This window comes from Thermobia domestica, chromosome 7 (genome assembly GCF_964235325.1).
Source record: "Thermobia domestica chromosome 7, izTheDome1.hap1.1, whole genome shotgun sequence".
NCBI lineage: Eukaryota > Metazoa > Arthropoda > Insecta > Zygentoma > Lepismatidae > Thermobia > Thermobia domestica.
In genome coordinates, this window is record NC_137460.1 from 227,148,234 (window position 1) to 227,427,623 (window position 279,390).

Sequence of the window (279,390 nt, forward strand, 5' to 3'; positions counted from 1 at the left end):
GAAAGTACAAAACTGACCAGTAGATGGTAGCATGTATGTATGAACACAAATCTGACCAGTATTGTACCGGTAACCGAAGAGAAATGTCGAAAGGAGTTAGAGATTATTTGGAAGTACAATATTTTTCCAGACGAGATATTTATTTTTGTTCCTTGTTGATTCTTTTATTTCTAAGACGTAAAATCACTCATTGTCACGCTCACATAAACAATTACTTAATATATTGCACACAATTGCTGTACTGCCTACACTATTGACAGAAATAACACTTATATTTCTTCTTTTTGGGAGAGAACACAGGTGACCCCTGCTGTTCTCAAAGTGAAAGTGTATACAATTCAGTGTTGCCAGGTCTCCTGATTTTCCAGGAGATATCCTGGTCTACTGATTTTTCTTTAAAAAATGTTAAAAACTCCTGGTTTTCCGCATCACCCAAAAGCTCTTAGAAAACGTAGACTTTAGAAACCAAAAGAAGTTCTTATCTACAGATCAAATGTACTTTGCAGCAAAAGTTTCCATATCCATGGCATCAAGAAATCTCCCAAATGATTGACTACAAAATTTTAAACTCAGGTGACTTGAATTATATATTGAAGCAGTACATCAAATTCGAGAGAGATATGAGCTCATCTGTGGCTAAGCGGTTAGCGTACATGACTGGCGCGGAAAGCCCGGGTTCGATTCCCGGCAGGAACTTATGTCGTTCGGATTCCACGTTAATCAGTAGGTCCACATCTCATAGAGCCTCGCTGTTGAACGGGATGTTAAACGCAGTTCAACTCAACTCGAGAGAGATATACGCTTCATGATCCCGCTATAAAACATTTAGAGATGATTAGCCCATCAAATGAGATAAAGAAATCGACACAATCAATTGTTCCTCTCGTAGCTGACTTTCCTAATGTTATAGAATTGAGTAAATTGCAACAAGTAGACACAGAAGGCGGTTATTGCGAAACACAGATTTGAATTAGGTTTCTGTTCAAGATTTTTGGATGCTTGTCAAAAGCGTTATTTCAGATTTTGCCTAGGGGTATAAGACCTTTTGACATAAGTAACATTTTGTACTTTTCATTGATTCACTACTATTCTATTGATAAAATCAATATAAATCTCCAACGCAGGGAGGACAATTGCCCCTCCCTGCCCTCCCTTATTAACGCCTCTGATGAGTAAAAAAAAGGAAGATAGCCCTACCAGTTAATATTTCCTACCTTACCAACATTTGTTATGTCTTTGCTCTCCCTTCCTCAAGTGTCACTGTAGAAAAAGTGTTTTCTACTGTAAATTTGATGAAGACGAAACAGACAGATTTGACACCCAAACTTTACTAGGATTGCTATACTTTAACAATTCATGCTAGTATTTCCTGTGAATCTCTCTCTGACCAGCAGGTTCAATATTGACATGTAGCTACGCAGATAAAGATGATTAGCCTTTTATTGGTAAGTATAATCATTGATGGGTTCACTGTTTGCCTTGTAAAAAGAAATAATCATCCTAATTAACATCATTAGATAGTAACTTGCATCTCCTGGATTTTTTTCTGGATTTTGGATAAGAATTTTCCTGCTTTTTCGAAATATTAGTTGGCAACATTGATGCAATCTAAGAGCTATTCGCGGTGGGAAAGTACCATATAAGTAGTGTTGGCTGCTGGTGGGAAATTCGGTTAACATTTCTTCCTTTTCATGTCTATTTCTCACTCCTTATCTTCATCTCTTTGTGTACGAAATAATATTGTACATGAATTGGAAACGTTTTTGAAGGTTAAAAGAAGAAAAAAACAAGAAAGGTTTATAAACCGAACCAAATGGAATTTATTGTTAATCGAGCCAATAGGCTATCCGTTTTCTGCGAAAAGAAAGCAGAGAGGGAGGGTTTATGGCCCTTTCCTTACTATATTTGTTATGCCTAGTCATTCACGGAATATTTACGTGAAATGACGGAAAGGAGGGAAGAATATAATACTTGGAAGTAGCATACACACACATACATACAAAAGTACAGGGGCCGTACAAGGTTGACCGAGACTTTTATTTCTTCAGAGGAAAGAGATAGCACAAGAAGCACCAAACTATGTCAGCTTTTCAAAGTATTCTCCGTGCACGTCGAGGCACCGTTGCCATCGTTGCGGCAGCTCCCTGATTCATTTGGTGTAGAAAGAACTTGGTTGTTGTCGTAGCCACTGGAGGACATCGTTCTGCAGTGCTTCATCTATCGTGAATTTCTTCCCTCCCAGATGGTCTTTAAGGAGTGAAAACAAATTATAATTACTAGGGGTTGAATCTGGACTGTAGGGGGATGGGGCAGAACTTCCCAGCGCATTTCGACCAGAGTTGTTGTTGTCACATTCGCTGTGTGAGGGCGGGAATTGTCATGGAGAAGAATGACATTTCCAGACAACATCTTAGGTCTTTTTTGCGAATGGACTTTCGTACAGCACCATTCAACAATGTGGAGTAATACTGGGCATTAATTGTGCTCCCTCTGTCCAAAAAATCCACACGGATAACACCCTTCATATCCCAGAAGACACTTGCCACGATCTTTCCAGAGGACGGCTGCGTTATCCTTTTCTTGGGCGGCGGGGAACCTTTATGCCGCCACTCCATGCTCCTTCTTTTGGTTTCTGAGATTGAATAGTGCAACCATGCTTCATCACACGTGATGATGGATTGCAATAATTCATCACCTTCGGTTCGAAACCGATTCAGAAGCTGTTCACAGGCCGTCATGCGTATCTACTTCTGATCAAATGTCAACTAGCGGGAAATCCAACTTGCACAGATTTTGCGGAAGCGTAAGTGGTCGTGAATGACTGTCTCAACACTCCCGACACTGATATTCACCTCGGCAGCAATATTCCGTACTGTTACTCGCCGCTTCTCAAGAATCATTTGCTCAACACGTGGGATATTCACTGGTGTGACTGGAGTCAGGCGAATGTGTCCTTGCGCTTCATTTGTGACTAGCGTCCGTAATTCGCGAAACTAACACCATTCGCACACTCTTGTCCGTGACATCGTTTGTTCACCATACTGTGCTTGCATCTTCTGAAAATCTCAGCTGCTTTAACTTTCTCCTTCACAAGAAATTTGATTACACACCGCCAGACACACCACTTGCCGCCATGTTCGCTGCAACTGCTGCGCATGCACCAAATACGTCATGCCAGGAACATGATAGTCATATGTCTGCTATATAATTGTGTTGTTAGGGTACGATCAATATTAACAGGCCAAAACGATATCTACGAAGAAATAAGATCTCGACTGAAAGCAAGGAATTCGTGTTATTATTCAGATTAAAATCTTTTATCTTCGAGAATTCTGTCGTAGATTTTGAAGCCTAACATCTATAAAACAATAATCATCACTGTTGTACTGTGTGGTTTTGAAACTGGTCGCTTACTCTGAGAGAAGAACACAGACTGAGAGTATTGTAGAATAAAATCCCTAGGTTAATATTTGGTCCCAAGAACGACAGGAATGGCAAATGGCGGAAATTTCATAACGAGGAACTGCATAACTTATATTGTTTACCAAACATTGTTAAGGTTATAAAATCTAGGTAGCTCAAGTGGGCAGGTCATGTAGCCAGAATGGAAGAAAGTAGGAGTGGTTTGAAAGTTTTAACTGGAAATCCAATTGGAGAAAGACCAATAGAAAGATCCTAGGCGAAGATAGGAGAACAATATTAAGACGGATCTCGGAAAATTGGAGTATAAAATAGAAACTGGATCCTGTTGCCTAAGGAGAGAAGTGAATGGATAGTTTTTGTGAACGCAGCATAGTCCATAAAATTAGTTAGTTAGCAGGCCTTTTAGATTAAGAACAAAACAGAAACATGACAAAGCAATTACATGAACAGAGAACATTAAGAATTTCGGTGTTTTTATTTCGGTTATGCAATTACATCTACGTAAAGTTAGCCCTTGCTTTCAAATTTCGACTGGATACCAAAATATTTTGTTATTGATTGTTTTAAAGAAAAACTCGTTTGTTTCGAAAAAAATAAAGAGATATTTACAAAATAAAGTTGAGGGGGGAGGACAACTTTACACTGGCCCTGTACTTTCAAATATCGGTTCGAAATCGAAACCAATCGTTTGTGTTTCGTTTGATATTGATTGTTTAGGAAAAAAATGTTTCAAAAAAAAAAAAAAAAAACACACATAAGGGTTACAAATTACAGTTGAGGGAAACTTCACACTGACCCCTCCTACTTTCAAATTTTGATTCGAAAATGAAGTCAAGAGTTTGTTTTTCGTTTGTTATTGATTGTTTTGAAGTAAAAATCGTTTGTTTCCAAAAACGTAATGAGATATTTATCCAATATTCGAGGGAGTTCCGAGGCAACTTCACACTGGCCTTCCCAATACTTTCAAATTTTGCTTTAAAAGTAAAGCCAATCATTTGCTTTCTGTTTCATATTAATTGATTTGAAGAAAAAAATAGCTTGTTTTGAAAATAGTAAGATATTTACAAAATAAAGTTGAGATGTGGCCAAATTTAGCCAGTTCCCTATACTTACAAATTTGGATTGAAAATCAAAATCAATTGTTTGATGTGCGATTGTTGATTATTTTGAAGAAGAAGCAGTTTTCGAAAAACATAAAAAAGTGTTTTTTAAAAAATGGGTGATGAAACTTCACACTGGTAACACCGTCATATTTCGAATCAAAGCAAAAGCTAATTATTTGTTATTGGTTATTTTGAAGAGATTTCTTTGGGGGGGGGGGGGGGAATAGAAAGAGAGACTCTTATCTGTTGTTGATTGTTTTGAAGATAAAAATCCCTTTTTCAAAACACAAAAAAATACGTTTGAAGATATATTTGGTGGTCAACTTCACACTGGTCTTCACACTACTTTTTCTGCTTTTAGATTTCGATTCAAAACTCAATCAAATTGTTTATTTTTCTTTTCTTATTGAGTGGCTTCAAGAGAAAATACTTTATTTCGAAAAAAATCTTAAAGGTTTTAAAAAATAAAGTTGGGTGAGCCAATTCACACCGATCTTTCAAATTTTTAATTTCAATAAAAACAACAGATAAAATATTTCTTAAATGTTGACGTTGTCAGGAACGTGATCATAATATTGTTTAACAGCTGTCCCCAAAACATTTGTTTCTTTGAAGGCACACGACATTCTTAGTTAAGTTTACGAGATTTATATTTATTTAAAAGAATTTCTGACAAAAAGTAAAAATGAGATAAAAAAAGAAAAACAAAAAGTGCGAAAGAAACAAAGCTAACCGTAAGAGGTTAAAATCTGTATCGATCGATTTGTTTGGTCAAGCTGATTCAATTGATATACAGATTGTTCATTGATGATTATACCCCACCCCCGGAAAATAAATTAGGCTCAGTAAACTGGAAGTGCTTTATGGGAAATAGTTAAATCTTTTTTCGATCGATTCGCTTTGTCAAGCTGAAACGATTGATATATATGTTGTATATATTTCGTTGATAATTATACCCTACCCCCCGGAAACTAAATTAGGCTCAGTAAAGCGGAAGTAGTTAAAATTGGTATTGATCAATTTGTTTTGTTAAGCTGAATCGATTGATATATATATTGTATATGTTTCGTTGCTGATTATACCCAACCCCCGGAAACTAAATTAGGCTCAGTAAACCGGAAGTGGTTAACCGGAAGTATTTAAATTTGGTATCAATCGATTTGTTTTGTCAAGCTAAATCGACTGATATATAGATTGTATATATTTCGTTGCTGATTATACCACACTCGCGGAAACTAAATTATTCCCTGGTTGTTGTAACAACTACATTTTTAGAAAAGGTGCTGCACCTTAAAATCCGCTCTCTAATGAACACTACCGCATGGATCATAGTGAACAAACCAACGAGCTTGAATGAAATATTGAAGTTTGCAAATATTCGGTACATTATTGCCTTTCAATAAGTGTTAGATAAGGAGAATCTGTTAAAACCTGAGATAGTATTTTTCCTGCTTTATTGGTTTTGGAGCTTCCCTAAGCCACTGATTGGGAGTTGCAGTAGCCATTGTATACTTCACTAAAATCCCGCTTTACAGTGTTGCCAACAAGTTGATACAAAAAGTCGCTAAATAGGAAAAGAAATGACTCCAATTTTGGGTTAAAGGTAGGTAATTTCGTCTCTCTCTCTCTCAAAGATATATATATATAAATGAAAGAATCATGTGTAACTAACAATAGTTTCCCTTTTAATACAACGTATATTTTTAACTTTATGATCAATGTCACTTCTACGAAATCAATAATGGTTTTAGAGAAACGAACAAAAGTAAAAGTCTACAAAGAGAAAAATCTTACACACTACACTTCTGCTCACGCTTCTACAGATAATCAGCTTGCTATCGATAATGTAGGGGAAACTGTTGTACCATGGAACACTTTTTGCGTTTTCCAAGATATAATATTACCAACAGTTATTTCAGCAATTCCATTGCAGTGCATTTAAACTTGGAAGATTTCTGAACAAAATTGCGGCATTATTTAAGTTCTTATTTCTATTCTTGGTTATGTTTTTATGTTTTCAAAAATTTTGAGGAAAGTGTTCCATGGTACAAATACTTATGTACCTTGAAACACAGCCTCATGTACCTTAAAAGCGTCGATTATCCGAAGTAATTGGGGGACATGGGTGTTCGGAAAACTGGTTTGTTCGGATAATCGAACTGTACATGTTTGCATTTTGCATGAACATACAGGTGTATGTACATATTACATACACATTTTTCATGAACCGACAGAAGTGTGCTGATTGTTGAAACACAGCGACTGGCGGCTTGGCCGGTCAGCAGCGCCTTATGAAGGCCCCATTAGAAGCAATGTTCCGCCAGCGGTGGCTCAGTGCGGCGACTACTGTGGGAAATTTGGTTTGGGAGTGAGGGGGATGATGGACGGTAGGGTGGGAGAGTAACAGGTGCGAGCGAGTACGCAGTTCGGTTAAGCGGTCGTTCGGTTGACCGACGTTCGGATAATCGACGCTCTACTGTACTTGTAATATGGTATTTCACAGAAATAAAATCAAATAATTATTCTAATATTATATTATACATCCAGATTTGTTGCTTTTGATATACGAAAGCATGTGAAAGAACAGAATGGAAATTTCTGATACTTAGTCTGATCAGGGTTTTATCTTCATAATGAAATAAACATTAATCGGAAGGTTAACCTTATTTACTTATTGAAAAATTTGTAAACTTATCAATAATTAAAATATGAAAAGAAGACTATAACAATATTCTATTTGTCAGTCCACTCTTAAAATCCCGAAAAAAGCAAAGAACAATGGCTTTAAAACAATTACAAAATTGAACATATGTTGCGCACATTTTGTTCTAAATCTTTTCACGTAAAGTAGGCGTAGGCTTATCAGAAAATAACATAAGATATTACTAAATTAGAAAATATTGACTTACTCATGAAAACGATCTCGGCCTACGCGATTTATTACACTATATTATAAGAACCAAAATTGAAACCACAATTGTTCAGACACTCTACTGGGGCCTATTGACCTAAGGGTGGTGGCAGTTTCACTATAATATCAGATGTATTCACATCAAACTGTCCTGCAGACTCTTCATAAAATTTATTTGCAATACCTGGAATATGCTTCAATTTTAAATTTGTTGTAATTAGATTCCACTCAACTAATCTTTCCTCAATAAAATTCAATGCTTCGTTTATTCTTAAACTGCACCAACACACAGTCATCCGGTTTCATTGCTCTCGTCTAATTCAACTTCTGTGTCCATCAGTTCTACAAGCATAACATCATTATCATCATCTTCATGTGTTCTCTTCAGATTTTTCATCAGTCGTTTCGAAACTAGTTTTTCTGCTGCGTTTTTTATTTCCTTTTCTTTGCTGTACTTGCTTCTTATTTCCTTTCCGTGTGGCTCTGTGCTCTTTATCTTTCAATTCTTGCTTCTCAGATGTGCCTGTTACTATTCTACTTCTATCAACCTTTCTTCCTCGTTTTGTACTTTGCGGAGTTTGTGCTTTCGGGTATGGTTGTACTTCCTCTGGAAGGACTGATGTAGAAGGTAAGTTCAAATCTTCACCAGAAGGCAAAATTTGCACCGGAGTGTTGGCCTTTTCATCTATGTCATTTGCATGACAATGCTGTCGATGGTCTGTTATCTATGGAGGCTATGAATATCTTCTAGGTGGTCAAAAATTGGTTTACAGTGTTCTTTTTAAAAGATATCGCACGCGCTAAACTTGTTGGTTCTGGTGTTCTAAGTGCTAATTATCTGTATCGCTTCATGAACCTTTGCATCCACTCCTCCCCAGTGATTTCTCCATCATCCCAACTATTTGGGTACGTCTTATTATTAGCATGAGCATATCGATACGAAAGTTGTCGAACACTTTTTTTTTGGTAAATCCGTCATTCATCTTGGCCATAGTTGTTATGTATGTAGTTAGTCTCTCATCTTCCTCCTCACTAAACACAATGTAAACATCATATTTCACACTATACTCAAATGTTTCTTTTCCTGACCGTCTAAAAGACTTCAGATGTCGGGATAAAGTAGCTAATGACACTTGGTAAACTTTGCAACCTTCACGAATTGAAATACCCTCCCCAGGCTCGGCAGTGACTGCTTTAATTGCGTTCTTTCATTGAGTTATGATCAATGGCAGGCCTTTTCTTTCCTGTCTTGCTTCTTGGCTTTTCGATTGTTGCAACGATAACAAAAGAATGTCCGAAAATACAATTGACAATGAGTCCATGTACCTTAGAACATGTTCCAAGGTACAAGATGTGTTTTTGTTTCATGGTACAAGAGGCTGTAGACAATTTGTAAAATGGCGCCATAATAACAACGCTACATCTAGAGTAGAAAAACAAGTCACAAAAGTACTCATCTAATTCCCCTGAAATAATAGATTATTACAACTGATCCAAACAAAACACAGTAATGGCACTAGGAAACAATATTTCAATTTGTAAATAGTTTGTTTTATCTATGAAAAAAAAAAAAAGTTTTTTATTTTCGTAAATCGCACACGCCTGTGAACACAATGAAAGTTATAATGGCACTGTCTGACAATGTCAAAGCATCATATAGTTCATTGAATCACCAGTAGATAGTACAGAAGCTCAGAAACATGCGAATGTTCCAAGGCACACTATTCTCAAGGTACAACGGTTTCCCCTATTATTTGTGCCTCTAAAACAGAAGCTCTGCAAACTAAAGAACATTAATGTTTGGATTTGGTCCCTGTTGGCAGGAAATAACAGCAATGAAAACTAGGATATGGAGATAAATGCTATGCAACTTTCCAGCTCGTCAACACGTGTGCTGATTCAAATAAGCAGAAGGAAAGGCATATATCTGAACTCATTCGAGCTAATAGTACTTGATTACAGGACAAGTTGTTTGCAGCACAAAAGTCGCTAGATTTGTAAGTCGCCAAATTGTCACTCAAAAATCACCAAACAAGTCGCTAATCGGAAAGTTTTTTTTTTTTTTTTGTCGCTATCCTGGTAGTCGAAGCCCCTAGATTTAGCGACGTTTCTTCCAAATTGGCAACACTGCTGCTTTAGAAAGCAAGTAAAAATCAGCATTTTTTCTCTTTCTTCTCGGAATGTAAATCAAAATAGCGTAATCGCAAAAAGTGAGAACATTTAACTGGAAATGTGTATTTGGTGCCAAGTTTAATTTTAATATATTTTTTTGAAACTGCAGACGAAAGAGCGAGTTATACTAAAGAAATTTCTAGTGTGCAAGAAAAAAATAAATTATTCATTTTCGCAATATTATATATTTCATTTTACCACTGTCCTATTTATAGAACAGTAAAATATATCGTACTTTCACGCCAATATATTTATGTATTTCGAATAAATTTCTCGATCAATGACTTTTAGCATCCTTTTGACACAGAAACTGCACTTAAGTTAAACATTTTTATAATAAATTACAATTTTGGAGGAACACAATATATTTCGGGATGCGAACTAACGATATTTTCCACTTTTTTCTACTTATAATTATATATGAGTAATGATTTCTATCATACAATTTCTATACCATAAAATTAGTACATTTACCTATTTTCAACTGTACATATTTTCAAACTTATTGTTAGAAGTTTTAAGCATAATCATAAGCAATTTCAGAACTATCCTATTAATAGAACAGTGGTAAAGAATGGGTTAAAAGGATGATATAAAACGGAAAAAGTAACTTTATTTATTCCGCTTGGAAGGACTTTTAGAATCATACGCAACGCACATCAAAAGGCCGATAATGGTGAATTGGGGTGGAAGGTATTTGAACCAAAAACCGGATGTGACCTTTTCACTGCTTTGGTTATTTCCCATTCATTTAAGAAACTTTCACATTAATTCGCCGGAAATGACCATCACGGAAGCCAAAAGTATGCTAGATTTTTACAGTTATGTTAATATGAAGAAGTAAGAAACGACAGAAGCTGGAATGAAATAAAATACTCGGTACTACCACCGCGAGTCAAAAACGGAGTGAGGTGCACTAAATGGATCTTAATAGTTAAGAACGCCAGGAGTCGCCAAACTACAACTTCGTTCTTCTCCAAAAAATACCCCTAGACAATCCTAATGTCTTCGAGTTTCCACCACTCCCTGGAGTGTTATCAGGAGCATCGCAGAGATTTTTTTTTGTCGTCTTCCCGTTTAAAGGGTAACGCCCTTTCTTCGGGTCGCAGAGAATTTTTTTTTTGAGGGATGCAGGTTTGGGGAATATCTTTATTGTTTCAAAAGCAGAAGATGAGATTAATCTGCCACTAGAGGGTTTCGCCCTCTCTCTTGGCATGGGGTGTGTTTGCATCAATTGTGCCTTTATTTTACTTATAGTTGGGCATTGAGCTGTAGAGAAATATACTAGTGATTAATAATTAATAAATATCAAAGAAACTAATACATTACAGCAACATATATATTGATAAGTTAAGAGAAAACATAAAGAAAAATTAACATAGGAAAGATAAATTTAACTAACTAATATATAAGAAAGATATAATGAATGCAAGATAAATATAACTAATATATATTAAATATATAATGAAGTGAAATGATAAAGAACAGTGAAGGTACTAAGAATGCGACGGAATGAATGTACAAAGATATAAAGCATTAATGGTATTGAATTGGAAGAACGACAGTCGAGTGATGATTATGAATGCAGTGCACTTGACATCACAACACAATACAATTAAATTTGTAAGTATGACGAATGCAGGTTAGTCTTCTGTCTTGGGGCGGCTCAAGACTAATGAGAAAACACTGGGAAGCCCTTGTTAGTGGTGTGATAATTAAACAGTGCTATAATGGAAAAAGATGAGGAATGTCATGATGAATGAGTTGTCGTTGGAAAAATCTGACATGATGATGATCATTCGGTAGAGTGCGAGCATAAATGGAAAGTAAGATGCTTAGTGGCGTATAAAAGTATCTGAACTGCGATTCTTGCTCCAAATCTATAAATATGGTGTTTAGAAAAATATCCTTGTAGTCGTGAAGGCATTTAGCTATATATTTTCTACGTAATTGGGCAATGTGTTGTACAAGCGGCGGAAAGTTTATCTTGTCGTAGAGATCGTGATTATGGTAAGGTAGTTTGATACGAAATGCTAGCCGAAAAACATGACGCTCGAGTATCTCTAATCTGTTATAAAACTTTTGGGGGGCTGAACACCAGGCGACATGACCAAAAGTGAGAATACTCCGCATAAATGCTTTATAAGTGTTCAGTAGCAATGTTGAATTTAAACCCCAGGTTTGACCTACAAGGCGACGAAGAAGTTGAAGTCTATTTTTGCCTTTTGTAACAAGTTTCTGGAGTTGTGCTGACCATCTCAATTTATCATCGAAAATGACACCTAAATAAGTAACAGTTTTAGTTGGTCGGAGGAGATGATCGCCAACACGTATCTCAAGCAAATTCGGATTACGATGGACTTTACTACGACAATTGGGCGGTAAAATAACTAAAGTTTGTGTCTTTTCTTCGTTAACAGTAAGTCTCCACTTATTGCACCAGCAAAGAAAGTCCGTAATTGTAGTCTGCAAATTGACGTTTATCTGCTGAATTGTTTTACCGAGTGTAAGAAAAGCAGTATCATCCGCATATTGGAAGAGATATGTATCAGGTGCCGGAGATGGTAAATCGGATGCGTATAGGATATACAGAAGAGGTGATAAACTTGACCCCTGTGGCACTCCCGTATAGGGGAAAATCGGATGTGATAGAGAGCCGTTGATATTAACATAGGCAATACGGTTTAATATAAAAGAGTAGATAACTCGAAGATAATTTAGAGGAACACCGAGCTTCAGCAATTTATAGAATAACCCATAATGCCATATACGATCAAATGCTTTCTCAAGGTCCATGAGTATGAGGCAGGACGGCAGTGCTTTGTTATACTGATTTGTGATAATAGTGGTAAGACGGAGTAATTGATCATTGAGACTGTAATAGGGACGAAATCCTGTCTGATGAGAAGGTAAAAGGTGATGATCATTGAGATATGGATGGAGACGATGAACCAGTATTTTCTCAAATAATTTCCCCAAAGTAGATGTCAGTTGTATGGGCCGATATGACTTCACGGAGTGAGGTGGTTTGTTTGGTTTTAAGAACATGCAAACTTTAGACATTTTCCAGTCGTGTGGATAATATCCAGTTCTTAAAATAAATGTATAAATCGTTGCCAGGAAGAGAAAAAACTGTAGTGAGCACTCTTTGAGGATTCGATAAGATATATGATCAAAACCAGGTGCTGTATTACGTTTCCGCTTTAAAGCATCTCTTATTTCATCTGAGGTAATTTCGTGATTTAAAGGATGTGTTGTATCCAACTCATGAGTGATTGCTGGTTCAGATATACGGGGACTTAAACGATGTACAGATAGAGGCGGCGTAAAGACTGTTTGCTTTCGCCTGATCAGTGTGCTCGCAGAGAATACAGCATTTCTGTACAAATCACTATTTATTCCAATATTTATTGAGTGACACTGAGTGAATTTTAAGACTTCGGAATACGACAATAAATAATTAAAGAAAAACAGTATATTTCTCGCCTCGGAAAATATTTTACTTGGAAATATCTCTAAAGTTCTGCGATGTTTCACTTCTCTTAAAATGCTGCACAAATTTGCTGTTGGGCATATATGCTTCCATGTACTGACCAGTTTTGTACTTTGTTTTAATCAGATTCTAATTCTATTTACTCGTATTTAATGACACATTTATATTTTTTCCGTTGATTTTCGATTGTGCGTAAGAAAACTAGTTCCACGAATGCTTACATATATTATGCAAGAACAAGTGATTGACACAGCAAATGCAAACGAAATTTGATGTAGGCTTACCCAGGCCCGTATTTAGGAAGTGCTATTCTGTGCTCGAGCACAGGGTGGCAGAAGTTAGGGGGCGGTAAAATTTTGGATTTTTTTTAAAGATTCACAATAAAATAATATTTAAAACTAGCAACACGCAGAGTCCCGTGGAAGCGCGAGAAATATGTTAATGTGTTTAATTCACTCTAATTAATTACGGTAGTTACTAATTAGCTAGCTTATCTAAAAGTCATCATCTCCCACCCCAATCCAAGGGGTGAGAATGAATTTGAACATAATGAAAATACACCGTTAAACTCAGCGACCTCGAAAATGAATTCAACACTAACCTCCCTGAGAAGTGGAGTATGACCCCTTGAACTTGAATTGGATTAAAGCTGTCGCTATTAATTTCAGCAATCCCAAAAACTATGAATTCAACTCTAATATTGGTCGTTTTTGAGGGGGTGGAAAAATTTGTACGGGGGTGGAAAATTATTTAGAGCACAGGGGCACACAATATATAAATACGAGCCTATGCTTACCACGTTCAGATGCGTGAACTTGCATCTCCCCCCCCCCAAAAAAAAAAAACAATCACTAACGATGAAAATCGTGTAATTAGGGTTGTTTATTAGTCCATCGTTTGTGCACGAAACTCGATCATTTATGCTACAAAAATTCCTGAGATACAGGCTATAAATAAATAAATAAAATAAAAACTAAAAGTAGAGTTGGAAACTGGATACAAATTATTCTTATTTCTTTGGATATAAAATGGTTATATTGCACCGCACGTGAAAAAAAAAAAAAAAAGAAAAAGAAAGAAAGAAAAGAAAAAAGAAAAAAGAAAGAACAATCGATTAGTGCGATTGGTTATTGCATTTTCTGTGTTCGTTTGTGCATGAAAACCTATCGTATGTGCTTTATTAGTCCCAGAGTGATATAAGCAGAAAACTGATAGGAACCATGTTCACGCTGGCCTTCCGACTTTAAGCACAAACGGTGAAAATAGTGTCGTTCGTTAGTGCATCGTTTGTGTACGAAAATCCATCGTTTGAGCTTCAATTGTTTCTGAGATGTAAAGCCAAAAACTGAAAGCATAGTTGGAAACTGAATACAAATTATCGTTATTTCTTTCTAAATAAACGGCTTATATTCGACCCTTCCGCACAGTGCTTAAAGTGAGCCGGTATGTGCCGGTTATGCATCCGAAAGTTTGAAAATTGGCCGGTATGGCATACCGGTAAAAATAACATTTTTAAATTGTAATTTGCATGTAGAAACAAAAAAAAAAAAAGATTTTACACATAGTACGATGTTAGCATTGAATCAAGATCTATGTTTGAAGTATGAAAGATTTCGTTCCTGCTACTTTGAAAAGTTTATAATAGTTCCCTATCACCCTATTCAATGGCAGAATTTATGCTCTTGATTTTTTTTCAACATTTGAGAGGGAAATTCCATCCCCCCTCAAACAATTCCAACTACCGTACTTAGGGATGCGCACGAGTCGAGACACACTTTGTAAAATTCGAGACGAGTCGAGACAAACGTGTTTCTCGACTCGAATTTTCGAGTCGAGACAGCTCATAAAAATCTCGACTCGACTCGAATGTCTCGAAAATTTTTCTAAAACTTTTAATATTATTATGAAGAAATTATTCACTCAGGAACAGCCTTGAAACCAATTCCAGCATTTATTACTTTAGAAAGGTACAGAACGTATAAATTTAATAGTTAATCTTCCGAGATCAAGATCTAATTTTCAGCTCAATTCAGTTAATTAAAACTAGTAATTAATGTCGTGATATTTGATTGTACTTCAAATATAATAATAATAATAATAATAATAATAATAATAATAATAATAATAATAATAATAATAATAATAATAATAATAATAATAATAATAATAATAATTGATTATCTAGTTTGTATAAAACTATTATCCGTAGCCTATATCTAGTCTGTATAAGAACATTGCAATAAAGTGAACATCATAAATTGTCTGAATGAGTAATTGGCAGTCTATAGTAATTTAGCATAGTTATAACTATTGTGTTTTTATTTCCATGAACGATATAGAACTACATAACTTCTGGACAGGGTCAGATTTAAGGGGGTGCAAAGGTGCACGCTACCCCCTTTGTTGTAAATATACCTGTCTAAAATGAGAAGCTAGCAGTGAAAATACCGCGACATTGGTGTGTCGTGAATGGGACACTGATGTACCGCGAGGATATCAAAACAAAATTATTAATTTTATAGCAATCAAATTGCAAAACGTAGGGGAAAATGTATATTTGTATTGCACATTACTATGAACCTCTACTATGAATCTACAATTTTAAGTTTCATGACGTGTTACTTTTCTGTACATTTCTAATGTTGAAAAAAGTATTTGTTATTGTTATGACCATTATTGCTTCTTTATCGTTACAGACTATTTCGTAACTTGAAAATTTAAAATATCATTCAATCCTTTCGATAAATTATTTACATTTGTGTTTTAAAAGTAAAATAGATTTATTTGTTCGTTCGTTATTTAATGATCTTCATTCTTAGTAAAAGGTTGGATACAGTTTTCGAAAGAGTAAGCGTATTTTTAATAACCTGAGTCCAACATTTCATTGCAGTTGTTTTCTCCTTTTAAATTAGAATGAAAAATAAGCATAGTGACTTACCACGAGGAAAACCCAGTGATCGAGCTTTCTTCTCTGTGCGAAGGAGATCAGTAATCAAAGAAAAAAATACCAGTGTGTTTTATATTTACAAATAATAATATCTATAAGTGTGCCGCGAGAATCCCTGTTACACCCATAGTGTGCTGCAAGTTGAAAAAGGTTGGGAAACGCTGGTTTAGAGGAAAGAATAATTGGTACACTCCCTCCTCCCTGCTCTCTCTCTGCCTAGTATATTTTCTTTATTTGATTGTCTCCGAAACACCATTCCAGACAAATGCTTTTCGGTAGAAAAGTTAGAAACAAACCATCCCGCTCTTGGACAAAGTGGGCAACATGCGGTAGTCAGGTCAATGAACCTGCTTTGGAAATTTTCGTGCAATTTAGGTTACTGAGAGGGTGTAGTTTCTTCAACTAAGCCGCCTTCTATTATGGCTCGTGCCATAAATAAGTCATCGTCTGATCATATGGGAAACGCCGCTAGTTGTCCTTGCCTGACATCTGTTTCATATTCATATAGCAAATGTTTTTTTTTTATAGACGGTGTTGTATCTATCCAGAGAAATATCATCCGCCCCTGTTCCCATTTGAAATGTTACGGTTGACCCCCTTGAGCCTTATGATGGGAGCCCTGGGGGACTTGCTTCTTACAAAGTTCTCTTGGCCCTCGACATGAGTACATTCCTGTGCAATTGGATTTGCAACATCTCTTTTCGCTTCGCAGCAATTTGAGATCACATTGTTCGATGCCATGTTAAGAGAGCACATATTTGTGGCGTCCATTTTGAAAAACATGCTTCATATAGCAAATGTTTCCTATATATGTTGTTGCACATTTCATGATCAATCGAGAGAGGTAACACTCGGTCCCTGTTTCCTTTTGAAAATTTGAAGTTGGCTCCTGGGGCCCTGTGTTGGGGATCCTGGGGGCACTTGCTTCTCACAGACTTTTATCACCCCCTGACATTGGTACATTCCTGGACAACTGGATCCGTCACATTTTTGTTCGTTTCGCAAATCTTTCAGGTCACAAAGTTTGATGGGACACCCTGCATATTCCCACATACGACCCAACCCTGACATAATGTTCACTACTTCTATTATCGGTTGTTGGCTCAACCCAACCATTTCATGTTCCCCGACTTGACATTGCCTCAATCACTCTAACATTGATGCATTCCGAGTGATGCCTGTTGCCGGAATTTTCTTTTTCTGAAGCGAGTGGCCTAACTATATTAGACTTGTCTGGATGTCCATGGCCAGTCTTGCCAACTTTGGAACTCGTTTTTCTTTTCGACTCTAGGTACGTCGGTTTCCTGCATATTCGGTGCTTCTTGTTTTGTTCATTCTAATATGTACAGCCCCTGATCAAATGTGGCGCATTATGGCCAACTCCGTTTTTTCCGTATTTTTCGTACTTCTGTTTTTTTTCTATTTTCTTTTGTTAGATTGTACCACTGATTAGACACGCCATATCTTATGTTCTACATGACAGGTTGACACTGAATATTGCACTCACTTCATATAGTGCTCTTTGCAAAACATGTACTTTTCATTGCAGTTGGCAACACTGTTAACCCCACTGGTGGCCTTCATTTGTTCCCTATTGTGGCAAGTCTCTTTCTATACATCACTTGTCAGCATTGTATTTTGCCGTGCCCCCCCCTTTTTTGTGGAATTTGCACTTTTCCCCCTTGTCCAGCCTTGCTGTTTCCCGAACTTCCACCCCTTATATTTCCTGAGCCTATTGCTATGGGCAGCTAATTTTTTGGGAATGCTCATCTCTGTTACAGCTCTTTCAATTGGCATAGGCCACACCTTTCACTGCAGCTATCATTTTCGGAAGGTTCCCTTGTGAGATCCGAACGAGACAATTGTGTTCGCATTGGATATGTTATAACTAGACGAATCCCGAAGTTATACGTGCCACCGGGCGGGATATCATGAGTTACAACATATTCAACGAACTTAAAAAGTTCGTTACATACTGAATTCTCTATGTCTGTGTGTCTATCTGTCCGTCTGTCTGTTATTTGCAATTTTTTCAATTTTGTACACTGCATTAGATAGAGCATCAAAAACTATTAGACAAAATGATTTAATTTTTCGCGTCAATCTAACCGTTCGCAAGATAGTGGCCAAAAAATGACCGATTTACAGAAATTTAAGCAGCCATATCTCGGGAACCGTAAGTCATAGAGAGATCATATTGGTGTTGATCAATATCTAAAAGGATGGTAAACATTTTGGTACCAAATAGAAACCGGTAGTCACTGTCCAACTGGCCAGTGGTTTGGCCAATGGCCAGTTGGCCAGTGGCCACCAATTAATATCAGGACAAAAATGTTTAGCATTCTATTAGGGATTGATTACCACCAATATCATATCTCTATGGCTTACCATTCCCGTGATATTGGGCAAAAACATGGCCAATTTCTAGATATTTAAAAAGCCATAGCTAGGAAATTACCTGCTAGAATAGTTTGAACCGAGTCATTTGTTCGGAAACGATTGGGTAAATGGAAAACTCGGTGAACATGTATCCCATCATTTTCAAGGCCACACTTTTTTGGGGTAAAAGGTTTGCCTCAGGGTTCCCCGCAGGGCCCCAGACGGGATCCAACTAAAATGTTTCAAATGGCAAGGGGGGTTAAGTAGCACATCGTTTGAAATCTGTTGTAAAATGAAGGAAAATGGAGCAAGTCTCGACTCTCTACGACAACCTGTGCAAAATGGCGGCGGGTCAAAATGAAAACAAAAACTTAATTGAAAAGTCTACGGCCACCCGTATAAATCGAAAATGGTGAGACAAATGTAAAAACAAGAAAGGAAGTGTGGCATTACGAGATCGAGCTGAAGAGAATTTTACAGTAAATATCAAGCTCAAGCTCGAATTAGTGAGAAACTTGACTAGTGTGATCCTCATTGAGATTAGCGAACGCGAGCTCCATTGAGGATAGAGAGCATGAGCCCGAGTGAGTCACGGTTGCAAAATTACCAATTTTACTTCTTTCTTTCTTTCTTTCTTTTCTTTTCTTTTTTTTTCCTACTCCAATGCGTAAGGTTTATGAACAGCAGAAGTGCTTGCTAGAAAGACCTTAATTAGCATTGCTTGAATTATCCATAGACTAGGAACTGCTTAGATATCTACTGCAACTTACGTTCGCATTTTAACAATTCAGGTTGTAATTAAAACCTTGAATACTGAGCAGATGAGCACGCAGAATGTTTTGTTGGGGTGTATTTCTAATACGCAATTAATTCTTCGTAAACAAATACAACTCTATAGTATCTGAAGCGGCTTGAGTTGAATTGAATGAAAACGTGAACATGTATTCGAACTGCGCAATGTATTGTTAATTATCATGAACTGGAACAATTAGAAAAAAATGGAAGCGCGACTGATGAGCACCAAACATCAAAATTTCACAAGGCATGGTCAAAGCTCACACCTCAAAGACCAGAAAAAAAGATTGCCCCATCAACTAACCGATGTCTTGTCCAAGTCAGTTGCTTCTTTTCATTGTGAAATTTCCTGCAAGTTAATCAGAATGTTGAAAATTTCCTACATTTTAAATTTATTTAGTATGTACTGATCAGTCAGAACATTATGACTACCAACCTACTATTGATATAATTTCCGTCCAGGCGATATCTGTGTCACCTGCCGACGAATGCCTGCTAGTCAGTCACGCGTACGGTGCATGTAGTATCAGTGAGAGTGCTGGCCGTGTGTAGAATGGGGAAGGCGCGCGATTTGAGTTTGACCGAGGGCAGGTTGTAATGACCCGCATACTCGGCAGGAGAATTTCGGAAACTGCAGGACTTGTTGGATGTTCGAGGAGTACTGTGGTGAGTGTCTTCAACAAGTCGCGAAACCAAGGGGAAACGACGTCCAAACGTGGAGGGGTTGGGCGCCCCCACCTCATTACAGATGTCGGACGTCATAGGCTGGGCAGACTGGTAAAACAAGTCAGGCAGCGAACTGTGGCAGAACTAACATCATACTTTATTACTGGGCAAAGTACAAGTGCGTTTGAACACACAGTGCACCGAACACCCCTAACGATGGTCCTCCGAAGCCCATGTCCCATCTATGTGCGAATGTTAACACCACGACATCGGCAACTGCGACTGAACTGAACACATGATCATCGTCATTAATCCTTGGCACAGTGGCAGAGCGTTGCATTGTCTGATGAATCCCGATACCTTCTTCATCATGACGATGGGATGGTGCGAATTCGTCGTGTTTCAAGAGAACAGTTCTTTGACACCTGTACTGCGGGACGGAGACAAGCTCGCGGTGGCTTAATTATGCTCCGGAAAACATTCACGTGAGCATCTATGTGTCTAGTGAAGCTCGAGCAAGGCACCATGACGGCCAAGGCGTATCACACACTGCTTGCAGACGACGACCATGTTTCCCAACGGTAGTGGCATTTTTCGAAAAGATAATGCACCATATCACAAGGCCAGGATTGTGATGGAGTGGTTCGAGGAACACAGGGACAAGTTCCAAGTGATGTGCTGGCCGCCCAACTCGCGGGATCTGAACCTAATCGAACACAAATGGGATGTGATTGAACATGACTTCAGAGCGCATCGCCCCTCTTCCCGGAATTTACGGGAATTAGATGACCTGTGTGCAAGGGCGCCGATCCTGGGGGGCCGAGTGGGCCCGGGCACCCCCAAAGCTCATATATATGCCTTCTGCATCTGAATGCCCCCCACATTTACAGAAAAATCGGCGCCCTTGCCTATGTGTACCAATCAACTCTCTCCAGTGACCTTTCAAGGATCATTGCGTCCATGCCAAGACGCGTCGCCATTGTTATCCGTGCCAAAGTTGGACACACTGACAGTAAGGTAGGTAGTCATAATATTCTGGCTGATGTGTGCGTATATTTTAACTCGTATATTTTGTCTCGACTCGAATTTCGAGACGTCTCGACTCGAATTCGAGTCGAGTCGAGACAGAGACTGTCGAGTCGAGACAGAAACATATTTTCGAGTCGAGACACGAGTAGAGACAACATTTTCTCGAGACGAGTCGAGACAGGCTTAAATCTCGACTCGACTCGACTCGAATGCATCCCTAACCGTACTGCCCGCCTAAAATGTTTAACCTGGATCTGTCTCTGATATTGACAGGACTCTCTTTTAGTGTTGAGCACGAGACGAGACGAGACCAGACTATAAAATGTTTTTTGAAAATGGAAATGAAATTGGAAAAAATCATTAAATACTAGAGACGAGACGAGATTGCCTACAAAGCCTTGAAAACGAGACGAAAAACCATATGAACATATATGTGTTTTCTTGTTTTACTCCACTTAAAGGTCGCGTTAGATCACTATGTTATTGTAAATACGATGTTTAAGTAAACGTACCATCCGTGTTCTTCCACATTTAGATCGCCGATATGGTCAAGCAAAATTTTTACGAAAGCATACCGCCTCTGCTTCTTTCCCCACTTTGTAATCACTATTGCTCAACAATCAGTTTGGAGGCAGAAGTCTAAAGGCTAGTTCAACAATAGAAAGCCTAAGACTTGCAAGCCGCTTAGGCAAGCCTTTTACACTTTTATATTTAGATATTCAAAAGTTTTTAAGTTCATTCAGTTTAGAGAAGGGAAATTCAGTTCCTTGCCGGAACTACAGCCTTTTAATTTCGAGTGTAAATCTTCTGGTGCTGCTATCAATAGTATGTGCTTTCCTGTATCTCACTCGAAAGAGGAGAGATAAGTTGATATAGCCGAGACCCTTCATTTGTTGGATGCGGAGGAATTGCTACATTTAATTATTTCACGGGCTTCGCAATGCACCGACTGGTTAACCATTCTAGGTAGTCTACAATCTTCACTCGCCAAGACCACACGACTGAATGACAAATTGGCGACACAGCCGAAGAAATTCACTTCTTTCCCCAAACCAAAGAAAAGTTTTCCTCCATAAGAGAGATGGCGGGGGTGAGGTCAAAGTATGTTCCACAAATTTTCCTCTCTGCAGTAAGAATCGTGTAACTAATGAGCACATTCCTCTTCGCTCCATCTACATCCGCAGAGTACGAACGGCCTGCCAGGTAGGACCAGTTGCCTCTAGAGAAATCGGTTTCTTGGGCGTGAGCGAAGAGTAAAAGAAAGTTACACGAGTAATGACAGCGCGTTTTGGGGTCCCTGGAGCCTCGTTCCGTAATGGTTTGCTTAAACGCAAACCAAATTTTGTGTTTGACAGTATTTTGCAAGAATTGGCAGAGCTTTATAATTACTTGTTTCATTATTTGCGTTACGATGCGAAGGCTCTTATAGACTGAGCCTCCATCATTGGCTAATCGCCTCTTTCAACGTCCTTCATTGCTAGCGCAACTCCCATTTACTCTCGTGAGTAGTGTTACAATCTATCCAAAGCATAGGTGTAACTGGAAGGAAACTAGGCTCCCTAGCAAGTACTCATTATTCCAAAGATGAAGAGCTATTATTATTATTATTATTATTATTATTATTATTATTATTATTATTATTATTATTATTATTATTATTATTATTATTATTATTATTATTATGTACAGGTCTTATAAAGGATTAGTGGTAGACCAAGCCAGCAAACCAGTATATACGCCACTGATGATAGTGGAGCGTGAAACATTTACATATTAGTTCTCTCTCTCTCTCTCTCTCTCTATATATATATATATATAATGGTCATATTTCTTTCATACCGCCACCTCATCTGATGTCACTTTAAGCACTGCTTCCGCAGGGCTGCTAACTTTTCAAACCTGCTCACCCGTATTTTCACAGTTTGAGCCCTCCAAATTCAATGTCCTTACACTAGAAGCCTATTTCAGTTAAACACATCCATGTATGTTTTTTCTTTTAAGTCTGTTTAATAATTTGTTCGAAAAACAAAATAAGGTTGATTTTAAATTGTAATTAACACAAGTTTGATTTTGACAAAGAGGTATGCTCTTGTGCTTCATTAAAAGCATTTTACGTAGTATTTTCTAGTAAAACGATTATGGTAATTAGCTTAATTTTTTATTTGCTTTGTTAGTGAAAAGTTTATGTTACAAAGACACTGTTTTGGCTTTCAATTTGGCAAAATCTCTTATTATTGCCTCCGTATCCATTTCATTGAGTGTGTCATTTTGAATGACCATCAGAGCAGTCGGCGAGAACTATCTTGGCAGTGACGTCAGCGCTCTCAGTTGCAAGGCTACCAACTTACGCTATTCACAAACAGTGATGCCAGTTGGCGGGAAATTTCCCGTAAAACGGGAAATTCTGAGCACTGACGGGAATGCGGGAATTTTCCTTTAAAATAGGCTGAAAACGGGAAATTATGCCATTCTCAACTTTTCTAGGTGTACAACAACCTAACCTGCAACTTTGAGATCTTTCTTGGTAAAAGCAGGGGTAAAAGTGCGGGGTAATGTGGGTGGACGCCGTCCCCCCACCTCGAAAAAATATGTACGGCGTCCCCCTAGTTCCTAAAAAGTTACAATGGGCAAAGATAGATAGGGGGAACGACGTGACGTCATGCCGCTACCTACCGTCCCCCCACCTTTTCAGATCCACTTTTACCCCATGGGTAAAAGTGAAAGGGAATGCAGGGGGATGTCGTCTCCCCACTTCCAGAAAATATCTATGGCATCCCCCGCTTCTAAAAATTACAATGGGGAAAGATAGGTACAGGGGACGGCTTTACGTAATGCGTCCCCCTACCTTCTCAGATTTACTTTATCCCTGGTTAAAAGTAAACATTACAAACACAAAAAACTTGAAACATCAAGCTAATGTAAACAATTGGAAAATGACCTGCTTATCGCTGCATTTTTCAACATTTTAAATTTTTATTTATTTATTTTTGTGGCAAGGAACAAGCGGTGTACAAGCAACACCGGAATAGTGTTAAGGCCAATACAATTTAATTAAGTGTTGCTTTGCTGAACATAACACCCCTTCCAAACCACAAAAACACCATAGTGTTCGTAAAAAGGTGTACATTCTATTTTTATTTTTTTAAAATTTTGGCCTGCTATAGATATTGAAAATTATATCTACTGAAGTTGACGGGAAATTTTGGATCTAATCGATTTTTTTTTTTCGGACGGGAATTTCGCTGTTACAAAACTGGCATCACTGTTCACAAATAGTGCTTACAAGCAACGTACAGAACAAGGCACGATCAGATCCGACTCAAACTTTGCCCAAAGGACACAGAATACAAAAGAAGAAAAACTGCCAAATTGGAGCTGCCTCCATCCATAAACACCGGAGATATGCTCCGCAACATAACGCACCACGCGACAATATAATATAAGGTAAACGTCGTAAGATACCCGTTTATGTCGAAAACGGAAAGGACGAGAAGCACCGAGATGATACCAAGATACCTGATATGTTATAACACTGTCTTACCGGCCATCTTGAAAGTCACGATCTTGGATGTATCGTAAGGTATTGAAACGTTAAGGAAGTTGTGTGACATATCACCTTAATGTATAATTCAAAATAAAAATCAATGATGTAATTGCGAAAAACGTATGTGTAATGGTGAGGACGGGATGAAGTGTAGAAGACTCGGGTAATACAAACGTGTATGCGAAGGACAGAAGACGCCATGGCATTGGACAAAACGCCACGGCAATGGTACGCGACAAGTAAACCTGAGTGTTTGTACATGGAAGTGCCTCCGGATTTACGCATTATGCCTTTCAGGGATATTGTGACCCGGCTTGGTACAGTAAAAAGCACAGTTGCAACCCGCGATACGAGCGCTCGTTTGGAGACTACAGGAACTACAAAGGGCTATCTATTGTGGAACAGCAAGAAGGCAGCTCGATTCGGAGAGTAGGAGATATCATATTGGATTGGTGAACAAAAGCACGACTTACCTGGGATCGAAGCTCACTCCTGAACAGCGTTTTGTACAGCGGAGGACACTTCTAAATGGTACAGCCATATGGAGATTTACGGCTAAGGTGTACCATTTAGAAGTGTCCCCCGCTGTACGTTTCTTATTCACTTTTCCTGCTGTTTCGTGTGAACAAAGGACATTTCGGTCTACGTTTGTTTAAACAACAATATCTGCAACAAAGTATGTACGGGTGACAAAGCCCAACCACGTTCTAGCTTACATTTCTTTACGAGTGTTTCTTTTATTTTGTGCAGTTTGCTAGACTGTTTTTGGACGGTCCCAAACAGAATCACATTATTAGCGAAAGGCAGCATTCCGCATTGAGGCGACGAGTTCCATGAGTTGTTGCAATCTCCCACGAGAGGGCTAGTTTTGCCACACAATGAGACGACTCGAATTGTGTCTACGGGTTTCACCTGCACATATGGAACGAAGTGAACGTGACAGCAGGTGCCTGCCCGTGAGGAGTGATAGTGTGTTTGTGGCATACGCGAGTCAAAACGCGCAATATTCTATGTAGTGAATGTGTCCGCACTATTGTTAATCTAAAAACGCCAGTGTAGAGCTGCAATATGAACTCTCTCAATGTAGTGCTAGTGATGCAAAGGGAGCTTTCAAAACAAGGGTACGTTCAATCGACAGAACCGGCAGTGGCTGAACTAAAAGCAGCTGAACACATGCTGGAGTTTTTGAACAACTACGATGTAACAGAAGTGAATGTGGATGAGACTCTCGACATTGATGAATACGAACCCGGTCCGGTTCAAACAGATGAAGAGGATGCCGCGGATAGTGGTGACGGCACTTTGCCTTGGAGTGATTCTTCGCCCGAATCACAGGCAACACCATTCTCGTCCGACAGTGACTATGAGCCGAGTGGAAACGAACGTAATACGCAATATTATACGCTAGAAGACAAAGTTAACATGTTATGCTCCTGGCTTGACGTAAAAGGTATCAAAGGGCGTCAAACATTCGCACATCGTTCATATCGCTCGATGAAACACAGATTCCGCAACTGTTCCTCGGAGAGAACACTATTTAAATGGAAAGAACAACGCGACAAAGGCTTATTGAAAACAAAACGCGAAGTGTATCGCGAAATCATAGAACATGTGCTGCAACAATTTACAGCTGCGCGACGAGATAACCACATTGTCCATGACATCGATTTGAAATTATGGGCAAAGGAGCAGGCTCTGAAGTGTAGTCTCTGTACGTTCAATGCTAGTCACGGATGGATTGCGGCACTAAAACTACAAAACAATATCGTGAGTCGTAAAATCACGTATATGTCACAATGAAGTATGTACGCGATAAGGAGGATATTGATTTGGTTATTGTTGGGTGGCGTGACGAAACCATGACCACCATGAAGGGGATTGAGAAGGCAAATATATGGAATGCTGATGAATCCGGTTTTGCGAAAGAGTTGACAGTGGGCGCACATTAGCCAGAAGAGGACCATGGCACATTGAGGGCTGTGTCCAGTCTGTGCATGCAACGACGAATAAACACACTGTGATTCTGTTGTCGAAAGCAGGGGTGGTGGCGGATAAACTGTTTGTCATTCTCCAGGAATCCGTAGCTTTAAGTACTGGGGTTCAGGACAATATGTTCGCCGCACCAAATTTAGTGGTATTCTGGACGCCTTCTGGTAAAATGACAAGGGAAGCGTATTCGGTTTTCATCAAAGAATGCGTAACACCACAAGTAGCAGCATATGCTCCCAACACACAAAGCCTTCTGTTGCTAGATTCATATGGACAAGGACAGAGACACATTTGCAAGGCTACTTCATGAAAGTGGTTTCACCGCCGATCATATTCCCATCCATATTATACCTGAGAAAACTACTTCGCAGTTCCAACCGTTGGATCTGTATTACTTCCGTATGTATAAACACATGGTACGACGGATTTCGGAGGCATTGCGTGTCCATACCAACGTGAACCTTCACCAGCGAGACACCATCCTTAAGCTACATTCACTGGTACACAAACAATTTTGTTGTCCACGATTTCACATGACACATCAATGCGGGTGGAAACTAGCTGGATTAGCAGAGAACGTTGCTTTCCAGTACAACACAGCTGATTTTTGTTTCAATATACGACAGCGTGAATGTTGTAAAGACGAGTGCCCAGAACTCTCTGTGATCAAATGTGCTTGGTGTTTGCGGGAGCTGTGTGTCACCCATTTCTTTACTCACTATCACTACTGCCGAGATTTTCAACAATGGGTTCAATCTTGACACACCACATGCGTTGTCATATGCAAGTCGTGCTTGTCTGCATATTAGTCTAACAGTGTGTTGCATGCTCTCGAAAACACAGCCTTGCCTCATCTACACCGCTGCATTATTCCGGTCGTCCATTATATACATACACATACTCACATCTCTCTCTCTCTCTCTCTCTCTCTCTCTCTCTCTATATATATATATATATATATATATATATATATATATATATATATGTGTGTGTGTGAGTATGTGTCACTCCGACTCAAACATATTTGTTTCTCTCTATGTCTATACGTGTGTGTTTCTTTATCGCATCATCCATGTGTTCTGGATTCCCTTGGCCGTTTCTGTTTGATCGCGTTAACAACATAACTTCAGTTGTTTTTCCATACTCTGCTCGCATGATTTCCTATTCATGTCCATACCATGCTCGATACGTTATCAGAGGCTGGGCATTGGTTTCAGTTTCCAATTCTACCCGATATTGATCTTTCACAAAACATCCTTCCCGTTTCAATACCTTACGATATCTTCACGACAGCGGCTTTCAAGATGGCCGCCATGTCTGTGTTATAGCATATTAGGTATCTTGGTATCATCTAGGTGCCTCTCGTCCTTTCCGTTTTCGACCTAAACGGGTATCTTGCGACGTTTACCTTATATCATGTTGCCGCGTGGTGCGTTATGCTGCGTCAGGCCCGTATCCACGGGGGGCAAGGGGGGCCGGGCCCCCCTAAACCTTGACTGGTCCCCATAAAATTTCACGGTAGGCTTGCAAATGAACTATAATATGGTGATGAAGTATAATATGATTGGGTCGGGCCCCCCCTAACTTCTACCGCCCCCCCCCTAAATTTTTGGGCTGGCTACGGGCCTGTGCTGCGTAGCGTATCTCCGGTGTTTCTGGATAGGGGCAGCTCCAAATTAGCATTTTTTTCTTTCTTTGTATTCTGTGTCCTCTGGGCAAAGTTTGAGTCGGATCTCATCGTGCCTTGTTCTGTACATTGCTTGTTAGAAGGCACACCGAACGCTTCGCACGTCACGTCATAACCGCAGTTTAATAATATGCTGTTAGCAAGCTATGGGAGAATTTAGATAACAATTGATTTGTATAATTCTAGTATATAGGCTATGTGCATTGTTATGACAAAGGAAGAAAAAATAAGATTACACTAACAATTATCAGAATATTTTAAAATGTACACAATAAATCACAACAATACACGTAGAAATACTTTACTCTTACCTTTAGTCTATGATTGAGGTTGGCAAGATGGCGTAGAATGTTCTACAGAATAGAGCGTCATGCTCTTCAACTATTTCAATTTAATTTTTAACAATTTCAATTTTGGACATAATTTAGTGTATTACAATTTTTATAGTGTTATACATAATTTTTTGTATGTTCTACGCTTCTGCCTTCCTTTTTAATTCACAAACTAGTGTGGAAACAGAATTATTTGAAACAGGCCAATTCGTCCATTTTGGAACGGGCCACCTTCTACAATTATATTAACAACAAAAGGATTTAAAACAATTCTAGTGAAGCAGTCAACTTGGCCTTAGTGCTGTGACTTTTTAATTATAAAATCTCCCGCGAGGGAGATTAATAAAATAGAATAGAATAGTCTATGATTGGTGAGCACCCGAGATCGTCTGAATCGTCACTATAAATTCCAGGCCCATCTTCCCGATCACTGTCTGTTACAGAACTATCGGATTCTGAATGGCTTCCAACACTCACAATTAACTTGTCAACCCGTTCATCCATAAGACAGTCCTTTTCCCAGTAAAACTATTCCTGTTTACGCGAGTTTTCAACAGCCTTCCTCCAGTCTTCTTTCGTTAGCCTTACTTGTTTGAAAGCTTCTTCAATAAGCTTCCCTACACTTTGTCTGGTAAAAGTTCTGTTATTGACAGCGATGTATTTCTTCACGTTTGCTCATATTAATTCAATAGGGTTAAGGTCAGCGTGGTATGGCGGTAGTCTTATTACTTTATGTCCTTTGCTTGTTGCAATTTCATCAATAACATATTTTACATGTGGAGGGTTGTTTTTCTTTATCAATCCATAAAGTCCAGCTTTCAAGAAATCCGGACTATGGGGTATATTATGAGCCGATAACCAGGACAACATTTCTGATTTTCTACTATTGGAAGTTGGAACTTTTTCAATTTGTTTGTTATGAAATGCAGGATTGTCAAGAATGATAACTGTTTTCTGGCAAATTTGGGATGAATTCCTTTTGAAACCACGGAAAAAATTTATCGCCATTCATGTCACCATAATAATCTACAGCGCTTGAGTTAGAGAGAAAGACCAGCTTTGCACCTTTTACAAACCCGTTTTCACTACCGGCATGAACGAGAATGAACCGAGGACCTTTTCCAGTCGGAACTCGTAACCCTCCAGAGCCCTCCAAGTCCAACCCGACTTTCGGTACAGTATGATATGTATTAACGAAACTTTCATCCAAGTAAACAAATTGTCTTTGAGGTTCGTTTACGCGTAACCTCCTCACTTCGCGTATATATTTATGTCGCCAAATGACGATATCGTTTCTTTCAAGAAGCAGATTTCTATTCCCAATAGAAGGTTTTTTAAACCTAAAACCCAACTTGCCCAGTATTTGTCGTAATGCCCACTCAGAACCCTTGAAGTTAATGCTTTTCTTAAGTTCATACAATAATTTATTTACGGTCACGGCAATGCCTTCAGCATACATATTGTGAATTGTTCTACGAACTACTGCTTCATCGAAAGAATCTAAATTTGTTTGTCTTTTCTGGGTATTTGGTCTTGCTTTACCGGGTATCAGGACGGGTTGTCCTCTATTTAGACATTTCTCCTCTTTCACAATTCACAAAACAAAAGATTCACAATTCTTACCAGTCACTACACATTGTATAGCCCTTCACAAAGAAAACACGCGCTTTTCAGTTAATTTCGTTTCACTTTTTTTTTTTCTTGTGTGTGTGTGTGTGTGTGTGTTTCCTGGAAGCGCTGTTCCTGTGCCCTATCGGTAAATATTAGGATTTTTGAAGCTACATTCACAACCCCCACGCTCTGTTTCCGCGCGTACGAAAAACGTTCACATATCATCCTCTAATTCAAGGACCGTGATAGGTAAAAACATGGGGGTTTCTTTAAAATAAACTTTGGACTTCCCTTTCCATTTCGTCCACTGCATATTTGTGTCTATCATCAACAGAACGGAAGCTTGTAGCATGTAGCATGTTGAAATCTGAATGTTGTTAGAACAGAATAAAGACTAAGTGGCTATCACTTAAAATTATTTTCTACATACTTATAATATAAAATTCAAATATAAAATAATCATATTCTTCATGAAAGTTATATAAATTGAAAAGCAAAAAATATAGCATTTACGTATTCTCGAACTCCAGTTATCGTTATACAAAGATGTCAAGTATATTTGTCAGAAACGAATCTCCATTTCAGTTCATTTTCTTTGTCTTTCCTGTTGTAGAGAACACAGCTTGCTTTTAAGTTGGTACAGTAAAACCTGCCTTAAGCGGACCCTTTATTAAACGGAAAACTGTCTTAAACGGAAATATTTCATGGTCCCATGAATGTTGGAGTGCAAAACGTGTAAAAGTTCCTTCTGTTCCGCGGAAACTGTTATGCGGACAACGGAAAGCAAAATAAACCTTTAACGGAAAATTCTGAGTTCCAGACTGTAGCGTTTAGAACTTTGTAAGAGAGTAAATATATACATTACATTCTATAAGAGGGTAATATATTACATGTCTGCGATAAATTCTTCGCTCTGTTGTTAAATCTTTCTGGGCATTGTTGACCTTCCTCAACCACTACTCATATTCACCCCCACAATTTGTCCTTAATCCTCTCACCTTTATCAAGAAGAAGAAGACGAGATGGAAGAAGAACACGAATACGGTACGGAATTCGAAAAAGAGTGTAGAATAAAGACGTATCAAGATGCTCTCAGAAGTTAAAGGAACTGCAACCATTTGCCTTGCGAAAAAAAAAAATACTCTGATTTACTTAGTGTAGTTTCTCAGGCTAAAGTGTATGCGGAAAGACGAGCAGCCAAACAGAAATGTATCAAGAAAACTCTGCTTGACTACTGGGAAAAATAAAGAAAGCATATGCATAGCATATTTTGTATTAATTTAAAACTTTTTGTGTATTAATTCGTAGAAAAAAGAAATACTGTAATTGAAAAAAGGTACGTACAACGTACGTACAATATTTTCTCAGTATGTCCGTTATAAGCATGTATTTTTTAAAGGCAACATTTACCTTCATTAAGCGGAAACCTGACTTTAACGGAAATTTTTGCCAGTCCCGCTCGATTCCGCTTAAGACAGGTTTTACTGTATTTGTGTTCGCGCATTTTCTCTTTCCTGGGATTGGACGTTGAATTGAACGAAGAGTTTGCTTTAAGCAGTGGGACTGCATTTGAGCAATAACGGTGTCTACGCCACTGTCAAGATAATTCTCGGGCGCGGTAGTCAATTTAATCGTTTTTGAGATATAGTTGATCTAAAATAATTCTTTATTAATTTTAGCTGAACTTGTTTAATACACAACATATGACAAAAGTGTGTGCCTTAATCGATATTTAATTTGTTTTTGAACCAGTTGCGGAACTTCAAAAGCAGGTCCCCCCTGCAACAAAAATTCTTTTGAGGGTCTATTAGGCCTATAAAACAATTCAGTTCTTTAATTTAATGTCCCTTTTCTACATAGACGTTCGAAATCAGGCAATGAGTAACACAATGTAAACACAAGCATTGGTGCGCCCACGATTTCTGTTTCGGGTCCGAAGATTTTTCGGGTTAGCTTATAAAATGCAAATAATTTTTATGTATTTGCCCCCTCAAATTGTGCTAATTTTCTTAAAAATTAAAAGTTCTTACGGGTCCAGACTTTCGGACCACTTCCGTCGGTGCATCCCGGAACACAACTTACTAAAGTCCATTCTAAACAAGAAGCAAATTGACAGCTCAAAAACACGTGCAAGTTTGTTTTGAAGAAAGGAGTCTACGTCACACAGTTATTGCGGTCACTCAGCGAGGGTCGAATCATAAACGCCCTTTTACCAACAGTGGGTGGAGGGTTTCCTTGGCAACAGACCTTAACATTCCAATGTTGCCGCTAGTAAACACGTGTTTTCAGAAAGAAAGAAGATATTTTTAGTGTTTCGTTTCCTTGTGTGTGGGAGTGATTTCTAGATTATTCTTGTGCATTCGAGTTTTATCTTTGTGTACAATTCTGTAAATATATTGTATATGTGAGATATTTTGTTGTATATATCGTGTGGTGTTGTGTGTTTGTGTATATATATTTATATTTGTGTATATAACGAATATATAGGCTATTTTAAATAATGTCCAGTGAAATGGAGGACATTCTCCCTGCAAAACGGCCGAGAACACATTCTTCTGAAAGAAAGAACGTTTTAGGGAAAGGTATTCCTATTAAAGGACAATCAAGGGAAATTATTTGCTCGGTTAGGGACTATTTCGAACAGGAAAGGAACAATGTAGGACCGATTATCCCTGTAAATAAGGTGCTTGACAGGACTGCTGCTGCCGTAAAAGTAAATACATGTACCATCGTGAAAATTGGCAAGGAGAAGTTCGAAAATGAAGAAAATCAATCCGGGTCTTCAAAATTAGAAACTCCAGGCAAGAAGAGAAAAGTAAGTAAACGTGTGACGAATTTGGATACTTTCCAAAAAGACGCTATACGGCGACATATTTATTCTTATTATCAAAAGAAGGAGCACCCCACTCTCCTGAAATTACACGCGTCACTCCAAGAAGCCGAACTTTTTCAAGGAAGCAAAACATCCTTGTATAGTATTATTAAAAAGTTGGGGTTTTCCTATAAGAAAATAAATGAAAGGAGACTTTTAATGGAGAAGCCGGACGTTTCTGCGTGGCGATGTAGATTTCTTCGGGAAATATTAAAACATAATTTTGATAATATAGTGTGGCTTAATGAAACCTGGGTGAACGTGAACCACAGCGTTAGTAAAGGATGGACCGACGACACGCTTCAGGGCACAATGGGATTGCCGTTAGGTAGAGGGGGAAGGATTATACTTCTTCATGCCGGGACGTCTTCTGGGTTCCTCCCAAACTGTTCCCTTCTCTTCACATCGAAGAAAACAGGAGATTATCATGAGGAAATGAACCAAACGAAATTTCTTCAGTGGTTTCAGAAATCTCTTCTCCCCGAACTGCACACGCCATCCATTATTGTTATGGATAACGCAAAATACCATTCAGTTATTGCTGACAAAGCTCCTACTATGGCCACTAGAAAAGAGGACATTGTTCGTTGGTTAATTCAACGCAACGTGGAGGTTCGAGATGATTTGAGAAAAGCAGAATTAATGCAACTCGTGCAAAGATACAAACCCCAATTCCCCACATACGTCATTGACAAAATCGCTACTCAACATGGACATAAAGTAGTGAGACTTCCCCCTTACCATTGTCACTTCAATGCCATAGAACTTATTTGGGCACAAATTAAAGGGTACGTTGGCCGTAAAAATAAAAGTTTCACCATGTCGTCTGTTGTAAAATTAACAGAAGAAGCCATAGCCTCAATTACGCCAGAAAACTGGAGAGATGCAGTTAACCATACGTATAAAGTTATTCAAGATGCATGGAAAAATGAAGGTGTGCTTGAAGAAAGTGTAGAACAATTAATAATAAGTGTTGGTGGTTCCAGTGATTCATCTGGTGAAGAGGAGCTTAGTAGCAGTGACATCAGTAGTAATGATGATGATGACTTGAGTGGAGTCTATCCACTGGAATAAATTACATTTCAGGTATGTCTGATTCTAAATTATGCTTGCATTTACCTTTCTAGGCCTATACTGAAATAAAATGAAAATAGTAGTTCTTTCAGAAAATGTGTTCCGGGGGGAGGACACAAGTAGTATTCTGGGGGGGCACTGCTGGTACTATTTTATTTATTATTATATGATAAGACGTATTATTTTGATCTCGTCCGGGGGCACTCTCAGAGCTCCGGGGGAGCAGTGCCACCCCAAAAACATGTCTGGAAGAAACCCTGAATGACAAAAGCAAACTTTTTCTTTTTCTTTTTTCTTTTTTTTTTTTTTGACAGCACAATATATATAATATGTTCCAGTGACAAAAAATTGAAAAAGCAAAATCGTCGCGGGAACCAAAAATTGTTTACTGATCTCATTGCAGAAATACTTGTTTCTTACGTTTAGTCAGTATAGTACCGTAGAACGGGGTGAAACAGATCACTAGCACACACCTACATTGAAAGAGTGCTGTCACCTATCGTTTCAAATTGAGTGTAGGAAATATATCATGAAAAGAAGGGTGATTAGACACGAGATCTGTGAGCATAGAAAGTTAGAGTATGATGCATGCAGATTGTGTGTATAGTGCAAATTTGCTTAATGGTAAAAACGTAATTATTGCAGAACCCTGTTTCCGTTATATTGGTGTGACTACAGTACGCAGTTATAACTTTTAGCATCTGTTAGAGAAACAACATAGAAAACTAAAAAACTAAAGATCATTTATTTGTAAATATTTGTTGACAAATTTCTAACAAATGCATATTTCTACCAGCCCCAAATTTCAGATGAATCCGGACATTCAGAAGTGTTTTGTAAGTTCTTTTTATCCTCATGATTTGTTTATATTTTTCATTTATTTTTTCCTCATAAGCATTTAAAAGATGTTCTACTGTTAAAAAAACATTTAAAAAGAATACTTTCTTTACAATCACAAGCAAGATTTCATTTCTCTCTCTCTCTCTCTGTTACATAAACACACACACACACAGCCCTCCCCCTTCCCAACATGCAGAAACTGGGACAATAAACATATCTTTTCATCCATCCAAACAAATCAATATTTAGAGATTTCCTTTTTCGTTGACTCACAAGACAGTTCTAGCCCGAGAACTAACCGGGATGCGCACGAAGTGGCAACAGCGTACCACGTGCTTCTCCAAACGGTCAATTTGCTTCTAGTTTAGAATGGACTATAATAATCAAGACTCTACTTTGCATTAGGACTATTATCAAATGTTTAGAAATATCGCTCCATCTAAATTTAATTTGAGAGAATGGGTTGATAATGATTGTTACACTGTTATAATACAACAAGCATATACGTACGCTGCTGTGATTGACAGAGAGTGTTCTAAAAAAATAAAAATAAAAAAAAAATTGCGTTACTTTTAATCCTAATGAACTTTCGATTAGAATTTCGATTTCGATTACAGTTACCCTTTCGAGTTATATATGCATATACTGCCCGAAAACTAATTGTAATCAAACAAATTTTGGAATACATTAGATACGGGTTCAGTCAAACCCGTAACCGAAAAGGCCGTATCCATTCCAGGGGCGGATCCAGGACGGACTTCTGGGGGGGGCGGTGGTTTGTAATACTGCTACTTAGAGCTAGGTACTTTTAAGAGCGTCAAAAAATAAACTATATATTTTATTTATATATAGAATAAAAAAGTTTCCCCTTCTGGGGGGGCGATTCCCCCGATCGCCCCCTGGATCCGCCCCTGATCCATTCCATTTTAATTTTAACAATTAAATTATTGCAAATACATAAAATAAACTTTCAGTTTCAAAAGTTTATCAATTTGCAAATACTTCGTTAACTGTAACTGGTATTGACAATTCTCTCACCTCAACATTTGTGTGATTATCACTTTCGAAATTTCGTCCAGAAGTCGAAACTTTTTTTTATAGTCCTCGCTTGCCTCTAATCTTCTTTCAAGTTTCGTAGTTTTCTTTTCCAATAAAGATCCCAGCCCCCGCCAAGTGAACTTTGTGGTGGACAAACACCGTGCTCGTGGGTTTTCTCGGGGTTCTCCCGTTTCCTCCCACTTTCTTCATTCCACCATTTCACTCATCTCTCATTATCACCGTCTCCTTTAGCCTAACCGGCATAACCGTGGGACGTAAAACTTAAAGATTTCATTTCATTTTTTCTTTTCCAATAAGTGTTCACTTTTTCATCGTTGGTCATTATTATTACAGGGAAAAAATACTATTGAAAAGTAAAAAAAAAAAAAAAAAAAAACATTATAAATACAATAAAAAAAACTAAACGACTCGCGATAGAAACGAAATGTTGACGAATGACAAATGAACTAATAGACAATAACAAAATGAGCATTAAGCAGTGGGCACCATTTGTGAACCACTGATTAGGAATTTAAGTTAATATTTCCCTCAAAAATTATCAAAAATTTCATTTGTATCATAGTATTCGCAACCCTCCCTGGGACTAATGGACAACAAAAGCATAGCTGCTTGAACTTCGATAATGTGCATTTCATTTATGCTCACCTTTCTCAACACTATGGTCATTGAACCGAAGCACTATGCGGGACCCTGTTTATGACAAGGCGCGGCATCCTTTCAAGACATTTCTTTCTAGTGTGATAATGCCATCCAATCCATAAGCAACACGTGCAGTTGACTTCCTTTTGTTTAATAATCCATTCCCATTTCAAAGGCATGTTTGGCAATGATATTCTCTAGCAAGTTCGCGAAATACTTTTGGGAAAGGAATGAAAAGTCTGTTATATTTGCATTTTGTACATATGGTGGAGTTGTGGAAAGAATGCCGCTGTCTTTAGTCGCACTTCCATAGTGTTTAATATAATATTTATTGAAAAACTAAATATCCTTACATTTTATCTCATATTCATAAAATTTCCCTTTTCCCTCTTAAAAAATCTTTCCTAAATCTTCCTGCGCCGCGGGAAATTTTCCTCCAACTAGCATTACATGTGAGTGGGCCTTTGCAGTGATTGATGTACGAGTCCATTGCAATTGAAAAAAGGACTGTTTTACAGTCAACCACGAAAAGATTCTAATTTATAGTCCTTTTGATGTATTTTATCTGTATCTCAGTCTGTAGAATATTTGTTTTAAACTATTCCGAAAATCTTTCATCATAAGATTTTTACTAATAAATATTCACATTTAAAACACAAAATTCATTTTCCAGTTTAACGCCCTCTTTATCTGGCGCCTCCTGCGAATGCGTAGTTCTCAGGATTGAAGATCCGGTACTGACACAAACACAAGGTTAGAAATTAAATTCACCATCTCAACTATAAAAAGTAGCAAAATTCAAAAAGAAGAAAATAATAGAGAGAGAGAAACAGAGAGAAGGGGATTTGAAACGGAAAAAATAATTTATTCCAGTTGGAAAGACTTTTAGAAACATACCCACATCAAAAGGCCGATAATGGTGAGTTGGGCTGGATTCAACGAACAACCGGATGTGATCCTTTCATTGCGTTATCTACTTCACATTCATTTCTGAACCAGGAGCGTCATTTCAAATTTTGCGTGGGGGTGGCAAGATCCCTTGATATAAGTAAAATTTCCCGTTTTTCACTTATTTAATTTATAAAATCTATATAAATCTCAAACTCAAGGGGTGCAATTGCCCTTCCCTTGAACGACGGCCCTGTTCTGAATATTAATCTAAGAAGCTTTAACATTAATTCATCGGAAATGATCATCACGAAAGCTACAAGTATACTAGATTTTACAATTATGTTAATATCAAGATGCAGGGAATGGCAAAGCTGGAATGAAATAAAACACTCGGTACTTCCCTAAGAGTTTAAACCGGAATGACATGCACTAAATGGATATCAATAGCTAAGAACGACAGGAGTCACCAAACTACAACTGCGTTCTTCTCTAAAAAGTATATTTGAAAGTAATAAAGTAGTATGTGAATAATCTCTTTTTTTTTTGTAATAGTAAAGGGTTAGGAATTAGGGAGTTCTTTATTCATCATTTAATTTAAAGACTATTTCTAACCCTGGCCATTAGAGGGTTACGCCCTCTCTTTGGCACAGATTTTTGTATACTATTGTTTAAAGAATTTCATGATGGTCTATGTGCAATGTTCAAAAGCAAAGATTTAAAAAAAACTAAACACAAGATTAGTGCAAAAACTTAAATATGAGTGCAGAAAAGAAAACACATAAAGGTGGTGCAAGTCAATTTTTTTTTATTTATTTAGAGTGAGGTGTTTTATGAAAGAAATATGATGACGGTGAAAGATGAGATGCAGTGCGTGCACGCCACAATCACAAACACATTGTTAAGAAGACAAATGCAGATTAGTTCTTCTGTCTCGGGGCGGCTCGAGACTGATGGCGACATGGGGAAAGCCCAGTGTTAGTGCTGAAATTATACATGGTGCAGAGATGGAAACAAATGAGGGAGATGATCATCTATATGATAAATATGGAAGATATCACGCTCGTCGATGGTAGGGTGCCCAGTATTAAGATACATCGTAATAAGTATATTTAATGGCGTGTGCAAGTATTTATATGGGGCGTCAGTTTCAGCATCCGCTTGTAGGGTATCGAGAAGAAATGGGTGAGAGACTGGTAGTCGAGAGAGTATATATTTCAAGCGTATATCGGCGAGGTGTTGAGTCAGTTGAGGAAAGTCAATATGCTCGTAAGTCAGAAAGTTGGGATATGGCAGCCTGATATGATGTGCAAGTCGAATGGCATGACGCTCGAGTATTGACAAACGGTCATAGAACTTCGTAGGAGCGTTGCACCAAGCAATGTGGCCAAAAGTTAAGATAGGCCGAAGGAACATTTTATATGTATTTAGGAGCAAGGTGGCGTTTAGACCCCAATTAGTGCCAGTTAGACGGCGAAGAAGATTAAGCCGGATATTGGCCTTTTGAGAGATTTTCTGAAGATGAGCCTTCCAGTTAAGTTTGGAATCAAATACAACCCCGAGATATGTGGCCGTAGTAGTTGGTTGTAGAGAATGATCGTTAAGGGTGACTTTAAGGTTTCGCGGATTGCGATGAACCTTGGAGCGGCGTTTCGGGGGTAAAAAGACCAGCGCTTGAGTTTTGTCACTATTGACAGTAAGTTTCCAAGTTTTGCACCATTGCAAAAATCCATTGAGAGTGGATTGTAATGCCGTGCTGACCTGATGCATGGTCTTGCCAAGAGCTAGAAAGGCCGTGTCATCGGCATATTGAAATAAGAATACGTTTTCCGTAGGCTTTGGTATATCAGAGGCATATAGTATATATAAGAGCGGACTGAGGGCAGAACCCTGTGGAACGCCACAATACGGAAAAATAGGGTGTGAGATAGCAGTACCTATATAGACATATCCGATTCGATTAATTAGAAAGGAATATATGATACGTAGGTAGCAGATCGGGAGGTTTAGCTTCTGTAACTTTTGAATAAGTCCATAGTGCCATACTTTATCGAAAGCCTTTTCAAGGTCCATTAAGACGAGGCAAGATGGAAGGTCCTTGTTATATTGATTTGTTATTATTGTAGAGAGCCGGAGTAACTGGTCGTTAATAGAAAATTCTGGTCGAAAACCTGCTTGATGTATGGGCAATAAGTTATGCTCCTGAATATGTAAATGAAGCCGCTGGACAAGAATTTTCTCAAACAGTTTACTGAAAACTGTTGTCAGTTGTATTGGGCGGTAAGAAGTAACAGAATGTGCTGGTTTAGTAGGCTTAAGAAACATACAAATTTTGGATACTTTCCAATCTGCAGGGTAAAAGCCAGTGCGGAGAATAAAGTTGTAGACTGTAACGAGTAGTGTAAGTAAAGAGAATGGAGCTTCTTTTATTAGCCGGTAGGAAATATGATCGATGCCTGGTGCAGTATTTCGTTTCTTATGAAGTGCGCGTTGAAGTTCATGTGTAGTGATTGGTGCTGAAAGAGGATGGTCGATATCTATTACGTGTGATGGTGATGGTTGTAAAGCTGGAATAGTGGACAAGTCTCTGCGGTTATGTGAATTATATGATATTGCAGGCGTGAAAACTGTTTGTAATTGTGTTGCAAAAGCGTTTGCCTTATCCTGATCTGTAAAGAGAGGGACACTATTGTCCAACAGAGGATATGATATTTTAGTGCTTTTGCCTGTGAGTCTATGGAAGGTTTTCCAATATCGGCTTGGTGAGGCTTCGTCGTTTAGTTTATTACACGCGCTGATCCAAGCGCGACGTTTGTATGCTGTGAGATAATTTGTAACAGCTCGGTGCCATTGTCTGTGTTGACGGAGACATTCTTCATTGCCAGTTCGTCTATATTCTCGAAAATGCTGTCGTGATTTCAGTATTAAAGAAAGATAGGTTGGAGGCAATTTTGGTTTAGACGGATAAATTTTATCCACAGGTATATATTGTTGTGCACCAGTATGTAAAGCGTCCGTGATGTGGTTGACAACATTGTACATGTCAGATTCTGAATTTGGTGGTTGAAGATTGGAGAGACGGATATTTACGGTCTGTCGAAATTGAGTCCAGTCAGCCTTATCGTAACGCTGGATAATATGTGGCTCTAACTTTTGTAGAGATGGCCGCATCTTTTTGATTGTTAGTTTGATAGGACAGTGATCGCTTCCAATCGTGTCAAGAACTGTCACTTCAGAGTGATTTATAAGAGAGAGAGATGTGATTACTACATCTGGGGTTGTTTGACTAGCTGGTCGAGTGGGACCAGGAAGATTATGAATGTGGAGTTGTAGCGTAGTTGAAATAAAGTCTCTAAAACGTTGTTTCTCCCTTGCACTTCTGCTATGGATGTTTATGTCAGCCATGATGATTATGTTTTTAAAGTTTTGAGCGATATATTCGAAAAAGGTAAAAGGTATTGGATGACCAGGGCGTATATATATGGTTGCTATATTAACTGTAAGAGAAGGGTAGTATATAGAGAATAACAGATGTTCAGGAAGATTTGTAAAAGCAGTAGGATTGTATTGTCGATAAGGACGTTTCGGAGAAAAACCAATCAGCACCCCACCTTGAGCGCGTGCGTGTACATCGTGGTAATCGCAGCGTTGAAGTTGGTAACCAGAAAGTCGTGCAGAAGAGGCTGGTTTTAAGGCTGTTTCGTTAAGAGCTATGATATCGATTTTTTCTTCTAACAAAAGAGGCTCTAGAAGTACTTTATGTTGCTGAAATGATCTGATGTTAACGAAAAGTAAATTAAGAGCCATAATGTATACTGCCATAGCCATATTGGTCTTAGACTTCTGTCTCTAGAGGTGCGATGTGGAAGTGAACGAAAGGTCCTGAATATGTAGCAGTAAAGTTAAGATTGAAGAGAGATTTGGCTGTTGATATGGCGACACGAAGAATGTGCTCGCGTTGGAAAGGAAAAGCATTTTGTAGTACAATGGTGATGTAACGAAGAAGATCTTCGACAGTGAGAGGTTGAGCAAGAGATTGTGAGGGTGGTGTGGTTTTATCAAAACTTTGTACTGGCACTGTAAGTTCTGGACGTTCCGGTTGTGCCTGAGGTTTTCCCTTACAGCGGTAGCTATATGTTGGATGGTTTTCGTTGCAGGTAGAGCAGTGTGGCTGCTGTTGCTGATTTTTGCATGCTTTTGTGTCGTGAGATTCACAACAATAGCCACATTTAGATGGATTCGGGCACTGGCGAGTAAAGTGTGCGTTATAAGTTTGGCACTTCTCACACCGAATTGGCAAAGGTCCTGGTGTCTTGGAAGGCTCGACTCGATGGAGTTTCTTATAGATAGGAGCTCCATGAGCTAACAAATAGTCAAGCGCTGTCTGATCTTGGGACAAAACACGTACCATGTAAGTAGGGCCATTATTATTTTTAATGCGAATGCATTTGTTGACCTCAATGCCTTCTTGTTTGAGTTCTTCGAAAACTTCCTCATCGCTGATTTCGGGTATTACTCCACGGATGACAACAGAAAACATGGGTGGTTTGCGTGGAGGAGGAGGTTGTTTTGTCTTCCGATCAGCTTGTTTGGTTAATTTAGCCGTTTTGCCAAAGATCTCGTATGATGCTTTGTTCCTAAGTGTGATGCCGAAATTCGGGTCTTTTGAATGAATGATAAAACCATTCCTAGTTTTAACAATGTTTTCCATACTAGCTCGAGGCAGATACTTGATTATTTGTAAGAAAACCATTTTAGGATGCGTATATTTTGTATCGAAATCGGTAAGCAGAAAAGAATAGATAGGTTCTTTAGTTGTATAGAAATTTGAGCCTGATCCAGAAGCCGTATCCATTGCCGAGTCCATGTTAGTAGGTACAGGAGACCGAGATCTGTCCCGAGGTCGTTTGTTTGAATGAGCGGAGTCACCAGAATCAGTACGATCTCTGGGTCTGGTTGCTCGCGAACTAGTTTGACTGCCCCATGAAAGGTGTCTGGTACGACCGGAACGAGACAAAGTTTCACGGTCTGGTGCAGAGGAACCAGGAGCCGGTGGCCCCACGTATGGGGGTAGGTTCTTGTGACTGGGTCCAAAGACCAGCACAACCTATCCGTGTGATGAAGCGATGATCAAGTGATGACGAAGATGATGAAGATGATAAAGATGATGACAATAGTCCAAAAATATAAGCGACCCTCCGAAAGTGTCAACTTCCGTCAGTCCTCTAAATAGAGTATGTCTGTGATGCTCACAAGTGCGTATGCTACACCTGATCCTCGCTAACAGATTAACAGCTATAAGAGAGGCTGGGTTCTGCTCAAAGGTAAAGATGAATAATCTCATTTTTTTTTGTTCGTCGTCCCGTTTAAAGGGTTGTGCCCTTTCTTCGGGTAAGTGTTGTACTGTAGACCAAGTGTCTCTATGGAAATGTAGGTGGTCTAAGGGTTGCCAGGTTTATTATTTCTTTATTCATCACATTAATATGAAACATACATGGATTGAAATGATTCTAGAAGAGAAATATATATATATATATATATATATATATATATATATATATATATAACATAAACACTAATAGGTTAATGGTTAGAAGAGAATATTGGCAGTTATTATTACATAAACACAAAATATGAGAGGAAAAGAAAGTTAAGGGCTGCAGTAATAAAATGAACAACTGTAATGAATGGATGAAATGCAGTGCTTTGGACGTCACATCACAAGGTTATGTTAGTTCAGACGAATGAAGTTATCTTCTGTTCCTGGGGCGATTCAGGAACTGATGAAGACGAAGGAGGCCCTTGTTAATAGCAGTGGCGGCCGGTGGATTGTGGTTTCGGGTGTTGCAGTACGAGCGATAAGAGACAGAAGATATATAGTTGACTCACTGACTAATCAGCATAACTTTATATGCAAATGCTATGTGACATGTTAATTAAATAAAATTCTGTTTTTAAAAAAATAAAAAATGCAGAACATTTTATCCGATTAATCACCTTAATTAATTAGTAAGTTCATTCTCCTCTCTTTGATTGGAGCAAATCTGTCTAATACATGCTGGTTGAACTCTGGTATTCTTATTGTCAGGTCTTTTTCGATGGAAAGCATAACCAGTGGTGATAACCTTTCTTGGGACATTCAATTCCTTGAAAGTGTCAATTCTTTCTCATGTGGAAAAAAAACTTTACGTCTTTTGCTGACGCCATAAGTACTGTTAATATTAACTTCAAAGCTTTGTAGATTCACTAAATATTTTTTCTAGATTATTGCGAATGATTCATTCTAGCAAACTCAGTCCTTGACAGTGATCCGAATTCCTTTTCAGCGTTGACTGAAGAGAGTTCGTAGCAGAGATTAGTGTTATAAAAAAAATGTACATTGAACACAATTTATTCACAGTTTATCCAGGAAAATTTAAAATAAGTTGAGGAAATGTATCTGGTGCAAACAACACTACTGCATAAGATATCCTGTAAATTTAAACTGGATTTTTTTTTCGAACACTCTCCTGAATTGCCTTTGCTTGTTTTGTCTAAGCCTTAATTGCAAATTTTTCCTCAGTTGAAAGCTGGTCAATGTTTTTTGTAAGTTATTTACAGAAGTCATGGTATAGAATTCATTCAGAATTTGTAGGTTATTTACAGAATTAAAGCACACACAACAAAATTAAACCTAATAATTAAAAACCAAAACAGCTGATACAAAATAGGTACTGGTATATGAATTCCAAATGTCACATATTCATACATCAACACACACACATGTGCGTAAAAGAAAAAAAACTACATTCCAAATCATCCATCTTGGTTGTTACGCAATGCACGATGAACACAATATACTTCCACATGAGGCGAAACAATGCCTACCAATGTGATATGTTCTGGAAAGGAAACCTCGAAACTCGCCAGATGAAGGATCAGCATGTAACAGAAGCCAAAAATCAAAGAACAACAAAACAAACAGCACTGCCAGTTCTACACCTAGAAATGTTAACTGGGAGGGGTCCAAAGTATTTGAGGGAGGTCCAATACGTCTACATAATATGGAACCTGTCTTATACTGCACCCGAAAAGACGATAAGTAATTCTTACTTACTGTCACCTATATTTTTAGAAAAAAATGATAGAACGATTATTTTTATAAGAAAAGAAGAGTACATGATGAAGCGTAAAATAAAATATTTAGCCTACATCAATCGTTTCTGTGTTAGAAAAGTATAGTTTATTAAGAAAGTCTACAAATGTTAGTCAAGTTTCGAAATTTTTGGGAGGTCCGGATCCGGTGGACCACCTCGTGGCTACGCCCCTGAGCATTGCTAATTAGTCCCAAATTCAATGTGGCGTTCCCCATCATACAGTTTTATGTGGAAATTACCAAGAGTATAAAATATACTTATTTTATAAAAGAAATATGTTTATACTAAAATACTATCCACAGAGGAGGGGGGAGCGATTCTACATACTGACTTATTAATATTTGATTCACAAATTACTATAGAAGAAGCCTTCATTATCAATATAAGCTAAGAATTAACTTGTAAATGTGGGTCTACTTTCATTTGTTTTCTCCTCTACTAGATATTTTCTTTCTTATTTTGTAATTTTACAATCACTTTTTTTAATTGTCATTATATTGATTTGCTTCAGTATGGTCTCGTAATTTAAAAATCTGAATGCATAAAAACAAATTCCATTTGTTAATTGCTAGTGAAAGAAAATTCAGAAATCTTACTTAGCGTAAAAAAAAACCTTCTCGTTCACTGGAAATCGTGTTGTGTTGCAGAAGCACTGCAACGACCAGTCCCTTTAACTTCTGAGATAGGGAAAAGGAGACTTAACATTTGCTCCAATTCCCGCGCTGAAGGAATCTGGTCGTTGCATGCTCGCTGCAACACAATGTAAATTAGAGACTCTATGACGGATTATTTTTCGCTTTTTAAAATGGATTAACGGAACTGACAGTTACAGAAGTAAAAAATAAGTTATTTAAAGTGTATATATGCAAGTATTAAAAAGTATTTTTTTCTGTTCTTTACTACTATTGATAATAATATTTTTTTCTTGAAATACTTTGGTCGTTGCGCAACGCTGCAACTCTTACATTAGCCGCCACTGGTTAATAGGTATTACTGTGCATATGATGGATAGATATGAGATGAAAGTTCATGCGGTCGGTAGATTGTATAGATTTCGGGGTCCAATATGTCAACATCTAACTGTAAATGATATAATGTCATGAAGTGTTGGAGAGGGGTGTCAATGAATGTTGGTGGTGCATCGTTGTCACGGTCGTAGCGGAGTATATCAAGAATCATAGGATGGGGCTGTGCTATACGTTTGCTGATGTAACGTATACGTAGTTGTTCGAGGTGCGTTAATAATGGCGAAAAATAGATCATCTCATAAAGTAAACGTGTTGGATGAGGTAGGCTTATGCGGTATGCTAGGCGTATAGCATGGCGTTCTAGTATAGCAAGTTTTTGATAGAATTTTAGGGGCGCAGATGCCCAGGCTGTATGCCCATAGGTTAGTGTACTCCGCATGAAGGTTTTATATGTATTGAGAACGGTATGTGCCCTTAATCCCCAGGTTGTGCCCACTAATCGTTTGAGAAGATTAAGTCGATTTTGCGCCTGACCTATGAGTTTGGTGAGATGTGGAGTCCAGGTAAGATGAGTGTCAAAAATGACACCGAGATACGTAATAGTACTTGAAACTGGAATAGGCGTAAGGTCAACCTGAAGGCGAAGTAGATTCGGGTTTCGATGTACTCGTGAACGGCGTCGACGTGGTAAGAAAACTATGGTTTGTGTTTTGGAAGAGTTAATATTTAACCTCCAAACATGACACCATCGCACAAATGCATCAATGGCTACTTGCATGGTTTTATTGAGAGATTGTACGGTGCGGCCAGTTGTGAAAAAAGCAGTGTCATCAGCAAACTGAAATATTGTGGTGTTATTAGGAATAACAAAATCAGCGACGTACAGTAAGTATAATAAAGGAGAATAATCGCAGCAATATAGCATTTGTGTACAAAATATTATTTATGGAAGTATTCGAGATCCTGAGTGATTTTAAGACTTTGGAATAAGAGAATCTATAATGAAATAAAAATAATAAATCTTTCGCCTCAGAAAATATTCTACTTCTGAGTAATCTCTAAAATTCTGTGATGTTTCATTTCAGTTAAAGTACCATACAAAATTTGCAGTTAGGCATACATGCTGCACCTACTGGCCAGTTTTGTACTTTGTTTTAATCAGATTCTAATTCTGTTTATTTAATGACATATTTATATATTTTTTTTTGGTAATTTTCAATTGTGCGTTCAATAATCATGCACGAAGAAAATTAGTTCCACGAATGATGATATATATATTACGCAATAACAAGTGATTAGCATATAGCAAATGCAAACGAAACTTGATGCAGGCTTATCAAGTTCAGATTCATGAACTTGCCTTCCCTCCCCCGACTTCAAGCAATAATGATGAAAATAATGTTGTTCGTTAGTTCATCGTTTGTGCACGAAACCCCATTATTTCTGCTTCAATAGTTCCTAAGATAAGAAAACAAAACACACACACTAAAAGTAGACTTGGAAAATTGATACAAATTACACTTATTTTAATATAAAATGCTTATATTGCACCCTACGTGGAACAAACAAACAAACAAACCAAAAAACGATTAGTTCGATCAGGGCCGGATTAACCCATGTGGATACCCGAAGCTATTAAAAATATGTGGCCCCTGCTGACTTTGCCTAATACATTTCTGTGAAAGTACAATAGGAAAGTTATAGGAATATCTTTCACATTTTTGGTCATATTTTTATCTTATGAGGATGATTGTATCTTGCATAGGGTTGCCAGATTTTGTAAACGAAAAACCGGGACACCAATCTCAGGCCATATATAAGTTCAGGGTTCCTACTCATTTGCTCAGAATTAGTTAATTACCTGTCTTTTCCAGGTTACTACTCACAACTTTCCAGTTTATTCTATACACAGTTAACACAAATGAAGCCCCATCAGGGGCGGATCCAGCGGGGGGCGATCCCAGAAGAGGAAACTTTCTTATGTTACCCATCCCATACTCTTAAAAGTAGCTGTATTACAATCCACCGCCCCTTCCAGAAGTCTGTCCTGGATCCGCCCCCTGAGCCTCATAAAGGATGTATAAAAAATGTGAGAAGGTAACATAATAAGAGCTGCCTGGCGCCCCTTATTCTACATTCCGAGTTGTGTTTAACAGGTCCTAAATGTTGCGCAAATTACAACACACCCTCCCATTTATGATTGAAGATATACTTCTTCCTTTGTTGCGTCATAATCTAAAAAAAAAAAAAAAAAAAAAAAAAAAAATAGAAGTTTAGCATTTGCCAAGAAAAAATACATTTACGCTAAATTCAGAACGATAAGCAAAAAGTAAATCTCTTGAAAGACTTACGCAATCTCTCGAAAAGTTTGGCAGAAAACATCCAGTACCAAAATGAAACAAGACACACACTTTTATGTGTTTAACTGCCACTTCTTGTGCTAGAGTAAGTTGTTACGGAATTTTAACATGAAAATTACTGGAAATTTTATCAGATAAAGGAAAAATATTAATCCAAAATTATTGAATACGTGCACAGCATCTTTAGAAATATTTATCCACACATTTGTCCAGTATATTAAAGACAACTCAATTCTGTAATCGTTGAAATGAGATTTCAAATGAAATTTAGATGTAAGACTATACAGATCTAAATGCAACAGATACTCAGTGAATTATTTGAAAAATGAAGCAAATTCCTTCACATCAAATGTATAAAACACGTAAAAGATCTTTCGGACTCTTAGATTAATTTGTAAAAGCAATCTGGCAAGCAAAAGCTCAAAATATCCATTCGCAAAAACACAGTTCTTCCTGTGTCCATTGCACATTCATGAGAGAAAATACCCTTTCCACGTTAGCATTATGCCCAAGAACATTGAAGATAAATACACAGTCATAGTAATTCCGAGTACTGCTCCAAACACTCGCACTGTCCAAATAAATAGGTCCACTTCTCCTGACATTATTTACTAATCCAAATGTTGTTGTTCTTCACAAGTATTGCTTGTATTTGTTCTTTTAAGTATGAGAACTGATTAAACAATATAGAATCGTCAATTGATTGACCCTTATTTTGTAGAAACAACCATTTCTTGTGCTTCAATCCACGCTGGTGTGGAGCATAGCAACATCCATTTAAAGATAGAAAAGTCATTGACTGACGTTATCCCCATCAGAACTCTTTCACTGAAAATGAAATGAAATCTTTCAGTTTTATGTCCCACGATTACGCCGTCTAAGCTAACGGAAACGGCAGTGATGAGAAATGAAGGAAATGGTGGAGTGAAGAAACAGGGTGTCTATTAAAATTTCAAAATGAAATTTCTTGACTTTTTCGTGACCTTTCCTTTACCAAACCATAAAATTTTGTAACATTCTCAAGAACGAATTTGGGTGCGTAATAGACTGAATTTTCATGCATGCGATAGAGGTGTGCTTTGCTTGTGATTTGGTATCGTTTAAAGCCGACCATCGACATTTTTGGTGGTGAATTTTGACGTTTTATACAACAAAATTTTCCAGCTTGTACAGATTTCAAAAAATCGTGATCCAAAAGCTAAATTTCGTGACTTTTTCTTGACTTCCATGGCCGTTTTCTGATTTCGTGACCGATAGACACCCTGAAAAAGTGGGTGAACCCCGAGAAAACCCACGAACACGGTGTTTGTCCACCATAAAGCCTACTTGGCGCGAGCTGGGATCCTACTCTCTACCACTGAGCTACCGTGCCCCCAACTCTTCCAATTCAACATAAAATTTTTATGTCTCAATCTGTTAAATCAATAAGCCAAAGATTTCACTTTCTGAGGTAGAATTCTTTCTTCTTTTATTTGGTTTACGAATGTAAGAGTGTCCTCTAAAATTACAACTTCCATTACAAATATATATGCCTTTTCTATTTTAAGTATTTTTCTGTTGAACACATCCATCGGGCTTTGTACAAACCAAAGAAATGGTTCGTTTAGCGGATTTTCAAAGAGCGTTCTTAAAACTTTTGGTTCTTTTTCTTCTGAGAGGAAAAAGGTTGCAGGTTAATATTTTTCCAATCTAAAGAGCGAAAATCGGGACAAACAGGCGTCTCGAAAGCCTTTCTCGGGACAGGTAAGTCTGTCATTGAAAACCGGGACGTCTGGCAACCCTAATCTTGCATGATTCTTTTTTAGGTAACTAGTTGAGATTTCGATCAGATGAGAGGCCCCCACAGGTCTACAGTCCCCCTAAGCCCCTCCCTTAATCCGGCCCCGAGTGCGATTGGTTTGGTTAGTGCTAGAACAAGGATAGAAACAGCTACTCATGTCTTTTGTAAACTGTACAATTTATTTTTAATCTCAAAATACACAAAATTTTGAAGGGATCAACAAAACAAGCAATCTCCCTCTCTCATTATACACCTTCACCGTCACCGTATCAGTGGTGCCAGGGCCTTCTCACAACGCCCATTACTAAGACCCTTCCTTCCGTCAACAGAAAAAAATCACTTAACATCCTCCACCTTGAGTTGGTGGACAACTCAACATGGTCTACTACAAAAATCTCCTTTTTTATTTTTACAAATTAAGTCTCTCTGGAACTTTGATATTACGTCCACTTCTCGATTTCAAGCATGACAGTTCACAGTCTAATGGTTTCTCGTGAGGAGCGGCTCCAGAATAAACCACCCAATCTCTCCACAAATTCTGGTTGATTACTTCTAACGGATACAAACGTTGTACAGGCCTTATCAGTTCGCCATAGGCAGTCTGTAGCCTTACTAATCTCACAACCCCATCTTTACCTGGCAACACCTCAACGTCTCGCACTAATGGCCAATTAATACGTTTCGAATTATCACTCCCGACAAGAACAATGTCCCCAGCTGTCACAGACTGGCCATGTTTTTTGTTCTCTGTATTCTGTACAAATTGGCCCAAATATTCACTCCAGAACCTGTTCCTTAGTTCAGTCTGTAAAGTTTGTTTACGCTTCACTCGTTTATTCAAACTATCATGATCCACTGCATCTACATCAGGGACTCCACACTCACAATTATCATGCAGGAACATGGAAGGACTCAGAGGAAGTAAATTTGCTTTATTTCCTTCAACGTAAGTTAGGGGCCTTGAATTTATCAATGATTCGCAGTCACACAAGACAGTAGCTAGTTCCTCATACAAGCAAGCAAGCTCGGCCCAACACTTTCTTCAACAAGTCCTTCAAAACCCTAATGGTTCGTTCCCACCAACCAGCAGTTGGAGGATTGAACTTCCACTCTGACGTGCTGCACTTTGCTTGATAATTGTGTTCCAGTCCAATCCTGAGTACATTGGCAGTCCCAACGAAATTGGTACCATTATCACTGTACACCGTGGAACACCTTCCTCGTCTTGCAACAAATCGACGGAGAGCTAAATGGAAGGCAAGTAGTCGACAGTGCCGTTACAAGTTCGAAATGCACTGCCCTATACACAGCACAAGTGAAAACACACACCCATGCCTTCTCACTACCCTTCAGAAAAAGTGGGCCAGCCATGTCCAGTCCACTCCTACCACTTCGAACACTTTGGCATCTCGAACGCGGTCTTCTGGAAGCGGCGCGGTTACTGGTTTTACGTTTTCCGTAGCATGTCTTTTGCAGCTGACGCACTTGTTTACCACAGCTCTCACTGTCCTTCTGCCACTTAAAATCCAAAACCGCTCTCTGAGTATATTCAACAAAATTTGTGTACCAGCGTGCTGATGTTTCACATGATTATGGTAGATCAGTCGCTTCACAACTTTGTGCTTTGACGGTAACACCATTGGGCTTCGGAAATCCTCTTCATCTTTCCTGTAAATAATTTTTGTCTTCACTCGTATGACATTCTTGTTGTCTTTGAAAACTTCTAAACATTTTAGTTTTCCATCCTCTACGCTGATAAAAGATTCTGTATGGATCAAAAACAATCTTTCCCGCATCGGAAAATTCTTCACTTATCAGTTCTGCAAATTGCCTTTGATCGCGTTGGGACCTACAGTTACTCACGAACCGAAGAATCCAACCCACCATCCGCACAACCTGTTCGTACTTTGAAAACTTCTTGTAGTACCAATCGGCTTCCACAGGCTCCACGTTATTGGTAAGACAAGTAGTCCGCATCTCGCTTTGTATTGCTTCTTCGTCTTTGGTTTGGTCATTATAGTTTGAACAAGGCAAAGTCTCAATCGGGTTTGCCAACCATGCAAGACCCTCGCACCAACGCACTCCTACAAGGTGTTTTGCCCTGCAGCCCTTTGACGGAGGGTCCACCGGATTCTCTGCTCCGATGACATACTCCCAGAATGACGGGAAAGAAAGTCGTCGTATTTCTTGCACTCTATTTCTCACGAAAACAGACCAGTTCTCATCTCTTAGAATCCAGGCTAAAATAGTAGTTGAATCACTCCAGAAAAATAACTGCACATCCTTCCAGGAGAAAGCTTCACACACCAACTTAGCTAAACGTGCTTCTATTAAGGCCGCAAGCAATTCCAAGCGTGGTATAGTGGTGCTTTTTAAAGGTGCAATGCGAGATTTCGCTGCAAGCAACCTTACCATCGGGTTTCCATTGTTTCCTATCCTCAGAAAAGTGACCGCTGCATAAGCGTCTTGACTAGCGTCGCAAAAGGTATGAATCGTGTAGTCTTCTACATTTTCGGTAACTGCAATCCATCTAGGAATAGTAATATTATGCAAGACGTCTAATTCTTGGAACCATCTTAAAAATTCTTCTTTCAAACTACCACAGACTTCATCATCCCAGCCTATTCCCGATTTCCATGTCTTCTGTAACATCATTTTGTGATAAACCATTCCAATCGGGTCACAAACTTTATGTGCGATCTATAGCATTGTCTTCGTGATAATTTCCAATTCAACATATTCCAACCATGCCAAATTGAAATGCAAAGTATCTGTCTGTTTGTTCCAAGAGAGACCAAGAACTAAAAAGCAGGGGTTGGCTGTTCTTCAAACGAATGTTCCCATCCTCTCAGATTAAAGCCTCCTTTGGCCATCACATCTGTAGCTTCCGATACAAACTTCTGCAGCTCGTCGTCAACACGAACACTTGTCACTATATTATCAACGTACAAGATCTTCAGCATTTGTTGGGACCAGTCATTGTCAATATTCAAAACCCTTTCTAAATAGTATTCTATGACGGCCCCTAATATAAACGGACTACACTTCAGCCCAAAAACAGCTCGGGCGTGGCGAAACACCTTCATTTTTCCATCTTCTTCAGTCTCCCACCAAAGGAACCGTAGATAGTCTCTCTCTTCCGCTTTAACACTGATTTGAAGAAACGCTTTTTCTATATCGGCAGTCACTCCGATTCTTTTCTCTTGAAATCTTAAAAGAACATCAGGAATCAACTCAATCAGGTTTGGACCACACTCGAGACACTGATTCAATGACGGATAGCTCGGTAATCTGGAGGATGCATCAAATACGGGGCGGATGCGGGTAGTAACACTAGTGTCTTTTACTACAGGTCTATGAGAAAGATTAATGCCCACAAGTAGTGGAATCATCTGTTGAAACTTCTTCAATGATTCCACTTAGCTGCCACTGAAGCAGAACCTTTTCAGTCTTCATACAGAGCTTCTCTCTTCATTTTGCGTGTGGTGCTCTTCAATCACTTCTCAGCCTCCTTGAAATTAGTTGGAAGCGGAATATATCTATCGCACCACGGTAAAGAAACTTCATATCGTCTGCATTCCGTAAATTTTACAGAATCGAGAAAACACTGTTTAACGGAAAGTTCGTGTTCTGCTTTCGATTTCTCGACAGGGTTCGTGATACCTATTGAATCTAATTTCCAAAGGTCGGACACGTCTGCCTCTTTCACAAATAACGAGGTTACCATCAAAGCTACATTCGAATCAGCTGTTTCCTGACAATTATTTTGTCAGTGACAGTGTGAGTGTCAACAATGTTAGTGACAATTATTTTCGTGCGAATCAGATACTGCGCAGCCCTGAGTTTGTATAGAAACCATTCCTACTGAATACTGGTCGCCAGCTCGAAATTTCTTCTCGCCAATGTCGACCTGACGATCGGAAATTTTCCTCTGATATATATATATATATATATATATATATATATATATATATATATATGTGTGTGTGTGTGTGTGTGTGTGTGTTTTGTATGTATGTATGTGTAATAGCCATATCCACATTCATGTTCAACACAAAATAGGCCTATGTTGTTTTCAGTTTTGCCCCAAAATGTTCACCCACCCCCATTGAAAATTTCTGGATACGCGCTTGTCCAGCACGTACGTATTTAAAGTAGAATCCGAAATATCATGTCTTGACATATCAATGCTCTTCTATCGGGAATCAAACCTGGACCTACGTGCACCAAAGACACTTGCGCTAGCTACTAGACCAGTGAGAAGAGTTGCAGGATTTTGAGTACTTTCACTTTCAAAGTACGCTACATATCACTCGAAAACTTATGTTCTGCACTTTCTGGATGTATATACATCATGGGAAATATTTCTATGCTTCTGTCTGTTTCAGCCCTGAGAGGATAGGATGTCAAAAGACGATTTGAATAAAATCTTCTTCAACAAATTTCAACTCCGTCGCAGAGCCTTCCAAACTGCTAGAAATATTAATGAAGTATGGAACAAAATTAAGGCACATAAACGAATACACAATCCAACGTTACTTACCAAACTTTTGTCATGAGGTTTACGCTTGTAAATTATTCATTGCAGCTTTGGAAAATTCAAGATTACTAATAAAACTCCAACTGACCAAAGCAGTATAATATATATTTTAAGATTATGTATCTATGTTACAGTTTCAGCTATGTAAATAGCCTTCCTCAGACACATTATGAGAGAAATATCCAGTTTCATCAGCTTATACACAATCTGAATGCAAGACATGCCTACTTTCTCTTTATAAAACGTAAACTTTTAATTAAAAGAAAGAAGAAAGAAAAGGTGATACGATGAGAAGAGGAAGGAGTAGTGTACCAGGTTAATTGTAAAGGCAAGTACACTCATGTCCAAAATTATTGTCGCATATCTATAAGTAAGTTGTTGTAGGAATATAATTTGATAACGAAATCGCCCGGTATTTCTTATAATGTTAGCATGTGTATAATCGGCAAAGACATGTATGTGGCAAATTTCATATCAAAAGAGCAGTAAACATGAACAATAAAATGAAAATAAAACTTTTTGCCCAATTAGCAATATTTTGTTTTACTCATTCTAATTTTCGTATTTATATTTTTTTCTATGAAATTTACCACAAATATATATATTAGGAAGACCTAGGCGCAGATGGGAGGACAATATTAAGATGGATCTCGCAGAGATTGGAATACAAAGTAGAAACTGGGTGCAGTTAGCTAAGGATAGAAGTCAGTGGAGAGCTTTCGTGAACCCGGCATTGAACCTCCGGATTCCATAGGCCATAGAGTGAGTGAGTTATACATTTTCCGATTATACACATAGTATCAGTATTGAAACTACCCTGCAAAATCATTATCAAATTATATTCTTACCAGAAGAAAGTTATAGATATGCGACAATCATTTTGGACATGAGTGGAAACAGGAAAGAGATTAGACCAAAGGATGAAACAACGTAAGGACGATGCCAGACTAAAAAGAGAGAACAACGCAATATACAAACACATTAAAGAAACGGGACATGTGATAGACTGGGAAGGAATAAAAGGATTAGAAAGGGAGAAAATGTGTGATAAGAAAGTGGAAAGAAGCCCAGTGGATTAAGAAATATGGGAAGAAGTTGATGAATTGGTCTAGTGGAATTGTGATACATCAATTATGGGAAAAGATGATAGACAAAATAGAAAGAGAGAATTACAAGGATCAACACGAGCTATTAGAACAGGTGTACAATGAAGATCAGCAGGACAATAGTGAATAGAAAGTGTAAGTGACAACACCTAATTAAGAGTTTCATAACAGGTGCGCAAAAAGAGAAAGTGACTACATCTAAATAAAAATTTACTTTTTAGAGCCAATTAAAAGTTTACGTTTTGTAAAGAGAAAGTATGCGTGTCTTGCATTCAGATTGTGTATAAGCTGTCAAACTAGGATATTTCTCTCATAATGTGTCTGAGAAAGGCTACCTTACATAGCTGAAACTGTAACACAGATACATAATCTTAAAATATATATTATACTGCTTTGGTCAGTTGGAGTTTTATTAGCAAGATTTACGCATCGATGATTTGGAAGGTTATGGACAACGTTCGGCTGTTGGTAACAACAAACTGAAGGTGATCATCAAGGGTAATGACACGAGAGACTGCACAAGAATTCAGCATTGATCATTGGAACGTAGCACGACATCTGGAGAAACTGGAAGAGGTGAAAAGATGGAAATATGAATGCCATACGAATTGACTGAGAACAAAAGTGTTTCTTTTTCGTTCAGCCCTACAATCCTCCTGCCCCTGAGCTACAAAAGAGGTCAATTTCACTATCATAATCACAATTAAAAGCAAAATAAATCTTTTACGAACACCGGTATATTCTACCAATGGCTGGATCGCGCTTTCGCTTGTAAATGCTTTCAGAGCCGACACTGCACCCACAGAGATTTGTGGTGACCATAAGGTGCATCGCAGGTAGAGTGACACACTGCAGTTTTCTTAATTCAGAAAAGGCGGATGGGGGGGCTACTTCTGGGGTCGCAGGTTTGATCCCCGGACAAGCAACTTAGTGGTGGACAAGTTTCATACCACATTCTCATTCAACCGGTTTTTCTATCATCCACTTGCCTTAATCAGACTCTCTTAGCCTAAAAGGCGTAACCGTGGGAAGTTAAACTGAAAAATTTCATTTCTTAATCCAGGAGAATCCATCAGGACCAAGAATTCAGTAAATTGTCACAAACTGTAACGTCTATGTAGGGCGCTGGTCAACAGGAGAGGTCTAATCATGTTTCACAACAATTTAAATATACGACCCTGCAGACGATACGAATTGCTGCCCTATCCACCATATTCACCAGTCTTCCCCCACTGATTTCTACCTCTTCCAGCATCTGAAATATTTGTTCTAGTGACACATCTGTATTGGAATTACTACCACCTACCGTCCGTCTTCTCATTGTGTACCAACTTAGTGCCTGATCCGTGAATTGCTACTGGGTGTCCTTAAATGCCTTTCTAATAGTATACCGGTCAATTTAATTTGCACCCCTGCAGATCCCAACCTAAAGGATGGCCAGTTTTAAAGTGCCAACTTATCCCACCCACGCCCAAATGTACACGAAAAGTACATAATTTGTTTTTTTGCACTGTTTAATGTGGACTGGAAATCAAGTGTTGCATTTCAACAGTTTAGCAGCAGTATAATTTAGAGATACAACTGAATAATGAAAGGAACTTTAACTCACGACTCCGTCGCTTGAGGGCTAGTGTTGCAAAGATAACGACAAGAAGAGGCTTACAATAGAGTAGCTATTATATATGTGCATTTCCTTTTATAAAACAAAAAGTTTGTCGTGGGTCAAAGACATTTTCGAGAACAGTTTCATACCCGCTTGACACCTCCATCAAAACCATATACAGACTGTACGAAAATTTTCAGCGAAGGAACAAAATTTGGAATCGAAGCGTCCTTGGCAGAAATGTGTGCGTTCGCTGCAGAATATCGACGCGGTAAGAAATGTAATATAGAGGAGCCCCGGCAAAATCGGCTAGAAAGGCAGTAGTGCAATTAGAAATAAACAGCTTTGCTCAACAGCATTTGGAAACCGACCTCTATGTGTCCGGTACATCACTGTTGTGCAGGACGTCAAGATCACAGCAAGAAATCAAATGCTCCTTTATTGGGTTGAGAGCAAGCGACAAACTTTTGATTTTTATTTATTTCATTAAATGAGAAGCACTTTCATTTGGATTGCTTCATGAAAAACATCACGTTCCGAGCATTACAGTGTGGGTCACAGTTTGCAACCACTGTCCTGACTGGACTTTCATCTTCGAAGAAACAGTGAACAGTATTTGACCATTTTATGTAATAATTTTGTTACGTAGTTCTTTGTTACTACTTGGATTATCAATACGCAGTGGTTTATTTAGGGTGGTGTAGGACCGCAAACTGCAAACTCTGTGGTGTTGAATTTCTTACACAAGATTTTCAAGATATGAGTTATTATAAGTCAGTTTCCAGGCCTGTTTCATGGCAAACAATCTTAGCTCTCACACAGTCCAGATCTTATCCCGTGCGACTATTTTCTGTAAGGGTGCCGATATTTCCGAAACATCTCCATAATTTGATGAAGCTCAAAAGATTTATTGTTCAGGCGTGCAAAACTACGGAAAACATGTGCCGTCGAATAATCAATAACATCCATCTTTGCTTGAATGAAGTTCAAAATCAAAATGGCGGCAAAATTGAACATAGTTTTGATTGGAATATTTCTTCACATAGAATTCTTTCTTCTGACACTAATTTCATTGCAATACTCTTAATAATAAATTTTTTTATTTAAAAAATATGCGCACTACCCAACAGACTGCAATGGAACTTTCGTCTGGTCAAATCAGTTTAGAAATTTGAATTGCTTGCGCGGAGCGAAATTGACTCCAGGAAGCTAAGTATATTACTGTCATTTATACATGGTTTACCGTTTAGAATAACACATGAAAATGATTAGAAAACATGCTAAATTCCATTCATGAACCTTAATATAATTCCACATTTCAGTTAGTTTTATTTACAATAGAATCTGTTTACATATGTAAGAGTCCATACCATTATAACAAGCAACGAACACAGCCTAACATGACATTACATATCTTGTCTACATTTTCTGGTGTTTTTTTTATTTAAATACTTTCATATATGTATATATATCTGTATATATTCATTTATAATATATATATTTATATATTTAATATACATAAAAATGAGTGAAAATATGCTATGAATTGGACACAGAAGAGGAATGAATCAAAATTAGGTAATTGTGTTCACAATTAAGTGTTTTGGGGTCGCCTAGAGTATACTTTCCTCATAAGTAACCCATAATAATTTATAACGTCATTAAAACTCTTTTGTAGAGTAATTATAATTAAATATTATACAAATTAGCGTACATTAAGCAACTGGCTTACATATCGTAGCTTCATTTAAGTAGTTTTGTTCTTATACTCACACACACTATAGGCTTATCTAACCTAGTGTGGATAATGTATTGATTCAAACGACAAAGGAAAAAATAAATAGGTAATAAGGCTTTAAAAAAAAAATAGAATTATGTCATAAATGATTTTGATATCCCAAACTCAGTGATTTGATGTCTTTGTCTATGAAATCCAAGGTATATAAAATAATAGGTAGCCCCCGTTTGCGTTTAGTGTTCTGACTAGCTCCCTGTCTGTGACGTCTTGTGGAGGGACTTTTTCCCATTTTGAAACAATATACCAACTACCGTAACTGCAAAGGCAGTATTTCACTTGTTCTTTTGAACGATACTTCGCGATACCCAAAGATGTTATAAAATAGAGGATCTGCCCATATGTATCTTCATCCTATTAGGTAACTGAATGACCTCCATATATGTTTGCTCAAAACATTGTGATCTTCATATGTAGACATGTACTGTGTCTGTCGTTTATTTAAGTCGTTGCTTCAGACTTATAATATACAACGTATGGGTATACAAATAGGAGTGTGAAGAAATTACCCGAAATAGCCTTTCACAGGTAAGAAAATCACCAATCATAGGATACGTATGGCTGTGATATCCTCTATTTTATAACATTCTTGGCGATACCTCCACGTGACGTCATCGACCGCAAAGTATTCTGGGAAAAAATGAGAGCAGAAAGGCTAAATCGAGAGTCACCTGTATGAAACCATGGGGATTTATTAAATTATTATTAGATGAAAATGTTCTATTGGCATCTACTTAGAGTACTACATGTAGAATAAATAATATATTGTTACTGTTCTTTCCATTAAACCACGTTACACCTTGATTTATTAGTTATGTATTATAGCGAATTACTTTATGATTTGTAGTCCATTAATTCTGTAACGCCAGTTAACCATTCTTTAATTCCACTTCAATAGAAAAAATATGTTCTGGAACAAGTTTTATAGTTTATACCTTACTTTCATCAAAATTTGACTTGACTCATTTTTCTGAGACATTACAAAATTTTGTAAGAACTACTTTTAGGTTTTTTCATTGAAATATGTGCTAAAACAAATTTTAATTATTTCATTTCTTGTATGTATAGTAACTTCAATGTCATTTGCTTGGCAAAAGTGAAGGTAGTTCGTAAATAAACTTAATTAGCAAACTGTGTATAAATACTAGATGCGTATTGAAAACAAGCCGATCTTTACGAAGACAAGACTTAGAGTGATAATCTATTCTGAAATAATAACAATAACAATAATATATATATCGGGTGTTCTAAAAATGGCACCCACGGATCACATGGCACTATTCTACAGGCCAGAATAAAGCGAAAATATTATATGATGGTATGCCCTCCGGGACCTCCTTCAGCTCCTATGGAGAATCAAAATTTCACAATATGGCAACGTCGCAGATTACCTTGGAACCATTAGCATTACTCTACCAATACAGCAAGCAGTTGAATCGATTGCTACACAAATAAGTGATGCTAGTGTCAATCAATATTGACTTTAGCTGCCACCTAGAAAGAATCGATGTAACGATTTGACAGATTGCTAGATCTAATCTATGGATCTTTACTTGCTACGTAGCCACATAGTGCAATTCGTGTCTCCAGACAAGGACTCGAAAGGTATACTATATATATTTGCTTTATTTTGACTTGTAGAATAACGCTCTGTGGTCGGTGGGCGCCATTTTTTGAACACCCGATATATTATGAATTCAAAAATGTTCTGCAAAACTTTCAAATCACTTGTTTTAAACTACTACTTCTCAGAATGTGGTTTAACAGAAGCAATTCAACGGTTATTTAATACCTTTCAGAACGTTATGAAGTAGTATGTCAACTCTTCCTTATAAATGTTACTTTAATACTCTTAGAGGCTGGGTAGCTATAAATTTATTCCCCTGCAGAGAGTTCTGACACAAGACGTAACCAAAACCATTCTGCCCGTAATCACTATTACTGAGCGAAATTTTGTGACAATTGGATTAGCAAATGTCTGGAACTTTTCTAAAGTAAACGTTGTGACACTTATATCTCAGTGAGAGGCACCTAGCTGAATACTCCTTGAACAAAGTTAATTTTCTACCTTGTTTGTTGATTGTTTTATATTGCATATACCAAATTTCAATTGCAATATTGCAATGACTAGGAAACAAAAATAGAAACCAACATTTAGGAAAACGAATTTCTTTAAGAACTCGTACGAAGAAAAAGTAAATATATGTGTATATAAAGCAAAAAATTAAAAGTACAACACGGTGCGGTATGTAAAACCCTTAACAAAATTCTTATGGAGGATTTCTCTTTTAGATGAATGAAAGAAAAAAGTATAGGTCCTTCATTACGACAGCCAACAAGTATTTGAGGTTACAAGTAAAATAATGCTTTGCACAATATAATCAGAAAACTTCAATGACATAAAACTGAGTAACGATGGAAGAAAATGTAAGGACACACATTTCTCTTCATGTAAATCATTGCATTAGAATTGACTGAAAGGATGAAGCCACTCGACAGTTGATAGTCAAGACTCAACCCCACCAGAACTGTTAATTGATATTAATGCAATTATCGTAATACGAACCAAGATGCTTCTGGTTCGCTTTAAGTAATTTATAAAATCATATTTGCTGCACCATGGATAGCTTTTTAAAATTTTAAACTTGAATGATGAGATCACTGCACCTGACAATCCATACGAGCACACACTTGTTTACTAGAACACTAGTGGAATAGGTACACAAATCATTTGAACTTGAAAAAATTATTGATTTTTGCTTTACTATCTTAATCACGGATGGGATATACTATCTACTTAGGTTCAGCACCTCGCCAGACTTCAGTCCAATGCAGTTTAAGAGTGTACAGGTCATTGATTATGTTACATCACTTCGAACAGAGAAGGCCTTTTCTCAGAACATTATAGTCTTCAAAAGAGGTAGGTTATAAGACTACGCCACACTTTCCGGTATAAACTTCGCGTTTTTAAAATTCTTGATGACTGTTGATCTGAACACCCTAATAAAAACCCAAACAAGCATGATAAAGTAACTGAATATGTATTTAAAAAATCACACTAAACTTTTCACGATATGTTCATTAGGTTTAAATATCTTTACTCGTATTTGCTTAAATTGTATATTATTAAATGCCATGTGTTGTGAATGTTTTTGATTGAAAAAAGTTCAGATGTACCGCTCCTGGTTCTTTGTAGTAATAATAATCCGAAGTAGAAGAATAAAACACCAAAGTAACTCCATTTTAGTTTTAGTGTTTAGAGATGTTTCACAGTTAAATGAAATCTTGTCCGTCTGCTGGGTAAGTCTCTGTTTGGTAATAAAACGATGAATAATGTAGGAATCCAGTACAACCATGACTGCTAAGTGACTAATGAAATTATTCCTCCAAGACTTTCTTGCTATCTGATAGCAAAAGATACTTTGTAGAGGACAAGAAGTATGCGTATGTATTATTATCAACAGTACGAATCTTTTGATATTGCTCCGTTTCAAGTGATAACATCATATGTATATAGGTATCGAAGTTAGATAAACGGTTTATCATTAGTTTTCGGGTAACTTTTCGAGTAGTTAGAAAAATTACTACGCATAATGAATCTATTATTTTGGCTAATTTTATAAGCGTAACGTTTTTGTTGAAATGTCGGACAACTCAACGTGTTCTAATAATAGAGTGAGATACACGTGGATTTAAGAACAACAAGTATTGCTTTATACTCTGAACAAGTGTTTCAAAAATACTTCTGAAAGTTTTTATTTATTTTTATTTTTTAATATACGATATATTTTTAATGTCCTTAAAAAATGAAACATTTAACATCACTAGTCTCAATATTTGTAAACCTAAGATGTAAAGGCATTAAAAAACACTACGTGCATTTTCTGTTTGCTTTTTTGTTTCCGAAATCTGTTTTAAAACTGAAAACAAATTCACAATAAAACAGTTTTAAACTGATATTCACATTGTCCTTTTTTTGTATCTCAAGTATGTTACGTTCATACCGAAACTAAAATGAAACAAGTATTCTATTGAACAGAAATCAAATTGCCAGTACAAAAGCATTCTTTCCAAGTAGTTCGGAAATGAACTTATTTATGGAGTTTGGGATGCTTTCTTCCGCTGCCATTATTCAAATCTGTTGTGAAGTAGTCATACTACAGAAAAAATGTATCATTCAGTATTCCTAGAATATTTCTAAAATCCAATTATACTTGTATCTTAATCTGATCTGCGTCCAAAATATTTTATGTCAATTCTAAATAGAGATTAGAAAATACCCTGTGCGAGTGATTAGGCCTATATAGAATCAAATTGCTTTGTCAAGTTTGTCTGCTCTGTCAACTCTTGAGTGAAGAATAGGCTAAAGTTAAGTGTCACATGAAAAACGAAAAATACTCTGTATGAATCGTGAAATAAGAACAAATAAACTACATTTTTCGTTTTAATGACGTGTAAGTAAATAATAACAAAATACACCAAATAACTGGAGAGGTCAATATACATACTGAAACATCCTCCTTTACCAAGAGTTACCATTTGCTACGATATGAGCCAATTGCTATAGTAATAGTAATAAGGTTTGGAGTTCCAAAGGAACATATACACTAATTACAAATTCTTCTTAATCTGAGTATTAAATACTATCATTGTATATTACAACTTTTCTTCTAATATTTGTGATATTCTGCTTTCGTAAACCAATTACAATCTGACATGATTATCGTGTGAAGCACACGTCACAAGGTCACACTACTAAGTTGTTTCAGATCCATCATAACAAGGATTACGAAAACGAAAGAAGATAAAACATGGCACACACACATGTGGATTCTAACTCATTCTTACTTCTCTCTGATATACACACAATGCGTTCAAAACACATTTTGATCAGATGAAAAGAAAAGTAATAATAATTACTTATCAAAATTTTTGCCATTCGATCTTAAAGTACCACTTTTCTTTGTTTAAAAGCCATAACTTGCATTACTTTGTCTGATTTGCGTCATCTGAAGACTTCACTGTGTTCTGATGCATTACATTTCACTTATCAACACTAGTCCAGTACACTTCACCGCATGGCCCGATCATGTAAAGAATATTCGTATGCTATAACACAGTCCATTACAGAGGATTTAATGGGGATGTCAGGAAACTGCAATACATATCTCTTACAGACGGACAGTAATTTTCCATTACTAAATCCTTGCTAGATCCTAAATTTCCGAAGTAATACCGTAATTTGGCTACAAAATACGAAATATTGTAATCATCAAGGGCGCCCGAAGGGAGGGATAGGGGGGGAAGGGAGGCTCTCCTGGCTCACGAAAATGTATTAAATTTCTTAAGATTTTCTTAACAAAAATAAAAAAAATATCAAACGTAATATACCAACCAGGGAGACAAGCGCCCCTTAGAAAATTTTCTTCGGGCGCTCAGAGTAATCATCCTAAGCTTTCGAGCGTTCCAATATGTCTTGATTCAGTTTCGTATTACAATATTACATGGTACATTCCACAACTGTAATTTTATTAATAATTTAAAAAAAAGTCAAATTGACTTCCCTAAACTAACAGAATGCTTAACTTTTACCCTACATCTCATCTTAACTTAAATGAAAATAAAAACACTTCCTATCTTTCATAGTTCCAATCGCTTAAGTTCTATGGAGAACACTGAGATATTGGATATTCTTCACATGAAAGAACCGTGAGTTAAGACCACAGAACCTTCTTGTTGTTCTTTGAACTTAGAACTTTCCGGAAAAAGAAAACAAAATCAGATTGATGTAGATAACAGCAATACAACAACAAAACACTGTAAACAGTGCAACAATAAATTATTCTACAATTGTTAACGTTGAAGAAATACAGAGGGTCATTCACAATATTTATGAAAAACTGAGTTTTGACAAGTGAAAGATAACGTAAGTTCTAATAAACGTTGGGTTGAAAAGATTTTCATATAGGATCTAAAGACACCTATGTATGTGACAAAACTAAAGGATAACTTCCAAACAAATGGATGTGCTAGCAATAGTTAATCCTTTGTGTTGTAGTGGTTACGAAGTGAAACCATCTTTTTGAAATACAACTGGTTTATGTATGAATTTTTTTGTCTTCTACTAGTCTCGGTGAGATCTATTTGCATTTCTATATAGTAGATCAGGAGCAATACGTACTGAAATGTGAGTTCACCATATAATCAGCAGGAAGCAGAGAGGAATCAGTCAAAAGCTGGTTTCGTAATGTGACCACTGGGACACAAAAGATTAAATGCTTCATAAAGAAAAAAATCGATGAATGAACACTACACAACTAATTTCCGAAAATAGTGTTATTTTATGAAGGAAAAAATTATAAATTGCTCACCGCTAACATAGAGAGAAAATAAATATTTTCAGCACGAAATGATTCTATATAAGATTTTTTTTTTTTTTTCATTTGTTAGCATATAACCTTCTCTAATACATCCATTCGTTGCAAAATCATATCTCTTAAGATTATAGTAAACGTTTTCTCCAAACGAAGATGTTTAGACGATGTTTATTACAATTTGTTTTATTTGTTGTGAAGTGTCAATTAACCCGGCAGCACTGGCGCCTAGTCTCACAGACCCATTTGTTAAATTTTAAATCTTTACCTAATAATTTTTGTTTAAATTTTATTTTGTATTACGCATATTAAACAAGTATATTGCGAATTTCAATACAAATATTACATTTTAGTGAATCGAAAAAATTCAAGAGTTATGAAAAATATGATAGAATTACAGTTATTATTTAGTAAAATGTTCAAAAGTTTCAATATGTTATCATAAGGCAATAAATCATGTTCAGAAATGTCCATTGAAAAATAAAATTTCCAATTTGAGCTCCAATCAGAAACAACGCCCAGCTACTAGTAAGAGGCTACAAAAACAGGTGGGACGGGTCTGTGAGACTTGGCGCCAGTGCCGCCGGATTAAATAGCAGCACTTGAAAAATTCTAAATTCAGTGTAAGAATTTCGAGTATTCTTTCGAGTTTTCAGCCTGAAATGTTTTTTGTATCTTCACAAAAAGTAGGTACTGAGGTAAACTAACAGAAACAGTAATTAAGATAAGATTAAAATACACTAAATACATTTTTCATATACAAAATGTCACTTTAAACATAGATGAACTGTATTTTAAAATGGCACTTTGAACACTATTTTTTTTTATTTATTTATTTTTAGATTTATTCCTCCATTTACCCTTCCAGTTATTAGGTACGAAATCTGTGCTTCAATATGGGAGTTCATACGCAAAAGTGTTAAGGGTGTTTCCTTCCACTTAATATTTCTGTTGCTAGTTTGTCTGTTCTGTTGCGTAATCTTTTCCATTGTACAAGGTTTGCTTTAGTAGACTTAAATCCGATTTAAAGTACTCACTGAGCAAAACAAGACGTTTACTGTAAAAATTATTAACATGTAACAGTTTCGTTAACTATCCACTTGGCTTTATCAGACACTACAAATACATAGGTAATGACAGATTATTGTACAGGTATTTTTTTGTAAATTTTAGTATTATTTATTCAGTATTCACATTTAAGTTATTTGTAAGGTAATTTAGTAAATTAGATATGTATGTATATGGTATCAACAGGGGGAGGGGGAAGGAATTAGTGAATTTTGTTTCTGTTTTATATTCTGGTTTTGTGATTGAAGGGGTTGGCTGTGGTAGCCAATCAGCATTCAGGAATTGTTTCGCTGTGTTATATATATATATATATATATATATAAAATCTGTCATTACCTGTCTATTTATAGTGTCTGATGAAGCCAAGTAGATAGTTGACGAAACTGTTACACGTTATTAAGTTTTACAACAAACGTATTGTTTTGCTCAGCAAATAGTTTAAGTCGGATTTAAGCCTTAATCTTCTTTTCGTGAAAATACTAAGTATGTTTCTTGATAGAAGTACGAAACAATACGCCGAATTTAAAATAATTTAGGTACGTAAAGAATCAAATCCCGAAGCTTTTTACCAATATTTTCAATTAATTTGTTACACGAAGCAAAACATAGCAACTAAGACTGATATCATTCAATTAATCAATCAACCAAAAAGAGTACAACACACTATTTACTGCACTCCCGTACTTTGACATTTTCAGATCTTAGAACTGCCTCCTCAAACCCCTATTGCAAAGCTTTACTTATTCATACTGGTTAAGTATTTTTATATAAAAATTAGACACAGTAGTAGATGAAAATTCATATAATCTATTACAAAGTACATGTGTCGTTAACAGATTAGTTCAGCGTATATCGAATTGTTTTGTGGGACTGACTGCATTTCATTACAGCAGTCACACAACATTATTACACTACTGGTGCCAATTAATTTCACATAGAGGTCATTAAAAAAAATACTCCCTCCTCAATCAACATTCATTATTAGGAATGGATATTAACACATTGTGATGTCTATAAATTGCTGTTTCAATTTTCTAACACAGGTTATTAAACATATTTATACGGAAAGAGTAAGAGAGAATGCACACTTTCTTTACTATAATATACAATTTCCTATGGATAGTGCTCATCCTTCAACTTTTCAGTTTTCATTTACAAATATAAATTCATGTATTTAGTATACTATTGTGATGCATTTATAAAGTGAAATCCAGATTAAAAACGAAGTATAAGACTCTTCTTAGCTTAGTGTAAACTATTTGTACGACGAAATTTAACGTACAAAAGGTATTCTTTAATTTCGAGGCTTTTGTTTAGCTGATACTTTATACAGGGTGTTTCAAAACAACACTGACAATGTTTGGGAGGTGATTCCTGACACCAGGATAAGACAAAAAGTATAGATCAACCTGGGTGCACAAATGCTTCCTTTCGGAGTTACAGCCTGCTGAAAAAATGAAATTTAAAGGTCCATAGCTGCAAACTATGGGACCTACCGTAGTTGGGTCAAGACTTCACTTAAGAACTAGTATGTGCCCTATCCAAATATCCAAGTTTCACAATCCTACGGTACTTCCGCAACAATTTTTATAGAGGTAGATTTTGAGTACTTCAAATTATATGCCCGTAGCCAAACTCTATAAAAATTGCTGCGTGAGTACCTTAGGATTCTGAAACAGGTATTTTTGGATAGCGCACATATTAGTTCCTAAGTGAAGTCTTGACCCGATTACGATAGGTCTCCTAGTTTTGGAGCTATGGGCCTTTCAAAATCATTTTTTCATGTTTATGATAGCCTATAATTCCGAAAGGAAGCATTTGTGCACCCAGGTTGGACTATACCTTTTGTCTTCATCTTGGTGTCAGGAATCACCTCCCAAATATTGTCGGTGTTGTTTTGAAACATCCTGTATAAGGAAATCTACCTTGATCAATTAAAAAAAAAAAAAAAAAAAAAAAAAAATGAGCTAATCTTTCTATTATTGTACCGTGAACCAATAGGAATTTTATTTATTAAGTTTTTAATACGAAACACGCTCTAGAAATACTTCACTTCTACGCAACACTCGAATCACCATCTTCTGAATGAACAGTTCAGACATAATTGGTTCCATGTGATTTACTGCACAGGGCTCTGACACACGCACACACAATCCTAAGAAACACATCCATCGTCAAACGCGAAAGCTGAGCTGCAGATTCAACCAGCGCCTAGTTCAATTGGATTATGTAATGTTCCAACCGATGTACAAAAGCATACCGCATTTGATTTATCAAAAGCTCATTTCGATTCATTCTTATCGTTTTCTGTTCCATTAAAATAGCCGCTGACATGTAATAAGTAAGAGTACATATGGAAATCCTGCACCAGAGATTAAAGGGAAAAATATTCCTAGTAATTACAAAATTACTATGGTGATACTTCGACTTGGTTCAATCATATTTTTCAATAACGTTAAGTCAATGACCAATTCTTTTGCGGAAGAAATATTACTGATACCAAATTTAAAAGAGAGTAATATTTGTGACAAGTTAAACAAAATATTTTATACTGGGTTATACTTAATAGCGTAACTGTTATTTTTGTGTGTCCCGTAATTCAAGTAACTAGTAAAATTACAATTGAAACCTATAAATTTCATAGAGAAGATATGAAACAGTTCTATTTTGGAAAGAAAATATTAGAAAATACAACATTAGTATATAGTATTATCAAATTCAATTAAGGAAAATATACTAATTCCAATAACTGTTCTTGATTATTTATAATATATATTTTTAAAAAACGGTATCTCATTTATTAGAGTTAATATGCAAAACAGAGCAATAACAATCTTTTACCATTCCTGGATTGATAATAATAATCGAAATAATTACTAGACGCGATTTAAAAAATACCATCACAGGAATTTCAAATACATTTTTAGCAAGAAATTTTTGAAAACGACCTACGTACTACTCCACATGCATATTGCTCTAGTAAGACTAGCAAAAAGTCAATACCAAACCACAGAATATTAGTATTCTGAAATGTACAGAATATTAGTATTGCAGACTATATTCTGTACGTTTGAGCGATATTTATGCAGAGAAACAAATCAAATACGAAGAAAATATCAAACATTATAGCAGTGTAACAGAAGAAACTACACTAACCTTGCATTCATATTTTCTCTTAATTTTGACCCCTATTTTCAAGTTGTAACAAGCAGAGAAAATGAGACTAGTTCACAGGTTCTCAAATTCACTACGGACAGGAGTCATTAAAGATTTAGAGAGAAAAAAAATGCTAAGAATCGAACTTCTTCACTGTAACTATATAATTCTCTCTTTCTCTTCCCGTCCATAAACAAGATCTCCCACTCCACACATTCATACAGATTATACCCACACATACATATCAGTATATATATTTTTCTTACCTTAAGAGCATCCTCCATGACAATTTTGTTTTTGTAAAAAAAATGTACAAAAACCTATAAGGATAAACATCACATACGGATGACAGAGAAAAAAATAATAATACAGCTGTCTGCGTTTTTAAAATACTGCCTCAATAACAACTACTGCATGAGCAAAGTTACTTCAGTATTGTCACATTACTGTAAAGAGAGAGAAAAAGAGTAATTGTATATAAAAACAGGTGGAGAAGTACACCTAAAGTACCCATTTTCTTACGTGACGAATGGAATCATACTTTATGATTATTATGAAACTCATCGTTTACACATTCATATACGTTGTACAGATTCCACGTGTTTGCAATGTATGAAATATTTGGAGATGCTGCAAACGTGGCTGTAAGGCTCATCTAACTACTACTAATACAGCTTAGATTGAGAAAGGCATTGTGTTGGCGATAAGTTACAAGATTACACAGATGTACAACTTCTCAAGGAAACTGAGTCCTCAGTTGACTAATCCACGTTTTCTTTGATGTGTCAATAAGAAAGTAACTTTGTTCATGCTGTAGTTGACAACCGAATTCGAGACTAGGACATTCGCTTGAGGAATATCTGTACAAACCGCAGATACCTATGCAATCATCCTTGCTTACTGTCAAGATAACGATAAAAAAAAAAAATCCTCACCAAAAAAAACAAAACACACATACATAGAGAAAAAGGAATGCTATGAAACTATACAATGTCTTTGGTAACACTGCACCATGGATCGTCTTGTCTTCATCCACTGGGCTACTACCATCTGCTCGTTTACGATAAGTTGCTTATGTGTTTCGGGGAAACGCTTTGAGACATCCCTGCAAGGTAAGATACGATCAATTAAATATTATTTTACTGTAGCTTAATTTGGGAGAAAAGAAAATACAACAGAACAACCAAGACACAGCATTAGAGGCAGGAGGAATGGGTACATGTAGTAAGGATTATGAGATTCTATTTAACGTTGGCTATAAACAGGTTTCACTCTTTATCTCGGGTCTATCAAGTGTTTTTGTTAAAAATGGCAGAACAGTTTAATGTGAACGACTGATAGACATTAATGCAGCTGCACTGATGGAAGATCCATGGATATATTGAAAGTTGTAGTTTATTTATATTAATAATGGATTTCCTTATGCAGTTTTCGATTCAATCATTTTGAGATTTCTGATTAAAATGTTCAAAAAGATTTGCCTCAACTTTGGCAGAGACACAAATGAAAAACTCCGAAAAAGTATCTTCGACTGAAGAAAGAATTGAATTTTTCCTGGTGACGTGATTTTAGTAAGTCTTCTCGGGCTATCAGCCAGGTGAAGGTATTAACATCCGATATTTCGAATGTAGACATTGCAGTCATCGTCAGGGATTGTGGTGAAGAGACCAGAGACATGAGCATGTATATATAGTGAGTACTTAGAAGTAGAGCTATGAATGGGGACTTGTGATTGACTGAGGGAAATGCTGGCTCCTGATTGGCTGTTATTGTAGCTGTTTTTGTTTCTGAAAAGGGGCCGACCAGATAGGCAGACATTCAACAAAGCCATTTCTCGTAGCCACAAAAATAGCCAATCAGGAGCCAGCATCTCTCAACCAACATTTCCCTCATATCATATATATATCACACCTATTCAATGCCGCAAATAGAGAACTTCTGAAAGCAAATGGGAGTTCAATATAATTAACATGGTCACTCATGCCAGCTAGATATTATTTTTTATAAAATAAATTATGCAAAACCACCTACATTTAAACATTCTGATTAAATGTACCGGGCTGTTCAAAAAATGTATACACACTTTAAAACAGAATAGCTGCTATATTATATCCGAGCATTACAAAAATTCAAAAGGAAACGTTACAACACAGGTACAGTTTCTTTGTGCAATTACAATGACTGTTCAAACTACAAACCACCAGCTTCCAAACACTTTTGAGCACCATGCTCTACATTCCTGGTGACATCTTCCAGAGTAGCCACATGGACTGCTTTAAAACCATTTCAATTTCATCGCACAGTTCCACTGGTAACCGTAGTTTCTTACTATACACTACGTTCCTGATAGTCCCCCACAAGTAAAACTCTAGAGATAAAATAGGCTAATGTAGGGGATACTTAATCGGCTCCTTCGTCCTCGCCAACGTCCCGATACTGTGTTCCCGGGATAGGCGTGTACAACTGCAAGAAAGTACGGCAGGTCGCCATCTTGTTGAAAAAGAAATGGATCATCACCAAACAAAGTCCTAATAAATGATAAAATTAACATGTACATCATCTTCCTGCCCAGTACCTTGGAAAAAGAACGATCCAATTAGTTAACTTGATGATAGGCAACAGCAGACATGGAGTACTGGAGCACTGATGATTTGTTTGACATCAATATGTGGATTTTCGGGGGTTCAGTATATATACTTATGCCAGTTGATCGTGCCATTTAATTTAAACTGTCTCATCACACCACATCATTTTACAAGTACAATTAACATGCTCTTCCATCTGTACAAGGAAATATTAACAAAACTGAATTCTTCTGTCTTGGGTTGTCCTTAATCAACGAGTGAAAGAGCTATGGAACATAAACTTTCCATTTTGCTCTATGCAAAATACGGACTCACTCATATTTCACGTGAACACTGTTATGTTGATTTATGTGGTAAGCGTGTAAATGCATCTAACATCTGAACAGACGACACATTTTCACGATTCAGTTCTATATTCCTACCTGTATTGCCGTTCCATTATACAGACATTCTCTAACATCAATTTCCATTTCAGAATGCTTTCTTCAAATGATAGCCATACTTGCACCATCACTGCATTTTTTCAACTGGGTACATAGTATTGCTTTGATTAACATTAATGCTATCTGCCGTTGTTGCTGAACGACAGACCTACACGTTGAACTCGTATTGAAGTGTATCGCACGTATAACATGTTTTACAGTGTGTATCCATTTTTTTAACAGGCTGCTATAATAAAAGATCAAACATTGCATTACAATTGTTAGACACACTACAATGCATTGTTTACGAAATATGCAGAAAAAATGCATTTTTATCTATAATTAATAAAATTATCTATAATAATTAAAAGAATAATTTATTTATCGCACCTACTTACTTAAAGCACTTCAAACTATTATGGATTATTCCAGGACACATGCATAAACTAAAATGCATGAATGTTACACTTGGTAAGGCACATCAAAACTTATTGAATAACTAAAACAACATACAATAAACCGAACCAATGTTAGTGAAAATGTGCTGTTCTAATGTAATGAAAAATTAATACATATACACAATTTACATAAACATACACAAGCAAATGAAATATGATTCAGTGTCTATAGAATTCTCTGATGCGTGAGTTGTGCTTAATACATGCATATATGTTGTAATTCTACGATGTGTTAATAGATAACATTGAGAAACTTATATTACGTATGCATGTGATGGAAATAACGCAGACATCTGCTTGGTACTACTAAGGAAAAAGTGAATGACCAGATTGTGGGATCCGAACCCAGGGCTTCTGCAGCCAAAACATTAACCGTTCATCTGCGTTGTTCAGTTTAGATTACACACCTAAACACATAATCTAGTACAGTACACGGTTTTGTCGAAAAGTCACTTATTGTCAAGAAATACACTAAAACAAACCACCTATGCCACTGTATAGTAAGGAAATAAATAATTTCACGTACCTTGTGCACTATTGTTTGATTTTATCTTTTCCCTTATATTTCATTCGCTTTAATTCTGTGAGGTTCATCGGACGGTCTCATATTATTAAGAATTAATTCGAGAAGTAATTCACATGTTGGTTGTTTGGTCTCTTCCTCATCAATATTTCAGTGGATGTACTTCTAAAAATATACTGAAAAATTCCTTTTTTGTAATTGATTATTGAAGATTGCAGGAATTTTGAATGATTTTTAGAAGTATATCAGAGACCGAACAACCAACATGTGACTTACTTCCCGATTTAATTCTTTATAAGGTGAGACCCTCCGATGAAGCTCGCACAATTAAGAGTGAAATAAAAAAAAGAAAGGATAAAATTAAACAGTGCTTGCATAAGGTACGTGAAATTATTTATTTTCTTATTATATATAATTTGCGTAAATAATATAAAAATTAATATACTATACCACTGAATTAGGTAAAGAATTACAGAAAAGACGAGGTCTTAAGAGCACAGACTATTTGACTAGGTCATGGTGTCTACTACTGCACAGAAATATAACTTCCTTACATGTTCTTAACCTAGGAACAAAAGTGAAATGTTTTTATTGATAAAAACGGTGCAGCTAAGGAATTCACGGACTGGGTGGCGTAGTGGTTAACGCATCGGCACGGTATGCCGAAGGTCACGGGTTCAGTTACTCTCGGTCCAGTCAGTCACCTTTTTACTTTTTGTGTGTTATTAAATTCATGTTGTTGAATAGTTTGAAATGGATTTTGAAACACAGTACCTACCTCACACTGGGAATTTTAAAATGTCACTTCGCTTAAAATGCGTTTCCCGAGCAGGATATACAGTTCAAATTTATGCAAAAGTAGAGTACAACAGGAATCTCTTAAGTTAGACACATGAAACTTGATGCATGTATAAACTCCTCGCTATAATACGAGGATGATTCAGAAAGTAATGCCTCCAAGCCCACTACTTGGCCAGTAATGTTGAAAAATTTTTTAACTGTTCATCATTAATGCAATGATGTTTAAGCTATAGAATGTCACTTGTTTCACCTTTCTATCTCTTCTAGTTTCAGAGTAGTGCAGCAATCTATGGCATCCAGTGGTGACGAACTGTTGAAACAGCGGGCCGTCACTGAATTTCTGACTACGGAAGGTTGTGCACCCAGGAACATTCATTCCCAACGACGAGTCGTGGATACGCCATTACGAGACGGAAACGAAGCGTCAGTCGATGGAGTACCGCCACACGTCCTCTCCTCCGTCAAAAAATTCAAATTTGTCCCATCTGCTGGCAAAGTATTGTTGACCCCTCTCCTGAGATTGGAATGGTGGCATGCATACTGCATTTCTGTGAAACAGTCAGACAATAAACCCATATCACTACATTAACACCCTAAAGCGACTGCGAGCCTGATTGCAACACACTCGCAAAGATGAACAGGCAATACTGCACCACGACAATGCTCGCTAGCACACAAGCCACAAAACTCAGGAAGCACTGCAGCGCTTGAGGTTAACAGACGTTCTGCCTCATCCTACCTATAGTCCGGATCTTGAGACCTGCGACTTTTGGCTCTTCCCCAAACTTGAGCACCATCTTAAGGGCCAACGCTACAGTTGTAACGCGGAAGTGGAAGCAGCAGTTTGGAAATGGTATCGCCAACAGCTATCACAATTCGTCGAAAGCATGAAAAACCTTGTTTCGCGTTGGCGTAAATGTGTTGCCCGTAATCGGGACAATGTTCAAAAATGATGCTACCATTTGTAGCTGACATTGCAAGCTTTCCACTGACACCTGTTTCGTTTGTATCTGTCAAACACAAATAAAGGTATCACCTTGGAGGAATTACTTTCTGAATCACCGTCGTATTTAGACATATGTCCCAGCGTTTTCGAAACGTCTGCTTCTATGGAAGGAAAGAGAAGAGATAATTTCTATAATATTTAATTTCCATCTTGTATTCAGAAAATTACATAAATAAGGAAATGCTTGAAATATTTAAAATGAATTTTTGAAATAATTCAAATAATTCAGAGTCGTTTTCTATTAGATTTCGACTTAAATGCGCATCACAAGGGAAAATAGGGGTCCGAAATATATTCTTCTCCCGTGAAGACTGAGCATTCGATTTAATTTCAAACACCGACGATTCAATGCAGTGATTTTTGGTTAAATTCTGATAAATTTAATTATATTAATTACTGTGAAATTTCTCGAATTAAAAGTAGAATGAATATATCATTTCCAGTCTGAAAGTAGAATGAATATTATATATATAGACAGGGTGTTAATGAACTATACCGACAAACTGTAAGAGGTGATTCCTCACATCAAAATAAGAGAAAAAGTTTGTATGACCTGTGGGGGAAAGTGCATAGTTTCAGAGCTAGGGGTGTTCAAAATCGCGAAAAAGCCAAATTTCAAGAGGCCCTATTTCGAATTCGAGAAACAATGGATGGTGTTCCTTATTAGCTGAAGGAAGTCATGCATACGCAGTTCAAAATTGCACATTTCATTAATGGTCAATGGGCGCACAGAGTATTCCCTGCAGGGTGAAATTCCCAGATGATTCAAAGTAAACAAAGGATAAGTTTTGATAGCAGTGAACGCGGAATTCTTTGGCGTGATGTTCGAAGTGTTAAGGATCGTCAGCAGCACGATCTCTCGTACTCCGGAAAACGCAAGCTGCGATGTTTTCTTTCACGCTTGTAAGTGAAGAAAATGTGAAATATACTGTGACGAAATACATCGCATCACACGTTATTCGGAACACAAAAAACATGGACCTAGGACTTCTCTCGGAAGCATTGGATGTCTATTGTTGTCAAGGCTTACCTCCTGCCTACTCTGGACCCTCCTTGAAATCAGGGTATATCTGAAAACTCTATTGACAGCATATCTGAGAATTACATCTTGTAGTGAATACCCTGTAGACCCATTGAAAATTGATGAAATATGCACTTTTGGATTGTGTATGCATGGCTTCCTTTACGCTGATAACAACCATCCACAGTTTCTGGAATTTGAAATAGGGCCTGTTGAAATTTAGCTTTCTCGCGATTTTGGACAGTCCTAGGTCTGAAATTATGTACTTTTCGCCATAGGTTCATACGAACTTTTTCTCTTATTTTGATGTGAGGAATCACCTTTTACAGTTTATCGGTATAGTTCATTAACACCCTGTATATATATATGTGTAAAACTCTTTGACATGCAAAAACATTAACAAGTCTTTAACAGTGAATTAAAAAAAAAAAAAAAATACGATCAGGGTGTCGACATAAATAAGCAGCCTGGCGTAATTTTGCTTCCTTTAAAATGGATGTCCTACAAGATATTTACGATTTTCTATTAACATTCAAAAAGTAAGCATATGGAAAGAAAACATGCAAGTTGATATATAATACATGCAGAGTTCACGTAACAGAATGTACCTAATCATAGGACAGTATTCAGTAAAGAATGAATCATTTCAAGAACAAAATATTTTGTTAATGTCAAAACAGATTTATATTTGCAACCAAGGGTGGCGATTAGGGAGGACAAGAGGGGGCAGTTGCCCCGCCCCTCAGTTTTTAAAGTGATCCCTTAATGTATATAGTTTTAATTGGATATGTAAAGTTTTTGTATGTATTACTAATTAATAGAAAAAATGGTGAAATAATATGGCCATGTAATATTTGTCGTTGCGTAAGAACGTATTGGTTATGTGTCTTCCCATGGAGTTAAGAAAGCCACAGGAATTGCCTTTTAATTGCAATTCAAAGCAATTAATATTGAAATTAGGTATTTCTTTAAATGTCGTAACATGTGTGAAATTAAGAAATATAAGTTGTTCATTAATTCCCAATATCAATATAACTTCTACAAAACAAGCCTCATTATTCATTACTATGATTAATATTATCCTTTCTATATATTCGATTTGCAAAATTGTTATTAAATAATCTGATCATACAATTTTCCAGACAGAATTTTATGATGTTCATGAGCAAGTAATCAAATATCTTCTTGCACTTTCGTCGTTTAAGAGTACAAAGGGCTAGTACCTATTTGTGTTGCTCTTGTCAATTTACTTAACAAAATATGAAATATGATATACAGTATTTTAACTGTAAAACAAAGTATCCTATTAATTATAAACCTTTCGTCAAACAAAGTGTTAGAAACAACCAGGAAAACTGACATTGATATATAAATATTCAGATCATGTATTACACTCCCACTTTTAACGTCCAATCGCCGCCACTGTCTACAACTGTAGTCCACGGCTTCTGATGAAGTTAAGCATCGTCTATCAAGTAAGTCAGAATATGCAACAAAATATTTTATCCCTGAATCAGCCTAGCTAGGATTTGAAAATGAAATGAAATGAAATCTTTAAGTTTTACGTCCCACGCTTATGCCGGTTAGGCTAAAGGAGACGGTGATAATGAGAAATGAGTGAAATGGTGGAATGAAGAAAGTGGGAGGAAACGGGAGAACCCCGAGAAAACCCACGAGCACGGTGTTTGTCCACCACAAAGTCCACACGGCGCGAGCTGGGATCGAACCAGGAACCCCAAGCACCGGAGGTGAACGCTCTACCACTGAGCCACCGCGCCCCCCTAGCTAGGATTTGAATTCATTTCGAGTGTACATCAGAAAATAACCTTGGACGTGCAAGGTAACTACTTCTAATATAACGGAGAGCATTTGTGAGAAGTATTAACTCTAGTTATAATTGTAATTTGTACTATTTCTCTCAAACATTACGGACAACGTTTGTGAGAAAGTGCTAACTTCAGTTACGATGGTAATTTATACTTTTTAAAATATCTTTTTTGTTAATATAATGTACAACATTTGTGAGAAAGTGCTAACTTCAGTTACGATGTTTAAACTGCTATTAAGATTTTACTATATTGTTACACGATATGGTTCGACAGTATTCGTACAACAATAGGTTCTCTGTCTAATTTCAGTCATGATAGACGTCTTTAGTCATACACAGTATTTCCGTTAAAATTACCAATATTTGTTTACCTGAAATTCTGGAGCTTCTTCAATATCTTTCATCTTTAATCGGCGATCCTGAATTACCAAGTCAGGCGCTTTCTAAATATCTAGTGTGGTGGCAGATTTTGGTCGATCACTTTCCGGGTCATATTACAAGGTTTAACGTTCATATTTCAACTCATAAGTTCACTTAGCAATTGTAAAAACTGACAAAACTGAGTACTTGGAATATTTATATACTTCAGTTGTCTTCATAATTTTTTTCGCGAGATATCTAATGACCGTTCAGTGATCGAAATTTGTCATTTTACAAAACAAACACGCGTACTGCAATTGCGCATCAATGAAATATAACTTCTGTTGCTGTTTGCTGATCCAGATAATACAAAGGTGTCATAGCAGAAGATTGCCCATAATAATAATATACTCGGTTTGCAATTAGTGCTGTTAAGTGAGGATCATTCCGAGTACTCTTCACATGACCCTCATCTGTATCTTCTAATTAGAAAAAGATTTCGTCATGCAGCAATATAACTTAAGATACTGAAATGAATATACTTCTATTTTTGTCTGTTATAAAATAATAGAGTCGTTGCTTTAGAATACTCATTTCAGAGACAAGTGTTGGTAGTGAAGTTGAACTCGGTTACAGCAACATAAGTTCCTGCGACATCTCGTCTGTTGCATCAAATATTCAGTGGGATTAACTACTAATTCCTAACAAGGCAAGTGATTTTATACCACTCTTACAACGTCATTTATAAATTTATCGAACTCGTATATAGTAGGAAAAAAAACAAACAAAAAAATAAATAAAAAGGATAAAAGTAATATATGTACTATACATAGGTAGATTTAATTGAGTGGTTAAATACTTAACCGTAGTAGTACAATAAGGAAAGGGTCAATTTTGCCCCCCCCCCCCCCCCCAAAAGAATAAAGTTTTCTAAAAGCTCTTAATTTTTTACATTGTTCGTTTGAATATAACGTTCACTTTCGCTAGTTTTATATCATATCTATTTTATTATTTATAAAAACATAGAAATGTAAACGATGTCATATATATATTTGGTCTAGGAATTAATTCGTGCGGGTGGACAAGAGATGGCGCAACGAACGGAGCGTCCCACAGTTCCGTGTATCCACACATGTGTTGCAAACCCCTGTCATCGCGTATCGTTCGTAGTATAGGGCAGTGGATTAAAGCGTCAACAACACCAGTTTGTAGTTAAGTGAACATGGCGCAATTTGTGCCTGATAAAGTGTTTTTGCGGGGTGTCCTGCTGCATTACTTTAACATGCAGAAAAGTGCGACTGAAAGCCATCGTATTTTGGTGGAAGTGTATGGTGACCATGCTCTAGCTGAGCGAACGTGTCAGAAGTGGTTTGCACGGTTTAGAAGTGGTGATTTCGGCTTGGCAGACCAAGAGCGAGCTGGACAGCCAAAAAAATTTCAAGACGAAGAATTGACAGCATTGCTCGAGCAGGATTCGTGTCAAACGCAGGAACAACTTGCAGCAGCATTAGGCGTTGATCAAACAACAGTCTCCAAACGCTTGAAAGCCATGTGATCGATTCAAAAGATGTCACATTGGGTTCCACATGAATTGAAAGACAGAGACGTTGAAAGACGAAAAACCATTTGCGAATTGCTGCTTCAACGACAGCGCAGAAAGGGGTTTCTGCATCGAATTATTACGGATGATGAGAAGTGGATCCGTTACGAGAACCCTAAACGAAAAAAGGCCTGGGTGAAACCAGGTGAACCAGGTCCATCACAACCAAAACGAGATATTCACTGTGCAAAGGTTATGCTGTGCATATGGTGGGATATGAAAGGTGTGGTGTATTATGAGCTGCTGCAACCGGGTGAAACTATGAATGGAGAACGTTATCGACGACAATTAATGCGTTTGAAGCAAGCTCTGGCCAGAACACGACCAGAATGGGAGAACAGACATGATAAACTTATTGTTCAACATGATAACGCTCGCCCACATGACGCAAAACCGGTCAAAACCTATTTAGAAAATGTCGGATGGGAAGTTTTACCCCACCCGCCGTATTCACCAGACGTTGCTCCTTCGGACTACTACTTGTTCGATTGCATGAACAACGATTTGATTGGACAGCGGTTTACTTCTTCAGAAGATATCGAAACATGGGTCTCTGACTGGATCGCTTCCAAGGATGAGGACTTCTTTCGCCACGGAATCCGTACATTGCCTGACAGATGGGCGAAAGTGGTGGCTAGCGATGGACAATATTTTTCTTAAGGTATTTATGTATTTTGTGTTTGTACTACAGCTTCAATGTGTGCGTACCAACCGCACGAATTAATTCCTAGACCAAATACAACCATTTATTACGATATTATGGTAAAGGTATTCTGCCATTATTGGCAGGTCATTTGTCATAACTGAGAAGCTTCTATGCTCCACGGTTTTCAGCGAAGCTCTTCGTCTTCACGTACGATTTTTATGTTTTGATATTGTCCATCAATTAGCCTCCTTCCCCCTCCCTCTTTCCCCTGCCACGGAACCCTCTAGCACGTCCCTCATGATACACTTCTTTCCTAGCCAATGTTCCAACCAGTTTCTTTCTCTTTTCAATAATGTCTAAAATTGTTCTTTTCTCCCCTACAATTTCTAGCACCCTTTCATTCGTTTTCCGCTCTACCTAGCTGTTTCCATTTTTTCCACACCCACATTTCCAAAGCTTCCAGTCGTATTTTTAAAAATCATTTTTGCGTAATGTAAATGTTTCTGACCCATACAATACAATACTCCACACGAAGCATTTTATAAGTCTTTTTCTCAACTCTTTATTTAAGATTCCACAAAAGAGACTTTTCTTCCTCCTAAAGGCTTCTTTCGCCATTTCTATTCCTGCTTTTATTTCACGTTTGCCCTTCATATCACCACTAACAATATTATCCAGATATCGAAAACTAGTCACCTGTTCTATTTTCTTCCCTCCTAATTCTATATTTGACACCGACCCCTTCGTTCCAATCACCATAGCTTTTGTCTTTCTAACATGTATTTTCTTCTCATATTCTTCACAATCCTTCCTGAAGTTTACTAAAATCTTATTGATTTTCTTTTCAGTTTCCGTACCAAGTGCCATATCATCTTCAAACGTATACACATAATCATTCTACCTCCTACCGAAATGCCGCCTTCATTATGCAAGTTCTTTTTCACTATCTCTTGTAGATAGATGTTAAATAACGTTGGTGAGAGAAAGCATCCCTGTTGATCTCCCCTTCCAACTGCACTCTCCTCTGTCATTTCCTCTCCTATTCAAACACTTACTTGGTTCATATATAAGTTTCTTACGAGTCCTCGATTTTCCCATTTCAATCCAACTTTCTTTAGAACTGCCAACAATTCCCAATTCACTTGGTCGAAATTCTTTTCTAGATGAATGAATACATCTTTCCCTTTACCCCTTTTTTCTATAAATCTTTCACCGATCACCCTTAATAAACCAATTGCATCTCTTTTACCCTTACCTCTCCTGAATCCGAATTGTTCCTCCTCAACTTTTTTTATTTGTTCTTCCATACAACCTTCTGTTCAGTATTAGAAGCAAATTTTTTGTTGCATGCGATATGAGACTAATAGTTCTATGATCCTCAGATCTCTCTGGATTCGATTTCTTAGCCATCAGTATCATGATCATCTTCACGAAGTCTTTTGGCCATTCTCCTGTTTCATACATTTCATTGCATAGTCGGAACAATTCTTTCTTTCCCTTGTCTCCTATATTCTTAATGAATTCGGTTGGTACATTACCTATCCTGGTTGCCTTTCCATTCCTAATTTCGAATACAGCTTTTTCACCCTCTCCCGAAGAATACAAAACCCTTTATAAACCTCACGTACTTCAATTTCTACTTCAACATCTCCCTCTTCTCACGTAAGTCCTAAACTTATTCTTTCCATCTTCCTAAGACTTCTCTTCCCTCGTTGACTACATCCCCATTTCTTATTTTCTACTGCCATCCTAATACCTCATTGTTTCCTTTGGAGTTCCACCTCTTTGTTCATTTCCTTATATTTCTTATTCCTTTTATAAAATCTTTTCTTGCTCTGTATATTTCCTTTCGTAACTTGTTGTTTAACTTCCTGTACACCTTTTTTGCTCCCTTCTGTATCAATCTGTTTCCACGTCTTCCTTTTCTTCATTTTCTACAACATGGTTTCTTAACTGTTTTGTGCTTGCGGTTACTACTACTTCTTCTGCAGCGTGTTGTATGTAAAGTATAATATGCTCGCACTCTCTTTACTACCCGCACCTACCCTTTCCTCGTTTGAGTATTTTTGTTTAAATTTGCAAAGAAAAGATTTCTTACTTCCTCATTTTTCAACTTTTCAATATTCAACATCTTGTTGAATACTTTTCTTCTGCCTACATTTTTCAGTTGAATATCCATTTCGCCCAGCAAAATGTTATGACCAGAGAAAATGTCAGCCCCGGGAAAGGTCTTCGCGTTCTACAAGCTATTCCGATACCTTTCCCGAATCATAACATAGTCTAACTGATATCTTCGGCCGTCTATTGAGGATTTACATGTATATAATCTCCTGCGCTGACTGAACAAGTGTTTCCAAATATTAGTGTATTTTGTCTACAGAAATTGTCCAGTTCCTCCTCCCTTAAATTTATTTTCCCTAAACCATATTCACCTACGACACTACCTTTGTTTTTCTCCCACACCTACACTGAAATCTCCCATTACAATTACGCTTGTATCCTTCTTCACCCTGTAATTTCTTCTATTTTTTCATAATTTTGCTGTACTTCTTGAGTTGTATGCAAAATAGTTGGTGCGTATGTCTGTATCACCAATAGCTCCTTCTTTTTTTCCTTTAAGTCTTAACATTATAACTCTATCATCAACAAATTCCATTCTTACTATCTTCTCTTTTAAACGCTTACCAAGAATTACTCCCATAATCATTATGACTGCCCTTTTCATTACCCGAGTAAAACATTCTATATCCTTCGGTGTTCAACACCCCATTACCTTTGCATCTAACTTTACAAATTCCTACTAAATGTAGATTATATTGTTTTATTTCCTCTTTTAAGATTTTCTAATTAATCTTCCTGTAATTAGTTTAATTTAAATAATAACGTAAGTCAACAGATATAGTGTAACAATCACTCGAAAAAGAGGCGCGGGCAAATTTGATCCCCTTCCCCCTTGATACTACACGTAACATATGGAATTGGTACTTCTAGGGTTAATTATTTCCAATCTTGTATGTCTGACACTGATCTTACACATCTCGATTACAACGACATGAATTTATAACACTTTTTTTTTTTTTTTTTTTTTTTAGGTCCCTTTGCTGTAGTTATAACATTGTATTATTACTCCTATTCTAGTGAATATACTACGAAAAGGGTCTACGTAAAAATCATATTGTTTTGTTAGAAAGCTAATGCAATTGCCCGTGTTAATTAGTTGTAGTAAAGTAATGTCTAGAGAATTAGTCAGGTTCCACTTGGGGTGCATAAATTCTCTGATTTCCAGATTTTCCAGATCACGATTTACAAATTTCCATGAATATATACACAATGTACAAAAAAGCATATATATTTTTCTCGACAAGAGGGTTCCTCTTCCTCATCCACTATGCATATACAGTCATTGACAAAAGTTCTTCCCGTCTGATGAAATTAGTTTCGTAAATAACTTCAGAATGGAAGGACAATTTGAATAAGTTTTCAGTAAATTCAAAAGAATGCAATTTTCTGTACGTTTTAGCCATATTACCGTTGTACGTTCCAGCCATACCCCCCGCTAATCCCAACAAATTTTATCAAACAGAAAGAACTTTTGTCGCTGACTGTATAATATATAATGGGTGAATAGGTAGAAAATTTTTTGAAAAAACAAACTTATTTTATAAAATACCTACTACCAAATAACCGGGTAAGGCAAAAAGAGAAATTAGTTTTGAGAAGTAAAACCTCGTACCTAAAATTCGTTGACTTTTCCAGGACTTTTTTACAAGTAAGCCGAATTCCCTGACTTTTCTAGGTTTACCAGGTCGGTGGGAATCCTGCTAGTAAGAAGCCTGGATTTTCGTTAAAGAAAAAAGCTACATTAAAACTTGAATTTCATTCTACAATTCTTGGCAGAAATATCAGCGTGCATAACAACAATATATTCAGCAAATTACGCAACAAAGTGTGAAATTATTCTACTAATTTTCGAAATATTCCAAGAAAACAAGGTGAGCATACCACTGAAGATCATTCATATATTCATAAAGAAAGCACTATTCATACATTGCATCCAGTAACACTACACATGCAAGAACAGAATGTTTTTGTATTAATAGGGTGTTTTAAGGCAGTGATTCTCAACGATTTTTGATTAACGAAACACTTGACTGAGCCGTCCACGACATAGCGACACATTTAGGCTACGTAGTGTACTGTACTGTATATATAAAACTCGAAAGCCTCTAGGGGGCCACGGTAGCTTAGTGGTAGAGCGTTCACCTCTGGTGCATGGGGTCCTTGGTTCGATCCCAGCTCATGCCAAGTGAACTTTGTGGTGGACAAACACAGTGTGGGTGGATTTTCTCGGGGTTCTCCCGTTTCCTCTCACTTTCTTCATTCCACCATTTCATTCATTTCCCATCATCACCGTCTCCTTTGGCCTAGCCGGCATAATCGTGGGACGTAAAACTGAAAGATTTAATTTTTTTTTCGAAGGCCTCTATGGGGCCGCAGTGGTTCAGTGGTAGAGCGCTCACTTCTGGTACATGAGGTCTCTGGTTCGATCCTAGCTCGTGTTAAATGGTCTTTATGATGGACGAACACGGTGCGCGTGTGTTTTCTCGTAATTATTCCGTTTCGTCCCACTTTCTTTTTTCCATTTCATTCATCATTATCATCATCACCGCCTTCCGTGGTCTCAGTGCAGAAATTTAATTTTCCACAAGCTTCAAAATTTATTTTAATTTATTATTAAATTCTAAAATTTAGGGACATACCACGTGTTGCTTCGCGACACGCCTGTTGGGAATCACTACTTTAAGGAATTATTCACCATTGTTTCTACAAATAGGAGCTAACTGTAAAATCGTAAAGTGCTTCTTGTTGGACATCCACAAAATACAACCTTTATTGCTCGTAACAGTTCTCCTAAATCTTACCTCTTCCCACATTCTTCTTTCCATACTCTACTGAATTTCTGCAAAAAACAACACAAGAAATCAGCCACTCAAACGAACGATATTTTCAGCCTTTCAAACGAACATTTAGTAATACAACTTTGAACCCTAAATGCAACGGGATAGGATCGCAAACTTTTTTTTTTTTTCTACGGCGGTTGATTCAATAATTCTCTAATTATTTATTTTTACTATGCTAAAATAATGAAATATAAAATTTACAATAAAGAAATTAAAAACCACTCCTTTATAAAATGTTAAGCCAGAGTGGAAATTTGTATTTTCTCTCAAAGGTAATGAAAGAAAACTAAAAGATTTTTGAAGATGACTTTACCTCGGGTACTATGTAAGGTACAACTCTGTTACAAGACTGTTATTTCTGCTTCGGTATATACGGAAACAACTTTTAAAAATGATTATTTTTTTTTTAGTTATACTATATGTCACAACTTGGTATACATTTGCTCCTATTATGAGGAATATGATGGAAGATTGCTGAATTTCACGAAATTAAATCCGATCCAGTTGATTACAGGCGCCTTCTTACAGTACAAGGAAGTATCCACAGATTATGGTAAGATCAGTTTCGGGAAACAGGTTGTCTGTGTAAGGAACGAACAAATAGCTGGATCGTTCTATATACCCCCCTTCCCACACACACACACACACACACACATATATATATATTTAAATACAACGTACAAAACATTCATACAATCATATGAAAATGTTTGTATATATATATATATAAAAAATGTTATTCAACTCGCATGTCACTCTGGCTTGAATTTCAATTAAGTCGTAGTAGCGTTGTTCCTTCATGTGAAGTTTGATTTTGGAGAATACAGAGTGTCACTCGGAACCGAATCAGGTGAATATGGAAGGGGGGTTGAAAACTAGCACTTCTTTTTGCTAGAAACTGTACTAGCACTGTTTTCTTTTCATCAAAACATTTCGGACAATGTCTTAAACACTTTCAGAGATATTCAGCTCTTCTGCGATAGCTCTGCATGAGACGACAGTTGGTTTTCAGAAAATCACGAATTTTTTCAACGTTTTTGATGCCCGAACTTGGGCACGTCCCGTTCGGTAATCGTCCTCGAGCGACAACCTTTATGAACGCGACTTAAACGATTATCACCGTAAGCCTGTTTATAGACTTGAATGACAACTCGAATACTCAGTAAAACGAGAAATCAAATCACGCTTGTTGCTCTATTGCGATTTCGTGACACAACAACGTTCACCCACGACGGTCATATGTGTACTACTTAACACTGACCACAGACAAAGGATATACAGACCGCAAACTTCCAATATGTGCAATTGAAATCAGTTTGTATCGTCTGCACAGCGAAAGAGCCAATCAGCGCTCGGGTGGACGGCACGATGTATCGTACCAGGTGAGATAGCGCTGCCATCGGTCTGTGAACGTGACGTCATGGGTTGTCATATTAACCAGCGGATTGTTTTCGTACACAATAGCAAAGCACACACTACTCTTTCCTACACCACGTGCTAACCGAGAGCGTTACTTTCAAAATTTCCACTTAGGTGACGACAGATCGACTGGTTAGTTCCGTCGTCGTTGGTGCGGAGGCGCTACTGTACCCGAAGTTTCCAGTTTGCCGCGGAGTTTGCGGTCTGTATATCCTTTGTCTGTGACACTGACAGTTCATAACTGACTGACCGAAAATATATTTTATTTAAGTTGATTCAAGCTGCTCCGTAGTTACAGTGCTGATGTCGCCTATATGGATGGAAGAAAACTAGTCTTGGAACTTTTTGGACAGACAGCGTGTATCTGGATTGCTGTAGCACGCTTATTTGAGCTACACTTGATCTAAACCACAAACAGGGAAGTTAAATAATATTAATGTCATTTTACCGTTCCAAATAACCACAACACAGAACACAAAAAATTCTGAGACCATCTTACATATTGGAAATAACAAAGAAACACACTGATTAGGTTTTCGTAAATCATGTTAACAGCTGAGAAATCTGTTATCATGGTATAAGATGAAATACTGCTCAGTTCTAAATAACACAACCAAAACTCTGCCACTGTATTCATAAAACTTTCTTAAGAACGCCTTTTACTTTTTTTTTTTAAAAAAAGAGAATTTAAGAAAAAAGGAAACACGGGAGATACTTTACTTACAATGGTTCTTACGGCATATAAATGAATGCAAGCCGTAACTATCAATACGTACCTGGTGTGTAAGTGATCTTTTCAGAAGGGTTAAGTGACGTGTTTTCTGTAGCTCGGATTTCCGTCTGATTGGAAGGGCCTGGTGGTGGAGGCATGCTAAATACAGTGTTGGGCTGAGGCTGAGACGTCACTGCTGGGTCGACTTCTGGAGGCGCTTGACCGCCCTCGTCGTCACTATAATCTTCCTGTTTGTAACAAAAGACATAGAGTAAATACATTTCTTTTATCACTACCACAAAGAAACTGTTTATACTAGGTAGAATAATAAAGTAATACAATGATTACGAACGTTATTCGAATTACACTTCTAGACTAGGAGGATGAACGATACTCTTGTCTATAGGAAAGTCATGCAGGAATCTCGGTAACTTTTATACTATATGGTTTATGAATGCAAAATTCCTGGATGTGAAGTTTAAAGTTTTGTTCTGGCTGCACTACTCAACGGTGACCACGTCGTTTGTACAGAAAAAAAGGCACAGTAAAGTCTTGCATTTTGATGCGGAGAAAGTTCCAAATAATGTATGAGATATGTTCAAAAAGTATCAAACCTTTAGCTGGCAAAAATACAATAATTGATTTGGAAATCCGAAACACTAATCTCCTTCAAAGTAGTCTCCTTGGTAATGCACACACTTCTCCCAGCGCTCCCGCCATTGTTGGAAACACTTTTCGAAGGCAGTTTTTGGAATGCTGAGCAACCGTGCCGTCGCATTCCACATGATGTCTTCTTTTGAGCCAAATCGGGTTCCTTTTAATGGCATTTTCAGCTTAGGAATAACCAAAAGTCACAAGGAGCCATGTAGGGTGAGTACGGATCCTGACAACACACAGAATGTTGTGTTTAGCAATGAAAGCCTGAATCAGAATTCTCGGACACACTCCTCGTGCCCAAATTCTCGTTCAAAATTGAATGTACACTCATGTCCAAAATTATTGTCGCATGTCTATAAATATGTTTTTGTAGGATTATCATTTAATAACGAATTCACCCGGTATTTCTTATAATGATAGTATGTGTATAATCGGCAAAGATAAGTATGTGGCAACTTTCATGTCAAAAGAGCAGTAAACAAGAACAATAAAACGAAAATAAAACTTACTTGTCCATTTAACAACATTTTGTTTTACTCATTCTAATTTTCGCATTTATAATTCTTTTCTATGAAATTTACCACAAATATACATCTCCCGATTATACACATAGTATCAGTATTAAAAGTACCCTGCAAAATCATTATCAAATTATATTCTTACAAGGAGACAGTTATAGATATGCGACAATCATTTTGGACATGAGTGTACCTATCTGATTGAATGGTTTCCGCTTGAGTATCGCCATGTTTTTGCCAAAATTTGATGCAATATCGCTGCTTAAGTTTTTCAGTTATTTTACAAAAAACTGAAATTCGATGACCGCCCATTACATGTCTTCACTCACTGACCGACTGCCAACGACTGATGCTTTCTGCGGGCGGGAAAACAAATCACGACTGAGCATGAGCGTCCTCTCTACATCTACACTGAAGAAAGTCTTCATTGGTTTAAGCGGAAAAAAATAAAATTCGATACTCTTTGAACATACTTCATGTGGAAAACCACCTCGGAAGACAAATATCAAGAGCCGAGATGAAAATTTCAAGGCTACGAGATGTGTCAGATCTACCACCCAATGGAAGGCCAGGAACGAGTGGCAATGTGATACAAACGGTGCAGGCAAGCGTGGAATGAAAGCTTAAACGAAGATCCTTGGAAATGGGAATGCCGAGGTCAACGTTATATAAGATCACAAGAAGGTAAAAGCCTGACCACAGTAGTTAAAATTTGTATACGTAAAATTTGTATATATGATAGACGGACACTAATATGAGAATGAATTTTGTGAATCAATGTTTACAAGGTCGTTTACACGGTGACGGTGATCTGTCTCGGGAGTTAGATGACACCATGTTTTAAGCACAAACACAACTGCCGAATCTGGAGGGATGGAAATCCATATGAGTTCGAGACCCATAAGCAGGGTACTCCTAAAGTCAATGAGTGGTGTAAAATTTCAATCGACTACATCTTTGGTAATTTTTTCTTCGAGGAATTCGGAGTAAATGGCGACAGCTAATATGGACATGCTACAGACATGCACACAGTTTATGAAAACACATCTAACTTTCGGCCCGGTTTCTATGAAGACAAGTCTTTTCATCAGTGTGTCAGTCCCTACTATCGAGGCAGTGTGTCAGTCCCTACTGTAATAATTATCGAGGCATTTCTCTTCTGTCAACATCCTATAAAATCCTTTCAAATATTCTATTAGCAAGATTGACCCCATACGCAGATGAAATTATTGGAGATTATCAGTGCGGATTTAGACGAAATCCATCAACTATCGACCAAATATTTACCATTTGCTAAATATTCGAAAAAAAGTGGGAATACAATACCCCGGTACATCAACTATTTATTGATCTTAGAAAGGCGTACGACTCGGTTAGGAGAGAAACATTATACAACGTTCTTACAGAACTTGGAATACCGAGAAAGCTAATTAGATTAATTAAGATATGTTTAAATGAACCCCAAAGTAAAGTCCAGGTAGGAAAATTTTTGTCCACGAGCTTTCACGTCGAAAATGGCCTGAAAAAAGGAGATGCGTTGTCGCCATTATTATTTAACTTTGTGCTGGAATACGCTATAAGGAAAATCAAGGATAGCAACCAGGGCCTAGAGCTGAACGATATTCACCAGGTTATGGCATACACTGATGATGTAAATTTAATAGGGGATGATAGGAGAACAATAGAAAGAAATGCAGAGGTCTTATTAAACGCTTGCAGGGACATGGGTTTAGAAGTAAATGCAGATAAAACTAAATACATGGAAGTGCGTCGGGACCGGAATACAGCAAATTATGGATGCGTTAAAATATTAAATAATACTTTTGATAAAGTTGATACTTTCGGACCCAAAAGGAACGGGAATGGGGAATGGCTGAAACTTCATAACGAAGAACTACATAATTTATACGGTTTACCCAACATTGTTAGGGTCGTCAAGTCTAGGAGGCTTAGGTGGGAGGGTCATGTAGCTAGAATGGAAGAAAGTAGAGCTTTCAAAGTCTTGACTGGAAGACCAATCAGAAAACGACCATTAGGAGGACCTAGGCGCAGATGAGAGAACAATATTAAGATGAATCTCGCAGAGATTGGTATACAAAGTAGAAACTGGATGCAGTTAGCTAAGGATAGAATTCATTGGAGAGCTTTTGTGAACGCGGCATTGAACCTCCGGGTTCCATAGGCCATAGAGTTAGTTAGTTAGTCAGTCCCTACTTGTTCTGATTTCTCTTTGTCAGTATTTTAAAACAATCTCACTTTTTAACTTTTGAAGACCCGCCAACTCCACTGGAAAGCTAGGGGTATCTCAAGGAAATTGTTAACTTTCACATTTACGTCTACATGGGTATGTTAAATCTTTGCCTTTTATTATTATTATTATTATTATTATTATTATTATTATTATTATTATTATTATTATTATTATTATTATTATTATTATTATTATCTTCCTTAACACAAACTTTGGGACAACTTGGGTAATGGGGACCAATTGTCGACCTGGACTTAATGGGCATCATCCGACTCGTAGTGACAAGCAAATCAGTAATTTATATGACATTTTGCTGAAAATTTAAATTTTACCCGGGAAATTAGTAAACATTTCCAGGGTAAAAATTTAATTTTCGGCAAAATGCCATACCAATTGTTGATGTACTAGTGAAAACGAACTGAATTATACCCATCATGTCGCAATGGCCAACTGGTCTTTATTGTCCAAAATCCCGAATTTTTACTAATTTCCCCGGTAAAAAAATTAATTTTCGGGAAAAAATGCCATACCAATTAGTGATTTATTTGTTAATACGAATCGAATGATAACCATCACGTCCCAGTCGACAACTGATCCCCATTGTCCAAGTTGTCCCCAAACTTTTATTTTCATTTATTTGATTCTGACTATAGTTATTCCCATACTTATCTGTCTTTTGTGATGTGTCGGTATTACTTTGGGAGTTTTGGTAGAGTTACCATATTTTCAAATGCCACAATGTGGACACACTTCAACCTGGTTAACTCTATTTAGAATGTACTGTCCTCCAAACCTACAATCAAGGGGGGGGGGGCTAGGAAGCTGATCGTCCTGAATTTCTCTTCCCCCAAGACACAATGCGATATGATGGGGTAAATTGATGCAAAATATACACATTAAATATTTGTTTATTCTGAATTTATTTTAATCCTTTTAAGAAAATACAAGGTTAAGAAATGGGGTACACAGATAGAACGACTGACAGATAGGGAGACCACCGACCTTTTTACACATATTTCTTGGTAATTCCTCAATGACATCATAAACAAAATGTAGCGAGTGGAATTGAATGACGGTATGTGTAGTAAGCGGAAGGGCCCGAAACACACGGATTTAGAAAAAGCCGATGTTAGAAAAGTTTTTTTTAAAAGTCAAAACTCGCTAATTCTGCCTAAAGTTAGAACGTTCTTTTGTGTGAGTAATGTCTAGGATCTAGCAAGTGAAAACAGATTGACAACTCAAGCCAGAGAAGATATGTTTTTTTCAAGCTAGCGTTCTTGTATTTTTTGTTTTTCAGTTACTAGACCATAGAAACAAAAGTATAATTGATTCTTAGGTTGAATTGGTGCTACTGTCGAACACGGAACCAGAAATTGGCAAAAATTTTTGAAGAACTTGGATACTTTAGCAAGAAATAATGCAACTGAACTCTAGTTGTGCAGGTTGATATGACTAACAATGCATGATTTAGGGAAGGTTTTTGAAGAACTTGGATACTTTAGCAAGAAATAATGCAACTGAACTCTAGTTGTGCAGGTTGATATGACTAACAATGCATGATTTAGGGAAGGTTTTATAATAGTATGCTCTCCTTACTTTTCGTAAAATAAATAGCAGTGGAGTCTTTACATACTCTTGTTTGCACGTCCAATATTCTTTTATATGCTAGTTCATTTCTGTGTACTTTTACTTTCGAGTGACGACAGGACAGATGAAACTATTTTGTATGATGATCGCGACAATAATCGAATTCAAAATTTCAACAAATTTACACCTTCCAATGCTCGTACATGAAGATTTTTTTTTTTTTTTTTTTTTTTGTCTGTTAATTTATCCTTTCGTTCGTCCTGACGCATATACGTTCGCCTAGAGGCCATACTGTTTAACGTAAACAGGCAGAATTTTAAACTTAAGTTTTTATAGGATTCTCTAGAAGCATTTTTCGAATTCTGGAGACTGAAGGTTAAAATTTGCTATTTTTTTCGAATCTAGGAGGCTCAGCAACCAGAATGGAAGAAAGTAGGAACGCTTTCAAAGTTTTAACTGTTTTGAAAAACGACCATTAGGAAGACCTAGATGCAAATAGGAGAACAGTATTGAGATGGATCTCACAGAAATAGGAATACGAAGTAGAAACTGGATCCAGCTGGCTAAGGACAGAAGTCAATGGAGAGCTTTTGTGAACGTGGCATTGAATCTCCGGGTCCATTGGTCATAGAGTGAGTGAGTTAGTTATTTTATTCGAAAACGGCTCTAGTAGTTTTGTTTATATGCTACTTCTTAAATCAATACATACCATTGACAACCCTAATATATCAATTTACCATTAACAACTCTATAATATTATAAAGTACACATATATATCGCCTACTATATTTTTTTCTTTTTAAATAGCCTATGCACTTTAATAGGCTTCTTGGATATTTATTTTACATAATTTACATAGTTTCAAAAAGTAGAGTACTATACTTATTTAATCTAAAGTAATCTTTCTTAATTTTACGATGACTAAAGTAGTAGGAGTATCGTTATGCGTTTCACACTTACCTTGCCCAGGCTAAGGAAAAACCGTTTGATGATATTTGGTGCTAACAAAATGTGGTTAAAAAATTTCAAAAGGTTGATAAACAAAATTAATAGTTCCGTTAGGCTACTAAAACGGTGAATTGACGGGGACAAATAGCCTCGCTGCTGACGTTCCCATAAAGCTTTAACCAATCAATGCCCCCGCCAAGTGAACTTTGTGGTGGACAAACACCGTGCTCGTGGGTTTTCTCGGGGTTCTCCCGTTTCCTCCCACTTTCTTCATTCCACCGTTTCACTCATCTCTCATAATCACCGTCTCCTTTAGCCTAACCGGCATAACCGTGGGACGTAAAACTCACAGATTTCATTTCATTTCATTTTAACCAATCAATCAACCAATAAAACGCTGAACTACTTACGAGGGAGAATCAGAAACTAAGGTTACAAGGCTGATATTTCTGGAGTTTCGTCTGTTGTAGAGAAATGAGGAGTGTGCGGTAATTTTAATACATGGGGTTGGCAACTGTGCAGAGTTTCAGCTACTTACGGCGCTAGTTGAAGGCTAAACACAACTGGCGACTCGTTTGGTAAACTGGTCTCGCGAAGAAATCCGCTCAGTTATTCGATTTCTGTGGGCGAAACATGAAACCGCGGCTGAAATTCACCGGCAGCTGGTAGAGGTTTACGGAGAGACTGATGTGTTCTCAGCATGTCGCAGAGTCGTGTCGAAAGTTTGCGGCTGGTAGAGAAAACGTCACCGACGAGAAGCGCAGTGGCCGATTCAGCACGTTGTTGAAGCAGTTTCGCTGGGATATCATCGACCACCCTCCGTAAAGCTCGGACCTCGCTCCAAGTGACTTTTACCTGTTCCCGTACTTGAAGGAGCATTTAGGAGGTCATCGCTTCACTTCAGACGAGGAAGTGAAACACCTCGTAACAACGTGCTGAACACGCAAGGACAGGATTTTTACCAGGAGGGAACCTTCAAACTCATTCAACGATGCGACAACTGCCTGAACCAATATGGAGACTATGTCCAAATATAACCTAATGTATGTACTATCTGTTGGCTGTATTAGTTATATGAAATAATATATACACAGGTTTCACTGCAGGTTTTGTAACCTTACTTTCTGATCACCCCTCGTATCAGGGGCGGATCCTGGACCGACTTCTGGGGGGCGGTGGGTTGTCATACTGCTACTTTTAAGGGCTCTAAACTTTGCGATGAGTTTTATTTATATATATAAAATAAGAAAGTTTCCTCTTCTGGGAGGGGGCGATTGCCCCCCGATCGCCCCTGCCTTGTATAACATACATGCTTCAATAAATACAAATTCATCATAGGAAACTGCAGAGGAAAATTTTACTGTCAGAATGCGGGCATATTCGCATGAATGCTAATGTATTGTAAACCTTGTTATTAGAGACACCAGCAAAGAGGCTATTTGTTTCCGTCACGGCAGAGGCTAATGACTACATTTCCTTCTGCTAAAGGACTACTAAACTTCAAAGCAGGGACAATATGTTGAAAAACAAGCAAATATTAAAAAGAAAGAAACAAATAACTCTCGAACACATAACTACAATTAAAATATACGGGAGAGAAAGTTAAAATAGTAAATAGTGTAGATAAAAGAGGAAATAATTAAAAGTCAGTAAAAGGAAAGAAAAAAATAATGATGCAAGAAATAAACTTAGATCCAACGATTATACCTGTTAGGTCAAGAGAGACGATGATAAAGCAAGTGAATGACGATGGAAGAATTGGTGGAATGAGAATGTGGAAGGAAACCGAGAAAATCCACGGTCGATGTTTGGTCGGTTTGGAGAGATCCAAAAGAAATATTACAGCAGACAGAGTGGCAAATACTGGGTGTGATGACTATTTGTGAAAAGCAACAATCTCAGGTTACGGCTTCTGAAGCAAAAATACGTTGTATATATTTAATGTTTTCATCATAATTTATTTTAAAATTTATTTAGTACTATCGTATCGTTTCTTGAGAGTTGAAGTTGGCAAGAAAATAGCAAATTTTGAAAAATGTTCTTACAATAGATCTATACAGCAACAGACAGGGGCTGGGCCCCCCTAAACTCTTTGTGGCCCCTCCAGACCTCAATACAAAATGCTATTATTAATACAAAAACAATTTGTAGGAGAATTTTTAATGACTTGGCCCCCCTAACATATTTATGCTACCCCCCCCAAAAAAAAAACTTTGAGGCTGGTTGAGGGCCTGTACAGCAAGCATCTGATTAGAGGGAGGGAAAATCTAAGAAGTCAAATCCTTTAAATACTTGGGAAGTATAAACTCTTCAGACGGGAAAAGAGAGAAAGACGTGGCTTCGAGGATAGCACAAACAAACAGGTATTCGCCAGAACGAGAGGAATACTTACATCAAAAAATGTTTTGCTGGAAGTTAGGAAGATATTTATCAATATCAAGACCCTGATATGGAGAGTCGCGCTATGGGTCTCAGAAACATGGCCACTCACGAAAGCAGAAGTACAGAAACTGGAAACATTTGAAATACGGTGTTGGCGCAGAGTACTGGTTATCCGGTGGACGGCGAAGAAGAAAAACGAAGACGTGCTAAAGGAAGCTAACGAAGAATGGCAAATCATGGAAGTAATAGAGAAAAGAAGAAACAAATGATTGGTCGACTTATTCGACACTCAGACTAGATCAACACATTATTGGAGGGAAAAAGAAGGAAGATTAGGAAGAGAAAGACCAAGAAAGGAATACCTTGATGCGATTAGGAAGATGAGGAAGTATCAATCTCTCAAAATATTTTGTCAAAAGCGAAAAGTGTTTTAAATATTATCTATTTCCCACCAACCTATAGTTGAAGAGAGAAGATAAATCTATAGAAGAAAAAAAGTGAAAATATGGACTTTCATGCCAATCCACAAGTCTAGAACAGGTCTCTTTGCCCTAATTATTTTTTTAAAGGATTATAAACGGTACAAAATGTTCAAGAGATTGATGTCTGCTTTATGCATCTTAAACATTAACAGTCTGACTTTTAAGATGCTTTAACCTCCAACTCGGCATAACTCTCACTAGACGAAAAGTGATAACAATTGCTTCTCTTCCATTCCTGATAAAAATTCTTTAAATAACTGTGTGCGCCTGAACAAGTGAAGAAATTAACAATGCTCTTTGTTCATCAAGCAAATGGAACTGTGACTTGCTTCCTTTGAAGTTTAATGTAGTTTTCTGCTAATTACTTCCAAACTGCCGAAGTACTATTATTGCATTTTCATTCTGCCTTCAAAATGTGTCTTTGAACTTACTACAGTTATCATGTTATTAATATGTCTTCTTTATGAAAGATCATTATATTATCTACAGTTAACTGCAAACTGTTAAGCAAGTTGATGAAAGAAATGTTATTGTGTTTTCTATATATCTATTGGAATTATATATCACTGACACGTGCGTTTTGAAATCAAACATAGACTTTACTGGAGGATATGGTAGCTCAGTGATAAAGCGTTCAAAATCTGGTGCGTGTTCTTGTTCCTTGTTCGATCCCATGCTGTGTCAATTTGTAATGGACAATATACTGACAAGTAAACCTTACGTTTGGGTGAATCGAGTTGCTGACTGAGACACATATGAGAAAGTAGTACTAAATGTGGTCAGTATTTCAGTGAAGTTGTAGGTGCGAAGCTCCAGGGGTTTAGGAGATACAGCTATCAGAACATCACATGGAAGTACAGAATAGTCTTCATACAGTTGGAGGTAAAAGCTCTGTAAGACCTCTTGTAACGACAAAAGGTGAATAACAAATATATGGGTATATATTAGGACCAGGGGGAAGTCATATAGTAAGGGTATACCTGACGGCGGCCATCTTGAAATCCGCCATTTGGAATTAAGGTTAAGTTTTTAAACTAGGAATAGGGTCATGTGATACATGATTTAAGGCGCAAATTTAATCAGAAGAACAATGGTCACGTTAATTTTGAGTTACGCACAATTGGTAAAAAGTTACAGGGAAATTAAATATTGTTGCAGCATATGTATTAGTCCTTTACCCCACCTTGTAAATTTTGTTTTAATGATAATAATTAAATAAAAAGCAGGTGGATAAATATTAGGTCTATGGTAAGAGTTGCCTTGATGGTGGCCATGTTCAAATCCGCCATTTTGAAGCAGATAAAAGTTTTAAACAAAACGCATAACAGTGATACCTTATTAATAGCAAATTTTACCATAACTCCAACGGTATAACATTTTTGCTTTATCATTAAGTATCATTTTGTTATCTCATAAACAAGTTGCTAATTTAAGGAAAAATGACCAAAGAATAATTGAGTCATAATTGAACTTGGGTCTTTCTTCCAGAAAAGTCCTCAATTAGTACAATCAATATGTAGTTCAGAAAAGAGTGCATGACTTGCACAAATGCTCTGCTCACAGTGAGCACACCTGACAAAGGCAATCGAGTTACACATGACACATCTGTCGTTAACAATTCCGTCAAAGCAGTAGTCGTAAGGAGCGATCCATTTAATTTTGTGCTGGTTAATGATAAAGCAAAAATGGTTATACCGTTGGAGTTATGGTAAAATTTGCTATTAATAAGGTATCACTGTTATGCGTTTTGTTTAAAACTTTTGTCTGCTTCAAAATGGCGGATTTGAACATGGCCGCCATCAAGGCAACTCTTACCATAGACCTAATATTTATCCACCTGCTTTTTATTTAATTATTATCATTAAAACAAAATTTACAAGGTGGGGTAAAGGACTAATACATATGCTGCAACAATATTTAATTTCCCTGTAACTTTTTACCAATTGTGCGTAACTCAAAATTAACGTGACCATTGTTCTTCTGATTAAATTTGCGCCTTAAATCATGTATCACATGACCCTATTCCTAGTTTAAAAACTTAACCTTAATTCCAAATGGCGGATTTCAAGATGGCCGCCGTCAGGTATACCCTTACTATATGACTTCCCCCTGGTCCTAATATATACCCATATATTTGTTATTCACCTTTTGTCGTTACAAGAGGTCTTACAGAGCTTTTACCTCCAACTGTATGAAGACTATTCTGTACTTCCATGTGATGTTCTGATAGCTGTATCTCCTAAACCCCTGGAGCTTCGCACCTACAACTTCACTGAAATACTGACCACATTTAGTACTACTTTCTCATATGTGTCTCAGTCAGCAACTCGATTCACCCAAACGTAAGGTTTACTTGTGAGTTTTCTCGCGGTTCATCCGTTTCCTCCCATCCTATCATTCCAATCACTTGAAATTATTCATCCGTCTCATTCAGCAAATAAAGCACAGATGCACGACGTAAAAAAAAAAGAAAAAGAAAAAAGAAAAATATATTAAAAAGAATTAAGTCGTTCATACATTATAAAAGACTTAGTTTAATCTTTCACGTGGTGAATGACATAATAATTTGTGAATGCACATTAAGTTTAAAAAAAAAAAACCTTGGTATAAGCAGCAGTGTCACGTGTACACAAAATGAAGGAGTTTGGTTTATATGGTGTGATACTTCCTCAATTAATAACTCAAACTTCCGGTTTACTAGAGAGATTAGAAGACGGAATATGTTCTTGGAGTGTTTAATTAATTAGAGAAAACAGCTTCTTGCCATCTATTATCGTTTTTACTCTATAGCGATCAACGTTAAAACCGGAAGTGGTTGATATCCACGACTTCCGGTTTGAATAGAGGGTTGAATAAGATGATGGTAATTATTCTTAGAACAATAAATCCATTCCAAAAATGTTTCTCGCTATGACTGTTTTTTACTCCACCTATAGCGATCAACGCCAACCCTTTTAAATTATATATACTATTTTTAGTATATTGGGTAGTGTCTTCATTATTCGATTAAAGAAGAACCAATGAAGGATTTTACTCCGTTTATTTATTTATTTACTTATTTGTTGATGTTTGGTTTGTTTTTTCAAGCATGGAGGCGTTGTAGAACACTTTAGGTATGGTTTCACGCCTTTCTGCGTCGAGATATAGGGTGCAAAGATTTCATAACTTTTTAAAAAAAATATTTTTTTGACATGCATAGTTTATTATTCTTTTGACGGGTTTACTTTGGTATCTAGAAGACTGAAATTTTGCACACATTCAGTGCACCCTTTAACATTTTTCGGACTTTTTTTTTTTTTTAGATCTCTGCGTTAAAACAGAAAGGGGGTCCAAAGGGGCAAACAAAAAAATCCCTTTTTGGCGGTTTTCCCGCCCCAGGAACATGATGGAGTAGGGTGACCAGACGTACTTATTTTCGCAGTACAGTACTGTTTTTCAAAGAGCTGTCCTGCATGTTGCGAAGACGCCGAGAAAATCGAGAAACATCATTTAAAAAAATAAAGTCCTGCGAAATGTCCTGAGTTAACTTATTTGCAATATCTCAATGTTTCATTCTTTATTCACAACATTTTGAATCACAGACACTCTTTCCCTGAATGATGAACTACTGTGTTTTTTAATATTCCTTAAAAGATCAGGGATGGAAAACAATCAACAAAACACTGTTTTTACTGAGAAGGGCTTGTTGAGATATCGGCAAGGTAGGAAAAGTTTATTTTCCAACTTATGACAGTAATGCTAACCAAGTTAAGTAGGTATTCCCTCGTGCCGATCTAAATTTTCCCTCATTCCTTAAAATAATACCACGCTCTGAGAACGATAGAAGAAAAGTCTTAAGCCCAGCACGAAGTTTCACCACTTTGTCATTCATCAAAACATTTGGGGTTGTGTTGAATTCCTTGAATACTTTTGTTCAGTACTTTCCTTTTTAACAAAAATGAATGATTAACTTAAGGTTAACGTTAAATGAAATGAGAACATGCATATTGCAGACTCATTAAACTATGATATACTATTATATTTGTGTCCTACAATTCGCTTGTCAGAATCTGGTGACCCTATGGGACTCTATGATGGAGACATATGAATGGTACCATTTGAAAGGCTATTCTATTCTGAAGAGGTACGAACCATAATCCTAGGATAAATAGGGATGTCTCAGAAAATTGTTATCTGAGATCCTGTTTCATACGGGAATCTGGGGTATTGTGGGTGTATTATTTTTTGGCGGGCTTACTTTCGCACTTGAAGGTTGATATTTTGCATACTCAGCCAGTGTGTCACTTAAGTAAGTATTTTTCAGATCTTTTCAGATCTCTGCGTTAAAACAGGGGAGGGGGGAGTCAAGAGGGGCAAAAAGATTTTAAAGAAGGAATATTTTAAACAAAAATTCCTTTTATCGCGATTTTCCTGCCTCAGATACATGATGGAGACATGTGAATGGTGCCGTTTGAAAGGCTGTTGTATTCTGAAGAGAATGATGTACGAACCATGATCCTAGGACAAATAAAATTTTTCAGAGAAAATCTTTAATGTCCGATGATTACTCTAACATAAGCTTGGTTTTCGTCCACTATTATTCTTCTCTGATTATACGAGGAGTGGTTTCTTTTCAGGTTTAAATTCAAATGTCGGGGTGGGGGTAGTGGATGCAGTAGAAACTCTCAAGTGTGTCCTGTTAATGGTAACGTGTGGTGATGAAGTTTGTATTGAAGAAGAGTATACAACCAGCTGAAATTTACAGGAGACTTCCGTCAGAATACCGTGATGAAACACAGCCGCAGTACGACATTTGAATGATGCAAGCACTCACAGATATCTGTCTCTTACGATCCCGGTCGTGTTGGATACAACCCCATAGCAGTCATTCCTGAAAACATTCAGCGCGTTGACCAGCTTATTATTGACAATCGTCGCAAAACCTATTGTGAAACTGCACAAGTAGGCCTCTGTAATATTTCGTTAGGAATAATAACACAATAATTCATGACAATTTGCTGTTCCGAAAAATCAGTGCACGCTGGGTTCCAAAGCAGTTTTTCGCTTTTGATCAATATAGAAAAGCTGAAGTCTGCACTGAATTGAAGAACCGCCAAGTGATTTCCACTTGTTTGAAGGCCTAAAATAACTCCTCGATGATCAACGTATTTTCACAGTGATGATGAAGAATAGCAGGTTGTCCTAGAATAGTTACGATGTTCAGGCATTAACTTAAACGCTGAAAAGAAAGCATAACGGTAGCAGGTAGTTATGTAGAAAAATACATGCAGTCGCTACTTGTTTGGAATTTGTTTTTCTATTTTATTAGGACCACTCAAATGAGACTTACAAGATTTTAATGTTACTTGTAAAGCGTAAGGATTTATGTCCGTTATTCCACATGTTAAAACTTGCATATAGTGAAGTTTTCAATTGTTTTTTGCAATAGACAGTAGTGATTATCTCCGCTGAGTAAGTTCATGGAGTAAACCCGTTAAGATCTTCACAGGTAAAGATAACTTTAACGGTAGTTACCAATATCTTATTTGCCACTATTGAAACAAAGCTAATAGAAGTTACATATCGCGCTGTTAGATGGCACCAAACATCTTCCAGCGGTAGCCATCTACCGGACGAAATTGAAACTTCTAGTGTGTGATCCTTTTTACAAAAGGTCCGGATTGACTTGAATGCCCCTCGTATATTGTCATACGTTCTGTACGCTGTCGTCACACCTTGATCACTGTTGCTCTTGATATAGCCAATTATTTAGCAGTCTTGCATACATTCGCTCGAACTAATCGCTCACCTAGGATTTGCCCTCTTTGAAAACCGGAGAGGTGCCTCATTTTATATTACAACGTCCGGACTATTGGACATACGAATCCGTACTACAATGCCTCATGTACTACTCATTACTACCTAAGAGAGAGAGAGAGAGTCGTAATGTATTAATGTTCGGTTACTAACTCACAAAAACTACGTGTTGCAAGACATGGGTGTTTCAATTATTTTGCTTACTCTCTGTACTTAAAATATTGTTTATAAATAGTAAACAAAAGAAAATGCTTCATACTCACTGCAATAATTATGAAAACTAAGGGGTGTTCCAGAAGACCATGGTCCTCATTCAGGGTGTCTATTAAAATTCCAAAGTGAAATTTCGTGACTTTTTTTTTTTTTTTTTTTTTTTACCAAATCATAAAATTTTTTAACATTTTCAAGAGCGAATTTGGGTGCGAATTAGGCCGAATTTTCATCCATGCGATACAAACGTATTTTGCTTGTGATTTGGTAGCGTCTAAAGCCGATCATATACATTTTTGGTGGTGAATTTTGACGTTTTATAGAACAAAATTTTTCAATCTGTCCTTACATTTGCACAGTTAAAAAAATCGTGACCCAAAAGCTAAATTTCGTGACTTTCATGACCGTTTTCTGATTTCGTGACTTTTTCGTGACTTTCGTGACCGATAGACACTCTGTCATTGTTACCTTTAAGCCTAAAAAAAAGGTTTAAAAATGTGGAAAAAGTGGAACATGAATTTCTGTAGTTGTTTCGAATTACTTTTTTATTTTTATTTATTTATTTATTTTTATTATTCCTTCACTATTTCCAATTTTTAAAAACCTTTTTTTCACATTTAAAAATAAGTTGATGAGAACCGTGATCCTCGAGAACGTACCTTACTTTTCATAATTACTATGGTGAGTATGAAATATTTTCTTTCTTTTATTACTGTGACTATGATAAAGTGTTCGGAATCTATACTGTTATAATTCATAAATTTTACCTGCGTGCTAGGCATATTTTCTATGATTTTTAAAACTTCATACTTTGAGAAAAGACACACAGTATTAAGAAAAAAATATTCTTTCCAGTTCTGGTTTCTGATTTAAGGCCACAAAATAGTATCGTCCTTTTTTTACAACAGGACCTGCCCACATCGATTTTAAAATATTATTATCCACATGACGTTTTGGACATTTTGTTATTGATACAGTGGAAGTTCACAGATCAGTGAAAATTTGATCCCAATCCTAATAAATTCCAATAAATTCCATGTCCTTGGTATTTTGTGGAAATCTGTAATTTTTGATCGTATGTGAATCCTGTAAATAACCAGTAGTATCGAGCTCCTACATGACAGTGTTTGCCAGTACATTCGGAAAATGTACATGACAGTGTATTCGGAAAATAACGCGAGATGAACACGCGTGAGGTACTGTACTAATTTTCAATTTGTGGTTTAAAAGTTTCCACAATACACATTTTATAATACACCGTGTCCATAAATGTTTACCCCGATTTCTGGATTATATAACAATTATATTTATGATTCTAACTTTTATTATTATTATTATTATTATTATTATTATTATTATTACTATTATTATTACAGGTCTACTTGGAAACCCATGAAGTTTTTGTACAGTTGTGTCGCATTCAACACTTTCGCCACAAGGAGCGCTGAGCGAGCTATGTCGTAAAAATCGCTTCCCCTCAGGAGAAAGCCCAATGTATTGTGTGGCTTGCAGAAAATAAACCATTGATTACTGTGCAGCGAAAGTTTAGGTCCCATTATGGAAAGAAAGCACCTTATGTCAAGTTAATCAGAACCTGGATGGAAACTTTTTTAGCAACGGGGTCAGTTCAGAAACGCACAAACAGCGGCAGACCATCTTTTTTGGAGGAGACTGTGCAGGCAGTTCAAACCGCATTCACGAGGAGGCCACAGAAATCGATTAGACAAGCTTCGCGGGAGCTTCAAGTGCCAAGGAGTACAGTGCATCAAGTGGTTCGCAAACGTCTTAAATTGTATGAGTACAAGGTCGAAATCGCATCAGAGGTGCCATTGACACAATCACACCAGACACATTGCCGAATGTGTGGCAAGAGATTGAATACCGGCTTGATATTTTGCTTGTTACCAGGGGTGCACATGTTGAAGTGTATTAACTGTATTAAATGTTTACGTATGGTTCAAAACTTCATGAGTGGAAGCATATGTGGTATAATGCGTGCTCCATTTACTGTATCCAATTAAGAGTTACATTATTTTGTTATCAGGGTAAATATTTATGGACATCTGGTATATGACGATACAAGAATTAGAGTGCGTAAGTCGTCGAAGGGTTAAATAAATAAATAAATAAAATGGCTACTGAAGTTACAATATAGCAATCCACCACCAAACTAGAATATAATTAAAACCATTAACGAAACGAGTATGTGTGATTATTGGTTGAAAAGCAACCACTGCTCAAAAGCGACTGCTGTGCAAATTATTCGAAATATCTCAAGAAAGCTAAGAAACGAAAAAACATTACTTATTACATATCGCAGATTGTATCGAATTTTCACTTAGGTACTGACAAGAACACTGACTCGTATAAATATGTGTGATCCATCAAATTGTGACAAATTGGATAGAAATATCAACGCCATCTACTGGAAGGTAACAGTAAAGGTTAAGCTACGAGACAAAGGCTTTGCTACGGAAAATAATTTTATTATAAATATATAGTGTTAGAAAATGTTAGGTTATATGTTACGGTAAGCAATAGAAAAGTAAAAGCGACAAACAGATCTACAGAAGTGACCTTTTCTACCCAAGCACGAAGCTAGATGCACAGCCTTCTACACAACAAAAAAAGTACCTACCCTCTTATCTAACCGTTGTGGCTGCTCAGTGACTACCTTAGGTTCCTGGTCTCCATCCCTCTAAAAACAGATAAGCACTACTTAGTGCAACATGAAAAAACGCTACAGAAATAAATAAAACAAACATTACAGCCAGAAGTTACAAAAAAACAAAACTACCAGCATCTAAATCAAAAATACATATATTAAAAATATAACAAATGCCGCATTTTTTAAAACCATATTTACAAAAAAAAAAAAATGTAAACTAGCAAAATAGTTTAAATAAAACATCGACTTGCAATATGAAAGCCAATTCTGGGGTTCAGACCAGGTTGACTGTTTTTCAATGAAGTTTTATTCTTAGATTTCATTTTTATTTGTTCTTACGTTTAATGATTCTATATTACACTTTTTTTTCTTAAGATGCCATTACGAAAGTGTTACAATTTATATTTCACAAATTCTGTTTTAACGTTTTGGAATTCCTGCTATTGCCTAAAATAGTTGTTCCCAACCGGTGTGTCGCGCAGTCTCAGAGGATGTGTAGCGAAATTTTAGGAAATTTAACGAACCGATTAGTTTGAATCAACGTCTCCACAGCACCAACAATGCACATTACTACATTGACTAACTACTTTATAAAAACTTACAAGTGGCTTACGCAAGGGGCATTTCAGAAATAAACATTTAGTAAAGGATGGTTGTAAATTCACCTACTTTTAATTTAGATAATCCTAAAAACAGTTCTAGCTGGCGTGTAATACTGTTTACTATTCTGAGATTTACCATTTATGATTTCAGAAGTTTATTCAGTAAACACCGCAAAATGGTGGTGTATACAGCGTAGAAGATAGAGCTAAAGATTGTCGCCAGGTATAAAGTTTGGAGGTCGGTGGTGCAGAATGGCCTGTACGCAGGCCCGATCTAACTCAATGTGACTTCTTCCTTTGGGGTTGGGAGAAGGAACAAGTGTACAACTTAAAACCCAGGGATATTAACAGTCCTGAACAAAATATTCGTGAAGTTCCAGTTCCAGCTGAGATGCTAAGAAGAACCGTGGATTCTGTTCCTAAAAGATTCCAGAAATATGTGGAAAATGCGGGTCCATACGTAGAAATGCAACTTAATAACCAAATGGTACACCCTAATAATGTATTCAATGGAAATAAAACTGTGATAAGTTGTTTACTTTTTGAAATATTGTTACAAATAGGTACTGACTTTACAACCACCCTGTACATTAAGATATAGGGGCCCATATACAAAAACCGTGCGTGTCTTGAAAGAATATGAGACTCACTGCTTGAATCCCCCCCTTGAAGAAACAATACGTACGTCACTGATTTTTATAATTTACATTATTTTAATAAAATATCAAACAAGTGCGTCGAGATGTCTTAGACGTACAATAAAATGTGTCACTAGTCAAAGGTTGGGAACAAATGAAAATGTGTCATTAGTCAAAGGTTGGGAACCACTGCACTCAAACATGACAAAAAGCCAATTTCAGGAAACGTCAAAAGTTATGGGCTTCCAAATACCTGAAAACAAGTGTTTTTAGTTCCATTGTGAAACCACGGAATACTTCCAAGCAAAAGGGGATCACTATTGAAACTGGAAGTGGTAAATCTATCATTTCCTGTTGCAGTAGCGGGAAAGAAATGAAATGAAATCTTTGAGTTTTACGTCCCACGGTTATGCCGGTTAGGCTAAAGGAGACGGTGATAATGAGTAATGAATGAAATGGTGGAATGAAGAAAGTGGGAGGAAACGGGAGAACCCCGAGAAAACTCACGCACACGGTGTTTGTCCACCACAAAGTTCACTTGGCGGGAGTAGGGTTTGAACCCGAGACCCCTAGCACCAGAGGTGAACGCTCTACCACTGAGTTACCGCGGCCCCTGCAGTAGCGGGAATGGTAGGAAATGAACTATGCTCCTGATATCCTGAACTCATACAAATACTAATAGCTGGCTACCTATTACAGTTTTAGTTCAAAGCCTATAGAACTGAAACCGGAAGTTGCAGCAGATTTCTAGTTTCCGGTTTTTAAGAAGATAAATACGGAAATGGAAGCTATTCTTGCAACACTGAATCAACTTGGAAACGCTTCTATTAATTACTATTAATTCTTAATTTATAGTGCTCTGTGTTGATGGCTGATTTCTACAACTTCCGATTTGAATAAATTAGAGGTGAAGATGAAACCTATTTTTGGAAGGCTGAATTCATATCAAAGAGCAGTTTCTCGTTATCGCTTTTTCTCTATGAAATCAATATTGAAACCGGATTTTTACTACTTTCGGCTTCGTAGAAAATACAACTGAAACTAGGGGCACAACAACAGTGGAATCCACCAGGTCCGAACCACCCCTCAAAACAAAAAAACTTCCTAACTCAAAATACATTTGTACACTTTTTCAATAAAACTATACTTGCTTAACAGCGCAATGATTGATGTTGCATGAAAATTTAGTTTTACATTTCATCTGTACTAGGGATGGCCAGAACCGGTTCCGGAACCGGTTCTTCGGATCCAGGTCTGGAACCGGGTTTTCGGATCCAGGTCTGGAACTGGTTCCTAAGACCCGGTTTTGGAACGGGTTTTCGAATCCAGGTCTGGAACCGGTTCCTAAGATCCGGTTCTGGAACCGGGTTTTCGGATTTAGGTCCGGAACCGGTTCCAAAACTGGTTCTGAAAACCGGATCTCCGAGAACCGGTTCCTCCCGGAACCGGAACTTTGTGGCCATCCCTAATCTGTACTCCTTCTCTCATAAAAACAATCTAGCTTTGTTCTATCACCTTTTTCTGTAAATTTGAGTCGAAGTATTTTACAATTACTTATCTTTTCGGGTGCAAAATAATACCCGTTCAATACGACATAGACGTAGTGGCATGTAGTATTGGACCCTCCCCGAAAACGTAACGATAGACAAAACGATAGAAAACTAAAACAGAACAGTGACAAAGTTACTTGTACTTCCATGAAAATCGTTGATTGTAAACACTGTGAAAAATATAAAATACATTTTTTTCTTTACTGGTATTGAATGTTTAAAGCTGAAATTTTCAGTTTAAGTTCAACATAAAATAGGGAATAAAATAAAATAGGGAATACATTTTTATAATCTCCCTAATATGCAGTGTAGCCACGTGGCAACTAAAATAATTATGAGAAGGGAAATTTTTGGAGCAAATTTTCTTAAATATATATCTATTATATTTCCTTTATATGCAGGAAGCCACGTACGTTACAAAAACTGAAAGCCTATACTCTTACAAATCGAATGAGGTATGACTTGTTCCAGTACTGCACTAACAGTCTGATCTACGTGAATTTAAAGAGGTCCCATTGATGCCTATAAAAATACACGGGTGCTAAAAAGTTAAGTGCCTCAGGACTCAGGTGCTGCACTTATATATTGACAAACAACTATTTTTTGACTCTAAAGACCCTAAGGAACATTAACAATATAGAGGCAAAAATTCACCCAGGGAAGGGAGTTATACGAGATCTGATGCCGCAAAACACAACACCCCTATTTATATTCAATTTAAACTTTTTTTTCAATCAGCCTTATGTAACTTTTTCCCTCCTTTGGAAAATCGAATCTTTCTACGACCCATCAAAGATTTCTTCAACATTCACAGTGAACAGTTGTGAAAGAGACTTCAATCGACTCTCTCTCTCTCTCTCTCAACTTCTGTCCCACTTATGTAATGTTCATTAATTGTAGAGTCACGAACATTAATAAATGGAGGCTGAAGCCATTATTTCTTATGGCTCCAACCTCCATTTATTAATGTTCGTGACTGTACCATGGTTAAGCGATATGCAATATATAGGCCTATTAGCATGGCTAACATTACCACATATTCACTTATAATAACCTTGTGATGAAACTTCAAGATACAAACGCTGACACAAACTTGGCGTACATAATTCCAATATACAGTTTACAACATACGACGGAGCGGCAATGCATACTTATGTGTAAGAATTTGGAAAGTGTCTCATTGGTATCAGTCAGTTTTGTGTCGAATACAGTAATTTTTTTCCGTCTTTTAGTCAGTCTGTTTGCACTACAAGTACACAAATAGTAGATATCATCCACGCATATTATTTAATGAAATTAGTCAGCTATTATCACTATCAAAACCGTATTTATTTCGAAAATCGTCAGCTCACGACTTTGATTTATGCTGTCAATTCAATAAAGAATTCGAATAAATCATCAACACCAAGAAATGGTTTAAAAGGAACAAGTATATTATTGCCGCGAGCATGAACGTGAATACACAACTGTAAACCATCTGACGCGGAATAGTGAATGTACTTGGCAATGATGAGTGACTGACCTGGTGCAAGATGATTTTCGCCTTAGCTTTGCTCTAAACGGAGTCGGTACTGAAGGAATGCTATGGGCTGATTTTTTTTTTTCCTTCTAAAAAAAATCCGCCACGGAAGCATTCCATTTATTGTAGCTGACTTACGAGATATAACTTTACCGCAGTAACCGCTTTAGCTGATTCAAAGGGTTGAAGGAAAGTAGTGTTTCGATAGTATATGGTAGACATTACGAATTCTCAATCACCATATAAAAAGCAACGATAAGTATGACCGTGTCATTATTTGTGAGGGTTGCCACGCATGTATCTATCTGGTAGACACGTTACAAATCTCTCATGAAAATACTATTTTCCATTGTTCATAAACGAGCATATAACACATGTATATGGAAGGTTGGTTCCAAGTTGTTTCGCAATTCAATATTTAAAAAAGTGAATGCCCTCACTCTCTATTCAGCACCAACTTCTCTCCGTACCATTTTTGCATTTCTCGCCCGACACTGAAACCAATTTTAAAAAATGAATGTGTTCATCCTCTATTCAGTACCGACTTTGCTCCGTACCAATTTTCCATTCCTCGCCTGACACTAAAACCCTTCTGAGCTACCATCGGCAAAGTGAAGCCAGTTTTCAAAGCAAGCATATTACAGGACAAGTTTCAGTATGCACTTCAGGCCTGGAAGATCCAATAGGATAGCTGCATTCAACTCGATTAGAATTACTTCAAAAAGGAAAATATCCACCTCGATTCTGCCTGATGTATTTTGTGAGCAATAAATTCAATCTAATTCTTTACTGACTAGCTCTTGTAAATCTTAAAGTATCACTTTGTCCTCTATTCATTCAAAATCAACACTAGAACAATCATCAAGAAATGCACAAATAGAAGGGACCAAAACCTGTGTATACTGAGAACGATTAGTGGTTTAAATTATTTATTCTGGCAATAACCAATGGCGAATTTTATTATTTGTCTATAATTTTTGTTGTTAAAGCAAGATATATTTTAACTTGAGTTTCGACTTCCTAATATTTTCTGAAATACTGAACTACACTACTTTTTCCGTGGTTATACTTAGCTGCACAAACAAAAACAACACTCAGTGAAAAAGTTTATTATAAAATATCTACCACTGTTACTACATTAAATCGTCTTGTAAAGAACGAAGAAGTAAACTTCTATAAGCCGCAACAGTGAAGCTGCCACATAGATCTCAGCACTAAAATGGTCATAGAGTTATATTTTTAAATACATTTTTTCTTAGTCAAATTGATTATTTATACTGTAAATTGATTGTTGAGCTTGAAAGTGAAATGAAATGAAATATTTGAGTTTTACGATTACGCCGGCTAGGCTAAAGGAGACGGTGATGATGCGAAATGAATGAAATGGTGGAATGAAGAAAGTGGGAGGAAACAGGAGAACCCGAGAAAACTCACGCATACGGTGTTTGTCCACCACAAAGTTCACTTGGCGCGAGCTGGGATCGAACCAGGGATCCCATGCACCAGACACCAGAGGAACGCTCTACCACTGAGCCACTACAGCTCTTGTTGAGCAGTTTAGCCATAAGCTAAAATATACAGCTCTATTGTTCAGTTTCAATCGCTAACAAACACGTTGAAACATGCAAGTTTTCAGTGATATGTTGAACCAATAGGAATATTCACATGCAGTAGCATACACATTATGTCATTAGAGTGGAAAGGGTCAAGCAACCAAGTTCATATCACTTCAAGACTTACGCGACTTTTATTCATATCTTAACACAGTAAATTTATAACTTAGAAGATCTTAAGAAAGTGGGGATTAAAAAACGATCATATCTCCTCTTTGCGTACGCCACTGTACACATACAGGGTGGACATAAAGTCTCTCCCTGATAACAAACCTTAATAAGAAGAAAAAGAGTGATAGAAGCATGCGGTCTGAAAACATCGCTTGTATGATACTTCAAAGATTTTGCCATAGCCTGTGCTGCCATCTACTGCAGCTGACCACAGTGCGACAGTCATTTGTTTAAAAATGGCGTCAGCACAGCAGAAAGCGAAGTGTGTGTTGTGGTATCATGAAACAAAATCTCCCGTCACAGTTCAATGAACATTCAGGAGGGAGTATGGACTGCAGCCACCAGATGTTAAGAGCATAAAGGAATGATATAGCAAGTTTATTGCAACAGGAAGTGTTTAAATCGTGATAGAAGCGGTACACCGTGTGTTAGTGAAGAACGTGTGGAAGCTGTTCGTGTTGCTTTAATCCGAAGCCACTGAAATCCTCGCGTTGCGCATCACGTGAACTGGACATCCCGAAGTCAACTGTGTTAAAAATTTTACACAAACGCTTGAAGTTATACACATATAAGGTGCAAACTGTTCATGCGTTAACACAAGATCGTCCCCGATGCTCACGTTTTGTACGTAACATCACATTGATGTCTTGATGGCAATTAATGGTGCACATGTGGAAATTCTCTGAATTAGATGAAAAACTTTGAGATTTCCTATTATTTGCCGCAAAATTCATGCTTGTATCATTCTTAGTTTTCTTGTTATTAATGTTTGTTATTTTTGTTTTTTTCAATTGAATTGCTTATTTTTTTTAAAGTAAAATAATTCACATCAATTACTAAATATTATGAAATATAAAATAATTCGTTATCTTGCATCATTCTGATGTGATAGTAGCTTTTCTTCTCTCATTCATGTCAATTTAATATACATTTCTAGACTGTGGGAAAAATTTCTTTCGCACTCACAAATCCGTGTCAATCTTAGTAACGACGTTAACAGCCACTTACAGAACATGTATTCTGATCAAACAGAACCACGGTTGCCCTATTAATCAAAAACTGCTCATATGAACCAAGCTAGGGCCTCATATTTATACTGCTTTCTCATCTTTCATATAGTAAGACGGGGTGATATGAGGCTTCAGCTTTATTGTCTTTCATGTTGTAAAGGGTGATACGAGATTCCGACGTTTATCACATTTCATGTGGTAAATCAAAGTAATATGAGACTCTATAAAGCCAGGATCTATTATCATTCAACTTTACCACATGAAATGTGAGGTGGCATCACTACAAAAATCTTACGCACTGTAGTTACCTTAGGTTCTATAGTTTACCTAGCACATCACTTTTTACTTTGTAGTGACGAAAAGAGTGAAAAACGTTTGATGATTGTGAGGGAAAAAATCGAATTCGTGATTTCAACGGATTCACACGTTTTATAGCCCATAGAAAGCGAAAAAGTGGTTTTTTCGGCATCTGTCTGTTTATTCATCCTTATGTACACCACTCATCTAGGGACCATACCATTCGATGTATATTGACCAAATTTTAAACTTAAGGTTTTTATGTGATCCTGCAGGGGAGTTTTTCGAATTTTCCACCTACACCTAAAAATAAGGGTAGTTTAGAAAAAACGTAAGGAAAAAGGCTTGTACTCACCTGTAACACAAAAACACAATATGTTGTAAGATTAAGTAGCGTTTTCGGAAGATCCTTCTTCCATAATCAGCTTAAACCCAGTTCGAAGAGGATTCAAAACACGGAGAAGAATGTGGATAGGTAAAAAGATGGTTACAAGGATTTAAAAATGTAGAGTACAAGTCTCCTGTCAAAAATGAACAAATGGAATGGTCATTCACTCGTCATTGTTCACTGTTGTTCACTGTTTTTTTTTTTTTTCTACCTTCCAGACGGTGGAAATATTTAGTAAAAAGGCAGCTCCAAATCACATTTATTTCACCTTTATCTAAATTGAGTATAGGTTTCTCTTTATGAATGTAATAAGATTCTTTAATTTTTCATTCAGTTGCTGTTTTTGCTTTCTCTATTAAACATGAATCTGCAATGTTATGGTCATAGTTTTTAAGATGCGCTGCCAATTCAGATAACTGTTGTAAGCTACGAGAATTCGATGTACGAATGTGCTCAGGTATTCTAGTAGAGCGGTGGACACTTCTAAATGGTACAGCCATATGGAGATTTACGGCTAAGGTGTACCATTTAGAAGTGTCCACCGCTGTACAAATATTTCTTTTTATCTCATCTATACTTTGTCACACTGACATTTAACACGATAAACGCCACATCTTTGTTGAGGGTCGGTGAAAAAATGCTTTAAAATTGGCAGCGCATCTTAAAGACTATGATAATAGCATTGCAATAAATGTGATTTGGAGCAGCCATTTTACTACATATTTCCGCCCTCTGGAAGGTAAAAAAGCCAATGAACAACAGTGAACAGTGACAAGTGACCATTTGCATGTGTTCATTTTTGACAGGAGACATATGATCTACCTTTTTTTTAATCCTTTTAATCATTTTCTATCTATCCACGTTCCCCTCTATCTACTGAACCCTCTTCGAACTGGATTTAAACTGATGATGGAAGAAGAATCTTCTGAAAGCGCAACTCAAATCTTACAACATATTGTGTTTTTTGTGGTGGGTAAAAGCCTTTTGCTTACATTTCTATCTAAACATCATTACTACTCACAATAAACATCATTACTACTTTGTGATATAAGGGTAATTTCTTTAAGGCTAGAAATAAAAAATTATATTTTCTCAAAAACGGCCCTAACAATTTTACCTAGGTATCTTTATTTCATAAATCAATTTTCTAGAATCAACATCATCACGTGGTGTAAGTCATTAGAAAAATTCGAGAAGAGGTAGTTTTTTTCTTAGGGTGAGTTTTTTTTAGGAATATTTCTTCAAAAATGACAGGCGATTTTGTTCATATTTCATAAATAAATATTTTATTAATGTCCTGACAATATAGTACGACTCAATTGTCCTAATATACATATATACACAAGTGACACTTTGTTCTTGATTGTGGGGTGAGTTTTCTTTGGACAATTTTCTAGAAACGACTCAGGCGATTTTTTTCATATTTCCTAAACATTTCATTAGTAACCTGACAATATACTCGTAGTATCACTTATCTGTGCTGAAAAACGTATGAGGGCAAGTTTATTCTTCGACGTGAGTTTTTTCCGGACGATTTTCTCAAAAAAGACTCACGTGATCATAAATAAATCTCTCATTAATAACATGGCAGTATAGAATAACTTTTTTGTGCTGGAAAATGTACGAGTAGTAGTAGTTTATTCTTCGGAATGAGTTTTCAGGGTGTCTACTAAAATTCCAAAATGAAATTTCGTGACTTTTTCGTGACCTATTCTTTACCAAACCATAGAATTTCCTAACATTCTTAAGAGCGAATTTGGGTGCAAATTAGGTCGAATTTTCAGGCATGCGATAGAAGAATGCTTTGCTTGCGATTTAGTAGCGTCTAAAGCCCATCATAAAGACATTTTTGGTAGTGAATTCTGACGTTTTATAGAACAAAATTTTCCAGTCTGTGCTTATATTTGTACAGATAAAATATTTGTGACCCAAAAGCTAAATTTCTTGACTTTCATGACCATTTTCTGATTTCGTGACTTTTTCGTGACCGATAGACACCCTGGTTTTTTTCTTCGGGCTATTTTCTCAAAACTGACTCATGTAATTTCTTTTATATCTCATAAATAAATACTTCTTAGAAACATCACAATATAGTACAACTGATTTGTTCAGAAAAAAATGTATGAGTGGTAGTTTATTCTTCAAAATGAATTTTAATCGGATCATTTTCTCAAAAACGACTCTGGCAATCTTGTTCACATTTCATACATAAATATTTCACTAACAACAGTACAATATTGTGTAAATTATAGCTTACGAAAAAAGTTACAAGGAATATTTACTTTTCGGGATGAGTTTCAGACTACTTTTCCAAAAACAACACGGAAGATTTTGATCGTATTTTATAAATAAATATTTTATTATTATTCTTATAATGTTGCATAAATCACCTCCATGATAATATCCACAAAGAGTAGTTTGTTCTCCTTTTTCCTTTTAACAATTTGTCAAACACTACTCATCCGACTTTGTTGTTATTTTATACACACATATTTCATTAATAACTCTAACACATGGCGTAAGTTATTTCTTATGGAGAAATCTACAGGAGACAGTCACTTTTGGAGATGAGTTTTGGAGTGAAGTTTTTCGAAAATACCTTAGAATTTTGTTCATATTTCACAAGAAAATATTTCATTAATAACTGCAGAACAAAATTATTTAGTTAAGGGAACTGAAGCGAAAACATTTGGTGCGGCGGTCCGCACCTTTTATTCCATTTATTTATTTTTATTCTTATTTTTTTATTTTTACTTTCATTTTTTGAAAAACGCAAAAACAATTATAACGGAAAGCAATCTAATATCTACAAAATGTTATTACAGGAGGATAGGAAAAGATGATATGTATGCACATTTACTACAATTTTACAGGAGAGCAAACTGGAAGATTGTTAATTAAATTAAAGATACTTTTAGTTCACCCGTAACAACAAAATATATATACTGCCAAACGGAGAACTTTTAGTTGAGTCATTACCAACTTTTGCCATCGTATTATGGATCTCAATGTGACTTAACTACCGGGGCGAAAAATTAGCATCGTCGTATAGAATATAACCTAGAAGATAGTCCCAAGTATTTTCTTACGGCTCAGAAATCTTATTATTTACTTACTTATTTATTTATCAACACGGCAGACAGATGCTCAATTAGTGCGTTGAAATAGTATAACATATTTTTTCTACTTTTTTTTTTTTTTTTTTTTTTTTTGCCTTACAGGACATTGTGCATATATCAATTTTATCATGTTTTTCACTTAATTTGTTATAAACAGAATATATTCTCCAGGTTGGTAACTTCAGCATTATGTTGGTTCTAGCTTTTTTTGCAATAAAGAGACCTGTATTATTAGTTCTAGTTTTAACTGAAGGGCTATGGAAGTATAATGATGATATAAAGTTTGAGCAATCGATTTTTTTTTTTTTAAAAAAAAAAGAAAACCAGATCGGCAATATTACGACTGTGTTTTAATGAGTAAATATTAAAATTCTCTACCAGTGTAGTATGGGTTTCAAGTGAGGGATAAATTACAGTTACTTTGTGTTTCAAATATCTAAGAAATTTTGTTTGAACTTTTTTTCAATTTCTTGGCGATTCTTTTACCTCGAGGGCTTCTAAATTACAACAACATATTCCTACATGAAGCGTACATACGACTAATACGTTTCGAAAATGCTTCAATATTACTGAAGTCCTTGCCACTTCTAATTATGAATCCTAATAATTTAAAAGCATCATGAGTAACATTTTCCATGTATTTAATGAACGTTAATTTCGGGTCAAATGTAACGTAGCTATAGCTCATGATGGACACTCCTAAAATTTCTAAACTTGTTTGAAAGAGCTTGAATACAAATTTATTTAATACCTGTTTACAAGCGTTAAAAAAGTGAAACTAAACTGGTCCGTGATTAGTGAGTCCGGTTACGTGAAGATCAGTGCTCATTTCAATGGGAGGATATCCACTATTGATAGTTTTCTTGGTCGGAGTCTATTATTTTTAGCGGAGATTTTAATTTGTAGAATCCCGTTATTACTAGTTTTTTTTTTTAAACCAGAGTCTATTACTTTTTAGAGGTGATTTTAATTTGGAAGACGTTGGTTATTACTAGTTTTCTTGACTAGATTCCACTACTTTTTAATTCAAGTAGTTCAAATTACCTCATGTCGTTAATGAATACCGAAAAATCTGTGCCTCATTGGGAATTGAACCCAGTACAGTAAAACAAACACTGAAAGCAAGGGTGATAACCATTTAGAAATGCGGAATAATCATCAAAAATTTATTTTTCGAAATTACTATACTGGATATAATTGTTCCATTGTCAATGAAAATTTAGAGGAAGAGATAGGAAGAATAGAAAAGTGCATTAACAGTCAGTAGAGGTTGCATATCAGGATAGACAACTTAAGCTGGTATTGAGAAAAAGCACACCGGCATTTTATGCATCTCATTTTGAAGCTATGAGCATCTACATTGATACAATACTACGAAATACTAAAGTTATTTAAAGTACAATTCCTGTTACCTCCTCCCTCCAAATAACTTCAAAACAAAGAAAAAATAAAATCTGCAACACACCAAGCTTTAAAACTTAGGATATCCATGAAGTATTACATGGTAGCAGTTCTGGACATGCTATTTACAACTGAAAAAAATACTATTATGGTATGATGATATAAAATAATTGTACTTATTACTTTTTCTCGGATGGACACATACACTAAAAGCGATGTTATAGTAAAGTTTCGAACGTTCGAGTCTCCCGATGTTCTATATACTCCGAGTAACTAACTGCTAGTAAACACGAATTCCGTTCCAAGCGCCTCCTGAAGCTAGTTACGTTATGTATGTTTTAACGACAATGAAAGGTTATGTACCTACTACAGTAATACTACATTCTTCTTGATTGTTCCATTAAAGTTATGTTCGTTTGTAGCTCATTTAGTCTATTTTTGTTTCACATTTCAGTATATTTTTGTCCGAGTGTTTAACTGGAAGAATGGAAGTGCTAAAAAAATTAAATAAATAATTGAGTAAATAAAAGTCTGTTCCTATACAAAGTTAGAGGCATTCCGCAGATTAGACTGAGGAAAAGTATAAAACAGACACACATTAGCTTTTATGCAATAGCTTAACGTTATCTTTGTATTGATACGCGACAAGGGCCACGAAATTGAAGAAATTTACGTAACTGAATATTTAATTATTGAATTTTTATATAAATCAAATAAAATGCATTTGAAGTTGAAACAATACAAATATAACTTATTTCATAGTTATTGTGGAATAAAACAAGCTTGTACATTGAAGATGAATAGTCGTTAGTCGAAATATTTAGTAGCAACTTGGAAGGTAAAGGAACATGACGGTAAGTAAATGGAAACATATCTTAATAAGTATTCCTTATACCTTCTATAATTATTCTTCTTATCTACTAGTATGTCGTTTAGCTCAAAAGAAAATTCTGTATGGCAATGAATAACATACTTTCTTGTTCTACTTTTGAACTGGGCTACGGTTAGAGGAAAATGACCGTTCCTTACGGGCAAGTTTGAACCATGTACTGAATACTCATAATATTGGATGATTTTTACACAAACGGACTGCAAATAGATTATTAAAAAAATCTTTATAATTCTTGAAACATCATGATTTTATAATGAATTGGAACAAAATAACGTATTAGTTCGTAAGGCAGTGGAAAATGTACAATTTCCTACCCCTGCCATATCCTTATTTTGTCGAAAATTTCCTGCTGAAAAAGGAAATAAATAAAAATAAGGATACTTCACAAAGTAGGCATTGTAGATTACCATACCGAATGGAAGGAGCAACCACGAATGCCTAGTTATTTGTGTATGCACCCTGTAACAGAAACATCAACATAATGACGAAACTGGAGAATGCTATTTGTGCAATGGAGCTTTACAGATCAAATTCTGCGGTGAAAAAGTGATCCAAAACGACATACTGTGTTGTTCGGACATCTACCAATAATAGATACTGTTCGAGCAAATAACACAGGAGCCTTGCGCAGAAAAGAGAGTCCCGAGAAGCCGAAGAGAACGTTAATCAGATTACGCTCGGGATTAGAGTTTCTTTCAGAAAAAATGTTCCGGAGGAGCACACTAAGTATCCGGAAGGGCACTGATGGTACTATTCTATTTTATAATATATTATAAATGTATTATTTTGGCCTTCTCCCAGAAGGCAGTGCCCCTCGGAGTGCCCCAAAACACGAAGAAACACCTCACTCGCTAGCACAGACTTGCTACATCGAACACATTTAATCTTTGCCGACACCAGGAAAGTACAACTATACGCCTTCACAGGGAGGTGAAAAATCTTATAGATAATTAATAAAAATGAATTATTGTTATTATTATTAAATAAATAATAGAGTGAAGATGTGGGAAGAAAAGAGAACGTTGTTACGAGTCATGAAAAAAAAAAGACTGGAATGTTACAGATAAAACAGCTCTATATTAGGTAACTGCTGGTAGTATCTCTTATGGCAATTCTATGAATTAAAACTTTGATTAAATTGGTTGGAGCGTTTTAGGCTTCAATTGGGAGCCAGTATCCTCATCGGTCGTAAAAGAATTTCTTTTAATCATACAACTTTTATGAATAAGCCTATGGTGCTAAAAAATTAATGATAATATGTTAAATTAGTGTAGTGTTATGTGCGAAATAAGAGAATACTGATACACTGGAACAACGTTTGTATATATAGCTCTAAATATAAATATGTAGAAGTTCACAAAGTTGGTTATTGTTTGATATAAATTGTTACTTTTTTGAACTTTATAAATATAGACGAAGATGTTTGGAGTTTGAAGCTAAGATATAATTTTAGTTTTAGAGTGACATAGAGACAATGTATGATGTATTACTTTTGTTGAGGTTGTTACCTAAGTGCCCGTGGTTATGACAAAGCTACGCACTCGAAAGACTGGCTTAGAAATCTGGGTTTATGCACAAATTGGAATTTGGTTTAGACGATATAGGTCTGTCAACGCAAGATTTAAATAATGAGGAAGTTCATTATGTAATTTACGCTGTCTTTAGCACGTAAAGCAAATTTACAGATGAAATAATACCAAAAAATTAACATTTTACAATAGACTTGTTAACATGAAATTGCGTGTAGTAATTTTTTTTGTTTGTTTATTTTATGATAAACGATATTAAATTTGAAATAAAAGTACAACAAGAATAAAAGTTCACAATTGGCTGGTTACATTATTATTATTATCATTATTATTATTTTTAAAATGTTTATTTTCAACTCCCCATTCCTCCTTGCTTTCTTTTACACTTTTTAAAAATTTTCTCAGCACTCCAAAGTAAAACTATTACATTTCTGTTAATAGATAGACCATCAGTTATGACGTACCGAGTTCGAGCCGTGGTGTCCCTGTTCGGGCGCCATTATATGACGTATCGTGCTCATCATAAAGTAATAGTTTGGACTTGGTCAAGTTTCCGAAAAATAAATAAATGTCACTAATTGCTATTCAGAAGAAGAGGATAAATATGGAACAAATGCGTTAAACGTTAATTTGGGGTTAAACATTATGTAATCCAAGTGTAATTATAATGAAGATTTGTTAATGTAAATGAAGGATAATTTTTTCCGCAATCGAGAAACTCGTTACTAGTAACGCCTATAAACGTATAAGTATTATTTGAGATATTACATAGTTGCTTAAATCATTAAAGTATAGGTGTTGGAGCATGCCTGTCGTCAATGCAGCATTTAGGAGCTTGGCGCCCCTAGGTACTTCTGCTGTCGGCGACCCCAATAATTACGTGTTTCTCTACTCCTTTATCCCTAGCTTAAAAATAAAACTTAGCTAAATTATGCTTAATTAGCGAATTGAATTAATTTATTACAGTTAAATAGCACTTACTAGATGCTACAACTACGTCTCAAAAAATAAGAAACATGTTCTGAATTATTTTTAGATTTCTTACGTTGTTACGTATTTAATATTGCATAGATTCTAAGTGAATGGCGCTTCTATCAAATGTAAAAATGTTCTATTTGCTCTTGAATATTTTACTTTTTCACTTGAAAAAATCTATAAAAAATATTAATTATTATTATTTTTTTTTTAATTTTGCGCTAATGGGAAATGCGGCACTGCCTGTCATTGAAACTTGGAAACATTATATGAGTAATTGAACATGGTTTCCAGTAGTTGGCTCACCAGCGGAACAGAAAATACGTAGAAAGATTGATTGTAAAAGAGTATTCTTCTTCTTTATCATCGATTAAAGCAAAATGGGTTTATTCAAAAACATCTTATATCCTTGTAGTAAACTATAACACACTGTTTCAAGGGTTCGTCCCTTCTTTTTCAGCTGTGCTACTGAACTTATGACACACTGATGGGATTTTTTTTATACTAGAAAAGCCCATAACTTTATTAAAATATCTTTTCAAACGAAAAATTGAGCATAAATCATTCCACACATTCCTGTAATGAAGAACAAGACTTCTAGTTTGAGGTAAATTTTCTTTTTCTCAATTTGAGAAATGTTTTGGGAGGCATGGTGGCTCAGTGGTAGAATGCTTACCTCTGGTGCGAGAGGTCTCTTGATTTGATCCACGGTCAAGAAAGTTTGTGGTGGACAACATCGTATCAGTGGGTTTTCTCAGGGTACTCATGTTTCCTTCCATATTTTCATTCCACAAATTCTTCTATCATTATTTACTTGCCTTATTCATCCGTCTCCTTTAGCCTAAAACGCATAATCGTGGGACGTTAAACGAAAAATTTCCTTTCATATTGAGAAATGTTTTCTGGAAGAAGTGAATGAGTGTTAGTGTTGCGAGGTTCACATCTGTTTCTTAACATAAGCAGAGTAGTATATTGTACACTCGTTACTTTGTTTGGGACCCAACTTTCCACTAATAGAACACTTTATAATTATTAGTATTCCAATACATCTAAAATTTGAGAACTGCATTTCTGACTTAACAGTTTCTTAACAGGAACAGTTTAGCAATTTTGTTCATCACAGAATGGGACTGGACTGGAGTTTAACGTCCCTTTTAGCACTGAGGCTATATGAGATGTGGATCTACAGCTTAACGTGGGATCCGAACCACATGAACCCCCACCGGAAATCGAACCGGGGTCTCCCAGCCGAGGCCAGATGCATACGCTAACTGTATGGCCACGAAGGAGTTTCCCATAACATGAAAGTATAGAATGAACTTGTATAGACTCCCATTTAAGAATAATGTATTTTTTTTCTCTTTTTTTTTCAGAATGAAAAAATCTTATCAATGTTTCATAAGTTTAGCAGTGCAGCTGATAAAGAGGCGACGAATCCTGAAACAGTATGTGTTATAATTTATTAGGAATTAGATTTCTGGGCTGTCCGCATCTAAGGCCATCTAGCGCGTCACGTATATGAGGTATTACGTCCCTCGGCGAGTACACTATCCAATGAAAGGGAAGAAAGAAAGGATGGAGGAAGGAAGCTGCCTAAGACAATTATGTTGGGTCCATCCCAGCAACGCCTGGTGTGAATAAGGAAAATCCAGGAAAAACCCCACTTAAGATGGATAGCCTAAAAAAGCTGTACCAGTTTTTCGACCGAGTGTCCCCATCAGAAATCGAACCCGAGACCGCTCGCACGTTATAATTTTTTTTTTTAAATAAACCCATTTTGCTTTAATCGATGACAAAGATCAGCGCTATTTTACAATCAAATTTCCTATGTATTATTCGCTGTTTCTTCTCTTGCGTGAGCCAAGTCCTGGAAACCATGTTCGATTACTAATACGATGTTTCTAAGTTCGTAAACGACAGGCATCCGCAACACCTGCACTTTTAAAATTTATTACAAGGATATAATGTAAGATGTTTTCGTCCTTTTAAAAATGTATCCTGTACCACCCACAAGTGAAAGTGTTTTACTCTACAACACTAATTTCCTTCTCGCCACTGTATGACGTAGAAGGGAACTTTTACGAAAGGAGCCGAGAGAGAGAGAGTACATTGAGTAAAATATGAAAAGGGACAAAGTAGGTGCAATGGAATAAAAGAAGATTGGCAGTATTCGATTACCCATGAATCACAATCAGTATATTTGCAAAATCATTGACTGTCTTCTTTGCCTGTCATCACAGTCTCCTATCAATGCTCAGAGTAAATATTCATGAGCTTCTAGTAAACACTGACTGATAGTAAACATTTATGAGCTTCCTGTAAATATAGATTGATAGTAAATATTTATGAGCTTCTAGTAAATATAGGCTGATGGTAAATACTTATGAGCTTCTAGTAAATATAGGCTGATGGTAAATATTTACGAGTTTCTGGTAGATACAAGCTGATAGTAAATATTTATGAGCTTCCAGTAAATATGAGCTGATAGTAAATATTTATGAACTTCCAATAAATATGAGCTGCTAGTAAATATTTATGAACTTCTAGTAAATATAGGCTGATGTTAAATATTTACGAGCTCCGGTAAATATAGATTGATAGTAAATATTTATGTCCTTCCAGTAAATATAGGCTGATAGTAACTATTAATGAGTTTCCAGTAAATATAGGCTCAGAGTAAACATTTATGAGCTTCTAATAGACACAGACTGATAGTAAACATTTATGAGCTTCCCGTAAATATAGGTTGATAGTAAGTACTTATGAGCTTCCCGTAAATATAGGTTGATAGTAAATATTTATGAGTTTCCAGTAAATATAAGTTGATAGTAAATATATATGAGCTTTAGTAAATATAGGCTGATGGTAAATATTTATGAGCTTCCAGTAAATATAGGCTGATGGTAAATATTTACGAGTTTTTGGTAAATATAGGCAAAAGTAAATATTTATGATCTTCCAGTAAATATAGACTGATAGTATATATATATATATATATATATATATATATATATATATATATATATATATGAGCTTCCACTAATAGTAGGCTGGTAGTAAATATTTATGATTTTCCAGTAAATATAGGCTGATGACCTTCCAGTAAATATAGACTAATAGTAAATATTTAAGAGCTTCTAATAAATATAGGCTGATAATACATATTAACGAGCATCTGGTAAATATAGGCTGAAATAAATATTTATGACCTTCCAGTAAATTTAAGCTGATTGTGTATATGTAAGTTTCCAATAAATAGACTGACAATATGTATATATTTATGAGCATCCGCTAAAAATAGGCTGACAGTAAATATTTATGAGCTTCTAGTAAATATAGGCCAAAAGTAAATATTTACGAGCTTCCGGTAAAAATAAGTTGAAGTAAATATTAACCCATATTATGCATATGAATGAATTATGCAACACTTTAGTAACAAACTTTAAGTACTCTTCAAAAAAATGCGAGAATAAAACTTCATTGACGAGGAAAATTATGGTCACATATGTAAAACACACACTAAAGAGGAAACTTATACATGCAATGCAGCAAGCAACCTGCATGCAACAATCATTTTTTTATAAAAACACATGTCTATCACGCTGTATTTAGCAATATACAAAACATTTTATATTTGCATGTTATAGAAGAAACACTGAAATGTCGTTCCCTTTCAGACATGCTATCACCAGGAATATTAACCTGTGATATTTCTTTTTGCAATGCAAGAGAACATAAAAATAACAGGAAAATGGTGTAACAAGAAAAAAAGTTTTCTTTTTAAATATATAATATACAGAAAAGCACTTTTGTAATATAAAACATTCAAAAATCACAAACAATTTATTTATAAAGTATTTGAACACCAAATATCACATATCATTAGAATTTAAAAAGTTAACTAACTCATAAAAGTCTGAAGTGTTATTACTAATATCGCATTTCTTTTAGAACATAAACAACCTCACACTACAAAATAAAGAAAGAAGTACCTTTGTGTATTCTTCTCAGTCGGCAGACCACAAATGCACCTTCAAAGTCTGCTGAAATCGTACTTTTTTTTTTTACGATACAACATAAATACAAAGAAAAATCTACAACTGCCCCTTTTTCTAATTTCCATCCTACCAATACGGTTATCGCTGTCTGAAAACACGTTCAGTTACGTGACGAAATTCTGAATGACAGAGCCGTAAGCAGCATTCTACAATATCTGGTTTAAAGTATAAAGTTACTGAAACAATCTCAAGTTTGATCCAAAAGCCAGATTTGTAATAGCTTTGTGACGACAGATAAATATCGTGTGCGAGAGACAAGCGCTTAGGCTATTTTCATATTCTACGTTGTATCATTAGTATCATTTTATCGACTACATCCTTTAACTTACAGCCGAGTTTCTCGAATAATTTTATGTAGGAATCACCCGAATACTCTACGACCACTCTATTTTTGCCTCCTTTGAAAGTACGAGGGGTTATCGTGAAGTTTTAATTATTATCAAGAAGCTATTAAGATATAATGATGAAATTTTGTAAGTGTTATGTTTGTTCTTATGTGCATGATGTTAAGGAAATTAATACCTAATGATTGTTATTTTCTTTTACAGGGTGTGCCAAAGTGACCAATGTGCAAAGTGCAAGATGGCTAACGCTGAGGCTCGCAGTGTGATAAAGTTCCTGTATTTGAAGGGTAATAATGTCAGACAAATTCAAGACGAGATTAAGGCTGTGTATAGCGATGATTGTCCATTTTATGACACCATTGTAAAGTGGAAAAGGAAATTCCAAACTGGTCATATGTCCCTTACAGACGACCCAAGACCTGGAACACCATTCCTGATGGACGATGCGGTCACTGTGAAGAAAGTGGAATGTTTAATCCTCGAAGACAGACGTGTAACCATCCAAACAAATATGAATGAGACTGGTCTCGGTTATGGCAGTGTGTGGAAATTTACCCATGACGAACTTCACATGTCTAAGGTATCCGCGCATTGGGTTCCTCGTTTGCTAATACCTTTTCAGAAGCACCAGCTCATTCATGTCCAGTTGCTGTCGACAAAACAAGGGCATGTGGCTTCCAGGTATTACAGTATCTGTCTTATTCTCCCGATCTCCCACCCAGTGCCTTTTTCTTGTTTCCCCAAATGAAGAATCCGTTGCGTGGTTACCATTTTGACAACACAATGACGTCGTTCATGTGGTGGAAGAGTGGTTTAAAGCAAAATGTGTAGATGTCTACAATGACGGTATTCGTAAAGTGAAGGAACGTTGCGAAAATGTGTAAATCTGGGTGGTGACTACATAGAGAGCGGTTAACAACTACAAATCGCAACAATCCCTGTATCCTAAGTTTTTTACTATGATAATTAAAACTTTACGATAACCCCTCGCAGTTATCATTTTTATTGATTTATTTGCTTACTTATGCATTTTGCTACAATTTGAGCATTTACTTCTATAGCAGTTTACTTACATATTTAAAACTGTATTAATTATAACTCTCTTAATTTTATATTGGTATTAATACAAGAAATATATATATATATATATTAGTTTCTTATACTTAAAAATATTTTATAAAATATATCTATACAGTATATGTTATTAGAATTGTATAATCTTTACTTTATAGAATTGTATATTTTTATAATCTGTATCTGTCTGAGATTCTCAACTATAGAATAAGATACGCAATTCACTTGAATTTACCCTTCTTGTCTGTCTGGACTAATGTTCAATCTAAGATAACCGTCAGAGCAGATCTTTATGATTATGTGGTCAACGAATCACAGTTTGAGGAACGTTGGTCTACACGGCAAAATCAAAAAATGAAAAAGCTGCTTAAGATACTAGTAACAATTAATGATAGCACACTGAACGCATCATAGTACGCAACTGAACAAATCAAAGTAAAATTCGTCCAGATGTTATTAGTTAATGAGCATGGTCTTTATATGATCTATTAAACAAGAATACAGGACCATATCTACCTCGTATCAATGATTCAATTTCATGAAAAAGTAAGTTATACATGTATGAACCTTTTACTTAACTTTCATAATGAAATTCACCATTGATAGGAAAAAAGAAGCATAACTATGAAATATGCATATATTCCTTTGATTCTCTGTGTAATGTTACTAATATGAACTACAAGTTAGTTCGAACTGCGCATATTTTATATGGAGGAAACCAGTATCACATTTTAAAAATATTTTCTTTATTATTTAAAAATATTTTCTTTACTATTTACAAAGCAGAAATTAAACCATTTATTTCTAAAATGCCACCGATAAAATAGTGGTATTTGTTTTAGCTTAGTTTTTACGTCTGATATCCAGTTACTTTGTGAATTTTGGTAAAATAATTTCCCCCACTCAATATAATATAAATACTCATACCAATTTTATGTAATAGAACGTAACTAAGTTGGATCAAGAAGGAAGTTATGATAATAATTGCTGTTAATAGGTTTTTCGTTATCTATTTATCGATGTAAGGATGATAATACAATAATTTACAGAATGATAAGAGAAAGTGGAAATACTCCCAAGAAAACCCACGGTACTTGTATTCCTCCAAAGCGTACATGGCATGGTCAGAGTTCGAACCTGCAAATTCGGAGCTCCAAAGATGAGAGCTCTACTATTACGTACGCTTGGCACTCTCGCGTAGTTCAAGTCGAAGTCGAGTTGAAGTAGATACTCTTAAGACCACCTGGCTTGTGTCACAACCTAGCTACTGTGCTTAGACAATCCAGTGTCCATATATCGAGAACACATCTGGCGGTTGTATTATCATTATATATTAATGAAAGGAAGAAACACACATCAGTCCTGCTACAATCATACATTCTTTTATCCTTTGTGTGTCATTGAATTCGCATCTGCAGAAAATTTAGTGTGTAAAAAAATCCGGTTGTTTCCCCTTTTCAATAACATATAACGTTTTTTAGTTGTTTTTATTTATTTATTTACTTGTCTTTAGGTGACGTTAAAATGTTCTAGTGATGACTCATAGTGGAGCTCTTAACCTAGTGCTCTATATCTGGAAAAACACCCACGCTATCACCTGTAGTCTTACACGAATATACATTACAGAAACAACGAAACTAACTGTAGTACTGACAATCCAATAAAAAAAAGATAGTCACCACTAGATCGCCGACATATCGAAATTTAGGACAGTCTTGATATCAACTTCAATAACATACAAACATCCAATGAGAGGGGTGAAAAGATGGCATACCTGGCAAAACAGCCCACGAGCAGTCTTGTTATCCCATGCGTCTGCGGTAGAGAGATACAAAACCCATAGCACGCACTCACTCACACACACACACTGAGGTAGGGTCATTTAATAATGAACCAAAATGGCTGAGAACTTACGTGCAACGTGTGGTATTCCCCTGAATCTTCGGGTGGCCTTGGTTTGCATTTTCCACAGCAGAAGTTGCAACAGCAGCAGAAACAGCAACACAAGTAACAACCAGTGATTATTCCACAGAAGATTATAAGCGCCTGAAATAAAGCACAAAACAACACATTAGTATTAAATTAAATAAAATTCTCCAGTACACTACATGTGGATTGCTTTATGAAAGTTGATTTACTTAATCAATATTCTGAATTCCTCCACTATCTTGACGTTATTTTACGACACAAGGAAAAATATGTCCTGTCTAACAGTTACTCAGAAATTGAAAAGTAGTCCTTAAAAAATCTGCTGTTTCAAGATCAACAGTTCTTAAAAGATCTGCCAACCCAACACTATACAATACTATATACTACACACTATACACTATACACTTCTAAATTCACCAATTTTGATAACTAGATCACGCTACCTTAAATTAGAAGTGTGATATCTTCAATAAAACTTACAGAAATAGGAATTAAACAACAGTATTTTTTTTTTTCAAGTGCTTCTACAAGAACCTGTTGAAAGTGGTTACAGCAAATGTCACATTTCACTTAATATGAATTTGTGTGTGTTTTTATTCCTCTAGATCAGACATGTCAAACCCGCAGTCCACTGATGTTTTATATCTTATATTTAAGGAAACAATAAACAAATAAATATAGAAAAATTTAAACTTGTATCGTCGTATTTTATTGCTTATTTTTCAAAGAACCCTGGATTCGCCTTAGCTTGACCAGCTTGATCTTTTGATAATTACGCACATAGGCACATTCTTCCATTTCATCGAAATACATAAATCATAAAAACAAGTGTACTATTAAAAAAAAAAAAATAGCCTGTCAGTTCTAAACAGCTTTGGAAGAGAATATAGTGTATTGTTGCTGGGGAGTGTCTGTCAACTGAGCTGCGCAACTCTCGTACTTGTAAATACAGTAGAGTACCGAAAACTCGGCCTAATGTGGACCAAAGGGTGGCAGAGTTTGTAAAAATGCCGGGTTATCGGGATTGGGGTTAAAAAAGAATAAGTACTAGTAATTTCTCAGAAAATACAGTACTGTACTTGTATGTATTGGTTGCTTGAGAATACAACAGAGAATAAACTGGCCAATTACCCTTAAACAAAAGGAAAAGTACAGACTTTATGAAGGCATAGAGCCTTTACTATACATGTAAATGAAAATTACAGAACACACACTGCGCAGTAATTTACCTGATAAGACAGACCTCAGAAAAATACTTTATGAAGGCATAAAGCTTTCTATAATGAAAATTAAGGCATAAAGCTTTCTGTAATGAAAATTAAGGCATAAAGCTTTCTGTAATGAAAATTAAGGCATAAAGCTTTCTGTAATGAAAATTAAGGCATATAGCTTTCTGTAATGAAAATTAAGGCACAAAGTTTTCTATAATGAAAATTTACTAGCCGACTTTGGAAAAACAAGCTACTACTTACCCTGCCAGCCAGTGTATGGCGAGTTATCCGGACTGCCGGGTTATCGAGAGCCGAGTTTTAGAGAGACTACTGTAATCCGTAAAGCTAGCAGCTTGAGTCCAGTCAGAAAGTATATAAAAGTGAGCCGATGGCAGCTCTTATTTGAATCATTTTAAACTTACTGTTTCTTTTTCGTGACTGCTCCCCGCGAAGACCCGCACTATTCTTCCTACGTTATTTACCAAGTATCATTTTCCTCTCACAAAGTTGAATCAAGAGGTGGGGTAAGAGAATTAACAACAGAAGTTCCTAGCTTCGTCCACCTCGTTCCCATACATTTCCATAGCTTTCCTAATGCTGTCGTTTATAGCTTTCCGTTGCTGAAGCTTACAGAGGTTTGCAGTGATTTTTAGGAACAAATTTTACTTCAGTTTCTGGTAATTTATTATTATTATTATTCTCCAAACATGTCGCTTTCAAAACTATGTGGGAGTAAGAAAAGAATAGAAGAGGAACGTCGACTTTTTAAATTAAAATGGGAGCTTGCATATTTTTGTTGTTAAGTACGTAGAAAGATAATGTGTTTATTTGTGAAAAAAAATATTAGTGTATCGAGGGAGTATAATATAAGGCAATATTATGAAATCCATCTCAATAGATCAATTACAAAGAAAAAATACAAGAAGATAAACTAAGACTTTAAGATGAATCTTACAACACAGGAAAACATATTCACTAAAGTACAATGAGGCGGAAGTACAAGCTAGCTACGTAGCTGCACAACGTTTGGACAAAAATTCGAAGTGACTTGTCGAAGATGAATTTATAAAGGGCCGCATGGTGAAAACTACTTAGATTTTGTAATAACGTGAGGAGGAAGAAAGATACCAATGAGGTATAAAAACATGGTAACATGGTAAATTATGGAGACTAATCACTAAATTACCTGAGATAAGACGGAAGTATTGGAGAGAGAAGAGAATGACAATAAAGATCACTTAAATTTTGTGATAACGTAAGGAGGAAGAAAGATACCAATGAGGTATAAAAACATATTATGGAGACTAATCACTAAATTAACTGAGATAAGACGGAAGTATTGGAGATAGGGAAGAGAATGATAATAAAGAAGTGCAAAGAAGCAGATTGGATAAAGAAGGTAGGAAGAGATAAGCTGATGAACTGGACAGGGGTTTACCTATTAATGAATTATGGCAGAGAACTTTGGATAGCATAGACAGGAAGATGGAATTGAAAAAGGCTCTTATAAGGACCAAAAATGGCGGTATGTGATTGCTAGGAGAATGGACAAGGGGAAATATGGGATTGGCTGAAGGCTTCGGCCAATAGAATTTATTCTTTTTCATAAGGATGACTACATATATGTCTGTATCTTCACTTATGTTCTATAGTGTCTATATAGTGTCTGATGTAGGATATGGTAGATATTCGAAACTGTAACTCATTATAGTTTAAAAAAACAGTGTGTATTGAAACTTTGGCCAGTATTTTTTTGTTAAATTTTGTGCCCTGATCATACTAATTCATTCAGAAGTATTTCGTCGTCGAGAAACACAATGACAAATGATTATCGATTAGCAGGCGAAATCAATTTTGTTTTATTCTCGCTAATGATTTATGAAATTGTGTAAGTTCGTGATATCAAGCAGTTAGCAATATTTGTACTTCTGATATCAAGGTAAGCACCAAGGAATGACTTGACATTATTCCACTCCATGATACAACTACCGGCGAAGGTATATTCAAAAAAGTAAAGGTCATTTTCCAAAAATTTAATCTTTCTCTAGATAAGTTAGTGTCGCTACAGGTGGACCCATAGGAATGAAAGAAAATCACTCCAGCTTCGTAGTTGAACTCCGAAACAAACAGACAAGCAATTGTCCTGACATTAATTTGCACTATTCCCATTGTATTGTGCATCAAGAAGTTCTTTATTCAAAGACTTTAAATATGGGTCATGTGTTAAAATTTATAAAGAGTACTTTACATCTGATTCGTCCGCATGGTTTTTTTTTTCAATTTCATTGTCAATTTTCTTCATTTCTGATGAACAAAGACAGTAATTTCCAAAGTTTGCCTTACTACGCAGAACTTCGCTGCTTTTCTTGACATATTTTGAAACGATTTTTGGCAGCTTCGTGAAGGAATAGAAATATGTTCGGAAATGAAAGGTCAGCTGTCGGACAAACTTTCAGATATTAAATGGGACCCAAACCTTAGCATTCATGGTAGACATAACGCACCGTTTAAATGCTTTCAATTCGAAACTTAAGACAGGGATCATATTGTAATTTCGATATATGACTGTGTTAAAGCTTCCGAAACTTCATCATTGATTGAATTGCAGCGCTCTGACCACGTTTCGTCTCTAGGTCGGACGTAGTCCAGCCGGTCGCTGGCAGTATTGGAGCGGCTCAGGCCTACAAAGGGCTTTTATGCTAAGTGGTTTGTTTTTTTATATTTTGCGTCCTTATGCAATGTCGTGATTACGAAGGACGAGATCTACTATCAACGCAGGCTCTGAACCACGACTGAAGATTGAACCCGGTGCTGTTGAGGGTGTACAAATGATCAGTAAGAAGAATCCTCAAAGTATAGGCCATTCCTCACCACTCTATTCCTCCTATCTCACTTCCAACAGAGTCGTATTACAGGACTACACCATCGGTCCCAGCAACAATGGCTGCTGTTTGGGAGAACATGTGAGTTAAATTTACGGAGGTATGAAAAAAGCGCGGGGTACTCTTGATTTGTAGCATAGCACAGTACACGAGAAAAGAATTATAGTGAAAAAAGAAACATATTTCTCTAAGTTATGAAAGATGTTTCACCAACTTCAATCCCAACGAATAGGAGTAGTTCTTAAGCCTGAAGGAAGTTTTCCTTTAATGGTCACCTGCTGAATCCAATGTACTCAACAGAATATATATTGCAGTTCTGAATACTTGACTGATTTCAGAAAAGTTTCGTAAAATGCATTCCACAGAATATATATTGCAGTTCTGAATGCTTGAGTGATTTCAGAAAAGTTTCGTAAAATGCATTCCACAGAATATATATTGCAGTTCTGAATGCTTGACTGGTTTCAGGAAAGTTTCGTAAAATGGATTCCACAGAATATTGTAATGTACCACGTGCTTGTGTTTATAAACAATCACACATGCTCCTGTTTGTAAACATCAACCACATGTACAGCTCACAGATGACGAGAAGAACCCTAAAACAGGGCTAGCGGGGAAAGGTCAACGGCACGGTCAAGTCCATTTTCGGTTTTTGAGGTGTGGTCTATACTTAGATGTCGTCTGCTACTCTGGGTGCTATTCCGTGGTGTCATTTGAAACCCCCGTGCGAAAAGTGGGCGAGCCCATACTTAGGTCACACTACTTCTGCTAGGGTCTTTCTCGTCATCTGTGAGCTGTACTTACGCTGGAGTACTACACCTCACGTTGGATTAATACAAGAAGCAGACGACAGACCACCAGCAACACATACAAGTTACATGACATGGAAGCAGCAGCGCCTATATAAGAAAGATTCTACGAACAGGCACCAATTTTCGATTGGTCTATCGTCCTCTAGCTTGGAGGTCTAGGAGTAACTCAACCTCAAAGCCTCTAGTCTGATGCGGGATTCTAGGCTTGTCTTCCACCTGGCTTAACTTGTTCGGAGCACTGTCGGGATCCCAGTTGCTTAGCCTGCTTCGGGGCTCTGTGACTCTTAACCCCATCACTACTTGCTGCGGAGCACTAGGGGTTTCCTACACCACTCTACTTAGCTTGCCCGGAGCTCTGTAAAGATTCTGTCATAAGGCTGCAAGGTCTTGGGCTACGTTTTTCTACCTCGCATTAGTAAAAATTGTATTGTAGTATTTCTGTAAATACTGTTGTAATATTAGAATTTTTTTTTTTTTTAATAAACCGGTAGTGAGAGTCGATTCCGGAGTCTGATTTACTCAACCTAGCTCTACCTACCCCTTCAAAGAAAAGAACTTTTACAATATATATTGCAGTTCTGAATGCTTGACAGATTTCAAAAGAGTTTCGTAAAATGCATTCCACAGAATATATACATTGCAGTTCAGAATGCTTGACTGATTTCAGAAAAGTTTCGTAAAATGCATTCCACAGAATATATATATATTGCAGTTCAGAATGCTTGACTGATTTCAGAAAAGTTTCGTAAAATGCATTCCACAGAATATATATATATTGCAGTTCAGAATGCCTGAGTGATTTCAGAAAAGTTTCGTAAAATGCATTCCACAGAATATATATACTGCAGTTCTGAATGCTTGAGTGATTTCAGAAAAGTTTCGTAAAATGCCTTCCACAGAATATATATATTGCAGTTCTGAATGCTTGAGTGATTTCAGAAAAGTTTCGTAAAATGCATTCCACAGAATATATATATTGGAGTTCTGAACGCTTGAGTGATTTCAGAAGTTTCGTAAAATGCATTCCACAGAATATATATATATTGCAGTTCTGAATGCTTGAGTGATTTCAGAACAGTTTCGTAAAATGCATTCCACAGAATATATATATATTGCAGTTCTGAATGCTTGAGTGATTTCAGAAAAGTTTCGTAAAATGCATTCCACAGAATATATATATATTGCAGTTCTGAATGCTTGAGTGATTTCAGAAAAGTTTCGTAAAATGCATTCCACAGAATATATATATATATTGCAGTTCTGAATGCTTGAGTGATTTCAGAAAAGTTTCGTAAAATGCATTCCACAGAATATATATATATATATATATTGCAGTTCAGAATGCCTGAGTGATTTCAGAAAAGTTTCGTAAAATGCATTCCATAGAATATATATATATTGCAGTTCTGAATGCTTGAGTGATTTTAGAAAAGTTTCGTAAAATGCCTTCCACAGAATATATATATTGCAGTTCTGAATGCTTGACTGATTTTAGAAAAGTTTTGTAAAATGCATTCCACAGAATATATATATTGCAGTTCTGAATGCTTGAGTGATTTCAGAAAAGTTTCGTAAAATGCATTCCACAGAATATATATATTGCAGTTCTGAATGCTTGAGTGATTTCAGAAAAGTTTCGTAAAATGCATTCCACAGAATATATATATTGCAGTTCAGAATGCCTGAGTGATTTCAGAAAAGTTTCGTAAAATGCATTCCACAGAATATATATATTGCAGTTCTGAATGCTTGAGTGATTTTAGAAAAGTTTCGTAAAATGCCTTCCACAGAATATATATATTGCAGTTCTGAATGCTTGACTGATTTTAGAAAAGTTTTGTAAAATGCATTCCACAGAATATATATATTGCAGTTCTGAATGTTTGACTGACTTCAGAAAAGCTTCGTAAAATATGGTTTTCAAACATTTTATTATTTTTATAAGATATTGTAATGGGATTCTCGTATCTCTGTTTGAACGAAACTAAGTTTATGACGCATTTATTAATCTTTTCGTAAGATATTGAGAATCATGAAAGAGAAGCATAACACTTGAACCCACGTTGTAATATAATGGCAATACAGTCTTTTCAATTCCCATTTTTAATTATTAGTGTACGATATTCTACTTGCGATAACATTTTAATATTTTACCTAGATGCATAATATAATCCATTAATTTCTAAACGTTTAAAAGCAATTTTTAAGTTTACATATCTGTCTCCGATATGAGGAAACAAATTTTGCTACTCGTTTCCCGTATGATTGTAATGTATTACGTAGTTAAAAGTACCATTAATTAACTTCTTTCCTCAATCAAGAGTTCAAAAATCTTCATACAGACCGACCGAACGAGGTGAAACTATATAACGGCTGTTCACTATTAATAAACAGCAAAGGTTTCTTGAGAACTGAAGGTACAAATTTATACCACAATGTAAAGAATAATACTTCATCTAAAAGGTTTTACGGTAACATTTACTGTTAACACTTCCTGACATAGGTTAGGTATAGGGAAAAAAATTCCCTTTTCTCAAAAAAAGATGCATATTTCTGATGACACAATCCATTGACAATAAATCCGACTTATGAAAATATATTCTCTCTTGGTGAAACTTCGACAAAGTGTCTACTAAAATTTCAAAATGAAATTTCGTGACCTTTTCTTTACCAAACCATAAAATTTTGTAACATTCTCAAGTGTGAATTTGGGTGAGAATTAAGCCGAATTCTCATACATGTGATAGAAGCATATTTTGGTTGCGATTTGGTAGCGTCTAAAGCCGACCAGACATTTTTGGTGAATTTTAACATTTTGTAGAACAAAATTTTCCGGTCTGCACTTTTGTACAGATTAAAAAAAATAGTGACTCAAAAGCTAAATTACGTGACTTTTTCATGACTTTTGTGACCGATAGACACCCTATTCGACTACTCTACGAAATTAGTATTTGCAAGGCTCCTATTTTATTGACGGAATTTATATTTTAAAACAAGAATATTAGAAATGATGAAAAAAAAAGGATCAAAACATTGCGATCTTGGTCAAGAATTTTAGACATGATCAAAAAATGCATCAAAAGATTGCGATCTTGGCCAATAATTAGTTTTTGGATCAGCGGCCACAAAATTTTTGAACGGCCTCTAATTCGGGTTTTCGTATTTTTTACGGAATAAGCACATCATACTGAGTTAAGTAAGTACTCATACTGGATCTTTTGATGCATTTTTGGATGAGGCCACACAATTTTTGAACGGCCCCTAAGTCGAATTTTCGTTTTTACGGAATAGGCACATCATACTGAGTTAAGTAATAGTTTGGGTTTAGCTACACTATATGTAGTTCTCCAGATACAAGGCCTACAAGAAAATTTTTGACTGAAACATAATGGATCTTTTGATCCAATAACCTGCATGTAGGAAAAGAAAAACTGTCAATTCATTCTTATAATGAAGTAAGTTATTTTATATCAGCAGCTATGTGTAGTCCGCAAATTTTCAGAACTAAAACAAGTTAATGAAACAGGTACAAGTCCTAAATACAGAAATTCTGAACGGTATACCTTCTAAACGGCACAAGTTTTACACGACAGAAATTCTAAATGGTGTACGTCCTAAACAGCACAAGTTCTAAGGGCAGAAATCCTAAATGGTATACGGTCTAAACAGTACAAGTCCTAAACGACAGCAATTCTAAACGGTGTACGTCCTAAACAGCACAAGTCCTAAACTTCAGATCTAAAATTTAGGACTTGTGCCCACATTTTTCGGACTATTATACCTTTTAGGACTTATGAGCGTTACCCAATTCAACGTAAGCTGCACTTCTCTCTAGGTATTTTCATTAAATTGAAAGTCTGTGTATATTTGTTTCCATAACTAGAACCCAGTTATTTCTAACTTCATAATAGTAATTAAGAGTGTGCTCTGCAGTTATTACTTACACCAGTGTCTGGAATGACACACTATGTCGATGTCTGGTCGCCACAGTTTACACCAAATTATGACGTTCTTTATTGCATTACTGTTTAACTAATATCTAAAAAAGGAACAACCTGTTTTCAAGTTCTACTGTATTTTTCGTAGAATATAGAGCACGACAATCATCATCTGATCTTGCAGCATCCTCTTTCGGATGACTATTAAATACTATGCAATCGAGGGCTAAAATCTTATTTTAAAAACAAACAAATCCTGCTGAAATCCATTTGAAAGTTCAATAAAGTTGCGATTTTCTTTCATTGCTCTAGCAACAGTGCATTCACATAACACGTGTCTAGTCACGCGAATAGTTCAGTCTTAAAAATTTCACAAAGTATATACAACCCTACGTGGACTGATAGATATAACTAGTGAATTACAATTTCTAAATTACAAGAGCTCAAAATGCCTTCGAAAACTGACCATGTGCAAGACTATGTATCAAATCTTTCCAAGTTTTTCTTCAAGACTACATTTCCTTTTAAAATAATCGCAAATTACAGGATGTGAATTCAAAAAATCATAAAGTAAAAACTTGTTCCGATAAATCATTTTGACAATTGTCAACTATACAAGAAGTCAAAAAGTAACTTTCCCTAATATATATTTCTTTTGTACTATTGTAACATAGAGGAATCTGTGATTGTAGGTAGGAAATTGGCCGAGACGAAGTTTAGAAATCTATTGCTTTGTGGCAGTACAATCTAGTTGCAATGAATCACACGTCCTGAATAAGACTTACACAGAATGGCTACTACGATCTCTGTGTGGACACTAGAAGAGGTGTGATCTGTTATTCGGCTTCTGTGGATAACAGAGACAGAACCAGTTAAAATTCATAAAGAATTCGAAACAAGATATGGCACAAATGTGATGACAGTGCACCATGTGCGGAAATGGTATCGAGGACTAAATAGTGGTCAAGTGAGTGTGCAAGATGAGCAAAAGAGTGGCGTCCGAGTACAACAGAGCTCCTTCCTGTAATTGAAGAGGATGTACGGGCGAATCGCAGATTATCACTGGAGGAGTTGGAAATACAGTTTAATCTCTAATGGCATAATATTCGACATTGTTCACGAATGTTTAGGATACAAAAAAATGTAAAGCAACTGGGTTCCACGATAAACCTGACAAACGACACAAAACTCATATGGGTGCATCCTTCTCACATCATCATCGCTTTAATGAGATCGGGAGGATTCATGAGCCAAATTATTACTACTAGAATCTCCAATAGTAAAAAAGTTCAAGAGATCATCCAGTACTGGAACAGTCTTTTGTGAACCGTCGTTTGGGATATCCATGATGTGGTCCTGGCGGATATTTGTGCACCGAATCATACAGTAATGCTGTGGCGTACCAGGCAACACTCTGGAAACTGAAGGTCTCTGTTCAACACAAAAGGCCTCAACTGTTAAGCAAGACAGTGCACTTGCTCCACAACAACGTGCACTCCCATTCAGTTCATGTGACAATGAATGTTTTGCAACGGTGGTGCTGAGAAATTCTTCCGTACTCACCGTACAGCACGAACCTGTAAAAATGAAAGTGCATGTGCATGGCAAACGGTTTAATCACAAAAATGACGTCAAGCATGTGCTCCAAATATACCTTCGTGCTCAAGAACACATTTTCTACCGTCAATGTTTCCATCTAGACAAGTGCTTCAACAGAGGAAGTGACTACGTCGAAACATAGTGAAGGATATATTTTCATCCTAGATGTGAGTATTTCTCTTTGTATCAACAATAAGGTTGGAACATTATTTTCTAACTTCGCTTTGTACAATTAGAAATACTTATTTCTCACTGAGAAACATGTAAAATAAACAAATAAATTACACTTAAATATTACCATTTGCAACTGGAAGTCAATAAGTTTGCTATCTTAAACCTACCTAGTCCAAATACTGTTACAAAAGTGCCAGAGGCTGCAACACTGTTGTGTATAGAAAAAACGAACCTGGGGTGGAAAGTGTAATCATGCATTGAGAATGCTGTTGTAGAAAGGGATACACGTAACCCGTATAGGCAGGATTGAATGGGGGTGAGTACGAAAATAGGATAGCAGTAATAGCGCTACACAAAGTTGGAAAAACAGCGAAACACACTAAAAAAGCTTAACATCAATCACATGTTTGTATACCGCACCACCCAGCGGTTCCTTAATACTGTGTCTGTTCAGGATCGCCCGAGAGCTGTCCAATCGCGAAGTAGAAGGACTCCAGAAGCTGTGAAAGCAGTGGCGGCGCTTGTGAGAAGAAATCCCGTACGAAAGCATAGTAATAGCCCCTGAGGTTGAACATCTCCAAGCGAACGATGTCCAGGCTACTCAGTGACGATCTTGGTACTCGAGCCTACCGACGGTAAACGGGACACTTTTTGAGCCGCGTCTGATGGAGCAAAGGAAGCGTAAAAACAAACGCCTGCTTCAGTGGTATGCGCAAAATTGGCACAGACAGATTCTGTTCACCGGTGAGAAGTTGTTCACTATCGAAGAGTGTTTCAATCGCCTAAATGATAAGATGTATGCATAATCAGGTCAGGGACAATGTTCTGAAAATCCAGAGAGCCCATCATCCCGCGTCCTATGATGTGGTGGGAAGTAAGCTATGCTGGCACCACACGTCTTCATTTTTGTAGGAAAGGAGTGAAACTAGTGTCAGGGTGTACCAAAGCACTATGCTGGAGCCTATAGTGAAGGATTTGACTACCACCCTCTATAGAATATCCACATTGACTTTCCAGCAAGACTCGACCTCTGTTCACAAAGCAAAAACAATCCTGGAGTGGCTGGCACACAATGTACCTGACTTCATATCCAGGACTGGCCCTGAGCTTAATCCCCTGGATTACAAACTGTGGACAGTGTTAGAGGATATTGCCTGCAACAAGCGTAATCCTACAGTTGCCAGTTCGAAGCGCTCTTTAATGGCTGCAGTGGCGTTAATAACCCTGGAAACAGTGTGTCCTGCTATAAACGAGTTGTCCACCAGACTCCGAGCACGTGTGCGTGCTAGCGGCGGACATTTTGAAATATGATTGGTGCAAACTTGTCAGACCATGTATGCTTCACATATTATATGATATTAAATTCCCTTTTCTCTTATTGCTGATGTTGAGTTTTTTCTTTGTAATAGTATTTATGGCTAGACTAAGTATTTTGTAGAAACTGATGCAAAAATCCACGCACATTTTCTTCTTCAATACTCTCAAACACTGATAACTTGAAATGTTTACATTTGACATAACAGACGGCTCATGTATATGGATACTGAAACAGTATAATTACTGACAACCTTTTACTTAGGCAAGTAAAATTGATTTAGATCCAACCGACTAATTTACTTAAGCAAACCTACTTGTCGGAATTACAGTTAAATAAATCTTCTGATGAGCTAATTTTTCTTGTTGAATAAGTTATATAAGGACCGATGATTCCTTGCTCTATTAAATTAATTTGGGTTTGACTATGAGAAACACTACCGTAGCTCATCTTTTTATAGCAGCAAATAGTCACACAAGAAAAGTCAGACATTTTCATATGGTTTCTACAAATTAAGATTGCAATATCCTACTTTAGAAAAATCTACTATACGGGTTCACATGCATCGCACAAGAAAAGTGTTTTTACTACAAAAATATAATAAGCTCACCTTACACCAGCCTGATGTGACCAAGAAATATGCATTTACGTTCTCTTCTCCGAACTGTTCCGCTATATACAACCCTAGTGATCCATAGTTGTCGTATATATTTCGCTTTGTGAGATCGCTCAAAATACTATGAGCTCTGTTAACTTCCTTAAACTGCAAAGGAAAAAGAAAACAATATATTTAGTTACTGCATAAAATGGTATTACATACACACAGCAAAGATTTCTTTTTCCATTTGGATGTTAATAAATAAATAAATAAATAAATAAATAAAAGAACTTCTCTGCTATTTTATCATTTGTCACTTGCATATTTTGGGCCCTTCAGCCCAGCAGGACAACCATAAGTAGTCTAAAACGACTACATTAAAATATCATCATACCGCATTTGTACCTGTATCTATACCTGCCACGTTCAAATTGTCTCCAACCGGCTTTTCTTTTTACTTAAGCAGAAATTTACCCTAACCGCATTCATAAATAACACTCTAAACAAGCCATGACGTGAGTGTTATGTCGACGGGACAATTGTTGCCATCACGAAACTTGACACATTAAAATTGACACATTTTGCTAATATGTATAAATAATAATAATAGTATCACTAACATAAAAAACACTATAAATATTCATTTTAAAGTAATACAACATTTTGCATATTAAAATATGCAGCTATGAAGATCAACGTATTGACTAAGTATGTACACCCATGTCCAAAATTATTGTCGCATGTTTATAAATATGTTGTTGTAGGAATATAATTTGATAACGACTTTGCCCGGTATTTGTTACAATGTTAGTATGTGTATAATCGGCAAAGATATGTATGTGGCAAATTTCATGTCAAAAGAGCAGTAAATAAGAACAATAAAACGAAAACAAATCTTTCTTGTTCATTTAGCAACATTTTGTTTTACTCATTCTAATTTTCGTATTTATAATTCTTTTCCTATGAAATTTATCACAAATATACATTTCCCGATGATACACATAGTATCTGTATTAAAAGTACCCTGCAAAATCATTATCAAATTATATTCTTACAAAAAGACAGTTACAGATATGCGGCAATCATTTCGGACATGAGAGACCACTCTCAACTAGAAGGACTTCTTGGAATATCCCTCTCATGTAACAAAGAAACACGTGGACTACTTCAATCATGTTCCGCTTTCTTTGTAGCCTCCTGGGGATGATTTGACCGTGCCGACTTTACCATGTACGAACTCTATTTCATAAGACATATATTTTCTATAACATGCACGACCCTATGCTCTCCAAATTTCAATTTGGTTTTAGTTTACTATTACCCTAAAAAGTACAATTGCACGAATTTTGATTAGTATGACCCTTGTTATGATACATAGTAAGTGTCAGATATTACCTATGAAGCATATACACTAAAAGCATTACGTTTAGGTTTGCACAAAAATAAAATTATACCTTACAGGTTATGGTTATAATGACAAGATTACCTTTTCGGCTGCCTCCGGATTGTTCGGGTTTTTATCCGGGTGATACTTGAGAGCTAATTTCCTGTATGTCCGTTTAATTTCATCGGGTGTCGCTGTCTTAGGCAACCCAAGGATCTGGTATAGCGTATCACCAGACGTACTACAATAAAGAAGAACAACGTTTTAATATAAAATCACAGCATAAAAACAAGACATTTTTGGCAAAATAAGTACATTCACTTAAAATATATTACGTATACTTTCAAATTTATGAAGGTCAGAACTGTCTATTACAATTATAACACAATAATTGTAAAAGTCCCCGAATTAGCACAACTCTGAAAATAAACGCAGTCTGTGCGTTTAACATGTCAGTCAAATAAAATACGCACAGATAGAATACCGAAAAAATGAAATAAAATATTTGAGTTTTACGTCCCACAGTTACGCTGGTTAGGCTAAAGGAGACGGTGATGATGAGAAATGAATGAAATGGTGGAATGAAGGAAGTGAGAGGAAACGTGAGAACCCCGAGTAAACCCACGCACACGTTGTTTGTACACCACAAAGTTCATTTGGCGCGAGCTGGGATCGAACCAGGGACTCCATGCATCAGAGGCGAACGTTCTACCACTGCGCCACCGTGGCCCCAGATGGAATACCGAATCTTATTTATTGAATTATAAACATCTCCGGGAAAATTGTGAAATATATAACCAACCATTTGTTTTAATCATTACTTATGACATCCAAACTTAATATTGGTAAGTTAAATTTCGCAGGAGTCACCGAGGATCAATGTTCGAGCCCTTACCTCTGGTTAGAGGTCTGCACGGGCCGGAATTTTTAGTCCAGGCCCGGCCCGTCCCGTGAACTTACAATGTGAGGTCCGACCCGAGTCCGAAATATGTTTTAGCATTTAGGCCCGAGCTCATGTGATAATCAAATGAGTCCGAAATAAGCCCGAATTACAGAAACCTAATTATTAACGTAAAATTATATTTTTATTTACAGCAATTAGAGGTTTAATTTTTCAGTTATGCTTTAAAAGCTCTCCAGAAAGAAAAATCCAATAAATATCATGTTCAGTATATTTACAAAGTGAGGCCCGAAAAGACCCGAGAAATATGGTTGTATATTTAAAAATTTACGGCCTGAGCCCGAAGTGATATATGCTTTGTAGACCCGAGTCGAACTTAAGCCTGTGGGCTCGGCCCAAGCCCGTGCAGACCTCTACCTCTGGTTGGTGGGGTGCCTTGGATTCCAGCTCCCGCCAAATGGGCTTTATGGTGGATACACTCCGGGTGCGTGAGTTTTCTAGTTTCCTCGCACTTTCTTCATTGCATAATCTCGTTCATCATTATTACCACCGTATCTCGAAATATAATGTGGCACGTTAAACTAACTAACTAAATAAATTTCACGTAATAATTTTATATATACACGAAGAACGTTGAAAATGTGTATCTTATTTCTGAAATTTAGTTTAGACTTTCTCACCGTGGAACGTCATTACATTCGCATCAGTCTCCTTCAAAATGTAATTACACTTATAAGTAGATGCACATTAATGTTTCAAGTTAATGGATCTTGTATGCGTGGTTTACTACCACTAACTCATTTTATGGTTCTCTGACGGTTAGAAAGGGGAAAAAATAAGCAAAGCAAGTTCCAAGCGTGATAAAGAGAAGACAGCGAGAGAATGCAAAGCGAAGCCGATAAGCATGGAGCTAAAGATTTTAAAAGAACTAACAACAGCATAACTTAACAACGACGGATTACCATAGACATAAAAAACCAAAAAATCAGTAACTAAATAATCCAACCCTCTCATTTATTACTAGCTTATACATATATAGTACCCGTGATCGAACAGGAACGATATAAGCCAGTAGTAAATTAGGGTGATAAAAATCATACCGGCTATAATTATATATTTTTAAAAAGTTGGGGGTGGTGGCTCAGTGGTCAAGTGCTTACCACTGGTGTGTAGGGTCCCTGGTTCGATCCCCGCTCAAGTTAGTGATGAATACATTGTGTCCGTGGGTTTTCTCGGGGTACTCCCGTTTCGTCACAATTTCTCATTCCACCAATTCTTCCATCTTCATTTACTTGCCTTAATCATTGTCTCCTTTAGCATAAAAGGCATAATTGTGGGACGTTAAACTAAAAGATTTCAATTCATTACATAAAAATGTTCAATTACAATATACAGAAGAATATCTACCTAAAACAGATTTCTATGCATACGAGTATCCTGGCATGATCTGGTGCGCATAGTACTCTGTCACGTCACAGTTCGCTTCTCTTCTTCTAAGTAAATCATACGGAGAGAGGAAGGAGCTCGTAGGTAAACTGATATTGATAAAAGACAATAATAACAAACAAACAAGAGCATTGAAAGCGTAGTCGATTGGTTTTGCCGTCACACTACTCGTGGACCCATGAATACGGGTACACTGCCAATATTTGCTTATTCCATTCTTCTCTCAAAAAAATTGATTTATAACTTTGTGTACATGTATTAGAGTCTTAAAAAGTACTTGTATTCATGTACTTATTTCGTATATTGTTCAAAAGTGTATATATACATATTTTTAAAGAAGTTCTTAGTAACTAGATAAAATCTTATATGCGGGTTACGACAAAAGTCATAGCAAAGTCATAGTCAAAAGTCATGAAAATAGTCACATATTAAAAACTTCTAAAATACGCAAATGGAAGGTTAGTACATACGTAAACGTTACGTGTAGGAAGTTGCATGTACATATCTCCATCAGGATATAGCACAAAAAAAAAAAAAAAAAAAAGAGTAAAAATAATTGTTCGTATTATGGGATACGTATTTTCATTCAACTTACCCGTAATATTTACATAGTGCTAATTTCCCATTTGCTTATTTAAGAATTTCTTTCTTCGTTGCCACTTTTATTAGAAAAGAGTGCGCATGACTTTTGCGATAACCCTAGTATTATTTTCAGTTTAGTACCCGTAACCAAAGTATTTGATAATTGCTACTAAATGTTTTGGTAAATCAAGTTTGTATAGGACATTTGGTTGAATTCACTAAATGTAGGTTCAGTAGACTATTTACAACAAAATTATTAATTCCAAGAACCAAACCTGGATCATATTATCCGAACATTTTGGTATTCCCAACCACATCCTAATTTGGTCAGGAGTACCAAATGCGTATTTGGTACTGATAACCAAATACTAGGCTGTTGCACCCAAATGATTTCGTGCTGGTGATCAAACAATTCGGTCACAACACAATTCTTTGGTTCAATCCGAAGAAAAAAACTTTTCTTCAGTGTTACTTTTCTCATTAAGCGCGCTTCTACCTTACTTATCGGTCAATTGATTTATTTGTACAGATTTCTGAACGTTACCGGCATCTAAGGCCTTAAGTCAGTCACGTATGAAGGATAACGTTCCTCGACGAGCGCACTATCTGGGGAAGGGGAAGAAAGGAAGCGGTCTGGGACCTGTATCTTAGATACCATCCCGGCATTTGTCTGATATGAATAAGAACGACTCAGGAAAAACTTCACCCAGGACGGCTGACCTCAGAAAGCTGATACACCTCTTTGATTGAGTATCCCTATCGGGAATTGAACCAAGGACCGCTCGCACAAAATCAAGTGTGTTAGCGACTACCGTTCGATCTTCCAATAAACTTTTTTTTTTTTTTTTTTTTTTTGTTGTTGTTCTTAATCCAGTGTTGTGATGACATAAGGAGCAACTTCAATACAAAAGTAGCACAGGATGGCGAAAGAACGCCAGTGGATCACTATCCTTCATAAGCTATACAACTACTAGAAGATCCCATAACGAGATCATAATGCTAAGAACATTATTGAAGCTTGTGGAAGTCACAAAACTACAAGTAAGAAAAATATTTTAAACGGTTCGAATAAAAAATCTGTATCTTCAACAATACTAATAAAGGAGTGTGTGTGTGTGTGTGTGTTGTGTGTGTGTGTGACTGTGTTATCAGCTTTGAACATACAAATGAGTGACCTAGAGCGAGTCACCAAATGTTGTACACAGATAATTTAACGTCCCACGATTATACCCGTTAGGCTACGGAAGATGATTAAAGCAAGTGAAATCATAGAAGAATTGGTAGATGATAATGTCGCTGGGAACGAGAGTACCCCGAGAAAACCCACAGACACGTTGTTGTCCACTACAAACTTACTTGGCAGGGGATCGAACCAAGAACCCTAAGCACCAGAGGTAAGCGCTCTACAACTGAGCCATCGTGCTCACCCCCCACCCCCGTACCGCAATTAGAATCTTCTTTCAACTCAGAAGAAATATACTTCTCAAAGTTAAGATCAGATATACTCATAACTGCATGTTCAATGATTATCTTAAAGAAATGCACGAACGCGATTGGTAACAGAGGTGGCCAGTAGTCCCAGCTCCCGTAAATCATTAAGGTTGGTTTAAAGGGACAAGTTTTGCCGATAGATGTCACTACAGTCTTCGTATCTCCTTTTTTCTTTCTTTCTTTCTTTTCTTTTCTTTTTTTTTTTTACCTTTCAAGAAAATTTATGATTTCTCTTACAAATTTCAACTTAGAGATTTCAAAAATTTTAGAGAAGGAACTTCATAATCTATGGAAGGCAACAATCCGTGCCGATTTTTTATTTAGAATTTTCTTCATTGTTGAAATGGATATCCAAACCGTTAACAATATAACTGTTTCAACAATGAAGAAAATTTTAAGTAAAAAATCAGCACGGACTGTTGTCTTTGATATGGTATGAAGTTCCTTCTCTAAAAATTTGAAGTCTCTAGGTTGAAATTTGTAAGAGAAATCGTAAATTTTCGTGAAAGGTAAAAAATACATGAGAGAGATACGAAGACTGTAGTGACATCTATTGGCAAAACTTGTTCCTTTACACCAACCTTAAAGAATTTTGACGTGACATACACGCATATAAACACGATTGTTTTAAAAATTTACATGAAGGCGTGAAAATCTGAGAATAGTATTTCTACTATTAAAAACAAAATAATCCGAGGTGGGGTCACGTGTCACCTCTGTTACCAACGGAAGGTTAATGTATCGTTACTGCTTCTGTTAAATTATGTTTACATTTTCTTGCATTCACATGCAAATACGAAGTGGCAAGAACGGGAAGAAAAGAGCAGTCACATGCTTACAATTTGCCTGTGACTGCCTTGTTTTCAAAAGCTGAGGAAAGTTCTCTGGATCGATTCCACTGCATTTAAAGTACTTTTGAGAACTGCTTCATACACAAAGACCAAAGACAATTAGAACATACGGTACAAACGTTACGGAATTTTGTTTGAAATAAGCATGTCATATATATATATATATATCTGCTACAGTATTTGTAAGAACCAATGAATGAAACATTGTTGTTATCTGCATACTAATAGTTAAAGCAGTGAGAATTTCGCCCTTGACTTTTGTGGAAAATACCAGAGATATCGAGCATCGAAAGCAGTAATTGAACCCAGACACGGGAGCTGTCAGACCCTATACTCAGAGATGACGAAACAACGTTACACATACGGAAAGTACATGGAAACTATGTAATATTTGAACTTACGATACTGATATGACGTTGACCATCTCTCGCCCTCAGAACAGCCGTGATGCAACGTAAAATGGAGTCATAAAGTCGTGAATGGTAGCAACTGGAAAATTACACCAGTGGTTCTTTACCAGTTTTGACTGACGACGTATATCTGCAGGCCCACAATATCGCGATACCTGATCGTTTTTTTTATTAATAATATTATAAATTACAATAGTGTAACACTGTATGTTTCCATAAAGTAGTGACTATGTAGTACAGATTACTGTGGCTGCTGATGAACGAATTGACTCGTACAGTCTGTCTGAATATTGGCCTTATACTTTGTGATTTTTAAATTCTAAAATTTCGCGATACACCCTATGAGACGGCGTGACACACCAGTTGGGAACCATTGTTTCACCATTCTGTGAGCAGAGCATCACTCAGTTTCGTAAGAGAGGATGGGGACGAATTCTGTCACTAAAACGGATCAAACAGAGTTGAGGTCCGAGTACTGGACGAGCCAAGGGAAGAGTTTGACTTCATCCCGATGTTTATTAAACCGTGCCGCAACAGCTCCTGCTTTGTGAAGGATCCCTTATTATCCTGGAATATGGTGTTATAACTATTGCCCGAAAGCAATACCTAGACCACAAGATGCAAATTAACACCTAAACAGCAACGAAATAACGGCCAGTGATACAATAAGTGAACGTCAGCACAAAACCCATTCACAACAAGGATATTGCAGCCTACAACATCACGGAGTAGAAGCCACGTTTCGTAGTTGGGAGGAAACACTATGGACCATATGCTTCTTGTCCGTCCGCCATACACATAAACACGGCCCGTGGTTTGAAATAAGGTGAACAATGACATCCGATCCTATTACACTTTCCAGCCATCAGCGGTTCATGTTGCATGCTTGTGGCACCGTTCGTGTCGTGATGAAGCGTTATAATAACTTATCAGTGGTTTCGTCCAAGGAAGTCGATCCTGTACGTCCAAGTCTTGTAGCTCGCGGTGGACTAATTGTCGACACAGGCTGTGGAAAGTATCGTTTCAGTTTCACCGTCACTTGAACCGCAGTCGCACTACGGTTCTGGCAATGAGTGACAATCCAGTGCAATGCTTGGCGGAACCTGTAACTGAGGGGCTTTTCCGAACTAATGTTTCTCTTCGCCGTAAGTTTTGTAGGTCGTGATCACCTTGGACATTGTCCCTCGCGACACATCCAACACACTTACGACTTTCGTCGCACTCGCACCACATACTGGAGCGCCAACGATTTTCTCTCTCTAAAAATCAGACAGGTAGCCTCTTTTACACCATCACCGTCTGTACATTTTAATGCACACTACTGTTCTGCCTCTACTCCTCACGTAATACGAAATTTGGTCTAACGCACTATCACAAAGAGCCTAGACACGTGGTCGCCACCTGATAGTTGCTAACCCAGATATATTGTGTGTTTCTATTAAATTGGTAAATATTAGTGGTGGGCACAAAAAACGGTTTTTCCGTTTTCGGTTTCTAGAAAAACCGAAACCCTTTCTTAATTTTCAAAAAAACGATTTTCATCGAAACCAGTTTCAGTTTTCCCAAAACGGTTCGGTTTTTCCCCGAGTCCGGTTTCCTTCAAAACCGGTTCCGGTTTTTCCAAAATGGGTGCTATTTCTGAGCAGAGTACTGTTTCGTTGTTTTCCTTAAACTGATTCCGTTTCCACAGAAATAGTTTTGTGTTTTTTCCAAAAGTTTTCACCGAAACCAGTTTCGGTGAAAACCGAACTGGTTTTGAATGAAACTGAAACCGGTTCCGGTGAAAAACCGCATCATTTTTTGAAGAAAGCCGAAACTTTTTTTTTGGAGGAAACCGAAATGTCGGTTTTCTAGAAACTAGTTTCTGGTTTTTATAAAAACCGGTTTTACCCATTCCTAGTATCTGTATGTATAAGGCTGCTAAGATATAATTCTATCAAACGCGATCCTCTCTTCTCACTTACATGTTAGTCAAAAATTTTCTTTCTCCTGATGTGTGCGTCTGTCAAAATATCCACTGAAAGGTAACTATGTAGTCTACGCGAGTACAAAAGCGTGCTACATACAGAAAAAAAAACTACATGTGTTCCTTATGAAGGATCGTCAATATTTAATCGAACAAGCCTGTAGAACTTCTTGTATGCAGAATATAAGAGATACCGCTGGGACCTAACAGTGCTTTGTTAATTTTTTAGTATAGTCTGTGTTCAAAATCAACGCATAATTTTTCAGTATGAGAAGACGAATTGGCATGAAATTAAATCAGAAATAGTCAAGGCATGGTACTGTGATTAGGAAACGTCACCAAGAACTAAACAAACGAATATTCGAGATTGTGTAGCGCAATATCATTTCTAAATATCATAAATTATCATCCAAGTTATATGTTTTCTGTGATTAAAAGATGCAAATACTGCATTCAAAATGGTAAAGGACACTGAACAGTTGATTTAGGCAACCAAACAATGTTAGGTTATGACATTACTTATAATAATTTCATAGTTTCGTAGATGATAATTTATTTCAAATATATTTTTGCCAAGTTACTTATAACCCATTCTGTATGATCTTCAATTTTCCTCATCTCTTCTCAAATTTTTCTAACATATTTATTAGCTACCAGTGTAAACATATGAAAGCTTATAGTTTCACTCCAGGTATATATATGGGACAGACAAAAAATCTAAAATACTTCATACAGAACATGTACGCTTGGCCCTCCACTGTACAAAGCGTGTTGCGGTTGTCGATCGTTTTTTTTTTTTTTTTTTTTTTAATGTGTCATGTGGACCTTTCTCTTCCGTCAGCAGTAACCCGTTCACCTATGAGTGTTGTGGTGTGAAAGTGGTGCGGTAAAATGGGCGACCTGACAGACTTCCAAAGAGGCGTGATCGTTGGTGCCCGTCTGGTTGGAGCTTCAGTGGCAACAGTGGCGAACATTGTGGGGGTATCGAAAGGCATTGTGTCCAATGTCACGAGGGCATACACAATTCATGGGCAAACGACGTCTGCAAAGCACAACAGTGGTCGAAAGACAATCCTGTCTGACAGGTACCGGAGGGCATTAAAACGGGTTCTAGCAGCTAAAAAGAAGACCACTGCAATGAAAATTACGTCTGAACTCAATTCCGGCCTACAAAACCCGGTTTCATCGAAAAACAGTGCGACGGGAACTTCATAAAATGAAAATTTATGGCAGGGCTGCTATCGCCAAACCCCTGGTCACAGCAGTAAATGCGAACAGGCGTACCCAGTGGTGCAAGGACCACGAGGCGTGGACTCATGAGCAGTGGAAACACGTAATGTGGTCCGATGAATCGACCTTCACCTTGTTTCCAACAACCGGTCGTGTTTACGTATGGAGAACACCGTCGCAGGCCTATGATACAGACTGTCTGCTCCCAACTGTAACGCATGGGGGTGGTTCTGTAGCAGTATGGGCAGTGATATCGTGGTTTTCCGCAAGTTCCATCATAGCCCTGCATGGAATGATGAATGCTAAGGCGTATGAGGCCATTTTGGGGGACCAGGTTCTACCCATGGCCCAAATATTGTTCCTGATGGTGATGGCATCTACCAAGATGATTTGGCACTCTGTCACGCTGCAGAAACGGTGAAATCATGGTTTGAGTAGCATGACCAGGAGCTATCATACCTCCCCTCGATCCCACAATCACCAGATCTGAACATCATTGAGCCATTGTGGTCTGAGTTAGAAAGGCGTATTCGGTCTCATTACCTTTCACCAGCATCCCTTAAGGAAGTGAAGCATGGAACAATGGTACAAAATTCCACACACTACGATTCAGGAGCTGTATACGTCCATTCCACGTCGGATCCAAGCTGTTTTGGACGCAAAAGGAGGCCCCACACCGTACTAGGTATGATTTTCACACTTTTGCAAACGTTTTAGATTTTTTGTCCAGCCCTTATATATATATATATATATATATATATATATATATATATATATATATATATATATATATATATATATATGAGTTTTTGGTTATTTATTTCTCCGTAATTACTGGTCGGACTGAACGAAATTTGGTAGGCAAGTAGCCTGGCAACAGAAGCTATGTTTCACAGCTTTGCACATCAAAAGCTTCTGATCTCGGTTCACCGACTATGTTCCTCTTGTTTTCGTTTTACATCCAATATGAAAGCCATGCAATCAGAGGGAGCTCTTGAAGGAAGCCATATCGGTAAAGAAAATAAAATTTTATCGTTCTAAACTAAGAGAAAAAAACTTCCCTCTATAATTAATATACATTTGTACACAACAATTAATACGTTGTTTTAGTTTATAGCGATAAATTTTTAACATTTAACGATGTTACTTTCCTCAAGAGCCTGCAGTGTACATACTCCGAAGGAAATACATGTAATTGATTTTCAGAATTACCTTACTCAATATTTCATTTCACTGTACAATCATTCGACCGGATTTCTCCTGTTTCGTGATGATAATTTCTGCATAAACTAGACAATTAGATACATTATAGTGTACCTTCCGTCTCTTTCTCAAGCTACAAACAAACTTAAACTGTATTGTCGAAAGTTATTAGTGAAGGAAAATGTATAAAATAAAACATTTATGCATGAGTATACATTCCATTCTAACAGCTGTTTATTAAAATGTCTCGTAACTGCTGGTAATTCTGATATCTCATGCGTGGAGCATGGAAAAAAATTGTTTTGCTAGATGTTATCAGATCACTTAAGAATGTAGTTTGTCACACAACGAAAAATACTCAGCACTTAATCACGATACATTTTTTCTTAAAAGAAGTAGAGAATAAAATAAGATATTCGCACCCAGAAAATTTTGATGGGGGTTTTATACTACAAGCCACTACCTATATGTAGTATTAAATGGGTATTATTCTCCGCCCGAAAAGACCATAAGTAAAATATTTCCACCAAGACATTTTCAGAAAAAAAAAAAAGAAAAATATAGAACTACAATATTTTTATAATACAAAGAGTGCAAGCGAAGTGTAACATCAAATTTTTATGCTACATAGATCATTTTCCAGTTAAACAAGTATATTTTTATTGAAAAAGTGTACAAATGTATGTTGAGTTAGGAAGGTTGGGGATGGGATCCGAACCCATAGGAGTCCTCGTGGGTGTGCCCCTGCTCGCACTACTTTCCTTAACAACTGTAAGGCTGTTGTAGGCAATGACAATCAATAAGTCTAAAACTCGCAGAAAATTTACTGTAGGTAATGATAGTGACAGCAATAGACCTAGAAACGGCAGGAAATTTGTTGTAAGCACATATAGCAGCAAAATTACAAACTTGTAGAAATTTGTTGTAGGCATTGATAATAACAACGAATCTTGAAAAAGCAGGAACTTTGTTATAGGCAATGATAGTGACAGCAACAGACCTACAAATGAAAAAAAAAAATGCAGGCACTGATAGTGATGGCAACAGACCTTAAAAAAAAAAAAAAAAAAAAAAAAAAAAAAAAAACAGGAAATTTATTGTAAGCAATGTCATTGACAGAAACAGCCCTATAAACGAAAGGAAATTTGTTGGAAATGATGGTGCGAAAAAAAAAAAAAAAAAACTAGAAATAGCAGGAAATTTGTTTAGGCGGCAATAATGGCAGCAACAGATCTAGAAATAGCAGGACTCTTTTGTATGTGGGCAGGGACGTACGCAGGGGGGGGGGTCCTGGGGGTCCGGACCACCCCCGAAATTTCAACTTTTGAGTAAATTTTGCCTAATTTTTGGTACAAGTTTAGGAATTTCAATATAAAATACACTGATATTGAGTTTGGCCCCTCCCGAAATAAATTCCTGCGTACGCTATTGCGCACACACGCTCATACACGCACACACACACACACACACACACACACAAATGGGCACCTTTTGAAAATTGTCTCGTCGGCAGCGTACATAGTTTTAATATATAAGATACGTGGAAAAGTGCCGCTTTCGATTTAATAGTTTTAGTTGCAGGTCCGGTTGGAACGAAATGCCGTATATAATAAAGGCAAGCTTATTTTCAATCTCCTATGCTATAAAAATTAACTTTCAAAGAAAGAAAAAGTGAGAGAAAAACTCGTTGGGATTCGAACCCAGATCTTTTGCACAGTAGGCTCACGTCGTTCCCCTACACTACTCAATTCCTTAGATTTTGGACTTCCTACTTACTATTCACATAGTACTGGTACGTAGCGGGCCCGCGTCCATGGAATTATATACCTCTATAATCGGAAACACACTTAATTGTTTGCATACTTCCACTAAACATACAAACACCAAATTTTGCATACTTGTTCGTCATGGGATGTGAGTAATGGGAAAATTCCGATATCACGAAAAAGGCGACATTTTCCATGTAAATGAAGTGTCGAAATTTTTCGTCGTTTCGAAATGCTGGTTTTTAGAGTAGTTCCGCACACCATAGAAACGTCATATTTTGTTAGGCAGTGAAGCTAGGAACATAGTTTATGATAGAAAAACAAGCATTAAAATTCGTTTTCGTTTCGCGGCGCAAATCGAAAAAGTGTGAAATTTGTAATGGCTATATGTAGGACGTTGAAATTTCGAGGTGATGTTTATTCTGATGCGTAGTTTGCGAATCCGCCCTTAAACTTGAAAGAAATAGTCATGTTCGGTGTAAGAAAATGCTAGGAATGTTATAAGGGGGCGTCTAATTCTACACAACTTGTAGATATGGTGGAATCACGAAATTGCGTTTAAGTGTGCAGATTACCACGCATGTGAGGGGAAAAATCCGAAATGTTGGAAAAGTCGCCATCTTCGATTCAAAATGGCGGCTCAAAAATTTGTAACCATGAAAATTGTAAGTTGTGCTCTTGGTAGGTAAGCCAGGTTTCGCTATGTTATTAAGAACGTAGTTCAGTTTAAGTGAAGAAACAAATCATTCGAGAAGTCTCCATCTTGAATGCAAAATTGCCATATTTTTGAATTGCCTTCATTTGGACTCTTATGTGGCATATTGAGGAGAATAAAACAAACAAAATTCAACGTTGTTAGTTAGCTCCGCGGTAAAGTGTCTTCTTTCTGAGTAGCAGGTCTGGGTTCGATTCCCCGCCGGACCTTGTTTTATCTTACGTCTTTTTCTCATCACGTTGCTTCGTTTTATCAAAATAGTTTCTGTTGGCATTGCGTGAACAAAATATCTTCGTTATTACAGACATAGACGGAAAGGATATATTTATACGCTAACTGTTGAGATGGTCTCGAAGCTAGGCAGTATGTTCGTGTAAAGTTTCGAAACGATACTGAAGTATTTAAAATCAAACACATGTAGCTTTGGAAATGGAGCATCACCAGTGTCTCTATCGGAAGCAATGTTCGGGGGAGGGGAGTATTACCCCGAGGGCACTGCTGATAAAATTCTATTTGTTATTGTATTATAAACGTATTATTTTGATCTCGCCAGGGGCGCTCTGAGGAGGCAGTGTCCCCCAAAAAGAGTCTGAAAGAAACATTGGGCATCATTTTCACGATATAGTGTCCATACAAGACAACAATACATTTTGTCTCGCGACAACAGTGTCTGCTTGAAACCGGAAACGATTGCAAAATATCGCTCTCCCCTTTTATGTTCCTCGCTAAGATATATGCGTATACCAAATTTGAAGTGAATACCACAAATGGAAAGTATAAAATATAAATTTTAAGGAAATACACACACACACAGGGACGTACGCAGGGGGTGGGTCCTGGGAGTCCGGACCACCCCCGAAATTTCAACTTTTGAGTAAATTTAGCCTAATTTTTGGTACAAGTTTAGGAATTTCAATATAAAATACACTGATATTGAGTTTGGCCCCTCCCGAAATAAATTCCTGCGTACGCTATTGCGCACACACGCTCATACACGCACACACACACACACACACACACACACACACACACAAATGGGCACCTTTTGAAAATTGTCTCGTCGGCAGCGTACATAATTTTAATATATAAGATACGTTTAAAAGTGCTGCTTTCGATTTAATAGTTTTAGGTGCGGGTCCGGTTGGAATGAAATGCCGTATATAATAAAGGCAAGTCTATTTTCAATCTCCTATGCTATAAAAATTAACTTTCAAAGAAAGAAAAAGTGAGAGAAAAACTCGTTGGGACTCGAACCCAGATCTTTTGCACAGTAGGCTCACGTCGTTCCCCTACACTACTCAATTCCTTAGATTTTGGACTTCCTACTTACTATTCACATAGTACTGGTACGTAGCGGGCCCGCGTCCATGGAATTATATACCTCTATAATCGGAAACACACTTAATTGTTTGCATACTTCCACTAAACATACAAACACCAAATTTTGCATACTTGTTCGCCATGGGATGTGAGTAATGGGAAAATTCCGATATCACGAAAAAGGCGACATTTTCCATGTAAATGAAGTGTCGAAATTTTTCGTCGTTTCGAAATGCTGATTTTTAGAGTAGTTCCGCACACCATAGAAACGTCATATTTTGTTAGGCAGTGAAGCTAGGAACATAGTTTATGATAGAAAAAAGAGCATTAAAATTCGTTTTCGTTTCGCGGCGCAAATCGAAAAAGTGTGAAATTTGTAATGGCTATATGTAGGACGTTGAAATTTCGAGGTGATGTTTATTCTGATGCGTAGTTTGCGAATCCGCCCTTAAACTTGAAAGAAATAGTCATGTTCGGTGTAAGAAAATGCTAGGAATGTTATAAGGGGGCGTCTAATTCTACACAACTTGTAGATATGGTGGAATCACGAAATTGCGTTTAAGTGTGCAGATTACCACGCATGTGAGGGGAAAAATCCGAAATGTTGGAAAAGTCGCCATCTTCGATTCAAAATGGCGGCTCAAAAATTTGTAACCATGAAATTTGTAAGTTGTGCTCTTGGTAGGTAAGCCAGGTTTCGCTATGTTATTAAGAACGTAGTTCAGTTTAAGTGAAGAAACAAATCATTCGAGAAGTCTCCATCTTGAATGCAAAATTGCCATATTTTTGAATTGCCTTCATTTGGACTCTTATGTGGTATATTGAGGAGAATAAAACAAACAAAATTCAACGTTGTTAGTTAGCTCCGCGGTAAAGTGTCTGCTTTCTGAGTAGCAGGTCTGGGTTCGATTCCCCGCCGGACCTTGTTTTATCTTACGTCTTTTTCTCATCACGTTGCTTCGTTTTATCAAAATAGTTTCTGTTGGCATTGCGTGAACAAAATGTTTTCGTTATTACAGACATAGACGGAAAGGATATATTTATACGCTAACTGTTGAGATGGTCTCGAAGCTAGGCAGTATGTTCGTGTAAAGTTTCGAAACGATACTGAAGTATTTAAAATCAAACATATGTAGCTTTGGAAATGGAGCATCACCAGTGTCTCTATCGGAAGCAATGTTCGGGGGAGGGGAGTATTACCCCGGGGGCACTGCTGATAACATTCTATTTGTTATTGTATTATAAACTATTATTTTGATCTCGCCAGGGGCGCTCTGAGGAGGCAGTGTCCCCCAAAAAGAGTCTGAAAGAAACATTGGGCATCATTTTCACGATATAGTGTCCATACAAGACAACAATACATTTTGTCTCGCGACAACAGTGTCTGCTTGAAACCGGAAACGATTGCAAAATATCTCTCTCCCCTTTTATGTTCCTCGCTAAGATATATGCGTATACCAAATTTGAAGTGAATACCACAAATGGAAAGTATAAAATATTAATTTTAAGGAAATAAACACACACACAGGGACGTACGCAGGGGGGGGGGTCCTGGGGGTCCGGACCACCCCCGAAATTTCAACTTTTGAGTAAATTTAGCCTAATTTTTGGTACAAGTTTAGGAATTTCAATATAAAATACACTGATATTGAGTTTGGCCCCTCCCGAAATAAATTCCTGCGTACGCTACTGTATGTGGGCTTAGATACAGTTGGAAATTTGATGTAGGTAACAGGGGCGGATCAAGGAGGGCGATCGGGGCAATCGCCCCCCCCCAGAAGAGGAAACTTTATTATATATATATAACCCACCCCAAAGTTTGGAGCCGTTAAAAGTAGCAGTATGACAACCAACCGCCCCCCCCCCAGAAGTCGGGCCTGGATCCGCCCCTCGTAGGTAATGGTAGGGAATCCACTGGAAAGCGTTCCCAAGCATGATTAACAAGTAGAAGGATGTTGAGTCTTCCGTGAATGAAGTGTACCCAGATTATCCACTCTATCCTCGGTAGTGATGAGCGCAAGAGTCTTGGTCTTGCAGTTTTTGCAAGAGTCTTGCATGCAAGACCAAGACCAAGACCAAGACCAAGACCAGGAATCCCGATGCAAGACCAAGACCAAGACCAAGGGGTGCAAGACCAAGACCAAGACCAAGACCATACCTGCAAGACCAAGACCAAGACCAAGACTCTTGCGCAAGAGTCTTGCACAAGTATGGTACTACTTGATTTTTTTATAGAATGTAAAAAGGAAGGGGAAAAATCATTATATCTTTCACGTGAACTTCTTGGCTCCAGTAAAAATACCGCCGGAGTGAATGGGTTCCCAGTAGTTTATGCAATCCATGTGAGTCGATCTGCTCCTGTAACATATAGCTACAGTATGTCGTTTTTTGAATCGGTTGTTCACGAGACGACCGACAGCATAATTCTATGAATTGTTACAAGCTATAATAACTTCAGTGTCTGATTTACTTTGGTCATTTGATCATTCACGACGGCCCATGATTGGATTTTGGGAAATCATACGAAGAATAGTTGTGTCCATAAGAAGTGGATAAGCAAAAATAAACTAGAGCATGTTATGGACACGGTAGCTCAGTGGCAGAGCGTTCACCTCTGGTACATGGGGCCCTGGTTCGATCGCAGCTTGCGCTATGTGATCTTCTTTGGTGAACAAACACCCTGTGCGTGGGTTTTCCCGTTTCCTCGTACTTTCTTTATTCCACCATTTCTCATCATCACTGTTTCCCCTTAGCCTCAGTGTAATAATCGTGGGACGTTCCAAAACTAAAGAAATGTAGTATTGAACATCGGCAATTCCGTACACCATAGGTGCCGACTACATGGGTATGGCCTTGGCTCTGAGGTTCAAGCATCCGTTGGAAATTTTTAATGTGTACTTATAAAATTAATATTGAAATAACATTTTCATGACATTGACAAAAACTTAGCGCATGTGACCGTAAGTTTGATTTCATAGGTGGATGCTTATACGTTGAATAATTGTTTATCAATATAACTTATAGGCCCCTTAGGTATACGGCATATCTAGGATTCAACGATATAACATTATACAACAATAAATAATCTATATTCACAACTGAGAGTGATTTCGTACTTATTTCAAATAACCTGAAGTTTGATGCCGTTATTATGTATTTCTAATGTAGGTCAAAAGTATTTATATAAATTGAGTTTACACAAAAGACACAGACAGTTGAGTCGTTTTCAGTTTTCACTCAAATTATTCTAAAATATTGGGGCTCAGTGGTAGAGCGTTCAGCTCTGGTGTTTGGGGTCCCGCGTTCGATCCCAGCCCCCGCCAAGTGAACTTTGTGGTGGACGAACACCGTGTGCGAGGGTTTCCTCGGGGTTCTCCCGTTTCCTCCCACTTTCTTCTTTCCATCATTTTCATTCATTTTTCATCATCACCGTCTCCTTTAGCCTAGCCGGCATAATCGTGGGATGTAAAACTCACAAATATAATTTCATTTATATTCTAAAATATTAAGAGGTTTAATTATTATTATTTTAATTTTTTCTCTCTTTTTTGGTCAATATTGCAAAACATATCATCATCGTCATAATAATAGCTATTCTGCCATTATTGGCAGCTTCAACTACAATCTCCTTCGCCCCCTCCCTCTAACACGTCCCTCATAATACAGTTCCTCCTCAGCTAATGTCCTCCTCTTAATTACATCTAAAATTCTTCTTTTCTCCCTACTGCTACTATTTCTAAAATCTTTGCATTCGTTTTCCGTTCAACCCAGCTGATTCTCTCCTTTTTTCTCCATGCCCACATTTCGAAAGTCTAACTGTTTCATCGTTTTTGCGTAATGACCTTGTTTCTGCTCCATGCAGCACATATTAGAATCAGTAAAACAAAATTTCGATATTTACTTGGGAATTTGTTCAATACAAAGATGAGCTAATCGTGGTTGGAAAGAAAAAAATCTGACGCCTTTAGAGTGTAAAAATAATTTTGCAATTTATGGTATTTCAGTAATCTATGCCGTCTTGGTTTTCTTTCATGCGTCTCAGTGTCAGGGGTAGCCTCCCCAGTTTGGGAACCAGTGGAGTACTGGATCTGTTAAAACATAAAAATATTACGAAATGTTGTGATTTATCTTATAAGTAGTGAAGCGTGATCACCCATTAAAAAAAAAGTAAAGGTCATCGCCTATGTTGTACAGTATCATCACACTTACACGAAGGTAAAATATATTACATTTAGAAACATACATTGCATTTCCCTCACTATTGACGCAATGTAGGATTTATTATCCCTTATATCCAGAGTAAAATTTACTTATGAAAATCATAGATTTCTTAAAAGCAAAATTTGCAAGACTCTTGCAAGCAAGACCAAGACTGGGTGTGCAAGACCAAGACCAAGACCAAGACTAGGTGTGCAAGACCAAGACCAAGACCAAGACCGAGAGTTCCAGCGCAAGACCAAGACCAAGACAGCATGTGCAAGACCAAGACCAAGACCAAGACCACCCGGGTCTTGGTCTTGGTCTTGCATTTGCTCATCACTAATCCTCGGACAGGGGCGTTGGGTTAAAGTGCCCATTGTAGGATAACCCTGGTGTCAATCCAGGGGAAGTGCTGTGGGTATGTTGATCATTTGAAACTCGCCCTGCAGTTTCCACTTTGTCATATTGTTTATTATTATTTATAAAATCAATACAAAAAGTTGTGAGAAACATACTGCACATCCCTAAGAATCCATTCTACTGTATGTTGTTCAAGGGGAAATGAAGGATATACAAGTTTGCAGCAGGGGTCATTTCAGACTTTGCTTGGGGGGGGGGCAAGAGCATCACCGACATAAGACTTTCACGTTTTGTACTAGTATATTAGTAGACAATTGATTAAAGTATATGTATTCCTCAAACTCTTGGGGGGGGGGCAATTGCCCCCTCCTGCCCTCCCTAAATGACGCCCCTGGTTTGCAGGTCCATCTATCTTGTGGAACTAAATCCAAAACAATACAATTACAAAACAAGACTATTCTGCACCTGCTTCATTATTTCATATTACAATCGGTGGCGGCTCTTGAAGGGAGTCATAGCCTTCAAGAACAAATAAATAAATAAATAAACTGGTTTCTGAAAACTACAAGAACGAGTGTTCTAAAACCGGTTTGTTTTAAAACAGTTTCGATTTTGTAAACCAGTTTCGGTATAAAAAACCAAACCAGTTTTGGATAAATCTCAACTTTTGTTTTTTAATAGTTTTTCTACAAATGGTTTTCCGGTTTTTATAAAAACTTGTTTTGCCCATTCCTAGTAACTAACAAACTCTATGGTCTATGGAGTCCAGAGGTTCAATGTCACATGCACAAAATATCTCCATTGACTCCTCGTGGGCTGCGGTGGCTCAGTCGTAGAGCGTTTACCTCTGGTGCGTTAGGTCCCTGGTTCAATTCGCCAAATGGGCTTTGTGGTGGACAAACACCGAGTGCGTGGGTTTTCTCTGGATTCTCTACTTTCCTCCCATTTTCTTCATTCCACCATTTCATTCATATCTCATCATCACTGTCTCCTTTACCACAGCCGGCATAACCGTGAAACGTAAAACTGAAAGATTTCATTTTCATTGACTACTGTCCTTAGCCAAATGGATTCAGTTCCTACTTTGTATTCCTATTTCTGCGGCGAGATCCATCTTAATATTGTCGTAACATCTGTATCTAGGTCTTCCTAATGGTCGTTTCCCGATTGGATTTCCATTAAAATTTTGAAAGCGTTCCTACTTTCTTTCGTTCTAGTACCCATTTAAGCCGCTTCGACTTGATGCCACTAACAATGTTTGGTAAATGGTATAAATTATGTGCAGTTCCTCATTATGAAGTTTCCGCCATTCCCCATTCCCGTTCCTCTTGGGTTCAATTTTCGCCTCAGGATTCTATTGTCAAATATATTCTTCCCTCAGAGTTGGCGACCATGTTTCGCAACCAGTGACGACGCCAGAGGGGGACAAGGGGCGAGCGCCCCCCTAGTAGCTACTTCTGCCACCCTAGACTCCTACAATATTTAAACATGCTACGTGTAGTATTTTATATAAGTATCATAACCAATCTCATTGTCAAATTGTAGTCTACTTTCCATGTATTTACTATGTGGCAGATTAGTCCTCAAGCTTTCTTCTTTTAAGCGTCTGGGTATGCACGCATACTTCTGTTTTCTAATTTAGCGCCTTTTGAGGTAAATTTTAGTTATACTTCTTTCTTATGATTTTTAATTATTGTACCTAGCGAACAATAGTAGATTTGGTCGACTTGTTTTTTTCTCATTGGATCAACTTCGATTGGAAACAAAAGAAAGATAAAACTAGTTACGTAACTTGTTTGTATTTATCCAGGTTTGAAGTTTTCAGTTTCATATTATGTTTTATTTAAAACTTATTTTTTTCTGAAACATTATTCTGGGCTTTCAATATTCAGAGGATGTGCTTATAACAGCTTAGTTTGCAACTACCAGGGCTTAATTTTCTGAAGGGAATAAAAAGAGTTGTGTTTTCCCTTCCTGTAAATGATAATAATAAATTTATGAAATGAAATTGATTCCCAATAAAATATATTGTCAGAGTGCTGATCTTTAGTTAGTAATTGGTTTATACTAGTGCTCCCTTACTTATTTTGTTTCAAAGTACTGACGTGAAGTCTGCATATTGACTAGGAACTGCTGAAAAATTCGTGGCCCAACCCAGAAGGAGTGCACGTGGAATGGTGAAGTTTTACTTCTTCTACACTTCCCTCGAGAGTTAATATACTATCTTGTACAGTGCTCCATTTTTTGCAGAGAAGTTAAAAAATCTGAAGATCTCCTCGCACCACTGTTCGTAGCTCTACCCCTATCAGATCTAAAATGGCGTCCTTTCAAGTGTTATTTAAGTTTGGGAAATAAGTACACGTAACAGTTAGACGGAGCTAAATCTGCGGAATAAGAATGATGATCTAGACATTGAAATCCTAGATTATGCAATGTCAGTTGTGTTCGCAGGGACTTGATGGACAGGTGTATTCTCCTGAAGGAACAGAATTCCTTTCTTTTCATTTTCCGTGGCGTTGAACTTCGAATTTTTCTTTCAGTTTTGTAAGTAATGTAGCGATTCTGGATTAAATATCTGACCGTTGCGGATGTACTCTATGAGTACCATTCCATACTTATCCCAGAAGAAAGTTGCAAACAGTTTCTCAACCTACTTCTGTGTCTTGAAGTTCTTGGGGCGAGGGAGAAATGAGTACTACTACTCCATTGACTGTTGTTTCGATTCAGGATCATAGTGGTACAACCATATTTCATCTATGGTTACTATTCGTGAGCGAAATTGATCAGCATTATGGTCAAATTGGAAAAAGACTTCTCTTAATGCCGTCACTCTTATTCTCCTGACATTTTTTGGAACCCATTATGTTGAGAACTTGAGCATACCCAAGCCATTCTGAATTATGCTACCAACGCGTTCCAAAGAAATGCCAAGAATCTCTGACACAAGTTTTGCTGAGAAGGTAAAAACTGAGAAAGCGAAGTGCAGCCAGACCTCAAACTATAATAAGTATATCGTGAGTTTACTATACACTTTAAAAACTATATAAATAATAGCTTAAATTATTTTTGTCACTCAAAAACTGGGGTGACCTAGCCCTCCGGCCCCGGGCTATATCCACCACTGGCTGAAATGCTGCAATTTTCAAGAATAATGTCACAAATTGCAGTCATGATTTCGGGAAGAGTTATTGCTTTTAATCATCCTGGATGTAAAGCATAATTTGTTAAGAAATCGTCACTTACTTCTTCACCACTGTATATAACGGAGGAGAGGTGTTTCACTGATTTCCTAATTAATTTACTTCGGTGACTTTCCTTGGTGTAACAAAAATGTTATAACAGTTAGGATCTGGATGTTCGTGAAATTATCTGTTTGGGCACATATAATCACTTCAGAGGCCTGAGAAACAATAAGAATTTCATTATTAATATGAAAATTTATATTTGTACATACAGAGATATGTTTTTCTAAACTACGGTTTCATTTTTCTACCTAGTACCTACACTCCTAGTACTAGACGAATGTGTTACTTGTAGCATACGCGAAAGTACTTCAATTTATGTTTAGACTTCAAAAGTTTCATTGAAAAATATTTCATGTGCAGACGTTACTTATTTGTTAGTTACAAATTTTACTTGAAATAAGTTTAATTTATAATCATATAGGTCTAATATGAAAACGGCAACGAAATACACAATGTAATGTAAAATAAGTCAAACATAATAAATATGTCATTTTTGGTATGGCAAATAGCTGTCCCCCCCCCGAAAATGTATCTGCCCCTCCCTTCCCCCCTAAGAACTTAAAGCTGGCGTCGTCACTGTTCGCAACCATACAGCCCAACGGGCATGATTATCGTTTTATATATATATATATATATATTAAACTTCAAATTCCTGGAAAGCATTGGTGAAGACAAAAAATAAATAAATAAATAAATAAAATAAAATAAATCAACTGAATAAGAACACGAATTCCCTGCTTTCAGTTGACATTTAATTTCTTCGTGGATAAGGTTTTGGTCTGCTAATATTGGTCCTAGATATCTGAAAATATCTACTTTGTCGAAAGTTTTATTTGATATTTTGACGTATCCATAATTTGCAGTATTACAATCTCGGCAAATTTCAATGTATTTAGTTTTTTTTCTGCATTTATTTGCCCACCCGTATAAAAATTTAAATTTTGTTACCATAAACTAAGTGCAGAAAGTTAACCTAATGCACTAATTCCCCTGAAGCTGTAGGAACTAATGCACAAATTCTTGATATCTTGTAGCGATAAACTTCATCACTCTGACTTCCGTCAAGAGCCGCCACTGGCTATAGTGCGTTGTACGTATGCAAATACGACATGGACATTTTCCAATTCATTCATTTAATTAGTACTTAAAATGGGTCAAAAGAAATATAAATTAAAGAATAAAAATTCTACGTCACATTTAATTGTTTTCATTCACACAAACACATTTTAAAATGAATCAATTGAATTTGTGTTGCCGTTATAGATATAAAACAAAGGAATGTTTATCTGCAAATATTTAAAAAGTAAAAAAAAAGAAATACTCTGTTTTGAGTTCCAACCAAGAGAAAGGGTGTATTGATTATGGCGACGTGCGTGACTGATGAAAGAGATCGTAGAACGCATGTCGACTTCACATAAACAGTAAACTCCCCAACTACTATCGCCATCAGTCTTAAAGTTTTAGACCATTCTCTAGAAGATCATTTCCTTTTACACAGGCTATAAATTTTTTATGCTAATCGGATACACAACCAACTGCAAAGGTTACGACGAAAACTCAACAGAAATTGTGAACACAAAACTGCTTACCAAAACATAATTTAATCTTTTACTTCGCGTGACCAACTTATAGTTTCAACTTCAACAATTTATTCATTCATATTTCTGACTATTTTTGCTGTAAGGCCTTAGATTTTCACAGTCTGAGGGATACCGTTTATAACCACAATGTAGTTGAAAAGAATCGGTCTAAGTCACTATTTATGTACCATTCCGACATTCATCCAACATGATCATAAGAGTAACTTCGTCCAGAAAACTAGACAAACAACTTTATTCTCTATTATTATTTCAGATTTAAACGGATAACTATATTTAGCGAGATTCATCTTGAACTACTTCCAGCAAATAACTTGGTATGCAAATTAGGTTACGTTGATCATGGTTTTTGTTCGGGACACCAGGGCTTGTTTCTAGCTTCACAGTGAAGCCGAAATCATAAGATCTACAGCATTATTGCAAACTGTTAGAGTAACGTTCTTTGGTTTATTTTCTATGCCACCAAAGAAATAATAGACTACATATCATACATTGTGTCTTTTCATCAGACGTTATCACCCCAGTAGCGTACCCAGAATGTCTTAAGAAGGGTTAAATTCACGTTCTTTCAGAATTGTGTGTACATATTTAATATATAAATGTTTATCTCTTCTTCAAGAAGTGTTAAAACCCAGAACCCCTTGCGTACACCACTGATCACATGTAATTACATATGGATTTATTTAGTGTACTTTTCACATCTTGCATAAAAATTCTTCTTTGCTATATGATTAACAAACGCGATTTTGGTGCAGGAGGCTCGAGTTCGATTACCGGTGGAAGCTCATGGATTTGGATTCTACGGTAAGTTATAAGTCAACGTCGCATATAGCCTCGATGCTAAACTCAAATCAATCAACCAATCAAGTCTCAAACTTTAGGAATTTCAGTAAAATTGATTTTCAATGTAAAACACCTGAACATTTCTTTTGATACAGAGTGTCCTACATAAAACCAGTACACCTCACGTACTGGTTAATAGTGTTGCCACGAGACGAGATTCCAGGCTGTCTCGTCTCGAAAAAATGTGCTCGTCCCGTCTCGTCTCGAGAGGTTCTGTCCCGTCTCGTCTTGTCTCGTAAAAAATATAGCAGCATACCATGGGAACGAAAGTAAAATGAAGCAGGCTGCACCATGCTAATCAAGATACAACTAAGTTACAAGTATTACCCAGAACACACAAGACAAGAAATGTCACGGTAGCTACACCGTGAAGCCTTCACCTCTACTGTATATGGTAGTCGGTTCGATCTCGCTTAGTGTCATGTGAGCTTTGTGATGGACAAACATAGAATGTGTGTGGGGACCGCGGTGGCTCAGTGATAGAGCGTTCACCTCTGGTGCTTGGGGTCTCGGGTTCAATCAAGTGAACCTTGTGGTGGACAAACACCGTGTGCGTGGGTTTTCTCGGGGATCTCTCGTTTCCTCCCACTTTCCTCATTCCACCATTTCATTCATTACTCATCATCAGTCTCCTTTAGCCTAACCGGCATAATCGTGGGACGTAAAACTCAAAGATTTCATTTCATTTTTCGAATGTGTGTGATTTCTCGAAGTTGTCTAGTATCCTACCACTTTCTTCATTCCACTAATTTACCCATCATCATCCATTCGGCCAAAGTTACCTAAAGGTCTTAAAAATAAATTCACATAAGTTCAGAAGGCAAGGACAAATAGTTTACAAGATAATATATCTGCTGTTAGTTGTCTGAGGCTTCTCAACCCTGGCTTTTTTTTTTTACCAGTTTCAATACATGAATATACAGCAAATTGCTCATAGGTACGTCGAAGATGAAGACACTAATGTCAAATAATGTTCACACTACAAGCAAAGTTCGATGTAAAGGTGTCACCATCCCCGACACTATCGTATACTATCAGCCCACTTGCTTTATAGTGTCTGTATATATATATATATATATATATATATATATATATATATATATATATATATATATATATGTGTGTGTGTGTGTGTGTGTGTATGTGTGTGTGTGTGTGAGAGAGAGAGAGAGAGAGAGAGAAGACAAAATTTTAGTTGCAAGATGACATACTTCAATTGCCGTTTTTGGTTCATATAGCAAAAAGAATACCGCCACCAGAGAATAAAGACAAGTGTAGTCTGTTCTGTTCTCTTCCGCCATCTCAGCCAGAACTTTCAACTACAGCCTGTAATGAGTGTAGACCTTACCCAGTTTTCAAATTGAATAGATGGTGATGGTAGTTCGGTTTCTTGACCTTGTAAAAATCTTCCCTGTCTTTGATTTTGTTTGTCATTATTCCAGACAGAAATAAAAAAAAATGAGAATTCCTCAGTTTACAGCAAGGGGAATTGGGGACAAGACATTAAGGATGATATTCCTGGAAGCTCATGTATCACGATTGTTTTATTCAATAGACAGAGGACTCTTTTCTATGAAGGCTTTTCAACATGTTTTCTCACAAAGGAGATTTTCCTTTTGCAATCTATATGACCACTGGTAATTTCAATCTTGGCCATTCCCGCCAGCGTTTTCATTTTCGAGACACGAGACGAGACGAGACATTTCGCGGGACGTCCCGTCTCGTCTCGTTTTCGAGACGGGACAAGTAGTCTGTCTCGTCTCGTGTCTCGTCTAAAAGGGTTCTGTCCCGTCCCGTGTCTCGTTTACGAGACGAGACGAGACACGAGAAATGTCTCGTCTCGTGGCAACACTACTGGTTAATCATCTCTAGTTAAATTGCTTGTGAGTGACAACACTTTGAAATGAAATGAAATCTTTGAGTTTTACGTCCCACGGTTATGCCGGTTAGACTAAAGGAGACGGTGATGATGAGAGATGAGTGGAAATGGTGGAATAAAGAAAGTGGGAGGAAACGGGAGAACCCCGAGAAAAGCCACGAGCACGGTGTTTGTCCACCACAAAGTTCACTTGGCGGGGGCTGGGATCGAACCCGGGACCCCAAGCACCAGAGGTGAACACTCTACCACTGAGCCACCGCGCCCCATTGAGTGACAACACTGTCTTGAAAGTTGGCTACACTGCATTTTATCGGAAAGTTGAGTGCAGCAATGTGTTCGTGCAGTTGTTGTGAGAAGCTCGTACTGTTAAGTTGTTAAAGTGTTGCTTGCATCTCGTGCGTGAGGTGTATCGGTTTTATGTGGGACACCCTGTATGTCATAGCCAGAAAAATATGGGAGGAAAGAAAAAGAATGAATCCTGATTAGAGTAACCTCAGAATGACTTAAAATGGCATTTTATTCAGTGTTAAGAATTTCCTATTTTTCCTCAGTGTTACCTTGTTTTGGTGACAGTACGACGTATTGTGTCGACTTGCACCAGTAAGACTAACTTCAGAATCCCTATTTAGGAATACCACGCTATGCTACTGTAAATGATGTCCCAGAATTAAATTTCCTCCTTAATCAAGTGTATAATACATATCCTCATTTGTGTGTCATCAAACAATTTAACAAGAAATAAAAATACGCACAAAGACTTACTATATTGCAGGAGTTATCGTAAAGGATATGGCAAAACTGTACCATAGTGCTGTCGTTTCGTAAGGGCTAATTTCCCGTCTGAAGCTACGCAATTTCTCGATTAAATGTTACATTTTCCGCCTTCTAAAACAGCGATTTCTTCTGGCCATTGAAACATACGAGGATGATTCAGAAAGTAATATCTCCATGTAAGCTAAAGAATGGCACCTGTTTCACCTTCCTATCTCTTCTCTTTCCAGAGTAATGGAGCAACCCATAGCATCCAGTAGTGAGGTCCAGTTGAAAAGCGGGCTGTCATTGTATTTCTGACTGTGGAAGGTTTGCGCCCAGGAACATTCATACACCATTACTACCTGGAAACAAAGCCTCAGTCGATGGGAGTACCGCCACATGTCCTTCCTCGGCCAAAAAAAAAATCAAATTTGTCTCATCTCCTGGCAAAATGATGTTGACACTCTGCCTCACCCTGCTTATAATCCGGATCTTGCTCCCTCAGACTTTTGGTTCTTCCTAAAACTTGAGGATTACCGTAAGGGCCAACGCTACAGTTGTGACGGGGAGGTGGAAACACTTCGGCAATGATATTGCCACCAACCACAATTCTTTGCCGACGGCATGAAAAATTTTGTTTTGCGTTGGCGCAAGTGGGTTGCACGTAATGGGGAATATGTTGAAAAATGCCACCATTTGTAGCTCACATTGCAAGCTTTCCACTGTTACCAGTATCGGTGCTATCGGTGTACTGGTTTTATACACAAAGATATCGCCTTGGATGCATTACTTTCTGGATCACGCTCGTAGAAGCAACATGTATATGAGAGCTCGAACATAAAAACATCCGAAGCCTACTTCGTATCTAATTGTGTATCGGAAAAATTTTAGTTTCTGACAGAAAATCAACCACAAGTTACAGCAACTAACTGCGCAGCACATCAGCAGAATTACGATTCCATTAATGACATGGTTTAGAAGTGTCATGGCTCAACTGCGGTTTCTCTTAATTGATTTTTTAAAAGCAGGAAAGGAAATATAACTAGAGCCACACAACTAATACTGAGATTTATTATCACCAGGGGCTTCTTTTCAGACTTCACTTGAGGGGGCAAGAGCACCACCGACATAGGACTTTCACGTTTTGTACTAGATATTAGTAGACAATCGATTAAAGTATATTATTCCTAAGACTTGGGGGGGGGGCTATTGCCCCCTCCTGCCCCCTAAATGGCGCCCGTGATTACCACTATTATTTGTAAGGTGAAGAGACCATTTTAACCAATTCAGCCGAAACTGTGCGAACTAGGGATGACCAGAACCGGTTCCTGGTGGAACTGGTTTTCGGGTATGAACGGATCCGGTTCCGGAACCGGTTTTTCGGATCCAGGTCTGGAACAAGTTCTTCGGATCCAGGTCTGGAACCGGTTCTGAAAACAAGATCTAAGAACCGGTTTCGCTGGAACCGAAACTATGTGAACATCACTACGCTAAACCCGAGCTGCTGGTAGGCTGTGAACAGTATGCTAGATGAAATGGTGGAAGCGACAGGCAGGCGCCCAGGCGGCGGCCGCTTGTCTGATTTGGATAAATAAACTGGGATACTGGCAAACTCTTTGGCTAAACAAGAAAACTGGCCAACTCATTTGGCTAAACACCCACTGGTGTACCAAATTTTTTTTCTGGGGGCACAAGCGGGTCCGGGCGGGGAGGGAACAAGCGCATGGTCCTTTTTACAGTGTTTTGAAGGTGAACTTTGTGCCTCCTTTACGGCTCTTTGGGGCTTTCGGATCCAGGTCTGGAACCAGTTCCTAAGATCCGGTTCTGAATCGGGTTTTCAGATCCAGATCTGGAACCAGTTCCTAAGATCGGATTCTGGAACCGGGTTTTCGGGTCCAGGTCTGAAACCAGTTCCTAAGATCCGGTTCTAGAACCGGATTTTCGGATCCAGGTCCAGAACCGGCTCTGAAAACCGGGTCTTCGAGAACCTATTTCGCCGGAACCGAAACTTTGTGGCCATCCCTAGTACGAACCGGTTGATTGATACGCTGAGCCAACCCTAAGTAATTTGCTGCCCTGTGCAATGGCATTATTTGCCGCTCCCCTTTCTCCAGAAAGAACTAATCTTAAAACCACGATTTTAAGTATGCTACTCCATCGTCAACAACGAAGGGGAGGTAAAGGCACACTACAATCACGTTTTGTCTTTTTTTCTTTACATAATAATCTATTATGTTAGTGAAAGACAAAGCAGGCACACCTGCAGAAGAAGTATGGTAATATAATAATCATAGAATTCTTATATAATTACAGAATTCAATATTGAGCTTCAATCTCAATATATCAGTTTGCAATTCCACTACAACTAGCTCTTTTATCTTTATTTTTGATTTTCCTTCTACATCTGTTAAATTTTATTATTAAAAAAAAAAAAACTTCCTTGCACCTTCAATGATAAGGAACTTGTTTGTGACAAGGACAAGACTAGTTTTCATATCAAAACTGTGATAACTAACTAAATGGAACATGTATTCGCTACTGTTCGAGAATTGAGTTCTTGTTTTGACTCCAATCAAGCAATTCATTCTGGGATTTGTTTGACCATTTGCTTTAGCACTGTCCATACGACAAACTAATGCGACCTAAACATGATTTAAGAATTCAGTATTCAAGCAGAAGGTCAGATTAGTAAATTTAACTGCCATCATCATGAAGTCTGTATCTAACAAGAAATATTTATTTTAAAGTATATAGTTATGACATATTTTGCCTCTCCTTGAAACTTGCTGCCCCGTGCAAATGCACGTGTTGCACATATGTTAGAGCCGGCCCTGTTGATACATGTTCTGTATACGTGATCACAAGCCTCGGATAAAAATTACTTAGCAGGACTGGTTTTACAGAACCTCGGGGCTGAAAATAAAAGTTCAATTGCAATCAACCAATCACAAACTCCCAAATATTTAACGGCAGTACAAGGCGATCAGACAAAACTCTTAGATGTTAGATTTTCCCTATACCTAAGGCTTTATAAAATAATAATAATAATATGGAAAACCAACGCAACGTGTTAAAACAGCAAAGTATACCTATCACATTTACTCCAACTGCTAAGAATAGCCAACATTCCATCCAACTTCCTGCAAAATAATCTGTGTGGAACGCAGAAAGAAAATGTAATTATGTAAAATGATTCATATCGTGACTAATTCTTCAGTCTTCTCCTCCCACTTAATAAACACACCGCTACTCATGAAGGGAAAGTTCCCTTTCTAGGAGACGAGTGAGCGATGTACAATCTTATGTAATCAGAGCTAAATGAGTGAGTTTCAACATCAGCTAACTAGCATTATCATAGAGGTGTTAATATTTTGTCCTTGTTACTCTGCAATCGATACATCAAGCATCAGAAATAACACTGCAGACAGACATTTATTTAACAACACAATACCAGATAATAATAGCTTCAGCTTACATAATTTATGGAATATTGCCCGTTCTTCGCTCTCGGAGAACAGTTTCATTTCGGACATAAAAGGCAATCGGGACAGAATTTGGATTTAAACGGCATCGGAAGTGTCACTGTTCATCTCAGCGACCCAGAAAACCATGGATTCGACACTAATATCGGTCATTTTCCATCATTTTTAAACATCTTCCCCTCCCGTAAATTGCACCCTCAAAGTGAAATGATAAAAAACACTCCTAAGCCCGAACTTCATCTTTGTTGAAAATTTGATCGCGATCGGTCAGGTGGTTCAAGAGTTATTAAGGGGGCAGACTACTAAATATTTTTGGAAAACTAATAATTTTTCTTTTGCCCGTTTTTCGTAAGTGGAAAGAGGTAATAAAATGTAACTTACCACAATAATAGATAATGTTATTCTACATCCAAAAATATGAATTGGAAGCATTTTCAGTGTTGCCATCCATAAAAATTACAGTGTGACCAGAATTTGAATTACTCAAAAATCTAGGTAAAGGCAGCGACTAGAAAAATGAACTCAACGGTAATTGATGACTTAATCATGCTGTCTATGTTCCTTGTTTACTACTTTTTAAATAATGTTTCTATTTATTTTGTAATAACTTATTTATTTTGTAATAATTTATGTAAGTTTTATAAAATAAATAGAAATATTATTTAAAAAGTAGTAAACAAGGCACATAGACAGCATAGTAAGTCATCAATTACCGTTGAGTTCATTTTTCTAGTCGCTGCCTTTACCTAGATTTTTGAGTAATTCAAATTCTGGTCACACTGTAATTTCTATGGATGGCAACACTGAAAATTCTTCCGATTCGTATTTTCGGGTGTAGAATAACATTATCAATTATTGTGGTAAATTACATTTTATTACCTCTTTCCATTTACGAAAAATGGACAAAAGAAAAATATTAGGCTTTCAAAAATATTTAGTAGTCTGCCGCCTTAAGTCACAAACATAGTCACTTTCATATATATAAGCTGAAATGTTGGTTCTTCGCACGGGAAGAATGAATTTGTGGAAAATATTTGAAAAGTATATATGAAATCCCATTTACCTCTTTCGAATGTATATCTGAATTGAAATTAAATCATTCTCCATTCGACCCAAGTACTAATTATGTTTTTTTTTTTTTTTTAATCAAACCCCCTTGTCCACTATAGGATAAACATTTTAACCAAAGATGATAAAATATCAGGTCGACTCTCAACTCTCAAGTGCTACACTCTGTAAAGAAAAAATAGCGACACTTGCTCGGATATGATTTTTGCAACGTACTTTAATCAATATGATTTTTTACATGAATTCCTGATATTATTACAATGCATACTCCTAATGAGCAGTTCATTCTTAATACTTGCGCCAGAGTTTCAGGCTTTTGACATGAATTTAATGAATTTATATGCATATATAAGTGACTATGCGTGTTTTGAGCAAAATCGTTTATAGGAAGAGTTATACATAAAACTGAAAAAGAATCAACAACAATAGCAGAAAACAAGAAACTGAATTTCTTAAGGGTAAGACATATTGCGTGCAAACATCGGGAAGTGAAATACACCAAACTAGTATTTTGTATGTGCACCATGGGCTTTCTGGAGTGCAGCGAATCATCGGGGCCCTTTGGTAACAAGGCTATTGCAATATGCAACCTCGATTTCACGGAATAACATCCGGATTATCTGTTCCTTGAATTCCATTCTATTTGAGATAGTTGTCTATTGAATCTTCTGCTCATATTGATCCACAAATTTTCAACAGGAATCATGTCAGGTGAGTTTGTAGGCCACATGAGCCTCTAAATAGTCATATTCTTGAACCACGTACTAACGATTTTCGATCGGTGACATGAAGCATTATCGTCCTGGAAAAGGAATAGTCCAAATTTTCTTCAGAAAAGTCATTTGTAGCTGCTGTAAGAACTTTACGCACCAGAATTTGAAGATATTTTTGTGCATCAAACGATTCTTCACATATATCCGTCGTTCTGACGTCTTTAACGGTGAACCAAGCCCATACAATCACTCAGTAATTGAATATTTGCATCTCTTAAACAAAATCCTTGTCAAGTGTTTGCTTGTTCGTATCCACAACTTCACACCACCATCGTTTCCCACTATTCTAAACTTCTTTTCAACAAAGAAAACGACGTGTTTCCAATTGTCATAAGTCCAAGTTGCATATCGACTTACAAAACTACATGTTGAAGTCCTCCGTGTTTTGTCAGTTTTGACTTTCTACGCGGTTTCTTCTTTGTAATATCCTCTTCATACATTCAAGACAATACAGTTGTACGTGTAACTGCAGTTCCAAGATCATGTCAAACCTCAGAAGCGATTTTTGGGAAAATCACTCCTTAAATCTGCAGTGCTATTGATTTCATTTAGCAATCTGCTCTGGATGATACTTTCTTTTTTCTTTTACACTGTTGACGAAGGGAAGATTTGCTATGCTGTTTCCACTTGTGAATTACTCTTCCTGCCGTAGAATGATGGATTTTCAGTATTCCATCTTGCCTTAGCTGATCAAAGCAAGAATTATGTCTTGTTCACATGGCACCAAGTCACATTTCTTACCCATCTTATTTCTTTACAGTCCACATGTAGCAACAATATCACGCACAAACAATGCTGCACAACAACACTTTTGCCACTTGACGTTATCCAAACAATGAGAAAGCAAAGAACAATCATAAAATGCCATTTACCTCAGCCTACACATCACAAATGCAATGCAGAATTCTCACTACAATAATTTATGAGACGCATTCAGTATCATCAAGCGAAAATATTACTGATACACGAACAATTGGCAAGCGATGTCGTACACCACAGGTGACACAGATGACACAAATGAACTATCCCACTCTTCATTTCCCTCTATTCCTCTTCTAACGGGCCGCAACTATGGTTTTCTGTGTAAGTTAGCTTGAGAATTGAGGTGTCGCTATTTTTTCTTTACAGAGTGTATTATCAAAATAACAGCCCAATGGTGAGGATTTTAATGTCAAACATACATACATTCTGGTTTATACACGTACCGTATTAAGATATATATATATATATATATATATATATAGGGAGAAATTATACTCCGCGTCATCTGAATTGGCGTCAGCCAATAAGCTCGCAGTGACATGGTGTTCAATCGTATTTTTGAGACAACAGAATAAAAAGAAAAAATGAAATGAAAGCTTTGAGTTTTACGTCCCACGGTTATGCCCGTTAGGCTAAAGGAGACGGTGATGATGAGTAATGAATGAAATGGTGGAATGAAGAAAGTGGGAGGAAACGGGAGAACCCCGAGAAAACCCACGCACACGGTGTTTGTCCACCACAAAGTTCACTTGGCGGGGGCTGGGATCGAACCCGGGACCCCAAGCACCAGAGGTGAACGCTCTACCACTGAGCCACCGCGGCCCAGAATAAAAAGAAATTGGTTTCCAAATAAATAACACATTCACATAATGTTGTTACAATTAGTCAGGCCTTTTTAAATATTTCTTTCAATACACGTATTATCTTGTTGGTTGATTGATTGATTGATTGGATTATGGTTTAGTGCTCCTTTCAGCACCGAGGCAATATGGGACCATTAACGTGGACCACATGAGCTCCCGTCAGGAGTCAAAGCAGGGTCACCCACGCCAAAGATTTCCTTGTATTCTGAATGTCTCATATGATTTTTCAAGCATCCGGTCACGTAGTCACCACTACTACAACTACTAAATAATAATAATAATAATAATAATAATAATAATAATAATAATAATAATAATAATAATAATAATAATAATAATAATAAAAGTGACTTTCATTCCACAGTTGTGAAACTACGGTAGACTTCCAAACGATGTGAATTCAACATTGAAACACATCTGTAAATTCTAGTTTGAACAGCGTAATAGTGAGAGAAGAAATCTGTTAATCTCTTGCTGAATCCATATCAAAAACAGTTCGGTATTTAACCTCTTACTTAACGCTTGATGCTAACTTTATATTAAGAGAATATATGTTTCAACAATTCAGCTTCTAATGGGTAAAGGGATTTTTTTTTTTTTTTTTTTTTTTTTTTACATTAGTCAAATTTTCGATTATTCACTCAGAAAAACTTTGAGTATTTATTTAAGTTCAAGGACGTCTATGAAGTGTCCCCCGCCCACACACACACACTTTCAAATTTCATCTCTAAACCAAAATCAATCGTTTGTTTTTCTTCTGTTATTGATTATTTTGAAGAAAAAAATGTTTGTTTCCAAAAATATAGAGAGTTTACAAAAGAAATTAGTGATGCAACTTTACACTAGCCCCAATTTCAAATTTATATTCAAGACATAAGCTATTTTTTCTTTCTTTGTTATTCACTGTTTTGAAAAGAAAATCATTTGTTTGAAACATAGAAAGAGAAATTTATAAAGTAAATTTCGGATGTGACAAAATTCACCTTGTCCCTTTGCTTATAAATTTCGATTGTTTTTCCCCATCAGTATTGTTTTCTAGATTGTACGTAATGTGTGTACCAAGTTTGGTTAACAAAAGCCTTATGTCCACATCTGCTGACGACAGAATGACAGATACATACAATCTGTCTTATCTCTTGTGTACCTTATTTGTATCGATCTTGCTTACATTTCATGAATAACTAAGAATATGTCCTGATTCTGGATATACTGCCTTAGAACACCTAATATCAATGCGTAATTATTTTTTATGAGTGTTTCAAGGGTATTTGGATAGAAATGTGTATTAAGCATCACTGCCTGAAGAACTGGAAGCCAAGGATATTTAGCATAGCTGATCAATGATGGAAGGAAAGCGTACTGTACATGCTGTATTGTAAATTATATTATCACAAAGAATATTTGAGGTTGCTTTAGAGAAGTATAGTAAAATTATGAAATATTCTGCCTCCTGTGTTATTAAATTCTGTTAGGTATAAGTTTGGCCATAATTTTAGAGGTATTTGGCCATTTTCAGCTAGATTCTTTGCACAATTTAGTCACCATCTGAAGGTGGCTATTAGCAATACTGCTAGTGCTAATTCATCCATTTTCAGCAAAAGAACATGTAAAATGTGTGTGCCACATTTTGCTGGTAACTATGCATAATCCTCTAGTAGAGAAATGATGCTTTTTTATTATTTTAAAATAATAAAATGTAAATAAAAACAAGGAGAGGATATGCTACGCAAATACAGTGAAACCTCTCTAAAGCGGACAGCCATGGGGAATCAAAAATTGTCCGCTATAGAGAGGTGTCCGCCTTACAGAGGTTTCAATATTTTCTTGATAAACAATTGATAAACAAGGTAAATTGATAAACAAGGTAATATGCAATTAGAAAAAAAATTGCATGAATCACGTATTTATGAATATTACCAAAATGTTACTGTATCTGCATTATCTTGCGTCATCCAATTCCCTATGTTCGAGGCACAACATGGGAATAAGATGTTATAGTTCTCTGCACTTTACATTTATCGCTACTTACTACGTTTTCGGTGCGTTGCTTTAATTTGTGAGTTAATTGCAGTCTAGTAATGAATATTTTAAAAGACAATATGCGTACCCGTGGTCAAAAATACCAAACTTGTCTTCTGCTTGGTTAGAGATTCCAGCGGGATAGTAGAATGATGTGTCATCCCAAACAGTGGGCAACTGTCAACCACTTTTGTTTCTGAAACAGGTTGGGTGGGAGTGGAATGCAAGCAAAGGATCTAAGGATGTTGTGAAACAGAGACCCTTCCTCAGAATTGCTGGACAGACAGTTTAGGAGGCAAAATGTTGTCACACCCTCATGTTCTTCCTTGGTGACATAGTATGAATTACTAAAAGTGTATTTTTACTGTACTTTTCAACTTGTTTTTAGAAAAAGTGTCCGTAATAGGAGGTAAATAATACGTATAAAAGACTGTCCGTGTCCGTACTAGAGAGTGTCCGCTTCAGAGAGGTTTGCCAATATGTTTTTTCCTATTTCGGTGTTTGGGGATTACAAAATATGTCCGTTATGGGAGGTGTTAGCTTTATAGAGGTGTCCGTTAGTAGAGGTTTCACTGTAGTTATATACTTATATGCTTTCGGTTATTCATGCCGCTAACGGCAGGGGCGTATGCAGAGGGTGGGTCCTGGTGGTCCGAAACCCCGCTAAATCCCGAGTTTTTTTTTTTTTTTTTTTGTAAATGTAGTCTACTTTTAGGGGCAATTTTAGAAATGTTCATATAATTTAGCCTCAAATTGTATTTAGACCCCCAAAACGCTTTAGACCCCTCCCGAAATAAATTCCTGCGTACGTCCCTGGCTAATGGACAGGCTAGGCATGACATATTATAACGAAGAGAGAATTTGCAGTTTAAGTTTCTGAAAGAGGATCAAAGATAACTAAAGAATGGAAATTTACTTACATGAAAATAACGTGTAACATAGACCGGCTTTGTTTACCTACAGGATGTATTTTTTTGGAACCGAAAATGTGAGTTTGAAATGAAAAATTCAAAGCACTCGAAAAAGTATGTTAGAAATAGCATACGAACGAATACTTGCGGTCGAAACATTGCTGCGGTCGAAACATTACGGCGGCCGAAACCTCACTTGGCCGAAAGCTCTCTGCCCAAAATCTCACCATAACAATATAACTATAGCTATACGAGTTTCTTAGGTAAAATTTATAATAATTTTGATTGTAATTTAATTACATGCTTAAAGTGCTAAGAACACTGTTAGCCGAGTATTACACTGTACGGTGATAATTAAAAATACATATGGTAAATAAATAGATTTCTATCCAATACCAGTACGAAGTATATGAGTAAGGTCAAGTGTTGAATAGCGTAGGTAAGTACATTATCGTAGTATAAATACAGTCATAAAGCAAGATAAAATAGATATAATAAAACAAAAGCATTAAAATAGCTCTAATTATCAGGGTTAGATTTGTCTAATGCTAAAATATACGACTAAATATAAATTACATATAAAATAGATGTATGTACCAACTATTGTTTAAGAAGTTAAAACATATATACTAATAAAAGTTAATCATATCTCTAATCACTTGGAAAATGAAAACTTTGAGTTTTACGTCCCACGGTTATGCCGGTTAGGCTAAAGGAGACGGTGATGATGAGAGATGAGTGAAATGATGGAATGAAGAAACTGGGAGGAAACGGGAGAACCCCGAGAAAACCCACGAGCACGATGTTCAATATCATTCGAACCAAATATGTCAGTCTTATCATTGAGCCATCGTACGCCATATTGAAAAGACGTAAGATAAATATTTACGTACCTTGATTTAAATGTGAAGTAGGTTCTGTAATAGTTTAGTACAGGAATGCAAATACCATTCGCCTACTCGCCCGGGGCGGAGTGGTTCATCGGTGCGGGCGAGTATTTAATATCATACCGAAGTAAGTAAATGATTTCTATTGTGAGATGTGGGCTAGTAAAATTTTGCTGCTTATTTGCATCCCTGGTTTAGTATGTTGTAAAAGACCACATAACACATCTTCTACCGTAATATGAAATTAAATCTTTTACTTCATTAATTTGCTCTATTTTTCTGATTTTAAAATCTGGTAACTCTTCTATTTGAGATAAAACATTCAAAATGTTCCAACCGAATACCAGAATGGGTCTACTTCATACGTTATTGACGAATAGATCAATAAGCCTAATGATCAATAATTGTTTTCCGAGAACAAAACCACTTATTTACAAGTAAACACAACAATTTCAAGAAATACAACAGCATATATTTTGCTAGACAGACACGCTACAGTGTATCCTTTAACTTATTTATGTACAACCAGCAGATGGGCCCGTTCTTCGCACGGGAAAAGTAAGATTTAATGCATGTAAAAATGGCAATTAGAACGTTCTATAAATTTACCCCTCTCATTTACAATAGTGATTTCCGAAAATGATGAAGCACGTATTCCTTTATTTTTAATTAAAAATTTATACGTGAAACTTTATTCCTGACATTGGGCATTTTCCGAACAAAAAGACAAAGTTTCAACACTATAGAAAGTGCTTCCTTTCCGTTTCATAGTGGACTTATAGACAATGAGGAAACACGTGTTCAGTCAGTTGTAATGAAGAGCTTCTATATCAAGTTTAATCTCACAAACTTCAACGGTTCCTGAGATAATTTATTCTTGAAAAAAAAAAAATCTTCAGTATTCCCAATCTTACATAGTACTTTAAAAAAATCCTTTTTTAAAACGAACTCTAACGTCAAAGCAAAAAGTTACTCTTACGGAAACTTCTCAATTTGCAGCTAGCAACCTGCCTGTAATAAAATTGGGTCGATGCATAAGTTCGTGAGGTTCTTATATTTTATTTTTATTCTGCTGTTCTGTTAATTCAAATACAAATGCAACGTAGAAAAAACATTAACATATTCTACAAGTGTAACAATACATTGCATACATTTTACTGCCACTCACAATCACTCAGTGATGTATTCATCTCCACTATCTATGACCTGCCAACGTTCAGCACCAGTTCAATGCCTCGCCTGTAGAACTGTTTTGGTTTTGACTGGAAGAAATCTGTTAGCCATTGGTCAAGAAAAGCTTTTCTGTACTGTTCTTTCAGGAACTGCTTCATTCCCGTACATTGCAAAAATTATTATCGCAGCTTCTGCTGCAGTGGATCCTCGGTTAAACTCGAAGAGTGAAATGTGATCACTTTTCTCAACTTGACATTCCATATTAGTTTGTCTGAAATATATACAATAATACGTTCATAATAAAAAAAAAATTAAAAAAAACTGTTTCACAACACACAAACAACGGAATAACGATAAACAATCGCTTCACGCCGCATTGTTGCCAACCCAAAAGAAAACCGCACGAACTTATGCATCGACCCAATACAACTAATAATTCTTACGAAGCTCTAACTGGAAGCCGTCTTGGCTGTAACTAAAATATCATTAAATTCTCCTAGAAACTTATCATACTTTCTTAGAAAATACGGAATATTTAGAGAGCTTCGAAATGTTGTATTAGAGAAAGACTGAGAAGATAAAATAAATGGAGAGTAACGAAGATGTTTTAAAACGGGTAGGAAAGAGGAGGATGCTCTAGCCAGCATCTTTTGTAGGAAGGCCAAGTGTATCGGACACATCTCGCGAACAAATTGTTTTCTTCATACCGCCATACTTGAAAAAGACAGAAGGAAAGCGAGGAATAGGAAGAACACGATTGATGATTTGAAAAATAAAAGAAAATATTCGGAGTTAAAAGAGGAAGCTGAAAATCGAGAAACTAAAAACACTCATTAGTCAGACGACTTGCCAACAGGTAGAACATTTTAATAATAATAATAATAATAATAATAATAATAATAATAATAATAATAATAATAATAATAATGGAGCAGAGAGCATGCTGGGTCTGATCAGAGAAAATATGGGTGACCGTTCGTACTCAAGATATAGTGTTGGTACTGTAGCGTCCAACATATGTCGGGAGGACAATTGGGGAGCTACTCTTGAAAGTAGCTCAATCCGGTCTAGAAAGCCAGCTAGAAAAGTCGGCAAAGGATGTTGATATACTGCCCATACATCACCTCAAAAATATGAGTGCTACAAGCTGGCTGGTATGCTTGTGCGGGAGAAACAAGCAGTTGTTGTCAGCGCCTACTACCGTTAGCCTCAGTTCAGTGGCGATCGTTAAAACGATCTACCGAAAATGTCCCCACAAGCTACTAGGAGCTCGCGATCGACGGTTTGGCGATCACTGAACTAGTAAAACTTCCAGTGTCAATATTGATTCTTCTATGCTAATAATTGTAAGAGCGAAAAACTGTTTTCAACATGTATTCAATGTCCGAACAACAGATGGCAGCTCCAACTTTGTCCCTCTAACGCAACCGGAAGTTATAGATCTACTACATCCGATTATAGCATTAAATTCACACAGTTTCGAAGTCTACCATAGTTCCACACTGTGGAATGAAACGAAATTGTTTTCTTACCTGCATTCACTTGCAGAGCGATTTACTTTAGCCATTCCCTACCTACTCCACTTATTGTACATTCGAGGTAAACACAGTTGCCATTAAGAGAAAACTTCACAAGCAAGAGTGAATGAATATTGCTAGTCTTGAGTCTGCATTTTTTTCTTTTTGATCGGATAGATTAACTACGAACAATTGCTGGATTAATCGCCTGACTGAAAACAGGTCCAACGAAATGTTGCTCTCTATCAAAGGCGTAATTTCATTATCGTATAATAGCTGTAAATCTTCCTTCCTTATCGCCCACTACAATTATTTTGCTGCCTTTCCTAAGATATCTAAATTAGAAAATAACTTAGCATTACTGAATTCCTTTGTTTCCCGCATATGGCTGTACGCATTGTATCCCCATAAAACTACAAACAGTTGATTGATTATTGAAAAGACGTTAGAACTCTTTTTATATGATTCTGGACTCGACTTCGTTTTCCTTCAATATGGAGGAGGCAGAGTTAACTACACAGGTACCTATTTTAACATGTTATTTTAATATAAGATCGAATTATCTATTACATTGTTGTATGCAACTACGTTTGTATTTCTATACAGAGGGTTATTCGGATTATATTGGACGACCGAATTAGGAATGCCACTGGCATCTGGGAAATGATTATACTTACAAGACGTTCGTATTTATAAAATTTTTCCTAACGTCTGTTCTTATTTTCGAAAATTTGTAAAATGTCCAAATATTGAAATAAAAATAAATCCTTCAGTTTTACGTCCCACAGCTAAACTAAAGGAGACGGTGATGATGAGAAATGAATGATTGTCTAATGAAGAAAGTAGGAGGAAACGGGAGAACCACGAGGAAACCCACAAACACGGTGTTTGTCCACCACAAAGTCCACTTTGCACGAGCTGGGATCGAACCAGGGACCCCACGCACCAGAGGTGAACAATCTACCACTAAGCCACCGTGCCCCCACTAAAATCTCTTATCTATCTAGGGTGTCTCTAACCTCTTGGGTCAAATTTATACAGGTGGTAGAGGAGCTCAATATAAATATTTTTAGACAAACTTAAAATTGAATACGCCTGGTTCAAAGATCACGGCCTCTGGAAGTTTCCATTATTGATTTGCAAAAGTACGAAGTGACAGTAACAAATATGCAATATCGTAGCGATGTAACGTGCTTTACTGTGTATAACATTAAATCAGATTGCTGACGGTATACTAGAAACACGACACTACTTTATTTTGCATAGATAATACAGTATTACGTCATATTGCTAAAAAGTTCAGTACAAAACCACTGCTGCAGCGTACATATGTACCCACATCTCCTAATCACTGTTTAAAGTGGCGACCAACTTCGATACATTTCGTACAATGCTTCGTAAAATTTTGCCTCATTCTCTCAGTGTCTGTTGCACAATTAGGCGGGCAGCTAGGACCCTTGCAAGAGATCTTCCTCGGATTCTAAAGGCATTTCATAATCTTAGGATTCTAAAGGCATTTCATAATCTTAAGAGTCTGCATTACTAAAAATAATACAAAATTTCCCATTTTTCTTTTGCTTATTTATTCATAAGTGAAAGGTGATAATAAAATGCAACTTACCACAATCGTAGATAATGTTATTCTACAATAGAAAATATGAACCTGAAGAATTTTCAGTGTTGCCATCCATAGAAATTATAGTGTTGCCAGAATGACCATTCCCCTAAAATCTAAGTTAAGGCAGCGACTAGGTGAACGAACTCCACTGCATTTGATTATGTATAATGTTGTTTTGGTTTGCTGTGAACTACTTTTTAAATAAGAGTTGTATTTAGTTCGTAATATACAAAACAGTTTTAACATACAGTTATTAAAATTAAATAATGAAGTTATTTAAAAAGTAGTTTCCAGCAAACCAAAACAACATGATATGTAATCATATGCAGTTGAGTTCGTTCCTCTAGTCCCTATTTTAACTTAGATTTTAGGGGAATTATTATTCTGGCAACACTGTAAATTCTTTAGGGCCATATTTTCTGTTGTAGAATAACATTATCTGTGATTGTGGTAAGTTGCATTTTATTATCTCCTCTCAGTTATGAATAAGCAAGCAAAGGACAAATGGTAAATTTTGTATTATTTTTAGTAAGGCACGCTCTTAACTTCAAACGCTCCAAAGAAGAAAAAAATCTATACGATTGAGTTCCGAGGAGCGTGCTGGCCATCAGATGGGATCTCCCTCTTCCAATCCAATAATTAGGGAAATGTCTATCCAAATAATGGCGAAATCAATATTAAAGTAGGCAGCTACGCTGTCGTGTTTCACCCAATTTCATACTAGTGAAATGATACACATATTAATGATAACGTAACAAAGCATATCTTCGTCACGCATTTAGAAGAGGGTTGTGGTATAGCTTCGAAGTTAGTTCGGTGACCGTCAACATATTTTAGGTTTAATTTTCTGAGAGACTCAGAAAAAAGGTAGTGAGGAAATCCGTCAACAGAGATGTGTAGTAGAACTCCTTAATATTACCTTATTCATAAGAAACCTGAAATTTACGACACGATATATATTATTCACTACAAGTTTGACATCTATTTCCCTTGGAACTTGGTCGCGTTACAATTTGTATTTCTAAGTTGCTTTGTTATATATCGAACAAACAAACGAAACACTTGACTATATACATGATCTTTCACTAGCAGAAAATTCTTCCACAACACACTTATTTTCATGTTTCAGATGATTATGTCGAGAGGGTAAAGCAGCAAAAGAATATTTGTCCATTAGAAGCTCTTCATGAACTGTAATACTACAATTTATAAGGTGTTACAATTAAGTTATCGAATTCTAGAAAAAGTGCTAAATGCTTCACTGCTGATTGAATATCACACGGTCACTTTCGATTAGTTGGTTTGAGTTAAATTTTTGAACACATATTGTGAAATAGCCATTAGAACTGTCATGTAACCATTGATATCCTAAACCAGGCCCGTAGCTATGGCGTGGCTAGAAAAGGGCTGAGAACCCCTTGTGACCAACTTCAGCACCTGAAACTTTCAGTTGTTTGTTGGTGTAGTATGAATGTAAGATGAATCCACAAGACTCAAAAAATTATCTTATCCCTTCTAGCCAAGGACCTGTTCTAAACGTCACACTCAATATGTATTTTGTCGAATAAAGAAAAATCATTGAGGAACATGTAATGTGAGTAGGTAGACTTTTCCAATTCAGTTATTAATTACAAGTTAAAACCTCCCTTATAGACATTGTAGTATTTATTGGGGAATTCTTTTAGACGATTTTTGCACAATCTTTCTCATGCTATTTTCAGTTATTATTTCCTGAAGTATTTATCTAGAAATATGCACTTGATCTGCTATGTTGCTTCCGACAGCCTGTCCACGACTTTGACAATTCCACGAAAGTTTTGCAATATTTTCGTGAATTCTAACCACTTTGACTTATCTTTATCGGTAATATTTTCTCTTCCCTTAGGGAATGTCTCTTCAATGCACTAATTCCCATAACTTGGACTAGCATGTCCCTTGTTTCACTAATTCAAGCTCCGACATTTTGGCAATGATACACATATTGTCGCTGTGAGATATTTGATATACCACGATTATGAAATCTTATCAAGATGTTTGTATACTCCTAACAACAACAGTGCACAACGACAAGTTCACGCACTTAATCGTATAACATACAAGTAGTCTGTGTGTCAGTATAAGGAGAAATTCAACAATAAATACAGGGTGACGCAGGGAAACGGGAAATTTTGAACCTACAATTAGCAACACTGTATGGCCGGCATTTGTTTGGAACCGATAAGACAATATTGAAAAGACTACTATTTAGTAATAATGAAGCATTGAAGATGTGCGGAACGTGTATTCGCTGTGAAAGCATTTGATAAAAACGGTGACATTCTATGGCCTTGAAGATTCCCTGAACCCTATATGTGCGATTTTTCTCTGGCGAATCTATGAACAAAGTGTTTAGTACACGTCCTGAAAACATCGCTGACTGAAACTGAAGGTTAAAAGAAGGTCTCATGGCGTTTCTCAAGACGTAATACATTGAGCATTAAAGCGAATTTCCAAAAAAAACTCATCATAATGTGTATGCCGAGATGGGGCACATCTTTTCGATGTCATCTTCAAGCAATAAAGTGACATGTAAGGGCATACTTTCATTGTTAATGGCATACTCTGTACATGAACCTGAATCATTAAAATTATTTTCTCCTGTGTTGATTCCTGTTTTCCTGCGCCACTCTGCTTCTGATAACTGTATATTTTCATACACAGTACATACAGAAATAAATATTCTATTGCATAGGAACAAAAACTACATCAGGCCGGAAATGAACGACGCACATTTTAATGTCATAAAAAGTTTTCCTAAATTTTCTCGAAACTTACCCATAAAAATTTACCCAAGAATTCCATTTTGGGCAACTCTTCAGAAATTTACAGGGTGGCCCGTAATAATGTGTATATTTGACTGACTGTAAACACCACGGACATTGTAAATTCTGGACAAAAAGTTTCAATACGGCAACACTGTGTAGCCTGAAAGTGGGGATAACAGTCACTGGACTTAGAACCGTTAGTGTAAGCCGCATAGGATGGCGAAACGGTTGTCTCTGGATAATTTTCAGTTCAATTATATCAGTTGTTGGTAAATGCTTAATATCTGAACATGTTCGCTTATTTATAACATAAACACATCACAGACTTTAAGTAACGCTAGTACGCACACTCCAAAACATTTGAGAGTTATGTAATACATAAACAACTAGGTGAAAATATTTTATAAACAGGCGTAATACTTATTATAAACTGAAGATTACTCTGTCACGCAAATTTCCGTCTCAAGTCAGGCTAACCATTTTAATATCATGCCATAGTGTAATCTCAAACTAGACATAAGCAGGCCCGTATTTACATTAGGGATGGGCAAAACCGGTTTTTATAAAAACCGAAAACCGGTTTCTATAAAAACCGAAACCCGAAAAACCGACATTTCGGTTTTCTCCAAAACCGGTTTGGTTTTCACCGAAACTGGTTTCGGTGAAAACTTTTTGAAAACACATAAAACTATTTCTGTGCAAATGAATTTTGTTTCCGGAGACAAACGAAACACCATTTTGGTCAGAAATAGAATAAATTTTGAAAAAAAAACCGGAATCGGTTTGGAAAACCGAAACCGGATCAGGTGAAAAACCGAACCGGTTTTGGAGAAAACCGAATTGGTTTTGAAGAAAACCGAAACCGGTTTTTGAAAATTTTCAAAAATAGGTTTCGGTTTTTCTAAAAACCGGTTTTTGTGCCCACAACTAATTTATATACAGTGCACCCCTGTGCTCTAAATAATTTGTCCCCCCCCCCCCGAAAACGACCTATATTAAAGTTGAATTCACAGTTTTTGGTTTCGCTGAGATAAATACTGACAATTTTAATCCAATTCAACTTCAAGGTCATACTCCACTCTCCAGGGAGGAAGGGGGGGGGCGAGATTTTAAAAGTAATCGGAAACGAAAGAAATTAGTGTTGAATTCATAGTTTTCGAAGTCGCTGAGTTTAAAGGTATCAGTTTTCAGGATGTTCAAGTTCATCCTCACCCATTGGAGGGAATCAAATAAGCTAGCTAATTAGTAACTATTGTATTTAGAGCGAATCAAACGTCTTAGAGAGTTGACCATATTTTCTCGCGCTTGCGCTGGACTCTGCGGGTTGTTATTTTTAAATATTACTTTATTGTGACTTTTTAAAATCCAAAATGTTGCCTCCCCCTAAATTCTGCCGCCCTGTGCTCGAGCACAGAATAGCACTTACCTAAATACGGGCCTGGACATAAGTCATCAAGTTACCGCTAGCAGCAAACATCAACATCATCATCTTTTATTAATATCCACTAATTATAGAAACAACACACCTTACGGAGCTCTCACTATGATCATCGTTGATCAACACGCCAGCTTTTAACGTTGATAATTATATCCGCACAACATATGATTACACTTATTTTAATCCACCATTTATTAGAAACACGAAAAACGATAAACAATCTTCGTTACCTTTGTTAAAGCTAGCAAATGAAATCTTTTGAGTTTTACGTCCCACGGTTATACCAGAAAGTGGGAGGAAACGGAAGAACTCCGAGAAAACCCACGCACACGGTGTTTGTCCACCACACAGTTCACTTGGCGCGAGCTGGGATCGAACCAGAGACCCCATGCACCAGAGATGAACGCTTTACCACTGAACGTTAAAGATAGCATAAGAATCAATAGTTCTTCCTACTATCACTTATTATTCAAAGATATGACCAGTGTAATATGTAACAATTTGAATTATACGTTAAGGCTTTCATGTTTTTTACGCGAATTATGTATCAAAGAAAATAAAATGTTTTTTTACATATCTTACATCTTTTATTTATTTTTGATTCCTGCTATTTCTCTCACTCACGTCTGCGAGCATCGTCGAAGGAGATATCTTTTTGAGGATTGAATTGAGTGTAAATTTACATGTTGGTTTATTTGTTCACTTCCTCACATATATTCCTCCAACTTCTCTGCAAATTCTTACACACTTCTCTGCAAAATTCTTAAACACTTCACACACAATCATAGAAATGTATTTACAGCCAATTAGGACAATAAGGATCCATTATTAATCATAGTAGCAAATCCTTGTTGAGTATTCCTTTCTTACGGTTATGAAAAATTGTTTTTTTTTTTTTCAGTGGTATAAAAATGTGCTTCTTAATTTAAAACGTAATTAAAATAAGTTTGTAGTGTTTTAAAGTTGACAATATACGAGCAGCAGTCAACAAGGTTCCCAGAATTTTGTTGGAGATCCTCACTACTACAATATAAGTACACTTATCACCTTCGGAACACGCACACTTGCTCCACCAGTCCTGCCATTGCTGGAAGCAAAGATTATAGTCTTCTTTTTGGTATCTTCTAAGTTTAGCCATTGCGTAGGTTTTGATTAATCTCTTCTACGGTGGCGAAACGGATACCTTTGAGGCCCATTTTTAGCTTTGGGGAAAGCCAAAAATCCCATGGCGCGAAACTTTTTTTTTTTTTTTTTTTTTTAAGGCTATCACAATGGGTCTCTGAAGGAGATTTTCCCAATTTGCACAGGAAGTTAATGTTTGTGCGTTGATCGAACTACGACATTGTGCCAACTGATCACCACACACTTCTCTGTTCATACATTGCTTATTATGGCTTGTTAAGAATTGTCAACTTCATAATTAGGCCCACGGGCGTCTCTGGCGGGGGGACAAGAGGGACGCGTACCCCCCAATATTTTGCAGTACAAAATATTCAACATTTTATTCTAATTTAATTTATTTACTAACGACAGAATATCATATCAATAATAATAATTATATTTATTTGGAATATAATATTCAGGCTGTGAAACGATTGTAATCGAGTTCTTGATATACCTTTGGGGACCCGTAAAGGTAAGCAGAAAGGTAACAAATGGAATCGAAGTTAATAAACAGGTTGGGCTAGGTAGTACCATTTAAATCACTTTCTTTGATGCCCCCCCTTCCTACAAATTTTACATGCCAGAGACGCCAGTGATTAGGCCACCTAAGGCTTGTATTGTACAATACTCATTGTGACTGCATCAAATTTGCCAGAACTAAAACATTCCAGGAACTTCTTGACTCCCCGCTGTAGCTCCAACATTTATTTGGAAATTCTTGATCAAGACTGACTCCGACTCCTAGTCCAAATAACATTGTCCATAGTCTTCACAAGTATAAAACTCAGTGTACTTTATTAGGACTAGAGACACAGAGTTAAGGTCTCGATCAAGGATTTCCAGATAAAAGTTGGAGCTACATAATATCATCAACTTAAGGAAAAACCACAAACTTTGTTCACTTACGTTCTAAATTAAAAAGCACAAAATTTTGTCAGATCATTGTTTAAAATCTATTTTTCATAACCGTAAGAAACGATAGACAACAGCTACTGGCTATTATAGTCCATAATGGAGTGAAGAAAAAATCGTTATTATCCTAATTGACTGAAGTAAGTTTTTATAATTTCAGGTAAAGTGCTTAAAATTTTTGCATAGTTATTTCAGTCGCAGTGTTTAAAAATTCATAAAGAAATTATTTCCAAACGAATGCATAGGAAGAAGTGAACAAATAAACCAACAAGGAAATTCATACCCGATTTAATATTCAGAAAGGCTATTTCCGCCGATGATGGTCCAGACATACGTGAATGAAATATCAGAATTAAAAAAATAAATAAGACATAAGGAAAATAAATGTTCATATGTGCCTTACAACATTACCAGAATGAATTCCTTTCAATATACGATAATGATCTATGTAAAATATGTAATTTACGTTCTGGTTATGCTGAAATAAATGCTTCGATACATCTGAAATTGGTGAGCTTTCCCCCTAAAATATCTAATATGTATTCGTTAATTTTAGTTTTGATATTACTTTTGGTTTGATATTACAGGGTGTCTACTAAAATTTCAAAATGAAATTTCGTGATATTTTCTTTACAAAATCATAAAATTTCGTGACACTCTCAAGAGTGAATTTGGGTACGAATTAGGGCGAATTTTCATCCATGCGATAAAAGTGTGGTTTGCATGCGATTTGATAACGTCTAAAGCCGACCATAGACAATTTTGGTGGTAAATTTTGACGTTAGAACAAAATCTATACTTACATTTGTACAGATAAAAAAATCCTGACCCAAAAGCTAAATTTCTTGACTTTCATGACCGTTTTCTAATTTCGTGACATTCGTGACTTTCGTGTCCGATAGACACCCTGTATTAGATTAAATGCCTTGATTAATAAAATTTTTTTTAAAAGAACAGTTAATTTTTGTAAACCTATGTCTCTGCAGGAGTTTAATACAACCTCTGCACTTCTTTCTATTGTCCTCACATCATCATCTATTAGATTTACATCATCACCATAAGCCACAATCTGGCTATTCTCTCTAACCCTTGTTGCTTATCTTTGATCTTCCTTTAGCATATTCCAGAACAAAACTCAATGATAACGGTGACAATGCATTTCATTGTTTCAGAATATTTTTGATGTGAAACCTCGTGGACATCTATTTTCCTACCCGAACTTTGGGATTCACTTAGATACATCTACATTAATAGCCGTGTCTGTGAACAAAAAACTTCAGATCCAAATTGAAAGTGACTATGGTTGTGACTCTTAATCTCTTGAACCACCCGACCGATTTTGACCAAATTTTTGACGTAGATGCAGTTCTGGTCTGGGAGTGTTTTTAGTTATTCATTTTGACGGTAGAACTTAGGGGAGAAGGAGGCGGGGGAATTATAAAACAAAATAAAACTTAACTCTTGAACCAAACGACCAATTTCGAACAAATTTTCAACATAGATGACCTTCGTGCCTGGGATGGATCTTACCATTTCACTTTGACGGAACAACGTAGGAGATGGGGAGGAGGGGGGGATATGCAAAAATCAATAAATATAAAAATAAAAGTGACCATGTTCGTGAGTTAATATCTCTTGAACCACCCGACCGATCTCGATCAAACTTTCAACATAGGAAAGTTTTCATCATTTTACTTTGACAGCACAATGTAAGGGAGGGGAAAGGAGGACATATATGTAAAAAAAAAAAATGACTGACTTTGCGACTTCATCACGCTTAAACCACCGAGCCAATCTTAATCAAATTATCAACATAGATGAGGTTCGGACCTGGAGTGGTTTTTATCATATCCCTTATATCCCTTTGACGGTAGGACTTAGGGTAGGAGGAGGGGAGAGATATATAAAAATAAATATTTATAATGCCGTGCTCCGCAGCATGTGAAGAGGAGAGAAATATATAAAAATCACCGAAAATTATTAATATCAAAGAGCGTTTTAGTAATAGTAAAAACGGAACATATTACCATTTTTCCTTAATTTAAACCAGCGAAATCGGGGTGCGTCTTAGATTCGAGTAAGTATCAATAGTCTCCTTGTCCTGCGCTTACGCAGGACGTGCGGGTTTGCTAGTTTCAGTTAATCTAACTAGCTTTCTCAGCATGAATACTGTACAATGTATTCCCTCCTCACCGCCGGTTTATTATATTCCACTCTTTTTCGAGTATTTAATACATAGTAAATATCTTATCAATTGTTGATCTATTTCGCCGTAATTCGCGTTAATAATCTTCAATAGTTTTATCTACTAACAATGTCGAGAAGATTCATAAAATGTTGACCAAAGAAAGACGCCTCTATTCAGTTTTGTAGTTTTACTTGTGAACTGGAACAATGATTGATTTTTCCCAATCTTATGGTAATTTCTCCTTGTTCCAGATGAGAAGACTGAACTTGAGTATCTCACTTCACAAAAACGCAAATAAGCTAAATAAATGGAAACTGGTCAAGACTGTAATACTATAAGTTATGGATATGTTAAAATATCAAGTAATACTTTCGACCAAGTGGACACTTTCAAATATCTAAGATCAATTAAAGCAGAACTATATCTACGTAAAGATTAAATGTCGGCTGAAAGCAGAGAATTCGTGTGATTATTCAGTCCGAACTCTATTGTCTTCGTGAATCCTATCGAAGAATGTGAGGCTTAAAATATATAGAATGATAATTATGCCTGTTGTACTGTACGGCTGCGAAACATGCGGCAAGAATGCAGACTGAAAGTATTTGAAAATAAAATCCTGAGGCGAATACTCGTACCCAAGAAGGACAGAAATGATGAATGGCGGAAACTTCATAACGAGAAACTGCATGATTTATACGGTTTACTTAACATTGTTAGGGTCATCAAGTCTAGGAGGCTCAGGTAAGCAGGTCATTAGAATGGAAGAAAATAAAGACATGTTCAAAATTTTAACAGGAAACCCAATCGGAAAAAGACGATTAAGAAGACTTAGGCGCAGTTAGGACAATACTAAGATGAATTTAGTAGAAATAAAAATACAAATAGAAACTGGACCCAATAGGCTAAAAAGATAGAAGTCAATGGAGAGCTTTAGTGTGTGAATGTGGCAATGAACCTCCAGGTTCCATATTCCACAGTCAATTAGTTCATTAATGATTTTTCCATGTTGATAGGGAGTTTGAATTCATATTTTTGAATAATTTTTGTCTATTCTGCACAATAACTTTAAAACTAATATTATAATATTTTAATATAGTAGTTAAAGAAATGATGGATCATACTGAAAAGTTAAGCAGATCAGTTTTCTTACCTGAATTATTGCGTTATTTTTCTCTGTCTAAAAAGGTGAAGTCTCAGTGCAGAACATATAACACGGTGAAGAAATATTTCATCTGACTATTGTAGGAACTAACTGACTATTGGAAAACTATTGTACGAAACTAATCTTTAAAATTTGCTTGTATGACTCCCTTACTCTAATTAATAAAAACAATTTTTATGAGGTAAGATACAAGTTTCAGGATTATCCAGATGATTTTTCTTTTATGTTATTTCCGAACAGTGAGACTTCACTATTTGCACTGATGAAAAAGTGAATAGAAATCTGAACAAATAGGATTTTTTTTTCAACCTGTTGGTATCATATCCACTTTCTTTATTTGGAAGTTACTTTTTTTGTAAATCGCAATGACTAACTTACTGTTCCTTCTGAGGGTTATTAAGTACACGTAATTTAAGGTATCTTATATTATTTTCTACTTCTACTGTTCGGCTTACCTGAAACCAAAATTGCCTAACTCATCTAAAACAAACTTTAATTGCACATCTCTTTTATATATATATATATATATATATATATATATATGACGATCCCATCATCTAGATAGCGAAAATGTTTTGTATGTCTTCGCTCCACACTTTGTAAAATTCTAGAACCACAAGGATTAATATTATAATCCTTCCCTACTGGGGCTTTCATTTATGCCATTAGTACTAGTGATGAACATCTCAATGGGAAAGATATTTTTAAATTTGATTTACATAATAATCATGTGGGCGGAGAAATGTGAACGGACACGGGAAAGCCCCGAGAAAACTAACGAACACGATGCTGTCTACGACAAACTCACATGACCTGGGGTCGAACTTAGTATGTCTCGTACCAGAGGTAAGTGCCAATACTGATATAATTGTTTCCAAATTAGATGTACATGTACAAGGCAAATGGAAAGGTCTAAAGATATCAACTGGTTAAACCTAATTAATCTTGACATCATGTTCCATTATGAACATCCTGTGCCAATAGTAAGAGTCTTCACTACGGCGAATTTAAACTACCGCTAATTTTAGTTTTTCTGTAATATCTTCAAAACAAATAAAAATATTAGAAAAGCAGAAACGTAGTGAACTAGACGACACGATTTTGCATGTGATACCGTTATCACAACTCATCTATCTGCTTTCGATTTGCAACTGTAGATAGATTAAGCATTTTTTGTGGGCTCTTTAAATAGCGGGATACCAAAAGCAGATAGATGAATTGTGGTAAAGGTATCAGATGCAAAATCGTATTATCTAGTTCACTATATTTCTGCTTTTTGAATATTTGTATTTGTTTTGAAGATATTACAGAAAAACTCTAAAATTAGCGGTAGTTTAATTTCGCTGTAGTGAAGACCATTAAAGGAGATATAATGTCGTTCGCTTGAAGAGCAAAGCGAATCTAAAGGTTCCTCTTCTGTGTCATGTAATAAAGTTTAAGGAAACTTGTTAACAGGGTGGAAAAAAATCATGATTTTTTTAATAAAAATCATTTTTGTTGATTTTTTGGATTTAAATCGATTTTTTTGATTTAAATCAAATCTTTCTCCTCGTATAATACAAGTCGCGAACTGGAGAAAAAAACATTAGGAATTAATATTAAATGACAATTATGCCATTTAAGTGAAAGTATTTTGGTTTAATTTCGAATTAATCCTCAATCGTTAACCTATTTCAATCCGAAACAATATTTCTTAAGTATTAAGAAAAAAAAACGTACAGCAACGTTTATCAACATGACACTTTTCTTTTCACGAAAGTTCCTGATATTTGGCAGAAGTATATTTTTTAAAACATCGAAACTACCCAGCGCAACGGCACGAAATACATCTAAAGTACATAAATTTCGCCCAAAATTAACTGTTTAACTCTATGGCCTATGGAACCCGGAGGTTCATTGCCGCGTTCACGGAAACTCTCCACTGACTTCTATCCTTAGCCAACTGGATCCAGTTTCTATTTTGTATTCCTATTTCTGCGAGATTCATCTTAATATTGTCATCCCATCTGCGCCTAGATCTTCCTAATGGTCGTTTTCCGATTGGTCTTCCAGTTAAGAATTTGAAAGTGTTCTTATTTTCTTCCATCCTGGCTACATGACCTGCCCACCTGAATCTCCTAGACTTGATGACCCTAGCAATGTTTGGTAAACCGTATAAATTATGTAGTTCCTCGTTATGAAATTTCCCCCATTCCCCTCCTCTTGGGTCTGAATATTCGGCTCAGGATCTTGTTCTCAAATACTTTCAGTCTACGTTCTTCCCTGATAGTAAGCGACCATGTTTCGCAACCATATAGAAGCAGGGTGTCTACCAGTCAGGGAAAGTCAGGAACTTTGCAGGGTCAGGGAAAATGTCAGGGAATTTCATTGTGTGTCAGGGAAAAATCTTTCCCAGGCTGTGAGGGGTGAAGGAATGCCACTAAAATAGTCATAAATTACAGGTAAATGAATTGGTTCGTTTGTACGTTTGTAGAATATTGTATAAGCATATAAACAATGGTGAAAACTTACAGTTCACTTTAAATATAAGTTAGGGGCGCGGTGGCTCACTGGTAGAGCGTTAACCTCCGGTGCTTGGGTTCCCTGGTTCGATCCCAGCTTGCACCGTGTGAACTTTGTGGTGGACAAACACCGTGGTCGTGGGTTTTCTCGGGGTTCTCCCACTTTCTTCATTTCATTCATTACTCATCATCACCGTCTCCTTTAGCCTAACCGACATAATCGTGGGACGTAAAACTGAAAGATTTCATTTTCATGATTTAAATATAAGTTACTTTTCATGAGTTACTAAGAAAAAAAGAATGACAGAGTCAGGGAAAATTATAATTTTGTCAGGGAAAGTCAGGGAATTTGATTATGCTTGCTTGCTAGACACCCTGAGAACAACAAGCATATATATTTTAATCTTCAAATTCCTGGACAGAATTCGTGACAACAAGAGATTTTGAACTGAATAATAACACGAATTCCCTGCTTTTAGTCGACATTTAATTTCTTCGTAGATATCGTTTTCATCTGTTAATATTGATCCTAGATATTTGAAAGAATCCACTTTATCAAAAGTATTATTCGATATTTTAACGCATCCAAAATTTGCCGTATTACGATCCCGAGGAACTTCGTTCTATGTATTTAGTACATAAATTTCGCCTCAAGTTTTATTTATTTATTTTTTGTTTCGGAAAGGGGATCGGGCCCCTCTAAATACGCCCCTATTATCTGGAAACAAACAAATAGACGTGGACATAAAAGAATTTTTGTCTTAAATGTCGATGGTGATTTCTCCGTTGGAATAGTTAACGATTTAAAAACCCTATGTTACGAAGACAAGAAAGCAGGATTCTCCCGTTACCCGTTCAAAACGGGAATTTTCCTAATCATCCTCTGCATGATACTCGTTTTCATACTGTGTTGTACATACATTTGAGTCTCATTGTATTATGATTATTATCTTCCATAATCGAAATAACAGAACAGAAACGGGATTTTACTTATTTTCACTTTAAATTAATTTATTTCGAAATTTGATTTAAATCAACGATTTTTATTAAAAAAATCAAGTGATTTAAATCTTGATTAAAATCGTGATTTAAATCAGACTGATTTAAATCAATCCACCCTGCTTGTTAAACATCGAATTTTCGTTGACAGCAGTCAACACTGTCAAGACACATGCGAGAGTAGGTAATTGTTAGTACAGGATATATGGGACAAATTAAATTCAAATTATTAAAAAAAAAAAAAAAAAAAAAAAAACCTGAAAATATCCAAATTGGTAATTTTAAAACTATCTGCTTTCGATTATGCCCAGTAGATTGAAAATATGAAAGAAAATACAAGAACCAGCTGAAAACAGACGAAAACAATGCTAACCATAAGTAATACACATGGTCCGGACTGGAATCAAACCAGCGATTTCGCGCACTCGAGGAAAGCGCTCTACAACTGATTCACATGATCCACGAATATATTTCACTTCGGTTATTCGCGAGACGAATTACTCGATAGTGGAGGTACCACTATACCTTGTAAACATAAAACAGTTAATAAATTTTACTTTACAAATAGAAGTAATTTCAACACCTTATTATCAGAATCTAAAAACGTATATTTAGCTGATGGACTCTTATAGAATACATATCAAATGAATAAGCAATAACCTACCTCTACATCCGGTTACGAATTTCCTGATTATTCGTGTTCATATCCGTATCATTTGAGACCTTCCTCAACACCTAAACTGACCGCAAAACTAGAACATTTTAAATAATCATTTGCAGGGCTAACTAACTAACTCTACGGCCTATGGAAATTTGAATCTTGTGGAGCTGGCAGATGCATAGATTATCATAGATCAACCCTTACAGTATAGACCGTTTCCCACTACACTATCTCGCCTCCAAAAACTGCACTACAGACGTCCCGAGTCCTGACTAAATACATAATTGAAGATATGACTTTGTATCACAGTTATTAAGGATAAGGGAACTGACAGGCATAAATGGGTTCCCGATTTGCCCGGTAAAATGATTCCCCGCTGTGAAAGCTAGAGAGATTCTATGACAAAAGTGAATTCAGAAACTCGGTACCGAAATCATTTCTGGTTCTGGAACTCGAACTGATATTGAAGTATAAGCAAAACTAGGTGGTTCCCTCGAGTTATTACTTTACCGCTGCTCAACTTCATTCGCTACTTCTAATGATATTCGCAAACCGTGATACTAAAATCTTATTTAGTTTCTTCCCTAAAAATACTCGTCTGCTTCTGCTGATGTTACACTCTCGACTCAATCCAACCGCTTGTTTACTTACCCTCGTCGATCTGGAAGCAGCCCTCAACTTCCCAAATCAGTTACTGATGTTTGGCTTTTACTTAACTGGTGTGACGCGGCAACAGGAGGGCGCTTTCAAACGCATGACGTCATCAGCAGCCAACCCCAAGCGCATTGTCTACCGCTGTCTTCTGCTTTAGACGGTAGCGGTACATGATTGGAGGGAGTTTTGTACATCGACACGATTATAATTAATGTTTTCAGTTTTGTGATTTGCTTATTTGTGTGGCGTGACATGGCAACAGCCAAGCATTTTCAAGGACATGAAATCATCAGCAGCCAATGATAAGCGTATTGTTTGGCGCTGTCTTTTACTTCAGACGGTAGCGCTACATGATTAGATCACGGTTCATACAACGGTATGATTATAATTACTGTTTTCGGTTTTGTGATCAGAACCGAAATATCAATGTGAAAATAATTCGGTTGTCTTCGGTTCCGCGACCCAAAGAACTTTCCCCCGTCCACCCTGCTGGTAAAAAATGGATGGGGCACTACATAATATAAATATAAATATATTCACGACCGTCTGTTGTGAATTAATTCGACTTCTAATTCCTTAAACCCTCAGTCTATTAGCAACTTTTCTATTTCTACTAGCCGTCTCTGCACGTGAGTGTTTGTTTCGTGATCTTGGAACACTAGAAAACGAAACCAGACGACGATGACACAGAGGGTTATGGCACTAGAGATCCAGAAAAACAATATGTTGGTTTTGTTTGTTTATTGGAGTTCAGTCCCTCTTTTCAGCATCAAGAAGCTACGAGACGTGATCCTACAGTTTAAGGTTGAATCCAAATCAATGTAAAGCCCTCGAATTTTTCAAGACTCTACCATTGGAAATCGAACCCGTTACCCAGTGCACCCAAGCTAAAATACTTGGGAAAGCTCACATCATGTGTGTGTAGCTCATATTTGTATTGAACTAGCTCCTTCACATTCTTTTCATCCTTTTACTATAGCCTACATATTACCATTATATCAGCATCAACTTAATGCTATAATTAGAAAGACTGCACCGACCACTACATACAGTTTTCTAAAAGAACGACGCTTCTAATTCCTTCAAAATTTCTCTATGTTTTCCCACGATTTACTGCACACATTGGCGGTAAATCAACATACATAGCATAGCTATTTTGGTATTCGTACAATGTATATTTTCAAAACATTCGTACTAAGATGTTAAAAAAAAAAAGGGGGGGGGGGCATTCAATCAGCAAATTTACATTTTGCATGGGAATTACTTTCGTGATCCACTGGGGACTGTACGAGCCGGATAAACAGTAATGTGAACACGCTGGCAAACAGCAAGTTGTTTGACTGACATTTTTGTCCAGGGATAAAAGTAGATCTGAAAAGGTAGGAGGACGCATGACGTCACACCGTTCCCCCTGCCCTTGTTTACACATTGTAATTTTTTTAGAAAGTGGGGGGTGTCACAGATAATTTCTGGAATTGGGAGGACGGCGTAACCCCCACGTTCCCCTTCACTTTTACCACCTGGTTCTCCTTACAGAGCCATTTCGTGTCAAATCAACACGATTTTCAAACAAATTTTGATGTCTTGACAGATTTTGGTACAATTTTTGGTATCACCAGGAAATGACAAAAAATTGATATTTCAAGTTGACATGTAAAATGGTTTAGAAATCACAAGCCCGTAAGTTCTCAAAATTTTCCAAATATTGTCAGTGAAAATTTGCTAAATTGGCATTGGCTAAGGAGTAACTTTAAAGTTGTTGAAATGAGCTTTGAAGTCGTATATAACACTATAGATTTTACTTACTTTTGTTTTTTCAAAAAATCATATTTTGAAATCAACATGGGTTCAGTTGCTACAACAGTTCCAATTACATATGTAGAATTAAAAATCAAGTTAATTTAGGTTCTTGTTGTAAAATGGCCGGAAACATTTTTTCTGTTCTTCCAGAAGATGCAACAAATACGGAATTACTTCTCTCTGTAATGGTGTTTTTTTTTATGTGGGAGCAGAACTCATACAAATGTATGCGCACATACGTTCAGAAATGCATCGACCTGTTGGCAGAGAGGTACTGAAGCTGATTTTGGCTTACAGACTGAATAGCATTTTGCTGCAACCGTTGATGGAAAGGAGTCTTGTGGAAAGTGGCACAATCAAGAATTTGGCAGCAAGCCGCACGTCTACACCATCCATATATTAATACAATCTTTACACTCTAGCAGCCTTCTGAAGGACAGCGGCACACTTTACTAAAGTGCATTTTTACATTTGTCAGTCACGAAGAATTCATCGGGTTAGCTACATTTCTACAAGATCGCTTGATCAAAACAAACAATTCCTGAGAGAGACAAATTTCACGTGTTCATTCCTGCAACTCCAAATACTTCCAAACTTGTTAACTAACTTTATGACCAACGGAACCCTGAGATTCAATGCTGCATTAACAAAAGTTCTCCACTGACTTCTGTTCTTAGGTAACTGGATCAAGTTTCTACTTTGTATTCTTATTTGTGAGATATCAATCTTAATATTCTTCTGCCATCTGCACTTAGGTCTTCCTAACTGCCGTTTTCCGATCGGATTTCCACTTAAAACTTTGAAAGTGTTCCTACTTTCTTCCATTCTGGCTGCATGACCTGTCTACCTGAACCTCCTTGACTTGATGATCCTAACAATATTTGGTAAATGGTATAAATTATACAGTTAATCGTTATAAAGCTTCCGACATCCCCCATTTCTGTATCTCTTGGGTCTAAAGATTCGTCTCAGGACTTTATTCTCAAATACTTTCAGTCTGTTCTTTCCTCAGAGAAGAGAACATGTTTCACAACCATACAGCACAACAAGCATAATTATCATTTTACATATTTTAAGTTTCACTTCCTCGACAGAATCTAAGACGACAAAAGATTTTGAACTGATTAATAACACGAATTCCTTGCTTTCCAGTAACACCTAATATCTTCGTGGATATGGTTGTGGGCTGTTAATATTGATCCTAGATATTTGAAACTACCTACTTCCTCGAAAGTATTATCTTACATTTTGACGCATCCATAATTTATAATTGGAACAGATGGTGAATGGGATATGTTTTGGGGGAAAATTACATTTCTCTATCCAGATGGTCTATCACCATCTCTTGAATATCTTGGGAAGACAGACAATCTCTGGATTCAAGCAGGATGTACAGTGTAAGGTGAACATTGTGACCCAAACAGACCGAGTATACATCTTGCCTGACAAAAAGATATAGTCTCAACCGAAAAAGTCTTCCTAGTTTACTCCAACTAACAAGCAAAGGGCGCGATATCGAGACTCGAATTGCGCAATAAGAGTTACATATACCGAAAGAGCATCAGGTAGTTAGTAAGTTACCAAATTATTAGCTGCAGTCCGCCAGTAGGGAAAAAGTTATGGGACTGTAAAGTTCAGAGCCTGGCGTACGAAACCCACACAAAACTTAGCATTTGGCTTGTTCCTCTTTGTATTGACAAGAGATAGTGAACTCTAACGTATTTCCATCACAGAACATGATGTTGACATAAGAAAATCTGTATGAGAAGAATTGTCAGTGTTGCCATCCATAGAAATTACAATGTTGCCAGAACAGATGCTCATTCAGTATATGTAACTCTTATTGAGCAATTCGAGTCTCGATATCGCGCTCCTTGCTTGTAAGTTGTAAGCAGTATCCAGCTGATGAATGAACTTCCAAAAATTGGGGGGAAAACCTGGTCAATAATGTTCTTTTTTAACCTAAATTTAAAATGACTTTCAGTTCCACTTGTAAAAGTGAAAACCCTTGGAAGAAATGATTCTATGTTGATTCCAATTATGTGTATAATTGTTTGAAAAACTTCTAGTATTACTTTTTGAGAAAATCAAATTCAAAGTTTGATTTTTCGAAAAACAACCTTTGAATAAATAGCTAAACTTCCGCAGATGGCAGCCCCGGATAAGACCCACATGAACCTGTTTCCAACGGTGTATTACTACTTATCTTCTCTTACTTTCATATACCTTACCTACAATTACACCTGTTTCACTTCAGGCCTTCACTATTCACTGTTTATCACAAATATTTCCTATTTTCATAATTTTTTTTTGCTCTTTCCTAATCCGTAAGCATCTATATAGTATTACTGCACAAAATTACTACCATCGAAGTGTTGCAAACTACGCACTACTCAGAAATTACTAAAACAATGAATCCTTACATTCTCATTGTGATGGACGATATACCTTCGAAACTGCTACTAAAAATTCGTGAATAATATCCTTCCTTGTTACGTGTTTCAGAGGCGTTTGAGGGTTAAGTACCCTATCACAGATGTCCCTAGTACATTAAAAGTTACAAAACTCATACGAAAATACTTCTTTCCTGCGTGCTAACCATTTAACAACAGAATACTTATATTCATGAAAAATGAGTTTCTTTGAATACCACATGCAATCTTATTGGCTTAGAAAGGATTTCCTAAAGGATAAGCGATATTAAGACGTGCGAAGAATGGCATAAAAGCTGCAGTGCATTAAGCACAAACCAACTTGTGTTAGGTGGCCACTCAAAAATACGAATGCCACCTAACCGAATCAGAGCAGGCGCGTCACCGACGAAGGTTTATGCCTTAAAACACTTCATACAGCATAAAACCACATGCATTGTGTCGCATAGCTTTGCAACACTTGCACCATCACTTTGCACACTCCCTTGACATTACCTTTCATGTCTCTGTTATTGAGTATTATGTGGAACAGAGAACACTTTTCATTACGTATCACCTTATAATGCATTTAACGTGTAACATCTCGATAATCTTTTTATTACTCTTACAATTCTACTGAAAAATCATATACATAACTCCCTATTACTTTCACAAACCATAACATGGGATATCACTCAAAATTTTCCTCCATTTATCTCAGATATAACTCCCCTTTTACTAGTTTCTGATCTACCAGGTTGGAAAAACCCCATGTTAAAAAAAAACTTTTGTTCATTATTTGGTTGATTCGATTTTTTTTTTATTTAAATCAAATCTTTCTCCCCGTATAATACAAGTCGCGAACTGAAGAAAAAACATTAGGAATTAGTATTAATTGTTAATTATGCTATTTAAGAGAAAGTATTGGGCTTGAAGTTTGAATTAATCCTTAATCCTTAACTTATTTCAATCCCAAATAACGTTTCTTAAGCATTAAGGGAAAAGTACAGCAACGTTTACCAATATGACACTTTTTTCACAAAAGCTACTGAAATTTGGCAGTCATATTTTTTAAAAAATCGCAACTAGTTTACGGCAGGAAATACATATAAAATACGTAAAGTTGGCCTAAAGCTATAAAATCTTTAAAAAAAAAAAAGTTTCGGAGAGGGGATTGGACCCCCCTAAATAACGCCCCTATTATCTGGGAACAAACAAACAGATGCGCATACAAAGGAACCTTCGTATTAAATGTCCATGATGACGTCCCCGTTGGAATAGTTAACGATTTAAAAACCCTATGTTACGAAGAGAAGAAAGTAGGATTCCCCCGTTACTCGTTCAAAATGGGATCTTTCCTAATCATCCTCTGCATGAAATACTCGTTTTCATACGTGCTGTACATACATTTGAGTCTCATTGCATTATGATTATTATCTTCCATAATCGAAATAACAGAACAGAAACGGGATTTTACTTCTTTCCACTTTAAATTAATTTACTTCTGAATTCGATTTAAATCAATAACTTTTATTCAAAAAAATAAAGTGATTTAAATCAATCCACCTTGCGCTTTACATTTAAGTATTTCCCTCCATTACAGTCACACATACATTTTACGTTAGTTAATAGCATAGTGGGTTTGAACCACTGTCATATCAACCACTCTAGGCCCTACTGCCTGTTTACCTCATATCGCATCAATCTGGTAACTCATAGAGTCCAGAATTTAACATAGGTCTCCTCCTCCTTTATTAACCAGCCTACACTGAGGACCTTCATTACCTTTCTTGTTACTCTAGTGATGACATTTCGTCTGATTCTGTTCATTTCATCGTAAATTCTGCATTTCGGAGCTGCCACCTGTAGCAGTTATCCCAAATAATCAATCTATAGTGCCATATACCATCTAAAAACCATGTATTTATTTAAATTTTGAGAACGTTGGGCACCTCTAATTTCGAAGCCAATTTTCAAATTAACTTGATTTTTCAGTTTGCCTCACGCTCTGGCGATAGCTGTCAGAATATAAAATCTTACTGCAATTTGTACTTTGTGCTAATTTGAAACGGTATGGCCCTGCAGTGTCTTGTATAAATGCTTATATATTTTCCTTTCCGTGTTCTACTGTAAGGTCTTAAAAAGATTCTCGTAGCCCCATACATTGTTATCGTATCGTCTGATCTGTAAATTTCCCAGAGTAGATAAATATGACAAAACACCCTTACATCACTGTCCTGACAGAAATATCTTCTTAATGCATTCTACAGCCTTAATTTCGTAGTGCATGTCTAGCTACCTATTACTGTACGTACAGATTTATAATGCGCCTGCATACTGATACACCATAGAAACGCTCACTAGAGAGAAAAATACAGGCTTAAGTTTAGAGTTGCCCCTCCAGTCTGAAGGTGCCCTTGGACTTTGCAATATACAAAAAACAGTGCTCAAAGTATTAAAAATTTTACATTTCACTTGACTTCAGTACTCCGTGGGCTTCACAAAAATTTAAAAGGTTTTCTTCATTATTCTTGCGCATCCGTTACACCTGTTCGCCATATTTTACAAGCACCATGCTGCTGAGACCTTCCGCGAATGATTCCGCATCCGGCAAATAGTACTAACTTCCACATATCTTTTCTCGTATCAAACATAACTATCCCGTCGAACTTGTATTCCTAAAAATCAAATAAAATCTTCAAATTATCATTTCTTACCTCACTTCTCTTGTAAATTTTCCTGATTTTTATAAAAAGCGGAGGGGTAACTCTAAACTTAACCCAAAATACAAACCAATCTGCGTGCAGGTTTACTTTTGGCGCATAACACAAAATAATTGTAGAAAAATTATAATTATCTCTCTAATTCCCTTCTTATTGTCTCCTAAATGATATGCACTGCGCAACATGAAAATATCTCACTCCGCATAAAATTCAGGGGGCTGACAGAATTGTTGAAAAATTACAATTTGCGTATTTGCGATATAAATATGATTTGCGTACAAATATGGCGAAAAAACCACAGTGCTAAAACTCAAACCAACTTGTGCTAGGCGGCCACTAAATGCACGAATGCTACCTAACTGAGTTAGGATAGGGGGAAGCCGGAGGCCCGACCGCGAGGGTCCGTCCGATGGTAGCGGGCGCGTCAGCGACGGTGCGTATACGCATTTTTGAGGGTAGTAAACACAATAGGTTTTTTCAATGCCACTTTTCATTGTTTCATACTAGTAGCGCTCCACTTGTAAACGTAAAATACAGGTTCTATACATTATGCAGAAATAACCGCCAGTGGTAAATAGTATCTAGTAAAATCATCTTTCATATGCAATCATTTATTTTATCCGTGATAAAACACTTGTAATAATTTTACACTACTAACCCTACTCTTGTAAATCTAAAATCCGCCTTCGCTCGCTCGGCAATACTATCTGAATTAAATATTAAACTTTGGTACAGAACGGAACTAGCCTAGGTACCAACCTATATGGGGGACCTGTGTTCCAGAACCTTCCTCATATAGGTTGGTAAACTTTGTTTTTTACGTACATCTTGATCCCTTCCACTGAACATAATCCAATGTTTCTATCTCTGTACCTATGATGAGAAGTTATATATTTGCCGGTCATATAAATAAGCTTCTAAAACATCACACTTCCTTTGTAAACAGCTTTCGCCTGCTAAATTTTCCAAAATGTAGCCCTTATATTCTTAATCTGAGCTATATTACCTGGCATCGTGTGATAATCTGTGACATTATTTCTAGTTTAGTATTTCATATGCTTGAAATATGAAGCTTCGGTAAATGTGCACTTTGAACAGAACAAGTGATTTTTATCACACGATGTGGCATTGGAGGAATAGAATCACCGTTATTTGTACGTAATATGTTAGGGTAGGTTATGTATCCGTTCTATGAATGTTCAGCTCAAAGTGCATTTTTGCTATCTTATCTCTACTTTGCTCTATCTTATGTTTTTGAAGTTATCTTAATCTCAAATATTTAGCAGCACCTTCGCTAGTATCGCGAACAAGGAGGTAAGTTTTATTTTTTTTCGATGTGACACGAGCGGTTCTGTACACAAAGTAGTGGCTTTCACTATACACTATTTCTCCGAACTACTACCCCACGTTGCGGCTTAGGGACAGGCGAGTCGTACGTGCGACTTTATTAGATTGGTACGTATATCGAGCATTTCATATAAATTAACAGAATTACGCATAACGCAAAAGGTACGTTTTAAATACTTTCTCATGTACTTTCACCTTTAACGTGAAATGTACAGTACGGTAACATTAGCAATGTACGCGAAATTTCACAAATTTCACTCTAGTATATCTGTACGTTTTAAAGATGTGTATGATTTTCATAAATAAATAACAAGGCTCATATGGTGCTTCTCCGAACAACGTATGTTAAACCAAAAATTTAAATTACAGGAAGACGATTTTACTTTTATTTTAAAATTTAATCGAGTAACATACACTAATTCCGCCAATATGTATGTATTCATGTCAATTGAAATATCGGCATACATATTTCACAAACTACAAATAATATTAAAGGATACTTACGACAATTTCCGTCTATCCATTTTGTTATGACCTGCGAGAAAACATTTAATTTAAATTACTCTATAGACCGATATTTACGCTAGCAGAACATATCTGCAATGGTAACGCAAAATAGGTCTAGGTGGCAGCACATTCCAAGAGAGCTCAAGGAACGTCATCCGAAGAATCGAAATTGATGAGAGAGATCGAGATTCCATTGTCGGTCGAAGCTGACTGCTGACTTACTTTTTCAACTTCTCAACCATGAAGATCGGCAAATCTGTATAATAAAATGGCAAATAAAAGCGTCGTTACACAAACTGAAAATAAGACCTAGAACCTATATTACAATGAACCATTATTATGGTCATGTATTTCATGGCGACTGCAAGTGTTAGATCGTTTAAAAAATACAGCAAGAGTGAGAAAAACAAATTTTGATGACGAAAAGGCTCTTAAAAGAAGGAATGTGGGTGTCAAACGTAAAGTGTATTTACAGTGGTTTGGTGACAGTTACTGCTAAGTTATTGATTATTTTTCTAATAGAAAGATTCATCGCAACTAACGTTTTGTCCAGACTTGTAATAAATTCCCGCAGAGAATATAACGTGTGCAGTGCGATGTGCGGCATGGTGTTACGGAGGTTTATAAAAGTGCAGATGACTTTTGAGCACTTTTGCACGTTTTTGACCCACTCTGCGACTATGTGTGTGTGTTGTTCCGTGTGGATTTTCGTAAAGCGTCCAGATTAACACGTGCCGTAACATGCAAAGTTCATTTGATGTGACGGGGATAGGCCAACTCCTCTCGGACAGGGTTGTCAAAAAAAAAAAAAAAAAAAAAAAATGAGAGAAAAGTCGCCAAATGAGAGATGAAATGACTCCAGTTTGGATTGAAAAGACAAAAAACAAATTTCGAATTATTCTCTCTCTCTCTCTCTCTCCGCTATATATATAATATATAGACAGTGGCGAAGCGTACTATGAGGCTCTCTCTGTTTTCTACCGTATATTTTCTTTATTTTTAGTTTCTTATAAAATAAATTCAATACTTTAACATTTATTTTTTCGGTAACAAAATAGTAGTTGGAAACACTCGGAGACCCTTTCTTCTTAGCCTCACCAGATCGCTAGACAGGCTTGCGGGCTATGCTCCTCAGGGAGCGATGCTATTGTCGTTGAGGATCAGGCCCGAACTAGCCAGGGCAGGAGGGCAGGGATTCCTGCCGGGGTCCTTTCTAAATATTTATTTATTTATCGAACAAATTCCTAGTTACAGCATAACTTTACCATTTTACACAGGGAAATGTTAACATACAGCAAAAAAGAAAGAAAAATTAAAACGAGTATCAACAAATAGTGGAAAAGTAATATTATTTCGTGAGATCTCATTTAATTGCTCTTTCAAACACGGAGCTCGAAAAAATGCCCATGTCGGTTGTTAAATGATTATAACAGTTCGGCATTCTGTAACAAAGAGACATGTATTGCACAATCGTGTTTGGGACCTAGTAAAAATATATTTCAACAATATGAAGAAGGGTGCCGCAGCATCATATTGTCTAAATGTGTATTGGGGCCACATGAATGCCAAAATGAGACTGACTTTTATAAAGTCCTGCTGGGGCCCTTTGTTAGTCGTTTGACAAGTTATTGTAACACGCAGTGGCGTACTTAGGATTTTGTTTCGAAGAGAGCTACGCACAACACGTGAATAAACACATATTTTTCCTTTTGGGTGGCGACAAATTTTAATGAAGTTTTGCATATGTAAAATTTATTTCGAGGGGTGCTTGAACTCGATAGCCTAGGTGACTGGTGTAAATACGCCACTGGTAACACCATAAAGAAACAGAATAAGTCCCATTACCACGCGTACATGAAGCTGACAGCTTTGTGAAGAAAAGCCACCCCACCCCCATCGCAAAGGTTTTACAGGACTCTGTAACTTAGTATACTTTGTATACTTTGTGTAGTATACTCCTACACATGCTACATGATGAGCTCCTCCCCAAGTGAGGCTCCTGCCGGGGCCCTATACCCGACAGTTCGAGACTATTAAGGATTGCACGCATTGTTGGGAAGTGCGATGGCTCGCCTCTAGAAATTTAGTTTTAGCGTTGAAGGCATCTTTCAGTACTAATATGTTATAATTTCCTTAACACAGAGTAAGAAGTTCTGTGCATATGTATGTATTTTTACTAGTGATAACTCGTTCAATATAGATATATACTCTCAGGAGTTATTCAAAGTAGCCTTTTCTCCCCTACATAGGGCCGGGTCCATAATAGCTTGTAGAATATAAGTCTGATACATTAAACATATGCAGCGCCAGATTTACGTATAAGCTAAACAACCTACAGCTTAGGGACCCACTTTTGGGGGACCCCAAGCAAATTTAAAGACAAAAACTGCCTGTAATATAATTTCCAAATAATAAGAGAAAGAAAATAAGAGAAAACGCACATACAACAACGGTATTTTGTACTGTTTTGCACTATGTTCTTATGAAGTGAGTAACGGGGGCCTCACTTGTAATGGAGCCCTATTTCAAAGCTTCGGTTCTAATGGGACCCCCGTTTCCCAGCCACGCTTGTAATGAAGCCTATTTCAGAGCCCCGCTTGAAACGGGGACCCTGTTTTTCCAGCTCCGCTTATACTGGGGCCCCATTTCCCAGACCCGTTCATAATGAAGCCTCTTTTTCCAGCTCTGCATGTACTGGGACAGCCGTTTCCAAGCTCTGCTTTTAATGGAACTCTTGTTTCAGAGTCCTGTTGTAATAGGGACCTTGTTTCCCAGCCATTACATTTAGCTACTTCAATAAAAATTTCACAGTATAAGTGCTACGGCACCTTGTACTTGTATGTTGATAGAACTCGAGTGTTGCCCTTTCTCTTACTCTTTGGAATACAAGAAATCGCTGGTAACAGTGGATTCATTAAGAAGAACACATGAAACAATAAGCTGGCGAAATAATAATAAAATATCAAGAAATTACAGCCCTAAGCGGTGATATACTTCTTGTATCGCGAAATTAAAGGTATTTCGCTGTACGTATTAGAAGTAGTGTCAAGAAGTATTTTCATAAGATTCAGAGTTACTATCCTTCGAACTCATTTTCATAGTGATCTATTGTGTCAATCATGGTTCACTAAAGGAATGAAGAGGGCATGAATCATTCGTTTTAGGCATCTAAGTCGGTCGTTTTTATATATTAAGAGGCACACTGTATTTTGTTATGTATTGTTGTGTTCAGAACTGCACAAATGAATTTAATATCTTGTGTTAAGTTAATATGCAGCAGACTAAATGTGTTAAGCCTATTGGCAGTAGTTACTACATACCAAGGTAGAGCACCCAATCTTTTCACATCGCAATAAAAAGAAGCTACACATAATATTTAAAGGTTTTATATATATAACAGTGACGTTTTCCAACGATATTTGAGGATTTTCAGCGAATTTGCGTCATACTACACCTCGTGTAATCTCCGGGGGTTGCACTCCATTTTTGCCTGAGGTACTCTAGTAACTTGACCTGGAAAAAACTCACACGGTTGGTTGAAAGTGGAGTTGAGCTTCAGGCAATTCTTACTGACCTTGGGTGATATTCATATGTATTTATCTACATTGGATTTCTGGATGCGTTTGAAACTTTAGAAAAAAAGAAAAAACAATAGAAACAACTTGAAACTAGAAATGTTGCGACCTCCACGTATAGAAGCATGGAGTAGAGTCTTGACCATAGTGGGCGCAGAAGGAAGCAAAGATGATCCGCAAGGGGGCTTAATTGGGACGAAATTAAACTACAGCTACTTTTACTTTTTTTTCTGTAATATTTTCAAAATAGACAAAGGTAATCGAAAAGAGGAAAGGCAGTGGGCTAGACAATATAATTTTGCATGAGATACCGTAAGACGGGGTTACTTTGCACATCAGGGATTACTTTGTACAAAATATGATGAGTTTCAAAGTCCTCTGTCACTAAAACCATGAACTGTAAACACGAAGTTTCAACTGCCACCGTAAGATATAACATCTAACTGTATTTTGGCTATGGGAATAATTTAGTTTTCAGAGATGGGGTATAATCAATAATGAAACACATATAAACTACAGTATATATATCAATCGATTCAACTTAACAAAACAAATCGATCAATACCGATTTCAACTACTTCCGGTTTACTGAGTCCAATTTAGTTTCCGGGGGTGGGGTATAATCATCAACGAAACATATATAAACTACATAAAATCGATTCATCTTGAAAAAAACAAATCGATTGATACCGATTTCAAATACTTCCGGTTTACTGAGTCCAATTTAGTTCCGATGGTGGGGTATAATCAATAATGAAACATATATAAACTATATATTAATCGAAGGACACGGCTGTTTCGGTGTAAAATCACAAATATATGTTATTATGATACATGTGCTAAGAAAGGTAAAACTGACAAACGTTTCTTGGAACATATTCACAAATGCTCTATATGAGCACCTCGTGTAACACGGAACGCATCAAGCGGTTATCTATTTCCTGCCCAACGTTGTGGCCAATATCAAGAATGGCTGCTGTGATGCGGGCACACAGGAAATTCAATGTTGCTAGAAGTTGGTGGTACCTAAACATGATCTTTTACAAAACCCCACATGAAGAAATCATATGGAGTCAAGTCATGTGTACACTAATCACAGATTGGTTTACATGATAATGAAGCACACAGAACTTTCCAATCACATCTCATATTTACGTTTCCGATAGACTGCACTGAAACAAGTAGGCCTGCATTGTTTCTCATTTTAGTGATGATGCAACTGTGTTTCACTTATCATGCTATTTATTGAGTAAAAACACTAAAAAATTAATCATCCAACTTAAAGAGTTGTTTGAGAATATGTGCTAATGTATTGATAAAATGTATGTGGATTCAAACAATGATCATCTCACTTCCTTTCAGGCTAATTCCATCCACAACTACTATCCACAAGACACAAAACTGTTCACTTCAAAACATACTGTTCTTGGCTCTTCAAATTACAGTGATAATAACGTAATCTGTAGAATTAATTCCTCCAAAATCCAGTGGAGCGCTGTTATCGTTTCATGACCTCCAATACATAAACTTCACTCATCTGCCTTCTATCAGAATTCATAAGTTCATAATCGTGAACTGTGTAATTATGTCGAAACTATCCGAGTCACGAGTCACGAGTCACAAGTCACGAATATATCAGGAGTATAGAAGCAAAACCCACTTGTCAGGAGACGGAACAAAAGTAACTCCCTTCTGTTTCAGAATTGTTGAACAACTGTTTTTCTTTAGTGGTAGATTTAGGGATGCATTCGAGTCGAGTCGAGACAGAATTTTCCTGACAAAATTCGAGTCGAGACACAGGTCTTCCAATAGAAAAATATATATTTTTCGAGTCGAGACATCACTTTTACAGCACATTTTCGAGTCGAGACAGTCTCAAATCTTGTCTCGTGCGTATCCCTAGGTAGATTTCATTTATCTGCATTAAGTATAGTGCCCACTAAACAAACAAACAAACAAAAAGTTCAACAATTCTGAAACATAAGGCAGTTATTTTCTTTTCGTTTCCTGACAAAATTGAAAAATGTATTTAGCAGGTTTTGTTTCTATACACCTGATATATAGTACTCGAATTTTCATTCCAATCTGCGGTAAAGAAAGATTTGAATTGCTATAATTTTAAGTTTTTAAAAATAATGCACAGCGAATGACTAGTTTTATTTTTGCAACATAGCCTACAGTGGTGCAATGAAAGAAATTCATGTTGAGTTTTCGTCCTGAATAGTGTGAATATTCAAACACTAAAAATATCATTGAAACGAATAAGATTTTTTTATTTTTTTTTTTGGTTGTTAGAATTTGTTTCTTCCCTCTATCGTGATACTAAATAATTATATTGATTACAAGAAACAAAACAAGCTGTTTTCAGTATTTCTTTCTTTTTATTCACACTAAAACCGTAAACGTAAATGAAAACAGAAGAAATGGATATTATAAAACAGTATAAGAAAATTTGTTGTTTTACCCGAAAACAGATTTATGTATTTACCTTTAATATTTATTTATTTATTTATTTTAACAATTACCAGATACAGCTCTGAGGCCATTTTATACTGGATATATAACAATAACAATGGAAAGGATTTGGGAAGGTATTGCCCAGGGCCTGTTTTAGTAGGTACCATCCCGGCATTTGCCTGGTAGGATTGAGGGAAACCCTGGAAAACCCCAATCAGGATGATCGGCAGCGGGAATCGAACCCGCGACCTCCCGAATGCGAAGCCAATGCTCTACCACTTGAGCTACTTCGCTATATATTAAAGGTGAATTTCTAAACTTTCCTACAAAGTGCGCTCCTAAGCCCCGACCTAGTGGTAAATCCAACCCTGTACATGGAATTCACTTTTTGTATTTTCTAAAAGAAAAAATATATTTGAATTAATTTACTTTATCTTTAATTGACCGGATATTTTTACATTCTGGTTTGTAGGGTCACTAGGGGGAAGGAATGTCCATTTTTTTTATTTTTTTTTAGATTTTCTGTTATTATTGCCAGTACAAGAGTACATGTGCGAAGAAAAATACGCCAAATGAAAGATACATCTTTTAGTGTTATTGCTTGAAAGTTACAGGTTGGCATGTGCTCTAACATATGAATGATTCACTAAATTACAAAAGCGGTTGAAACTGAGCAAATCACCCCAGGGTGTGGAGAAAATGCCCACATCATGGAGGTTAAATGCCAACTATAATTCACAGAGATATGACAGTATATGAAAGCATAATTAAGTACCATTATTATCGTCGCTTATGTGACGTAGGGACGTAAGCGCCATTTAAAAAAAAAAACAATGAGATATTTCTACTGGAGACTCTTCAAACCTTACTCTATCATCTGACGAAGTGGCGTAACTCTATCTCTAATAGTTTTTCTCCACTAAGAAATGTTCAACTAACGTAAACGACATTCTTGTATTCTTATTACTTTACGAAAAGTCGTAAGCGCCATTTGTGTCGCGCTTACACTTTTCCGTCATGTAAAATGTGTAATATAATTGGTCGTTACGTTTTCTGGCATTAACACCATAAATGATACTGACACGGAAGGGTCCCACAAGTTGTCGCTAAAATCTTATTACCACATAGCACATCTGATAGAGCATCATGAATGAACATTAGCAAAATTTAAGGTGCTATGGACCAGAAGGATAGGAGCTACGGCGATTCAAAATTTGAATATCCAAAGAATTATATCATGGAATTATGTACATTTAAAGTAAATATTTTGAAAACTGTTAAAGCAATCAAAACAAAAGTTGCATAATATAATGAGAACAAAATGCCCTATCGAAAATCATAAACAGTGTTGCCATAGGTGAAGCAGTGTTGGCAACTCAGCATAAAGATATTTTGTTTGAAATAGCACTATATACAAATGTGCACAGATTTAAAAGGCACTATTATCACTAAACATAACAGTGAAGTGTAATGGTACAGTGTTGCACACTATTGGAGCTACGTGTGCTGAAAATGTACAATGGAGAAGTTTGATATGTGGCAACAGATGGTATTAAAGGAATCTGGGTCTCATACTATGAATTTAGTTTAAATGCATAACACAGATAGTATAATATAGCAAAATGTCAGCAGTGTCACAAAATATTGATGCATTTGAAAAATGAAATTGAGTAATACCATTTTTACGTCCTGTCTCAGCTTCGAATCTATACCTAGGTATAGGAGTGTAAAGTGGGATCCGAATCCCTATGAAAGAGAAAGATTACAATGAAATGTAAGGTGAAAAGTACAACAAAAATATGTCCGAGGCGGGATTGGAACCCGCGACGTCTAATATGTCGGTTGTCTAGCCTTCTAGACCACACGGCTATCCTGGCCGACTAAAAATGAAATGAGGTAGTAATAAAATATATTTCCAATGTGAATATGCTAATATTACAGTGCAAAACATAATCATATGGTATATAGGAAAGGAAGTAAAAGAATATGTCACTTAACACGAAAGACAGAAACCAAGGAACTACTCTTCCAAATACTGATAAGATAATCGAGAACCAGTTTACAAAAATAGAAAACACGTGTTTCTTCCCTCGTGTGTATCATTTTGTTATCGCGAGTTGCCTGTTTATTCATCGGAGCTACCAAAGTATAGGTAATGCAAAATCCTCACTTGTTTCTAGTGCATTCCTTTATTACCCTTTGTTGCCACATATCAGACTTCTCTATTGTACATTTTCTGCACACGTAGCTCCAATAGCGTGCAACACTGTACCATTACACTTTACTGTTATGTTTAGTGATAATAGTGCATTTTAAATCTGTGCACATTTGTATATGCTTGCTATTTCAAACAAAATATTTTATGCTGAGTTGGCAACACTGCTTCACCTATGGCAACACTGTTTATGGTTTTCTATAGGGAATTTTGTTCTCATTATATTGTGCAACTTTTGTTTTGATTGCTTTAACGGTTTTCAAGATATTTACTTTAAACGTACATAATTCCATGATATTCCATGATATGATTTTCCATGATATATTCAAATTTTGAAGCTGGCGTGGGAGACCCGGGTTCGATTCCCGGCGGGAGCTCATGTGGTTCGGATTCCACGTTAATCAGTAGGTCCACGTCTCATATAGCCTTGCTGCTGAACCCGACGTTAAACTCAAAATCAACTCAAATTTTGAAGCCCCCTAACTCCTATCCTTCTGGTCTATAGCACCTTAAATTTTGATTGTTATGTGGCAATCAGATTTTAGCGACAACTTGTGCGACCCTCCCGTGTGAGACTGAGTTTTATTCAATGACAATGCCTCTTTATGCGGTATCATGTCATGGTTGTTACTAAAGTCTTTGTAAAGCCGACTATTACAGACAAAATAATAATAATAATAATAATTCGTGAACACTTGCAGTCAGATAGAGCATAAACACAGTCGAGCAGAGACAGTCGAGAATTACCCACGCGTTGTTTTTCTTTGTTGGTTACTAGACAATAACCATGAGTGTGAATTGGGAAGATGCCTCATTGAATGTAGTGTCATCCAAAGATATTGAAACTGTTGATAACAATGAATTATGCATAGGAGTTAAAGTGTATTGGTTGATTGGTGATTGAAACTGAATATTCAGCAGAGGATACTGCATCAGAACAATCCGAGTCAGAATCTGTAGATGTCCCTCTCAATATTCGGAAGAAAACTCCACCAACGAACATACTGAAAGAAGATAAAAAGAACTTAGAAGATAAGAACGTAAGTGACAGTCAGTATGAAGATGAAAATAAGAACGAACGTGTGGTTATTCTGAAGATGAAGAAGAAAGTGTTCAACTACCAGATAGTGATTATTTTGGTCGTGACTTTTACAGGAGTGTAAGTACTTAAACTGTAAACGTGAATGTCCCAATGCTTGCCCTCTATGCAAATGCTTATTGTGCTTCAAGCATATTGCCAACATTGATAACTGCAGACACCATCCATCAGCTTCTTCTGAGAAATTATAAACCAGACCTTCTCCCGCAAGAAGCTTGCACATGATGTTAATTGTGGTGAATTGGCGATTCCAACTACATCTACAGTACAATTAATTTCTAGTAGGCTACGTGGCTTGTCGTGGGTCACCACACTATGTGCACTCAATGCAAGTTGAAGATTTTAAAGACTCTAAGAATATTTCGATAAGTGTATGTATTAAAACTCTGAGAGAATATGATTCGAGCATTAAAGTGGATTGGACGATGGTCCGGAAGGTAATAGTGACCAAAGAGGACTTAACAAGGATTTTCGTAAAAACAAATCACATCAGTCAACACTATGAGAAGCTATTGCTGAAAAACAATACCTGGGTGCACTGAAACACACATTACCACACCTTAATATATCCATAAATATCGGTCGAGAAATTCAAGGATTTAATGTACCTGTGCTCAGGGCTAACACATGTCATCAAGGACAAAAATTCTTTAAAAAAATTTGAACACCTTCCACACTTATAAAAGAAGGCAAAGGCGTCTGATCAATATTTCAGCATTATTATTTTCATTTACAATTTTTCAAAACTATTAATAAAATTCGTAATACACTTATTTAAAAACTGTCTTAACTGAATTTGTACTTTGATTACATAATCAAATCGTATTATTTGTAGTTAGCAATTTCAACTTTAGTTCACATCCATTCTTAATTTTTTTTGTATCAGCAATTTGTACGAGTACCTTAATAAATAAATAAATAAACTCAAAACATTTATAAAAATCAACGTTAAAATAAGAAACTTTAGTTACGTATAAATAGATCTCGAGGAAGCCAATGAGTTAATGCGCTCGTTTTTTGAGAGTCTGGGTACCGGTACGGGTTCAGTTCCCACCGGAGCCTATTAAACAGAATGGTGCAGACCCTACTTTATCAAAATCTATATGTCCCGCCCTTACAAGCTCCCAGTTTGTTTAGGATGAAAAGAACAATTCAGTTATTCATTCATGTATTAATAAAGTTATAAGTAATTAAGGCGTAAGTGCCCCATTTATTAAAGTGAATATACAACAAACAGACGTATATCCATGTAAGGCATATTGCTAGCGTGATGACGTAATATTAAGTGAGCACGCTACAGGTCTTCGAAAGAGCCATCATATATCATTTACACAGGCCTATTATTTTGAAGCTGTAGTTTTTAGCTGTATGTTTAAAACGGCTCAATTACACTGAAATTTCTTTAAACGCCTCTCCATTAAAATTATACTTTTGGCGCTTACGTCTGTACGTCATATAAGCGTCTTTACGTCGTATGTTATGTTCAAACACCATAAATTGATTCACAGACACATTGGGGTTAACAATATAGCTATTTTCTCTAACTTATGTTAATAACAAAATGTCTCTTCAAATTCTACACTTTGAAAAATTAGAAGACCTTTCAAAATACCAAAACATGAACTTATTACTGGCTATACTGTAATAGATTTTTCACAAATATACATCACATGTCACTATTACTTCTTTTTGGAAATAGAATTACATTTTAGACATATGGTAGCAAAACTACTGCACATTTCATGTAACCACGTCTTACAACGAACACATTGTATCCAGTCACATTTGGAACCTTTTTTTTTTTTTTATCATAGAAATATCCACCACAAATTGCACAGTAATTGTCTTCATCCGTATCAGACGACACATCAGAGACCAAGTTATCTATGGCAGTTTTTGCTAAGCTAGTGGCAATTTCTAGTGATTTTTTTGTTGATCTTGTAGTTCTTAATTCTCAGAGGTCATTATGTTGCTTAGTATCTTCAGATTGTTCTGGCCCTTTGCTGCTTCATTGTGGTTTCTTTTCCGTGAACAAAATGCTGCGTCTGTCAGTAACTGCGCTTGCTGTTTCCGCTTGGAAGAAGAATGTGGAAATGGTACGCGTGGTACTGGCAAAATCTCTGCAAAAGATTGATCCTCACTGATGCTGTAATTGTCTTGAATGTGACTTTTACTGGTTGAAGGTTTCGAACTAAATTCTGATTTGTAAAACTCAATATGGCTATGTGTATTAACATTTGATGTTGAAGGAGAACTATCATCTTGCGTAGGACCATCTTCCTTTCCTTCTGCTGCGTGTTGATTAATCGACATAAAAGCATGATCAGGAATCCAATTTGGGTTTAAGGAACAAATTCCACATGCACGAAACCCGGCATCTTCATTCCCCACTGTCGCTGCTTGACACCAAGCTTGATTCAACAATTCACCAACCTGCAGACGTGTTAGTTTTCGGCCTGGATGAAATCTTACCTACTTATCTGCGGCAGTGTAAAACTATGTTTTTAAAGACTTGAAAAAACTGCAATCCAAGAGCTGCAAAACATGTGTGGTATGGCTTGGTAAACACAATAAAATAATGTTTTCTGATGCTTAATCAAGCATTTCAATGCTATTAAAGTGAGCGGAGTGTCCATCTAAGATTAGCAAAACTTTACTCTGTTCTTTTCGTGTAGTAAAATGTTCCCGGAGCCATGTAAAGAATAATTCACTGGTAACATATGTTAATTTAGGGAACATATACATACACTACACTACCAGGAGGCATGTGATCAAATTTGGTCTTTTTGTTCTTGCCTTTAAAAATACACACTGGAGGAAGGAAATTACCTTCTGCATTGGCACATAGAGAGTCCAACTTGACAGATGCTAGTAATCAGTAATACATGAAATTTCTGTAACTAAGATGTAAATTAATGTGTAGTTCGTGACAGCAGTATCTAACGAATATAAAAACTGAAGGAAATGTTCCCTTTTCCAAAAATTCACTCCTAATTAATAGTTCAAGTTTCAATAAGATTTAACTAAAACATTATACATATTTTACAAGCATTTACAGAAAATAATGTTGTTTACTATAAAGGGAAGTCTCACTAATAGTACAGAATATGAATACTTATATAGAAGAAAAGAGATGTCTTGAGAAACAAAAAATCTTGGGGTTAAATGCTCATGGGCATATAACACAGCTTCACGAGACTCATATTACACCCAACTTGTCTATGAAGTGAAAAGAAAAATAAGCTTTCAACCCTGTACACATTGAGGAAATGCACATGCAGAAATACATTATCTGGGTTTCTGACACTGATAAAATCATTATTTATTCTTATTCCTATCAAGTATTTGTCATTTTGCAATATTTTGAAACTACTAAAAAACTTTTCATGCAAATATTTGTCAGCTTACATCAAATAACCCACGAACTTTGGCTTCTGTTACGCGCAGCAACCACTGTCTTAGTACTAGTGCTCTCAACGGGTCGGGTCGGGTTGAAGACCGACCCGACCCGATCCGTGACCCGAATTGACTGACCCGACCCGAACCGTGATCCGATCTGATTGACCTGACCCGGTTGACCCGACCCGACAACCCGACCCGAGCTGCCCTGATCCGAGTCGGGTCGGGTCGGGTCAACCCGACCGTTTGAGAGCACTATGGTCACGACACTGGGTGAACGCCAAAATGCACTCACATTGGGAATTAGATCCGGACCACGTGTACCGAAGTCTTACACGTTAACCACTAGCTAGATCAAGCGGGGGATTTGTATATGCATCTTAATGAATATTTGGCACTTTTGAGGTTTAGTTATTTCTTTTTATAACTGATACCAATGTCCGACGTGGGAGAATTTTTTTTCTTGCTTTAGTTCTATGTGACGACATTTTTCTTCAAGGTCAGTGTTCTCACCTGCTCGGGCGGCAGGGGGTCTTCTCAGAAGGCAGTAGCCAGAGTATCTTGGCGGAGACAAAAGGAAATCGTTGAATTACAATGATAAGGGTTGAGGAAACGGGAGAACAACTGTGATTTTTTCCAACCCTTCAACTTTCATTCCAAAATAGGTTCCTATGATTCCGGGACTTGTGCCACTTTGATTTTTCTTTCTCGGTAATTAAAACGTATTTTACAGTATATATAGTTGCACGTAAGAAGATACATAATATGAATTTTGTAATTTAAAATTTAAAAATACAGTATGATAATTAATTACAAAGTACTAATTTTATTTAATCACTTTCAGCCCAACAAATGAAATTCAAACAATTCGCTCCCTGGGTCTTGGTCATCAATACTGCGTCTTATCCTTTGTCTTGCAGTCAAGTCTTGGTCCTGCATTTCGTAGTCTTGGTTATCTTTCATGCTATACAAAAGCCAAGAATGCTCGCCTCATCGGTACAAATGAAGACCAAGTGTGATTTTGATTATGGTCTTTCATACTATACGGAAAGCAAGAAAATACGCTCATCGCTACTTGGTGATCACCAAAACAAGGCCAAGAGCAAGATTACTATGCACTTCGTCTTGCATATCCAATCTTTATCTTGTTCTTGTATCGGTGTCCTTGGGCTTGGTGAAATAAAATGAAATATTCAGCTTAAGGTCCCTCGATTCTGCACCAAGGCTAAGGGATATGGTGACCATGAGAAATGAATGAAATGGTGGAATGAAGAAAGTGGGAGGAAACACGAGAACCCCGAGAAAACCCACTACACGGCGTTTTTCCACCACAAAGCCCACTTAGCACAAGCTGGGATCGAACCATGGACACTATCAGTGGCGGAGACAAGGGAGAGCCAAGGGGGGGCAGGCCCCCTTGCTCAAATTCTTGGCCCCCTAGTGTCCCCCCCACACACAGATGATGCTATTATAGGTCGACAAACGGTGAGTTGCCAGTGGCTACAAGTGAAACTACTTCCAAAACATCTCTCGACAACAAAGTTACGAACTGCAGAATACCGTTGCGTTCCGAATAAAATAGCTCCACTCGTTTTAGTTTGTAGTACGGGAAGATCTAATTCACGGAAATCTGTGGGATGCTTGCATTGACCTCGCCACCTGGACATTCATTTTAACCTCTGTCCATTATCTAGTTATCTCCTTTGTTTTTAACAAACAACCAGAATAATAGAAAATCAGTCGGCATTCTCATTCGCTTCAATGTTGAAAGTCATACTAAAATATGATATGCATACTTACAAATAACATGCACTGCAGTAAAACGTTACACTTGTGTTGGACGAAAAAAGTCTTCGTACACTAAGTAATTGATTTCCATTGATTATGGCGACATAGAACAAATGCATAGCATCCATTAAATGATTTGGTATTATTATTATTATTATTATTATTATTATTATTATTATTATTATTATTATTATTATTATTATTATTATGAGTTTATCTACCAAACAACTATTTATTGATTAATAAAAATGATTAATCAATTATATTTAGTTACGTATGGTAGATGACTTCAGATTATATTATGTACTGTCCGACAGTATCCCACGCTGTCGTATCTGTGCATAAGAGGTAAGTTCTAATCTTTTCTTTGTAGAAGTTAAGTAAAAGAACCTGTTTTACCTCGAAATGCTTAATTACAAAGAAAATTCTAAGATACAAGATGATATTAACGATGCTATTTGCATATACGAGTTACTTGTCACAAAGACTAATTACGCTAGGAAACTAAAACTATGCTCAGACTGTCTTTCTTAGCTAACTTTTACAAGTGGTAGCAATTGAAACTCACATGAGTATATAGTAGTGATAGGACGTAGACCTCGTAGTAGTCTTTCCAGTTTCATGAGGGGGTGAGGGTGAGACAATGTTAATGTTTACAATAGGTTTATTGTTTGATAAAAATGTTGTTTATCCTTGACAATATTTATATACAATAGATGTTTTTTTTTTGAATTTCTAAGAAAAGCTTTTGTTTGTTTTGGGGAGAGGTAGAACACAGGTGTGCATTAAAAGTTTTTATTGTTTACAGGAATCTCGCTTGACCTTGATTGATCACGTAGGCAGAGGTTTGTTTTGTAATTTCTAAGAAAAGCTTATATTATTTTGGGGAGAGGTATAACACAGGTGTGCGTTTAAAGTTTTTATTGTTGATAGGATTTGCGTTAACCATGACCATATACTTGAACAATAGATGTTTTTGGAATTTCTAAGAAAAGCTTATGTTTGTTTGGGGGAGTGGTAGAACACAGGTGTACGTTAAAAGTTTTTATTGTGGACAGGATTTGCGTTTGACCTTGATTAGACACGTAGGCACAAGTTTGTTTTGGAATTTCTAAGAAATGCTTATATTGTTTGGGGGAGAGGTAGAACACAGGTGTGCATTAAAATTTCTCTATTGTGACAGAGAAGTGGTATGACCTTGATTAGTCACGTAGGTATGGGAAAAATTCCAAGATTTTTAATGATCACGTAATAGGGAGACTTGTATGAACTTGTTGTTAGGACGCCATTTTATTCTGACGTAAACGCTTAAATACAGAGTTTTAGGAGAGTGTTTTATGTATTACGCTATGGCTCTCGTACGCAAGTTAGTTTTTAGCGAACTCGACGACGAGGAGACATTATCATCGCCTCCTGCGGGAACTAAGAAGTTAAAGACCGACAACAGGCCGGATTCCCCGGACTCTATTGAAGTAGTCTACATATTATCTTCGGATGATGAAATTTATTCATCATCTTCGGATGAAGAAGGCGAATTGGAGGAACCAGAGACACCATCTCCAACGGTGTCGCCAACGCCGCCCGCATCACCATCGGTGTTAAACCGATCCAGTTCAAGATTTTGGAGTTTAAACTGTTCATGTTCCAGTCAAAAAATGGATCGTGAATGTGTAATTGATGCAATTCTTAATTGTGACACTGATAGAATATTAATTTGTGGTGGATGCGCAGAAGCATTGGCTAATCAAATTGGACATGACTGTTTGTTTTTGAGTCCAGAGGAACTAGAAGATCGCGCCTTGAAATCTCTGCTGGACGTCGAAGTGAAGGACTTATTTTATATATATGCGAGAACGCATATTATTGGCATATTTACACAAGAACTCTTTTATGAAGCCTTTTTTGACTTAATTGAAGAAAAGGACCCAAATTTTTTGAGTGAGTTAGTTAAAATTTTTGAAAGCAGACAAAAAGAAAGGCTTTGCAAAGTGATTGTGTGTGTGTGTGTATGTAAATAGTGAAAATACTGTATGTAAACTGAAGTGACAGTGTTTATAAACATGTATTCTCATATCAGTGGTGGTGGTGATTATATTTGTGTATCTTGTAGTGACAATAATATTAGTGAACTGTGCGTTTTAAAAAACTATAAATGTATACTTACGTTTAAATATTATTTCCTGTGAACAATGCACGTTGAATCTTCAACACCGGTGTTTGCTTCTTCATGATACTGGATCTTTTGCTGTACAGCATTTATCCAATGAAATAACTCTTATTGATTTGTTTGAAGTGTTTGAAGAACATCATAGTGAAATCTCAAGTATAAACTTTATACGAAAAACGCGAGAATGTTTAAACAACATGGAATTTGAAACATTGTAGGACAAATAATTCCGTTTTTGTTGAATCTTAAACATGAAATTTCACCATGTGTTAATGAATACATTCTCGACATACAAGGTTTTAAGATTTCAAATAATGAATTTATTATTCGTGAGTTTTGTTTAATTGCATGTGATGATACAGTAAATTTCCATTATTTAGTAAAATCTCCGATTGAATACAATCAATTATCTTTAGGATGTCAGAAACAAGTCGATTGGTTAACATCAAACTTACATGGACTAACTTGGAATAATAAAAACGGATATACTGTATCACATATACGTAACCTTGAATATCAGTTATGTTTGCAAGATGCAACCTTTTATTGTAAAGGTGCAGAGAAATCCATTTGGATTAAGAAACGATTTTTGTTAGATAATGTTATTGATCTTGAATCAAAACAATGCCCACCATTAAATGAATTATGTGCAAATGTTATGAATGAATATTGTTCTTATCATGAACAAAGTATACAACTTGAGAAAAATCAGATTGTGCATATCCAAATGCCCAACAAGTTAATTTTTGGTGGAAGTTTCAACGATCAACAGCATTAACTAACACGTTTTCAATGATGTAACTTTACTTTTTTATTTCCATGTTTGTGAAATGAAACACATGAAGTAAAATTTGAAACTTATTTTTTTAAAAAAAATTGACTTTTATTTTTTTTAAATCTTTATTTATATATTTATGTACATAATATATACAAACAATAAACTTATTACTTCAGATAAATATTTTGTTTTCTTTATAAATTTATTTACGTGGTTATATACAATTTTATAATTCTTTTTTAATTTTGTCTTATGAAATAAACTTAAAGTTTTTTCAAATGAATTATTGCGTACTATATGATACATGAAAAATAATACGAAATATCCACACAACACAGATTCTTCGTGTTGGTATGGTTGACTATTTATTTTACATAATAAACTTTACTATTTTACATAAGAATGAATGAATTTCTTTTGGCACAGGCATTCGTAAACTATCAAAATAATATCCTTCATGATTTTTGTTTATGTATAGTCCAACCCAATGACTTCCTGTGGAATCTGATGTATCAAGATTAATGATTAGCCCAACAGGAGTTTGCACTGTTTGTGGAATTGTATCAATGGAATAAATTCCATTCACATATGATCCAGTTGTTTATCACTGAGAAGCACTTTTAAAATTTCATCTGTATACATGACTTTTGTTTATTTCTTTAACGGAGTAGGAACATATTTATCACTGGTATTGTTCACAAACAAAACATAGTCATACACTTTTACATATTCACTGTATAATAAAGCTTCATGCACACTGCACTTGTAATGTCCAAAGCGATGATTATAATGTGCACACTTTGACACATGAAATCCTAGAGATGTGTACCGTGGACAGTCCAAATCCTCGAGATTGATAATATCACGTTGAAGAATTTCCTGCAGAAAGTCCTGACGAGCTTTGCCGAAAGTGTAAACAGATTAAATATTTGTACAATATTTGCGAAGAGTTTCTTTAAGGTGTGAGTATTCGACATCTTCTTCATGCCATTGGATTCCATAGAAATTATCACACAAGTATTTGTTTGCTTCTATTATTGTTTCACACAGTTCAGTAGTAGCGCACGGAGGTGTAAATATCCAACTTTGTATGAATGGTATACCTGGATTAGCTATTTCTAATTCTTTAACAATGAGTTCATTGTCGTCCTCCCCACGGTAAGCGGAGAAGTGAACAACAACCCTCATGCTACTCAACTGATTTAAATTTAAAATGAATTATCACTATATACATTTCTATCTTTATCTATTTGTATGAGTGAGTCAAATTGAGCATACACAATACAAGTGATTGGTTTTCTTAATGACTCTTTGAATGATACTTTTAAATTAACGGGAGCATCGCGCAAAACATCCCATGCAGTATCATCCAATGTAGCAGTAGTGGATAGAATAAATGCATAAAGAGTGTATCCATGTGGATATTCATCATAGGTAACAGTATGGCCATCATCTTTATGAAATATTCCTGTACCGGAGAACAGAGTCTGGTAACTTAGAACGTATAAATTATTTGAAAAATCAAGGGTGAGGAGGTTGGGAGGAAATGATTTTGAACCAACTTGTAGTTGCCACTTGTTAACGTTAAAGTTTCGGAATTCAAAAGGATTAATTTCTGATTTCCCATTAAAGGCTGCGTTAGAGACAAATCCGATAACGATTGCTTTAGGTACATTTCCAAGGAACAGATTATCAAGATTGTATGAATTTACTTGCTGAGGTATTGTATATGATCGAGTTTCAACTCTTGTAAGAGGTAATTTGGCCGTTTCATGCACCATACCTCAATTTATTTCCATACCAACATGTGCAGATGTCAACACGTCGTGCATACATCGTAACTTCTTGAAGCACTACTTTATAAGATATATTTGGAGCGTGCATTAAACAAAACGTATCTTTTGTTCGGTGTAATTTAATACGAAGACCAACTTTGTTTGGAAGCACACGACCTAAACTTGCAATATCAACATGAATACGTCCGTACATTTCAAATGGTGTACTATTCTTAACAAAAGCAGCACGTTTATTAAACCCTGTATTTGTTTCACCTAATGAATTAAATTGTTTTGCGGTATCTTTGTACCATAAATAAGATGTAAGATCGAAGCATCGTTTGAATAATTTAACAAGGTATAAATATTATAACAACTTGTTATAAATATTATTACAAGGTATTTAACAAGGAATATATATATGCGCGATAAGGATAAGATCCAGATGATGAACTAATTAATTTATCATTTAATGACATATCAACTTGACTAAATAATGAATGTAAAAAGTTATTTAGTGGTGCAACTACATCGTTTGCATCTAAATTATTACCCTTTGATTTTGTAATTTTACAACGTACATAAAGATAAAGATAAGCAGGATGAATAAATTCACCTGTTTCACCAGGAATAACAAATTCAATAGGTCCTTCTGAAGTTAGTGTAGAAATAGGACGATATTCCACATGAGAGGTTGCTTCTGTCGCAGTTTGAGTCATTGGAACGGAAAATAAGTCAAATTCTGAAGTACAACACTCATGGCTATTTGAATTAAGTAAAGCCATTATGAAAATATATCTTTAGTTTTCCTTCTTTTTGTTTTACGTTTAACAGTACCGGAACGTTTATGCTTGATTGGTGGTCCAATTCGTATTACAGGAGCTTTACGTTTTCGTGGCCGTCTCTTACCGCTACCAGATAGTAACTGACCAACTTTATTAACAGCTTTTGTCTTTAATGTTTCACCAGCTTCTTTTACACGTGCTCGAACGGATTCTTTTATTGGACGATTTTCTAATACATCCCCTGCAACTTGTATGCCTGTTTGTAATGTTTGGCGACCTAATGCTTTGGCACCTTGTTTAAGGAATGGTAATGAAATACGTGTTAAACCTTTAAAGAAACTACCGATACCGTGTGCACGTTGATAAACTTGTCCTGAAAAATAATATATTCTACGACCACGTTGATAACCTATACGTCTAGATTTCATTTTTTATTTAGGAGCAGCGCGTTTAAAATGAAGTGTTACCGTCAATGTCCCGGAACGAAGTGGCAAATTTCGCCCTGCATGGTCCTTTAGTGGTAAATAATGAATATCTTGAAATGTAATTGTATGCACTTTTCCGTATTCCACATTGCAAATTGTTGCAATACGTAATAATGGTGCCTTGGTATCACCTAAATATTGATATTGTACAATATCACTATACACAAAAATTTGATGTGGATAACCAATATCAATGTAAGCTTGTTTAAATCCACGTTTATGTAAAACAAGATTTTTATGTTAAGGAAATCTTAATTGTAAAGACAATGTTGGTGACAACGTAAGTGATTTAACACGTTGATCACATTCTACGAATACTGTATTTGACACATTAAATCTTATGGATTTGGAAACTTTATTTAATTCTTCGATTAAATGGTACACGGTTGGATATTATCCCGGTGTAATTTTACTTTTCTGAGGTTCCCCATCTTTTAATGTATACCAAACAACATTTTCACCATCGATAACATTATGACATGTTAGCGGAATGTGTATTTCACTTAAACCAACACACCAATCTGATTCAGATAAGCGAATAGTATTATTTAATTGATTAATAAAATGTGACGGGGTATTTTTTGGATATACATCAGTACTAGCATTTGAAACGAGTGTAATGTAAAAACTATCATCAATACTATCAGAAATCATTTCTGCTTAAAGTGTAGTGTTAAGTTTGAAGTTCTAAATTGAAATGGTAGTTTTTGTCCGTGTTCATCTTTTAAGTTTACTTCTATCGTGTCAAAATATTTTTTCTCTACTTTAACACAGTGTGGTGTATGAAATACAAAACATTTGATGTGTGCATGCTCTTCATCATAAACATTAAGTTTTCGAATTAAAGGTCCAACATCTTGTTGTTGCTTTACAACATCAACACAAACATTTACTTCAGTTGGAATATATAATCTAAATTGCACGGGAATTTTCCATGTGGTAGTATTCTTTCTTGTGCGTTTGGTGGTTTTAAGTACACAACAGGAGAAAAATCTGTTGAATGTTCATTAATAAAACCTATAATGTGTTGCAATCCTTTTGTAATACCAATCATACATTGATCGGATAATTTTAAAATATGTTATATAAATACTTAATTTTTATTTTTATGATGTCTTATCATACGTACATTTTCAGGTATCATATCTAAAATACTTTTTATAGAAGAATAATATCCTGACACGATATTAATTTCGTGACGTTCATGTTTACCACCAATTACAGTATTTATGGTATTTTTTTCGTTTTCACCTACATTATAAAAACTCCAAGGAATATTAATTTGTGTTAATGCAACACCCCATTCACCATCCCTTAAATCAATAGGTTGTGCAAGTTTTACTCTATACGACGATGTTGTATTATCAAAAAGTTTACTACTTGCATTTGAAGGAAGAGTAACGTAAAAGTCGTGTTCAAATGTTGAATTCATTTTGAAGACTGAACAGATTTAGCTTTAATCCATGAATTCATACTTGAAGGATATCCTAACCACTTTACATAAATCCACCCCTTTTTTCGTTTAAGTACTTTTTCAATTAAATAATTTTTGTTTGAATTAATTATTACTTTTGTAATTCTTGTGCATAAAATATTCCTTTAATTTCATCACCATTCCAATCTTTTAATTTATAAGTTACTGGATTTGATTTAATACATCAATCTACAACAAATATTTCTTGCGACCATTTTGGTAAATATCCTTTCTCTAATTTGTGTTTATATTTATTGACACGTACATAATCAACCGGATGAAATTTACATGTTAATTTCTTTTTCGCGGTTGATGTTCCATATAATGTGTTCCATACTTGATTAATGTTTGAATCATTTACTTCTGCAGGTGCTATTTTAAAACTTCTGTGATACGAATTATTATAGTTATGTACAATTTTATCGAGAACATCAATATAACGATAAGTATTTTTTGCTGTAAGGTATCGATACAATCTTTCTTTTAATGTTCGTATAAAACGTTCTGCTAATGCACATTTAATTTCCGAATGCACATTATAATGATTAATTTCATTTTCTTGAAATAAACGTTTTACATGTTGATTATAAAATTCACCGCCTAAATCTGTTTGTACATGAAACACGGGTAATTTTAACTGTTTTAAAATTTTTGTGATTGCTTTAACCATTTCAGGACCCCTTTTTGTTTTTAATGGAACGCAATACGCATACCATGAGAAAATATCAATACAACATAAAATCTATTTATAATTATTATTATACTTTGCAATATTTTGCATATCTGCTAAATGCATTTGTAATGTTTCATTCGGTGCACTAACATAATATTTCTTTCGCTCGAAAACTTTTCGTGCTGGTGCATGTAATGTATACGCATCTTGTGATGCTAACCATTCTTTTATTTTCTTTTGTGATAATTTAGTTTTATGTTGCAATGTTTTAATACTAGATAAAGAAGCAGGATTTGAATAATCATAATATATTTTTTGATAACTTTGTCATTTTTATTACATTTTATATTCTTTCCAACCTTTTAAAAATCTGTTTTACGAATTTTACTACTAATAAATTTCGGTGTACTCACAGAAGTAGAAATAAATTCTTTAGGAACATCAAGTTCATCTAACAAAATTTTAAACTCTTGAATTCCTACTGGTTGTCTTGAATATTTTCGCATACGAACAACATCATTCACTAAATCTATAATATTTGAACCTGGAATTTGTTTTGCATGTATCTTTACTGTTCCTGATTGATCCCAATCTATTTTATTCGAATTTATTAATTGTTTTATTAATAGATCTGTTTTCCTTCGATGTGTTTTTGGTACTGATTATAAAATGTCCGATACAACAGGTAAAATAGAATGATTCTTTTCTTCAGATGATGTTGATCTCTGATTTTCCTTTTCAACAATAGATAATGTAACAGGCTTTTGTGTAGATGAATATTGTAAATATTGATGTAATGCTTGCTGATACATTTTCCATTTTTCTTCAACACTAAGATCACGACGTTGTAAAATATTACTCATTTCTTCATCTAATCGCGATTGATGTGTATCTATAGACTTAGCATTTGATTGAAATTGATGCATTGATTTCTCAGGAACAAAAATCATTTTACGTAAGCCTGACATAATTTTTATCTTCCAAAAATACTACTTTCCAGAGCTCCTAGAATTGGAACTAGTAACATTGGTAAGAACGCGCCACCTTTCTGAAGTAATATCTTAATTTCCTTGTTTAATGCTGTACGTTGTTGAGAAAGAACTCGCAAGGTCTTTTTATGTCTACGCAATCGTTGCTTCTGACGAGAATTTAAAGGAATGTTCCCTTTTATTGTATTTTTAGCAACTTGTGAAATGGTTCGTATTAAATCACCTGAAACATTTTTCAAAATATGTTTACGTTTTTCCGCTTTGCATTTACACAGAGCACGGAGTGTGCTAAAGTGTTGTTTCACCTTCAACATCTTGATAAGAACTAAACATAAACTATGAGTTCATCGTCTTTTACGCTTGTGTACACGTACATTGTTACATCGGGAAATATGTTTGTACGTATTCATAATGCGTCATTTGTTTTCTGTGTTAAGTCGAATAATAAATAAGTATGATGCGAACGTGTTACTTCATCAAATACATCAACGATATGTTTACTTTGTCGTGCATGATTTGTCTAGCTAAATATTGAATTTGTAATTTATCACGTGGATTTTTAAATACTATAATATAATGTGCATTTAAACTAATATCACGTGCATATTTTCCTTTTGGAAACAAATTTTGTACTATAAACATTACAGTTAATTTTTTATTGTGTGCATATTTTGTAAATAAGTTTGCGACATCACCATTGGTTTCAGACATTAAATCATCTAATATTAATAATGAATTTTCTTCAATGTGAAAAGTATTCATATCTGGAATTCCCTCTACGAAACGAATATTTGCATGGGAATCTAAGTGTGGTATTACTGTACCATAACACCATACAATTTCACGAAATGTTGTAGTAAACATATGTTCACGTTCATTAAGTAAACGATTTACAAAACAAGTTTTACCAGCCCTTGAAGGACCGGCAATTAAAATGGTAGAGTGATGATTAAACTGTAATATCTCGTTGTAAAATGAATGCATGGAATAGAAAGCTCACCTTTTTATACATTCGCACACACACTCTCACTCAACAAAATTAAAATGACTAGACTATTTAAAATGACTAGGATATTAAAATGACCAGACTATTAAAATGACTAGAATGTTAAATGATTAGAGTATTTAAAATGGTTAGAATATAAAATGACTAGAATATTAAAATGACTAGAATAATTAAATGACTAGAATATTAATATCATCACAATCATAGATTGTTCAAGTAATTAATACGAGTCAATAAATAAATAAATAGAACTTCAATATAAATTCAAACAGAGTTTGCATAGCAAACAAAAAAGCACGCACACACTCAAACGCACTTGTCGTTCGTGGGTCAAACGTTAAGTCTCTTGGTAACCGTATGGTATGGTCCTAGTCTTTTGTACGTCATGTAAAAGAATATCGTCTTCGTCATCAATACGCTTATGTTTTTTGTTAACCATACGGTGTGTTTTGGTCTCACGTCTTGAAAAGATTTGGAACCCACGTTTGCGGATAATACTTGTAGGATTTTCTATTACTACAGATTTAATTTCTTCTTGCACTAACGCATAGAAGCTCTCAAAATTAATTTTTTCATAGGTTCTATGGTTCAGTGTTATCCCCCGAATTTTGTAAATGTGCCCAAATTCCCCTGAGGCATTTCTAAGCCGCACACAATAATTTTTGTGCCAAGGGCGATCAGAGTGATAAATTCCCACCCTTCATCTATTTCATCTGTTAAATCCCCAAGATAATTACCCAACTGTAACACGGGTTCCTCATCTTTCCGTTGCAAAAACATAATACTCTCCGTATCACAATAAAGTGCCCGTTCAGGTCCTACAGCAGTCAAGAGGTCATAAAGTTTGTCTGGCCCACGAAGTAATAAATGCTGCCAAGACGACATTAGAAAATCCTAAGGGGGTGTTATCATTTTCCAAGTCCTTTTAGTTCATTATTAAATGCCTATCACCGACTGGAATCACTGAATGAACTTCATATCTTGCCCAAGAAATGTACCTAAGAAACTCTTCTGAATTGTTGAGGATTGTACACTTTATCGTGTCCGGGCGTTGACCCCATTTCCCACACAGCGAATTAAGGTATAATTTCGCTGTAGCGTGCAATCCCGGGTTCTTCCTTATATTATCATAATTTAATTTAATGCCTTCATGAGCATAATATTCATCGATATACTTCTTTTTTTCTTCTTCGCGTTTGCAAGAAGCAGGAAAACCTGAGGCTTCCTGTTTCATTTGAAGAAAGGAGTTCACGTAATTCCCCAACAGACCACCTGAATTCCCTTCTTCTGGGTCCATGAGTTCGAACTTCCAAATTTCGTGAATATCGATGATCTTATAACCTTTTTTAAGAGCAAGGTGAAGCTCTGGAGTACAAAATGTACTTGTTGTTGCGCGATCCATTCCCTCATGTGTACATTCCCCTACAACATCATTTCCCTCTTCTTGCATACATGTCCGACACAGTCCAAAAAGTAAGCGTCCACATACCACATATGGGAGAATAGGAAAATACATATTTTTAGGAGGCATAATGGTACATTTCACTAGCCCATGAGTATTTTCCACTTCTGGAAAATCCGGCCCCTGTGAATCTTAGGCATTCCAATCGGCATTGGTCTACCTGCCTTTACATAGGGGTATAGAGATGTAATATCGAAATATTGAATTGTCTCATTATCATTGCTATTAACGTATGATCTGAAGACTTCAGTACTTCCACCTTGATATGCCATTCTTGGAACAATAGGATCCGCTAGATGAGTACAATGTTCTTTAATGAACTTTTGTAAATCTTTATCTGTCTTCACCTTATTGTCCCAAGTACATTCCCAGATCTCGTGTAACTTTACACCAAGATTTTGAATGTATTCTCGACGTCTCATGGTTTGTTCGTACCGTCATGCATACGTATCGCAAGGATCCTGAGAACCATGAACGATTTCATCGCGGTTATTAGGAACACATGAAACACACCCGTGGAAAAAACAGCCATAAAATCCATACACTGTATTCGCACTTGGATCATATCCGTCAACCCTGTATTTACCAAAGCGCACCTCTGGACCAGTACCACAGTACTGGATATTCCTACCAAGTTGATACTCAACATATTTTAACCAAAAGAGTTCTTTTGCACTTTGTCGCTCATTATGTTGAAATTCCTTTGGTGGAATTACAGCAATGGTATTCTCCGGTAAGTACACAGTAGGATACGTTTTCATACTTAACCCTGCAACCGTGGAACAAGCAATAAAGCATTGGAGACCATTCGTCTTCTCTTCTATGATGTTACTAAATTTGATAGCTTCTGTAAGAATTCTAACGTCATTTTCACAGTAAGCTAACATTTCCTTTTGGATATCATACTCTTCGCCACTTGCAGCACGTTCTTGGTGCCAGGCGATTAGTTGTTTTCTCTCTTCCGTGCTTCGGAGTCAGGATCAAAATATTCAAGAGCGGGAACCGGGCCTACATAATTTTGATTTTCCAAAGTATTAAATAAATATGGGAAATCTCCCTTTTTCAAATTTCCAGATAGAACGTTTTCGGGAGTTTACTTAGATTGCAACCAATGAACAAATAAGTGTCACGGAAGAAGAATCTATTTGCAATATTCATACAAAATATTTTTTTGACCCTGTATCAGAACATCAGGAATAATATGTTGCTTCTCAATTAGATTTCTTAAGCAGAAGATACCATCAAAACGCCCAGAATTATGTGCTAAAATTACTATGCGCTGAAACACTGGACGCGCCATTAAAACATGTTGAATGAAGTCATCCATTGTTTTAAAAGAAAACGATCGATTTCCATTTTTATCACCGCAAATGTTGCAGGGATCATCCAAAGATTTACTCATACAGTATGAACATGTATGTCTGCTACAAATCAGGGCGACTTCATGTTTCCTTTCACCATTCTCATTTTCAGGCATTAACATTGTTTCTATATCGTATGCAATGTACATAAACCTTTTGATATGTGTAGGCTTCAATTTTTGCACAAAGCATTGATGCTTAGGTTCTACGTGAACCTTACACATGGCACAAAAATGTTCACCAAACTTATGTGCAACTTTTCGAAGTCTACTGTCAGTCATACGATTACAGTCGGGACAAACCTTTAGATAATGACACTCACTAAAGCCAGCTTTATTACGTGCCAAATGATTATTAAAACATTCACCCTCAGGAATCTTTTTATTACATGCATCACACTTGACTTTTCTTAACGTTGGATTTTGATCATGTTCCTTGCAAGCTAAAAACCGCAATTCGCATTTGTGTTTATGCCGACGATCATCGTATGGTTTCAAACATTTAGTGCAGTACTTTCTATTTTCTAAAAACGAAGTAATGCACTTAATTGGCGCGAAATTGCCAACTGTAATACCTCTTTCATAATAAATATACATTTGTTTTGGTGCAGGAGTTCCTGGGACAAGTACTTACGTTCATTAATAGATTCATCTCTTATATAAACAACAATTTGATACTTTCCTGAAAATATTTCTGAAAAGTATCAACATCGCTTAGATCGCAACCATTCTTTGTTTTAACATTAACATTTGCATCTCTACAAAGTCGCTCTGCTTTACTTTTCCAATTTTATCATTGTCTCTTTTTAGATTATATAAACTATCTTTGTTTCCATTTAGTTTCTCCAAATACCAAACAATACTCTTTGGTAAGCAGAGCATGTCAGACCCGTTAATATAAACAATATGGCGGTTAAGAACTTATTCCATGTCTTCATAACGAGCGGCATTACAATCATTTCTAAAACCTTACGTTTTTGACTATATGAAACCGAAATTGGAGTTCATTTCCGAGCAAGAATTCTTCATTGGAATTTAGTATATTTTCCAATGAAGTTAAAATGACTTCAGCACTTAAATCGCTCTTTTTTCTCCAAGGAATATACGCTGGATTTTTGTTTCTACTGTTCGAGCTATCGATACAGAGACCAACGTAATCCTCTGCTCGGGAGTCAGCGAGAACCTCGTCTAACGCAAAGTTAACTAATTTCTTAATATATCCTTCTGGATTTTCAATATTGTGTTCACCAGAAGGACGAACAGTGATTTCTCTTCCACGAAGATTAAAGTTTTTGAAATCTTTTGTGCTGTCCCTTACGATTTCGAAGTTACCATCATCTGATTTTTAAAATTTTTTGTGGCCAACTTTTTCGCGTCTATGCGACACATTTCCATGAGATGCTCCTGCCCGAGGAGATACTGATCCATAGCCAATAGTATCCCGTGAACATTGCACATCTGGGTGAACATTGTTTACAGGATTTGTCCCCTGGGTTATTTGAGCAGATGAAACTGCATCGATACCCAACTCTACTTCTAAAAAACTTTCCCAGTATCTCCATATAATCATCATTATTATCAACGGAATTTTGATTATATTCTTGTTGTTCAGAATCATCAACAATCATTCTATCATCCATCATATTACCCCAGTTTGAATTTCCTTGGGTGGTATTGACTATGGAATTGTTACATGACGATGCTAGAACATTACGTTGGGCCAAAACAAAACGCGAGCCATACTGATAAAATTGGGATACCTCTCTATCATTTACTCGATCAAGTTGCCCTTCTCCCCTATTAAAATAATGAATGAACCTCTTGTGCGCTAAATGATACATTTTCTCCCCTCTGAAAAATCCTGCAGAAAAAAGATCTAACACATCTGCAGAGGAAAGACATGTATTCAAAACTGTGTTTGTTAGAAGCAAAATACTGGTGTAATAATGAAAGCAAATACTCACACCTTTCACTTCCTCTATGGCCATCCTTCTGTAATTTTACAATTTTCTGCCAAGCCGCCAGGACTTTCTCAGCATTACGCAAGCCCTTTAATTCTTCCTGGAAGAGGGTTTCATTAACGATATTAAACCCCAAGTTGAAGAACTCCATCTGTAATCAGGAATTGAGTTTCTTCTTAATATGAATATAATAATAATAGTTTGGTGTTTTCTGTATGTCTGTTAATACAGTCAGTTCAACTTCAATATATCTACTTGTATTGTTTTGTTTTGCTTAACACAATAATTTCTTCTTATGTTCAATTCTTAACTTGACTTATAACATACAATAAATTTAAATTTGAGGATGTAATAAAATTACGTCATGCAGGTATCCTCGTCAGCATTCAAATGATTATACTTGTACAACAATACAGTATATATACATTACAAAGTATGACGTCACACAAATATAAAGTGTTAAGAAAACAAGATTCAACATATTTTTCATTTTTTCTCGGAGTTTGCACTCCAAACAAACGAAAGAGGAGGAAATCAAAGCCATGCCGCCTACAGTGGGAGAGGAAATCAAAGTTAAGCCACCTGAGTAGGAGAAAAAACAAAGGAATGTCGTCTGAGTTGGAGAGGAAAACAAAGGAATGCCGATTGAGTGGTATAGGAAAACAAATTATTTATCAATTCACAATTTTTTAACAAGGAGTTTCCAAAGGAGTAAATAAGCTGAGTGAGAGAGAAAAAAAACAATTATTTATCAGATCACACAGTGTTCTGACTAATTTATTAGGAGAATTTAAATAAGAACAACTTTCCAAAGGAAACGAGAGAGTAAATAAGTTGAGTGGGAGGGGAGATCAGTCATGTAACCTACAGTGTAATTATAAGCGTTGGAGAGGACCTTGCATAGACATCTTTCTTGAATGTTAGTGAAAATATTAAATTAATATGTTGAAATCAATATAAGAACTCCAAAAGTTAGAAAAACAAAAACATGAAAAAAGAGAAAAGTGAACATGTCTGTCTGGACATCAGAAATAAAAATATTTAAACAGTATAGTGAAAATCACCATAGGGACGTCAGAACATTGCAAAAACATAAAATGAAGGAAACAGAAAAGTGAACATGTCCGCCTGGACATCAACAATAAGAATATTTAAACAGTATATTGGAAATCACCATAGGGAGGTCAGGACATTGGAAAAACATAAAATGAAGAAAAGAGAAAAGTGAACATGTCCGTCTGGACATCAGAAATAAGAATATTTAAACAGTATAATGAAAATCACCTTAGGGACGCCAGGACATTGGAGAAACATAAAATGAAGAAAAGAGAAAAGTGAACATGTCCGTCTGGACGTCAAGAATAAAAATATTTAAACAGTATATTGGAAATCACCCTAGGGACGACAGGACATTGGAAAAACATAAAATGAAGAAAAGAGAAAAGTGTACATGTCCGTCTGGACATCAGGAATAAGAATATTTAAACAGTATAGTGAAAATCATCATAGGGACGCCAGAACATTGGAAAAAAACATAAACTGAAGAAATGAAAAAGTGAACATGTCTGCCTGGACATCAAGAATAAGAATATTAAAAAGTATATTTAAATTGGGTATAGGGGCTGTGGAATAGTAGAAAAACAATTTCCTAATCTTAATGAAGGCAAAAAGTAATAGTAGCGAGGAAATTTAACATTTCGGCTATCATAAAAGATACTTCCGTCAACATTTTATTATAAGTTCCCGTAAAAGTTTGTAGTTTGCACTCAACTCTGTTAGTAGTCTTTTCTTAGTATTGCATAATACGTAACTATATCTTCTGCACATCCAATTATTAATATTTAGGTTTTGCGCATAAAGAATGCTATAGTTTGTGCGTGGCGGGAAAATGTACACGCTCATCTTAACATTGACTGTTAACTAATATATAATATACCTACTGCGCAACCATGTCACGTACTGGTAGTCGTCGCGCAAAAAAAGAGTTAATTTCAACATGGCGGGAAGATGTACAGGCACCTCTTAACATTGATTACTAGCTAACATGTAATGTACTACTGCGCAAGCATGTCACGCACTGTTAGTCGTCGCGCAAAAAAGGAGTTAATTTCAACATGGCGGGAAAATGTACACGGTCATCTTATCATTGGCTACTAGCTAACATGTAATGTACCTACTGCGCAAACATGGTATCCTTCGCGCAGAAAAATGAGCAATTTTGTGCATGGCGGGAAATGTAGACATGCACCTGAATAGTGACTGTACACAAAACTAGCCTGTATTATCACTTACTGAATGTGTTGCGTACAAGAGCAACAAATACTACATATCGTACATATATGGAAAACCACTATTAATTTCTTGCGTACAGGAACGGTGTGTATAGATATCATATGTTGTATAAGCAATACTGATCTTCGCGTAACATGTACCTGTCCGCGTGCGTCACATTATAATGTTCGTCTTCGCATTCGCGTCGGCGTCCGGGCGCGTTTTCCATTCGCCCACCCCGCGTCGCGACGCGTTTTCCACTACCGGGCACTCGCATTGCCGCAACCGGATATTAATGATTTCGTATTCACATCTAAGACAGTCTCCTACTTGTGCAAGCAAATATCTTTTACGCAGAAGCCTTTAGGTGAGTGAAAAACTGTTTGTATATTCAAATGATATTAAAATTAAAATTGTGTATAGGTATAATACATACATGACAATACCACATATAAAATTATGTGTACCATTGCAGGACACAAAACAATGTAAGTGCACATACATACAAATGCATACAACGCGCCACAACATACAAAGTCATACATGCGGAAAGCTACAATACACATTCACACATACAAACATACACATGTACACACACCTAATGTACACATACAAACACATATATATGTAGGTCTAGAATAATGAATTCCCACAGGTAGAAACATGTACATACAGGTAAAAGTTGTCTAGCATCGAAAAGGATAAGGCACAACAACAGATACATACCCGCATATGTACACATATGCATGTTAATATGTCACCACACACATCACATACACAGGCACAACCACAGTAATACACCAGCAAACAAAAAGGGATGACTACCATTGCCTACAGAGGAAACCTATGTACAAGCACAGTAATGCCGCACCACACACACACACACACACACACACACACACACACACACACCTTATAGATAGGCAAAGCCACAATAATACACCAGCAAACACAAAGGGATAACTACAACATCTGCAAAAGCAAACCTATGTACAAGCACAATAATGCTCCACCACACACATCACATACTTAGGCAAAACAGCAATAATACAGCAGGAAACACAAAACGGAAGCCTACCAAGGCCTACAAAGCAAACCTATGTACAAGCACAATAATGCTCCACCACACACATCACATACATGTGTAAAGCCACAATAATACACCAGGAAACACAAAACGGAAGCCTACCAAGGCCTACAGAGGCAAACCTATGTACAAGCACAATAATGTTCCACCACACACATCACATACATAGGCAAAACATCAATAAACAGCAGGAAACACAAAACGGAAGCCTATCAAGGCCTACAGAGGCAAACCTATGTACATGCACGGCAATGCTCCACCACACACATAACATACATAGGCAAAACATCAATAATACAGCAGGAAACACAAAACGGAAGCCTACCAAGGCCTGCAATGCAAGCCTATGTACAAACACGGTAATACCGCACCACACACACACACACACACAGACACACACACACACACACAAACAGACACACACACATACATACAAACATACACAGAGAGAAAGAGAAAAACAAACGGATGTCTATCAACGCACAAAACAAGTAACAGACAGATATACTTGTAAATAGATGCCTACATACATACATATATACATATAAAGAGTTGCGGGCACGTACATATATACATATATACACATATACAAACAATATATATGGCCATAAACCAAAAACAGTCAAATACCTTCAAATAACGGATTCATATCAAAAGTTCATACAAAATATGCTACAAACTTGTCTTGATATCGTTCTCCTCCCCTTTCTCATTCTACCATTTCACTCATCATAAAGAAAACTAAGACAAAATAGCTCAACATGTGTATTCTTGGGACGTAAAACTAATAGATATCATTTACATGTATGTAAAATACAAATATAGCAGACACCCCACCGTAAAAAATGTGTTACTACGCCCCTAAAATGCATATAGAACGTGTTATCCTATCTCTTTCATTAATATTTAATCTTTCTAGCCTATTTTTTTTAAAAATAAAAAAGATTCCAATGAATGAATGAATACTGGTTCCATTTTATTCAGTCAAAACAGGAAAAGTCTTCCTTTTTACGGCCGACCTTCATAAAAAAAACACTTGTCATTCAAGGGAATTCCGGCCAGAAAGAAAGAGAAAAAATGTCAACAATAACAACCATGTGAGCCAAAAGCAGATAGACCTGTCTCATTTATTGATAGTTTCGTAGCCCGGAAAAGGATGTTCTAGGGGGAAAACGGGTGTCTGGTTCATTCACGATTTTTGCTACTATTTTTCTTCTTTTTCTATGGATGTAAACAAACCCTTATACCTATTTCATTCACAAACTTAGAGGATTACCTGAGTCTCCCAAAAAGAGAAAGTATACCTTCTATGCGGTTATAATTGCCTGATCTATAAGAACAGAAAAATGCCTGTAATTCACGTATATTTTAGCATAAAATGAATAAAATTAACATAATTTATTCCCTTTTTTAATCTTTTATCATTTTCAAATACTTTTCACATCTCAATGAATCGTAATAACCCAAAAAATCGAACATAAGATTCGTCTCATAATAGTACTTTACTCTTATAAAAGTCCGTATTTACATTGAAAAATCTGTTAAGATATGATTCTATCATTTATATTTTCAATACAAGAGTTCAAACACCGATACCTACAATCGATAAGTGTGTTTACTACAGTATTATTCTATTTCACCATCGTATGTATAATAACTATTTGCTTTCTTTGCTAAGGGTGGTATGGTGGGTCAGTGATAAAACGTTTACTCTGGTCCCGGGTTCAATCTCTGTCCATACAAAGTTATGTTGGACAACATTATGTCTAATTTTTTCTCGGAATTCCTACCACTTTCATTAATTGCAGTTTATAATCTAATCTAATCTAATATGTTAGTCTAACTGACATAATTGTGGGACGTTAAACTGATCAACTTCATTTTGTTTTTGCATTCATTATATTCACTATCATTTACTTCAAACGAATTCCAAGTCGTAGCAATTTCATTCCATTAAACATCAAGGATATCACCTAACCTCCCGCTGACATCAAACCCGTGTCTCCCCTCATACAATCAAGTGTTGTTCCCTCTAAAACATATAAACAAATACTCGTTGATTCAAAGATATGTCTGCTAAGAGAACTGATTCCCTCCCTATGTCCACATTTCAAATGCATAAAAATAATAAATATTCTTACCTTAATGATGAACTAATCACAGGGGTAATGAATATATCACCAGCAAGGTTTCATACAAAAACAATCACAACGAATAATATCACACAATTACTATCAATCAGCCAAGAATCACCCACTCAAAGAAACAGAGATCAAGTCCGAACGGAATACTTGTTCAATAATAAAATGTTCGTTTCTCTTCCTAACAATTTTATAAACCCATCTTCCAGCCAAAACAAGTTTCAGCAATTCAGTCCCCCCGCCCTTCCGTTCAATATGTGATTCGGCGCGTCTCTCTTTCTTTTCCAGTGGTCTTAAGCAATAAAAGAAAGAATGTTTTTAAGTTTCGTTTCAATACAATCTTTACAAAAACTCGAGAAAAACAAATTCATGTAACAACCTAACTGTTACGTAAAAGGGGGACAATACCTAAACCTTTTCAAAGTTCAATGTCAACTTGCTTTTTTATTTTCTTTTTTCTGTAAGGGAGTAAAAAATTTCTTGAAGGACATTCACATTCCTAGAATGCAATCTCCACAAAGCTCTCTAAAAAGTAGACAATAATCCCTAACATTTTCTTTTTAACGGTAACTAAATTGTATTCCAAAAATCTTGTTGAGGGCCATTGTGGTATCTATGTGAAGGCCATTCTCTAATTAAATCTGATGGTAATTGTGATGTATCTAACGGTGAATCCTAATTTTTCACGGCTCCTTTCGGGTGAAGGACAATATCTCGTCATAAATACCAACACAGGGGCACAAGTGTATCCTACAACTAACATGGGTAAATCTTCAAAGAATTCTTCAAAGAATTCGTATATGGGCAATAATAAAGCGTTATTTTCAACTTGGCCTTGCATCAACTCTCAAAAACCTTGAGTAAATTGTAATTTCTAAGAATTCAGGTGTCAAGGATTTTTCCAACATCGTTTCACATATAGTCAATAATAAATGATGAAATAACGTACCAAAACACAACAATAAAGTTTTATTTTCAAGATAACCATCAGTCAAATTGTGTTTTCTACGAATTTTAACTTTCACAGCCATAAATTGTCATTAAACAATATTTTCTACTCAATAAATAACATATAAACACTCATAAATGGCAGACATCCCTCTAATTAACCAATAAACACCATTAACTCGACGCCTAATGTCTAAAAAAAACTGGAAAGACTACTACGAGGTCTACGTCCTATCACTACTGTATATGGTAACCTCTCACCCGAAGTCCAAGGTTAATCTCTTTGCACATGGCTAAAAAAAAGTCTCTGTTGCCTCCGTTTTCATTCTCCCCTGTGCCAGCCTGAATCCACATTATATTACCAAATGTTATCAATCTTTAATTTCAAATTAAGTGCTTTGTGATTTCTTTTTTTTGCAATTATAAAGTCTCATTAGTTTCTATACCGTTGTCCCTTAGGACAAGTTATTATAACAAAGGAAAAACATATTAATGGTTCCTCTTGATTACTTTTCAAGGCTTTTTCTTATAATTCACTTAAGCACTATCACTTTTTTACAAATTATATCCATTTATTCCTTTTTTTTCATAAAATCTGTTTTCAACATATTATATTTTCATGCGGTATTAAAACAAATCTGGAACTTCTGATATTTATTTACCTCCATCATTCCATCCGGAAAATTAGTGTGATCTGTACACGAGGGAATGTTTTCGGGCTGCTAAAATTAAGATTACTGGTGCCATGCTATAACTTTGAGTTTCGCCTTATCTCAAGTAGATGCAGACATGTCAGAAGGTTGATCCTTGTAGATACACTAGTTCAAACGTTGTCCAAGATGAGGTCTGGTAAATATGACTCTCAACGAACAATATTCGAACAAATTTATCAAGAATGTTTGGAGATGTGCAAAGAAAATGGTCTCGAATTCCAGAGCCGGAAACAAATAGAATGTAGAGGTTCCTCGTGGAAACGAACTAGACATCAGCCATCGAAATATCACAAATTCATTTTGGATGAATCTTTTCCTTCATTAGATGCAGAAAACGAATTTTCTAAAGATAATATATCTATCAAGAGACATTTTACTCCCTACTATTGATAGACAATCACTGATATGGAAAACCGCTTTGTATCATGTTGCAAAATCATCAGATCAATCACCACTCTACATCCAAAAAGTAAAAACTTTTTTAAATTACAACATTGTCGAACCTATAACCCAGCATTATGGAGTGATCTGCAAACATTAAAGTTAGAACTCAAAATCCTCCCAAATACAATTAATAGAGCACAACCCAAAAGCATAAAAAGCATATAAAGCATAACAGCAATTTACACATATGGTTGGTACCTTGAACATGATTGTGATTGTCTAAGAGTCTAGAAGAAACTAGTTTTAAAAGCATAATTTTAGAAAATAAAGCATAAAGCGTAATTTAAAATATATAGCACAATTCTTGGAAAATTCCCTTTAACTGAAAGTTTAACATACTGTGTTAATATTTTTTAAAACCAATATTTACAATGCAAGATAATTGAGAACATAACAATGCAACAATAAAAAACTTATTTTCATTTCTGTAAACTTTTCGGTGTAATCCTTTGATGTGGAGAAAAGAAAACAGTAAAAGAAGAAATTTTTCCGCCAACAATGAATAGTATGCAAGAACTCCATACTATATTGTTATGTTTACTTTTTGAACTTAAGCACTTTCTGTACTTTTTGGTGGCATCTTTTACTTTCCCTTTCTGTATATATGTACCTGTAAGGCGCACACAAATGATAGAAAAAAATTATACGAGCAAAGCACATCTTTTTACAATGAATTAAGTAGGAAGTTCATTAAATATGAGAGAAACTATTTGCAAAAAATATCAATAAATAGATCAAGGTATTTAGAATATTTAATGTATAATAAATATTATACATTATACACGATTAATGTAAAATAATCATTGAAATTAACAATAAAGCATAATTTGAGAAAAAGCATAATTAAACAAGAAATAAAGCATAATGTGGGTTGCTCTAACAATTAAGTTGTATGAAGACGAGAAGAAAACGAAAGCTGATTCCTTAACGAATTTCGTTGATCTTCTTTGTGTCTACAAAAACGCATTCCTAGAAACCTACAAGCTAGGTATCATCTCTGTGATTGTATCAGTTTCTAGTGCTACATGTGAAAGGTCATTCTCTTCTTTGAAAAGATTAAAGACTTGTATACGCAATTCAATGACTCATGATAGGTTGAAAAACTTAGTGTTACTTTATATTGAGAAGAAAATTGCTAAATCGTTAGATCTTTAACAAGTTGTGGACATGTTTGCTGCTGCCCACACGAATAGAAAGATCCTCTTCAAGTACAGGAATGAACCTATAAGTTATTTTCTTTACCTGTAAAAGTGTGTTTGCTTCCACTAAGTCAACCAGCTACTCATATTTTAAACGCCATGATTACATAACTATTTACTTATATTTGAAATCAATTGCATTAATGAATCCTAGTTGTTTGAGGTACTAAATTCTTATATTTTCACTGCTTTCCAGAGTAAAATCATGAACAACAAAGATGGAAACATTCACCTTGAATATATATATATATATATATATATATATATATATATATATATATATATATATATATATATATATATATATATATATATATATATATATATATATATATATATATATTGGAGATAACCCCCTCAAAATCCTCTTGGGCCCTTCATTGGCCCCCCTGAAAAAAAACTCTAGCTACGCTACTGGACACCATGCACCAGAGATGAATTTTCTACCACTGGGCCACTGCGGCCCTGCTTGGGCTTGGTCGTCCATATCCAATCTCTCTTTTGGTGTTCCTTAAACAACTTCTAGTTTTGTTCTAAATTCAGACTCCATATTGGCGTAGATATTAATATTACAGTCGATTGGTAAAATCAATCTTCCACATTCAAAAATTAAAGTACACACAAGTACAAAAATAAGCATTTACCATAAAAACACTAGCTGCAAGTGTTCAAAATAGATTTATGGTTTCTATAAAATCAATTGAAAATTGCTATTTTTAATGAGGCAGCTAGTGAAAAACAGCAGCTTTCGACTCCAGCCTAGTTTAAACTCAACCTAAACTCAGTTGACCAAAGTGAACTGACCCGACTGACCCGACCCGATAACCCGACCCGAGCTTACCCGATTGACCCGACTCGACCACCCGACCCGAATAACCCGACCCAAGCTGACCCGATTGACCCGACCCGACAACCCGACCCGAGTAGCCTGACCCGACAACTCGACCCGAGCTGACCCGACTGACCCGACCCGACCCGTAACCCGACCCGTTTGAGAGCACTACTTAGTACACTTCGACTCTCACACTGAAGGCACTTCACTTGGTGCCTTTATCGTTGCCAGGATTTACGTCGTATGCGAGATCCATAGGGTGAGCATATCCCCCGACTGAGCATTTTCCCCCTAGTGACCCTACCTAATGCAATCATACTATTTATTTGGACTTTCGATTTTTCAATGGAGAAGTTTAATTTTCAATTTATGCATTTTAATTACATGCTCAAACAAAGAATAAGAAAAAAAGTTGAGATTGCTCCAAGAGCATTGACAGAGCGAACTTAAAAAGATTAGAGAGATGGAGCGAGTAGGATAACTGTGATTGTTTCTACATCTAAAAGTTAATCTTTTTATCCGCAATCCGCACCTTTTTTTGTTTCTCCGAAAATTCGCAAAATGTCATCTTTCTACGACTTACGGTTCCCGAGGTATGGCTCCTTCAGTATCTCGAAATCCGACCTTTTTTTGGACAATATTTGGGAAACGGTGGCCAGATGGCCAGCCGCCACCGGTTACTATTTAGTACCACAAAATGTTCACCATCCTCTTAGGTATAGATCAATACCAATGTAATGTCCGTTAGCAGCAATTAAAATTTAAACAGAGTTGAATAAAATCCAATGAATGAAAATCACAATAAACAAATAGAGAGTTTGATATATAAATAGAGGCGTAAGAAGAAAATATCAATACAAATCAATTCCTTGTTTTCCCTGAAATCTCATATCACCGTTTCTTCTTCCTCTTTTGGCGTGGAAGACCCGAGTTTGATTTCCAGCAGGAGCTCATGTGGTTCGGATTCCACGTTACATATACAGCTCTGTATGTCTACATCTTAAATAGCCTCACTACTAAAAGGGACACTAAGCTCAAAATCAAATTAAATTAAATCAAACGTGCTTCTTTTTCTTCTTCTTCTTTTTGTTTTGATTGTTTATCTATTTTTTTTTTCCAAAGAAGTTCCTATTTCATTTTATTACAATGCTACCCACTTCTAGCAAGCATTATACAGGGTATACCCTTGAGTTTATCTATCATTTACTCATCTTGTCGTGCTATAGTCCGTGTACTGAGCCAAACCCCTTTACCATATGGTAACCTTGTGTCACAGCCTTAATTTCATTCCCTTAGACCACATGCCCTCAAGTTTGTCCCATGCTTTAACTAGAGAGTTTTCTTTTTATGCGTGATGTTTGATTTGAAATGAGGTCTCACACTACAAGCTAAAAATAAATAAAACAGATAAATTTGGTACTCCAACTAACCAGCAACTTTATTTGAAATACATATTCGCGTAGACTTTGAAAGGACATTGCGGCAATCTGCCAAAGTAATTTGCATCTAGATACATGAACAGCAAACTTATCTCTATTGTTGAATCAGTTTTCCTGAAATAACACTATTTACAAGAATTGGTCTTTCCTTGTCCGAGCTTCGGAATAATAACTCTTGTTTCCTCCTAGTTTAATGATTCAAGCTTTTCCTTCTTCATAATGAATTACACCATCATTGCTGTAGAATGATGAAAGAATTGCAATGAGAGGCAGCTTGTAACCAAATTTAATTGGTCCAGTTATCGTAATAATAATTAATAATAATAATAATAATAATAATAATAATAATAATAATAATAATAATAATAATAATAATAATAATAATAATAATAATAATAATTTGAGACAATCAATTGTGTTCTAAGCTTGTGATAAATCCATTTTAACGAAAAATCTGATAAAAAGTCTTTAACTGCTTTCAAAACTGCTACAGCTTGGTCTTTGTGATCTTACCGTACTTACAGAATGATATAACAATTATTTATGAAATTTGGAATAATTAATATTAAAATTTATATTTGGGTTTGGTCTTCAAAATTATATAAAACAGTAGGTTTGATTACATTTAAAAAAAAGTTTTTCCTGTATTTTTCCCGCCCTTCCCTAAAACGCTCCCGTGTGCGGTTGCACACGTCGCACGCGGCTTAGGCAGGTCCTGCTTATCAGAATACTAACGCGTTAGAATCACATAAACTATGTGTTTTTCTTATGAGGGATCTTCAAAGTTTAATCGATTTGTATAACTTGGCGTTTACTGTAGAATATTTATATTCCTAAACATAATTTCGTTAATTTAATTCTGTATAGGCTGTGTTCAAAAACTACGTAAAGAAAAACGAATAAACATGAAATTATATTTGAAATATTCAAAACGTGGTATCGTGATCAAGGATTGTCACATTGAGAATCAAATTAACGTTCGAGCTCAAACAGTGACAACTTATTAATCAACCATAGAATGCTGCAGAAATGATATTTCAGCTGCTTCTGAGCCACAGGGTCTGTTTAGGTCACTGGGTCTGTCTGGATCACCGGATCTGACTGGGTCTTAGGGTATGACAGGGCCACCAGGTTTCCGAATATGTTTGAGTCACCAAGTCTGCCTGGGTCACCGGATCTGACTGAGTCTCCGAATATGTATGAGTCAGAGGATCTGACTAGGTCTCCGGGTGTATCTAGGTTACAGGGTATAACTGGGTCTCCGTGTATGTCTGAGTCATTGGGCCTGTTTGAGTCACCGGATCTGTCTGGGTCACTAGGTCTATCTGGATCACTTGGTCTCCGGGTATGTCTGAGTCACCGAGTCCATGTGGTTCACCGGATCTAACTGGGTCTTTTTGTACGCATGAATCACCGGATCTAACTGGGTCTTTTTGTACGTATGAATCACCGGATCTGACTGGGTCTTCGTGTATGACTGGGCCTCCTAGTATGCCTGAGTCAGCGTGCCTATCTAGGTTATTGGCTATATCTAGGACTTCGGATATGTTTGGGTCATTGAGGCTGCGGGTATGTCGTAGTCACTGATTCTGACTGGGTCTCCGATTAGGTATGAGTCACCGGAACTGACTAGCTCTCCGGGTATGTTAGGGTCACCGGATTTGACGTGGCATTCCAAACAAAATCTGGACATTAATTCCAACAACTGAGCTAGTATGGTTGTACTGAAAGAAAACGTTAAAAAAAATAATAGTAGTAAACGAAGAAAACCGCAATGTAGAGGAGTCGCTAAAATTAATTCTCTTTAACGAGAACGATTTACGAAACATCATCTACTAATCGAAATCCAGATTATTTTCCAATAAAGTAAATTCCAATAAACTTTCTTGTTATTGTTAATTATTCCATATCGGACTCCCGAAGAAAACTCATCTAAACAACTTATTGACCGTGCCAATAGCGACTACTCTCAATCATGACTCCGTTTTCTTTCAGTTAGAAATAGGAAAGAAAGACAAGAAAGTAGAAGGGTAAAAGAAGGAGGTAGGAAAAGAAGAAAGAAAAGAAATAGGGTATTTTAATAAGAAACAGATTACTGGATAATTCCGGAAATATAGTACGAAGTCGAGAAAGTCCTTGAAAGATGAATCATTCTAAATGTTATTAATGACTAATCAATTTTGGAATACTTCGGAATAGACACATGCTCCCTCATACCACCCAGACCTAGCTCCAGGCACCACGATCATGGGGTTGCCCAGACCTAGACCTGGAAATGAGAAAAGTGAAATCATTCTTTGTACTGTTATTCCAACCGGTGATTGATAACCATCCAGCATCTGAACTCTGTTCTCTAGGATCGACCACACATATGAATTAGCCAAGAGGAAAAAAAATCAAACTTATAAACTCAATATAAATTTATGTATCGTATCAATAAGAATTTCAACTTCCTAGAAGAAAGATGTCGTATTTAGGCTCATCCTGCTATTTTTGTTTCACTCCTAGAGCCGATTTAAACCATTAGTAGCGGTCCTTCATGACCTAGGTTATTTACCTTAACACATCTATTAAAACATGACACATATATTACAGATGTTAATATGACAAATGATATCACTAAAATTACTTAAATTAAATCTATCATGCATTCACACGCTCACTCACTCAGGACAGTGTATGTATGTTTAAAGGAAACCAACTAACTACAAAGATACAAATAGTTTATTACATTCATAGTGAAAAGAGAAGACAAAACAAATAATTACAAAGAAGATCTTAAAAGCACAAGTTCTTGGTTATATATTAATAGAATACATAAAGTTATACTTTAGTAAATCTTTATATATTTGATCATATTGACAAATGGAAAGAAAAAAAATTATTTACATGTATCATATCTTAGGAATGCTAAAGCAAATTATGATTTGCGACATACGCAAAGAAGACACTTATTTCACTAAAAAAAAATATATGAACAAAGAGGAAAGAAAAAAAAACTTTTAGGTGTATCAGAACTTATATGAGTCTCTACCTCATATTGGGTAATAAAATATTAATGATTTCGAGCGTTCAAATCACAAATCACGCACTACTCGTAGTGTCCAAAACATTTCGCTCCATTTAACTCAGTTTGTGTTTATTTATATATCTATATATATCTAACTATTGGTTTACAAAAACCATTCATCGTCTATATTTGGTTTGTAACTCATAACAGTTTATGTCTGCAATCGCACACTACGACGCTTTACCCATCTAGGGATTTTGAGAAAATAACTTTCACTAGAGGATGTTTCTCCTCTTAGACGATCCATTTCCAAACTTATTATTTGAATAGTTTTAAGTTATTTATTTAACACTGGGACACGTCATGAGACCTTTTTTCAGGATCACTTTCGTATATATGTATATATGATTCAGATTTAAAAAAAACGATCTCCCGCAGGTGTACGGAGTATGAAGGTTTAAATTGAGGATAAAAAAAACTGGTCAAGTCATAGGATACATATGCAGGTGAGAAGGATTCAAGATACACTTTCCACAATGGTTTTTGGTTAGTCGTTCAGGGATAATATTCGTTATGATGTGAGTTACGTTTAGACCTGCCGTTACTTTCCAATACATGCCATTACATAATTACATAAGGTATCATTTACATTTATTCAAAAGAAAAGGAAAATTACTTGAGTGCACGGCGGTATTCTTAACAAAATCTATATTCTTACATTCGTCGGAGAACTTACTGGTAAACTATAGCAACCAATACACGTTTAGGGGGACAGACACGAGCGCTCTTACATATATTCATATAATACTTTTAATATCATACTTTTACTATAAAATCATATTCGTATACTAAGTACATATACATTTCGACGTATTCATTTCTCTCTCTCTCTCTATATATATATTTATATTCAATAAATGCGCACACATTTAAATTAATCACCCCAATAATAAAATTTTTTACAAGGTTGCAAACATTGTCCAAAAACAAATGACTTCCGACATTACATATGAAAAAGAAAATCGCTTTTCTACCTGATACCGCGCATCTATAAATTTTTCACTTTTATATAATCAATTCGTGCTTAAATCATGAAGAAAAAAAAACTTTCTGAGGCAGGCACGTAACACAGAGCATTTCTAAAGATATAACTAAATAAACCAAAGTACAATTTCTGGGCCCAGGTTAACTACAAAGTAATTGAAAACCAAAACAGAAAGGAAAATGACCAACGGATTACAAAAAAAAACTTAAGAGGAACGACGGTGAAAGAACGTAATCGAAGTGTCGTCAAATACTAAGTCTTTGTTCATTTCAGCGATAGGTCAAAATGTGATGGAGAACCCAATCATTATCTACTCCATTCATGAATCGTGTCTTGCAACGTCTCAGCTGGTAATTTCAGATCAGAGTTGTACGTTAAATAAATCGTAAGCAACAAGTTCAAAATCTTGGGGGGGGGGAAGGTTGAAAATTAAAAAAAAAACTTGAAGAAATGAAGACAGAGAGAGAGATAGAGAAGAAGGAAGACGAAGAATAGGGGCGCCAAAGACTTAAGTGAGAAATAACTAACGCTACAAAGATAGAAGTCGAATTTCACTCTCAACAAATCCATAGCCAAAATATCCTTAATATGCCAAAAGGGTGGTCTACTCAACTACGTAGACTCTAGGGGGCTCCCTGCTGCCAAGGATGCAAGTTCTGTGTCCATCAGATCCCAATCCCACAAGAGTTTGGTTGTAAGATTGAAATCCGAGCACCGTATCCGGCCCAAACCAGCAGGATAAAAGGAGAGGGGGAAAGGACCAGGTAACTGCGTCCCCAATTTTGAAATCTCTAAGTAAAAAAAAAATATTCGACCCCTTAGAAAAACTAAGAAGGTTCGAGGACAGTAATGAAACTAGAATAGAAGTATTATCTAAGATATCCCTAACTAATGATTTGCCGAAATAAAAAAAAAATTAAATAAACTGAATTTTGGATCGGTGATTTCTATGGCCAAACCTCACCGATAGCTCCCCTTCGCAGAATGCGCTAAATTCTGAGGCATCGATTAATTTCCATCACTATCTAGTTTGGAAACTAAGAAAAGAAAACGAAAATATTCAAGGGGAATGAGGTGTCGATGCCCGGATACGGTATAATAAATTTCAATAACTAATTGTTTTGATTCGGTAACCCTATCAGAGCTGTCGCCTCCATGAACATTGTAAGCTAGCCCGAGTAGGTGACGTAAAGAAAAAAAAATCTCACGGAGCAGGATATTCTATTTTTTTTAAACCGACCAGAAAATATAATTCACTACAGCCCCGTTGTATAACTACTATTGTCTTTCCATGAATTTATTATTCAATGTCTAGTCAGCGATTATATGATGCTACCCATTCTATCAAATGGTATTACTATGGTTGATTATTATTATAACACATAAAACTACAAAGCATTACCATAGTCCGATTATATATCGCCCTCCGGTCCGCGTGATATTATGGTGCAGGGGTCAGAACCTGAGATGTTTGTAGCTACACGTATCTATTCAATATATATATATCAACACGCGGCGAAGTATTCACTGGGCTACTATATATATTTAACTATATGGGTGTCCTATCTTCTATATTCATTTACTACAATATTCATATACTTTCATATTCATATTCATATTAATATTCATATAATATTCATATCATCATTTTCATTTACTACGACGCTATATTCTTACAAACACCCTGTTTCCTCTATCTACGCCCAGCCTATATACACATTTCATCATAACACTTTAAAATCTCTAATCACTACAAACATTTCCCATTCCGATCACCGCACGACAACCTCACTCGAACTCAAGACTCTTTCACCACACACACAATACTATGTAATACTCGGTAGCTTTATTAAGAAGAAAGAAAAAAAATCCTACGTATGTTCACTGAAAATAGAATTATCTGCGATAATGTTTAATGTTTATGAAATTCTGCAGCAACAATGAACTTCTGCAGCCACGAAGAAAAAATGGACATTTATTATAATTTCAAAGCGAAGAACTAGCATCATATCGCCCGACTTCTGTTAAAAATTTACGTGTTGTTTATTTACTTAAATATTTCGATTTCTAGACTAGGCAGAATGTTGAAATTTTCAGAATATATTAATTTTGGGTCACTTGACCTAACTGTACATTCATATGGGCTGTGAATTATACCTTCTAGGTTTTATTTCGGAAAGAAAGGTCAATTTCATGAAAACTAAATCACTAAGCACCTCGACAGAAGAATGGCGGTTAGTACTGACTTTTGACACTAGGGCTAGCGACGATGTAATCAACCCTTGAACAACTGAATGTGACCTTGTACACGGAATTATTATACTATATTACGTTCACTTTTAAATATTGTGTATGAATTCGCTTAATGACGGAATAATAAAAATTATCGCATAGCAAACACTACACTGTCCATGTTTAATTATCTCACACACTTTCATCACTTAACTATCACAATTATTACTACTAGAACATGTTTCTACATTACGAACACATACATGCCACATTCATACTACACACTACATTAATACATGTTATACTAATAAATATACACAGAAAACATTCATATTTTACCATGTTAAATCGGCTCGAAAGGAAAAGGAAAGAAATGAACAGGGCCAACTGGCCCTTATATTTACTAAATCACATTCTTTACTCAACCTGTTTAATCAATGCCCTGAGGGGACATATCGAAGTATGAACTAACAATAGGACCCCTGCCCTGAAGGGGCAGGAACCCGGAACAAACTACATGTTCAACTCATCCCGCCGGAAGCCGTACTCCCAATTTGGGAGTCAGATAGGAGCCCTTACTGTAAATTTACACGTGCATTATGGTCACTATCCTAACTACAACAAAATTAAATACCGCCATGTATGTAATTAAAAAATACAAAACGAAATCACATCCACTATATACACGAACACAAACGGTAGTGGGGCAGGTCTTACGTAACTAGAAAAGGAATAATTTTGAGGATAAAAGTATTTTAAGAGGAAAACACCACTTTCCGAAACTATTTGTGGATCCCTAAGAACAACTCGCGAACTGATGCACTTCACAAAACCAGTCCACTACTAACTATATCCGCTCAACATGGTGTTACTAAATTATGCTTCCTATCTTTGCTTTTTAGTCCAGTTTTTACTATGAAATTTAATAGTTTTTGGCTCCCCAAGACTTCCAGTGATTTTTAGACGTTAATAAAGTCCCAATATTACCTTGTTTGCAGCTTTTCTAACTCCTTTTCGAGTTTTTGATCGAGAAGATCAGAATCTGGCGTCTTCAGCGAGACTTCCCGGCATGGAATGGAATAATTGCGCCCTAATATCATAGCGTGGGTTTATCAGCCAATCAATACTAAGCATTTTGGCGGTGGGGCTTTGAAACGAATAAAATTTGGTAAAATCTGGATTAAACTAGATTTTAGAAGGACCTAGGTATCTAAAAGAGAGGTGAAGGGTGGTCCTGAAAATTCTGTCGAATTTTAGATTGGTTATTTGATCTGGAAACTTCCGTCCAATAGTGGACCTATGTTTTCAAATAGCACTGACACCGTAAGAATTGTAATAATCCATTTACACATCCATATACAAGACTTATAACTAATTTAAAATATAAATAAAGGTATTGATTCCCAAAACTATAATTCCTAATAAAATTTTTTACAGTTTTTCCATGTTAATTTGAAATAGAATAACGAACAAAATTACGAATTATATGAACAGCCAGAAATTTTTTGTTAAACGTCAAGTACAGTCGGTGCAAAAAATTTCGGGCACCCTCCTATTAAGAACATAATATCATTAGACTGTAATGACATATTACAGTTCCACGGCGTCGTTAAAAAAATTTTGTTTGAATAACAAAATTTTGTTGAATAGAATTAACATGTATTAATACTAATAAACTAACTACTCACTCATACTCTCATACACTCAAATGAGACAGTGTAACATTCACTTTGGGTATTGAGATAGAAGTTCCCGTTTTTTGTCCTCAGTACAATTGAAAAGCTTAAGATTTTGGAAATTGTGAGTTCCGATACTTTCACCTTTTAGGTTGTGTAATACAGCGCAATTTTTCAATAATTTAACTGCTAAAAACGGGCCGGTATAGACTTTCATCCATTTTGCTCACTCATGCTTTATAAGTGAGGATAAGTTATGCAGTTTCAACATCACTAATTGCCCTTCTTGCAGATTTATAGCGTTTGACGACTGTTTCGCATGACTTTTTAATTTTACCTCTACTTCAGCGTATCGGAAACGGTTATCTACGGAATCTAACTCTTTGGGCCATTGGAACACTTTCCTATAGCTATCAACGGCAGAATAACTAAGAAAGCGTTCCGCAGGCGTACAGCCAATACTGGAACAATATGAATTATTTAGGAGATCCTGAATTTTGACTAAGTACTTGTGCCAAGTGGTTTGATCCTCATGACACCATAATCTAACTAACCTATTGAGTTCTTTATGGCTACGTTCTGTAACGCCGTTAGCCTGCGGGGAATAACTGGAAGTTTTCTTATGTTTAATTTTGTATTTGTTACAAAAGTCCTGCCATAACTTAGATTGGAACTGCGGTCCTTTATCGGATAAAAATTCCTGTGGGTAAGGCAATAGATGAAAGTATCGTCTCTCTAATACTGTGATTATTTCCTTAGTATGAGCCTTTTTCAGTGGAAGGAAAGTAACGAAACGAGAATAAATATCTGTTAGAGATAAAATATAATAATATCCCTGACTGGGTGGCAATTTTCCAATAAGGTCCACCCCCAGAGTCTCATGGGGTACGGCCGCTTGGATATGATATTCCTGCTTAGCTATAGCACGGTTCGTAAACTTTGTTTCGGCACATTCTATGCAATTTCGTATGAAGTTTTTAATCGTGGTTTTTTGATTTTTCCAATAAAATATAGCTCGACAAAAACGATAACACTTCTGAACTCCAAAGTGACCGGTAGAATGGACAACACTGATAATTTGGGGTATACAACTCTGCGGTATCACTAAGAGCCATTTCTGAATACGCAAAGGTTTAATATAAATTAACCCACAGTACATTGTTACTCTGTCCAGATTACGGTTGTTTTCATATTGCTTTAACAGGTTCTTACATAATTCATCTGTTATTTGATTTTCTCGAATAAAGTCTAGATTAATATCAGCATCCTGCGTTTTAGTTAAAAAATGAACATAATGTGTTTCGGGCTCAAGCAATACCTCAGGTGGGTATCTACTAATTGTGTCGGCTACAAAATTTTCTCTGCCTGGACAGTGTTGAAAAATTAAATCAAATTTCTGCAGTTTCAATAGAATGCGGGTGGTTCGTGGCTCAAGGTTCTTTTGGGTGAATGCATGTGTGACTGCCGCGTTATCTGTATGGACATAAGTAGTACGACCCATGATATACTGCTCAAAATGTTCACAGAGGAACAGGACTGACAGGAGTTCCAGCTGAGATATTGAAAGAGACAACTCATAGGGTTTCACCCGTCGACTGGCATATCCAATGACGTTAGGATTATCTTTATCTGAAGGATATTGTGCAAGTAGGCCAGCCAAATTTTCCATGCACGCATCACTATGGATGTGAAAAGGCAAGGAGAAATCCGGCTGACCTAATGCAGGTGGATTACTAAGAAGAGTTCTCAGTTTATTGAAAGTTTCCAAGGCTTCGTTATTCAGTACGAATTTCTGATCCTTTTTCAGGAGTTGATACAGATTAGCAGTGAGACCAGAAAAGTTTGGGATGAATTTTCGCCTCCATCCTATAAGCCCTAAAAACTTCTGTAATGCTTTCTTGGATTTCGGTACTGGAAAACAACGAATTGGCTCATTGAGTCGAGGGTCAACCCTTATTGTTCTGCCACTAATTATATGTCCTAAAAATTTGATTTCCCGTGCAAAGAACTTACATTTCTTGAAATTTAATGAAAAATTCGCTTGTTTAAAGATTTCAAAAGTTCTCTCTAAATGAGCCAAATGCTCTTCTTCAGTAGTTGATTTTACTAGAACATCGTCTAAGTACAAAATAACAAAAGAACGGGTTGAGTCATTAAAAAATTTTGTCATTACCGATTGAAATACAGCAGGACTACTTTTCAGCCCCTGTGGCAGAACAGTAAAGCAATATTGTCTTCCCTTGTACACAAAACTGGTGCATTGGTAAGAGTCTGGGTGTAAACTGATCCCATAATATGCACTTGACGCGTCAAACGACGAAAACCACATTGCCTGCGAAACACGGTGTAGTAACTCATTGATAGGTTCTACCTGCACCTGTGGAGATATAATTTTTGAGTTGGTAGCCCTCAGATCTAAAACTGGACGTACACCGCCAGAGGCCTTCCGGACGACATGAATAGGATTTCGATATGGAGACATTTGTTCTATTGCTATCCCCAACCGTAACCATTTATTCAACTCTGCTTCAAACTCAGGTTGTATAGCCTGAGGAACGGAATAACATGGTCCAACAACTGGTTCTTCATCCTTCAACTGTATTTTATAGGGAGGCGCGTTAACGCGACGTGGGTACTCAGAGAAAAGAGAACGGTACTTTATTAATAATTTCCGAAGACCTGATTTAATCGGTGATGGTAAGTTATCCCGAGTAGCAATATATGAATCAATCTCTTGTTCCGAGACATTGCATTCGGTGCCCAGGAGTGGATCCAGCTGATCTCCCCTGTTAACCCCTCCCTTGTGGAGAGGTGTCACTGCACAGGCAGCTTGTCAATTTAAACTGGGGTCAAGCATGGGTTGATCCACCACCGGCCATCCTGATTCACCGTTTGCAATCTCTTCTACTGGTAATTTCACTAGCATTATGTTCGGTCGATCCGTAGGAACGACAACAGTGTTTCCTAAACTATCTTTCATTCTAATCTCTTTCTTTTTCCGGTCAATGATACAATGGAATTTGTCCAGAAACGGACATCCCAGTATTAGGTCCGTTCGCAAATATTTTATGACGAAGATGGCTATTTCGAATATGTGATTCTGTATGTTTAGGTTAAAATTTTGAACGCCCTGAACCGAAAAACTCTCTTTTCCAGCGAAAGCGCCAAGTGTAAGGCCCGTGTATGGTCTCAATTTCGCGGATGGAAACCGTTGCTTTAATTTTTTCCACACCTCCCAGTCCATTAGGCAGAGCTCCGAGCCACTATCTATTGTAGCGACAAGTTCAACGCCGCCGATACTTCCTCGTAGGCTGGGAGAGGTAGAAAAATAGCGTTCTTCACTTGAAGCAAAGGGTTCCTCATCTATAACAAATTTTATAACAAATTGTAACGAGTCCCGAAATGATAAATTTTGTGTCCACAAATTAGATTTACATTCGTGGTCAGTCTGATTTTTCAAAATAATGGGGTATATTTTCCCGCAACTATCCTCCCCCATTTCACCAGGTAGTTGCGGAATTAGTTTGTCGATTTGACAGCGGTCTCGCGACTATCAATCCCTCGAGTGGCTAGAATTCCATTTCCGCCATTAGTTTGTATTTGCGAAGGGGCAGAATTCTGAGATCTACTTGCACAGTTATTGTTAACATTGCCGTTTTGACCAGTACCGTTTTCTCTTCTCCGGTACGCCCCGTTAAAGTTCCTCCTATTATCGTCCCTATTCGGGTTCGATTCCCCCATTGTGCGGTCATAGGGGCGATAACCCCGACGATTGTTAAACATCGGTCGGTTACGGAACAGACGTCGACCATTATATTGATTGCTTTCTGAGCCACTCCCACTCGGATAGCGAGATCCAGCTTGGGTGTAACTCAGAAAGTCCGTTTGGCAACTAGCCGTTGCCTTGCTTTTCACGGGTTTCACAACTTTTGCTTGTCGGGCGAAATACCTCTTCGGTGGGCCTCCAGTTTCTTTCCCACACAGGGCAGCTAGGCGTGACGTAACTTCTCGCACCGTTTGGCACAAGTGGGAAGCAATAGCCCGCGACTCATCTGGTGGAAGAGCGTTCACTATGATGTCTACTAGTTCGGCTTGCGATGGATTTTCTGCAATCTGGTAGTACAGTTCGATGATCTTCCAAGCATAGTCCAAAAGGGACCCATACTTGGCTCGATCATATCTTAAAGATTGGAGGTTGCGTTTCTGAAGCCTCTCTATATGTTCGTTGCAGTATTCTTCCTTAAAAAGGATCAGAAAATCATCAAACGTATGAATTCTATATTTAATAGAAGCAAACCACGCGCCTGATGCTGCAATTAAAAGTTTTTCAACTATTTGTAAACGTTCTCTATCGGTCAGCCGATACATTTCTAAACACTGCTGCAATCTACGCAGAAAAATACGAGGCTGTCCATTGGTAATATTCCCGTCAAAAGTGGGAAAACGTTCGATGTCCCTCAGCGAAACCTTGGAACCCATACTAACATAAGCAGGGGAATAGTTACTGGGAATTAACATATTATCCTGCACAATCGGAGTCGTCACCGGATTTACCACCGACGACGTCGTAGCGGTGTTATAATTACCCATGTAAGTGAAAGGGATTCTGTTGGTCGTATTGAATATGTTGGGCTCCATCCCCGTACCAATTCCACCCGTGAACAACGACTCAGAATGGTACCCATCTCCTCTTCCCGGCAACACGCTATGTGATTGTATACCTCCATGTAAGGGGGGAGCACTCACGCTAGTGACCGTAGTCGTCACAACACTCGACTGATTCGGCACACTATTGGAATTGAACCACGACTTTGGTTCTGACCGATGCATGGGGTAGTGCGTCGCAATATCCCGTGCATCAACTGACGTTAAATTTTCTTTTCCTGCGCCACGGGTAGTTGTTATAGCGGGTAATATTTCTGAGGAATCGCTACCGGGGAAAGGATAGGTTACCTCTGATTTTTCGCGACTAGATTTCATTTCTTTTTGAATATTTACTATCTCGTTTTGAATTTTCGAAATTTTCTGGTCAGTTACTTCCAGTTTGGTTTCCAATGATAAGTCTGACAAGGTTGACTTTAAACTATCAATTTCGGCCTGCTGTGTTTCTAATTTATTGTTGATTTTATGCAATTTGGTATCCATTTGTTCAATTTCAGAATTTACATGATCTAATTTATCCTCAGTCTCCTGCTGAAGCTGCTTTAGAGATTGCTGAGCCTCGCATCTGACCAAATCAATTTCAGTAGACGTTTGCTCCCTCAATGTGGTTATTGAGGAAGCAAAGTCCAAACATATGTTGTCGATTTTCTGGGTTAATACCTCGAATCGAGATTCGGTTTCTCGTTTCGAGGTGTCAAATTTTTCATTTATTTCGCGTCTTATCTCCAGGCTATTATTATTTATTTCGCGTCTCATTTCCAGGCTATTATTATCTATTTTCTCATCTATTTTTTGTAGCATTTGTTGCAATGAAAGGAGGAGAGCGTCATTATTAGATGACACAGTCTTCCTTTGCTTTTCTTTGGGTTTATCACCAATTGGATCCCCATCTCTTTCATCATCATCGAGGTCAGATATCTCCACTGGAGATATTTGGCCTCGGTTCTTCGGGGTACTATACCCTCGCTCACCGTCCGAATCGGGGTGTTCATTTTCCCTCTCAGAGGATAAACTCATGGGTTCACGCGACTGGTGGAGCTTCCCCTCACATTCTTTGCAGTATTTTACTATCTCACCAGCCCGGACCTTTTCTGCATTTTCAGCAGTATCCTCTAAAGTAATACAACTGAAATGAATCCATTTCAGCCCACATTCGTGACACCTCACTAGCCTACGAGAGACGCGAGCTCTTTTCTCACTACTTTCTAAAGTACATTGTGTACATGAGACTTCCGCGTTCTCGTGTGATACTACTTCCCTATTGGTTGCCATAGTTTCCATATAAAAAGACACAATATAAACACATGCAATTATATACTTATAGACTAACAATACTTATTATTCAGGTACTATTCATAAATTAAGGACTCCTATCTAAGTCCCTCCTTGGGTCAACTTCCAGCATTTTCAAATTTTAGAAGTTACTTTAGCAAATTCCTTCATTTCCCTTTTTCTACAGAGAGAGACAAAGATAGCAGAACAGCCAATGACTATAATTATTTAATCTCACTGTAACTTTTTAATTATGCACCTTTTGTGGCCAAGTCAATATGTGCTCGATCCTAAACAGTGTTTAATAAATAATTTCAGATTCGTTACCAGGGAAAACAATTGTTTCCATGGTAACTATCCGATGTCAACGGTCGCCAAAATTGAAAGAAAACGTTAAAAAAATAATAGTAGTAAACGAAGAAAAGCGCAATGTAGAGGAGTCGCTAAAATTAATTCTCTTTAACGAGAACGATTTACGAAACATCATCTACTAATCGAAATCCACATTATTTTCCAATAAAGTAAATTCCAATAAACTTTCTTGTTATTGTTAATTATTCCATATCGGACTCCCGAAGAAAACTCATCTAAACAACTTATTGACCGTGCCAATAGCGACTACTCTCAATCATGACTCCGTTTTCTTTCAGTTAGAAATAGGAAAGAAAGACAAGAAAGTAGAAGGGTAAAAGAAGGAGGTAGGAAAAGAAGAAAGAAAAGAAATAGGGTATTTTAATAAGAAACAGATTACTGGATAATTCCGGAAATATAGTACGAAGTCGAGAAAGTCCTTGAAAGATGAATCATTCTAAATGTTATTAATGACTAATCAATTTTGGAATACTTCGGAATAGACACATGCTCCCTCATACCACCCAGACCTAGCTCCAGGCACCACGATCATGGGGTTGCCCAGACCTAGACCTGGAAATGAGAAAAGTGAAATCATTCTTTGTACTGTTATTCCAACCGGTGATTGATAACCATCCAGCATCTGAACTCTGTTCTCTAGGATCGACCACACATATGAATTAGCCAAGAGGAAAAAAAATCAAACTTATAAACTCAATATAAATTTATGTATCGTATCAATAAGAATTTCAACTTCCTAGAAGAAAGATGTCGTATTTAGGCTCATCCTGCTATTTTTGTTTCACTCCTAGAGCCGATTTAAACCATTAGTAGCGGTCCTTCATGACCTAGGTTATTTACCTTAACACATCTATTAAAACATGACACATATATTACAGATGTTAATATGACAAATGATATCACTAAAATTACTTAAATTAAATCTATCATGCATTCACACGCTCACTCACTCAGGACAGTGTATGTATGTTTAAAGGAAACCAACTAACTACAAAGATACAAATAGTTTATTACATTCATAGTGAAAAGAGAAGACAAAACAAATAATTACAAAGAAGATCTTAAAAGCACAAGTTCTTGGTTATATATTAATAGAATACATAAAGTTATACTTTAGTAAATCTTTATATATTTGATCATATTGACAAATGGAAAGAAAAAAAATTATTTACATGTATCATATCTTAGGAATGCTAAAGCAAATTATGATTTGCGACATACGCAAAGAAGACACTTATTTCACTAAAAAAAATATATGAACAAAGAGGAAAGAAAAAAAACTTTTAGGTGTATCAGAACTTATATGAGTCTCTACCTCATATTGGGTAATAAAATATTAATGATTTCGAGCGTTCAAATCACAAATCACGCACTACTCGTAGTGTCCAAAACATTTCGCTCCATTTAACTCAGTTTGTGTTTATTTATATATCTATATATATATCTAACTATTGGTTTACAAAAACCATTCATCGTCTATATTTGGTTTGTAACTCATAACAGTTTATGTCTGCAATCGCACACTACGACGCTTTACCCATCTAGGGATTTTGAGAAAATAACTTTCACTAGAGGATGTTTCTCCTCTTAGACGATCCATTTCCAAACTTATTATTTGAATAGTTTTAAGTTATTTATTTAACACTGGGACACGTCATGAGACCTTTCTTCAGGATCACTTTCGTATATATGTATATATGATTCAGATTTAAAAAAAACGATCTCCCGCAGGTGTACGGAGTATGAAGGTTTAAATTGAGGATAAAAAAACTGGTCAAGTCATAGGATACATATGCAGGTGAGAAGGATTCAAGATACACTTTCCACAATGGTTTTTGGTTAGTCGTTCAGGGATAATATTCGTTATGATGTGAGTTACGTTTAGACCTGCCGTTACTTTCCAATACATGCCATTACATAATTACATAAGGTATCATTTACATTTATTCAAAAGAAAAGGAAAATTACTTGAGTGCACGGCGGTATTCTTAACAAAATCTATATTCTTACATTCGTCGGAGAACTTACTGGTAAACTATAGCAACCAATACACGTTTAGGGGGACAGACACGAGCGCTCTTACATATATTCATATAATACTTTTAATATCATACTTTTACTATAAAATCATATTCGTATACTAAGTACATATACATTTCGACGTATTCATTTCTCTCTATATATATATATATATTTATATTCAATAAATGCGCACACATTTAAATTAATCACCCCAATAATAAAATTTTTTACAAGGTTGCAAACATTGTCCAAAAACAAATGACTTCTGACATTACATTTGAAAAAGAAAATCGCTTTTCTACCTGATACCGCGCATCTATAAATTTTTCACTTTTATATAATCAATTCGTGCTTAAATCATGAAGAAAAAAAACTTTGTGAGGCAGGCACGTAACACAGAGCATTTCTAAAGATATAACTAGATAAACCAAAGTACAATTTCTGGGCCCAGGTTAACTACAAAGTAATTGAAAACCAAAACAGAAAGGAAAATGACCAACGGATTACAAAAAAAAAACTTAAGAGGAACGACGGTGAAAGAACGTAATCGAAGTGTCGTCAAATACTAAGTCTTTGTTCATTTCAGCGATAGGTCAAAATGTGATGGAGGACCCAATCATTATCTACTCCATTCATGAATCGTGTCTTGCAACGTCTCAGCTGGTAATTTCAGATCAGAGTTGTACGTTAAATAAATCGTAAGCAACAAGTTCAAAATCTTGGGGGGGAAGGTTGAAAATTAAAAAAAAACTTGAAGAAATGAAGACAGAGAGAGAGATAGAGAAGAAGGAAGACGAAGAATAGGGGCGCCAAAGACTTAAGTGAGAAATAACTAACGCTACAAAGATAGAAGTCGAATTTCACTCTCAACAAATCCATAGCCAAAATATCCTTAATATGCCAAAAGGGTGGTCTACTCAACTACGTAGACTCAAGGGGGCGCCCTGCTGCCAAGGATGCAAGTTCTGTGTCCATCAGATCCCAATCCCACAAGAGTTTGGTTGTAAGATTGAAATCCGAGCCCCGTATCCGGCCCAAACCAGCAGGATAAAAGGAGAGGGGGAAAGGACCAGGTAACTGCGTCCCCAATTTTGAAATCTCTAAGTAAAAAAAAATATTCGACCCCTTAGAAAAACTAAGAAGTTTCGAGGACAGTAATGAAACTAGAATAGAAGTATTATCTAAGATATCCCTAACTAATGATTTGCCGAAATAAAAAAAAATTAAATAAACTGAATTTTGGATCGGTGATTTCTATGGCCAAACCTCACCGATAGCTCCCCTTCGCAGAATGCGCTAAATTCTGAGGCATCGATTAATTTCCATCACTATCTAGTTTGGAAACTAAGAAAAGAAAACGAAAATATTCAAGGGGAATGAGGTGTCGATGCCCGGGTACGGTATAATAAACTTCAATAACTAATTGTTTTGATTCGGTAACCCTATCAGAGCTGTCGCCTCCATGAACATTGTAAGCTAGCCCGAGTAGGTGACGTGAAGAAAAAAAAATCTCACGGAGCAGGATATTCTATTTTTTTTAAACCGACCAGAAAATATAATTCACTACAGCCCCGTTGTATAACTACTATTGTCTTTCCATGAATTTATTATTCAATATGTCTAGTCAGCGATTATATGATGCTACCCATTCTATCAGATGGTATTACTATGGTTGATTATTATTATAACACATAAAACTACAAAGCATTACCATAGTCCGACTATATATCGCCCTCCGGTCCGCGTGATATTATGGTGCAGGGGTCAGAACCTGAGATGTTTGTAGCTACACGTATCTATTCAATATATATATATCAACACGCGGCGAAGTATTCACTGGGCTACTATATATATTTAACTATATGGGTGTCCTATCTTCTATATTCATTTACTACAATATTCATATACTTTCATATTCATATTCATATTAATATTCATATAATATTCATATCATCATTTTCATTTACTACGACGCTATATTCTTACAAACACCCTGTTTCCTCTATCTACGCCCAGCCTATATACACATTTCATCATAACACTTTAAAATCTCTAATCACTACAAACATTTCCCATTCCGATCACCGCACGACAACCTCACTCGAACTCAAGACTCTTTCACCACACACACAATACTATGTAATACTCGGTAGCTTTATTAAGAAGAAAGAAAAAAAATCCTACGTATGTTCACTGAAAATAGAATTATCTGCGATAATGTTTAATGTTTATGAAATTCTGCAGCAACAATGAACTTCTGCAGCCACGAAGAAAAAATGGACATTTATTATAATTTCAAAGCGAAGAACTAGCATCATATCGCCCGACTTCTGTTAAAAATTTACGTGTTGTTTATTTACTTAAATATTTCGATTTCTAGACTAGGCAGAATGTTGAAATTTTCAGAATATATTAATTTTGGGTCACTTGACCTAACTGTACATTCATATGGGCTGTGAATTATACCTTCTAGGTTTTATTTCGGAAAGAAAGGTCAATTTCATGAAAACTAAATCACTAAGCACCTCGACAGAAGAATGGCGGTTAGTACTGACTTTTGACACTAGGGCTAGCGACGATGTAATCAACCCTTGAACAACTGAATGTGACCTTGTACACGGAATTATTATACTATATTACGTTCACTTTTAAATATTGTGTATGAATTCACTTAATGACGGAATAATAAAAATTATCGCATAGCAAACACTACACTGTCCATGTTTAATTATCTCACACACTCTTTCATCACTTAACTATCACAATTACTACTACTAGAACATGTTTCTACATTACGAACACATACATGCCACATTCATACTACACACTACATTAATACATGTTATACTAATAAATATACACAGAAAACATTCATATTTTACCATGTTAAATCGGCTCGAAAGGAAAAGGAAAGAAATGAACAGGGCCAACTGGCCCTTATATTTACTAAATCACATTCTTTACTCAACCTGTTTAATCAATGCCCTGAGGGGACATATCGAAGTATGAACTAACAATAGGACCCCTGCCCTGAAGGGGCAGGAACTCGGAACAAACTACATGTTCAACTCATCCCGCTGGAAGCCGTACTCCCAATTTGGGAGTCAGATAGGAGCCCTTACTGTAAATTTACACGTGCATTATGGTCACTATCCTAACTACAACAAAATTAAATACCGCCATGTATGTAATTAAAAAATACAAAACGAAATCACATCCACTATATACACGAACACAAACGGTAGTGGGGCAGGTCTTACGTAACTAGAAAAGGAATAATTTTGAGGATAAAAGTATTTTAAGAGGAAAACACCACTTTCCGAAACTATTTGTGGATCCCTAAGAACAACTCGCGAACTGATGCACTTCACAAAACCAGTCCACTACTAACTATATCCGCTCAACATGGCGTTACTAAATTATGCTTCCTATCTTTGCTTTTTAGTCCAGTTTTTACTATGAAATTTAATAGTTTTTGGCTCCCCAAGACTTCCAGTGATTTTTAGACGTTAATAAAGTCCCAATATTACCTTGTTTGCAGCTTTTCTAACTCCTTTTCGAGTTTTTGATCGAGAAGATCAGAATCTGGCGTCTTCAGCGAGACTTCCCGGCATGGAATGGAATAATTGCGCCCTAATATCATAGCGTGGGTTTATCAGCCAATCAATACTAAGCATTTTGGCGGTGGGGCTTTGAAACGAATAAAATTTGGTAAAATCTGGATTAAACTAGATTTTAGAAGGACCTAGGTATCTAAAAGAGAGGTGAAGGGTGGTCCTGAAAATTCTGTCGAATTTTAGATTGGTTATTTGATCTGGAAACTTCCGTCCAATAGTGGACCTATGTTTTCAAATAGCACTGACACCGTAAGAATTGTAATAATCCATTTACACATCCATATACAAGACTTATAACTAATTTAAAATATAAATAAAGGTATTGATTCCCAAAACTATAATTCCTAATAAAATTTTTTACAGTTTTTCCATGTTAATTTGAAATAGAATAACGAACAAAATTACGAATTATATGAACAGCCAGAAATTTTTTGTTAAACGTCAAGTACAGTCGGTGCAAAAAATTTCGGGCACCCTCCTATTAAGAACATAATATCATTAGACTGTAATGACATATTACAGTACTTTGGCTCATAAACATTTTAAAATTATTTATTGGCATTGCTACAAGTTTCTTTTAATAAAATAATTGTATTATAGCCATCAGGTAACTCTAAAAACGACCACAAGTAGCTTTTCTGTCATTGGTGTTGTGTGTGTTACCTAACCAAACACTTAAAAAACTTTAAGTCTGTTGGGGCAGGGTAAGGGGTTGTCCCAATTTTTTTTTTTAAATCAGTAAGGTCGGTGCCACTAATGGTACCTTTCCCGCACTAGCCGTTATAAAATTTCCAACAAAAGTGCAAAACGCTCCACCCTATTCCCCAATCCTTTCTTCCTTCCCTTCCCCCGGATAGTGTGCCCGCCGAGGGACGTCATCCCTCAAACGTGACGGGCTAAATGGCCTTAGATGCCGAGAGCCCAGAAATATAAATCCTAAACCCTAAATCAACTTTAATTACTAATGTTGTAAATTGCCCTTTGGCCTACTTCTCAAAGGTACAAGACTAAATACTTACTCATACAATTTTGATACTAGTGTATTTTTTGTATCTACATGAGTAAAATATTTGCTACTATATGTGGACTAGTATGACAAAATCACGCGACTTCCTTCATCAGTGATTTTATTTAAAAAAAAAAAAAAAAAACGTGAGTCACACCTTGTAATTTACTATCAAACATTCCCAAGAGATTGAAGATTTGCACCACATTTTTGTAGTTTCAAAAGTATAAATAACTGAGTGTTCTCCTCTTTAATCATCTAAGAGTCTGAAACTTAGTGCAAATTATGGTCAAATGCAGTGGCGTATACTGGTTTGCTGGCTTGGTCTACCACTAACTTTACAACACCTGTGTTTTAATAATAATAATAATAATAATAATAATAATAATAATAATAATAATAATAATAATAAACTTTATTTTACGTGCTGAGAACAGCTAAAATACAGCAAAAATACAGCACTTTGTCTTTTTCTACATTATTTTAGCAATGAATATATAGTACTAGTGATAACAATATGATTGCATCTATATTATAAATTATTAATAATAAAAACATTGACAGTGTAGTGTACGTCAATTTATTAAAACAAAGAAGTGTCAAAAATTAAAAGTAAAAAATAAAATAAAATAAAAATAAAAACTACTAAGTTATATTTAAAATTCTAAAATAAAGTCATATTTTAAGATATGCATTCATTATAGCTTTCTAAAATCCTACAGATTAAAATATGTTTTCTATTATGCGGTTGCAATAAAATTTTTGCCCTTGTACCATATGTTGGAACTTTAAAATCAACATTTTTAAAAATATACTCTGAGGTATATTGGTTGTCAAGTAACTTTCCTACAAATGCAGATTCAATCAATTTTCTCCTGTCAGCCAGTCGTTCCAAATTAAAATACGTTATCCAATGTTCATACGTGCTAGAATAATAGTCAAGTCCTAACTTAAAACAAAGTATTCTAATAAAACACTTTTGCACCATCTCGAGTTTGTTTACGAGAGTTTTTGTTAGGCTGTTCCAAGTCACTGATGCATATTCTAGTTTCGACCTTACCAGTAATTTATATAAGAGTACATATGTATTTGATTGACAGAAAGCAGGCCATTGATTAAACAGGTAACCAATTATTTTTCTTGCTTCATTACATACGGTACATTTTGTATATGATCACCAAAGCTTAGTGACCTGTCAAATGTTACACCTAAATCCTTTATTGTGTCAACGTTCTGTATTACAGTACCTTGTATTTCGTATTGACTTACATAGTATTGCGATTTGTTACTGTAGGTCATGCACTTAGTTTTCAGACAATTTATACTCATACCGTTATCCTTGCACCACATAATGATTCGATTTAAGTCATCTTGTAGCCTATCGTTGTCCTCAATATTATTTACTACACTAAAAAGCTTAATGTCATCAGCACAAAGTAAAACCTTTGAATGATTTAAGACTGTTGGTAAGTCATTAATAAAAGTAGAGAAAAGTAATGGGCCAAGAGGAGAACCTTGAGGAACACCGTTACTAATACTGGCTGAATCTGACATGACATTTCCAATTTCAATTTGGTATGTTCTACCAGTCAAATAGCTTTCAAAAAATTTTAGGTACAAGGGTGTTACACCTGTATTTGACAGTTTTTTTTTTTAACAGCAATCTATGGTCAACTGAATCAAAAGCTTTACTCATGTCAATGTATATGACATCAGTTTGTGATCTACTTTTCATTGCATAGTAGATAAAATCCGTTATTTCACAGAGATTGGTTACAACTGATTTCCCTTTATAAAAGCCATGCTGTGATTTTTGCAATATATTTTTTACATTAAAAAACAAGTGTTTGTGAATGATGGTTTCAAAAATTTTAGAAAATATGTTCAATAAGGTTATCGGCCTGTAGTTGTTCGGATTTAACTTGTCATTATTTTTGTAAACCGGTACCACATGTACATGTTTCCATTTAGATGGGAATGACCCGAGCCTAGTTTCCCTCTAGTTACGCCTATGCTCTTCCTGCTGGTCTAGTCGTTAGCGGGCGTGCCTTTGATGGACCTGATCCCGGATTCAACTCTCGGGGGAGAGTGTCGAACGCATTACAATGGTTCATAGCCTGTCGGTCCATGTCTCATGTAGCCTCGGTGCTGCAAAGGGACTTCTATCGAACAAACAAACAAACAAATAAGAATACATAAAAATACGTAATAGTTTCCAAATAATATTGCTATATATCAATTACTTATCTATTAATATTTGACTTCTAGGGGTCTTATTTGGTACAAAAACGAATTGATGATTTCGATGTCAAAGTTATAGTTGGAATACTTTCGAAGTTTCTGAAGAAATTATTTTTTAATCGGTAATAGCGCTAAACCAGATAAACGTCCCTGTGTCTGAGTTGATCGACAGTAACATTTTATCCTCTTCAGCGCAGGAAACGTTCTTTCTATCGATACTGACGTAGCAATCACAATTATTGTCACAATTAACGCAGCTTACTTAACTTGATTAAACTTCAGGGATCACTTGATTTAAATTTTTGTGGTAATTTGTTGACAATATTCCATGAACTGGTAAGGCTTCTGTTAATATATTACATTTAACTCATTTTTGAGTCGGACTTGATCAAAATGATTGGCGTAAGACATTAACAATGTGTTTAATGCCTTCTTTGGGAAATTGCACTTAGCTTACAAACTAAGAAATTTTGAGAGTCCAAAAGATGACTGAATTAAAGCATAATCAGAAAAACTATCATTAATTTGGCAACCGCTTTTCGGATCTGCCCCCCTGCTGTCCCACCAACGAGTACTTTCAGGAGATCTGAACCTACCTGGTTAAGACATCAAAGAACATTTCCAAAAAGGGATTACAGACCTTTTCCCGGATCGCCCTCCGGTCTCATTTACAAGATGAGCATTAATCGCCAAGAGGTTCGGATGTCTCTTCTCGAAACCTTCACGGGCGTTCAGTTGATCGCTCAGACCACGACACACAGAAATATCATTCATACATGTAACAAAAACACATTAAATAGAATGACACTATGCCTATTTATTAAAAACTCTATACGCAAAAAATACAGGAGAAAAACAATCACAACACTAAACACTGAAGCTCCATTCACCATCGCAGATGCTGTTTATGGGTCAACATTCTTCATAGCAACAGGATTTCACGGTCTTCATTTCACTATTTACACAAATATAAAATTATACTTCACATTCTATGAGATAATAGCAATAATTTTATAGCTGCTGTAAGAAGAATCAGTAAAAGCTGACGGTGGTATCAAGCAAATGAACGTAGACAGTCGCAGTGCATAATTAGATCCTTGGTAGGCCCGTTTACTACTTATATCCACTGGGTCTGTGAACCCGGGACTTCACTAAATGGCGGCTCGCCGTTATTCAAGTCCGTGGCTGGCTGTAAGACGTATGCCCCTTTACACAATTCTGTAGCGAATCCAACGAACATGTTGATTACATCAAGACGTGGAGTAAACTCCTCGAGCTAAGATGCTCGAGGTGCGAGTTGGATTGACTGACTGGTCAATGTTGGCAGTTCATTTTAGAATGCGATCAGGTTAAATCACCTGTATAAAAATGCAAATTAAATGTTAAAACAATCGGCGTTAATTCACAGTTCGCTGGCCACAATGCACAAAACATTACAAAAACTTTGTTGTGAGAACTTTTAGATAAGAACTGTCTGAACGATATGGTTGGCGACGCTATCGCAGCTGGTCTGCTCTGGCCTGCCGCATTATTTCCACAAATAATTGAAGAAAGCACTTAGTTCAGTTCCAAATAACTATATAATGTAGTCTTTGCATATTAATGAGTAAGGAAGAAACGCTTAGGACCTAAGTAAGAAAAATACGATTATCACATATATAGTTCAGAAAATGAACGTGGTCTTCATTACACATTAAAATCTCGCCACAAAACGACGTTTCATATATATATATATATGAGTGAACGATGAAACACTCTTTTGTTTTATTTTGTGGGAAAGAAATCGAATTGTTAGTAGTTCCATCCACAAAAATACTTACATAACCTGGTGACCTTTATAATTTCTACATACACCTGATCTAGTATGTTGTAATATAGTTGTTTGTAATGAACTTCATCATTTCCTTTCCTTATTTTTAATGGTGATTTTGCTGTACTGTTCGAAAACCTTGCAGTTTCCGTATCATTCCAAATGTAAGGAAATCCATTATGTTCGTACTCAGTTATAGTATTTTTTTTTTTTTAATTTAACACCTCTTGTAAGCAATAATGGATTTGCTTCACATGCGGTTTCGATATTTTTCAAACCATAACCCAACGTCAAGGGTTATGGTTTGAAAAATACTGACGCAAACCTCTACGGAACGAAGTTCAATATGTCACTCGTTTCCAGAGACCCTAAAATGCGGTGTCATTACTCGTATAACTTTCCTTTACTCTTCGTTCACGCCCAAGAAACCGATTTCTCTCTAGGCAAATGGTCCTACCTGGCAGGCCGTTCGTACTCTGGGGTGTAGGTGGAGGGAAGGGGAATGCGCTCATAGCTACACGATTCTTGCTGAAGTAATAACGAGTTTCTGCTTTATTGCGATTCGAATCGAAGATCTCAAGGATGCGAAACAGAATGAGGGCAAACAAGCATGTAGATGATCCTAAGTGTATAAAGTTCTCAGAAAATTGTATCATTGAAAGAAGAAACTGAAATATACAATTATTAATATACAAAGTAAATTAGTTTATATTATAATCACTTTATTTTGTAACAATCTTGGGCTACGCCGGTAGGCCCGGTAGCCAACAAAATAGGCCACTGGCCGAACGCCTAAAAAACAGTGAATTATTTGATACTGTTAATGAAGGGAAATAGTTCAGTTGATTCTAAGCAAAAGTTTAAATATACATTCCAAGGATTACATTCAAACATGGTGATATGTTTATTTTTGAACATTCATTTTGTATTTAGAGTGTTCTTCTTCGCGCCTCTCTATATGCTTTAGTGCGTTTTACTACATGTTCATTACTACAGCAAAGTAATCGGAATTCAGTGTAAAAAGATTAGTTAAAACATTATATATTATTTCTTATTTGCATGCTATGATAAATTACTGTATATAGATACTGCTGCAATAGTTTTTACTTTATCTTTGTCAAATTACCAGCAAACTAAATATTTTTTTATTTTCTTATGACATTCATTTTCTAAAAAAGAGATTCTTTAATCATTTTTTTCGAATGGAGTAACTAGCACTACGGAAAATAGCCAAAGCGACACGTTTCACATGGTACTTGCTTTCCTATATATTTGTAAGCTACCTGTTCACAAGTCTTGTAAACTTTTGAGAAACAGAAATTACAAGAACTTGTGAAATTCAGACTTGTAGCTTGTAAAGTATTATACTAGTAGTTTTTAGAAAGAAACCCAAGATTGTCTTAAGCCAGATGGCAACACCCCGTACCTTTCAGGCAATATTGTCAACTTTTTTCAAGTAAGTTATTACAAAGGCGATTAATAACTTTTTTCAGCGATCTTTAAAGTGTATCGGCGAGTTCTTTTTGTGCTTTTGCCTTTTTTAAAATGACATTATTGAGCAATTGTTAGTAGATTTGTGATTAAAACGAACTCAAATCATTATGCGAGTACTATTCAGGCATAACTCACGCGGTTCAAGATATCGCCACCTAAAAGCATCATGTGTGACAAATTCGATAATCTCCCGTTGACTCATATCAACTGATTACATAACTACTTGGAAACATTCTTCTTATTACAGTATAGGTGCATCAAGTTAATTTATTGACACTTGACAGTTCGGGACAGGGCAAGGAAGGAATTATTTAAGGGCGATTACTCCAGTGGCCAAAAGACTTTCTGAAAACGATCATGATACCGATGGCTAAGAAATCGAACCCAAAGAAATGTGAGGACTATAGAACTATTAGTCTCATATCTCATTCAGCTAAAATTCTGCTCCGAATACTGAACAGAAGGTTATATGAAAGAACAAACAAAGATGTTGAGGAGGAGCAGTTCGGATTCAGAAGAGGCAAGGGCACAAGAGATGCAATTGGATTATTAAGGGCGATCGGTGAAAGATTTATAGAAAAAGGGAAAGAGGTATATGTTGTATTTATTGATCTAGAAAAGGCTTCTGACCGCGTGAATTGGGAACTGTTGTTGGGAGTTCTAACGAAGATAGGGTTGGAATGGAAAGATAGAAGACTCAGAAGAAACTTATACATGAACCAACAAGTAAGTGTGAGGATAGGGGAAGAAATGACGGATTGATTGATTGATTTTGAGTTTTACGTCCCGTTCAGCAGCGAGGCTATATGAGACGTGGACCTACTGATTAACGTGGAATCCGAACCACATGAGCTCCCGCCGGGAATCGAACCCGGGAAGAAATGACGGAAGAGAGTGCAATTGGCAAGGGAGTTCGACAAGGATGCTGCCTCTCGCCAACACTATTTAATGTCTATCTAGAAGATATAGTGAAAAAGAGCCTACATGATGATGATGGTATTTCGGTAGGAGGTAGAGTGATTAGATGCATAAGATTTGCAGACGATATGGCGCTTCTTGCAGAACCTGAAAAGAAAATCAATAAAATGTTAGAAAAAATAAGAAAGGGCTTTGAAGAATATGGGATGAAAATAAATGTTAGAAAGACAAAAGCCATGGTGATTGGAACGAAGGGGTCTGTGTCAAATATAAAAGTAGGAGGGGAGAAAATAGAACAAGTAAATAGTTTTCGATACCTGGGTAGTATTCTTAGTAATGAGATGAAGTGCGAACGTGAAATAAAAGCAAGAACAGGAATGGCGAAAGAAGCCTTTAGGAGGAAGAAAAGTCTGTTTTGTGGGACCTTGAATAAAGAGTTGAGAAAAAGATTAAATAAAAAGAACTTGAACGAGACCAAAATAACTTCATCAGTGAATTAGGTTAGCTATAAAACAGCTAACTGGACACAAGAGGACAAATGAGGAACCAACCTATGCTAGGTGGAAACGCAAACTTTAAATGACTGAAATGCACTCATAGCTTGAAAGTGATAAAACCAAAAGACAATTAATGATTCTTTGCATTATTCCACTCATAGTGCATTCTTGAAGCGATGAACTCACCTATTAAATAACCAAAAATATCTGCAATGACGATACTCCAATGACTTACTTGCAGGTCCACCAACGGACACCAACCATACACCACATAGAAATCACTGAAATGCCAGTGATTTAATTATAGCCTCCGTGCGAAGCGGAGCGATTGGTCAGCTACAATGGCAGGCTTCTACAGAAATAGGGTACTTACCCTAGCGTATAAATATTAAAGAAATATGCTTCACCTTTATTTTATGGATGCACATGCTGACCAGATAAACGAAAATTCTGGGAAAACATAATAATGCACAATAAACACATACACTGAGGCATCACTCACTTGCTGTGATAAAACTAAACAGGTGACAGAATCACTAGCGAACTATTAATCCTCTCGATCATAAATGGTTAGTATATGATCTGATGAACAATACTCTCACTGTGAAGAAATTTCTCCGGGCAGAGAAAAACCGGTGCAACACCAACGTTCTGGACAGTACCAGATGATTCGGGTAACATAGCTGCTGCACATTGGGTTCCGGTCGTTTAATACTCACATCTGACACGTGTAGAAAACCAAAATCTTAATCAGGATACTAGAAAGGTAACAGAGAATATATATACACAAGACAATTCTGGATGTAGAGAAGTATGTACACTCCGGGCGCGATGCAGTCTCTCAAATTGGCAGTACCTTACTTCATTTTCGTCTTCACCTTACGCAAATATAGTAGGAAGTTCCCATTACTCAAACAGTTGCATGAAACCTTGCTACTGAAATACGAACTCATACTTGGATAATTGACAGAAGCAGTTCTATACAAGCCGATAAGATGTATGATTAAGATTGGTAATGCAGCGTCGCCTGTTCATAGTAGATACACTTTTAATGACCATTTCGTTCATGCTGTATTGGCAAAATAACCATTGAACTTTTATCACTGAAGCAAAAATGATGGTAGCTGGATGTGAAGGCAGGACGGATAGTTTAGCCATCGCGTTCCTAGGTTGACAGCATCGACGGGTTGGGAGCCACCGGCTGGAATTTAGCTACACATCATAAAATCTTGAATTCTGCTAGAGAAGAATGATTTATGAATTCCAAAAGACATAATGAAGAGTTTGTGGTACGAATAATACAACTAATGCATGGATAAATTTCTGTAGAACCACTATGCACTAATGCAACAAGTCCCACACAATGCTGATTCACGTGGTGGAATAAAAGAAAAGGATGTGCCCTCAACACCCCCTATAACACCCCCTATTATTTTTCCAAATTACCTTGAGCACAGCTAACCAAATACCGAAAACGTTCTACATAGGCCGTGTCCAAAAGCGCATAGTGCACACTTCGAGGATGCACCTCGAAGTCTACAAATGGAGTGCACACTAAATAGTGTACACTTTGTCAAATTAGCTTTTGATCCACACTTGTTTACAGCGCCTCATCCTGGTGGAATGTTGAACATTGATAACAAAAGAAGGGAGAATTTCGAGTACTAGAAAAAATTAACATGCTTTTTTTTTTTTTTTTTTTTTAGAAGAATGACTTTCCAGTTATATTAAAGATAAAATATCGTACAGATTGACAATATGGGGTAACAATAAAATGACTTAAGGGTTTCTTTCATGTATGCCAAGAGCTTCAGCTTTGCCCTATCTGCAAATATTTATCAGCATGAAAACCACTAAACTATGGCAATGTTCTATTTTATTAGGCATGCTTGCGCGAGGAAATATTTATTAATCCCCCGGAAGAAAAGTAGCACTGGTGGTTAGGGCGCTGATGACACTGATGCAAAGTAGCTTAGGAATTTTATTGCAGGTGAAAGTAGGCAATTTGCAAGAGCGTTAGGACACCGAAGGGAGCGCTATTTACAATAATGTGGCTCGTAACTACTTTGGGAGAGAGTTCATATTGAGTATAATTCCTTTATGTACGGTAAATACACAACAATGACACTATAATTGTCGTCGTTATAGGCCTACCGTATTGCTTCAGTTAAAGGCATACTGATTAGACTATTTCTACCATATTGTGCTAATGTTGAAGTTCCTTATATGTTACTCTTTCTTTGTGAATATATAGATTTTACCCGTAAATCTTCAAAACAGTGTCTCCATATTCTTAATCTACACCAAAAGTTAACACTTAAAAGGATGACAAGGAAAGAAATGGTGGAGTTGAACAACATGAGGACCAAAATTTACAGGAAAAAGCTATTATGTCACTATGAAATACCAATTTATAAGGATCACGTGTACTCAAGGTGGATAACCCTAATTAAAATAATATGTTAAAAAAATAAAAGATTACTATCTTATAAGCCCGCTTGAATGAGTTCTGTAGATTGTATGCACTTCAACATTTGTGTGTACTTCAATATGCTTTTGGCGCCCTACATCTTTCTTGAAATATACCCGCTGTCTCTCCTACATGCTTCCCACTACGAAAATGGTTACTCAGTAACGAAACAAATCGCCTCGTCGAAATATAATCCTAAAAAGCTACTATTAATCTAATAAGAATTTTATGAAAATTAAGAGACGATTTTATGAAAAAATACGGTATGCAATGTAGTGGCTCTCATTGTTCAACTATACGGAAGGAATTATTTGTTCATAATCAATTCATAATGGGCACCGTAATGGGATTATATAAAATAAAAGGAAGGCAAGTCTTTACTTTGACCATTTCATTCAATGAATCGTTCAATGAACCGATTCGTAACCAAGACTGAAAAGAACATCCCCTGCGAGCCTCTAACCTGCCTTCACTCGCTAACGCTCGCTCGGCATAATATGCGTATTAAATATTAAACTTTGGTATAGAAAGGAGCCTAGTTACTAACTTTATATATATATATATATATATATATATATATATATATATATATATGAGCTAACAGGCAAGTTCACAAAACCGGAACCGAAAGATCAAATCGCTGAATCGATAAAAAAAAAAAGCCAAAGTAAAGACTTACCAAGAGGAATTTGTGAAATCTTTGATAAATGTGGAGAAATACATTTTTGATCTGTATTTCACTTTTTGGCAGCTGTCAGAAATGCAAAATGTATGGTAATTGGTATATTTGGAAGCTTTCAAAGGAATTTGTTTAGAATCAAAACTAGAAATTTGGCCTATCTACCTACGAATTAATATTTGCAGCTGCAGCTGTAGGTATAGAGAAACGAATAAGCTAGGTATTCATTATTCTATGATAGAGCTTAACATTTTAATTCATACGCCATTAAAATTTGTCATTTACGTGCAAATAGCTCCATTACCGATAGTATAATTATTTCAATTAAGCTACATAAACCATGTAATATTTAAACACAAATGAATTTATAGCATTATTAAAGAAACTATTTGGTTGCTTTCCCTATACTATTTTAAAGTCTATTGCATACTCAAAGAACACAACGTAAATACGTTTGTTATTTGCGTAACATTTTTATATTCCACTTGTAAAATCACTAATTTGTATATTTATCAAGTAAACTATTATTAGATCACCCAC

General features: G+C 36.4%; 3 protein-coding genes across 5 annotated transcripts; 1 reads left to right on the forward strand and 2 right to left on the reverse strand.

Annotated features, from left to right (window-relative positions):
• Positions 1-32,581: 32,581 nt before the first annotated feature.
• LOC145689578 (uncharacterized) lies at positions 32,582-34,027 on the forward strand. Its single transcript, XM_081763759.1, has one exon. It carries the CDS (start codon positions 32,582-32,584, stop codon positions 34,025-34,027), a length of 1,446 nt encoding a protein of 481 aa, XP_081619885.1.
• An 18,471-nt stretch (positions 34,028-52,498) lies between these two features.
• On the reverse strand, positions 52,499-53,089 carry LOC145689579 (uncharacterized). The gene has a single exon (XM_081763760.1). The coding sequence runs from the start codon at positions 53,087-53,089 to the stop codon at positions 52,499-52,501; it is 591 nt and encodes a 196-aa protein (XP_081619886.1).
• A 5,142-nt stretch (positions 53,090-58,231) lies between these two features.
• Csp (Cysteine string protein) lies at positions 58,232-207,461 on the reverse strand. 3 transcript variants are annotated; one of them, XM_081765897.1, is made up of 8 exons: positions 207,303-207,461; positions 142,305-142,443; positions 140,831-140,983; positions 128,275-128,406; positions 105,151-105,210; positions 87,746-87,929; positions 85,512-85,549; positions 58,232-70,444 (listed from the first exon to the last, which is right to left on the reverse strand). In XM_081765897.1, the coding sequence occupies exons 1-7, from the start codon at positions 207,320-207,322 to the stop codon at positions 85,539-85,541; spliced, it is 699 nt and encodes a 232-aa protein (XP_081622023.1). In that variant the 5' UTR covers positions 207,323-207,461; the 3' UTR covers positions 58,232-70,444; positions 85,512-85,538. The 3 variants fall into 3 exon arrangements, with proteins under 3 accessions (XP_081622023.1, XP_081622021.1, XP_081622024.1); XM_081765895.1 differs by lacking the exon at positions 85,512-85,549; XM_081765898.1 differs by lacking the exons at positions 85,512-85,549; positions 105,151-105,210.
• Between the last annotated feature and the right edge of the window lie 71,929 nt (positions 207,462-279,390).

What these genes read in the sequence shown, in the direction of transcription:
- LOC145689578 (XM_081763759.1), top strand. Translation starts at nt 32,582, where the DNA reads ATGTCCAGTGAAATGGAGGACATTCTCCCTGCAAAACGGCCGAGAACA.
- LOC145689579 (XM_081763760.1), bottom strand. Translation starts at nt 53,089, where the DNA reads ATGATTCCACTACTTGTGGGCATTAATCTTTCTCATAGACCTGTAGTA.
- Csp (XM_081765895.1), bottom strand. Translation starts at nt 207,322, where the DNA reads ATGGATAGACGGAAATTGTC. An exon ending in ATGGATAGACGGAAATTGTC is followed by an intron (nt 142,444 to 207,302) that starts GTAAGTATCCTT and finishes TCTTTATTGTAG; the next exon opens with TACGTCTGGTGATACGCTAT. An exon ending in AAAGATCACTTACACACCAG is followed by an intron (nt 70,445 to 87,745) that starts GTACGTATTGAT and finishes CTTACCTTGCAG; the next exon opens with GGATGTCTCAAAGCGTTTCC.